This window comes from Equus quagga, chromosome 16 (assembly GCF_021613505.1).
Source record: "Equus quagga isolate Etosha38 chromosome 16, UCLA_HA_Equagga_1.0, whole genome shotgun sequence".
NCBI lineage: Eukaryota > Metazoa > Chordata > Mammalia > Perissodactyla > Equidae > Equus > Equus quagga.
Genome location: NC_060282.1, coordinates 20,162,499 through 20,394,767, shown reverse-complemented (window position 1 = coordinate 20,394,767; position 232,269 = coordinate 20,162,499). Strand labels below are relative to the sequence as shown.

The 232,269-nt window shown below is 38.2% G+C and overlaps 3 protein-coding genes across 4 annotated transcripts in view; 1 reads left to right on the top strand and 2 right to left on the bottom strand.

Annotated features, from left to right (window-relative positions):
• Positions 1–9,971: 9,971 nt before the first annotated feature.
• Positions 9,972–53,846, bottom strand: MRPL13 (mitochondrial ribosomal protein L13). The gene is made up of 7 exons (XM_046641614.1): positions 53,699–53,846; positions 49,847–49,970; positions 41,721–41,814; positions 36,917–36,977; positions 30,297–30,383; positions 23,874–23,995; positions 9,972–10,265 (listed from the first exon to the last, which is right to left on the bottom strand). The coding sequence occupies exons 1-7, from the start codon at positions 53,723–53,725 to the stop codon at positions 10,244–10,246; spliced, it is 537 nt and encodes a 178-aa protein (XP_046497570.1). The 5' UTR covers positions 53,726–53,846; the 3' UTR covers positions 9,972–10,243.
• A 219-nt stretch (positions 53,847–54,065) lies between these two features.
• MTBP (MDM2 binding protein) lies at positions 54,066–139,229 on the top strand. Of its 2 annotated transcripts, XM_046641539.1 has the most exons (22): positions 54,066–54,218; positions 55,035–55,115; positions 60,286–60,359; positions 60,456–60,607; positions 62,228–62,286; positions 63,851–63,995; positions 65,326–65,443; positions 68,610–68,744; positions 70,593–70,687; positions 71,530–71,602; positions 76,134–76,251; positions 92,686–92,859; positions 94,318–94,425; positions 101,354–101,515; positions 106,357–106,474; positions 118,285–118,440; positions 121,508–121,603; positions 129,072–129,338; positions 130,818–131,067; positions 131,658–131,771; positions 138,342–138,407; positions 138,963–139,229. In XM_046641539.1, the coding sequence occupies exons 1-22, from the start codon at positions 54,101–54,103 to the stop codon at positions 138,999–139,001; spliced, it is 2,718 nt and encodes a 905-aa protein (XP_046497495.1). In that variant the 5' UTR covers positions 54,066–54,100; the 3' UTR covers positions 139,002–139,229. The 2 variants fall into 2 exon arrangements, with proteins under 2 accessions (XP_046497495.1, XP_046497496.1); XM_046641540.1 differs by lacking the exons at positions 131,658–131,771; positions 138,342–138,407; positions 138,963–139,229 and having other exon boundaries at positions 130,858–131,040.
• A 12,033-nt stretch (positions 139,230–151,262) lies between these two features.
• SNTB1 (syntrophin beta 1) overlaps positions 151,263–232,269 on the bottom strand; it is a 227,123-nt gene continuing 146,116 nt past the window's right edge. The window contains exons 5-8 of the mRNA XM_046642204.1: positions 186,685–186,824; positions 163,310–163,506; positions 158,212–158,402; positions 151,263–154,514 (exon numbers count right to left, since the gene is read on the bottom strand). Of these exons, the coding sequence (XP_046498160.1) occupies positions 154,422–154,514; positions 158,212–158,402; positions 163,310–163,506; positions 186,685–186,824 (621 nt within the window). The 3' untranslated portion in view covers positions 151,263–154,421. The remainder of the gene's footprint in view (positions 154,515–158,211; positions 158,403–163,309; positions 163,507–186,684; positions 186,825–232,269) is intronic.

The window sequence follows — 232,269 nt, the reverse complement described above, 5'->3', positions numbered from 1 at the left end:
GGAAGATGGGCACGGATGTTAGCTCAGGGCCAGGCTTCCTCAGCAAAAAGAGGAGGATTGGCAGTTGTTAGCTCAGGGCTAATCTTCCTCAAAAAAAGAAAATAAATAAAAAAATTAAAGTGTTAATTTCTCTTATGTTAATTTTTAACATTTCTATGTTTGAAAAACTATTTTGCAACAAGTATGTGCTCTCAGAAGCTTAGTACTTTACAGGAAAATCACGAAAGACTTCATAGTAAAGTTCTATTTTACAAAATCATCTACAGTTATTACCTTTTTAATATATCATCATAATTAATAACATGGAATGAGTGAAGCAAAATGAGTCACTGATGTTTAGAAAGATGGTAGGCAATGATTATTTTAAAAGCAGAATAACAAGGGCGGTAGGCTAAATGCATTCCCAGGACTGGTGGAATGATTCGCCTGTTTTGGTAGCATTTTTAAATGCATAAATGTTAGTAATGATATTTTTCTTTGTATCTTTCTAAGTAATAAAAAACATAGTCTGGCATGAGTAATCATATTTTTCTGTTTGTATGTTTCTAGAATGTCTAATTGCACTTTATCATATTGATTAAAAAATATCCATGACCAATGTAGTGAAATTCAACTTTATTAATCTAACTTAAAAGAAGTTTCATAATGAAATCCAGAGAAGTAAAAATTCATTGTACTTGAATAAGGTAAATGAAATTCATTTTAGATCATTCACAAAGAATTTTTCATGGTAACAAAGCAAAACTCAGCGAGACAGAAAAGAGAAACATAATTACTGAAGACATTTACCTCCATTTTTCACTGTCCTGTCCCAAATTCATTGAATCTTGATAAAACTGTATTCCTGTTATGCCCTAACATCATACCGCAAAATCGTTAACCAGCTCAGCTTTCACTATGAGAAATCCTTATTGTTTGAATGTGTTATCGAATAGATGTATTGAAGAGAATTTGGTTATCAGAAAATTCATGTTTTCACTTTACCTGTTCTTTCTCAAGTATATGCTTATATTATGCCCGTGAACTGGCAAGTTTGGAGGCTGAAAGGATTGAACTTCACAAATAAGAGTTCTTTTTACAAACATTCCAGTTATCAGATTTGGACAACACAAGTAGAAGCCTTGTTAAACTCAATCTCCGTTGTCACTGGCTGCCTGCTCATGTTCTTGGAGTGTTGCCAACAGGTTCTATCTCTGATTCCATTCTCAAGGGTGAGCATGTTTTATCAAACCAGGAAAGAGCCACAACTCTAGCAACTGTGAGCAACAGAAAAGCTAGAAAAATGGATAGAATTCAAAAGCCGATTGTGCGGGCAGCAATGACAGCCTACCTACCTTCTACAGCTTTGGAGAAGTTTACTTTTCTTCCCTTGAACTATCTACCAGTCTGTATCTGGAGTGCTTTCTGAAGGAATTGGATCTATACCTGCCTGGCCAAATAGAGCTGTCAAGGATGGGGTGTGATCCAAGCGACTATTAACCCAGTAGCCTGTTTTCCCAGCATCTTGGCCATGTGGAAATAGGCTAACGGTTTCTGCTGTCATACTTGTAGACAGCTGAACAATGACATTTATGGTTACCAGGAAGATTGTGGCTTGGCCAACATTCTAAAACTTCACATTTACTCATTTTTTTATTTTTTTCTGCCGAGCAAAGCAGAAACTGACTGCAGCAAAATCAGGTGTGTTTAGAAGCAATTGCCTGCTTTGTTACTCATTAGGGACTTACATTAGCTTGGAGTAGATGTCCATGCATTCTTTCCTTAACTGATTAAAGTCTGGATTTCTCATCTCCCTAACTCTGGTATTACCAAAGAGACACTCCTGTCCAGTGCACAGATAATTTCGTATTGACTGCTGTGTTAGAGACTGGCTTGTTTCAGCCAAACTATATTCTCTTCTTGAGTGTAAATTAGATTCTCATTTTCAGACTTCCTCAGTATGGCTACATGTCGTGTTCTCAACCAATGAAATATGTATGTGACTTCTGAGTCAAGGGAGTTAAGAAGCATGCGTATTTTGTCTACCTGCTTCTTTCTCATTTGCTACCTGAACGCAGAAGACTCCAAGGTCTTACAGGAGGGACATGAGGTGGAAGGTGTTTGGGTACCAGAATGACTCTGTGGAAGGCCAGAGACTGATCACATTTACATTGTATTGTTATATGAATGAGAAATAAACTTTTATTGAGTAACAGCCCAGAAACGTGTGTGTGTATCATATTATTAGCATTACTGTACCAAATATTGCTGCCGTCACTCATGCAACAGACATTTATTATAGACTATGGCTCTACTATCTGCCAGGCACCTTTTTAGAGGTTTCCAAGAGCCAGACACTGTGCTACATGATGGGGATACACAAGAGAAGAGACACATTTTCTGCTCTCAAGAAGCTCAACTCATCAATGGAGAGATAAGCAATTATAACACAATAAGGGAATGGCTATAATGGACATATGTACAGGGAACAGAAATAGCAAGGGAGAAGAAATACTTAAGAATGTCTCGAAAGAACTGAGATGTATGAGACATGGTGGAAATAGGGAGCTAGAGGGTAACCGGAGAGAGTTATAACTGGAGCCGTTAGGGAATTACCAATGTTTAAGAGGGACTGGAATGTAAAGTGCAACATTAGGAGTGGATGGAGATGAGGGTGGAGAGGTGGGATTACAAAAATCTGAGAGTGTCTTACAGGCCTTGCTGAAGTGTGTGGAGTTTAGGCCGGGTGATGGAGAATTACCAAAGTGTTTTGGTTTGGGTGATATGAAGAGAACTCTATGTTAGAAGTATCTCCTAGCTTCAATGTGATGTTGTTCTAGAGCATATGTTAGCTTGCGTTCTTTTGGAAGTAGAACATGGAACAAGATTTTGGTGCATATATTTTGTTTGGGATGTGATTCAAAGAAACAGCAGTGAGAGAGCAGAGCAAATGAGACAGGGAACAAGGAAAAGTCAATATAAAGATGCATAATTAGGGTTGCTGCTGTAGGCAGTGGGGATTCACTTCCTCCTTGACCTCTGAGAATGCTTCTTAATTGTCCCCTAGAGGATGGGAAACTGAAACTTTTCTCCTCTGACTCCTGTCTCCCACTGGTTAAGCCTTGCCCTTCAGGGTGTTAACTTCTAACCTCCAGGGCTGTCTTTACATGAGAGTACTCTGAGACAGAGAGTAGAAGTTCCTTGAATATGAAATAGGACACTGCCAGCAGAGTTGAGTCTGAACTCTCAGAATGGTCCACTATAACTCTGGCTAAAGTCATAGGCGAGCAGAAGGGATCTGTAACAAGAAGGTGGAAATGTGAGTCCGAGAGACTAATTAGGAGACTTGGAATGCCCAAGTTATCATGAACATTTGACTTATGGGAATGTGTTTATGGAACAACAGCTGGATATCCCTGGTATGTTTTAGGCACTTGGAATTCATTAGCAAGCACGACACACAAAAATCTCTATCTCACTGAGTTTGTATTCTAGTGGGAATGACAAAATAAACAATAAACCTAAGTAAGTAAAAAAGATGGCACTTACAAAGATGTATTATGGGAAAATAAAGGTAAGAGGATTGGGAGAGCTGGGGGTAAGAAGGAGAGGGCTACCGTTTTAAATAAGGTGGTCAGGGTAGCCTTTAACAGTAATGACATTTGAGCAAAAACTGGAAGGAGCTGAGGGAGTAATTACTGCCCATGAGGCTATATCTGGATGCACAGACCCTGTAAAAGGAAGGCACTTGGGGTGTTCCAGGAAAGCAAGGAGCTAGCATGGCCAAGCAGAAGGCGAACTGTAGGAGATGAGCTTAGAGAGGTGACTGGGGGCCAGAAAATATATTAGCCTGTGGATCATTGTATAAATGTTGGCTTTTACTCAGATAAATGAAAAGTGCGGAGGTCATTTGAGACGTTCAAGAAAGCAATTTTGGTGGACTGGTGAGGGCAAAACTTGAGAGAATTGAAAAGAAAAAGGGAAGCTGAAAATGGAGATGGCAAATATATCCTACTCTTTGGGTGACTCTTGCTGAAAAGGGACCAAGAAATAGGGAGGTGGCTGATGAGAGAAATGGGGTGAAGAAAAAAAATTTTTCTTACTCCCTTAGGAGGTCTCCATAGGTTTGTTTTCTTTTCTTCTTTATTTCACCCTCTTGGGATGAGATGAGTGCCCAAAGGATTGGTTAAAGAATGAAAGTGGGTCCACCTGGAGTCATCCTTGAGTCCTCTCTTTCTTTCCCACTCTATCAATCTGTCAAAAATCCTACTGGCTCTACCTTAAAAACATAGAATACAATCTCTTCTCTCCATTGCATTTTGGGTAAAGTATATATAAAAAATATCCACTCCACCCTGCCCCTCCATCACCTCCATGGGAGCAGAATACCTCCCAAGCCCTTGACTTGACCTTACATTGGCCTACATGGGATGTTAGTGTGCATATCGCAGGCAGAGGTTTGCAATCTCCTTGCATAGTTAGGCTTGCTCTCTTGTGTTTCTGCCTTTCACCATGAGAACATACCTCAGGTAACCACTGGACAAGGACTGCCAGAGACGTGTGGAACAGACCTGGACCCATAACAAAACACACCTTTATCGTTCTCACCACTTCAGAAATTCCAAGGCTTATGGGAACTCTGAGGCAGAAATAGGGACAAAGGCCAAATATACATATATTTCTTCTTATAAATCACAATAGCACACCATGATAGCAGGCCACTTTTATTCACGTATGTATCTCAAGTACCTAGAATTGTTCCTGGAACATAAATATTGGTTGAATGACTGAATGAGAGATAGCAGCTGACCCCTAGTTAATATAGATTGGAGAGTTGGGTGATTAATCACTGCTTCCAAAGCTTAGACTTCTAGGTACAATTTTCTGAAGAATACACATATTCACATTTCTCCATAATTTACTGGCTCTGCATATACACGGTGCTGGTAACAGTGCATAAAAATAAAATAACTGGGCAATACTTTTCTATCGAGTTATAAAAATATTTTATTTGGACTTTTTGAATTTGCCAAAAAGTAAAAGACACATGCTTTATACTCAGAATTTCCTCTAAATATTAAAACAGTTCTTAGTTTTGTGATTGCTAAAGAAGATGCCAGATGGTATCATAATTTCAAAGTGTTGATTCTAAACAATTTAATGCAGGTTGACAAGTTGGAGCTCCATATCATCAACCTATAAAGCACAGGTGTCCACTAGAAAGGGAGCGGTCTTCTAGCTGCCGCTGTTTCCAAGGTTTTAATAGGTATTAACTTTGGAATTGAAAAGTAAGGGCAGTAAGAGCGAAGTTAAGCCTTGAAATAAAGATTTGTTTGAAATCAAAGAGGTTTTCGTGGACCAAGTGACACTGATGCAAATGTGTGTCTCCTTCAGAGGTCCTGTTTATGCCATCTTCATGTGGAAAATGTGTCCTCAACCTTCCTGGCAGCCAGCCTAATAAAAATTGGCCCTCAGGTGGAGTGACCGTCTGTTTTACGGGTAGCCAATCTCAGATTTACATTCTTCTAAGGCAAAGCCCCGAGCAGTAGTGATGCTGCAAAACTACTCAACTCTCTTATTTTAGATTTTTGGGCAGAGAGAGAGAAGTACCGTTTCTCTGCAAGAGCCTTATTTAAGTTGAAATGGAGCCTTAACGTCTGTTTTGGAAAGATCGTACCTTCTTAAATAGGGTCCTTTCCAATTCAAACTCAGCATTGTAGAGCTTGGCAGCAGCGTCCCTCCTGGGGCTTCTAGGCTTTGCAGCCTCAGGACTTGCTACCTGTTCCATGCAGGAATTTTCAGCCAGGAGAGACCCGGACATTTAGTGTTGTTCTTGGCTGAATGTGGAACTAACCCCCTTTTCCAGGAGAAGGTAGGAAAACAAGTTAGTCAACTGCAGCATAGAAACAAGATGGGGCACGGGCACAGTGACAGTGTCTAGATCTGGCTTGGAGGGAATTAGCAATAAAGGAGAGGAAGGAACTACAGTAAGAATCTGATAACTGCAACTTACATGCTTTTAAAAAAAAATTCCTTCATCCAGGTTAAACCTTAAAAGTAAAACAAAATTCTGCTCTTTAATCACTTGTAAAGATGGCAGTATTGATTCATTACCACACCCCTAGCCTCTGGGCCAACGTGTGACTCAGTTTGTCTAAACCAAGAGATATTATTTATCAATCTCACCAATCATAGTTCTTAGTATTCACTTTATAAATTTAGAGTAGGAATTAGGATAAGAAAGGAAAGGATGGCAGCCTGGGCAAAGAATCGTGGTAAAGACCTGCTTTAGAATTATCTTGGCCCGCCTGCTAGGTCCTGATTGAACGCTGGAGATAACCCATGCCTGGAGATGAGGACATGCTTGGCAACAGTATCACATTGACCACTCAGGAGGCCTCACAGCGAGGTGCTCCCTACTGCCACCTAGGCTTGATAAGGGGATGGCACCAGAATTTTTGGTACAATAAATCTCAGGTGGCCACTTCTACTGGGGTTGTGGGAGTGTGACCTCTTAGGACCCTGGAAGAAGAGTCAGCTGGCAGGAGGATGTGCTAAACCAGCAACTACAGTGAGTACAGCCGTCTGTCCTATAAAGTGGCAGATGCCTTCCAGCAATCCCCGGGGGATGGAATTTTGTACTCCGAAAGTAACGGGGCTTAGGAGAAAAATGGAGTTGGGGCAGAACACTCAAAACTTGCACAGTCTTGTAAGTGATACAAGAAAACTACCATAATTTTAAACATCCCAATAAAGACATTATAGTAAACATAGAATGTTATTTTGACAAGATATGAAGTTTGCTTGGTGGAGATGTTTATAGTGAAGGGTTGTGGTTTTGAACTCTGGAGAACAGGTGAAAGGATTATAGTTTTCGATAAAATGGGACACCAGAGGCAGATGGCCGCTTATTGTGCTGTTTGTGTTCCTCTGAACTGGCTTGAAACAGAAATCCCACTTTTCTTGTTTTGTTAATTGCCCCCTCTCATAAAGAGGCTGTTTGTAATGGCCCCAAATGAGATCAGACGACGCGAAGTGCTCTCATGCCTCATGAGGTTTGCAGTTAGCTTCAGGCCCACTGCAAATAAGCACTTTTCAGCCTTCAGTTCCCTAGAAAGCAGGTGATTATTGGGAAGTTAATATTAAGCTCTGTTTCTCTTGTTTTCAGCGTTGTCTCCTATGTTGACCAATGTGATTACTTTGGCCGACTGGCTATTGCAGTGTCACATTTTCTCTTGTTTCGAAACTTCGCAATACTGAAGGCTTTTCCTTTTTCCTACTTATAATCAGGACACTTACTCATGTTTTACTGAGAAAGTCCACAAAGTTGGAATACAGTAGGCAATGCATTGGGTAAAATGGGGTAAGAGAGAGAAGGTGTTTTGTATATTCTTCCATCGGTCATTATGCTCAGCTGGATGGTGTTTTTCACATTTACCTGGTGTTACCTGTTAAAAGATAAATTGAGGCATATTAAAAATTTTAAGAGTTTGAGCAAAAATCGATTCAAATTGGGCAGGATCCAATCTACCAGATAAAAAGGAGCTTCAAGGAGCTGTACGAAATGAAAGACTTATAGGCAGAAGGGAGCAGGAACAAGGAAGCTATGCTAGGTAAAACAAAGAAAGGCTAGTTATTGCAGTTACTTTCCTTTAGGGGAAAGCAGGTAATTTATTAGGTAGTTAGGTAATGTATCAGGCAGATTACCTAACTAGTGCTGATCTGGCGATTCCTATTTGACTGGTTGAAGATTCCATTTCTGGGAGAGTTGAAGCCACAGTTAAGTCTTGGTTTGGTGACATGGGACATACCCAATAGTGTAACACAGTCACCTGGTGAAAAATTGCATATGAACAAACAGGATTTTGGTTTTGGTGACTTGATTTATTATTTATCTGCACTAATGTGCACCTTACAGACACAGCAACAGAAGATATTTATTAATCTTTGTCTTCCCATACGATTATTGGAATGATTACAACTCTTTTTCTGTAAGAACTCTTATTTTTTTAAAGTTCTGCTACTTCTATTCATTTTACTTCAGTAGGAGCTGGGATTCTAGCAGTCCAGCTTGTCTTCCTCCTTCAGATTACTGAGTCCCATACAGAGAGCTGTGATTTTTATTTGGCTACTTGTGGTTGTGTTCTTTCAGGATATGGACGGGTCAGGCTGTTACACTCTCAAGCAACAGCAAATGGGTGGGCGGTGCTTCCGAAGGCTGCTTGGCTGGTGCAAAAGCCCCTCTGCTCTGGTTCTGTCTGAATGCAAAATAGAGTGAGCTCCCAGCTGTGAAGAGCACTTCAGTCCCCCAGAATAGCCCCACTGTAGGTCTACACAGCCCATTAAATCTGCAGGATCAGACTGCCCTTCTCCCACCAACTGGGCTCTCACACAGCGAGTCAGAGTGAGGCGGATGGTGATTGGTCTTAACAAATATTTAATATGATGATGACTGGGTTCAACATTCTCATAGAGCATGTTACTCTGATCTCACCTCTTCAAATCCCGCAGTTTTGTTGGTGAAAAGAGCTTTCTTCAATGAGCCTTTCATCAACAAACAAACGTTGGTTCTAGGTGCTTAGGGTACAGCAGACAAAAATTCCTCCCTCTTAAAGCTGCTGGCTCAGGAGCTCCGGGCTTATTTCATGTTGTCTCACACCTAAGATTTTCACATCACAAGTAAGGGGTGGAGCTTCTTTTTGGTCCACGAGTTGAAGATGTTACTGCCACTTCGTTGTGAATGGTAGCTGTTCATCTCTATCAGGTTATGAGCCAACTACCTGGACTCAGATCCTGATTTTACCACTCAGAAGTTCTGTGATCTTGGCCAACTTACTTATTGCTGCCTCAGTGTGCCCAGTTTTCTTTCTTCTTTTTTCACTGAGGAAGATTCACCCTGAGCTAACGTCTGTGCCAATCTTCCACTGTTTTTTATGTGAGTTGCTGCCATAGCATGGCCACTGATGAGTGCTGTAGGGCTGCACCCAGGATCTGAACCTGGGCTGCCGAAGCAGAGCGTGCTGAACTTAACCACTAGGCCATGGGGCTGGTCCCTCAGTGTGCCCATTTTTCAATGAGGAGGATAACATTATGTACATTTTAGGGTTTATGTATGAATTAAATGAATTAATTTATATAAAGCTGTTGTGTTTGGCACATTAGCAGGTGCTTCCTAGCAATGCTTTCTATTTAATGCTAGTTACTTTTTTCCCTTAAACACACTTACATCCTGGGTCACACATTGTTACATCAGCGCCTCTGACACCCAGGTACACTTATTTACAAGTCTCTCTCAGCTCCCTTCTAGCCTGCAATAGACTGTATGTTTTTTGGTGGGGTCTGTGTTGGGGGAAGACATGTGTGATTTGTTCCCCCGATGCCTGGCACTGTGCCTGGCAGAGAGCAGGCACTCAATACATGTTTGCTGAATGAATGGCAAAAGTGGTTGCAAACTCACTCCTAGGCTGGCTAGGGCAAGAAAAAAAAAACAAACTCCCATAAAAATGTCCAAATACAGTAGCTCAGTATCTTAATCTCTAGAGTAGAGATTTTGCTAGGGATATTATTCCAGCAGGCCAATCTAAGTGGCCAGCACAGAATTAATAGAAGCCAATAAGAGAGATATGGTGAGACAGAGTAGAGGTCTACAAACAGCATCACAGGCAGGGCAGTGAGATTGCTAAGGTAGTAGATAGGCATTATTTTGTTATTTTTGTGTCATGGAAACCAAAGAGGCTATATGGAAAAAGATGGCAGCAGTAGGTAAATACCTCACGCCAAACCTTACCCTACTGGGCTGGAGGGATGAACTCAGATGAATGGCAGGTTAGATAAAATAGACACTGAAAGGAAAAGTGAAGGTGGGGCTTGTTTTCCCAGGTGGCAAGAAGAGTGATCCAGAACTTGAGGAAATCTGCACGAACTGGCCCTTGTTGGCAACTCTCACTGCAATGCTACCTAGGGTTTGTTTTTTCATTAAATGCAAAATTGAATAGTTAACCAAGTCAGCAATTTTATTCTTATCATCATTTATAATACTCAAATCAGATTATACAATAAAATAATTCTATAAAATAATGTATTTTATTGCAATTTCCTATGGGAGGAATATCCTTTCCTGACCTTTCTCCACAAATGGTCAGCACTCATAACAACTTCCTGGTCAATATGTAACACTTGGTTCATTCTTCCCTGGAGGTTAGGAGAAATTCACCAGGAAAAAGTTTCAATCACCTCACTGTTATTTTCTGCAACTTTCATTCTTCTATAGCCGATAATCTTCAGGTCTGAAAGACAAAAATCAACATTTATTTCTTCATGAATCATTATTTCATTTTTTCCTGTCTGATGAAGGAAGATTATTTTTCCAATTTAATATGAAAGCAACTGTTTATTGAGAAATATCTACAAACACTATATCTAAAATTTTGGTTAAAACCACTAAAGCCAAATCATTACAAAGCAGAATGGCTCAGTGACAATTCCCAAGTTCTTTAGAGAGACTAAATATAGGCCATCTTGTACCTATGCGTGAATGTATTTAGTAACTTAAAAAATTTGAATCCAATTTCTATTTTAGAGCATTTTTTCCTAAAGTCCTTTTCAAAGAAAGGATTACTGTGATCTGTAAAATCGATGAGATGGATTTACCTAATAAAGGCAAATTTTGAATGAGTAATTTCTCTATTTTATCATATGCTAAATTTAATTTTCATTATGATACACATACAAAATAAATGTATAAACATCAGCTTGTTGATATTTTAATTATATACATATTACTGGTCTTTTCCTCATTTATATATTTATAGGATTAATCAGACCTGAAAGTTGCTTCCAGTAGTAAATTAAAACAAAGAACATTTTCAGGGAAATGTCAAATCATAACAAAGGAGAAAAAGAAGAATAGGAAATTACAAAATGCAAACAATTTTAAAGTGTCCTGTCATCTTCTACATGGTCTATTTGTAGGCGTGGAGCTCAAATGGAATTTTCAGAAGGAAGTTAGTAATAAGTAGCTAAATAGTTTTTTTTGAAATAGTTATAAAAATATTCAATAGTTTGAGTTCCTATAAAAAAAAAAACTCTGCCCTGAAACAATTCATCTAGTCCCCTTCTGCATTTACGTCTTGTTTTCTTAGACAAAATGCTCACAAGATATCAGACAGCCCAGCTATGAAGGCCAGCAGTCTAGCGGCTGAGTAAATGAGCTACAGTACAATTTAAAGTTGTTATTTAACTCTGAGGAACAGAGGTGCTCATCTGGGAAAACAGCCAAATATGCTTCACCATATCAGCCATCCTATAAAAACAAGAAGAGAAACTGCAGAATTTTGTCACTGTTTTCGAAATCTCTTTCCAAATGTAAAAACTGCATCCAAAGTCTGGGAGATGAAAGTTTGATGTGATAACTAAAAGCAGCTCCAAAGTGTATTCTTTTAATCTCTGGTATGTGAGAATACAACCAAAGCAGTTCCCTGGCAAGAGACACTAGTACGCTTTAAGAAACAATTTACTCTCCTGTCCAGCTGGTTCATATAATTCCAAAATGGTGGTGGCGATGCCACTGGAAAGAAATCTTCTAAGCCAAAGTCCTAACAAGAAATCTCGGCAAGTCCACTCAATAAATTAAATGTGCTTAGTCACCGTCCACTTGTTTCCACACCAAAGGTTACAAGGAGATGAGAAAAGCACCCTTTAATGGAATTTAGAAATAAAATTGGAAATATGTATGAAGCATGTAATCTGTCATGTAAGCAGAGGCCTGAAGGCCATGCAGGGCTAACAGAGCCCAAATTTGTTTGAAGACTTTTCGGAGGAGCTGAGGAGGATGGAGATGAGGGCTCAGTTAGGGCCGTAGCAGTGATGAGGGAGAAGAAGGGTCAGGTTCAGGATTTAGGAAGCAGAAAGGGAACATGTTTGGTGGGGAGAGGGGAGGAAGAGAGAAAGAGGGAAGGGCCAGGGAGATGACGGAGCAAGGAGCTACTGGAAAATGACAATCCAAGGACTTGAAGAACTCAGTGTAGGGCAGTGCTATTTAATTTTTCAGGATAGGGAATAGAGGCAGAAGAACAGATTCTGAAGGAAAGAATCTTGGTTTTGAATATGATAAAATCTGGACATGGCAGGCAGCTAGTAATTAGGATTTGGAGTTTAGGAGAAATGAGGCAAAGGTGGTCTCTAACATAGATTCTTTCTTTTCCATCCCATTTCCACATATCAAGTGGCCCTGCTTAAAAATCTTCAATAGCCCTCCACTGCTTTGTCAAAATTCAAACCCCTTGGAATTCAATATATAACCCTCCATAACATGGCCCCAGCTAACCTTTCTGAGTCATTCTTTCTACACCCTATCCCTCTACATTCTAGCCCCACCACACTACTTGCTATGGCCCAGATAAAAACTTGCACACCTCTGGACTTGGGGACCTGAGATTTTCTTTGCTTAGAATATCTCTGTTCTTTTCTCTGCCCAAGGGACTTGATTCATCCTTCCAAATTCACCTCAAAAATCACATCCCTGGGGAGCCCTCCACAACTCTTTCTTTCTAACGTAGACAGGGCTCCTTTCTCTGAGATTGCCAGGGAACTTCATGCATACTCCTATTACAGTGTTTCTGAAATTATGCTTGCCCTTACTTATGTAAATGGATTGTTACTTATGTAATAACATGTGCTGAGTGCCTATTAGATAGCACGAAGTATACTAACTACTTCACATGCATTATCTCATTTTATGCTTATTTGTAAGAAAGACACCCTATCAACTCCATTTTACAGTTGACAAAACTGAGGCTCAGAGGAGCTGAGTAACTTGTCTAAGGATACACAGCTAGGAAATTGATAGTAGGGATCTAGGGCGGACTTCTGACTGCAGTGCTTGCAAGCACCCTTTTACTCTACATGACTCCTATTAGGCTGTCAGTTCCTTTGAAGGCAGGGTCCCAATATAATTGATTTCATGCTTCCAGTAATTAGCACTGTGCCCAGCATGTAGTGGATGCTTGTAAGATATCTGTCATTAGAGTACAGTGACTGCCTTGAAAATGACACACTGTTTGCAAACTCATCCCTTCCTTTTGCTATTGACAAGTAATCAGGATCTTTTGCAGATGGTTAATTAGCTTCCAAAGGGAGAAAACAGTCCCCTGGCCAAGGGCCTAGATACTTTAGATGTTGGCATAGCTAGAAACATCAAATCATACTGGAGACAATTAACCATATTACAGGGCTTCGGAGATACCCTTAAGGGGAAAAGTAAGTTTTTTACACTAAATGTGGTGATATTTCTCTCTCCACATACAAACCAAAGCTGGCACACATACACACGTTTGTATTCTTACTTCCTTCTACTAAAAGAACGAAATCCAAGTTAACATAAGAAAGAGGAGGGGAGGACTATTTACCTGAGTGCTTCTCAAACTTCTGTGGGCATACAAATTACCTGGGCTCTTGGGAAAACACAGATTCTGATTCAGTTGGTCTGTGGAGGGGCTCATGATTCTGCATTTCTAACAAGCTCCTGTGTGAAGCAGTGCTGGTCTATGGACCACACGATGACTAGCAAGGGTTCACCTCAGACCTCAGACAGAGTGACTGAGAAGACAGGAGATGACTATTTGAAGATGTTGAAGAAGCCAGAGGCATCTTCAGTAAGAAATTTCTAAAACTACGCCGTGCCTAACAGAAGCTAACATACTTCCTCCTTAGCTAGAAATGATTCCATTTGATCTGCAATATCGTTCCTGGCTCTTTACCCACCAGAGGACTTTATTAACATGCAGTTTTATGCTTTTCTGATAGAATAATAACTAATTTTTAATTAAGATAATGTGTACTGGATACTGATATTCTTTTGGTATCTATTATCAAAGAAAGATTAAGTTGTAGTTCATGTAGCTTTAGCAAGTGAGTAAATGTCACTGTATTTAGGTTCTTTAAAAGTTGCTAATCCATATATGGCAACACTATATTAATCAGAATTGAATTGTCGGATTATGTTGCTTACATATCTATCCTATCCTATATTTAGATCTACCTAATCTCCTTACTAGATTAAAGAATTTTTAAAAGCAAGAAACCTGGCTTCTAGTATATTTTTTATACTACGGATGCTTAATGTTGTTTGAAACCTTAATGACTTTAATGAAACGGCTTAATCTTTTGTCAGAGGAATAATGGGTGAATTTATAGTCTATATTTGCCTTAGTTTTTCACTTTTCATTGCAAATAATAAATCATGAAGTTTTAAAATACAAGATAACATCATATAAAGTTAATATATTTCTAAATAATAACAGCATTCTAGAATAATCTCAGGAAACTTCTGAAGAGACATTTCAAATGCTGTTACAGAAAGCTAATGTCTATTTTTTTTTTCAATAAAGATTGGCCCTGAGCTAACATCTGTTGCTAATCTTCTTTTTTTTTCTTCTCCAAAGCCCCCCAGGACACAGCTGTACATCCTAGGTGTAGGTCCTTCTAGTTCTGCCATGTGGGATGCTGCCCCAGCATAGCTTGATGCGTGGTGTGTAGGTCTGTGCCCAGGATTCGAACCAGCAAACCCTGGGCTGCTGAAGAGGAGCATGTGAACTTACCCACTTGGCCACAGGGCTGGCCCTGAAAGCTAGTATCTATTAATTTTTGTGTTTTTTCCATAGAAATTTACTCTTTGACAGAAACAGAAATATAGTTATAGTTTAACAAAATTACCATGATCTTTTCTTTATATTTGTAACACAAAGTATCCAAAATTGGATATATCAGAGTTATACTAAACCACAGACTGTTAACAAAAATTTGTATTTTAGCTTTGGTTATTAAGCAAGCTTTAAATAAACAGCAAACACCAAAATATGAATTTATCACACTTCATCAATTAAAAGTCAATTCCTCCTTCAGTGGAATAAAATTTCATTCATCCATTCAACAACGATTATTGAGTGTCAGGTTCAACTGTGGGCACAGGGAACACAGCAGTGAGCAAGATAAAGTCCTGTCTTTAGAGAGTGCATTTTCTAATAGGGGGAGACCACACAGACACACATACATTTTGACCTCTGAAGTGGAAGCTAAAAGTTTTAAGCTTTCATATCTGTGCTCAGGGTATACTTGGGAGATTAATGAATCTTCGAAGAATGAACCAACAGAAGACTTTCTCTAATTCATTTTCTAAATTGTCCTAAACTTTCATACCCACTAATTTAGATATTTTATTTTTCCTTCTTCTCTCCAAAGACCCCCAGTACATAGTTGTATATTTTAGTTGTGAGTCCTTCTAGTTGTGGCATGTGGGACGCTGCCTCAGCATAGCTTGATGAGCGGTGCCATGTCCGCGCCCAGGATCCGAACCGGCAAAACCCTGGGCTGCCGAAGCGGAGAGCGCGAACTTAACCACTCAGACACGGGGCGGCCCCCTTTCATAGCTATTAAATGTTCTATAGCAGTAATTCATTTTGCACTTAATACTTGTCAACAGCAGAAAACTGCCTTTAAACAATATAACTTTAAAAAATAATATCACTTTTTTGAATTAGGAAACAGAACGTACAAAAAGGCCTATCTGAGCTATAGAATGTATTCTATGGTGCTTGTGATTGCTCAAAAACAGTTAAAATCACACCATATTTTACGTAATTCTCAATTTTCTATGGCAAATCCTTTATCATAGATGCCCCTATGCAAAATGCTGTCTGCCACACATTAAATGAAATAAGTACGTCTCAAAAATGCAGAGGCTCAAATCAGAACACAGAAATGATAGGGGCCAATAGCTTTACATTATCTTGAAAACAGGGACATTTCTATAAAAAAAATTTATCTTTTGACCTCAGGAAAAACCTTTTGGGAGATTTCAGTTTTTATTGTGAAACAGTTGGAAAAATCCATTTGGTCTATGAATAAAATGAAATATAAACCTATAAAACACATGGTTTATGTCACAGTTCAATTAGAGACACTTAATATTATTTGTCCCATTAATATAATTTATTTTCCAAGGGAAAAATGCTTCAAATGTCAGTTGTAAATCCATGAAATTGGGTATAACTTAAGTGCAATAAATCTCAAAAATATTTTATTCTCCCTTAGGTCTTATGTCTTTTTACTCCCAAATAATATTTCTCAGTATAATGCCTACTCCAACCAAACATTTAAAAGACAAGAATAAAATTTGGATGGTGGAGTAACCTTAAGAACAATAAATGGTCAGTTTGATTGAGTTTTAAGTCATTTCTATTATATGGGTGGAATTATTTAGAATAAACCATTCCAGGGAATCTGGTGACATCACATATTCCTAGAACTAAAGATGTTAGCTGTACAGGAATAGGGAGGCAGAGTAACAGTGCCTTTATACTCATTTCTCCAGGCACTGTACCGCCAGTTGGATCAGAAAAAGTTCACCAGTGCTTTTTTAAAAAACTAAACTCATAAGATTGTTACAAATTTTTAAAAATCAAATTATTAATTGTTTCTTCACTTAAAATGAACAGGAATGGGGCTGGCCCTGTGGCCAAGTGGTTAAGTTCATGTGCTCTGCTGCGGCAGCCCAGGGTTTCGTCACTTCGGATCCTGGGTGCGGACATGGCACCCCGCATCAAGCCACGCTGAGGCAGCATCCAACTAGAAGGACCCACAACTAAAAAATATACAACTATGTACCGGGGGGCTTTGGGGAGAAAAAGGAAAAAAAAAATGAACAGGAATATTTTGTTACATTCAATTATCACTTATAAGTCATAAATTCTATCAGCTAGGACTGAAAATGACTTGGTTTTTATTGTTTAAATAGAGATTGCTTTTTATTTTAATAACCAGTCCTAATCTGTTCATACCCAAAAGAATGGTTTAGAACAGTTTAGATGCCTAATTTGAGCAAAATTCAGCCCTGGAAATCCTGAGGTCTATGGTTTAAGCCAATGCTGAGCTGGTTGAAATGATGGGAAAGTTGGAAAGTAACCTTGCTCCCCAAGTCCAGTTAATAACTTCTGACTGTGAAGAGCAGCAAATTAAGTTAAATCTTGTAGGAAAATGCCACATGACTAGATGAGCAGAAAATTATGGAAAATCTTGAAGATGTCCAGATCCCAGCTCCTCATGGGTTTTGAAAAGGTAAAAATCCTTCTCTACTGTCTTTATTTAAGTCTCTGATCTGAAGCACATTTTATAAAGGCATCAGTAAAAAGTTTCTTCTGGGTATTAATTTAACTGTAGATTAAAATCTGTAGCTTTTTAGGATTAGTAGCTTTTGTATCAGAGGGCATGCACTGAACTTAAATCCTTGCTCTCTTCTAGAACTACAGACTGGACAGATGCTCAGCAAGTCCCTTTTCTAGTAGTAACGTTCCCAGCATCTGGAAGCCTGTTTTCTTTTTACAGAGCTGCATGGATTACCTATTAAACTCCCTAAACCTAATCCTACTTTCAGGAAAGACAATTCCAGGGCCAGTCCCGGTTGTCCTCACACCTCTTCCTCGCTTTCATCCTTGCCACCTCTCTCCTGCAGGCATACTCTGTAAAGAGGGTTAAATACCAGGAACATGAGTTTTCATTATCAACATCTGTTTTCAAGCATTTACTGATGGTGAAACTTTCCACACTTAGTTTCTCTACAAAGGTGAGGGTTTTTCTTAAAATAAAGCATTACATATTTAACGAGTGAGGAATAAAAAATACACTTCTTTTTTGGTTTTATTTCATCACTTTGTGGCTAACGTGAAGCAATTCAAGTAGGAAATTTCCACATACCTATTTTCCCTAAAGGTCTCCTACAGAATTTTGTAAAAACGAAAATAAAAAGTTTAAAATGATCCAAGGTTTATTTTTACTCTACAAATTAGAAAATTTCCATTACAGTGACAGCATTATAATTTCCATGATTATTGTGGTTTTGTAATGTGCTAGCAAAACTGCAATGACTACGGAAATAATTATTGATAATATTAAAACAGGATGACCATTTGAAAGCTACAATCTCAGGTAAGTGAATTGTGAAGAAAGCATGTTGTTTTTTCTTTGAGAAATGAATTCTAAGAGCATCCTCTACTATCACCACTTGCACATGGCAAACATGTATCTACTTTGACATGTATGGGCAATATGTTTCATATGAGAAAATTGCTTTTAGTTATAAAAGAAATTTACAGTTTTCTCATAAATATTAGTTTCTTTCCTCGTCTACCACTGTTTTTAAAATGAGTAAACAATGAGCATACGAAAATCTAAAGTATGCTGAAATTAGACCTGAGAGAATATAACTTTTGTAAGTGATTTAAAATAATTTAAATGAAATCACAACAATGGTAGCTTTTAATTAAGATTAAAACCATCTTGTCAAATCACTACTGGGTTCAAAGCTTAGTCTGACAATTGTTACTGTTGCTCAAAAGCTTTTTGTCTCTAATAGAAAAGCTAATAAACTCACATTTAACCAAAAGCTAATAATAGGTCCAATTACAATATGTACATTTTTATACTATAAAAATATTTTAAGTTTTATTGCTAGGGAAACAAAAACCAAAGCAAGCTATTTTTGTGTCTATTTATTTATGGTGCAATGCAGGTACATCTGTCTCAGTCAAGTCTCTGCAGATTCACCATCAGATCTCTTGAACAAATTCCAATTACTACATTCCAAAGGAAGATTATATTGCTGACTTAGCTATTTTGAGTGGAACAAAAGTATATTCTAAGCAGGTTCCTTCTCCAAAAGGAGAAAAAAAGTTTTTTCTCATGAAAGCAGATTACCAGTAATGAGAAATCCCATTTTAAATGGATTGCATTGCATGGTGTGACAAATATTTTAATTCTAATGCATATAATATTTAATACTAGAACTTTATTAAATGGCAAACAAAAGAAATGGCAGAGTCCATTAAAGTAGTCACTAGCCACATGAGACTACCGAAATTTAAAATCAAAATTACATAAAATTAAAAATTTGGTTCCTCAGTCACACTGGCCAAAGTGTAAGTATTCGAGAGCCACAGGTGGTCAGGAGCTACTATATTAGCACAGATATAGAGCTTTTTCATCATTTTGGAACGTTCTATTAGCCTTGAACTAAAAGATCATCGATTTCTTAGACAAGTTTTTGGTTAATCCAAAAATGCATATTTTTTCCTGATCACATGCATGCCATGGTAATAAGAAGTAATTGGACTTAATGTCAGTTCTAATCTGCAGAAGAATGAAATGTTGAATGATTAATGTTAAATGACTAGTATACGTATACCATGATATACCCTCAAAGGGTAATGCCTAAGTGTATACCCATATTATTATTTTGGGAACACAAGTTAACATATGTTGTGTGGCTACTTTTGAGAAAGATCAAAACTTTAATACAGCATAAAGAAGAGCCCGGTATTTAACGCATATTCTTGCCACAGGGAAATTTGGAAGGAAAAGTAAGAGCAGGAAAATCGATTCCCAGAGTAGTAACTCAAAAATGCATCAAGTAGCTCTAAGTTTCTTTAAAAGTCTCCTTAAAAATATTACAGAAAAGCCCTTTCTAATTCCATTAATATAATAAAGGCACTCTGTCACCTTCTAATTTGTTTTAAATGAACCAGGAATCACTTAGTAACATGAGCACTTTGATCAATACTCTTCGACTATAATAACACTAAATATAATCTGTTGTGAATGGTTATTATATTACTATACTACCTGGTTTTACTGATTTAGAACACACTTCAGAATATTCATGATATATAACTCCAAATGCATAATATATGTTTGGTCACATCTCTGATTAAAGAGCACTTTTGGTATTTCTAGTTAAAAAAAGTATCATAACCGTCTTGGTTACGAATATAAATTCATTTATGATGGTGTTTCTATAAGACAATCAGATATAACATACTTAGATTTATAGAACTTCATACAGTACGGTAATCTAACAAAACTGCAAAGACTACTTAAAATACTTTTTTAGGATATAACTTTCTAAAGCAGAACATTTGAGAACTAGATATGACTCAAGTACATTTACTTAAGATGCTACAAGAGGCACTCCAGCAGAGTCGTTAGGGCCACGATGCAGGAGCTAGTCACCTTAGGCCTGAATCCCTAATCCATCACTTACAATTGTCTGATCTTAGGCAACTTACTTTATCTTTCTATGCCTACATTTTATTATTTATAAAAAAATGGGGATAAAAATTGTACTAACTCATCAAAGCAAAGTATTCTGGAATATTGCACCTACTCAGAAAGGAGTGCAGTAAAATGGAAGCCTGCTAAATAAAAGGAGTGGGAGCACTTTTCACACTCATTCTCCTTAAAAAAAAACTTGTACTCACTTACTGGATTGCTGCCAGGATTAAATAGGTTAATACCATAGAAAGCACATAAGAAACCCTTTATTAGTGCTTGCTACTTTTTTTATTGCTAGTAATGTAGGGGGACAATAAACATGCATATAAATACATGAGATTACTCTGGATAGTGATAAATGCTGTGAAAAAACCGAAAAGGAGTTCCAGTTTTACCAGAATGGTGTAAATCCCTTATAACCCATCTCTCCCACTAATTATAACCATAAACTCTGAACTAAATTCAAAAGCCAAACCAAAACAAACAACTATCCAAGGGTTCTGAAAAGTAAAAACACAGATGGATTATGGAAGGGAATTAAAACTTGGAAAAGCAACCAGCATGGGGATGCGTTCTGCATTTTCTTTTTCCTCTTATGGCTTTGCCCTGAGGGTGGAAAATAACATATTACATATAAGGGAACAAAGATACCAGTGTCCACAGATTTCTCATCAGAAATGAAGGAGGCCAGAAGAAAGTAAACAACATCTTTAAAGAGGTGAAAGAAAAGCACTGGCAACCCAGAATTCTATATCCAGTGCAAATATCTTTTAGGAATGAAGGAAAAAATACAGTCATTTTCAGATGAAGGAAAACTAACAGAATTTGTCACCAGCAGAACTGTTGTCTATGCTATGTGCAAAGTCTATACTACGTGAATTCCTAGTAAAGATTAGATTCCAGGGTGGTAAATCTAAGCTAATAAATGGTTTCCATTAATTAGGGGTTAACTTCAATTTGTGGCAAATTCCACATCTCTTTTAAGGAACTTTTAAAAATGTTTACATCTTCCTAGAAAAACATTCTGTATTTATATGGGTTCAGATTTAACGAGAAGTTCTATGTAGTTTAAGTAGGAAAAAGCACGTTTGACGTGTCTTGAATAAATGACCATGTAAATCTCTACGAACAAGTTAAATTAAAATTACTTTACTTTTCCTAAAATTTAAAATTTATAAAGTACAGAAGCCTCATCTCTTAGATACCAAAGGGTAAAAATTGTAACTATCATGCATGTAAAACAAATTTTAAAACATTTTATTTTTACAAACTACTGATTTATCTAAATAAACCACTATATAATCTGGATAAAAAAATGAATTTAAATAAAAAGAATTTAAAATAGACTCTGGTTTTGACAAGAAGGCAAGCTATTAAACAGACATCTAAAAAGGAGCCAAAGAAAGGAGACAATCACCTCATGCTTTACTTAGTTGTTAGAATCAAATCAGGTCACATAATATATGGTTTCTGGTCTATGATTTATGTCACTGTCAAGCAATCAACACTGGAACACAAGGGAATGATGGAAATGCACTTCCTTATTTCAGAGGGAAATACTTATCATGAGAATGTGTCCTGGTAACTAGCTGATAAAAATACCAGATACAATAAAATCAATTTTTTAGTCTTTCACATATATTTTATTAATCAGTCATTTGCTATCAAGTGAAAAGCAGCCAGATAATTCAGATGATACACTGAACAGAAACAAAAATAATAAAATGTTTTTAAGGCTAGTCAATTTCATTGATTCTAACATCAAAAATTAGTATTAAATTGGAGCATTTTACTACCTTCACTTCGTATCTTCTAGAGATTCCTCCCTAACTTCATTTGTAAAAGTTGTTAAAAGGATATTTTATTTCTTTATTTGTTCATTCAATAAATATTTGCTGAGTGCCTACTTATACTTAATGAGCCAGGCACTGTGCTCAGTGCTAAACAAGATAATATACAGTTCCCTCAGGGAGTTTAGTTAATGGAAAGACATTAAACAGATAATCACACAAATATTTAATTACATTAGAATAAATACAGTAAATGAAAAGGAAAGTGTACACTGAGACCCTATAATGGAAGCCTAACCAGTTCAAGGAGTACAGGAAGGACTTCTAGAGGAAGTTACATTTAAATGTTTCATCATCTGTATATCCCAGGCATTTATCAAAAGGTGTAGCACATAGTATAAACTCAATAAAAGTTTGTGAAAGTGAATTAAATAATTGCTTTAATGGTAATTTCTCCAAAGTGTGCCTCAGTGCCTATTACAGTATTTTGCATAGTAGAGGTAGCTAATATGTATTTGTTGAATAAACAAATTAATGAAGTAGTTTGCTTCTGTGAAAAGAACTCAGCTTTGGAAGCAGACACAGTTAGGTTCAAATGCAGGCTGTACTACAAACCAGCTGACCCCTGGCGCACTCTTAAAGATAGGAATATTTACGTTATAGGCTCATGGAGAGATTTAGATACAATGCACGTAAACCACCTAAGCAGAGTGCAGGACAATTGGAAAGAGCTCACTAAATGATCACTAATAATATTATTTTGCTCATCATTTGTAGAATTAACAAAGGAGAACCTTGACACAAGTCAGCAAAGTCAAAAAGATTTAAACAGACTACCCTAAAGACTTTTCTTGTGTGGAAAGAGTTTGATGATACACATATACGCATGAGGAGAGAGTCAAGTATTAGATTCCTGCACATAAGCCAGACTTGGGCTTAGATTTTCATGAACCTATCTGGCCAGAGTCAATAAAGAGATAGGATTTTCAAAGTACAGAGGGTAATATCTACAGGAAGATTAGCTGTCTTGTGTAGATCAAGCAATGAGGATGTGTGGTTCCCTCTAGACTTACTGTGTAAATTCTGCATACACTTCTGAGGCTCTATCATGTGAAATACTGTTCTGTTCACTGGAGATGCAATGATGAGCAAGATGGAGCCCTTGCTTTTCAGGAGCTAAATGTGGAAGTGACAGAATTACACAGCAGGAACTATAGCAGAAGACGGTTGAGCACTTAGTCTGGTCTTGATATTTAGGCAAGACTTCTTAAAGGAGAAGATATCTCAACTAAAGTCTTAAGAATGAGTTACACCATATGATGAGGTGAACACATATTGTTTTATGAATAAGTAATAGCAGAAAAGGCAAGGAAGAGTTAAATTGCATAAAACGGGTACTGATCTTAAACAGCCTGCTATCACTACAACAGTGGAGTGGAGTGGGAAGAATTTACGCTGAAGAGATAGAGAGGAGCCAGGTCACGAAGCCTGGAAACAATTAGATGGGAGATAGTGCGTCAAATCTAAGCAGCCTTCCGGACTGCAGGTAGAGGAAACTGCATAGGGGAGAGCAAAAAGTGTTTTTTACTGTGTTTTTCTTTTTGGATCAAGATTATCTGTAAGTACCCAGAATTAATGACTTTTCATTAGATGATATTCTTTACTGTGTTTTAGGTAATAACAATTCATTTATCATTCCAAGAGACTACAGTCAATCCAAGTCACGTCATCCCAAACACAGTATCTGACAATTACAGGCACCCAGGAACACCCTTGCACTCACCCAGCACACTCTTAGGACTTCGAGACTTTGGGTTCTAACACCTACATCTAGAGTTTATTTGCAGGTAGAAGCTGCAAAGAGTATCAAAGGGAGTAAAGAAAAGTTCACTCTTCCTACCCTCAAGGATCTTGTCATTTGGTTAAGGAAACAGGAGATACTAAACTCAGCTTGAAAAACAAAAAACTAACTACAAAGACAGGAAAGAGAAAAGAAAGACTTACGGAGACCACACTCTTGGGAAAGCCTCTACTTCTTCTTGTGTGTACTCATCGAGACGTCTGGGTACTTTCCGAGGTTGAGGAAGCTCTTCCACTAAATTCTTAAGAATATCTTCTGGTATGTCCTACATTAATAAAAATTTAGGCTTAATTTTATTAAAACGTATTCCATAGTAATACTTAGTAATAAAAGATAACAAAGGAATATTTACAGGATTAGGAAAACAATATAATCTTTAAGTTAAAACTTTGTGAAAATCCCTGAAGAGTACATTAAATCAATGATATAAGTAATCTCATTATAATAATACACTCTATATTTTAATCTTGACAAACATATTTCTCATGATATATTAGACATCTTCAATTTTGACAACTATTGAGTCAGTAAGTTTTATCTATTTTTTCCACATACCGTTCAATTTATTGCCCTCCCTTCAATTATAAAGAAGGTACTGCCTTGGCTCATTCTCATAATTTTTCATCTGATGCGTGTACGTATGCACTGGGTCTATTACTTCCAGTGCCACAACCTTTCAACCCATACTCCATATTGTTGCCAGAAAAAACTCACGAAAATGAAAATCTGCTGGATCTTTGAGTCATTTAGCCAACATTTATTGAACTCCTTCTATGAAGCAGAAATTGTGCTAGGTGCTGAGTATATGTAAAAAAATAAAAATAAAAAGATCATAGCTTCTAAAGGCTTGCAATTTTTAAAACATTACTCCTGAAACCAGGTCCTCACTTCTAGCCCACCTCTCCAACTTCACTGCACTCGCACACCCATGGCTTCTGAGTTATCAGCCTCCTTGCCTTTCATACCTTGGTCTACACTCAAATCCTAGTGCCTTTATTAATGGTATTCCCTCTGCCCAGAACAGCTTTCCCCTGGTTATATATCCAAATGTTTAGAAAAATGAAAGAAAAAGTAAAATGCAAAAAAGTCTGAATTTGGGTAATGAAAAGCAAACTAAAGAGTAAAACATATATTTGAGAGATATTTTGAAAGGAGGAGGAACAGGAATTGAACTAAATAAAGGGCATGATAAAATGAAGAGTAAGAGTAACCAAAAGAATTAATATTTATATTGTGCTCATGATACAGAAACAAGGGAAAGGGAATTAACTGTATTGTGAGGATGACAACTTTAGAGACTCTACTGAACTAATGGTAAGATATCAATACAGAAGTGTCCTATGGGCATTTCTACAGGAACAGTAAATATATTTCCCTCTTTTCATTATAGTGTGTTCCCAGAAACTTAAAAAAAACCCCATTATTATTCAGTAAATTACAGTTCTCTACAGAGAGCATATTATAGTTGAGAATCAAATACCTGGGCAAGGACATGGCATGAAATAAACCATTGTTTTGACTAATCAATGTCTTAAGAATACAACAATTTATTCAAATTTATAAAATTTATAAATAAATACAATTTATTAAAATTTAAAATACAATTTTAAAGTAGCTTTAAAGAATTACAGAGCTCTAATGCGTTATGGTAGGCGTGTTCTAAAACCTATTATGGCAAAAATTTTTTTTTTCAGTTTTTTTTTTTATTGAGTTATTGATAGGTTACAATCTTGTGAAATTTCAATTGTACATTAATGTTTGTCAGTCATGTTGTAGGTGCACCACTTCACCCTTTGTGCCCACCCCCCACCCCACCTTTCCCCTGGTATCCACTAAACTGTTCTTGGTCCATAGTTTTAAATTCCTCATATGAGTGGAGTCATACACAGATTATCTTTCTCTCGCTGGCTTATTTCACTTAACATAATTCTCTGAAGGTCCATCCATGTTATTGCAAATGGAATGATTTTGTTCTGTTTTGCAGCTGAGTAGTATTCCATTGTATATATGTACCACATCTTCTTTATCCATTCGTCTGTTGATGGGCACTTAGGTTGCTTCCACGTCTTGGCTATTGTAAACAGTGCTGCAATAAACATTGGGGTGCACAGGACTTTGGGGATTGCTGACTTCAGGCTCTTTGGATAAATACCCAGTAGTGGGATGGCTGGATCGTATGGTAGTTCTATTTTTAGTTTTTTGAGGAATCTCCATACTGTTTTCCATAGTGGCTGCACCAGTTTGCATTCCCACCAGCAGTGTATGAGGGTTCCTTTTTCTCCGCAACCTCTCCGACATTTGTTGCTATTAGTTTTAGATATTTTTGTCATTCTAACGGGTGTAAGGTGATATCTTAGTGTAGTTTTGATTTGCATTTCCCTGATGATCAGCGATGACGAGCATCTTTTCATGTGCCTATTGGCCATCAGTATATCTTCTTTGGAGAAATGTCTGTTCATGTCTCCAGCCCATTTTTTGATTGGGTTGTTTGATGTTTTGTGATTGAGTTGTGAGAGTTCTTTATATATTAAGGATATTAAGCCTTTGTCAGATATATGACTTGCAAATATTTTTTCCCAGTTAGTGGATTGTTTTTTTGTTTCAATTATTATGGCAAAATTTTAATAAAATCTTTTAAAATTTAAGTTCACATTTTAAAATTATGGTTCGGAAAAGCTGAGTCACTATCAACACATACAAAACATAATCAATACTACTGACAATGTTTCTTGACTGAAAAGCATTTTAAAAATATTTAGTATCCCTTCCTCAGCATATTCAAGTCTGTACGTATAATTATGCAGAATCAGAACAAGCAGAGGATGCCTGGACATATGAAATATTAAGTGACTTATTTTTCACTTCCTGAAGGAGCCTACCTGCCAGTTTGATATTTATAAAAATTTATAAATATGTCACACTTCTTTGGGAAGCCATTAAAAAATCTCTACCTTATTTGCAAAGACAATTTCCAAAGTTGTCAAGTGCTCACTCAGCATAGAAGGTGTGGAGCATATGGGCTCTTAGTAAATGTTTGCTGAATTGATAGAATTTTGATGGAAATGAGCTTACCAAATTTCCCCAGTATTAGAAGAATTCACTGAAAGAATGAATAAAATCAATGCAAAATGAGGAATGAAAGTTGTTGATTAGGCATTACATATGGAACCAGGAAGGGGGGAGTGCAGCCTTTAATCTGCACGCAGAGAAGATAACCCAGAAACGCTGACTGAATGTGCTCATGGAGATTTAAGAGTCCCTTGCACAGAAGGGGTGGTTAAGCTGAGAGGGGAGCAGGAAAAAGAGTAAGAGGAGAAAAGAGAAACACAGAGGCGAGGTGATCATTTAGTTTATTACTACTTTTTTGTATTTTTTGAAGAAATTTCAAATCTACAGAAAAGTTGTGAAAATACAGCGAACACTCAGCTACCCTTCACCTAAATTCACCAATTGTTAAAATACGACACTTCCTTTCTTTTTATCTATCCACAAACACATGTACACAAACACTTTCATTTTGGCTGAACCATTGGAGAGTAATTTGCAAATATTTCACCCCTAAAAATTTCAGCAAATATCTCCTAAATATAAAGATTGTCTCCTATGTAACCTCATTACAAATTCATGTTCAGGAAAATTAACATTGATGAAATACTTTTTATCTAATATACAGTGTATATTCAAATTTCCAAAACTGGCCTAATAATAATCTTTTGTCTATGTTTTTTTTCCAATGCAAGATCCAGTCAAGGATGACAAACTGCATTTAGTTATTATATTGTTTTTATGTTGTTTAACATGCATAATGTTCTTAAGTCAAGTCTCCTTTAATCTGAAGAGCTCCCTTGCTCTTTCTGTCTTTCAGGAAATTAACATTTTTTAAGAGTCCAGGCCAGTTATGTTGCAGAATGTCCTTTTATTTGGATTTACAGTATTGTTTCCTCATGAGTAGATGCAGGTTAAATATTTTTGGCAGGACACTATATAGATTATGTTGGGTCTTCAGTGCTTCACTCATCTCAGGAGAGACACGATGTCAGTTTGTTCTATATTGATGACACATTTGATCTCTTGGTTATCGTTGGTGTCTACCAGATATCTTTAATATAAAAGTATCTTTTCCTTTACCTGACTATGGAATATGCTGATAATGGTCACTCTTCTAATTTAGTATTATTTCTATATTTTTTTCAATGACATTTTTCCCTAAAGAAGAGCTTTTCCTTTTCCAGAAAGAAGAAGGGAAATTATAACAAGTTAAAAATCATTTTTAGACTATCACCATGGGCTCAAAGATTTTTGTTTCCTATTCAATGTAATATATTATTAATAACATTCATTTTGTGGCTCACACAATCCCATATTTGGTCAGTGGGCACCAATTCCAGCTGCCTCATATGTTCTCTTGATATTTCTCCATTGGGTTTTGAGCACTGCCTTACCTTCTGTTACTTATTATTTTACTATTTGCATGTGTATACTCTGTAATAACTTTGCTCTTTCTCTGCTCCAGACTTAGAACCAACCATTTCTCCAAGGAGAACTAGGTTCTTTTTAACAGGGAACAGCATTTAGAAAACAAGATCTGGACGCTTATACTTACTTCTACTGGTGCTGTTATTTTATTTTTTAAATACGTAAAATCTTAATGTGAAAAAAGTTAAAGTAAAAAAATAAATAATCTAAAAGGTATTCTCCAAAAAATTGCATTCTCTTCCGTATTCCTTCCACCTCTTTATGCCCATGCTCCAGTAAGTAGCCAACTTCACTTTCTCATTTATTCTTCCTGTGTTTCTTTATGCAAAAAGCAGATATAGTACATATGTGTGTACAAACATACATATGAATATATGTATACAAAAGGTAGTATGCTATCTATATTCTTTTTCACCTTGCTTCTTTTCACTTCACAATATATCCTGGAAAGAATTACTTGTGAAGTCATAAAAATATTTGTCATTCTTTTTTTATAATTGCATACTACCAAACTGAATGGATATAACATAGTTTATCTGATTTCCTATAAATAAGCATTTATTTATGTTACTATTATAAATAATGTAGAAACAATAATCATGTGTATCTTCAGAGTAAACTGCTACAAACGAGATTGCTGGATCAAGCACAAATCTCCTTATGTATATCTTTTGTTAAATGTTACCTAATTCCCAGATTCCTTATGGGTTGCACCATTTTGTACTCCGACCAGCAATGTCTAAGTGCCTGTTTCCCAAAGGCTTTGACAGTAAAATGTGTTGTCAAGCTTTTGAATATAACAATCTATTTTTGGGGAATGGGCTCATTTTTTTTATAGTCTGAAATTATTAAAGGAATTTACTGTTCAACTGAACTACCATGAATACTTAAAACATCCACATTCAAACCTCACTATCTTATAACTAGGATAAACAATATCATTATTTTTCACGTCTTTTAGAAATTACGGTTTCTAAAAAAACAGTGAGTACAATCAGGAACAGGAATTTTAAAACTCTTGAGATTTCATGAAGGTCATTTATTCTTAGATGCTGTACTTCTGTACTTGTTAACTCAGAGGTAAAGTGAACAGTGGAAATTATTCTACTCATTCATGCAAACCAATGGTAATAAATTAACCATTTTGATAAAAGCATGAATAATTTACTCATGCACTGTTTAAGCTAACAATAGAGCACAGAAGTAGCTTGAATAGTTGGTATAATTTGATATTCTGGAATGAACTTCTACACTATTCCTCTGGTAGGAACTACAAGAACAATCATAACCATGGTAATGACAGCAACTAGCACTTAGTGTGCCAGACCCTGTCTAAGCACTCTACAAATGTTATCTCATTTACCTCTTACAACAATCTTTAAAGGAGGCACTATTATTGCACCCATTTCACAGATGAGAAATAGAGATACTAAGTTAACTAGCCACGGCCACGAAGTCAGTAAATGGTGGGCCATGGATTCTAATCCAAACAGTGTGATTCCAGAGCCTGCACTCAACTATTTTATTATAGAACCTCTAGTGTTGCAATATATTATACTAAAGAGAAAAGCAAGTACTTAAAACAGTGTAACAGTAATAAAAATGTTTATACTTTTTTCCAAGTACTTTTTAGCTAAATAATTTTAAGTAAGAACAAGCAATCTAAAATTCAATCATGGGAAATAATTAGCAACCAAACCTAAGTTAGTAATCCATGATTCATAGAAGTCTTGCTACTGGTCACATACAAAGTAAACTAAATTTATACTTTTGTATAGTTGATGAAATCATCAGTGAGTACCCTCGATTTAACAAAACCTCTGATCACAGTTCCTAGTTCAAAAAAAGCAGTTATTAAAATGAGAAAACAGAATTCATAGACTTTTAATTTTTAATCCAATGATGGCTCACTTTATGATTTGAAATAAGAGCAACTGCTATTAAGATGTGTTCACTATAAAATACAAAAAATATTTCAGAAGTTGACATGAAATTATTGAAAATAAGTCTATGGCAACTATTTTAAAAGGAGAGAAAGATTTTAATTGAAAATCTATGAAGAGCATCATGACCAATGACCGCTGACTTACCTCATCTGGGAAAAGATGCAACCTCTGCATCATAGTTCTTCTGTGAAGGTTTTTTGGCAGCATGCCATAAATAGCCAGTTTTACAATCTGAAAAACATATAAGTTAGATTCAATGAGAAAAATATGACTTGGGATGTAAAGAAGGCAAACATAATTAGAGATGGTGATGAAAACAAGGGGGCTAAAATTCAACATGGATATGAAAGGAAAGAAACAGACCTAAGTAGGTATGTGACAACAAGAGAAAAGGAACTTTCATTATTTTGTACATTACTATTTTCTTCAGGCTCTATTTGTTTAATTTATTTTTATTTAGAAAAAGGACAAAAGGAAGAAATTAAAAATAATCTATGTATGTACCAATTTTAGCTAGAATAGGAAGAAATTTTCTAAGCTTACACAAGAACTTACATAAGGGGCTCAAATAATCTCTCACATCCTGGGAGCTTAGAGCAGAATGTAGGAAGGCTTTCGTCCTGTTTCCTCCAGGTGGGAGAGCAGGAGGTTTGCAATTCATAAACTAAGCCTGACCATATAGTTATGAGACTGATTCCATAAGTCACAGAGCTATAACAATGGTAATGATTAACATTCACTGAAAACTTACAATGTGTACAGTGGTCAGTGCATCACACTGTTGTCTTGTTTACAATGCTGAGTCTCATTTCACAGAGGAGGAAACATTTAGTGAGGTTAAAGAACTCCCCCAGTTTCATGTATCTAATAAGCAGTGGTGCTGGAATTCAAACCAGGGAGTCTTACTCCCAGAAAAGACACATGGTACATGCAGTCACAGCTATAATGTGTTTTTCTTCATAACTTAATGAGAAGACAAAGTCCCTTCTCTCTACCATACTCATTCCCAGGATGGCAAACGAACCTTTCCATGATTTACTTTTCCCCTTTATCGTCATTGTTGATCTGAATGTGATTTTATGTATGTTTTGTCAAGAGAAGGCCACACAGTGTCACCCTGTGTTTCATAATCTCCTAGGAGCCTCCTGGTATATAGTGTATACAAATATAATGCAAGCTCTTCATAAAACTACTGATGGAGACATCTGGAATATGACATCGATATTTATCATCTGTACTCACATTTCAAGGATATAATATGACATGTTTTAAAGTTAAACCCACCAAAACAATGCATGTTAGAACACGGTTGCACTACAAGAGAATTTCCTATTCCTTTTATTTTCTCATCAAATCAGACTAAAAAACCTTACTATATACAAAAGCTAATGGCATCCCATATATATTTTCCATCCATTTTCTGGGTTAGTGCTTTTAATATCTGATGTTCTAGAGACTTTATTTAAATATAGATCTATGTTGTAAAATGAAAAGCAATTAAAAACTCAGTTCCTCAGTCACACAAGCCACATTTCAAGTGGTCAACTGCCACATGTGGCTAGTGGTTACCATATTTGACAGCACAGACATAGAACATTTTCATCATGGCAGACATTTTCATTTCTGACAGCACTGATATAGATATCAGTCTTTAAAATTTTTAACGTTTTAAAAGTCTTATGTAGAAACTGACAATGTTAAGACTACTCAGCATCTTTTCTGAATAAGCAAGTCATTATATCCTCTGAATATCATCCTAATAACAATTTTACTGTATTAGAAGGGCTGCATGGCATTTGGTTTTCATGTTCTTCAAAAATTTAGTTGCTGGGGGGCTGGCTCCGTGGCTGAGTGGTTAAGTTCGCATGCTCTGCTTTGGCGGCCCAGTGTTTCGCTGGTTCGAATCCTGGGCTCGGACATGGCACCACTTGTCAGGACATGCTGAGGTGGCGTCCCACATGCCACAACTAGAAGGACTCACCACTAAAAATACACAACTATGTTCCTGGGGGGCTTTGGGAGAAAAAGGAAAAATAAAATCTTAAAAAAAAAAATTTAGTTGCATTTACTTGAATTAAAAAAATTGGTATTTTAAAAATTTCCCTCTTAAAAAAGGCAAACATAATACAAAATTAGGGGAAGCTGGGAAACGTGGGGCTGGCCCCATGGCCGAGTGGTTAAGTTCGTGAGCTCCTCTTCACCAGCCCAGAGTTTCGCCGGTTCAGATCTTGGGCGCAGAGCTTGCACTACTCATCAGGCGATCCTGAGGTAGCATCCCACAAGCCACAACTAGAAGGACCTGCAACTAGAATATACAACTATGTACTGGGGGGCTTGGGGAGAAGAAGAAGAAAAAAAAAGATTGGTAACAGATATTAGCTCAGGTGCCAATCTTTAAAAAAAAAAATGTGACAAGGTTACAAGCTGAGGGGAGAGAAAAAGACAGACCTACAAACATATGTACCGCCCCCCAAAAAATGTGACCCAACATACACATGCAATCAAGTAATTCTAGCTGTAAAGACTTAAGTATAAATTCTAAGGATTCAGAAAGAGAAAGAGAGAACAAGTTTAGGTTTATAGACATTAAAGACCTTCTTCATATCATCTGTAACCCAGGGAACGTGCCATTTGTTTCACACAAAATAACTTTATTAACTATAGGAAGGGAGAGAAAACATAAGAAAGGAACCATGTTAGAAGAAAATATAAGAACACAGAAACTCTTAAAGAAACTAATATATATGGTAGAGGAATAAAGGATACAAGGAAAGGGCTGAATCAACATATTTGAGTTTAGAATTAATGATCTTCTATATAAACAGAAAATATTTTTAAATACATAACCTACTAATAACTATTTAAATGTATTAATTAATGTATTTTAAAATAATATTCCAAGACTATGCTAATAATCAGAAGGAAGCATTATGAAACAAATTCTCTTACAAGTCACATACATAAAGTACTGATTAGCAAATTATGTCTGCTGTCAGAAGACCTACTGTTACAGACAGTGTTTGAATTGGAAGTAAAATAACTGACCTCTTTCCCTTTTTTTTTTTTTTCCTTGAGGAAGACTGGCCCTGAGCTAACATCTGTGCCCATCTTCCTCTATTTTATTCATGGGACGCCTGCCACAGCATAGCTTGATAAACAGTGCTAGGTCTGTGCCCAGGATCCAAAAAAGTGAACCCTGGGTAGCTGAAGTGGCCCACGTGTACTTAACTGCTACACCACCAGGCCAGCCCCTGACCTCTTCCCTAGAAAGCCATTCTTTTTCAGAACACAAAATCGAAATTAAGAATAAAAAAATTAAGATTTTTTAATGAAGTAATAATTCAAATGGATTTAACTCTGAAATATTTTCCAAGCCTTCATCAAACATTTTGTAATGCATCTCAATCTTCATTCATAAAAAATAATTTGAAACAGTTTCTACAAATGTTACCCACTGCCAAATTCTTAACATCAAAAAGTTGGACTGTACTGCCTCCTAGTGTGTACAGTGAGCATACCTGAATAAAATAGACCGTAATTTTAAAAACATTTAAAAATACTTATAAAATATTAAAACTGTAATTTGTTGTTACAGTGACAGTGCATATTATCAACAGCTCTTCAAACTTTTTAATACCATTTTATACAATCCATATTAATAGTCAAAGTAGGATACTTTATTTGAACTGTAACAGTCTAAAATCACATGAGTTATGAAACAGAACGCTAAATATTTCTTAAGAAGCAATATCTGAGCATGTTTCTGCAAAATAGATATGAATGATAAAGCTTAAAAATAAACAGTAAAGCACGAAACTTCTAAATGTTATGTGAGGCTTTATTACAATGAAATATGCCCCTCCTCCCACCCCTTTACCAAGAAAATTTTAGCCAATACTACACCAAATGGTTGCATATTGACAATGCATATTTATTTTTATTCACCATTTTAGGAAAATAAAAAAGAATGTCTTCACAGTCTATCATTTTTCTCATTTATCAACACATTTAAGTAAAAAGCTAAAATAGTTCCTGATGGGGAAAACGCTATCTATCCTATGAGCTTAGTTCAAAGAGCTAAGGAAGGAAAAGTGTGAAATAGCAAAGGACACTTTGCTTTTATAATACTGAGGACTAATATTTGAATTAGAAACTTCTTCCAGTACATAACTCAAATGATAAAGTAATAAACATTTAGTGAAGTTAACAATATTGTTTTTGACAATCTTTCTGAGAGCATGGCACCAAGTGAAGGCCAGAAACATGAGAAAGAACTACAAGAAAAGTGAGTCCTAGGGCTGGCATTTGCCTGATGGCATCAGATTAGTGTAAGTTTTAAAGGATACAACTTTGGGATCAGGAAATAGGACCGAAGACTCCTTCATAAACCTAGATTTTTAACAGAAAGGCAACATCCAGGATGTAGAGTGGAGAAATAAAAAAATAAAAGTCTTTCCTGACAGGTAACTGCTAACTATGAGCCTGACCTCACATGGCAGTAAGGCCCCAAATCCAGAAGTCTAAAGTATAGCGTAGAGGTCTTAGTTTGATAAGCCTCATGCACCTGCTAGAAGCGAGGAGAATCTTTTGAAGAAATTCATTTTTAACATAGGTCTCAAAGAATTTCCAGAGACGAAGTTCCAAAGTACATGAGCTTACCACATACCCTGGGCAGAAACAATAAATTGCACTCACGAAGACCACAAATATTAGAGAAGTTCCTTGTAGTTCTATATTAAAACATAGTTTTAATTATGTTTAATATGCGTAAAGAATTATGACAGGGAACAGCAATATGACAAAGGAACAGAAAGACTATTAAAACTGATGAGCAAATTTCAAAAAGAAACAAAAAGTAAAACTGTAAGGAGAAAAATATAATAATTGAAATTAGAACTCAATAAAAGGGTCAATCAGATTAGACACAGGTAAAAAGATCGAGAACTAGATCACAGATGTAAAGAAATTATCGACAATGCAGCACAGAGACAGGGAAATATAAAATATGAAAGAGAGGTATGGAATCATGTACAATAAAATGAAACACTTTACTGTTAAGTATAATCAGATTTCCAAAGGGAAAGAACAGAGGATAAAGGGAGCCAATATTAGAAGACATAAGAGATGACAAATTTTCATGACTGAAGATAGCAATCCTCAACAAAACAAATAACAAGACTCAAAAAGAAACATATGAAGCCAAAGCCAAAGAAAAGATCTTAAAAGTATCCAGAAAGAAAAGACAGGATGTTTAAAGAAACAAATTGACATATGACCTATCAACAGCAATAATGGAAGGTAAAATGTGTTGGAATAATAGCTTCAAAAAGCCGATAGAAAAAAATGGTTATCCTAGAATTGCATATAGTATAAGCAAAACTCTTTCAAGAATGAAGGCAAACGGGCCGGCCCTGTGGCCGAGTGGTTAAATTCACACACTCCGCTTTGGTGGCCCAGGGTTTTGCCAATTCAGATCCCAGGCGCGGAGATGGCCCCACTCATCAGACCACGCTGAGGCAGCATCTTACAGAGCACAACCAAAAGGACCACAACTACAATATACAACTATGTCCTGGGGGGGCTCTGGGGAGAAGAAGAAGAAAAAAAGAAAGATTGGCAAAAGATGTTAGCTCAGGTGCCAATCTTTAAAAAAAAAAAAAGAATGAAGGCAAAAATAAAGACAGTTTCAGGGAAAAAAAGGAAGAGTTCACTATTAAAAGAATGTTACTATAGGAATGTCAACAAGAAGTACTTCAAGGAGAAGGAAAGTGATCCCAGAAGGAAGGCCGAGTTACAAGAAAGGATTGTAGGCAAAGAAAATCATAAAAAATCAGTAACTGTATAAAACAATAACAAGAATGTTGAATGGAAGGGTTTTAAAAAATCTTGAACAGAGAAACCATATGGACTGGGAGGGAGAGTGGGTGTTAAAAATCTTCTAAGAGTTTTGATTTGATTTAGAGGAAAGTAAAGACACTGATTATTCTCAGACTTCTGATAAACAAATTCAATCAATCCAAAAGAAGGCAAGAAAGAAGGGGAGAAAAAAGAAAAGAAAATCTACCTCAGTAACATTTAAACTATAAAATGATATATTAGGCAAACACTATCAAAAGAAGGTTGATATAGCTATAATGATATTAAAAAAATAGACCTCAAATTAAAAGGCATTATTGGAGATAAAGAGCATGAGTACATACTCTGATCAATTCTTTAGTAAGATTATCATCCCAAACTTAATTCATCTGACACTAAATCTTCAAAACATACAAAGCAACAACAGAAAGAACTACAAGGAAAAATTAATAATCCACAATTGAGATTTTAACGTAACTCTTCCAGGTAATCAATAAATCAAGTGGACAAAAAAAGTCAATAAGATTATAAGATTGGAACAACATACTTAGCATATTTGATATAATGGATATATAAAAATACATACATACACATATGCACACCTATATCCATTTCTCTTTCCAACACATTTTCAGCAAATACATCATAGTCTAGGTGATCATGCAGGTGTCAAGAAATTAAAAGGAAAGGCAACAAAATTTTTTGACTAAATGCAAAACATTCTAAATAATAATTAGAAAGTATATAGAATTGAATGATGATAATACTTATCAAAACCTGTGTGATAGTGTTAAAGTGAAGAGTTTATAGCCTTAAATGCTAGCTACATTAGAAGAGAAGATTGAAAAAACAGTGTCTGAACTAGTCTTCCCACAGATGATGATGAATAAAAAATACAACAGACTTACTACCACTGGATCCTTCTGGTGAAGCTGAGCAGCTGTTACCTGTTTAAATCCACCTGGGTAGCTGTTAACAGAAGCAAAGATATTAAACCTGGGAGTCAGCTATAGCACAGTACTCTTAAAACGAACATTCTTTTATAATACAAAAACTATTTTTATGAGGAAATTATACTTGTTTCTGGAAACTATGCCTTTCATTAGTGTCTTAAAAATTAAGTAGTAACCTATACTGTTGTAAACTATGCTAGTCTCTTAAGTGGTCAACTATCATTTCATAAAAAGGTACACATCTTGGAAAAGTTCTTGGCATAACTATATTTCTATCAGAATTTAAAGTTATTCATCATTCATTTGTTCATTTATTATAGGGTAGGTGATCACTATTTGAATTAAGAAAGAAAAAGAAATGAGCCAAAATGTTTCACATTCCCTGCCAAAAGACAAAGTGTCTGTATGAGCTGGGGGTCAGGTCCAGGAAAAGTACCGGGAGACCACTTGGTTCTGAAGTCGAGTTCATACTCTAAACAGGTCGTGATGCTGTTTCCTATTAACAGTTGGTAAAAGACCACTGAGAATGACATGTTGGTGCTAAGTAATGAAATATTTCAATTGTGTTCAGATCAAAATTCTATATAAAATGGACAAACTGGAGATTAAAAAAAAACCTGGGGATAGTACCAGAGGCAGCTTAGTAATTTGGACGCACCACATCCAGGTCTGGAATTTGGGTTTTGTGCGTGGCTATCAGTATAATATTAGGCAACTTATCTTAGCTCTTTATATACGAGTTTACTCATACAAGAAATATGATATCTGCCCATCTACCTCTCAAGATTTTTATGAGTCAAATGAGAAAATGTTTGTGAAAGTGCTTAAGAAATTTAAAACAAAAACAATATTTAGACGTAAGGTTTTAAACACACTGAATGGATAAATAAAGCCTAAATGATTTTCGAGGAAGACGAGAAGAAAATGCAGTCAGTAGACTCTGTAAGGAAAGTTTAAGATGACCTAAATGTGATTCCTTTCCTAAGTGTCTTTCAACAAGACTTGAAAACATTTTAAAGATGATTTAAAGAACCATATTTTAGGAATAAAAGTTAAGGAAACAAATTTAGAAGTTTGCTGAGAAAAATGGATAATTTTCAAAATGATATTCTTTTATTTATTTCACGGAATTTCGGCTTCAAAAAAAAAATACCTGTCTAGACTTCTATTCCTGTATCCTTTCGTTCTATGGAAAAAAAAATACTTTACCCCTTCTACACGAAAGATTACCTTTCTATTTTTAACACTGGGATGACAAGTTCTAAAGCATAAGACCATTCACACTGTATTTAGGAGTCTGCACTTTACCCTGAAGGATTTGGAGAACTACCGTAAATTCTGAGTAGAGGAATGACTTGAGTAACACCATACTCAGCTGATTTTTACTGGCAAAAAACTACATTTAACTACATTTCTTTGCCAGTATGGGGCAGCCTGAATGGAGTATAAGAAAATTTGTTTTAAATGTTAGCCAAGATTTTTTCAGTTCAAATTAATTTAGTAAACACTTACAGAATGCCTATAATGCTGGGGATATACAGATAAATAAAACAGGATCCTCTGCTCAAGAAAAATGATTAGTTGAATTCTATTGAGACATCTAATAGTAAGCTATATCTCTAACTCATGCCAATACATTTTAGATGACCAAAGAGTTAGATGTCAAAGTTCAAGGTGCACACATATCCATCTCACCCAACCTCTAACAGGGAATGTTTATGAAATATGTAGACAAGAAAGGATTTCCTGAGACTTGAAAACATAGGAGAAATTACAAAGGAAAAGAGATACTTAATCACATAAAAGTTAAATAACTGTACAGCAAAGGACATCAAAAATAAAATTTATAAAAAGTAAAAAATAGAGCAGTTGATTAATATTCTTAAAAGATAAAATGTTCAGAGAAAGTGATAAGAAAACCATGGAGACCTTCATATAATGTAAACAAATGTAAACAATTAAATGCCCATCAAAATAGCAGAGTGTTATCATTACTGAATTATGTTTAATGATAATACTGTGTCTGCACAATTTTATAATAACAGACATTTTTATGCACTGCTACTGAAACAGTAAACTGATGTTTGGAAAAACCTATCAAAAGACCTAAAAATGATCATCCCTTTGATCCTGAAAGTCATTACATTTCTAAAGTTTTATTTTAAATAATTGTATATTTTGAAAAAGCTTAACACATAAAGATGTTTATAAAAGCCAATGCTTTGTATAAAAGCCAGAATTTTAATTTCAAAAACTAGAGCAATGATTAAGTATGGTAAATCCTGTCCTGCACCACTACCTTGTGACTAAAAATAAAACATAAAATGGCTGAGAGTCTTAAATAAAACGAAAAAGAATGCAAATTTGTATATATATTATGATGTTGAGTCATAGGACGGAAGGTGAATTTTAGTTCCTTCTTTAAACTTTTCTATATTTTCTAAAATTAGCATGATTTAAAACTTTTACAACTAGAAAGTTAAATTTTAAATACATAATTGTAATAAAGTGTTATGAGCCTAATAAAAGTAGCATGTCCAAGGTGTAAGTGAAGAGTCAACAGAAACAGAGAAACAAAAAGCAATTAACCCTATGAGGGTGCAGGAAATAGGGAAGATATCCCAGAAGAGGTGACATCTGAGCCAGGTTTTAATAAACAAACAGGAGAGTTCTCAAAAACATTTCTGTCAATGAGAACAACACATGCAAATGCAAGAAGGTAAGAAATAGCAATGTGTTAACTAAAATGAAGGATTATGAAGCAGTAGTGGTAATGGGGTACCAATAATTTGCAAAGAAGTTTGGATTTCCCCCATAGGTGAGTGAGCTACTGAGGGGTACACTACCAGCTGGTGGGTACGTTGCACAAGCTGTTCACTACCGGCTGTGCTATTATTTTCCTCCACTTGCAGTAATACTAGAGATATTATTGCTATAGGAATTACCATAGCATTTTGTGTCAATACTTCCCTTTATGCTTTTATCACATTATGTTATCCTGACTTTTCATGTTTCTTTCCCAATTACCTCCACGTTTTACAGAACTCAGTTTATATGTAGAGATTTGCCAATAGTAGAAATTACAAAAGATGGATGTGAATTTACTCTGGTGAAGTCAAATAAGGATTTCATGAATGTGTTTAAGGGGAGGAATGGGCAAAGGCTGGCTGAAGGAAGCAAAAAAGTTATTCCAAGCACTTAAGACCTCCCTGGGCAAGAGATGAAAAGAAACAGATGGGAACATCAAAGTCTGCTTGTCTAAAATGAAGGTGCAATTGGAAATAAAACAATTTTGATCCAGAATGAAAGATCAATATTCTCACCACATCTTGCATGACAGTGTGGAAGGTATGCTTAATTAAATTTGTACCTGACCTGAAGATGAGGGGTTAACTAACGCATTATATGACACAATCAAGATCTCAAAAGATCTTAAAAGGCTGGAGATAAAACTTAACATGAGGTTAACTTAAAATATTGCAGTTGGATGAAAATGCAACTAAAACATACAGGAAGGAGACAGGGTTGAACAGCATATTGTTTGACAAAGACTTAGGAGTTTCAGCTGATAGTGAACTTAGTGTACCACATAGTGATATGGCCTTGAAGAAAAGTTCTGTTGCAATAGAAGCTGCATAACTAAAAGATGGAGGAAGACTCAGCTATACTGGGAAACCATCAGAACACAGTCAGATGACTGTGTTTAGTTAAAAAAGATACTGACAAGCAATGACTTTCTCTAGAGAAGAGTGACCAAGATACAATGGGCATATCTGAAGTGAAGCCACATAAAGAACTCTGAGGGCACTAGAGATGTTTGACCAAGGGAAAAGACAAATCAGGGGGCACTTGCTGATCACTGTCTCTACATTATCCGAAGGATGTCATGTGGAAGAGATATAATCATTTAACACTGTCCCAACAGGGAAAACTAAGACCAACATGACAGCTAGAGAAAAACATTATGACGCAACAGCATAAAGAACTTTCTAAAACTGAGATCATTTCAAAGGTGGTATGAACGTGCTGCACTGTGAGCTATGAGATTGCTATTTTCAGATATAGGCATAGAGGAATATTGTGGAAATTTTAGGTATTTTGCAAACATGGGATTTTGCTCACCACTTGTTAAACATCTCATGTACTTTCAGATGTTCAGGACGGTTCTGGATAGAGAGTAAGATGAGTTATACGAAGCAGAAAGAAAGAAGTGAGAAGATTGACTAAAAAATGAGAACAAGCTTGATCAGAGAGGTTATGTAAAGTTTCCAGGAAAAACAAATATTGTCAGTTAATAACTAGTATTTGGTATAGTTTTTTGGTTTTTTGATTGAGTAAAGTGTATACGTAACATGAGTAAAATTAGTATTTTCTTTGGGCTGTCCCAGTGGCGTAGTGGTTAATTTTGGTGTACTCTGCTTTGGTGGTCTGGGTTTGCAGCCCTGGTTCCTGGGTGCAGACCTATACCACTCATCAAGCCATGCTGTGGCAGTGACCCACATACAAAATAGAGGAAGATAGGCATAGATGTTAGCACAGGGCCACTCTTCCTTGAGTGAAAAAAGGAAGATTTGCAACAGTTGTTAGCTCAGGGCCAACCTTCCTCACTGGAAAAAAAAAAGGAAAGAAAGAACTATTTCCTTAAATGTCAAATTTTGAAAATACCTTTTTCTTTTAAATAAGATGAATAGTATTAAAGTATCAATAAATTAAAGTAATACATTTCAACTGCCTATCTTCCTTGACAATTCATTCTTACCCAGTATGTGAGGAATATACTTTTTGTTCCCATTTGTTTCCAGAAAATGCAATGTGCCTTGTGTTCATTATGACAACATGATCCCCACAGTCACCTAGATTTAAAAAGAAAAAAAAAAGAAAAAAGATTTCATATGAAAAATAATGACTTTAAGAAAAAGTGTCCTTGGTTACTTATAAAGCTTATCAAAGTCTAAACAACACATTAAAAAATATAAAGCAAGTCACACTGCAACATCAAAATCCTTGAACAGGTTTCTGTTACTCTTTTATATAACATCTAAGTATAGCAAGAGTTGGCTCGCCATTTGGAAAATCTCAACACTGACAGGTAAAAGAGAATTTAACAAAGATGCCAATAACAACAATACATCTTTAAAGGCAAACTACTGTTACTTCTATTATCTCTTCCCATTAATAATTACACTTCACTAAAAATGTTTATATTAAGTACCTTTAAATATCTAATACAAATTTTCTCATAAACAGAAGAGAAAATGAAAACAATATGCAATAGATATAAAAAAGTATGTTTTACCAATAGGCAAATTGAAAACAAATGTAAAACATCACGAATTATTATTCTTCTTCTCAAACTTAGAGAACAATGGAGTACTATGATCTTATGCTTAAGTACTAACCCAAGGTTTTTTCCAACCACATTTAACTAGTTAAGTTTAAACTGCCACTCTCAACTATGACTACACATATATAAAACAGGACAAATGACTTGAAAATCAAAATATGTGTACTGGACAAATTTTCCAGTGAACAGTACTCTTAAGTTTGGCTGTTCATCTAAACAAAATTAAAAAGTCAACGTGTAAGTTGTCACGAGTCACTATACATGACAAAATCAAATAATCAGATACATTTATTAAATGCTTACTGTACTAACAGGAAAAGTTCAAAAGACTGTAGAAGTTTATTTATTTGAGAAAAACCACCACTGAAAAAATAAGAAGTATAAGGCCAGTATATGAAAACTAGGATTACATTATAAGATTCTATGCAGAGCTTGGAACCTGAATGACAGAATTTTCAGAGAGAAGTTCATAGTCTCTCCAGGACAAGCAGAAAGGAAAGAGAATAAAGCAGGTGGGTTTTCTTCACTAGAGTGAAAGGAAATCCAGAGGTGTGAAGGAAAGACCTGAGGAGCTTGCTGTTAGTGGGGTGAAAAGGATAGTTTGACAATATTTGGCAAATTAAATGATTAAAGTTCCTAAAAGTGACAGAGGGTTGGATACTAAGGCAGCTGGGCAAATGAACCAGAAGAACAGGTAAAGAGGGTGAGAAGATATCTATACAGTCTCAAAGAATGCTTAAATGACTTAAGTTTTCATCCACACACTTACAGCTGAAGCAGCTAAGACCTCTTAAGACTAAGTGATTTGCCAAAGCTCACACACCAACTTATTTAACACCCTGTTCAGGCTCTTTCCATGACATCTATCTGGAGGAAAAATGGAATCTTTAATTTTCCACTGAAGCTGAATTTATATTTTAAATGTTATTTAAGCTTTAAATATGCAAAAAGTAGGTTGAGCCACTCAAAACACACTGTAGAGATCAAAAAGGATCTTTCAAGAGACATTAGAAAGGATAGCACAAATCAGGTGAAAATCATGTTCTTTCAGCTCTAAGGTATGCATGAACATCTAATCTGGGAAAAATTATTCCCCCTTAATAATTTATGTCAAATTTCTATTAAACACATTCTTAGAACCACTTCTCTACTAACTCTAAATAAAACAAAGCAGCAATTAAATATTTGTTTTAACTGCATTACATATTAAAACAAATGCCAATATTATTGTTAAAGGCCAAAATCCAGGATATAATGCAATCATTTCTGTCTAAATAGATACATTTCATTAAAAAATTTTAATTAGAAAGTTTTACATTTTATAAAATGCAGCAAAAGTACATAATTGGAGCTCTATTGTCTGATCAAGAGATACTGGAAGAGAAATTAATATCTTTAAAATTATAAAAAGTTAAAGTTCAGGGGCCAGCCCAGTGGCACAGCAGTTAAGTTCACATGTTCTGCTTCAGTGGCCCAGGGTTTGTCGGTTTGGATCCCAGGTGCGGACCTATGCATTGCTTGGCAAGCTATGCTGTCACAGGCATTCCACATATAAAGTAGAGGAAGATAGGCCTGGATGTTAGCTCAGGGCCAGTCTTCCTCAGCAAAAAGAGGAGGACTGGCGGCAGATGTTAGCTCAGGGCTAATCTTCCTCAAAAAAATGAAAATAAAAATAAAGTTCAGTAAGCAATTTTTGGAAATAAGAATTGTGTTTATTCACGAAAATTCCCACCTTAGATTTCTGAATTTATCTGACTCCTTTTTATAATATTAGGTGCTAAATCAAATGGCCAAATAAAATTCAAACTAATTCAATCAAAGTGGAAACTCAAAAGTGTTATGTCAGGGAATCTAAGTTCTCATCATGGGTTACACTATCAGGGCCACTTCTCAGTCCTGCGGCCTCAGTGTTCTGGTCCTTCTCTGCTCTGAGCCAGAACTAACTCACATTTTCCCTTGAAAATTGCCTGGGAGGAAGGCAAGTAACATTTATTCAACATCTTCCACATGCAAGGTACTAAGCTAGGCATTTCATATTTACTTTCTAACACTGAAAGCCTCATGGGCATCTTATTAAGTTGGCTTTATCTACCTCTTGCCTCTCACCTCTTTTATTTTTTAATGAGAAAACTGAATCACAAATTAAACAACTCAGCTAAGAGTATGTAACTAATCAGTAGGAAAGTTAAACTTCAAATCCAATTCTAATGACTTCAAAGACAAATCTTATCCCTTTCCCTACAACCAGGGCGGAAATAAGCGGTGGGTGGAATGTCATATGGAGACAATGATATCACTCACTAATCCATCGTGCACTCTTTTCTGCTAGGTTCTGTGGAAAACTCAGAAATCCTCCTCAAGATATTGTTCCTACATTAGAGTTATTTGCCACTTTTGTAATTCACCATGTACCAGCTCCTTAGGCAGGTGTTCAAGGACACTTACAGTATAGGCTCAGATTTTCTAGCCTTATTTACCGGTTCTTTCCCACACCGCTGTATGTACCAGGTAGGCCATACTACTTGCTATACTTGCTATTCCCTGAAGCATTATCCCATTATTCCTATTCCTCTCCTTCTCTCTCCCTCTCTCTCTCTCACACACACACACACACACACACACAGGCATGCCTACACACGTCCTCCAATCTTTTGTCTTTGTTCCTTCCACTAGAAATGCCCTCCTAATTTATCTCCACTTGTTAAATTTTATCCAAGTTTAACATAAATATCAAGTTCCAACATAAATATCAGTCCTTTTCCCATAGTCTTTCCTAATACCAACTTCCTTTAATTCTGTAAAGATGCCTGAATCTCTCTTATGATCTGATTTAACTCTCTCTGTCCTACCCTTTGCGTGATTTTATTCCCTCCAGCTAGATTATAAGCTACCTGTTGAAGGCTCTTAATTGTAGATCACTTATGTGAGAGAGGTACCAGTCATGATAAATGTTTAAAAAAAACCCTCGTGGTCACTTTGATGTAAATAGGGCTTGTTCTATCATTTCTGCCTCCCACTCAATTCCTTTCTTAGGTTTCACGGGAGAAGCTTCTAGAAATCAGACCATTCAAACTTGTCTGAGCTAGCCAGACCTCATGCAAGTGTAGATTCAGATGGAGATCTCTCTTAAGATTGGTAGGAGTCTTGGGTTCTTCCAAAAATCTGCTTTATATAAAATCTCCTATATATAAAATCTCCTTTTCCATTAATTAAATAATCCACTCATTACTTACCATGTACATACTAATGCCAGGTACTGTTCTTGATGCTGAGAATATAGCAATGAGTGAAACTAAACTCCCTGTTTGTAATGAATCTTACTTTCTAGTGGAGGCAACTAGACAATAAACAAATACAAAACTAACAATATGCAAGAAGCTGATAAGATAGGGGGATACAGAGTAATGGGGTGGAGGTATTATTAATTGGTACAGGTTTTTGTGTTAACTTTCATTTCTCTTGATAAATGTCCACGAGTGTAATCGATGTGCTGTATGGTAAGCTCATGTTTGGTTTTTATAAAACTGCCATACTCTTTTCCAGGCTGGCTATACTGTTTTACACTCACACCAGCAATGTATGAGTAACCCAGTTTTGCTGCATCCTTACCAGCGTTTGCTGTTGCCACTATTTTTTTTTTAAATACTTTGCTATGTATTTTTTTTTTAAAGATTTTATTTTTTTCCTTTTTCTCCCCAAAGCCCCCCAGTACATAGTTGTATATTCTTCGTTGTGGGTTCTTCTAGTTGTGGCATGTGGGACGCTGCCTCAGCATGGTTTGATGAGCAGTGCCATGTCCGCGCCCAGGATTCGAACCAATGAAACACTGGGCTGCCTGCAGCGGAGCACGCGAAGTTAACCACTCGGCCACGGGGCCAGCCCCTGTTGCCACTATTTTTTATTGTAGCTATTCAAATACATGTGTAATGATATTTCCTTGTGGTTTTAATCTGCATTTCCCTAATGGCTAATGATGGTGAACATTTTTTTATGTTCCATCTGGTCATGGATTTTGCCCATTTTCTAATTAGATCATTTATTTTTTTTACTGTTGAGTTTTCAGAGTTTTTATGAGACTGACACACTCCCAACTATGCCGAGAGGGTGGGTTGCTGAGTTTTGAGAGTTTTTAATATATTATAAATATTAGTCCTTTGTTGGCTACGTGGCTTGCAAATATTCTCTTCCAGTCTGTAGCTTGTATTTTTATCTCCTTCAGAGTCAAATTCCTCCTTATAAGCGCTTTGCTTTAGCTCAGTGGTTTTTAAACTGCATCTGATAGAATCTCAGGGACCTAAGAAGGTAACTCAAAGGGGCAAGGATCTAGGGTCTTCTCCCTCCTCCAACCAGCGCAGCACTGCTTTTATATATTGGGTCTCCATAGGAAATACGGTTTGAGAAATGTGTGAAAAACAGCTATTGCAACATAGTGATAAACAACAAAGTTTGGCTTTGGCCTTTATGTTTGTATCTAGCCTTGAAGGACAAATGTTCAAATGCCTACCTCAACATTATTTTTGGCATCCCTGAACTTGTACATAGCCAATATAAGGGATGATCATGTAGGTTACACAAAATCTACTGAGTGTAAAGATGCTGTAATAGGAAAGATGTCGTAAAGACGCTTTGATAGGAACAAGCCATGTTGTTTAAATTTATTGATAATATCTAAATATTCACTTCTAAAGAGGTAAATATTATACATATAATCTAGAGCAAAAATATCCTTCAGTGCTTTGTACAATGATATTCCAGGAATGAGGTGAAGAATAAATGTACAATTAAGATCACAAAATTAAAATGATGCAATTGTTAACATTTGAAATAGACTGACACTTAACTGAAGAGTAAAAAGAGAAAAACACGTTAGCTAGGTAGCTTTAAGAAGAGCATCCTAAACTTTTTTTTCTAAGAAGTCCTTAAAAGATTTAAATAAATAATACAAGGCAGAAGACTAGAGATTAGACATAATCTAATATGAACCTTTGAGATCTGTGTGCAACTTTTATTTTATTTCAGTCCATGTAGACCAGGAGCATTTTAAGAAAATTTAATAGTAACTTTAGATAATGCTAAAGAAAGGTTTCCCTCTGCTTCTTTTAAACACTCATATAGTCCTCCTCAACTAATTAATCTGTGCCCAGTGAAAAGAGTGGAGTCCTCATGAAGAATAAATCATAATCCAAAAATCACCATGTGCCCTTTCTTTTTATTTATCAGTGAAAAAGAAACATGTTCAAAAAGCTCCCAAGTCCCAAACTCAGGAGGGTAGGTCTAATTAGAAGGAGGAGGGGATACCAATGAAGTAGTTCAAATATCATGTATGTTACATATCTGAATAACGTATATGACATTTGAATTACTTTATAGGTCCACTGGATTTTGTGAAGTGTTGTGGGAAACCGACTTTCCATTTATAAGGCTATTTTTTACAGAAAATGTGGTCTAGGTAAAGATGGAAATGATGTGGAACTAGGAAAAGAATTCCCCGTTTCTTCTATAAAATTTGAGGGAAATGGAATTACAAGTAGTCACCTAACTTCTTCTTAAAGTATAGCACATACCAGTCCATTGAATGAAAGTTCTGCTTCCTTACAAGCAGTCATTACTGCAAAAGTATTCTGTAAGTACTGATGAATGAACATTCTGTTAGAACACCAGAGAGCTTTTGTGGCTGCCTGTCAGGTCATCCTTTTCTAGTAAGGAAGAAGAGCTTTTCTATGAAATTAGAAATTTGCTTTTTAAAGACCGAATTGCATTGGTTTCACTGTATTATAAAATATAACTTAAATCAGCAAAGCTTCATGTCCACAAGATGTCACTAGAACCAAAACTTAAACTGCAAGCAATTTTCAATTTACAAATATGTTGTGTTTTAAGTTTTTTCTAACACTTACTGGTTTAATTAGCATTTATTAAGTACGTATCATGTGCTCACAATCACTGTAAACATGTTTATTTCAAAACTGACATACAAGTTCCCAGAAAAATAACATTACAAATCATGGTCATACATCCAGGAATGGCTATAAAAGTTAACATTTAGGTGTGATAATGGCATTTTGGTTATATAGGCAAATATTCTTAGGAGACATATGCTGAAGTATTTAGTGGGAGATATATTTATTAAGATATATTTATTAAGTATTTAGTGGGAGATATTCATAATGATATCTGCAACTTATTTTCAAATGATTTGAGCAAAAAAATATATGGTAAAATGTTAACAACTGTGTAATCTAGGTAGGAGATATAAAGAAATTCACTGTACTATTCTTTGAGCTTTTCTAAAAATGTGAAAACTTTCATAACAAAAGTTAGAAAAAAGTAAAGGACAAACAACCTCGTGGAAAAATGGGCAAAAGACATGCCCAGACATTTCACAGAATAAGAAATTATAAAAGGCCAATAAAACAAATGAAAAGATACTTAGTTCCATTTGTAATCAGGAAAATGCAAACTAAAACCACAAAGAGAGAGCATTTTATATCTACCAGAGTAGGCAAAATTAAAAAGAATGAAAATAGCAATGTTACTAAAGATGAGGAATAATGAAAACTCTTACGTGCTGCTGGCAGGAGAGTACTTTCACATGAAGACTAACTAGCTTCCCAAGCACCTTTGAACCCAGTAATTCCTGTCCTATAGACAGACCTCGGAGACACTCTTCCAGATGCTCACCGGGAAAAAGGTACAAGAACATTGATAGCAATGTTGTTTGTAATGACAAAAAAATTGGAAACAATTCAAATGCTTAGTGTATGGGTATTCATTTCATTATCATCATTCTTGTGAATTTACTTTAAAATATTAGCTGTAGTAATATAGATAGATACATACAGCTCTATCTGTATATCTTTGTATATTTCATATTTAAAAATAAAAAGTTAAAACTGTGATCAACTGCAATAAATCCTGACAGGTCAAGCAAGATGAAGAGTAAGGACTGACACCTGGATCTTGCAGGGTGGACGCTGAAGCGCCTAGGTAAGTGACGTCAATCAAAACTACCTATAATAAGCAGAAGTATTTTAGCAAGAAAACAACTTTTTTGTTTCGTTTTGGAAAAGGATACCGAAAAGCAAATCTATTAATTCAAAACAGTGAAAAGTAAACTTTCCATGCCTAGCTAGCTCTATATATCTTTCTGAGGGAAAAGGTTTCTAGAAGAGAGGGCAAGCTTATTTGCTCATTTTCAAAAGTTCTCTATTCAAATGTACTTTGCCACATGAAGAGGCATGTATAAGAGTAAACATTTAATTTATAGTCCAAATCAGGATATTTCTGAGAGTGAAAGGAAGGGCCACTGATAATTTTGCTGGGGCAATGGCGTAAAATGGGGTTGTCACAGGCAAACTGGTCTGTATGGTTTCCTTATGAATAAGCCAAATTCACTTTAGCATCCTAGTAGGTTTTTAGCATGAATGGAATAAAGAATTCTCAGGAATAAAGAGGTCCTTAAAAACAGCAGAAACTTCTTCAAGATTCTATCCTAGCATGAAAACTGTGGTTACTAATAACAGGTCTAAAATGCTACTCACTCAGTTGATGGTACACAGGTTTATGCAATCCTTGAAGTTTAATTGATGCCATAGCAGCAAGTTTCCCAGGAGGCTGCATTTTCCCATCTAAGAGATACCAAACTCGAGCAAAAGTAGCCCATTGCTTGAAAAAAAAGAAGAGGAAATAAAGAAAATTCTAATTAAAATGAAAATATTTGAGTTTATTATTATATACCATCACATGCAGTCTACAGTTAATGTCAATAATCTTTGAAAAAAGATCCTACCACTAAATAATGTTTTTATTTCTATTTCTGAAAAAGGGGGATCTTTTCTCAGAATTCTGCAGATTAACACAGTAGTTTTTCCTGCCTGCTTTTCTCTTAACAATATGGATTATGTTTTATTAAAAACAGTCCAAAGACATATATCCCTTTATATTATGATTTATACTTTTCATATCACATAGAATAATATCTGGAGGGGTAATGAGAAGCTCTTATGAAAGCTGAAGTTGTTTATGAAGGTCTTCAAAAATATTTTGAGATTAGTAGAAACAGTACATTAAAAGATGAGTGGCCAATTAAGAACTAAAGACTATTCAGTAGTTTAATTCTAATGGAGAGTTAAATATAAGAGTGTAGCTGGAAGAGCATAAATGGATGATGTTGAAAAAGCTTAACATTTAAAAAACTGCCTTACACGGACATCTTTAGGCTGCCTCAGGCACAGGCCACCATCTTTGCAGTGCCCATCAGCGCCTTCACATTCTAAGAAAATTACAGCCCAGGAAGACCTCAACTAGATGCTTTCCCTTTGCATATACACAAGCAACGAAACAATGCTGGAAAAAAATACAACTAGGCTAGCTGGTTTTTAATTATCACAAACCTCAAATCAGCTTATAAAATTGCTTACCAATTCTGTTTTATTCCTGTTATTTTTCTAGTATCTACCTCGTTCCCCTTGCACACCTTTTGTCAGATTTACCCCTACTCAAACATTTTGATGCCACTGTAAACGGCATTGTATTTTTAATTTCCAATTGTTTGTTGCTACTGCATAGAAATACACTTCATTTTTGTATATTGGTCTTGTATCTTGCAACCTTGCTAAATTTATCAATTCTGGTAGCTCTTTGTAGATTCCCTCTGATTTTTTAGAGATGATCATGTCCTTTGTAAACAAAGACAGCTTCTAGCCCATATCCTTTCCCTACCACTCTCAGCTTATGAACTGGTAAAAAACTTCAAACTGTGGCAACTATACAGGACAACCTTGTTTCTTCAATGAACTGCAAGGAAAAAGATAGGAATAGGAATTGGAAGCTATTTATTGAGAGAGAATTATAAAACATAGCAACTTACTGCATTTTGGATCCTAATCCAAAGGAACAAACTGTAAAAATATTATGTATTTAGATAATATATATGAGAAAATTGGAAATTTGAACACATACTAGATACTTGATAATATTAAGGAATTGCAGTTAATTTTTCTTTCAGCTTTGATAAATGGTATTGAGATTTTTTTTTAAACTCCTTACCTTATGGAGATTCCTCAAAAAATTTTAAAAAAAACCATACGACCCAGCTATTCCACTATTGGGTATCTATCCAAAGAGCTTGAAGTCAGCAATTCCAAAAGTCCCATGCACCCCAATGTTCACTGCAGCATTATTTACAATAGCCAAGACGTGGAAGCAACCTAAGTGCCCATCAACAGATGATTGGATAAAGAAGATGTGATGTGTATATATATATACACATATGTGTGCGTATATATGTATACATATGTGTATATATATATATATATATACACACACACATACACACACACAATGGAATACTACTCAGCTGAAAAAAAGAACAAAATCGTCCCATTTGCAACAACATGGATGGACCTTGAGGGAATTATGTTAAGTGAAATAAGCCAGATAGAGGACAACCTCTCTATGACTTCACTCATATGAGGAATTTAAAAACGCAGACAAAGAGAACAGATTAGTGGCTACCAGGGGAAAGGTGGGGTGGGGGGTGGGCACAAAGGGTGAAGGGGTGCACCTACAACAAGACAGACAAACAATAATGTACACCTGAAATTTCACAAGATTGTAACCTATCATTAACTCAATAAAAATTAAAAAAGAAATCCTTACCTTGTAGAGAACATACTGAAATATTTACTGATGAAATATTAATGTGAGATTTTACCTCAAATTCATAAGGAAAGAAGAGAATGAGGGTACAGATGAAATGATAGTGGCTATGAGCTTTTTGAAACTGGGCAATATCTACTTTTATATGTGATTGAAATTCTCCATAATAAAGTTAAAGAAAAAAGAAACTCTTGACCTCACTTCCCTACCAGGTACTGCCTCATTTACTTTTTCTTCTTTGTAGCTAAACTCTTCCAAAGAGTTTGCTCCAATTTGAGTTTACTCAAACTTTTTACTCCAATTTGTCTCCCCTCATTCTCTCTTCAACCTACTCCAACCTGGCTTTTGCCTTCCCGCACCCAACATCATCACTCTACTGCCTGTCAAGGTTACCATGACCTTCATGTTACTAAATCCATTGGTCAATTTGAAGTCTTCGACACAGCTGATGGTTCCCCACTCCTGGGTATTCCTTCTTCACTTGATTTCCAGGACACCACCTTCTGTTGGTTTTTCCCCCACCTTTGCTGGTTCTCCCCTTATCTCTTGCCTCTGAAATGTTGTAATGTCCCAGAACTCAGGATTTGGTCCTATTCTCTTCTCTTTACTCATTTCCTCAAAGACTTCATCCAGACCCATAACTTCAAATGCCATTTGTATGTTTAAGATTTCCTAATTTACATCTTCAACCTGGACCTCTTTACTAAAACTCTACACTTGTATCCAACTGCCCACTGGGCATCTGCACTACAGTGTTTCTTAAACCATACGTAGCAAAAGACTAGTTTTTCTCCAATCAATTGCAGACCGATACTTTGATAGAAAAAAAAGTGGTTAAAAAAATTAAAATACTGCACAATATCAAATTGTTATAGAAGTTTTTAAATGGTTAACTTTACTTCCTTTATTTACCTCATCAGGGACAAGTACTAGTCCAAAGAAGGAATTACACCCAGAGCAGGACTGGGCTAAGCGGCATCTCAGACCAACACATCCAAAACTGAACTCTTGCTCTTTCACCAGAAACCTGCTTCAATCTCAGCCTTGCCTATCTCAGTTGATGGCACACGCTTCAAGTTGTGGAGACAAAAAACCTGGGAGTAATCCTTCTTTCTTCTTTTCCTGTCAGCCCACATTCAGTCTTTTAAGAAATCCTATTGGCTCCACCTTCAACAAACCTGACCACGTTCCAACACGACACTGTTACTAGCCTAGTTCGTGCCACCATCATCTCTAGCCTGGATTACTGCAATAACTTCCAAACGGATTCTTTGCCTCTATCTTCCACCGATCCCCATCTCTGAGCTAGTCTGTCCTCGATTCAGCAGCCAGAGTGCTCCTTTTAACATCTGAGTGAGATCATGTTGCTCCTTGGCTCAAAAACCTTCAGTAGGTCCTCAATTTACTCAGTAAAAATCAAATTCTTACAATGGTCTACAATGCCGTATGTGACTCATCTTATTACCTCTCTGACCTTCTCCCCTAACACTCCTTCCGGGAAAAAACAAAAAACAAAACACATGAAAAGGGCTGACTGAAAAGAGGAGAGGACGGGTACCAGCGAACGAGAGGAAGCGGTGGCCAGTATCACTATCCTCGTTTGTGCTTTCCCAAGGCACCTCCTGGCCCAGAGACTCGGCTCCTACCAACTCAGCTTCACTCAACCCGCCGGAGCCATTGAACTCCTTCTGTCAGTGTAATCATCCCATCAAGTCACAGGAGGCCAAGCTCACCTGGGGCGCCCTGGAGAAACTCGACATGTTTCCCCACTAGCGCGACAGTCTTTGGTCCAGGATCCCAGGCCAGTCCCGCAGCATCACTGGTCCGGTGGGAAACACATAAAGCCAAGCATGACAGTTCCTAGGCCAGCCGGCTGTTCGTCTCCTTCGCCGCTTTTCCTGGGTCCCCTCCAATCTTCCCACGGTAGCAGTTTCGTCATGAAAGGAGAGACTAATGCAGTTATTGAGAGAATCATTCCCGAAAATAACCCGCTTGCTGGGAAAGCTGCGGAGAACCAACCGAGAACCCACAATTTCCAGCCGACCCAAGTAAAAGGGAACCGGAAGTGCATAAGCAGCGCGCGGCTGTTTGGATGTGGAAGCCGAGACCTGAAACAGAGGCTCGGCTCCGGGGAGATGGATCGGTACCTGCTCCTTGTGATCTGGGGGGAAGGAAAACTCCCGTCGGTAGCGAGTGAGGAGGCGGAGCATGGGCCAGGGGCGTCTTCCATTGAGGGTACCGAGAAGCAGCCGGGTAAGCCCTGGGCTGAGAAAGCGCGGGAACAGCTTGCAGAGAGGGGAGGAAATTTGAGTTTGTGATCAAGTTCTGCTGGGCAGAGACCTACATCGAGTTATCCTAGGAAGCTGGACTGTATCTGGGATCGACTAATAAAGGCTGAAAAATATCATAATCTTCGTGGAAAAATAGAGATAAATTTGTGGATGTAAGATTCCAGCGCTCAGAAGTTCTTGGCAAAGTGAAAATTTAACTGAATAGATTCTCTGTGCCTTAATGGAATTTCTTCTCTTTGGAAATATATGCATTCAATGGGCATTTCTGCCTCCTGTGTTCCAAATGCAGATAATACAGAAAGGAGCACGATGGCAAAGGATATTACCCTCCTAGAGTTTACATCCTAATGGGAGGAGACATCCCCACATAAATTAAGTTAAAAAAAAAGTGATAAATTTAAAACAATTTTAACGGTTTGAGATTACATTGCTTTTTGGTGCTCCTTTCTGGTCTCTGTGTTACATTTTGTTTGTTTTGATAGAGCAGGCATTTTGAAGAGGAAGTGTGTGCTTGTGTATAGAGTATTGTGACAGGGTTTCCCTTCTCAGTTTGAAATTATTCTTTTGGGGGAAATTTGGATTTGTGTTAACTGACAGGCATGTGCAAACAGTGAGCTTTTCCTATTTCTCTGCTTGCTTTAAGATTTATTATTTCAAAACTTGAACAGAGCATAGTTCTTTTATGTACAACATATTCTTGAGAATCTCCTATGGTGAAATTGGAATTTCACTAGATTACGTAAGTCTTGAGGGCATTGAGTTAGTCTTTCTTTTTCAGACTTAACTGCAGCAAATGTTTATGACCTCCTGAAAAGAAGCATTAGTGCTTCCATTAATCCGGAAGATAGTACTTTCCCTGGTAAGTATATTATAAACCCCTCTTTTCTCTGGCACGCCATTTGTGTTGGAACTGAACTTAATTTGTTCACTTAGGAATACAAGAAATACTTGTTGACTGTGTGTAAGTCACTGGGCTAGGGAGGTAATTAAGGAAATACAAAACCGGAAAAGACACTGTCCCTCTCTTCCTGATGCTTGAATGTCATGAAATTATGAAAATTATTTTAGGTTCTCAGCTTGAGTTTTGTTCCTGTTATGAGATTTTCTTGCCCATCTTTAGCTCCATATAAAATAGGGTACTGTGGCATTATAAGAAGGATTTCTAATTTTGTGCTGAGTACAGATACATTATTAATGCTCTTACACCCGTTTCCTTACCATTTTTTTTCATCCTTACCTCTTACTGATTCTTTGAAAAGCACTTCATAATTGTTAAATACAGTGGTCTTCTCTCCATTCTTATCTTAACTTTTTCAAAGTATTTGACTTTTTTGACCACCCCTTCCTTTATAAAAATCTTTTTTCCTTGGGTCTCTATTGGCATATACAAATCCATTTACTTACTTCTTTGATAGTTATCTTCTCTTTTACTTCTTCTTGGCTTCTATCTGAGTGCCTTTCACAGGCGCAGAAAATGAAGATACCAAAACAGACCAAGGCCTCAAAGCTGAAGGTTTCTGCACATAGCAGGGAGAGTATGCTTGTTTTCCTAACTTTGTAGTTCTCATGACTGCACAGTCTCTTCCTTTCCCTTTTCTTTCATTAGAGAACCTCTTGTCTCTGGGGTTTCAACTATCACCTTTGGGAAGTGATTTCTAATATGTACATACTGCCCCATCCTGTTTGCCAAGTCCCAGTAGTACTCATTAATTTTTTAAGTTGGTGTAATTTAAGTCAGTACTACTATTACTGCAAGAAAGATTTTCCTTCATTTCTGCCTTAAATGTGTATGTAAAAAAGCTGTTGGCAGTATTCTAGAGGTTCTCATGATAACTTTCACTTTACATTTGGGTAGATAGAAGTTTCTTCTTTTTTTTTTTTTATTGAGAATCTCTCTCTCTCTCTCTGTATGTGTGTGTGTGTGTATATATATATATATATATACACATTTTTTTTCAGGAAAAGTTTCACCCTAAGCTGACGTCTATTGCCACTCTTCCTCCTTTTTCTTCCTTTTGTCCCACAAAAGCCGCAGTACATAGTTGTGTATAGTTGTAAATTTTTCTAGTTATGTGTGAGCTGCCACTACAACATGGCTACTGACAGACAAGTGGTGTGATTGCATGCTCAGGAACTGAACCCAGGCCACTGAAGTGGAGCATGCAGAACTTTAACCAGTAGGCCACCAGGGCTGGCTTGATAGAAGTTTATAGGCAGTCCTTGTTTGTATGGTAATGGGGGACCCTATAAATGTGCAAGCTGAAGCCATGCAAAGCCATCCTTAATATAACAATCAATGGGGAAAATTACAAATGTTCCATGAGATTTTTTTTGTCGAAACAGTAAAAATTCTTACTATTGGTTATAAATGTAGAGGAAATGAAAAACATAGAACTAATATTTATTTCATATGCTGTAGTTTAAAACTTTAGAAACGTTGAGAATTAGTGTTGCATTTTTTTATGAAAAGCTATCAAGTAGTTTGAACAGTGCTGGCTACCTTCTCATCACCATATAACTTATGATACAGAGTGAGCATCTTTTCTGTGTTTTGGTGAATTGTTATACTCCTAAGTTTGTATTAGCCTCCGATGTTTTATCCTTTCCAATTTTAATGTTGTGAAATGTCTCTGAGTTCCTTTAATGCAAAGGTTTTTGCCAGCATCATTTTCTCTGGGACGTCGTCATCCTTTTTGTCACACTGTTTTTGTTACAGCAGCTATTTCTAGAGTCCATTTGTAAGCTTGAGTATCACTTTCAGTGTTATTACTTATTGGTTTTTTTTGCTGTGCTGCGTCTTTTTCTTTTTTCTTTTGCCAATTCCTTCTTCCTATTATTCATTTTGGAATATCACATGGATTTATCACTAGGAGACAAGGAGGCAACAGGATTAAATCTTTTGCCGTCTATATGAACTGAATGACAGATGTGCAGTGACCACTCAGCAACAAACTTTGAAAATAGTAATGTGGTTGGTCATTGATCCTGATACACATCTTCTATTTATGTAGTGATTTGTGATCTGAGAAGCTAGCAGTGAAGTTTTACTTTATGTTCATTAATAAACCACAGTAACTGGGATTTGAACCCTGTTTGGGGGGAACTGGTATTATTTAAACCATGGTAATTGAAATCTGTGCAGATCGGAACCATGCAAAGAAAAAACTGTCTGTATTGAGTTTCCTACCATGCTGGGATTGTTGCTTTCAATAACATGGCAAGTCTGAGGAACTGGAAATGCAATGTGATTGTAAATGAGATAAGGCTGGAGAGGTGTAGGCATAGCTATGTAGAGGACTTTGTAAATCGTCAGAGTGTTTGGATTTTTTTCCTAATGGTAATTAGCAGCTATTGAAGGCTTTAGTGAAGGAAGAGGCATGATCAGGTCTGTGCTATGGAAGTATTCTGGCTATAGTATGGTAGACAGATTAGAGGAAAGTAAGGGGGCTGCTGCAGAAGACCAGCTAAGCAATGAGAGTGGCAGCCAGGCTGGAGGAAGGTGGATAGATCTGAAGGAAATTATGGAGGTAGAATCCATCTGACTTAGTGTTGGATTGGTATGATTTAGGAGAAGGGAAGAGTGAGGAAGGAATCAAGGATGATGTTAGATTTCTGGCTTGGGTAGTAGTATAGATGGTGGCATTTAGTGAGATAAGAGAATTAGATTTTGAGGGAATATGACATGTTCAATTTATAACTTGTTTAGTTGCCTGTAAGATGTCAAAGTGAAAATGTTTTGTAAAAGTTGGATATATGTGTCTGGAACTCAAAAGACAGGGTAAGGCTGGAGATAAATATTACAGAGTCATCAATATATAGACATCAGTTCAAGCCATGAGAGAGGATGGGATTGCTTGTGGATAGCAGAAAATCTCGAGCTGAATCCCAGTATGTATTTAAAGGAACTGAACCCCAGTTTTTAAAGGAACGACAAGGAGCAGCCTGAAAGATAGATTGCACAGAAGCCAAGTGTTTTAAGGAGAAAGTAGTCAACCGTGTCCTCTTTGATTCCTTTCTTACCCTTATGTTGAGAGGTCAGGTAACAACAGAACTAAAAAGACTCTGTTAGATTCAGTAACATGTTAGTTATGGGTGACTTTGGTGAGTGGAGTTATAGTGGCATATTGGAGACAAAAAACAGATTGAAATAGATTTGGAGGGAAGTACAAGAGGTGACGAAATGGAAACAGTCAAGTGTAGACAGCACTTTCAGAAAGTTTATCCTTGAAGAATAAAGAAAGAGATATAGTATCTGGAAAAGGGAGGTGAATTTAAAGGAGATCTTCTTTTATTTTTTTAATGACTTGAGAAATACTTGTGCAAATTTAAATGCCAATAGGAAGGAACTGACAGTGGAGGAGAGATTGAAGATGCAAGAAAGGTAGTATAATGAGTGGCCTGGGGTCCTGGCAGAAGTCTGAGGGATAACCTTGTTGGAAGGGCAGTGCCTCTTATGTGTTAACAGGAAGGAATGAGGAAAGACTTAATGGGAATGCAAGTACGTCATATGTTTGCTGACAGGAAGTTATGGAAGTTATTATCTAATAGTTTCTATTTTCTTAAGAAGTAGGAGATAAAGTCTTTTGCTGAGATTGTTGTCAGATAGTTGTAATAGGCTCTTAGCATCTTACCCAGGTTCCATGAGTTAAGCCTCAATTACCACATTTCTCCTTCCCCCTCCTTTGAACCCAGTTTCTAGCCATAGCTCTAGATTCTTCATGGTTCTTCTGACACACACCCTGGGGTGACCTTAATTTCATAGCCTCGTAGTATTACTATCTCCAAGAAGAGCATCTTCCTTAACTTTTGGTTATAGTTACTCTTTAACCCCTCTCTGTCTAGCCAGGTTGAACAAGACCTTCCTGATCTTTGAAGAGGGAGTCATTTTCCCAAAAATGACTTGCATGGTTTTGTGTGACTCAGTGGTAATTGAATGGGTGTATTTTTCAATATCTTTAACATAAGTTTTAGTGTTTGAAATAATGATTAAAATAGATTTTGAATTGTGACTAAAACAAAGTATTCATTGCAAGTGAATAATTTTGCTCTTTGGGCAGAGATTTTAAAAAGATCCATGTAATATATCTGTATCTATATAGATAGATAGATACAGGTGGGCCCCTACTTACACAGTGGGTTGACTTACGATGTGATTTTTTGGCCTAACAATGCTATCCCCTAACCACGATAGCATTCAGTAGAAACCTTACTTGGAATTTTGAATTGTGACCTTTTCCCCGGCGAAGGGCTAACTGTGTGCAGCAGATACTCTCTTGTGATGCTGAGCAGCAGCAGTGAGGCTTCCAGTCAGCCCTGCAATCAGGAGGGTAAACAACTGATATACTTACAGCCATTCTGTACCCACGCAACCATTCCATTTTTCACTTTCAGTACAGTATTCGATAAATTACATGAGATATTTGATGCTTTATTATAAAATAGCATTTGTGTTAGATGGTTTTCCCAACCATTTGCTAATAATATGAGTGTTCTGAGCACGTTTAAGGTAGGCTAGGCAAAGCTATGATGGTCAGTTGGTTAACTATATTAAATGCATTTTTTTTTTTTAAAGATTTTATTTTTTCCTTTTTCTCCCCAAAGCCACCCCGGTACATAGTTGTATATTCTTTGTTGTGGGTCCTTCTAGTTGTGGTATGTGGGACGCCGCCTCAGCGTGGTTTGATGAGCAGTGTCATGTCCGCGCCCAGGATTCGAACCAACGAAACACTGGGCCACCTGCAGCGGAGCGCACGAACTTAACCACTCGGCCACGGGGCCAGCTCCTATTAAATGCATTTTTAACTCACAATATTTTCATCTGATGATGGGTTTGTTGGGGCATATCCCTATAGTAAGTGAAGGAAAATCTGTGTAGGTGTATATGGAAGATACATATATATCTCTCTCTATATATATCACTTGGAGAACTATGTAATATATATCAAAATTATGTAATTGTCTATATATGCTATAACATTTGCTTATTTGTGGTATGCCTTTCTTCTAATAAGCATGATTTTGTTTTCAAGCTTGTTCGGTGGGCGGTATACCTGGTTCCAAGAAGTGGTTCTTTGCAGTGCAGGCAATATATGGATTTTATCAGGTAATGGAAGTAAAAAAAATAGTCATTGGTAAATGTCTTTGTTAATACAAAAAATTTCATGAACCCATTATTTAATGCAATCTTTTGATATGTTAGTTTTGTAGTTCTGACTGGGAAGAGATACATTTTGGTACGGAAAAAGATGAAATTGAAGATGTTCTTCAAACAAATATTGAAGAATGTTTGAGTGCTGTTGACTGTTTTGAGGAAGAAGATAGTAATAGCAGGGAATCATTATCCTTGGCTGAGTATGCTTATATGCTTTTTATGATATCTTTAAAATATGTAACATTAGATAGTATTTTAGCCATGAGTATGAAGATTCGATATTTTAGCAGCTATAGTAAGGGAATTTTAGTTAATTGAAATTTTCAAATCTTCATTTGGGAAGACATTAGGCAATTTGGGCCTTTTATTGAGTAAAATTCTTTAAAATGCAAAAATTTGTATCTGAAAATGTGTAGCCTCTTAAGCTTATGTAATTGCAAGAATCATAAAAAGTGATAATTAATATGTCGCTTTCTTAAAGATAAATTCTGCCTGATATTATACTTCAAGAGCTTGAATAGCAACTTTATTTAAGGTTGGTAACTGGCATTCAAACCAAATTATCATGTTCATTTTGCTATTTGAGGCTGAGATATATGATTTCTTCACTTTATATGCATCTTCAGCATTTCAGTTACCTTTAAAATCCATAAGGAATTTTTGAGGGTGATATAGATGATTGAGTTCACTTTTAGGTTTTTTGAATTGTGGTACAAAATATAAGTTGATCCAAGTGATAGAAGTGATGATAAATTTTTTCCATTCATGAAATATTCCGTCTCTGACTCATAATTAATACCCTTCACCTTAGTCTTCCATAATACTTCATTATAAAAAACCACTTTTATTGTAGTATTCACATATTATAATTCACATATTTCTATAAATTGCTGCAGACTTTAAAAATTTTGTATTTCTATTTTCAGATCCTGTTTGTTTGTACTGATTAGTGAAGGGAGACATTGTAGAACTGTGGGAAGGGCATTGAACCAGGGGTTAGTGAAGGTGGTCTCTGGTCGAATGCCTGGGCCAGTCCCTTGACTTCTCTGGTCCTTTGTTTTCTCATCTGGAAAGTGTTGAGATCCTTTCAGAGGATCTTTAAGGTACCTTTATCATTCCTTCTGTTTTCCCACCACTGTTAAAAGATGATGAGTGTAAAAGTAAATATTTCTAGTAAGTGATCTAATAATTGTTTCCACAAGAGGGAGCTTGAAAACTATACTTTACCATAAGATGCCTTGTCTTTTAGACAATGGTGGGTTTATAATAGGATGTAAGTACCTTTATGCTATATAATAAACTATTTTGAGAAAAAAATTTCATCTTAGGGATAAAATTAATAGGTTTTGAAGAATTGGAGGAGGGCATCATATTTTCCAGTCAGGGCTGTTATATGCCATTCAGAGAAAACCAATATCCTTCTTTATTAAACACTTCGCAACACCTTACTTTTAGGATTCAGAAAAATGTTTGTTCTATTAGTTATAATTTACATTTAATATACTAGATATAATTTAGGGAGTTTTTTTTCCTTTTTTTCTTATTTGTTTGTTTTTGGGTGTTGTTCAAAACTTGGACTCAGGTTTGAATCCTAGCTTCTACACCTCCTATTTATGTGACTTTAGGCAATTTATTTAAATTAAAGGTAACAGTAGTAGTATAGTAGTGCTTCATTGAATTGTCATGAGGATCAAATGAGATAGTGCCTCTAACATACTTAACAGTGTCTGGGACATGGATCCATTTAATTACTGTTACCTGTTATGATTGTATGTAATATGTATATGTGGTTTTTTTTCTAAGTTTCCCTTTTATTTTAGTCTATATGAAGAATCTGCGGAAAATTTGCATCAGTTATCAGACAAACTTCCTGCTCCTGGTAATAATTTATGACTGCTTTCAATAATTAGTATCTTGCTTTACACCTTCTATGAATGAGTAATAAGTTCAGTCTCTGTGCTAGTGTTCTCACTTCTAATTTTGAAATTCAAAATGAAAAATAATTTCTTAATTGAAGTTGAGACAAAACGTACTGCACTAATTTAATAAAGTACATTGCCAAGACATTATGGTTCTCTTAATTGTTTTCATTTAGTGAGACAAAGATTAGAACTTAGAAAATTAAGTACCTGTCTCTGTGTCCTTATTTAGTTATTACTGAAGAAGAATCTTCACACTGTATACCTTTATTTTATAGAGTATGTTCTATAGAACACTAGTCCCATGAATAACTCCTGGAAAAAGAAGTTCTTTAACCTGCATAATTTGGATAGCATTCTTTTATTGGTGTGAAGTCACTATACTCATTATCAAATAGAAAGTTGTGCGGTAAAAGAAGCACTTAGCAATCTTTTTACTGAACCCACTTTTTTTCCAATAGTGGAAAGCATATTTTATGAAATAGTGCGTTATACTGTTCTTAAAACTGTTTTTTGTCTTAAACTAATCTTTGTGTTACTCAAGCAGCTTGCATCAAAAGCTTGGTACAATTCGACATCCACAAATATTTTTGAAGAACTTTCTTTTCTGAATATTTTTAATATTGATGGTCATTTATTAAGCAGATGTTTATTGTGTTTAGTGTATGTCATGCATTGTAGTAGGAGCTGAGTATACAGTGATGAGTAAAACATATGTGGTTACCATAAAGGACTTCATACCTCACAGTTTAATCCTTATATTCAAGATCATATTTTGGTGTAAAAGGTCCCATGTGGAAAATAACTGAATACGTTGGTAAATAAACATCAATTTTTTAAATGAAATGTGTGAAATTTAAAATATGCATTGAAATACACAGTTGTTGTTTTGGCAAATTAGAGTACTTTCATTATCAAATTTTTATCTGGCTTCTGTTTTATTTTGATTTTTATGGTGCTTCAGTAAATTTATAATTTTATAAAATTAAAAAAGATTTAAAGTTTCATGAAGTTATCTTTCTTTCTCAGGAATCAATGATGTCAGTATAATTGAATTTTCTGAGTTTTATTGTCCTTTAAAAAGAGAAGTAATTTATTTAAATATTACAGTTTTATGCTAATTCACTCCCTTTTGTATAACAAAATTAAATATAGAAAAATGTAATGAAATTGCACAGGTTTTTTTTTTCCTCTGTTCAGTATAACAATAGCATTGATGATCTCAGGAGCAATGTGTATAATTAACCACTGGTGCATAATTGGCAAGTAATTATAATATAGTTCATTGTTTTCTGGCATATGCTAGCTATTTCAAGATAATATGGCTTTAAATCAAATGATGAACATTTAAAATTTTTAAACTTCTAATGATGTGTATTGTTTTGAAGAATTTCAGTAATTAAAGTTGAAATCCTCCTTGATCTTCTAAATAAACATAAAATTCAATTGTTCCAGGTACTATTTTGAGATAAGTCAGATCTAACATTTTTAAAAAATTACAAAAATTCCTTTTTCTCTTTCTAGGTAGAGCAATAATAGATATACTACTGTTGCCGTCTGACAAAGATCCTCCTAAATTAAAAGACTGTTTACCTACTGTAGGAGCATTAAAACATTTAAAGGAATGGTATTCAGCAAAAATTACTATAGCAGGAAATCGTTGTGAAATGTAAGTTTCTTTATTCATATTTGATTACTGTCTGTGTTGTCTGTTTTTACAACATGCTACCCTGCTTTTAATAGACTTAGCATTTGAATATGTTATTTAATGTGATAAGATAGTTTTATGTCATAATGTGATTGGAGATTTATCTATTGAGAAGAATCTAGATTTTTCTTATTTCATACCTTGTATTTCTGATATGTTTAAGATTTTAGTAGATATTATCAATGCTGTTTTATAACTCTTATTGAGCATTAATTCTCCAAACACACTGTGCTTTTAAACATGCTTGTCTTGTCCATTGAACACCATGAGTACCATGGATACATAGATAACACTGGATTTGTAATGTCATATTTGTTTTTTGTTTTATGTACCAATATAGAAATAAATATATACTGTTGTGTTTTATGACACTTTAATAAGGATCAATTTTCTATTATAGTTTGATCCTTAAATAAGTATTCAAATGGTATTTATTAACTTCATGAGTTTTTTCGCTTAACAAGTGTTTAGGGAGCACTAACAGCAATAGATGCTGGTAAGTTAAGAAAGTGAGATTTGAGCCAGCCCTGATAGCCTACTGGTTAAAGGTTGGAACGCCCCGCTTCAGCAGCCCAGGTTTGGTGCCCGGGTTCACTTCCCAGGCATGGAAGCACACCACTTGGCTGTTGGTAGCTGTGCTGTGGTGGCGGCACATAGAAGAACTAGAAGAACCTGCAACTAGAATATACAGCTGTGTACTGCGGCTTTGGGGAGGGATAAAAAGAAGGAAGATCGACAACAGATGTTAGCTCAGGGTGAATCTTTCCCAGCAAAAAAAAAAAAAAAAGACCATATCTATCTTGAAAAACCAAAAAAAAAGAAAGTGAGATTTGATCTTTTTTATTGAAATGAGGAAGAAACGGGAATGCCAAGTCATGATAGTCTGTGATAAGTACTATTATGGAATTCTATGCAAAAGTGTATGGGAACAATTTACGAGAGTTTTCCTTTTTAAGATAAGGAACTTGCATTGAGTCTGTGTGTGTGTGTGTGTGTATGTGTGTGTAACTGACACATTTAAGCCAATAAATAGTTAAGAGGAAAACCTATTTCTTCATCTGTAGTATTAAAAGCAATTACTCTTAATCCTTGGGAATGTTGGGATGAAATGAACGTGTGATAGCATCTCAGAGGCTGACTTAATGGGTGTTCTGTAATATTTTAAAAAGTAGATAAAAGCAGTGATATAAACTTTGCTTTTTTTCCTGTTTGTCTTGTAGTTAACTGTAATCATTAAATCTAAGTAAAATATAAAACCCTATATTTAGTTATCATAATCTTTTATTTATAGAAATTGTCAGAAAATTGCAGAATACCTTTCTGCTAATGTTGTATCTTTAGAAGATGTCAGAAACGCTATTGACTCAAAAGAATTATGGAGGGGAAAGATTCAGATATGGGAAAGAAAGGTAAGTGGATTTCTCAATTATCATAGCTTGCAAAGCAGGCCTTTCGACTTCATTTACAACACAGATAGTTTATCTTTTTATTTTTTTTATTAAGATTATGATAGTTAACAACCTTGTGAAATTACAGTTGTACATTATTATTAGTCATGTTGTAGGTACACCACTTCACCCTTAGTGCCCTCCCCCCACCCCCCTTTCCCCTGGTAACCACCAATCAGTTCTCATTTTCTATATGTTAATTACCACCTGTGAGTGGAGTCATACAGAGTTCGTCTTTTTCTGTCTGGCTTATTTCACTCAACAGAATACCCTCAAGGTCTATCCATGTTGTTGTGAATGGGACGACTTTGTCCTTTTTTATGGCTGAGTAGTATTCCATTGTATATACACACACACCATATCTTCTTTATCCAATCATCAGTTGCTGGGCACTTAGGTTGCTTCCATGTCTTGGCTATTGCAAATAATGCTGCAATGAACATTGGGGTGCATGGGACTTTTGGCATTGCTGATTTCAGGTTCTTAGGATAGATACCCAGTAGTGGGATGGCTGGGTCATAAGGTATTTCTATTTTTAACTTTTTGAGAAATCTCCATACTGTTTTCCATAGTGGCTGCACCAGTTTGCATTCCCACCAACAGTATATGAGGGTTCCTTTTTCTCCACAACCTCTCCAACATTTGTCACTCTTGGTTTTGGATATTTTTGCCATTCTAACAGGTGTAAGGTGATATCTTAGTGTAGTTTTGATTTGCATTTCCCTGATGATTAGTGATGATGAGCATCTTTTCATGTGTCTATTGGCCATCTGTATATCTTCTTTGGAGAAATGTCTGTTCATGTCCCCTGCCCATTTTTTGATTGGGTTGTTTGATTTTTTGTTGTTGAGCTGTGTGAGTTCTTTATATAGTATGGAGATTAACCCTTTGTCGGATAAATAACTTTTAAATATTTTTTCCCAATTAGTGGGCTGTTTTTCTGTTTCAATCCTGTTTTCCATTGCCTTGAAGAAGCTCTTTAGTCTGATGAAATCCCATTTGTTTATTCTTTCTATTGTTTCCCTCGTCTGAGGGGTTATGGTGTCCAAAAAGATTCTTTTGAAACTGATGTCAAAGAGTGTACTGCCTATATTCTCTTCTAGAAGACTTATTGTTTCAGGCCTAATCTTTAGGTCTTTGATCCATTTTGAGTTTATTTTAGTGAATGGTGAAAAAGAGTGGTCAATTTTCATTCTTTTACATGTGGATGTCCAGTTTTCCCAGCACCATTTGTTGAAGAGACTTTCTTTTCTCCATTGTATGCCCTCAGCTCCTTTGTCGAAGATTAGCTGTCCACAACACAGATAGTTTAAATGAATCTTAATGAAATGTACCTTCTAAAGGTGTTCTAGAATAGCACTATCTAAAGAGAACTTTCTGTGATAATGGAAATACTCTATCTCTATGTTAATGCAGTAGCCCACTAGCTTCATATTGCTGCTGAGCAGTTTATATGTGACAACTTCAATGCGAGAACTGAATTTTTAACTTTATTTTAATTAATTTAAATTTAAATAGTCACTGTGATTCTGTTTTGGACACTGCAGTTCTGGAATGTAATATTCTTTAAAAACATAGAATTTGACATTAGTTATGTTTGTGGTGTTTATCCAAGCTGCTTTGTTTTATTGCATGTGTAAGCTGCTTAGAATGTATTCTGTTACCTGTAATACCACCTAGGTGATCTCTGCCCTCTACTAACAAGTTCTTTGATTTTAAACAATTTTTTTTACCCTTACTAGACCCCAGATTTCTCAGCTACAAGATGAGAATACTAGCTTAGTTGGACCCTTCTAATTTTAAATTTCTATGGGGTTCCAGGTCTGTTTGGCATCTTTTACTATGAATGAATATGTTTGGTGGTTTTTATAAGTTGTGTCCATGTTGAAATAAGTCTTCCTAATATTTTATATCTTTGTGTCTTTACATATTTTTGTACATAGACAAAGCTAAGTTTCTTAATATTTGCTCAGGGTGACATGGGAGCATGAGTAGGCCTTTGAGTTCCTATAAATTTTTATTGCACTAATTACTGGATCTTTTTCCCCTTTTTTAAGTCACCCTTAATAGTGGTTTAATTAAACCTATAAGACGACAACAGTAATTCTTGTGGCTGGGTCCTTCTTGTTGGTTTGAATGCTGTCTTTCTTATCTTGGGAAGGTAAAGTCTGCAGGTAAACCCTTTCTATGAGTGATTTTAATGTACACAAACCATGTAGGCACCTGGAAGAGTGCAGGATACGATTAGCTGGGAGAATAGCTTTTGCATGTATTTTCTGAAACTGCATATTTACAGACAGACAAATAATGGCAGAGTTCTTTTCATATGATTCTTTTGTTCTTTTATGAATAGGAAATTAAATGTCCATATCTCCATAGGATGCATTTAAAATTTGAAATCACTTCTTTGGGGGGGAATAGCTCTTAGTCTAGAGGCATTGTAGTGATTAAGGACATAGATTCTAGAGTTCAACTGTCTGCCTTCAAATCCCAACTCTGTTTCTTGCTAGTTTTGTGTGACATGTTGGATGATTAGCCTCCTGTTGCCAAGTTGTCTTCATCTGTAAGACAGGGATAATAATAGTTCCCACCTCATAGATTCTTATGAGGATGAAATTTTTTAAAGCACAGAGTCACTTCTCAATAAGTGTTAGCTATCATTGTCGTTACCATTACAATTATTAGCACCCCTACTATTACTACTTCTGCAGGAATTGATCTTTTTCAGTAACTTATGTTGAAAGCAAACCGTGTGTGAAGCGCTGTCGTAAGGATCTAGTGGTGAATAAGACATACAGGTTCTGTTTTTGCAGAACTTTCAGACTGATAGGAAACCAGATAGAAGTATATGTAAAGGAGGTTGTTTGGTTCTGTGGTTGCATAGAATGTGCTTAATATACTTTTGTGAGCTGGTGAAGGGTCAAGGAGAGCTTTTCATGAAAAATCCATGTGTAAGTTGACATAAGAAGGATGTGTCCATGTATGGAAGAACCACTCTCTGAGCTGAAGAAACGAAAATAAATTTACATATGGTTTTCCTCTCAACTTTTACGTTGCGATAAGATGTGTTAATCTTTGTCACTTTATTCATGATGTCTGTAACTGCGTTCTCTTGGTTTCTTTTCAGTTTGGATGTGAAATTAGTTTTCCTGAGTTTTGTTTAAAGGGAGTCACACCTAAAAATTTTAGTACATCTAATTTAAATACTTGCTTTCTTGCCAAAAAGATGATATCATCAAAGGATAAGAATATTTTGCCAAAGGTAATCTATGTTTAATTTATTTTGCAACTATCCATTCATGCATTTTTTGTTCCTATAAGATATGTTTGAATTCTAAATTAACATTACTAACATATGTGCTTAAGCGTGCTCACTTGCGTAACTTTTATTATAATTATAATTAAGTGCTTAAATTATACTGTGGTAGCACCATTAAATGTTGGCAAAACGATCACTGTTTTAGAATTTTTAAAAAATGGAATGATCCTAACCTTAGATCAGCATAGGCCTGAAACTACCTTTTGTTTGGACTTGCCTGTGTGACCTTTCTAAGACTCAGTTTGGAGAGAGTTTGATACAGTGGAAAGAGAACAGGCTTTGATGTTAGGTCAGCCTGCATTTGAAAGCTGACTTTGTTACCAATGAGATAGCATAACTTTGTGTAGATGATTAACTTATTTGTGAAATGGAGGCAATAATAACAGACTTATCTTACAAAGTTATTATGAGGGTTAAATGAGGTAAGAGATTAGGATCCGACGTAGGCTATAGTACTTGACATGCTTCATTTACAGTTTAAGAAATCTTAGTTCTTGTCCCATATCTCCATAGTTTTCTTCTTAAAATGCAAGTAATTATAAAGTATAATAATTAAAAAGGGGTGATTGCTTTTTTTCCACAATGGAAAAATAACATAAGAAGAGGTATTTACATAGAAGAACTTTAAAAACTCACTTTTAAAGACCCAATTCAAGAATTATGCGAAACATAATGGTCATAAAGTTACAAGGATGTCAGATTGGTGGGTAATATTTTCTGATCAAAGGATAGTACAGAAAATGTCATATTTCTGATGTGAACACATTTCCCAATAGTTGTTCAGAATTGCTTACTTTAAGTAACTTACCGTGGCCATCTTTCACAGGAATATTAAGTTCATTTCTAAAGATTACAATCATAAGATTGATGACCTCAACTTCTCTTCTTTGGTAGCACACCATTCTTTTGGTAGTACACCATGAATAATGTATCTAATTTTTGCTGCTATTGAAGAGAATCTTAGGGTACAACCTCTTCAATAAATGCAAGTCTCTGTGTCTCTATATATACACACACATAATTACATACACATATACATACTATATAAACACACACTGACATACACATATCGTATATGGTGAAATTACTCAGCTTTCTGCAAGTTTAAAACTTTGCATAGTTTCCTCATGATGCATTCGCTTTCCTTTGCCCTTCTTATGAAGCACTCTAGTCCCAACTTGAAATACCTGCCCTTCACTACCTCACTCTCAGTTTAGTTTTAGGCTCTCCCCAAAGAAGTACTGCAATTTTGTTTCCCTAAGTTGGGCTTTCTTTGTTAATTAGCACTCTTGACTTCATTAGTTCTCTCTTTAATTTCTTCAATATTTCCTCCAAGGATTTTTCTTTTTTTTTAATCTCAGCGTACCACTCAACCTAAGTTCATCCTGGAGTGTCTTTTCTTTCTTTTTCAGTCTTGCAGACCCTCTTAATTCGGTTCTTCAATGTCCTAGCCTCTGGGGTCATCTGTCTGTCTTGCTGCAGATAAATAGGAAAAGTTGAGAACTCTTGTCTTCTGTTGCTTGCTTCCTTCTATACTCATTTTCTCCCTGGTGGCTCTTTCCGCTTACTAAGAAAGCTCCATGTCTGTCCTCTACTCTGACAGATAGAATTGAAACAGAGGAAATTCTTGTCTGCTATAGAACGTTAAATGTTTGCCTTGTATAATGTGTAAATACCTGCTTTTAAAGATCCAGTTTAAAGTTTTGAACCCTAGAAGTTTTGAACTAATTTGTTCACTTTCATTTTATTTATAGTATTTAAAGTATTACCTAATTTTAATTTCTTTTTTAGGTTTTCCATTATTATGGCCCTGCTTTAGAATTTGTGCAGATGATCAAATTATCAGATCTACCCTCCTGCTATATGACAGATATTGAATTTGAGTTGTATCCTTTCGTTTACATGTTCCTTTTAGATTACATTTTCTGTGTCAGGTAGAATATTTCCTGGTACTACTCCACATTTAGGTATTTGACTATGCTGTTTTTTAAAAAAAAAAAAATAATATTCTCTGTCCTTTTCATTGCCATTGTTTTAAGAGAAGTTCTACAATTTGCAAAAAAAAAACCTCTTTCAAGAAGTATTATATTTATGCTTCTAGAAGAAGCAGAAGACTTCTGATATTGCTACTCGTTGAATATGGAGGAGGGAGGGAGAAATGTTAGGAGTCTGTGGAGAACAGGTTACAGTATATAAACTGAGTAATTTATGTGCCTCTGAAATGTTCAGATGTTTCTCTTGTCCTCAGCAGGATGGATACATAAGTGCCAGGCCACTGTATCTTATTATATGTTTTAAGTAAATATGAATGCTATCACATATATCTGCAAATATTCAACATATTTTAAACTCTCTTTTAAGAAAATGTATCTAAGAATTTTTAGAAATACACCTAAGAACAGAACATTTTGTATATAAGGAAATAGTTGTTGGCTGGAAATGGAACACGAGCATAGTGTTGTTGAATTTTTGTTCAGAAGCTATGATTTTATAAATCTCTTGTTCTGATAGTTTATAATAATACTATTCACAGTAGCACTATTGTTGGTATATTTTCAGAATTAGGAAAATAATTATTCTTAAGGAAAGGAGTAATTGTGAATTCCTATGGTTAAAATTTTTCATAAATGGATTTAAGCACCTTGTGAATTGGAGAATCAAACTTATTTTAGGAAGTAGAATTGTTTCACACTTACCATTCTGTCCCTTCTTTAACTCCTTAATACAGAGCGTTGACGAAAAATAACACCAGACAGAATTCCATGTTGCTGTTCGAGCAGATTTCTTCTCTGTGTGTCAAGGTATAGATAGTATTTTTTTTAACTTAACATTAACATTTTTTTAACTTAGCATTAATGTTTTTTTAACTTAACATTTAAGGATGTGTGAAAAAAGGGAATGTCGTTTGTTAATCTGTTTTTGCATGATGATTCGGTTTCTTTAATATAATTTTGGCCCTAATTCATTTTAAGATACTTTGGACTTTTCATAATAACTCCAAAGTCCTCTGCAGACATGAAGTGATATTTTGTTTTTAGAAGAGATTTTCAAAAATAAGCTTCATGATTGGTAATTGCTTTAAAGTTTCAAAACTTTAGAACACAGTAGATTTTGTTAACCTACTCCTTCAACATGTGGTTTCAGTTCTGTGAGAAGATTTTTATATGCTTGCATTGTCTTTTTCATGGTAGGACAGGTGGGTGGAAGTGAGAAAAATCTCTAAAGCTTCACTGAATTATCATTTGTAAGTTTTCAGTTTTTCTTTCTTAATTCTGATGATGTTTACGAGAATTGTAGCTATTTCAGTAGTTACGTATATATATACACATACATACATGTATATAATGATGAGATAAAACTGGTATATTTAAAATAGTTTTTTAACTACAACATAGCAAATTTTAAGTGGAATCACCTATCCAAAGTCAAGTACAGTTTTAATAGGAAAAACTAAAAGTGTGCTTTTCTTTCTAGATATTTGTTCAACTGCTATGTTTCTATGAAAACAATTTTTAGTGTACAAGATATTCATTGGCAATATTTACATAACATTTTCTTAGTGTTTAACAACAAATACACTATTATCAAATAATCCTGCAGGGAGAAAAATGATTATTATAATTATAGTTTCCCCATGACACTATAATCATATCTTGGTTATTCTTCCCTTAGAAACTTAACAAAATAAGGGAAGTACCATTTTGGTGTTAAGATGCTTGGCTATATGGTAGCTTAAAATTTTGACTTTCAAACTTTTTCCCCCATGAAATTAATATTTTGAATATATAAAGAGTATGCTTATTTCTATATGTTAATTAAGAATACATAAGCAAAAAATAATAAATAGCCAAAGTGTTTATTTGATGAAATAGCCTTTGAAGGAATAGCCTGAAGTATATTAGCCTGTGTTTTTATCCTCTAAAGAATACGTAGTATGCTAAATTTTAAAATTTATCTTTTATTATCCAACATGTATCCTACTATGTGCCAGGCACTGTACTAGATAGTGGAGACCCAGTGATGAATTGTACAGATGAAGACTCCATCTTCCTGGAACTTACAGTTTGGTGTGAAAAGTAGAAAATAAATAGTAAGAACTATGAAGAAAATAAGCAGACTAAGATAGAGTAATAGGGTGGAGGACGTGCTTTAAACAGATTGATAAGATCATGCATCTCTACAGAAAGATGCACTTAGAAGTTCTGTGAGGTAGTATAATAATAATTTTTAAGAAGCAGTAACAATAAAAAGTAACTGTTCCAATTTTAACCCAAGTAGCTAAGCAGTTCTCTGTGTAACCCTATCTAGTCACCTAATCTTTTGGGAAATGAGAATATCCTTTGTCATTAATCATCTCACCTATATTATCAAATAAGGGAGGGAAGGGATATGTTAATGGTAGAAAGTCTCATGTCCAAGAGCATGTACTTCAGAGGACTTGAGTTTCAGCCCTAGCCCTGCTACTCGTGGCTTACAGCTTTTTAAATTGTAAACTGGAAATCATAATCCCTGTTTTACTTATTTCAAATTTCAATGAGTTGTAATGAAAATCAAATTGGAGTGTATTTTATAAACTGTAAAGTATGATATAAATGATGGTTTGATGGTTGCTAACTAATTTTTATGTCTTTGAAGTTTATGTGGCCCAAACGATAGACACATATGTGAAACATTTCCTAAAATTTATAAAGCTCTAGATATCCTCTAGATATTTTGAAGATATGATGAACATTTTAGGAATTGGTTTTATAGATCATGTTTCAAGTCAAAATCAGACATATACCTATAATTTGTTTAGCATAGATATAAAGTAATCCTTAATCCATCCATCTAGTTATTGAAGAAGGGCAACACTAATCCTTGAAGCAAGCTAAACTATTGATTTCTATTGATATCATGTTTTCAATTATTTTGTTTTAAATTTGTTGTATTGTCATTTTTATTGCTTCTTGGACAATGACTATAAAATACTAAAATATGCTTTATCAGTAAGGGACACACAAATGGAGCTATATATATGTTTCCACTTTAATGTGGCAAAAGGATAATTTTTGGAAACAGGCATTATATAATTTAGCTAATATGTCACTAAATGTGAAGCAGTTTATTTTTTTACATTGGATCATAATTAGTCTTTCACACTTAAAAAAATAGTTTTGAATTGCACGCTCATTTCTTGAAATAATTCTAGAGCTTTATAACTTGGTTTTCATTTATTTATTCAACAATTTGTCTTCGGTTTTTTTTTTTTTTTTTGGACTGCCTGCTGTGTGCCATGTGCTCATTTCAGGTACCGGAGAGAATAAAGTGGACAAGGCCCCTCCTTGAGATGCTTTCATAGTGCTGAAATTCTAGTGATTTATGTGATCCTGAAACTACTTCTGAGCTTAAAAAAAAGTTTGATTAGCTCCGGAATAAAAATAAAAGCCTTTTAGAGTAAAGCTTATTTTATTAGATTAGAAAAAGACAAGTTAGAATTGTTAGGGAATCATGATATCTATTAATCATATGGCCAGGAAATATTTTGTTTTTGAAGAGGAGAACTTGCAGGGCTAGAAATGTGATTGCCATAGTGCCTGCCTGTTCAGGGCGGGGCGGTTTGCCAACTGAAAAGATGGAGTCAAAGTTTTGAAACTCAGTTTTGAAATGTTATTTGGCTTTTAAATTCTGGAGATGGAATGTTAACCTAAAAGGATGGTCCTCAAATCTGTCAGTATGTCTAATGATTAGTGTATGAGTGAGAATGAGTTATCAAATCCAAGTTTGTTAGGAATGCAGTGTAAGCAATTGATGTATATTTATTTTGTAGGCGAATTATAGCTTTTGGGATTTAGAAATGTTTATTTTTGTACTTATAGCAAATGTTTAACCAAAAATAGGCTGTTTTGAAAATATGACCATTTCCTTGGCTGATGGGTCAGGAGACATTTATATCAGGCTGTAAGTTACGCATTGAACTGCGTTTGGCAGTTCTAAATTGTTAAGCTGTAACTATAACTGTAACAAGCATGTAATTGTTCAGCTATAACTGGGCCCTGATCTGGCATACTCATGTTATAACTTTGTCTACCATTTGGGCCAGATGGTTTTGTCATGCATTTTGGGCTATGAAGTCTTATTTATGCAAGAATGAAAAGCTAGGATTTAGTGTTTAGAAAATTAAACATGTATCTTTTATACTTAATGATTATTTACCATTGCTACATGTTTTTATTTTTAATGTCTAAAGCTTGACTATGTAAAATACATCTACCTTAAAATATAAAAGTTATGTCTATAATAATAAAGAAAAATAAGCCTATCTAATTTCACCTTCATTTTGCTCCTAATATACTTATTTTTATATCTGATATGAATGCATAAGTAAAAATAATAAATAGCAATTAAACTAGCACATTAAAGTATTAATTAACATACTAAGTTATATCTCTTAAATCACATATCTCTTGTAACCCATCCATCTACATAGGACAGTTAAAAGTGATTTTGCATTAGATTGAGATCTGTGGCAAATGCCCTGCCTAAATTTCCCCCTCATTTTTTTTTAAAAAGGTATTTATTGAGATGTGCTGATTGGTGTAGCTTAAACAACAACATTTCTGAAATAACAGGCAAATTACAGCTATTAGAGTTGCAGTTTCTTTTATTCAGTGCTTAATCAAACTGAGAATTTACCTAAATATATTATGGTGGTGTTTGGGGAACAAACATTTAATAAGCATCTGTATGCCCAGTCGTGGGAATACAAAGAAGAATAAGTTGAGTGTGTTCATAAATCAGTCAGAAGCTGCTGTATGCTTTCTTGTGTATAATTCATGGTTTCTCTGCATTTGATACTTATTAGCATTAAATCTGTGATTTCTAGGAACAAAATGTTTGAAATTGCCTTCAGATGTATTCTAATTTTGAAGCCAGAACAATAATCCACCCAGTCAAAAGGTTATAAAATTATGGCTAAATATGACAAAAATCTTTTGATGATAGAATTCCCGGCCTCTTATTAGGTTGCAGATATACAAAGAAATTATACCGACAACCTGAACTTGAAGCAGATATCGTGAATAACAAGGTTTTCAGAGATATATAACTCAGTGGAAAAGGGATGCCTGTAGTTTTGAATCCCTTTCTCTGTTTTTGTCTGTTTTTTGGTGCTTTTTTTTTTGTTAGCAGAGGTGGGCCTTTTTTTTTTTTTTTTTTTTTATAGTGGAGTTGTTGGGAGAGAGCATTACTAAATACATGTGATATACATGAAATGAGTGGAAAATTGCCAGATGACACTATTTAAGGATTAATCCCAGTGTGCAGTCACTAAAAATGTGTTGTTTTATCCAGGTTGGTGCTCTTTTTGTATTGCCATGTACCATTAGTAACATACTTATTCCACCTCCCAACCAACTCAGTTCAAGAAAATGGAAGGAATATATAGCTAAAAAGCCTAAGATGATCAGCGGTAAGTAGTAAATGTTTAAGTTGTTTTAATGGTGCGACGTAGATAATGTATTTATCAAATTTGAAATGGGGACAACATTTCTTTATGAGAAAATAATATTTATTATTACTTATTAAAAAGGACCCACATCATTTTAACATTTTTTTATCATCTCTAACAACCTACTATCACATAAAGTATATACAATCTTATTTATTCAAAAAGTATCAGTGACCTAAAGGCAGAACTTTTGGTTAATTAGATAGCTAATTATATTGAGCATGGGTTTCTTAGAGACATTTGAGGAATAAAATTTGTGAAAATAAAGTGGTTAATTTATTATATGGTACATTAAAAAAACAAACTTATGATTATAATTTTCTAAAGAAATTAATGGAACTTATTTAGCAGCTTCATTGTATGCTATGCAAGTGTTCTAAGTACTTTAGAAATACTGATTCATTTAATTTTTATGATAACCCTATAATCATATTTTTATACCCATTGAATAGATGAAGAAGTTGGGGCTTGCAGAATTTACGGTGCTATTAACTGGCAGAATCTTGGTTCAAATCCTGGCCCTGCCAGTTAATAGCTCTGTAACTTCCTAAGGTTGTGAACCCAGGTGCTGTGCTCTTACCCCCTGCAATGTATTGCCTCCCTTATAATCTGTTACATTCAGGATGTTGTTATAGAAATGAAATCCTAATTTCTGTTATAAAATCAGATTATTTAGATCCTGCCCCAGTGGCCTAGTGTTTAAGTTCAGTGTGCTGCTTGTTGGCAGCCCAGGTTCGGTCCCTGGGCATGGACCTATACCACTCATCTGTGGGTGGCCATTCTATGGTGGCAGCTCACATACAAAAAGAGGAAGATTGGCAACAGATGTTAGCTCTGGGCGAATCTTCCTCAGGGAAAAAAAAAAATCAGATTATTTAGATCCAAACTCTTGGGGCTGGCCTAGTGCCGCAGCAGTGAAGTTTGCACGTTCCGCTTCGGTGGCCTGGGGTTTGCCAGTTCAAATCCTGGGTGCGGACATACACACCGCTTGTCAAGCCATGCTGTGGCAGGCATCCCACATATAACATAAAAAAATAAATCCAAACTCATTTCATGAGGTAATTGTAGCTCAAAATGTTAAAATTACCTGCCCAAAGTTACATAGCCAAAGTGTGCTATTTCATACTTTTTTTTTTTTCAATTGGGCAATTATTTGTTTAATTATTTTTGAGCTTATAGTTAGGTTCTGTGACCTATGATATGATGGGACTAAGAATTGGATCTGAAACATATCTACCCGGATCGTTCTAGAAGAAATCTCTAGAAATACTCCAGAGCAGTAGAATTCTGAAGGAAACAATTTTAAAATTAGCAGTTTACACAGTACTATACAGGAAATAGATGAGAGACTGAAATCTATTTTAGCAAATGTTGAATTCAAAAAGCAGGTGATATGTCCGTGGAAATTTAAATCTAGCGTTTGAAATTTAGATCTGTTCTCTCTAGAGAGTGGTCAGGGCTGGAGGTTTAGATTTAGATTTTACCAGCTGTTTTGTTTATTTTGTAACAAACCACCCTAAAACTAAGTGGCTTTAAAGTGGCACTTTATTTGCTCATAGTTCTGCAATTTGAGCTGGGTTCAGCTGGGTGGTTCTCTGCCAGTCTCCCCTGTGGTCACTGATGTCGCTGCATTGAGCTGGTGGACTCTTGGGAGGTTGGGCTCTGCAGGGATGCAGGGACAGCTGTCTGTCTCTCTCCACTAGTCTCAGAGGCTTCTCCTTGCCACACGGTTTCTTTATATGATCTCTGTAGCAGGTCAGCTGGAATTTTTACACGGTGGCTCATGACTCCAAGACGTACAAAAGTTTAAGCTGCCAGGACCTTTTAAGGCTTAGTCTCAAAACTGGCCCAGTGTCACTTCTACTGTATTCTGTTGTTTAAAGCTACTCACAAGAATGACCCAAATTCAAGAGGGAGGTGACAATACAAGGATGTAAATACCGGAAAGCCACCGAAGTAAATACAGCCGTGGCTGTATACAGGTAATAGTTGAAGGTTTAGGAGTAGTTGGAGAAACCATGTAGACAGTATGACTAGAGAAGAGAGCTAAGGAGAAGGTCTTTAGAAATACCTGAATTTAAGATAAAAGTGGAGGAAAAGTCAGGAAATGAGATTTAATAAATGGTAAATGGTTGGAAGACCCTGGAGGGTTATAATCCTTAACATCAAAATCAGAATGAAAAGATAGAGAGTATTGGTGCAAGGTGTCAGAAATAAAGGGGAATCAAACTGGCTCCTTCCATTTGAGGAAGTAGATGCATGGTCCTTTTCTTTGTGAAATTTATAGTCAAGTGAGGAAGGCAATTTGAAAAATCATTATAAATCTAATCTGTTAAGCTGACAGTGTGAAGATGAAGTGGAGGATACTTCCAGAGTGTATGACCTAACAGCCTTAAGAGTCAGGAGGGCTTCCTGGAGGAAGAGACATTGTTAATATAGCTTATTGCACTGTACTGGTACATGAGGAAGCGCAACTTTAACCCTTTTCATCTCACAGGGGATAAGTGTCTACCTGGTGATTTTGGCAAATGCTAAAACAAAATCAGAAATAGATTTGCTGGGTGGCAATAGAGTCAGTTGCACTTATACTACATGAAATCATGGGATATTATTTATCCATTTCTCAACATGACCTATGTTTAAGACTTGTGAATATGAATTGAATATTAACATTTTCTAACTAAACCTGAGTATATTCTGGACAGCCCATTATTTATTTTTCCTCTTCTAACTTTTTCCAAAGTAATTTTTTGATTTAGAATTTACTCTTAACTTGGGTGGGTTTTTTTTTTTCGTGATTTTCATTGCAACTTTAAGAAAATACTTCACTGTGTGGCTTGATTAGATTTTTTTAAATTATCACCTCTTGAAATTTGAGGATTAATGTTGGTAACTTCTGAATAATAATAAGACACATATCACATGACAATCTTCGAAGCCAGATTGTTGATTACTGATTAGGCAGTATCATTAAGAGCTGATTAAACTGACACTTTACAGTATTTTTTTTTTTATCTTAGAAGTAGAAACAATCAAGTTGGACAGTTGATTATTAAGTTCTCTTCTACCCGTAACCCTTTCTGTAGTGGCAATTCTTTATTTGTCCTGTTGGCAGAACTTTTGTAAAAAAGAGTAGCCAAGTTTTAGTTAGTGTAAAAGTTTTTTTTTTTTTTTTTTTTAAAGATTGGCACCTTGGCTAACAACTGTTGCCAATCTTCTTTTTTTTTTTTTTTTTCTGCTTTATCTCCCCAAACCCCCCACCCTGTACCTAGTTGTATATCTTAGTTGCAGGTTCTTCTAGTTGTGGGATGTGGGACGCCACTTCAACGTGGCCTGACGAGCGGTGCCATGTCCGCGCCCAGGATCCGAACCCTGGGCCGCCGCAGCGGAGCGCGCAAACTTAACCACTCGGCCATGGAGCCGGCCCCAGTGTAAAAGTTTTAATAGCTCTTTTTTTTTTTCTGTGTGTGTGTGTGTGTGTGTGTGTGTGTGTGTGTGCGTGTGAGCAAGTAACCAGTTATTTAATAAGAAGTATTTCTAGAGAGACAAAAAAGAAAATAAGGTTAATGGTGGGAGCAAATCATAAACCACTTTCTGAGCCCAGGCAGCAGCCAGTCAAAAAGATTCTTAGCTGTCAGAGTCAAAGGATTTTTTGCAGTTTCAAGTGTCTCTGATGATGTCATCGGGTGTTTAGGTATCCTTCTGTGTGGCTTACACAGCAGCAGACGTGAGTCTCTCTTACATCTGTGTCTAGTCTTCCGGCTTCAGTTTGCAAGGCTTCAGGAAGAAGGCAGGTTCAGTTCTCAGTGATTCCAGGTAGGATTGCTGGAATCCCTGTAAACAAGGTACCAGACCAATATTTCCAAGTAGCTTTATTCCAGAAAGTCTTATTCCTCAAAAGCTGTCATCATATCTGAGCCTGTATGTTTTTCTCAAATATGACATTCCAGTCAAAGCCTCGGTAATATAACCAACGTTTCTAAATGTGTCAGTTCTGGAGTCTGGGAAGTCCAAGATCAGGATGCCAGAAGAGTCAGATGAGGGCTCCCTTGCGGGTTGCAGGCTTCTCCTTGTTTCCTCACATGGTGGAGGGGCTAATAGCTCTTACATAGGAAGACTTCATATCCCATTCATAACGCCACTACCACTCGCCTCTCTCGCTATGCCAGGTAAGATATCAACTATCAGATCAGCCTCCTAAATCAAAACTCTGTTCCCTATAACCGACTGAATCATGCCCAGCTGTTCTCTGCTGTTGCCCTGCGTGCCCCTGTCCTCCAAACTAACTTTGTACTGGTTCCTAACACTATTCCCTGATTTTATTCCGTTATGATCTTGTTAGTCAGTCAGTCAGTCATACTTTTCATTCATGTTTTTGAAGGTTGAGTAGCTACTGTGTAGTAGTGATGAGCAAGACAGACTTGGCTCCTCCTCTCCTGGAATTTATACCATAACATAGAAAATAGATATTGAGAAGTAACTCTAAGTCTTATTATGATATTCTATTCGGTAACAAGCAACTGAAAGCAATCCCCAAGAGATGTTATGTGAAAAAAGCAAGGTGTGCAAAGGTGATTATGCTACCATTTCTGGTAAAAACAACACCTCAGGGTGTGTGTAGGTAAGCATTTATACATATTTGTTTGTATATGCATTAAATATTCAGTTTTTCAACAGAGTTTTTGTTGGGCACCTACAATATACTAGGCACTGTTCTACATGCTGGACCAGCAGTAAACGGAACAAAGTCCTCCTTGGGGAACTTCCGTGACAGTGGAGCTAACAGGTTTGGTTCTCCTCCAGATAGCCATATAGCTGTGTCTCTCGATTTGAGGGGGAGCTTTTACTCCCAAGTCTTGTTCTCACTCAGGACCTAATTTGCCATCCCACCTAAATTGTGAATAGACACTTCTCATGACGTTATATCCATCTTCCCAGGTTTATTAGTACTTATCACTATCTAGTATCCATCTTCCCAGGTTTATTAGTACTTATCACTATCTAGTATACCAATGTATATCTGTTTCTCACTAGAAGTGAGAAGAGACAAGATGAAATTTTTTACTTTTATTCACTGGTTTATTCTCAATGCCTGAAACAGTGCCTGGCATCTAATAAGTACTCAAAAATATTTGTTAAATAACAAGTTCCAGATAGTAATAACTGCTCTCTGGGAAAGTGAAAAAAGACTGTCCATGCAGTTTGAACCAAAATTCATGCCCCAGTTTTTATCAGTTCCTTAGATTTAGAATATTATCCCTTGATGAAATAAAATACTACACGTGTTAGTTTGAACCATATGGTATTGCTGTATTTGTATATCAAAAATTGTTAAATATCGGCAATTTCATTTAGTTTGACCTAAAATAGAAGAACAATACCCCATTTGAAGTATGCTTAAATTAAGAGTAGCAAGAGAATGATTTTTAAAACTGACTTTCAGTGAAATACCCAGAAAGTATTTTGATACTGGGAAAAACACAAAAGAACTATATGAATGAATGCAATTAACTAAACTCTATTACATTTCTGAAGAAAGGCTTCTATATTTAAAACTTGTATTCGAAAGCCAGTTGTATAATGAAAAGTGCCTGCCTCACTATATGGTCACAGAGAAGTTTTATGAGATTATCAAAAAATTGGATGTTGATCATTGCCTAACCTTAAGTTACAAATGAAAAAGCTAAGGTACAGAGAAATCAAGGAACTTCTCTAATGATGTCACAGGGTTAAATCAGAATTTTTACTCAAGTCTGGATGCATCTGTCTACAGGCATCCATGATAATTTTACGATCCAGAGTTCTACTGTTGCCTCATTTTTTTTTTAATTGTAATTCTTTTGAAAGGAAAGATTTTAAAGGTACTCTTGGAAAAAAAAAAATCTGTCTTATTTTTTTGTTGCCAGATAATTCTTCTAATAATAGTATTTTTAAAAGGACTAGACTAATAAGGACTGATGAAATGTTTTGACTTGATGAAGCATGATCTGCCTTCTTCATACTCAAATCAGTTTAATAAAAGTGTTTTGAAATAGTGAGCTGGAACTAATAAGGTTAAAATGATGCAGCATAACTGATCTATAAATAATTTCCATCTTGAGAAAAGGTAAAGGACTCTGATAAAGATTTTGAAACAGATTTCAGTGGCAGAGACAAAGTATTCTTTCAGTCAGCAAATGTTTATTGTGTGCCTGCTGTGTTCAGGGCGTTATTTGGGGTGCTAGGAATTTGATGGTGAACACTCAACCACTTTTACTGTACTGACTTGTATTGAGCACATCTCTCAACATACTCGTTCTCTTCAAGCACGTGTGGAACATTCTTCACAATAGACCATGTTAGGCCATTCGGTGAGGCTCAATAAATTTAAAAGGATAGGAATAGTACACAGTATGTTCTCCAATTACAGTGGAATTCAATTAGAAATCAACAACAGAAAGAAATCCAAGAAGTACTTTAAATATAATTAAGTGTCAGACTTCTAAATAACCCATAGGTCGAAGAATAAATCAAAGGAGACATTGCAAAGTAGTTTTAACTGAATGAAACAAAAACAAAGCATCAAATTTATGGAAAGACCCTACAGCAGTACTAAGAAGATCTTAAATGTTTATCTTAGAATGGAAGAAAGATCTAAAATTGATAGTCTAAACATGAACCTCAAGAAGCTAGAAGAATAAATTCAAGTTGAGTAGAAGGAAGGAAATTAGACTAGAGATCAATGAATAAAATACTGAGGACTATATCTAACAAAAGAAGTGCAAAACATTACTGAGTGTCATTAAAGAAGATATAAGTAAATGGAGAGATACACCATGTTCATAGATTGGAAAACTCAGTATTATTAAGATGGCTTTTGGGGCTGGCCCAGTGGCACAGCTGTTAAGTTCACACATTCTGCTTCTTGGCAGCCGGGGATTCACCGATTCAGATCCCGGGCGTGGACATGGCACCACTTGGCAAAAGCCATGCTGTGGTAGGTGTCCCACATATAAAGCAGAGGAAGATGGGCACGGATTGTAGTTCAGGGCCAGTCTTCCTCAGCAAAAAGAGGAGGATTGGCAGCAGTTAGTTCAGGGCTAATCTTCCTCAAAAAAAAAAAAAAGATGGCTCTTCTCTCTAAATTGACCTATAGATTCAATCTGATCTCTAACAAAATTTCAGGAAGACTTTTCATAGAAATTGACAAGCTGATACTGAATTTATATGAAATTGCAAAGGACCCAGGACAGCCAAAACAATTTTTAAATGGAAGAACTTTTGAGAACTTACACTACCTGATTCACAACTTAACTATAAAACCACAGTAATTAAGAGCGTATGTTATAGGACTAAGAATACACATTTGTCAGTGAAACAGAATAGAGACAAAGATACCAATGGGAAGAGGATAGTCTCTTTAACACAGTTCTGGAAGAGTTTTATATCCGTATGTAAAAATTATGTTTTTTGAACTTTTAAAGATTTTATTTTTTTCTTTTTCTCCCCAAAGCTCTCCGGTACATAGTTGTATATTCTTCGTTGTGGGTCCTTTCAGTAGTGGCATGTGGGATGCCGCCTCAACGTGGCTCAATGAGCGGTGCCATGTCCTCACCCAGGATTTGAACTGACAAAACATTGGGCCGCCTGCAGTGGAGTGCGAGAACTTAACCACTCGGCTACGGGGCCGGCCCCTGTTTTTTAAACTTTTATATAAAAATTAACTCAAAATGGATCATATGCTTATATGTAAGCACTAAAACTACAAAAACTCTGTAAGAAAACATACACCAAAAGGACAATCTGAAAATTAAAAAAAAAAACAAATTCACTAAAATTAAAAATGTCCACTTTTTGAAAAACACTATAAGAAAAATTTTTTATAGGCTCCTGACTAAGAGAAAATAGTTCCAATCATATATCTGACAGATATACAAAAAATTCTTACAACCCAGCAATAAGGAGACAACTCAATAAGTGGGTAAGAGACTTGAATAGACATTTCACTCAAGATACATAAATAACTAATAAAACAGATGAAAGATGCTCAACAGCATTGGTCTTTTGGGAAAGGCAAATTAAAACCACAATGCAGTTCTGTAATACACTCACTAGAATGGCTGTTATTTAAAACAGTGACTATCAAATGCTGTTGAGGATGTGGAGAAACTGCAAATTTCGCACATTTTTTTCTTTATTTTTGAGGAAGATTAGCCCTGAGCTAACATCCGCCACCACTCCTCTTCTTTTTGCTGAGGAAGATTGACCCTGAGCTAACACCTGTGCCCATTTTCCTCTACTTTATATGTGGGACACCTGCTGCAGCATAGCTTGATAAGTGGTGCCAAGGTCTGTGCCCGGGATCTGAACCAGTGAACCCTGGGCTGCCAAAGTGGAGCGTGCGAACTTAACTGTTACGCCACTGGGCCAGCCCCGGATCTCACACATTGTTGATGGGCTGTGAAATGGGACAGATACAATGGAAAACAGTTTGTCAGTTCAACTTACACTTAACTTTACAACTCAGTATTTCCATTCCTACGTATTTATCCAGGAGAAATGAGAATGTATGTTCACACAAACTCTCGCAGACAACTGTTTATCAAAGCAGTATTCATAATAGCTGAGAATTGGAAACTATGTGAATATCCATCAACTGGTGAATAAACTGTTTGTCCATACACTGTAATACTCCTCCACAGTAAAAAGGCATGAAAATTTTGGGTGTATCTAAATATGCTAAGCTGATAAAGTCAGGCTTAAAAGACTATTTATTTACATGGTTTTATTGATACGAAATTTCTATAAAAGGCAAAAGGACCAGAAAGCAGATTAATGGTTGCCCGAGGCATGAGTAGGAGGGGAGATTGACTGCAAAGAGATAATGGAAATTTTCCAAAACTGGATTATAGTGATGGATGCACAATTGTATAGTTTCCTTAAAGTAATCAAACTTAGACTTTGATATATGTTGGTACACGTTACTGCACAAAATTGGGGTTCTCTTGCCAAATGCACATAAAAAACCAATTATTATGGCATCAGCTTTTGGGAAAAGATATGTAGCTTTATTTTTTGAGATTGGTCTGCAAGGAGACAGGGGGCATGTGCCGTCAGATCTGTCTCCCTGATTCAGGATTTGGGGCCCAATTTATGGGATGGAGGGTGGGTCGATCTGAAGTGTGGAGATAGATGACTGGAGGTAGGGAGAAGTGAGGTAATTGACGATCTGCACAAGCGTAGTCAAGCTTCAGGGCTCTTCATAGGACGCATGTTCACAAGAGGGCAGCGTTACCATGATCCGAGGGTAGAGTTTTGAGCTCCGTGATGTCCAAAAGGTCACTTATCAAGCATTTGTGCAGGCCCAGTTGATGGGTTGGAGGTCTCAACCAGCCTGAACTGGACGAGGGGTCTCAGTTCCTGAAAGACAACTCTTAATTACTCTATTGATAAAATAGGGTCAGTTGAACTGGTCCTGCAGGGCCTGCGGTTTCATACACATGTAGATAGTTACGTAAGTTATATCTCATTAAAACTTCTTTTGTAAGAATCAGCTGATGGCCCTTGGACCTAAATGCAGAATTTTGTTTCTCCCCCTAGTTCAGTGATTCTTCACACCAGCTCACATTAGAATCCCCTTGACAGTTAAAAAAAGGAAAGAAAGGAAGTCAGTCAAGCTGGGCCCGACCTGAGAACAATTAAATCCAAACCTGTGGGGAGGAAACTGGGGCATCAGTAGTTTGTAAAAGCACCAAGTGTTTCAAATGTGCATCCGGGAGAGACCCTCTGCCCTAGGTGTGCTCCCTTCACCCTGAGCTCGAGAGCCACTGGTACTGACCAGAGTCCTTCAGATGCTTTGAGGCAGAAGAAGGATTAAGAAGCACTATTTGAGGCCTTGAATTCCTTGGCTAGAAAACCAGGATGATAATACTTGCCTAGTGTATCTCAAAAACTTGTTTGAATCACAGTTGGTAATGAATGTAAACACTTTGTAAACACTGCAGTAGCTTTTTGTCATTCTGTCCCATCTTAAATACTTTGTATGTCTGTGGAACAATAAAGAGATCGTTGTTGTTCGTGATAAGGAGTAAGATCTTGAAATATCTTCTGAGTAGCTTCTCTAGTCATTGTAGCTTTCAAATTGTGTGTTTTACTTATGTTCTAACAAGGAAATGTGTACAGTTTATGATCCTAATATTATTTGTTTGACATAGTTATGGTGGAACTTATAAATCCTGCACTTTTGGAATCTTCACAGTAGAAGGCTTCATACACATGTTCAACTGTGTAGAGGTGTCATTTCTGAAACAATTTTAGATTCTTTCTAGAATTGAACCAGGGCATTTTCTGGTACAGTCTTAGTGGCAGCTGAGTTTTCCGCTAAATTGTTCAAAGCTTGTTCTGATGAATAAGATGGGGGATCAAGCTAGACAATACATTTTTTGGAAATGCTTTATGAATATAAAGCAATGAGATTGATTTTATTTTTCTTGTGATTCCCCAGCTGACCCTAAGGACCATTTCAAAATTTGAGTCTAGAATTGTTTGAACAGTGATTATCGTTGTTGGAAAATGTGTAGTCTTCTAAAAGGACTGCGTTGGAGACTGGATTCTATTTTGTTTTTAGCATTTTTAACATGATTATCAAAATAATTGGCTATATTATTTTGTCATTTCTTAAGGAATATATAGAGTGCTTGTCAATAAGTCAGAATATTCACTTACCTGGAATATCCTGTTCCCCTAATCATGCTGGGATATTTTTCATTGTATCATGTGGAATATTATTTCCCCTTTGCATTAACATGCTTTTGTTTTTGTATTGTTGAACTGTTTAAAAAAGGGGGTCATGGTTGTTACAGGGTTTTAAGAACCACTGAGAAGCTTATTGATATAAAATATGACTTGATTTTTACTGTACTAGAATTTTGTTTGCTAATGAAACTAATAATGATAAGTCTCTTCATTATCATTTATATGTTATTTGTAAAATTTGGTACAACTAAAGGGTGCTTGTAGTTTCTGCTTCTCCCATTTTACCTGTAGAGTAGATCCAAAATAGATGTTTGTTTCTGGTGGAGAGGGGGCATGTAAGCCAATCAATCTCTTATAAGTTGATAGTATAAAAATAACAGGTGAAAACAGAGAGAAATTTTCTGTTGTAATCATTTTCCCTTATTTCTTTAAGAACTATGAGAATTGAATAACTATGCTAATTGTAAATCTGTTATTCTCTGTGGTATTTATGTAAAAGTTATTTAATAAGTCTTCAATTAACACCTGCCACATCTGGAACAAGGTTTTTAAAGGACTGCATAGTCCTTATGGTTAGGGGAGTTCTTTAAAATGAATATTTTTCTTTAGAGGACAATAAGGTGGTTGTAATTCCAGGCCTTAGTGATTGAAGTGCTAATAATGGGGATGGCATTTAAAGTCAGTGTGGAGAGGACCTCATGGGTTGAGGACACACACAGAACTTGAATTGCCAAAGTGCTAAATTGGCCAATGAATTAAGGTCACTGTGACTCTTGGCCCACCTGAGTTTCAAATGCAACTGGTAACAACAAATGTTTTTCCTTTCTAATAACTTTTATTTAAATTCTTTTTGTTAAGACTAATATTTTTGAGCAGGATTAACGTCTCCATTGCAAACTAACAGCAAAAATTCTCTTTTGAACTTCATGGTTGTTTTGGGGAATAGGGTTAACTCACAGTATGTTCATATTGGGGAAGTAGACTGTTGTAATGAAATTACAGTAGGGTGTTTTCTTAGCATATATATATATACACACACACACCACATATATATATACCCAACATGTATACATCTATATTATGTACATATATATCACAAATGCTAAGAACTGTTTTTGTGAGCAGAACCTTACATTCCTAAGATAATTTTAAATTGTGGAAACTCAGCTTTATTGAGATATAATTTATATACCATACAATTCAGCCATTTAAAGTATAAAATTGTATGGTTTTTAGTCTATTTGCAGGATGGATTGTGCAGCCACCACCACAGTCAATTTTAGGACATTTTCATCTCCCCCAAAGCAACTCCATACCCATTAGCAGTAACTTCCCGTTCCCATCACCTGCTCCTCTCCCCCAGCCCTTAGGCAGCCCTTAATCTGTTTCTCTCTGTATAGATTTGCCTGTTCTGGACGTTTTATCCAAGTGTAATCATACAATATGAAGACTTTAATGACTGGCTTCTTTCACGTACAGCATACTGTTCTCAAGGCTCATCAGTGTTGTAGTGTGTACCAGTACTTCATCCCTTTTTATTGCTGAATAATATTCCGTCATTTGGATATACCACGTTTTATTTATTCTCACATCAGTTGATGGACGTTTGAGCTCTTGACACTTTTCAGCTATTATAAATAATGCTGCTATGAATATTTGTGTATATGTTTTTGTGTGAACATATGTTTAAGATTATTTTGGATATAAACCTAGGAGTGAAATTGCTGGGTCATGTGTTAACTATATGTTTAACTTTTTGAGGGATTACCAAACTATTTTCTAAAGTGGCTGTACCATTTATATTCCCACCAGCCATCTGTGAGAGTTCTGGTTTCTCTGTATCCTCATCAACACTTGTTATTGTCTGTATTTTTGATTATACCCATCCAAGGCATGTGAAGTACTATCTCTTTGTGTTCAATTACACAACCCTGTTAGCTAATGATATTGAGCATCTTCCCATGTGCTTATTGCCCATTCATATTTATCTTTGGAGGAATGTCTATCACCAGATCCTTTATCCAGTTATTAATTGAGTTGTCTTTTTATTGTGAGTTGTAGAAGTTATATATGTATATTATAGATACAAATCCCTTATAAGATAGATGATTTACAAAACTTTCCCCTATTCTATGAGTTGACTTTTTAAAAAAATTGGTAACATTTATTAAGCAATTAGAATACATCAGGTAATGATCTAAGTAATCACTCTCTGTGCAGTGTCTCACCTTTAATCCTCACAGCAGCCTTGTCATATGGATAATTTAAAAAAAAAAATAGTTAACTTTATTTTTTAAGTTTTAGGTACACAGCAAAATTGAGTGGAAAGTACAGAGTTTCCATATAGCCCATGTCCCCACACACCTATAACCTCCCCCATTATCAACGTCCCACACCAGAATGGTACATTTCTTACAGGTGATGAACCTGCATTGACATATCATTAGCACCCAAAGTCCCTAGGGGGTTGACTTTTCGTTATCTTGATGGTGTACTTTGAAGCACAAGTGTTCATAATTTTGATGAAATCCAATTTTCTATTTTTTTCTTTTGTTGATTGTGTTTTGGGTCTCATATTTAACAAACCATTGTCTAATCCAAGGTCATGAAGATTTATGCCTTTGTTTTCTTGTAAGAGTTTTAAAGTCTTAGCTCTTACATTTACATCTATGATCCATTTTGGATCAATTTTTGTATATACTGTGAGGTAGAGGGGTAAGGGGCCAACTTCATTCTTTTGCATATGGATATTCAGTTGTTCCAAGACCATTTGTTGAAAAGATTATTCTTTCTCCATCGAATCGTCTTGGCATTTTTGTTGGAAACCATTTGACTGTAAGTGTGAGAGTATATTTCTGGACTCTCAATTCTGTTTTTATTAATCTGTATGTCTGTCCTTATACTGATTGGTTACTGTAGCTTTGTGGTAAATTTTCAAACTGGGCAGTATGAATCCTCTTTCACTCCGTTGCCCTCACCACACCCTCACGTTCTTCTCATTTCCCTATCCTCCCAGATGATCATACAGCAATTTTAGATTAATATTCATTGTTTTAATTATTATGATTGTGTAATCACCACTCACAGGTGAGCCATGTAACATATCTTATTTTCCTTTCCTGTACAAAATTTTGTTTTACCTAGAGTTAATGATTCTTTTTTTTAATATTCAATCATAAAGCCTCCCCCCAGTTGTGAAACTCCTTTTGCTACATTCAAGCACAGTAAGTATTCTATCAATCATATATATGTAGGAAATCCCTTCCAGATCTTTAAGGTCTGTCTAATCCAGATTGGTTGGTTTTATTCTCTGATTTGTTCCATAGGTTTTGAGTCTGAGACTATCTTTTCATCTTTTGCTGTTTTTTATTGGTTCCTTGGATCCTTTAATCTTCCTGTTTCTTCATTTACTCCCCCATTTTGGTGGAGCACGTTGTCTAAAATCTTCCTGTGAAAGGGTGCGTAGGAGGAAAATTTTTGTGACTCTCTATACCTACCAATGTTTTTATTCTGTCCTCTCACTTTAATATAGCATTCCAGGTTGGGCAACATTTTTCTAGCAGAATTTTGAAGGCCTTGCTCCATGGTCTTTCAGCTTTCAGTGCTGTTTAAAATTCTAGTGCCATTCTCATTCTTGATTTTTATAAGAAACCCAGATTTTCCCTGGAATTTTGTGGAATCCACTTGTTGTTCCTAGTCTTCTGAATTTTCGTTATCATGCACCTTGGTGGGACTGTTTTTATTCTTGTATTGTATTCAGCATGCCTGGACGCTTGTCTCTTTTATTGAGGAAAATGTTCTTTTAATTATTTTCCTGGTAATTTCCTTCTTTCTACTTTTTTATGTTCTCTCCTTTGTTTCTTCTGTTTGGGTATTGTTCCTCTTGGTTTGTCTGTCTCTATCCCTCCCTTCCTCTTCTATTGTCCATTTCTTTGTCTTTTTATGCTACTTTCTGACAGATTCACTGAACTTTATCTTCTAACCTTTTAGTTGAAATATGTGTTTCTGCTTTATTAATTTTAATTTCCTTGAGTTGTTTCTCATTTAATGTTCTTTTCTTATAATTTCCTGTTCTTATTTAATGCATACAATATCTTCTCTTCTTGGAGGATTTTAGTGATCTGATTTGTTTCTGTGATTTCTTTTAACTGCATATTCTTTGTTTTTCTACAAGGCCCTTTTCTTGTTTGTTTATTTTGGCATCTAGCTTTCATATCAGAGCCTATCCTTGAGGTCCCCTAATGTTTGGCTGCCTGCTCACATTTAGGAGAGAGTACCAAATAGCTGATCGGAAAATTTGCGTGCATAGTGGAGCTTGTTGACTGTGATCTTCATTTTAAGGTGATCTCAATGGGACATTAGGTGACCCCAGTGTGAGATCTTTTAGTCTTACCTGCAGGAATGACCACATTTCCAAAAGAAGGCTAATTTCTGCTATCTGGCTTCCAAAATTCTGGAAGTTATGTAGGCGAAGAACGGTAAAGGGCCTCAATATGCAATATACAAGCATTCCTTTAACCCACTGATAACCAGCTCCAACCCTAAGCTCTGTCTTATATCTCCCAGGACAGAGACACCTTGTTTTGCTTTCTCCAGAGAATGAACTACTAGTCTTCTGGGCTGGGGAAAGGACAATCGTTTGTCTGAAGAGAATAAGGAGGGGTCAGGAAGCCACACTGCTTCTCAAACAGACTTCCAACCTGTTTTCCTATTTCACCTTCATTTTGCTTCCAATGCCTTCTGGGGCCACCATCCCAGTGTCTCTTGTTTGGGGTCGTAGTGTAAATTATATTTCTTCTAAGCTTTCTCTACTATTTTTCTCAGCTGCTTTAGCAGTTGAGAGACCAACGTCTGTTACCAATTGTTCATCTACTTTCCTGCTTTCAAAATTTAGTTGTGGTTGTCTCTTCTCTCAGATATTGGTCCTTGTGCATTTATGCTATTTTTAAAATCTCTTTATTCTCATTTTGTGGAATTTCAGGAGACAGTGAAAATAAATGCTTATGTCCAATTCACCATCTTCAACACAAAGGACTCTGCTTCTATTTTTAGTTTCAAAGGCTTCACAGTTTTTCTTCAGCCTTCACTATAACCCGCACTTCATTTGTTTTTGAAATATGCTAGAAGCGGTCTTAACTGACCTTCATGTAACTGGCATGCCAGATTAATGAATGCTCTCCATTTCCTCTGTAAAATACATATGGAGGCCCACTGCAAAAAGCTACTCTTAAGTAGATCTCTACGCTTCTGCTCCCAGCAGTTGAGTTGTGTGTGCTTGCTGGGGTCAGTTTATTCCACTTTAAAGAAATAGAAGCTGGAAATTGTAGTTGATACATTATGGGTGCGGTTATATAAGAAAGATATCCTGAAACTCCAGTGAGCAACATCAAAAGTTAATGAATGAATACACATAGTTTTAATTTAAAGGTAAAACTCAACATTAAAGTAAAATGTTTATGCTTTGTAAGTATCATTTTTGTTATGATTCTCTGCTTTAGCAGCTTTCTCAGTTAAATGAACAACTACTAGCCCCAAATGTATTGGGTAACAGCTTGTCTTAAAATAACATAGAAATGTCATTATATCCTATGCGTCAAATGTATGATTCTGCCATGTTGCATGCTGAATTTTCACCTACTTGAGATAATCGTTTTTGTTTAGTTCCAGATGTTGAAGTGAAAGGAGAGCATTCTAGCTATTATCTCTTGTTACAAGGTAATGGCAATAGAAAATGTAAAGCCACACTGATTCACTCAGCCAACCAGATCAATGGCTCATTTGCACTCAATTTAATTCATGGAAAGATGAAATCAAAAACAGAAGAAATCAAATTGAGTAAGTGTTAACTTTACGTAGAAGATATTTTTACGTTTATTTGTATATGTAGTTAACTTTCCAGTTTTTAATGAATTTATTTTCGCCAAACTCCATTCTACTTTCAGTAAATTTACCTTTTATTTTATGTGTTTTGGGTTTTGTTTGTGTTTTTTTCTGCATGCCCTGAGCTAACATCTATTGCAATCTTCCTCTTTTTTGCTGAGGAAGATTCGCCTTGAGCTAGCATCTGTTGCCAATCTTCCTCTTTTTCTATGTGAGCCGCTGCGACAGCATGGCCACTGACAGGAGTGGTGTAGGTCCACTCCCAGGAACCAATCCTGGGCTGCTAAAGTGGAGCATGCCAAACTTAACCACTAGGCCACTAGGGCTGGCCCTACATTTTATCTTAAACATAACATATTTAAACAATTTAGAGTGTAGAGAATGAATCCCTTTTGCATTATACCTAGTAAAATTTGGTAGGTCAGCCTTCAATTCCAAATAGGAATTTTTAGTATTTTCCAGTTTGAACATATATTATTTTTCTATAATTTATTTCTCACTTTCATTTACTTTCTCTCAAGAATCTTATTCTATTTTATTGCTTATCTTTTCTTTTATCTCCAAGCTCTGTGTTTTAGTTATTTATCATTGTGTGATAAGCCACTGCAAATTCAGCTTAAAAACGACTGACTGTTTATTATTATGTCTCATAGTCCTGTGGGTTGCCTGGGCTTAGCTGCATGTTTCTATTTTGAAGTCCCACATACAACTGCAGTCACACAGCTGGGGCTCCAGTCATTTGAAGACTTAACAGGACTTAATGTTTAGCAGATGGCCTCTTCACCCACATGTTTGGCTCCTGGGTTACGATAGCTGGAACAGATGAGAGCTGTCTTTCTCTTCAAGTGCCCTTTTTTCATGGCCAACTTGGGCTTCTTCACAACATCATAATCTCAGGGTAGTCTGATTTCTTATATGGTCACTAGCATCTCTTAGACCATTTGTTCTAAGAAGCCTCAAGGTTTTCTGTGACCTAGCCTAGAAGTCATTCATATCACTTTCACCGTACCTTATTGATTTCGTAGGGTCTGGGTTTATCATGTAAGGACTACATAACGGGTGAATAGCAGGAGGTGTGGTTCACTGGGAGGCCATCTTTAGAGACTAGCTACCGTACTCCATCTGTATCTTGTGTAGGAGTTTCAATCGCTCAGCCTGAGAAGAAAATGCGATGGAGGGAAGTCTACTCTGCTACCTAAATTCCTTCAATTTTAGAAGCAGGTCAATGTTTAAAATGCAAAATAATTTAGTATGGTTATTTTCTGCAGCTTAATTATTATTTATTTTGAAATATGGAAGATCAAGAAATGAATAATTGACTTTTAAAAAAATTATATAATAACATTTCCTAGGAACTGAATTTTAATTGTTGTCATAAAACATCTTTAATATTGACTTTTTTCTGTTTCTCAGACTTTCCTTTTGACTTCTTGCCACTTCCACATTTTTCTGGGGAGCAACTTATACAGAGAGAGAAACAGTTAGCTAATGTTCAAGCTTTGGCTTTGAAAGAATGTCTGAGTAAGTAACAATTTGTACATTTCATTCTACTGTAAGAATGTTGACTTGTTCAGACATAATGCATGGTTATTTTCACACTTTTTAAACATGTTGTCTTTTGGGTATGATACTCATTTGTAGAACTATTCTCGATAGAGGTGATAAAGAGTAAAAAAGGTCTGCAACTTTTTTTCCATCAGGGAGAATATTCTTATTTATTTGTGCATTGCTGTTGACCTTTTATAAAAATACTTCTCCAGGAAAATGTTGTATTTCATTGTTTTTAATTGTATGCTAGAAAAGATACCTAGGTTTTATTCTGGCTAATATTCTTTATAAAATTTCTCCTTACACATTTTTAGCTATAACAGGAGGATAGAAACTGCAAATAGAAGAAAGTGCAAGTCCAGAGAAATTAATATGTTAACTTGAGCATTGATTCTTAGGTTAAAACGTGACCATCAATAATAACTAAGTACATTTCACATACTGCATGAAGTTGGCATTAAGGATTTTTCCTTATTCTAGAAATGAACACTTTCTCAAGGATTATAATTTAGAATTTTTCCTCTTTTACTATATGTTAACTTGGTTATCAGTCTTAAAATATTTTTTATAAATAGCTATTCATTAGTACCTAATACAAACTTATTTTAAGCTAATTTGTATAGAATTTCTAAGAAATTGATTCAGATTGAGGTCTCATTAGTTGCATAGAGAAAAAAATATTAGAATTAAGTAGATACGTTATAAAATAAAAGCTATCATTCTTTAAAAAAATTTTAAAAATATCTTGAATTCAGTACCTGTTTTCTTCAATGGAAAATAATTTTAAAATACTAGGTTTCAATTATTCATGTAAGAAGTACCTACTTTTTCAGTTATGGAAAGGCAGAGTAATTGTGTTGTGTTGAACTCCTCCTACCATTGATTTTTTTTTTTCTTTTCTTTTTTGAGGAAGTTACCCCTGAGTTAACATCTGCTGCCAATCCTCCTCTTTTTGCTGAGGAAGACTGGCCCTGAGCTAACATCTGTGCCCATCTTCCTCTACTTTATATGTGGGATGCCTACCACAGCATGGCTTGACAAGCAGTGCATAGGTCTGCACCCAGGATCCAAACCAGTGAACCCTGGGCCGCCAAAGCGGAAAGTTCAAACTTAACTGCTGTGCCACTGGGCTGGGCCCATGATTTTTTTTTAACTAGGAAAATGATATTAGCTCAAGAAAAATATAATTAAAAAGGCAAATCATTTTCAACGAAAAACAGTACATGTTAACACCAAGAAAAATAAATACTGAAATACTAGTATTTTTGTAGGTGGAAAACCTGTGTTTCATACATCAATCAGCAGTATTATTCACTTCTTGACTTTGTTCTGTCCCTGCTAAACCCTTCTGCAGGCCCTGATTCTTTGCCATAAGCTTCCTGCAGCACTTTATAACTCAGTTCTTTCAACACCTCCCCTCTCTTTCATCTTCACCTCTTTCTTACCCTTCCGACCAGAAAAACTGTCAGAGTGGAAGAACAGGCAGCTCTCTGAAGCTGGTGCCTCTCTCCTTTGGGTGAAAAGAGTTGACCCCGGTAGGGCCATCCCTCCTGCTTGGTCAGGCAGGGAAATACTGACAGCTATAACTACCTTGCAGCTTATAGGTGTGACTGGAAGCTCTACTGGGGGAGGGGGAGATGGAAGTGCTAAATAAACGCTGAAAAGCAATAAGCACCAGCAGCTGAGCTGTAACACAGGCAGCAGCTGGAAGGATGCCACAGCACTGGGCAAACAGCAAGGGCAAGCAGCGGGCCGGAGGCTGAAGGAAGCCTTAGGACTAGTAGCTCTAGGTGTCTCCATGAAATGGCCAATTTGCAGTTTGAAGCATTAAATCTTGATTAAAATTAATGCTCCGGTTAATCCATTTATGCTGGAGATACTTGCTGAACCAGTCTCTTCTCTACCCGGAAAGTTAAATCTGGATTAAAAATTGGGGGATAAAGATGCATCTGTTCAGAATCCCTGTATCTCAAAAGACAGAGGAAAAGACAGCAAAATGAAGTTTCCAGTGTAAGAATGTGTCCAATTCAGTGATTTTTCAAAGAAGTGAAATATGAATATGAAAGTATTTAAATTGATTGTGGTTAATTTATACATGATGAAAATTAAATAATGTAATGGGAACAGCTTTCTTTGGGAAAAAATAAACAATTCAGTATCAATACAAGGATTACTATAATTGCTGAAAAACAAAAAGTTGTTCAAAAAATATTTTTTTCAAAATTACCAACAAGACATGGAGTAAACTTATTTTTATTTCACCACTATTTCTCTGACTAGTACTGAATAAGAGCAACTGGAAGAGTTTGCATGAGAATGTACTCACATTATTGAGGCACTTTGTTTTTAAAAATAACAAAAATCAAGTAAAATTTCTGCTAGGGTTTAATTTTTTTAAATAATTTATTTTCATTAATTTTATTTATTTTTTAAAATTATATCGAATACTATTGTATTAGAATGATGTTTAAATTTTATAATTTATATTTTATTTGATTTTTTTGGAATTTATAACTTTTTGTATTTGGAAATATTAAATATCTTGCTTCACTGATTTTTAAAGAAAACGTTTAAGAATGCTGAACAGGGGGCTGGCCTGGTGGTGCGGCAGTTAAGTTCACACGTTCCACTTTGGCGGCCCCGGGGTTCACCAGTTTGGATCCTGGGTGCGAACATGGCACTGCTTGGCAAGCCATGCTGTGGTAGGCATCCCACATATAAAGTAGAGGAAGATGGGCACGGATGTTAGCTCAGGGCCAGTCTTCCTCAGCAAAAAGAGGAGATTGGTAACAGATGTTAACTCAGGGCTAATCTTCCTCAAAAAAAAAAGAATGCTGAACAATTTTTAAGTAAAAGACTGTTCAGTTTAATGCAAAACAAACACCAAAACAGCAGTATTGTCATTTTGCTCCAGTATTCTGGTCCCTACTCTGAGTTCCCTCATCTTTTTTTAAATTTATAGAACCCAGTAGAAAACTGATTGATGCTCAATCTGCTGATACTTTTAGATACCCTACTCTATATTTTTCTTTAAGAAATCCTTAGTTATTACTAGGTTGTTTAGGAATAGTATTCTTTTGCTGATTCATTTTTAGACTTTAGTCCAATGTTTTTCTCTCAAATCTTTAGCTGCCACTTGTGTGCAGATTCATTTGTGTAGATTATTTTTCACCTAAGTGAATTATCTTGCTCATAACACTATTAAACTTCCTGTTTTCTCTATTTCTCAGTTATCAAGGTCAATAGGAACTCCTACCCTGCTCTCCAAATTGCCCAATGTTGTAATATAATTGACAGTTTTAATAAGCTTAGGTCAGGTTTATAATTTAAGTATATTTTTAATGTTAATAAAAATGTAGAGCTAATTTCTGAAGCACACTATTTATTGTGCATCTTTCAGATGAAAGCAAACCGTTGATAACTCTTCGTTTTAGAAATGCTCCCAGCAGACTGTACAGCTTCATTGCTTTTTATTTTCTCACCAAGATGTAGTCAAAGCAGCATATATTACAACTCTTACTTTACCATTACGAATGTTCTTGACTGCAAAAACCGTGTGTCACTTATCTTGGATCAGAACTGGAACGACCCTACCAATATCCACACTTGGGGGGTGGGATTTTCCAGAGGTGTGTATCATAAATCTGGTGTTCTACAGTATACCTCGAGACTGGCTACTTCCTTCTCAGCCTCCTCCCTTGTATTATTTATGTCCCAACCTCAGGTGGTGTCATATAAGGTGCTTTAATCCTCTGTGTCTGAGGGCACAGCACAGTGCTTTGCAGGCAGCACATACTCAATAAATGTCTGTTGAATTGAATTCTCTGAATTTAGAGTTTACTATTTTATTATGGAAGAAAATGTTATTGGTCAAGAAGTATTTTAAAAATGAAATATTTTTATTCAAGTAATACATGGGTATAATTTAAAAATCCAAATGGTACTAAAAAAGTTAAAATGGAGAACAGCAGTACCCTACTCTCTCCTCCCCATCTTTCAGTCTCTGTCCATAGGCAGCTATCCTCAGCTCTCCCAGCTGATTTTCCTGACATTTTCTCCAGTTTTCTAAATAATATGTGTACACTGCTATTTCTTGATTTACCAGTTTCAGACATTATCTTGACATCTAACTACAGAAGATAAAGACTTAGCTTACCTCGTCTTTACTTTCCCTTTCCACCCTTTAGAGGGAAGTCATGAATTTTGGTTATCAATGGTAGTTTTAACATTATTATAACTATGTAAATAAGTTTACTACTGAGTCATAAAGTATATGTTGACCAACTCTCCTTTCCTGTGTAAGCTTTGTTTGTCTTATGCTTGATAATCACCTATTTTAAGTTTGCCCACACTTCTTTACAGGCAAAATATTGTCATGATTTTCCAAAGGCTCCAACATTTCTGCCACACACCTATCGTTAAATTCATCGTGTGTTCAGACACAGCAGTTCCTTTTTATTTCTTTTAATTTTTTTCCAGTGGTTCATAGTTTGCTCTATAATGGACGAGTTGCTTATTAAGCCTGCTGACATCTTAGAAACTTTTCTTCCTCCTTCCCTTGCTTTAGAATCTCCTTTTCTGTAGACCCCTCAACCCCCTCTTTCTTGGATTACTCCCTTGTTTGGTTGGAGTGTATTTTTCAGTAGCTTCTTGAGTAAAAGTTCACGGGGCATAAATTTTTTGAGCTCTTGCATATCTGAAAATATCTTTTCTTGATTGATAATTCATACAGAACTCTAGGTTGAAAATCATTTACCCCCAGAATCTTGAAGACATTGTTTCATTGTCTTCTCTATTGCTCTACTCCTCTTGAGAAATCAAATACTATTCTTAGTCTTTGCAGTGATCTATTTTTGATTTATTTGTTTTTACTCTCTCTCTGGAAACTTTATCTCAAGAAGCTTTATCTCTGGAAGCTTTACTCTGAATCAGAGTGTGTGTATATCCCTCCCTTCCCCACCCCACAAAATTTCTTGATCTGTGTACTTGATGGGCCATTGCCATAGAAGATTCACATCCTTAAGTCTGAAAATTTTTCTTATCTCTAATAATTTCCTTTCTCCCATTTTCTCTTTTCTCTCTTTCTAGAGCTCTTATTATGTTATGGCTTTCATGGACAGAATGCCAATTTTCTTTCCTATTTCTATATTGTTATCTTTTTATTCCAGTTTCTGCAGGCTATCTTGCATTTTATTGTAAGCTCTCATATGGAATTTTAAGTTTGAGCTCTTGTGCTTAAAGTCTTTTCTTGTTCATTGATTATTCCTTTATCAAAGCATCCTGTACTTGTTGATGGGTATAGTATCTTCTCTTATTTCTTTGAGAATATTAATTATAGCAAGCTTTCCGTGCAGTGTTTTTGTTTCTGCTGAGCTCCTTTTTCTCTTTGTTTACTTTAGTCCCTCTTGTTCATCTTGAACTTCTTTAAAATTGAGCCCTAATAAATAGTACTCCTTTCGCCTCCCAGAGTTGGAACTAATTGAGAAATAAACCTAAGAAACACACAGATGGAGTTTAAATTACTATGTCCAGGAGAGTTTTCTGAAAATACACCCAGAATTGAATCTATCCCCTGAATGACTATCAGAGCCAGACAACTACAGATCAGCCCAGAGGGTAAAAGGGCCCTTTCCACATTACAGAGGGCATGCATCCTGAGGACGTGCTAACTCAGATGACAGTCAGAGAGAAAGGGTCTGATCAGAGCACGCCTAGCTTCTTCTGCAGATTGGCAGTGAGTAATGGGAGGGAGAGGGGAGCTGGAAGTGTTACTGAGTCACAGTCCTTAGGTGTATAAACGTAAGACCATGGAAACGCAGAGTCCCCTCTCTCCGCAACACCTTTCCTTAAATGTCTGGTCATTCTTTCTCCCTGTCCTGTTTTAAATTGGAGGTTTTATATGCCTCACTCTGATATAATATCTGGCAGTCTGCTCTGTAGAGTGATGGAGTGACAATTCAACATTTTGGCTGTGAGCTCCTACCCCTACCTCCACTTCAATATCAGTATTGTGCTCTTTTCTCTGGGGAGTTCAGTTTTTCAAAAGGAGAATCCTTGAATCTTTGCAGTCGGGCTTTTGTAGCTGCTAACTTTCTGGCTACAGGGCTGGGAGTCCAGCCTCTCAGTATGTAGATTCTTATTTAATCCCTTAGTTTTAGCCCCAGCATCAATACTACCTTTCACTGTACCTGAATCCATAGTCGGAGACTCCTCTTCAGTTTCTACCCAAAAAATGAGAGCAGAGTGTGTGAGAGCTGGAGGGAGGGTTGGGGCCCTTTAGTTCTCACTGCTCTCCCCCTAAACATCCACGCATCCCGTCCTGGTTTAGCCCAGGACGCCACCATTTGCCTAAACCTCACGGAGTGCCTCTGAGCGCCCATGTTGACCCTCTGTTCTGCCGGCTCAGTTACCACTCCGCCAGCATCTTCCAAAATTTGTTGAAAACTGTCATTATTTATTGTTTTTTCTTTTGTGGTTCTTTCCTATTCCCATGCTGTGATTCTAGTTTTGGGGAAGGAGAAGAAATAGGTGGAAGTGACCAAGCTACTATATTTAACTGAAAGTCTTAGAGGTTTGATTTTCACATAAACACCAACAGGAGGCCACTCTTCATGCTCTGCAATATATTTCAGAAAACTTTTGTAAACTTGCCTTTACCCTTTATCTCTTTTGGTGTTAACAAATGACTCTATTTCTGTTTATCTCATGTAACTGGAAATTCTACTATTACCTACAAATGGATTGAAAATGAAACCAGGCCTACACAGGCATGATGATTTAATGGAGAAGTTCACTTGTTTTACTTTTGAAAATATTTCCCATAAAAGAGTAGTAGATGTGCTCTAGAGAGGCTTTAAAATAGCAGTCACACGGTTAATCATACTAATTTGTTGTCTTACAGAAAGGAAAAAGTTGGCAACACAGCCCGAAGTAGTTTCTGTTGATGAACTCAAAAGTTTATTACTACTCACAAGGGAACGCTTTTTAGATCATTTTGATGCTATTACTCCTAAAACAGTTCTAATAAAGACAGACAACATTAAAACCTCGAATGTGTTAAATGGTAAGTTTTTTGTTAATTATTACTTATTTGTGTGTGTGTGGCATTTATGACAGTTCTTTATTATTAAAACCAATAGAATGTAGTGATCAAATCAAGTTGTATCTTATAAATTTAAATAGTGATATGTATATATTTGTTTATACAAGTGTGTATGTATATATGATGAGCTGTATTTTTCATCATTTAAACATTAAAAACTTTCTGATAGCTTCTTTCATTAAGCATGTTTGGTATAATTGTTTTTGAACAGAGGGAGAAGCATTTTAAGGTGATCCCTCTTAGCTGCTTTTATTAATCTGCTGGAATGGGTGCATTTCCATTAAGTTATGTTTTCATAAGGTGAGAAAAGTAGAACCTACACAATAAATTTAATATAGTTAAAACTACATCTAATGAGATGCTCCACATTTGCTGTTCATTATATAAGAACGGTCACCAAACTTCTCTGAAGAAGCAGGAAATCATTTCTATATTAACTTGCATTTCTTTCTGTTTTTGTGGTGAATTTGAATAGTGTGAAGCTTTTCAGGATCTAACGAGAAAGCATTTTATGATTGTCTGGCATTTTAAATGTACAGGATGATTTTTGTTTTTATTCTGTGAGAATAATTTTTATTCCATAGGTTAATAAGAAAGTGACCAATGAATGTTTGTTCAGTACCTTTTCTCTGTTTGACACCATGAAGGTACAAAAGAAGTAAAATTTTGGTCCTTGGCTTTCAGTAGGCTTGAAATCTATTTGGAAAGCAAAATACAAACACAGCATATCGTGCCATGTTCAAAAACCCAGGCTCTGGAGCTAGACTGCCAGGTTCAAATCTCAGTTTTGTCACTTGCTGGCTGAATGTCTTTGGGCAAGTTCCATGCATCTGCTTCCTCATGTTTAAAATGGGGATAATTTACCCACTTACTAGGGTTATTTTGAGGATTAAATGAGTTGATGCATGTAAAACACTTAGAACATAATAAATGCTAAAAGATTGTTAGCTGCCATTTGCATTATCATTATCATCATTGTTACATATTAGTACCAAAGTTAAATAGCAGTGCAGAATAATCTGAAAGATGTTGGAGAAAGTATAAGGTTACTTGTGCATGGAGGGTGTGTTCGATAAGTGAGAGAGCATAGCTTCTTGTTTACAGCATGGGCTCTAGAGCAAGACTAACAAGGGTGAATCCCAGCTCTGCAGCTTGCTTGCTGTGTGACCTTGGGCAAGTTTTCTAACCTCTCTGAGCCTCGGGTTTTTTCATCTTTAAATTAGGGATGGCATAGATTGTTATGAGGATTAAATGAGTTATTTGTAAATTGCTTAGAAAGTTGCCTGGTATGAAGTAAGTGCTATATATTTGTTGGTTAAATAAATAAATATGAATTTAAAGGAGAGGAATCTAATTAAGGTGGAATAATCACAGAATCCTTTCTTTAGGTGCCAAGGGGCTTGATGTAGGTTTTAAGAGATGTGTAGGGTCTAGGTCGAGAGGAGAAGATAGGATTCTCCAGGTAGAGCAAGCAGCATACCCAGAGTCAAGGAGGTGAAAAAGGGCAAACTGAGCTCCAGAGAGAGGTTGGCTGACTGGGAGGATTTGTGTAGGAGGTAACAACTGAAAGGTAGGAAGGGCTGAAATAATTGCAAGGGTTGTTATATAAGTTTATGGAAATGTATCCTACAGTTACCAGCACAAAGTCGAGTTCTAGGACATTGTTAACACACTTAACTACAGGAGTGCTCACCTTAAAATAAATCAGGTTATGTCGCTCCTTGGCTCAAACCTTTTTGATTGCTTCCCATTGTACATAGAATGCCTTGTCCTTAATATGGCTTGTAAAGACCCTAAATGATATCTGGTCTTGTGCTTATTCTGACATCCTCTAGTGTCACCTCGCTGTTCCCTTGTTACCTCAGAGTCTTTCCGTTCCTTGAACGTGTCACATTCCTTTCCACCTCAGGAACTTTACGCATGTAGTGTCCTCTTTCTGGAATACTTTTTTCCCACTCTTTACCTGGTTAACTGGTAGTCATTCTTCAGATCTTGATTTAAATAGCACTTTCTCGAAAAGGCTTTCTCAATCCTTCCTAAGTTTAAATTGATTCCTGTTATACTCGTTCCCTATAGTTTTTCTTCAAATTATTTCTCACAGTTTAAATTATGTACTATGTATGTAATTATCTGTTAACTATTTGTCTTCTATCTCAGCCATATGTTTTCTGAAGGTAAGGGGTATGCCTGTTTGCTGTATCTGGCACATAGGAGTAGGTCCCCTCAAAATAATTGTTAAAAGAAATGAAAGAAACCCTGAAGATTTGCAGAACCTGAACTGAAATCGACAGGTTGTACGTTTGAACATGACTCCTAAGAATGAAGTTGTGCTTTTTAACATCCTTTGTAGCTTTTGTTTGAGTAAATACATCTACAACTACATGCAAATTACATAGCAGAAGAAGCGGGAAGGTCAATCACGTTTCATATTCTGACCCATTATTTGCAACCATGCACATTAGGAGTTATTAACAATCATTAGAATTATTGATCTAGTTATTTTTTTATAAAACCTCTAGCATGTGTAACAGATGAATGTCAGTATGGAGAAAATGTCTTGATCTAATCATTTTATTTACTCTTTGCCACACAATTGCTAAAGACTTTCACAATGCCAAGTGTGATATCTGAATTCATAATACAATAACTGTCTCCTTTACCCGACCATGGGGCACATAAACACACTGCATGAAGGAGTTTTCTAGGTAATTCTGTAAGATCACAATTTTAGTATTTCAAACATTTTAATAAGAATCTTCTAGTGTGTGTTTATAATTCTTGCTTTATTAAACAGAATATACCAATTATAATATAACCTTTTCTTTGTGATTTATTCATATTTAGGTATGTGAGGCTATAATGACCTACATTCATTAATCACATATTGTCATCTGCAATATTTTCCTTTTGTTTGCCCTGATTTATGATTTTTTTGGGCAGTTTTGAGGCCCTGCTTCCCTGTTGTATTGCTTCCATTTCTTTGTTTCTCTTATAAAGTAAAATGCTTTCTTCTCTAAAAAAAGCAGTGTTCTTCATTTCTCAGAGGCCCTTTTTGTGCTTTTGGTTGTCAGCATGGCCCAGTGTCTTGACTGCCACATAAATAAAATATTGTGTTTATTTTACTGTAAGAATAATATTATAGGGCCTGCCCCGTGGCCGAGTGGTTAAGCGCACGTGCTCTGCTTTGGCGGCCCAGGGTTTCACGGGTTTGGATCCTAGGCGAGGACATGGCACCACTCATCAGGCCATGCTGAGGCAGCGTACCACATGCCACCACTAGAAGGACCCACAACTACAGTACACAACTATGTACTGGGGGCTTTGGGGAGAAGAAGGAAAAGTAAATAAATAAATAAATATATTAAAGAGAGACATGGTACATATGAATGTTTGTCCATCCATTCCTTAATGTTTAGCTGATGTCATTTATATTTATGCGAGTTTCATTGTCAAAGTTAATAATTACATTGTAATATTTAAGAACTATTCATGTTTACTTTTATTTAATGTGGCTTGTATTCTTTGGTGAACTTATGATGCAACTGTTCAGAACTGCTAATGAATTTTTTCTTTATACTTCTCGTGGAAAGCCATGTCAACATTAAAGAGCAGATTATTTCATTATAAAGCTCATTACATTTTGTCAGTGTTTCATCACTTTTATTAAGAAGTGGGGAGTGGTATATTTGGAAGACGTTTGGTGGGGGCAATCCAATGTTGGCATTAAAAATATTTTAAAATATTCAAGGCTAAATATTTTAATAAGTAAAGAGAAAATAACTTGCAGTTGACTTCTATTTTCATTTATGTTTAATTTTTCTTGTTGTTTAAAAATCCCTTTATTAAATCATCATCATTTTGTAAGACCCTAACATATAAATGGGTATTTTTGTCAGGGCTGATGGTTAGTCAAACAGTTAACTTTTAATAATTTTCATTCAGTTTATTCAACAGTGTGTAATAGTTCAAAACAATTTTAAAAACCAGATAGTTTTGGACTCCAGAAAAGTCGTACTGTTAGTAATTTTGCCTGTACTAAAACAGTTTGGATGTACTCATAATTTATAATGAGAATGGAAGCTATGCCTTCATGTTTTTGTTGAGAACCAGCGTTATCAACAATCTCAATGTTAGTTCGTTACAGCATGCTACCTAGAAAGATAGTTAAACCCTTACATATAAGATTTATTAGTAGCAAAATAACACTTAATGTTAGTCATTTACTTGAAGATGTATATGTTAAGGCATCTTACATTAATAGATAATGTAATTATTTCTAAAGTAACCTTTACCTGAGACCATCATAAGTTATTTATTGTATTATTATGCTTTTGAGAATGAGGCAATCTCTTTTAAAGACAGGAATTTTTCTGGATGTGGTGGTAATTCCTGTTTGTATTAGGAAAATCACATAGTATAGCCAATATATTCTCCACACAGTTGCCTCCTAACTTCACAAAAATAGCAGTTATGCTTTTATTCTGCATGAGTCCTCACAGTGCTAATTCATTTTCAAAATTCTAGCTCATAACTTTTATTATGAAGTGATAGTAAAATAAATAAAGGTTAACATGGATTTTTTTTCCTTTTCAAAAAACTTTTCTGTGACATTTTGCGCACTTAAGGCCATCAGAGATATTCTTAATAAATGCCTGAGGTAAGTTATTGTACATTTAATCCACCATGCCTTTATCTTTATACATACATGTGCACGTATGCACACACTACATGTGTGTATTTGTAATAGTGAAATTCAGTATGTTAATACTTTTTGATACTTACATGTGTTTCTTTCTCTTTAGACGTCAGTCCAGTAGAACCTATTTCTTCAAGTCTAGTGGAAACCAATCCTCTGGAATGGCCAGAAAGGCATGTTCTTCAAAATTTGGAAACTTTTGAAAAAGCTAAACAAAAAATGAGGTAATATTCAAATAGCTCAGTATTTTTAAATGAACTTTTTTTTCTTAATTCTTACATTGCGTTTATGAGATGTTAGTAGTTTATAGTTTTATGTAAAAGAAATGTATGCTGGCTGTAAGTAGACAGCTAGATAGAGCGTTATGAAGCAGCACGTTGAGGAAACGCTTTTCTTCCCCTTCTTCTTGTACTTTCCAGGTTCGCATAATTACAGTTAATATTTGAGTGGATGGCTTTGGAGACCATCTTCCATAGATATATGCAAGTATATGAATATCTAAGAAAAATTTATAAACCATACAGGAACACATAAAAATGAAGTAATAGTACTCTTCTCCTCCGAGCCACTTTAAACTGTTCCTGCTTTACATTCTTATATGTTTGGATAGTACCTATTAATTAACCTGAGGAGGCAGAGCTTTTTGTTTGTTTTGTTTTTGTTTTTTTGATTCAGTACGTAGTAAGCGCTCAGTCCATAATTGTTGAATGATGGAATGAAAGAAGAATTTAGCTCTCTCACATTGCCCTCCTCCCAAACATTGCAAATCATGTTTTTATTTTTAGCTCTTCTATTGATTACATTTATGACTTACTATAATATTTTGTTTATATAGCAGCAGATATTTATTGAGCACCAGCTATGTCTCAGGCTCTCCTCTTAAATCTTACCTTTTAAGGGGAGAGACAGTCAACAGAAAACAAGTAACCAGACAAGTAGCTATAATAAGTTACTCTATGTGTAAATGAATGAAACAAGCAACCGGACTGAGGGAGGATAATTTTATTTGTTGAGGGGGCAGAAGTGGTGGTAACTTAGATGAGGTAGATGGTCAGGGATGCTTTCTGAGGTTACATTTGAGCTGAGACCTAATGGACAAGTGAGTGAAGTACATTTAGTTACACAGGGCCTTATAGTTCATCATACAGATTTTGGATTTTATTGTTAGTGCATTGGTAAGCTTTTGAAGGATTATATGCAAAAGAGTGATGTGTGGCCGGCCCCGTGGCCGAGTGGTTAAGTTTGCGCACTCTACTTCAGCTGCCCAGGGTTTTGTCGGTTCGGATCCTGGGCATGGACATGGCATCACTCATCGGGCCATGCTGAGGCGGCGTGCCACGTGGCACAACTAGAAGGATCCACAACTAGAATACACAACTATGTACTGGGGGACTTTGGGGAGAAGAAGGAAAAATAATAAATTAAAAAAAAAGTGATGTGATCTGATTTTTCAAAGTTAGTTTTGCTCTTTTGTGACACACAGATTGCAAGAGGAAGATACTAGGAATAGAGTGATCAGTTAGGTACTCTTTTCTGTAGGCTACGTGAGGGAGAACTTTGATTTCAATGAGAGTAGTAGTAGAGAACAAATTTGGGGTATATTTTTGTGGTAAACTGGAAAAAACTCCCTGTGATGGTTTGGACGTGGAGGACAGGGAAAGAGGCATTCAAGATAATTTAGATTTCTGGCTTGAACAACAGGGTAAGTGGTATTCTCATTTATGGGATGGGGAAGTCTGGTAGGAAGTTGGGGTATGAATAGTTTTGGGGGGAAAATCAAGCGTTCTGCTTTAGGAATTTAAGTTTGATCTATGGATTATGCAAGTGGACATATCAAGTAGACTGGAGGAGAAATCTGAAAGTCAATTTGGAGTTATCATCAAAAGGGGTTTTTAAATACATACGAGTGTATGAGATCTCTTGGTTAGACCATGTAGAGAAAAGAAATGGCTTAAGACTACCCGCTGAGGATCTCTAACATTTATAGGTCAGGAGGAAGGAGATAATCAAGAAAGAAGGTTGAGAAAAGGACATGTTACCCACCAAAGAACTTCAGTTTCTTGCCCATCAATTTTATTGTATTTTTTTCTCCATTTTATTTATTTATTTTTTTAATTTTTGTTTTTATAGCAGTAAGATTGGATTATAACATTATGTAACTTTCAGACATACATCATAACATATTTCAAATTCTGTGTAGATTACATCATATTCACCACCCAAAGACTGATTATGATCCATCACCACATACATGTGCCTAATCATGTGCCTAGTCACCCCTTTTGCCCTCCTTCCTCCCGCTTCCCTTCTGGTAGCCATCAATCCAATCTCTGTTGCTATGTGTTTGTTTGTTGCTTTTATCTTTTACTTATGAATGAGATCATATGGTATTTGCCTTTCTCCCTCTGACTTATTTCACTTAGCATAATTCCCTCAAGGTCTCTCCATGTTATCACAAATGGCTGGATTTCCTCATTTCTTATGGCTGAGTAGTGTTCCATTGTGTATATATACCTCATCTTCTTTATATATTTGTCCCTTGATGGGCACCTAGGTTGCTTCCAAGTCTTAGCTATTGTGAATAATGCTGCGATGAACATAGGGGTGCATGTATCTTTGTGCATTTGTGTTTTCAAGTCCTTTGGATAAATACCCAGCAGTGGGGTAGCTGGATCATATGGTAGATCCAGTCTTAATTTTCTGAGGACACTTCATACTGCTTTCCATAGTGGCTGCACCAGTTTGCACTCTCACCAGCAGTGTATGAGAGTTCCCTTCTCCCCACATCCTCTCTAACGCTTGTGGTTTCCTGTCTTGTTAATTTATCGTCATTCTGACTGGAGTGAGGTGATATCTCATTGTAGTTTTGATTTGAATTTCCCTGATAGCTAATGATGTTGAACATGTTTTCATGTACTGTTGACCAGCCGTAGATCTTTGGAGAAATCTCTGTTCAGATCTTTTGCCCATTTTTTAACTGGGTTGTTGGTTTATTTGTTGTTGAGCTGTATGAGTTCTTTGTATATTTTGGATATTAACCCCTTATCTGATATATGGTTTGCAAATATCTTCTCCCAATTGTTAGGTTGTCTTTCCCTTGTGTTGATGGTTTCCTTTGCTGTGCAGAAGCTTTTTAGTTTGATGTAGTCCCATTTGTTTATTTTTTCTTTTGTTTCCCTTCCCCAGTCAGACATGGTACTTGAAAATATGCTGCTAAAAACCGATGTCAAAAAGCATGCTGCCTATGTTTTCTTCCAGAAGTTTCATGGTTTCAGGTCTTCCATTCAAGCCTTTAATCCGTTTTGAGTTGATTTTTGTGCATGGTATAAGATGATGGTCTGCTTTCATTCTTTTACATGTGGCTGTCCAGTTTTCCCAACACCATTTATTGAAGACTCACCTTTCTCCACTGTCTGCTCTTGACTTCCTTGTTGAAAATCAGCTGTCTATATATGTGTGAGTTTATTTCTGGGCTCTCGATTCTGTTCCATTGTTCTATTTGTCTATTTTTGTGCCAGTACCATGCTGTTTTGGTTACTATAGCTTTGTAGCATATTTTGAAATCAGGAAGTGTGATACCTCCAGCTTTGTTCTTTTTCCTCAGGATTCTTTTGGCTATTCAGGGTCTTTTGTTGTTAGATATAAATTTTAAGATTCTTTGTTTAATTTCTGTGAAAAATGTTGGAATTTTGATAGGGATTGCATTGAATCTATCGATTGCTTTAGGAAGTATGAACATTTTAACTATGTTAATTCTTCCAATCCAAGAGCACAGGATATCTTTCTGTTTCTTTGTGTCTTCTTCAATGTCTCTGAACAACGTTGTATAGTTTTCGGTTTACAGATCTTTCACCTGTTTGGTTAAGTTTATTCCTAGATATTTTATTCTTTTTGTTGCAATTGTAAATGTGATTGTATTTTTAATTTCTCTTTCTGCTACTTTGTTGCTAGTGTATAGAAATGCACCAATTTTTGCATATTGATTTTGTATCCTGTGACTTGACTGTATTCATTTATTATTTCTAAAATTTTTTTAGTGGATTCTTTAGGGTTTTCTGTATATAAAATCATGTTGTCTGCAAATAGTGACAGTTTCACTTCTTTTCCAATTTGACTCCCTTTTTTTTTCTTTTTCTTGCCTGATTGCTCTGGCTAGGACTTCCAATACTATGTTAAATAAGAGTAGTAAGAGTGGGCATCCTTGTCTGGTTCCTGTTGTTATAGGGATAGCTCTCAGTTTTTCTCCATTGAGAATGATATTTGTGGTGGCTTTGTCATATATGGCCTTTATTATGTTGAGGTATTTTCCTTCTATACCCATTCTATGTAGCGTTTTTATCATAAATGGATGCTGTGTCTTGTCAGATACTTTCTCGGCATCTCTGGAGATGATCATGAGATTTTTATTCCTCATTTTGTTAATAATGTGGTGTATCACATTGATCAATCTGTGGATATTGAACCATCCCTGCATCCCTGGAATAAAACCCACTTGATCATGATGTATAATCTTTTAAATATATTGTTGTATTCAATTTGCTAGTATTTTGTTGAGGATTTTTGCATCAATGTTTATCAGTGATATTGGCCTGTAATTTTCTTTTTTTGTGTTGTCCTCATCTGGTTTTGGTATCAGGATAATGTTGGCTTCGTAAAATGAGTTAGGAAGCCTCCCATCCTCTTAAATTTTTTGGAAGAGTTTGAGGATAGGTATTAAGTCTTCTTTGAATATTTGGTAGAATTCACCAGGGAAGCCATCTGGTCCTGGACTTTCATGTTTTAGGAGGTTTTTTATTACTGTTTCGATCTCCTTACTGGTGATTTGTCTATTCAGATTCTCTACTTCTTCTTGATCCAGTTTTGGAAGGTTGTATGATTCTAAGAATTTATCCATTTCTTCTAGATTATCCAATTTGTTGGCATATAGCTTTTCATAATATTCTCTTATTATCTTTTGTATTTCTGAGGTGTCTGTTGTAATTTCTCCTCTTTCATTTATGATTTTATTTGTTTGAGCCTTCTCTCTTTTGTTCTTGGTGAGTCTAGCTAAAGGTTTGTGAATTTTGTTTATCTTTTTGAAGAACCAGCTCTTGGTTTCATTAATTTTTTCTATTTTTTTTTTTAGTCTGTATTTCGTTTATTTCTGCTCTGATTTTTATTATTTCCTTCCTTCTGCTGCTTTGGGGCTGTGTTTGTTCTTCTTTTTCCAGTACCTTTAGGTGCACTGTTATATTGTTTATTTGGGATTTTTCTTGTTTGTTATGATAGGCCTCAATTGCTATAAACTTTCTTAGAACCACTTTTGCTGTATCCCATAGATTTTGGCACGTTGTATTTTCATTTTCATTTGTCTCTAGGTATTTTTTGATTTCTCCTTTGATTTCTTCATTGACCCAATCGTTGTTCAGTAGCATTTTGTTTAATTTCCACATTTTTGTGGTTTTTCTGATTTTCTTCCTGTAATTGATTTCTATTTTCATACCTTTATGGTCAGAAAAGATGCTTGGTATTATTTCGATCTTCTTAAATTTACTGGCAGTTGTTTTGTGGCCTAATATGTAATCAGTCCTGGAGGATGTTCCATATGCATTTGAAAAGAATGTGTATTCTGTGGTTTTTGGATGGAATGTTCTATATATGTCTACTAAGTCCATCTGGTCTAATGTGTTGTTTAAGGCCAGTGTTTCCGTATTGATCTTCTGTTTGGATGATCTATCCATTGGTGTAAGTGGAGTGTTGAAGTCCCCTAGTATTGTGTTACTGTCTATTTCTCCTTTTATATCTGTTAATAGTTGCTTTATATATTTAGGTCCTCCTATGTTGGGTGCATAGATATTTACAAGTGTTAATCCTCTTGTTGGATTGTTCCCTTTGTCGTTATGTGGTTCCCTTCTTTGTCTGTTGTTACAGTTTTTGTTTTAAAGTCTACTTTGTCTGATGTAAGTATTGCTACCCCTGCTTTCTTTTCTTTGCCTTTTGCGTGGAATATCTTTTTCCATCCTTTCACTTTCAGTTTGTCAGTGTCCTTAGTTCTGAAGAGTGCCTCTTGTATGCTGCATATATATGGGTCTTGTTCTTTTATCCAATTGGCCACCCTATGCCTTTTGATTAGAGCATTTAGTCCATTGACATTTAATGTAGCTATTGATAAAAATGTGTTTATTGCCATTTTGTTACTGTTTTTCTCTGGATGTTTTAGTACTTCTTCCCTGTTCCTTTCTTCTCTTGCTGTCTTCCCTTGTAGTTTGATGGCTTTCTTTAGTAAGATGCTTGATTTCTTTCCTCTGACTTATTTGTTTACTCATTATAGGTTTCTGGTTTGTGATTACCATGAGGTTTCTATATAATAGTCTACATGTATAGCAATCTGTATTGAGTTGATATTCTCTTTAGCTTGACCTCTTTCTAATAGCTCTACTCTTTTACTCCCCTCCTTCCACATTTTATGTTTTTGAAATCATATCTAATCTCTTGTTTTGTGTGTGTCTATCCATTATCCTGTTCTCATTGTAATAGGTAATTTTAGTACTTTTGTCTTTTGACCTATATATGATCTTCATAGGTGGTTGATCTGCTACGTTTACTGTATTTTTGCCTTTGTCAGTGATTTTATTGCCTGGTTTTTTGGGGGTTCTTTTTGGATAATTTTCTTATCCCTATTTGTGGTCTTCTCTTTCCCACTTAAATAAGTCCCTTCAGCATTTCTTGTAGAACTGATTTCTTGTGATAAACTCCTTTATTTTATTTTATTTTATTTTTCTTCTCTGGGAAACTCTTTATCTCTCCTTTCATTCTGAATAATAACTTTGCTGGATAGCATATTCTTGGATGTAGGTTTTCTCTTTTCAGTACTTGAAACATTTCATGCCACCCTCTTCTAGCCTGTAGGGTTTCAGCTGAGAAGTCCACCGATAGCCTCGTGGGCTTACCTTTGCATGTCACTTATTTCCTTTCTCTTGCCACTTTTAGGATTCTCTATCTTTAATTTTGGACATTTTAATTGCAGTGTGTCTTGGTATGGGCCTTTTTGGGTTCATCTTGTTTAGTGCTCTCTGTGCGTCCTGTATGTTGATGTCTGTTTCCTTCCTTAGGTTAGGAAAATTTTCAGCTATTATTTCTTCAAATAGATTCTCTGCCCCTTTGTCTTTCTCTTCTCTTTCTGGAACACCTATAATACAAATGCTAGTCTCCTTGATATTGTCTCAGAGTTCCCTTAGACTGTTCTCATTCTGTCTACTTCTTTTTTCTTTTATCTGTTCAGCTTGGGTGATTTCCTCTAGTCTTTCTTGTAGCTCACTGATCTGTTCTTCTGTCTTGTCTACTCTGCTATTGAGTCCCTCTAGTGAATTTTTCATTTCCAATATTGTATTCTTCATTTCTGATTCGTTCTTTTTTATATTTTCCAATTCTTTGTTGACATCCTCACTGTGTTCATCTAGTCTTCTCCCAATATCAGTGAGCATCCTTAAGAGGTTTTGTTTGAACTCTTTGTCAGGTAGGTTGCTTATTTCTGTTTCATTTAGTTCTCTTTCTGTGGTTTTGTCCTGTTCCCTTACTTGGAATGTATTCCTTTGTCTCCTCATTATGCCTTGTCCTCTGTGCTTAGATCTATGTATTAGGTGAGTCAGCTATGTCTCCTGATCTTTGAGAAGTGACCTTATGTAAGAGATGCCTTTTGAGGCTCAGCAGTGTGCTTCCCTCATCACCAGTCCAAATGATCCAGGAGTGACCCCTTTTGTGGGCTACTTGTGTCCTTCTACTGTGGCACAGTTGCTCTTCCTGCAGGTATCCAGGGAGTCTAGTCTTTTCCTTACTGGCTGGCTGTTTGTAAATTGGGTCTGGGGAGCCCCAGCACTATTGGCTACAAGGTCTGATAGCACACTTCTGTTTCAGTTTTCCTGTTAATTGAGTATGTAGCCAGTGTAGCTGGTTGCTAGGCTCAGGGGCTTATAGTTGCTGTAGGCCTCAGGCCTGCAAGGCTGTTGTCAGCTCTCTTAGGATTGCTGCTGAGTGACGCTGGCTCTAGGCACCGGAGCACCTAATTGTTTCAAGCTTTAGAAGGTGTAGTCAGTCCTCTTTGTGGGTGATTGTGAAGTACAGGTCTTCTGCCACTGATAAGCCCCACCCCCCCACAGGTCCACACACACTCTCAACACAGCCCTGGTCCATGCACACTTCCTGATCGCCTGGAATGTACGCAGTTGCCCCACTGCAGAGGACCCCCACCTCTCCACCAATGTGCCCCACAGTTCACCTGGTCCTCACACAGGACCTGCTCCACAGAGCTGGACACACTCGCCTGCCTGTTGAGGATCAAGGCACCCAGTCTATGCAGGCTAACAAGTAGCCTGATTTCCCATCAATTTTAGACGATACCTTTAACTTCCTGTTGTGAAAGATGAGGAAATTAACACCCCTATTTCCCTTTACTTTTTGTCCCTCTACCTCTGAACCTTATGTTATTTGCACTAGACAATTATTTTTCTTCTTGAAGTCATTTTTCTTGCACCTGTCTTGACTTCCTACTCTAATTTGGACTGACCCTTTCTACCTGCACAACTGTTATCCTGGTATTTCTTTTGATCACATTTCTTGCTTGGGTCTGTATTTTCTTGGATCTTAATCTTAATAAGAAGCCTGTTGCCACATCTATTTTTGTTCCTTAATATATATTTTATTCTGTCTCTGGAACTTTTAGAACTTTCTGTTTTCCTTGATGTTCTGAAATTACATGAGGTCATCATGGTATGAGATGTTTTGGTCTCAAGACTTATCTTTTTTTCGGCTCTGGGAAATATTCTATTGTTTCTCAACAATATTCTTCCTTCCAGTTTCTTTTTTTCTTTCTTCTCTCTGAAATATCTGTTTTAACTAATGTTAAACATCCTGGATTGATTTTTCATTCAAATTTTATTTTTCTCTCAATAATCCATCTTTTCATCTTTTCTGTTCTGGGATATTTCCTTGACATTTGCTCTCATTTTTTCTGTTTAATTTTTTGGTAGTCATATTTTAAATTACTAATAATTCTTTTTCTGTTGTCTACCCTATTATTTCAAAGCAACCTGTTCTTCTTATGTCAATAAGAATTGAGACGATACGATAAGGGTGTTAAATGGAATTTTCTTTTAACTGTTTTTGTCTGTTCTTTGAGTGATCTCATTATCTTTTGAGTCTGTTTTATTTGTTCCTCTGATGTTTTTCTCGTATGTGTAGTTTTTCTCCAGCATCCAGTGGCCCTTGATTGTTCATAGCTAAGAGTTTAGTACTAGGCTTCTTTATACAGGTAGTCAGAATGTTTTCTCTCTATATGTGTAGTCCTGTTCCCACCTGCTCTCGCCCGAATTAATGTTGGGAGCGGGGAGATACAGGTAGAGCCTGCCTGACTGGCTGCACTTTAGGGCATCTGGGGGTATCAGAAGGCAGGCAGCCTTCACCCAACACTGAAATAAGGAGGCTTTCTTCTGGGGGCATCACCACTGACACTGAGACAGGCACATAGTTTTGGGTCTTCAGAGAGCAGATTCTGTTTTTAACCTGGAGATAAAAGCCCAAGGGTTAGTGGGGTGTGGGAGGGTGGTGCTTGAACAGCTGTTCTGGTAGTGTTCTTAATTCTGATTTCTGCCCATTGCCACTCTCCAGACTCTGTGTAGAGTCTCCCTGGGGCTTTTTAGGGTGCGAAGAAGATGGATTCTATCTCCTTTGTAGGTTTCTCCCTAGTTCTCATTGAGGCACTTGCGTTAGCTTATCCCTTTTTGAAATTCATTGAATTCTTTGATCCACCATTTTCCTTCTTCCTTTTCTCAAACCTGTTATGAATTTAGTGTCCAGGGCTTCAACGCTGTGATTTCAGTTTGAGTAGGACGGTTAATATGTGTCTTTAATTCGCCGTCTGGAACAAGAAGCTTGTTTGTCATTTACGTCTAGATCAAATAGCGCCTTTCCCTTCAGCCTTGTGTAAATGCTGCAGCTCAATTTGACCTTCCTTCTTTAAACACCCAAGGACCATGTTATTACTTCTTTCCTGAAACTTATTTTATTATACCTTTTCTACCTCATTCTAAGTTGATATATTTATCTCCTTTTACTCTTCTCAACTGCTTTCTCTTACTTCAAGTTACACATATACACCAAATTATGAGCAGTGATTACGAGTCTATAAATTATCATCAGTGAACTGTTTTCAGTGCCTCACATTGATATTTACAGAGTAAATGCTCAATAAATACTTGTGGACACTTTAAGATATAGGGAGATACTATCAAATTGTTGGTTGCGGACAAAAGTTATGTTGCATATTTTCAGAAATTGTTTTGTGTTAAAACAGATTTCACTGGAGAATAAAAGACTGTTGCGTACTGAAATTCAGGAGTCATAGAATTTGGTTTGAGAGAAACCCAGTCACTCGTTGTGTGACTTTGTTGCCTCATCTTTAAGATGGGGATAACAATCCCAGTTCTACTTCAAAGTTGTGAAAATTTAATGAGATAATCCATGAGAAAACACTCTGTAAGACTGAAAACACTGAAAAAAATAAAGTGGTGTTATTTTAGTTTTTGACCTAAGACATATCTTGGTAGCGTAATTTATCACTAGCTGGGCTTTTAAGTTGCTTTGATATCCTGTGTCCAGGGTTCTGTAAAGATGCAAATGATACATTTCCCCATTGCATCCAGCCTGTAAAATGACTGAGTAATATTAAGAAAGCTTTGTGAGTCACCATTAGAGAACAGCTGTATAGAAATTAAATTAAACTCATCGTGTAGTTCCTGCCATCCTGAAGTATAAAGTTCAAAGAAAATATTTGAGTATTTTCTTGTTTGCCTTTTTTTATTAGATTTATAACTTCAACTTAAAAATAAAGGGAACAGGAAGGGGAAAGGGGCACTGTCAGTATGTTATTGATCCTTAATGTATAGAAATAAAATAAGTCTAAAACCATAATGTCAACATTTTAATCGTAATTTTCAGTAAAACTGCCTGATTTGAGTAGTAAAATAATCAGGAAATAGTTGAATTAATATAAAGTCAGGGATTTAATTTTCTATGCAGCTATTGAAAGATTTCATTTATACTTGGATGAAAGAGCAATGGCATGATCCGTGACTCAGTGCTCAGTGAAAGCTTTAGCATTCTCTGAAACTCTTTTCCTTTTTCTAGTTTTTAAAACTTTTGGCGAGCTTTTTGGGTTTATAGAATGATATAGAGTAGAAATAGTATCTAATTCAGAGTCAGGCTAGTTATGACTCTGTCGTTTTAAACAGCATGTCGCCCTGGGTCTGTATTGCAAACTATTGTGTGTTAGTATCTCTATCTGAAAAATAGGAATAATGATTGTTTTTTAGGCTTGGTATGCCAATTTTCACTTTACAAAGTACTTACTTTCATATGTTAATGTCATTTTGAGATAAGACCTATTCTGTCCTTTTCAAGGAAATTTGTAAGGATTAAGAATATATTGTATATAAGGTAGTTTGAAAAGTATAAAGTCCTGCATATATTTCAGGTATAATAATGATTCAGTGCTTATTCATAATGTCATAAGCATGCCTAGAAGAGACTTGGGGGGTATTTCTGATTACTGTCTCATTTCATGGTTGTGCTTCAAGTAATCTTTCAAGTTCATAGAAAATTGGAACGTTCAATCTCTGCCCTCAAAATTTACAGTATTGTGGGGTTTCAGAACATACCAGAGAGTTTAGATTTAAATTTTATAGAATTGGTAACTTCACATTACTAAATAATCATGCCATCATTTATAAAGAATGTAATTGGTTTATTTTAGTTAAGTAGCACCGTTGTTCACTTTAGTTAAGTAGCACGTTGTGATAACTGCGAGTTTCACTGTGACTTACAGATTTTTAAAAATATGCTTTTATACTAAATGATTGGCAAAGATTTTACTTTATTTTCTGTCCTAAATGTGTATTTCAATTTTTTGTGTGTATTTTTCTGGTTTCTGCTCATATCAGCTTTTCCAGTATGCTAAATTCGAATCCACTTTTAATAAATCTACATAACATTATTTTCCCAGAACTGGTTCATTACCTCATTCGTCTGAACAGTTGCTGGGCCACAAAGAGGGTCCACGGGATTCGATCACATTGTTGGATGCTAAAGAATTGCTGAAATTCTTTACCTCAGATGGATTACCAATTGGAGATCTTCAGCCTTTACAGATTCAAAAGGGGTATGTTATATCCACTTATAATTTCCAATTAATTTTTTTAAAAATCATTTTTTTGTTTGTTTTTGGTTTTCTTTTTTTTTTGAGGAAGATTAGCCCTGAGCTAACATCTGCCGCCAATCTCCCTCATTTTTTTTGCTGAGGAAGACTGGCCCTGAGCTAACATCTGTGCCCATCTTCCTCCAGTCTATATACTTGGGACACCTACCGTAGCATGGCTTGACAAGCAGTACCATGTCCACACCTGGGATCCAAACCAGCAAACCCTGGGGCTCCGAAGCGGAATGTGCAAATTTAACCACTGCACCACTGGGCCGGCCCCTAGAAATTATGTTTAAAACACATTGCATCTCGTTTTCCCAGTTAATTGGTGCTCTATGCCACTTAGGCAAAATTCACAACTTTAATCCCAATGTTTATCAGTTGGCGTTAGTCCTTGCATTTTACCTTGCCAAATGTCCTACTGTTTTGTGGTAGTGAATCTAAGGAAAACAGGAATAATAAAAGCAGCCTTAGCATATTCCCTAGAGAAGTCCATAGCTTCTACCTTGTATACAAAGGTCAAGACTTTTTAAGAAAAAATTGTAATCTGACTTGCAAACTTTTTTTTTAAATACTGTTTTCTGTGTTACTCTCCAGTTTTGTTTTTGTCACTACTTGTCGTGACATTGTCAGTCATGCCTAGTAGTAGCAAAAAGCTCAGCCTTTCACCTGCAGAGAATGGGAAAGTGAAATCAAAGTGCTTTTGAAACTGTGACATTACCAAATGCGAACTCCATGTCTACACAAGTAATTTGCAACTAATTTGACTTGCAAGACAACTTCCATTGAGTTAACTAGTTAATCAATACTGGGTGTTGCTGAAGTTGACTGACTGACAGGTAAAATTGTAGCATCAAATACTTGTGAGATTTGAATAATAACCCACTACCCCAATCTTTTTCATTGTTAATCTATTCTTTTGAAAACCTTCCAGAGGACATTAAAAACTGTAGATCATTTGGATCACTTTTACAGAGCTTGTTTTGGCAAATATTGATTTTAAAGGTCAATTTTGGAAAGGATTTACTTGAGGGTAGTTAAATCTCCAAAATTATGATAGAGCATTTTGCCTTCATGTTCAAGTTCCCTAGAGAGAGAGATAGGGAGCACCTTTGAAAACTTGAGGATCTTAATAACTCTGGGTCTTAATGACTTAATGATCTTAATGACATTAAAAACTGTAATTTGGGGATAATTTTCCTTTTCTCTTAGCTTTGGGAGATTGATACCCTTTTTTGTGGGGATCAAGAAAGTGAAGAAAGTGGAGACGTATGTGCACATTTTCATCTGTTTAGTTTTGGATTATTATCCTTCCCAGCATGAACTGTCAGAGTCAGATGAATTTGCCGAAACTGAATTATGTAGGTTTTACTCCATTTGACCAGAACATCTTTCTAGATGCAGTGTTGTAGGGGAGACAGATTTAATTCTTTCTGTATTTTATAGATGTTATATTTGGGAAAGTTTGATATAATTCCTTGAAGTTAGTAAAGAACTGCATCGTTATCAAATATATCTTCTATTAACATTAAAGTTAAAGGATGAACTTTCATGGCAATGAATCAAGAACCTGTGGACTCTTATTAAATATCTACCTATGCAAGGGGCCATCTGAAAGGCTAAATTAAAGTAAACACAGCGCAGGGGTGACACTTATGTATCTACCAAAGAAATATGAAACATTGACAAAACACATATTTATTAAAATGTTTCTTTTAGAAAGAACAATGTGTATGTAAATTAAACAAAAATAGATAAGGTTGCTGAGAGGGATTGAAATAAGAAATGGAAGACAAGATGGTAAAGGAAAGAAATGAAGTGCTACGTGCCTGAAGAGTTCTATATTACAAAATTACACACTTTAATAGTCAGTCATCACTATACTGGGGTCATTGCAATTTATTAGTGTTACTTTTTGTGGAACACTTTAAGTGGATGCATTAGAATATAAATTCTGTTTTCTAGGACTCACTATTTAGCATATCTTATATTTTAATGTCATAATTTCAAATGCTGATCATAGTACCCTAGATAATTTCAGTGGCAAATTTCATTACTAATGCCATAGGGGAAAAATGTGATAGGAAATTTATTCTTGGTACTCTACTATCTGCTTGCCTTTCTCTGTATGTTTTCCAAGTCTTCTGAATTCAAGCCTCTGGTATTTCATTCTGCCTGTTAACTATGAGAGACTACTGTTGCGTAATGCTCCCTGTCCCATCTGACCTATTCTGAGCTTCAGGAACATGATCCAGTACATTAGGACAGAGCCTCCAGACTCAGGCAGAGGAGGATGCCTATTAAAATAACCAGGAGAGCTTAATCTAATGGCTGTGACCTTCTTCTTCCTGAAATTTCGCCATAGCCTTGCAGGTCTGGGTGTGGAAGGAGCTGAACAGGAATATTTTATGTAAGCTCACTGTATGATTAGTTCTGACATACCTGCTGCTTGAAAACCTCCCTCAGGAGAACCGAAGTCTGCAGTCAGTCTCTAGACCCTCTAATATTCAAAAGGTTGCTGACTCTAACATCAGTGTCAAGGTGACTACATTCCTGGGTAAAGAAAGATCTGGGCCCCCATGTGTTATAGTAGGGAGTAAATACGTCTCTCATTACCAAAGATTTGAGTTGACTTGAATTATTCCCCCACAAAAAAGAATTTAACTAAGTGCATAAACATTAGTTCACTAAAGCAAGAAAAGAAAAATCCTTCAAGAATAATGCTGCTTCTTGAATTTCCATTACAAATAATATTCTGTTCTTGATTTATCCATTCCTAGAATAGTTTTGTGAAATAAGTAGCATCATAACTTCAGAAACTTGAGGCACAGGAAACGTAAGTGATGAAACCCACAGGCCTGACCCTGCTTGATTTCTTCCTTACACTTTCTGGTGTAACTCAATTTTTATCCCATTAGGATTCAGTTATCAAGGAGGAAGTCAGGTTTCTTTCTTTAGACACTTTCTTGAACTTTCTCTTTGTCACTAAATAAACTTTAAATACAAAGGAAAACCTTTTTCTTTTCAGGGAAAAGACTTTTGTTCTAACACCAGAACTCAGTCCTCGGAAACTTCGGGTGTTACCTTTTGAAAAAGCCTCAGTATGTCATTATCATGGAATTGAGTAAGTTTTCTGTTTACACTATATTCTTCTGCATGTTGTTGACATAGCTTATCTTATGTAAATGTGAAGAGTGACTATATAATAAAATGATGTAAATTGAGATCCTGAGCCAAAGAGAAAGTTTGTCAAAAAACCCTCAAAAAACAAAGCAGCATATAAACAAACAATTTATGTTCTATTGGGACAAAAAAGTTTTTTGATGATTAATCAGTTTTACAGCATTTAAACCTCCTATTATTAATTACTAGATATTTTAATCAAAATTATTTTGGTCCCTACGTTATATGTATTTATACTACTGGTCACATTAATATTCCCTGGTCACTAATTACATTGTAATTGCTCAGAAACTATTTGATGAAATGTGTTCCTATTTGTAACATATTAATTATGTGTACATTTTTACAGAATTTTAATTGACTGGTTTAAATAAAATTTCAAAGAATTCTCTTGCTTAAAGGTATCAGCAGGTTCTAAGGTCACATGCACGTCTACCATTTTTAGGAACACAAGAAATGAAATGCTATGGATGATATACTTTACAGTACATTTTTAGGACATCCATGATTCCTTTGGGAAAACGTTTCCCGTTCTTAAAGCAAAACATTATTTTATATTGATTTTCCGTAAATCAAAAGGGGAAAGTACTTGATTTTCCTTAATCTTTAAGGAATAACTTTATCAGTGAAGAACAGACACATTCTACTTTGATTGGCTTGTAAACTGAATCTTTATTGTACACATACTTTAAAAATACTTTACTGACAGTTTTTCACTCAGGCTAAAGATACAAAAGACTGTGAGACAACTCTTTCTGCCCTTAAGGAGCATGCGTATACAGTCAGTCCTCCATATCCACAGGTTCCACATCCGTGGATTCAACCAACTGTGGATGGACAGGCCTGTGGTGGTTGTGTCTGTACTGCATATGTACAGACTTTTTTTTCTTGCCATTATTCCCTAAACAATACAATGTAATAATTATTTACATTGTACTAGGTATTGTGAGTAATCCAGAGAGGATTTAACCTTTAGGGGAGGATGTATGCAGGTTATATGCAAATACTATGCTATTCATATAAGGGACTTGAGCATCCCCCGGTTTTAGTATCTGCAGGGGTCCTGGGACCAATCCCCTACGAATACCACCAAGGTTCAACTTTACTGTAATAGAGGAGAAAGAAAGAAACACCTGATTTTAGCAGAGAATAAATAGTGTTGGAATGCAGATAATGCTGCTCAGTGAAAGGAGCAAATAAACTCTAGGAACAATTTGAGAGAATTTCAAGGAGGACATCTGAACTAAGTCTGAAAGAATGAATAGGAGTTTCCTTGGCGAAAAAGGGAATATCTGGAGGAGGAACGAGGTACAGAGGTACAGATTCTAAGAACGGGAAATAGCATTTTTGCTTTTGAATAAGACCAAATCATGAAGTCGTGAAGATCATTGTTGACATGGCAGGGAGATTGATCTTTATTTTTGAGGCAGTAAAATCTTTTATTCTTTAAGCGTGAAATTATATGCTTGGCTTTGCACCATTCAAAACATCTCATTGTCTTTTGATAAATTGAGTGGAAATGTTTCAAGGAAGAGATGTTGAAGGACTGAAATATTTTGAATATGGTGAAAATAGGAAGGAGAATACAAACTTAACAGCTATCTAAAGAGCTTGAGAAACCAATTAGATGTTGGGGATGAGAAAGAGGAGATAAGAATTTCTTTAGCTTAGGCACATTGGGTGGCTGGTAGTACACTTGAGAAAATACGGAAGGACACCCAACAAGTCGTTGTAGGAATGCTTAGGTTCCTTGCTATGTTTAAATAAAATTTATTTCATTTAAAGAATATTTATGTAAAGTTTGACACTAGAGGTAAAATATTCAGTTATTTTATTTTCAAGCATCAAAATTAAACTCCATTAAAGTCAGGTGCAAGAAAATCACTTTTCTTTTAAACCATTGTTCTGTATGTTCTAGCCAATGAATTAAAATAAGGAATACTAAAGAGTGTGAAAGAACTATATGTATTGAAAATGAAACCAAAGAAATTTTCGTTTGTTTGTTTTGCAGAAAAGAGACCTGAAAGACTATTAGAAGTAGTAGGAGAATTTGTAAAGTGGTCAGTGATAAAATATCTACAAAAAGCATAGTTTTCCTCTAAACCAGCCATTTCCAATTTTAAACACAATGAGAGACTAGCATTCAAACTAGCAAATAAAACCATAAATATTAGAAATAATCTTAGCAAGAAATATAGAATGGAAAAACTTGCAATTGTTGATAACATCTGATTAATTTAGCTTAATGAAAAAATGAGTGATGTACAGTGAGAGTTATTATGCAGGGGTATTTTTCACAGTGTTATTTAAAATAAAAAACAGGGAAATAATGTCAACTTTAGGGTCTTGGTTAAATAAATTATAGTACATCCATAAAATAAAATTCTGTGCTGCTACCAGAATGGCTAAAATTAAAGACTAATAAATATTAGCAAGTATATGGAACAGTCAGAACTCTTGTGCCTTGCTAGTGGGAGTATAAAATCATATATCTACTTCAGAAAAAGATCTAGCAGGTTCTTATAAAACTAAACATACTCAGACCCTACGGCTCAGCAATTCCAGTACTAGGTATTGGCCAAGGAGAAATGAAAACCTAATCACAAAAAGACTTGTAGGAGAACGCACAGAGCAGTTTTATTCATAAACAGCCCCAAACTGGAGACAACCTAGGTGTGTACATCACTAGGAGAACGATGAATAAGCTGGTCTATGTATACAAAGCAACACTACTCAGCGATAACAAGGAACAACACACTGATAGAACAATTTCTGTCTGAGTGGGGAAGAAACATTTGAAATAAGAATTTGCGGACTTTAAAATGAGCAGATAGGAACGACAGCATCCAATAAGGAGTCAATTCTGAAAAAAGTCCTGTATGAAATGGTAATTTAAATCTAAGTGGTTCAGAAAAGAATTTTAAATTATTTTGTTAACAACAGGCAACTCAGAGATAACTACTGAATCATAAAAAGATAAATGCCACTTGTTCAAGCTTTTCATTTCTGATATTTGAGGAAAGAATTCCTTTTGAGAGGATTGTTGTGTTGCCTTTACCATCAAAAAGTTAGATATGTTTCCCAAATAGCTTTGAATTTAGCTAAACCTTTTATTTAAACTATTCGTATTTTTAGCTATATATCCTTTTGTGCAATGATCACAAATTTTATTTTTCATTTGTACTAAATTTGCCTTAATCAAATTTAAATGGGAGCTTTTTTTTCTAGTATATAAAAATTTGATTAATGGGATGTATTTTTCTGTTTTCTCCCCTCTTTTTGATTTTATTAAAGAGCTAGGGGCTGGCCCGGTGGCACAGTGGTTAAGTACGCATGTTCTGCTTCTCGGTGGCCCGGGGTTCGCCGGTTCAGATCCCGAGTGCAGACGTGGCACTGCTTGGCATGCCATGCTGTAGTAGGCATCACACGTATCAAGTTGAGGAGGATGGGCATGGATGTTCGCTCAGGGCCAGTCTTCCTCAGCAAAAAGAGGAGGACTGGCAGTAGTTAGCTCAGAGTTAATCTTCCTCAAAAAAAAAAAAAAAAAAAAACAAAAACACCCCTAGAAATTCAACATTACAGAAAAGGTTATAATAAAAACCAACAATTCGTTTTCTTACTATTTCCTCCCTCCAATTGTGGTTTTTAGAAAAAAGTGTTTTATTTGTGTGATTTTAATTTCTCTAGTGGTCACCCCTCTTGTTCTAAAGGATATCCTTCTATTAATATATATTGATAAATCTATATAAAATATTATTGAATCTCCTCTATGCAATATGAGAACTTGGTTCCCCTTCTTCACTCTTTGAGTTTCCTACTGTTTATTTGCATGTTTTCAAATCATATATCTACCTTCTATTTCTTATTCCACCAGCTATAAAGCAATATCTCCCTCATTTTGTTTGATAAGAGTTTTAGGGCCCTCCTCATCAGTTAGTAGAATAATGGCATTTTAAGGTATTTTGCATATAACTTAAATCTGAAAAGTGAAACCAGTAGACAGTATTTATATTATTATGATCAACGATAGTGTATTCTACTGAGAAAATGTACTAATATTAACATTTTCTTTGCTACATGGCCAAAATATTGACCCCATGAAACATGTGTTTTTCTCCTCGTCAGCCCTGCAAACTCATTGAAGCACTGATTTGAATGAAATAAGCTATAACTCCTTTTAACTCATGACTGAAGTATCTATCATAGAACCATATTTTTTATTATTTTTCCCAAAATGATGTTGTTTTGGTCATTCTGAGTCTCATTTCCATACTTTTTTGTTCTGTTGCTTTCAGTTTACTTTAGACCAATTTTAGTGTTACATATAAATTTATAGAATTTGTAAAGGATATGTTCTTCATGATCATTTATCAAAACATTAAATTGAGTTATTTGAGCACTATTTCTTGCTGGGCCTAAATCTACACAGAACTTAATTTATTGTTTTATACCCATACGCTGTTACGAGATTCTGATTCATTATAAAGAAATAGTTCTCTTCTCCTGTACTACCTACCTACCCCCGTAAACAGGTAAACAGATGTGGCGGTGACTCAGTTTTCTTTGCTATGAATTTATGCTCGTTAACCTGGGGGCATTGAGACTGAGCTAAGGAAGTTGTAGGAGGTGCGCACGGTGAACCCAGAAGCATGCTTTTTTCAAGAAGATTTGGATGCATAGTGTGGGCGCCTCTTTATGTTAAACATAGATTGTGGAGTAGAAACAAAATTCAAGTGAAGTTTTAAGGTAAATATGAAACTGCAAGGAGAGTTCCCTCTTCCTGTGTTGCTGGAAGCCTTTAGAATCCATGAGCAATTCCTCTACTCTGCCATAAGGAATATTTGGAAAAAATAGATAAACTACTCAAGTGCAAATCAATGTTTCTTAAGGCAAAGTGAAATATATTTCACCAGGTTGGTTGTTTTTTCACTTATCTATCATATCCTGGAGTATAAGATACCATTGATCGCAAGATGCACTGTTTCTTTAACAACAAATTGAATTCTGCTGTCAAACTGTGCAAATTGGTCAGTCACACCAGCCTCTTATTACTTTGAGATTTCTTTCATCTATTCCAAGAGATTTGGCAGTTTCTCCTGCCTTCATTGGCGTTACTTGGTGTGTGATAGGCAATATCTTGCCTATTTTGTATTTACAAAACAGAAATAGCTTCATCTTCTTATAGATATTTCTTTTCTTTGGATGCATAAAGCATTTGATTATCGTTTTGCAGGAAAATATGGCCCTGTAGTCGTTCATCCAACAATGAATATTGACTTCACTAACGTCAAATGTACACCCTGCTGCTCTGTTTCTGTTCCTTTATTTGTAAAGTAACTTCTGGTTTCAATTCCAAATCATAGTATAATCATTTTGAAGACATTTTAAATGGCAGTTAAAGCCAACATGCACAGTGCACATAATTCAGTTGAAGGGATGACATTATGAACAGCTGTGATCAGGAGGTGCTAAAACTAGAAGGAAAAAATCTGCATCTTAGAATCAGAATCTTAGAGTAGAAAAAAATCTTCATTTGGAGTCAAAATATACATCTTTTCTCTCAAAAATTTCCTGTAGGCTAATCAGGCATTACATTGCATCTTGCCTAGGACCTTTCTTAACATTCATAGTTCTGAATTTTATTCTAGGTTCTATCAGTTGCCCGGGGTAGAAATAGGACTCATCAGTAATCCTTAAAATTGCCGCTAATTTTTAATGAAATGTACTTTATTAAACAACAGACTCGGGAAAGAATATTAGACAGAGAATTGAGAGACGTAGGTTCGAGTCTCTCTTCTGCCACCAGTTAGCATTCTGATTTTGGAACTCAGTTTTCTCCCCTGTTAAATTAAACTGTTAGGTTAGATCAGAGATCTTTTCAGTCCTAGCTATGCTTTAGCATTGCATAGACAGCTTTCAAAAAAATGTCTGGACTGAGTACCACCCCACACCAATTAAATCAGAAACTCTGGGCATGTAGACCAGGTGTAGTGTTTCATAAAATCTCTTCAGATAATTCTAATGTTCAGGCATGGCTTGATCCCTGAGTAAGATGATGCTCACACCTTACGTAAGAGATAGTATCTAAACTGGTTAAAGTCAAGCTCTGAAGTCACCAGTCTGGATCTAAATCCTTGCTATGCTACGTATTATCAGCATACTATAACATTCACTGTGGTAGAAAATAAACCTACTGATGATGATGATGGTGATGATGATGAGGATCATGATGATATTTTACTTGCATGTTGCAGGCGCTGGTTCTAAGTGGTTATACGTACCCGTTCAAGAAATCCTCACAGTAGCTCTTTGACACAACTGCTATAAATCTCATTTTGCAGATGAAGCAACAGAAGCTTAGATAAAGTTAAGTTATTGGGACAAGTTCACACAGCTGATCAGTGGTGGAGCAGATTTAAATCCCAGGAGTCTGGCTCCCTGGTCTGTACTGTTAGAAATCAAATGTGTACGTGTCACCCGGGAAGGAGGAAGCTCTTAAAACCTCCGTAGGCAATCAGACGTTAGAGTAATGATACGGCCCCTGGGAGTTGAACTAACAGCTTATGGACCCAAAGGTCTGATTTTAGGGAGCCTCTTAGAATTTTACAAGTGAAGAGGACAGATAACAGAGAAGGGGTTTAATTTTTATAGTCCTGCCATCATGTATGTGAAACCATTTGTGTTTCCTTGATGCAGCTGTAGAAGGGGAGAAAGTGAAGTTTTTTAAGGTCACACATCTCATAGGTAGTTTTCCTGATATGCTCATTTGTTGTGCTTAACAACATGGGGTTTCCTTAAGTCCAGAAACATTCACTGAGTTAACATCTCATTGACTCCTCAAATCAGATTTACCTAGAAACAGATGCACAGAGCCAGCCGAAGTGTTTGAAGGAAAGCCTGTCAATCAGTCAATAAGATGGGAAGTGAGTTTCAAAGAGAAAATTCAAAATGTTCTGAGCTGTGTTTGGTGAGCCAGTTTAGGACAGCCTTATGCCCTTTTAATCTTTGTGTTGAAAATAAACTTGCCCTTTCTAACAGAAATCAGCATTTCATGTTGTTAGATATCAACCATGCCGAGGAGTCAGAGGTTGGTAGAGATTTAAAAAGTATTAAAACAGCAACTATATTATTTTGAAAATAAGGCAGAGGATTAACTTAATCTGTTGCCCAGAAACAGTCAAAGAGGAATCAGATTGTACTTTGAATTTTTTAATCTTTGGCCATGTCATCCAGCAAGCTAGAAAAAACTGAACTTGTGAGGGATGTCAGTCATTCACTCAACCTTCCAACAATTATTAGGAAGTTAAGTAAGAACTTTTTAAGTAAATGTTTTGCTCTTTCCTAATTGGCAGGGGAAAGCCCATTGCTGTTGTGGAGGCTTTGATTTTAATGATCTTTCTCTTGTTTAGATATTGCTTGGATGACCGAAAAGCCTTAGAAAGAGATGGGGGATTTTCTGAACTGCAGTCTCGTCTTATTCGTTATGAAACGCAAACTACCTGCACCAGGGAGAGTGTTCCAGTACCTACTGTGCTGAGCCCCCTCCCCTCGCCTGCGGTTTTGTCAGAGCCTGGAAGCGTCCCTGATGGAGAAACTCTACAAAGTGAACTCCGGACCGAAGCATCCCGGTTGAAAAGGAGATCAAAAGATCTGAATTGCCTTTATCCCAAAAAAAGGTGACATATGAGGCGCATAAACATAGTATCTTGACAAAAAGTGCTTTAGTCCCTAGGGTAATTTTTTTTCATATTAGTCTTTCATGTTTTTAAGTTACTTTCTGCACAGATTTTAGATTAATTCCTTCATACCAGGATTTTGTTTTTATTGTGAACGTTTGATTATGCTTTTAAGTTGTAAAAAGAAATGATTTAGAAAAAACACCCTGTTTCTTGCTTCATATGCTAATATACAGTCCATTAGCACAATGGTTTGTAAATTTTTAAGCCATGGAACACTGGAGATCTTACCCAGTGGATGAAGCAGGTGAGCTGTTGCAGGCGTTTGGGACGGCAGTTCTGTTGGCTCTTCCTTCCCTCCTCTCACTGCTTTCTACCTGCCTTGGCCCCTTAAACGAGGGGTTCTGCAAGGCACCATTTTGAAACCACTCGTTTCATATAAAATACAGTTTTAAAGCCTACATAATAATAGGCTATATGAAACTTTTCTGGATTCCTTTTTTTTTTACTAGCTAAATAAAATGCCCAAATACTTAAATAGAAATTAGAACTTTATGAAATAAACACTCTAATTTCTATTAAATTTATGTATTTTTAGAGCCTTCGTCAAATTTAGGTCTTTGGCGTCTAAAGCAAGCCTTAAATTCTTATGGGATTTAAACCTTTCAAAAAGTATGAAATATGTTAAAGTGAAACTTTCAGATCTTTTTCTAAATAATTAAAAATATTAGAATACTATGTCCCTGATATGGAATGGCCAAATTATTTTCATGAGGACTTTACAAATTCATGATACTTTTTGCACCTGATAAAGCTAAAAAGAAAATCCGTTAACATTCAGGATACTGTATTTTGTAACATTATTTCTTATTTCTGACTTGAGACTGATAAAAAGATATGTGTTCCAGAAAAGAAAGTGCACTGTGGCTTGTGGGCTAGCAGAATAGAAGGATATCAGCCCCTATCTTGTAAAAGGAAATGTAAACATTTTAGAAAGATTGAAACAGGAGCCAACTTTATAGTTTTATTGGTATTTAACACTGTTACTTAGTTTGCACAGGCAGGTGCTTAGGTAGGGTAAGTACAGTTTTCTTCATCAAAATTGTCTTGAGTGTAAGTATTTAACAGATGAATATTGACTCTATAAAGAACACCGCCTGGCGTGCCAGAGCTGACTTACGTGAGACATGGTGAATTGAGGGGGCGGGCAACAGTAACACTGCTCGTTGCTTTGCCGATGAGCTGAAATTCTGGATTGTTGCTCATTGCCTTCTGTGTTTAAGTCACTCATTTGAAGAATTCAGAGAGCGACTGCATAATACGGTGTCGTTTGCTTATTTAAGGCAGTAGTAGCAAGACATTTTGGTTGCTTTTCTTGGGTTTATATATCAATGGATAGAGTTGTAACATTTAGGACAGAAAATGGGCCTCACTGTTGATTCACTTACTCTCTGTTTCGGATATTTTTCCCCACAATAGACTTGTGAAATCTGAAAGTTCAGATTCTCTTCTTTCTCAGACGAGTGGCATTTCTAATCATCACCATCGTGCAGTGACATCCAGAAAGCCGCGGGCAGAGAGATCAATATCTATGACTTGTCCATCTGTTCCAGTTCTTGGCAGTGAAACTCCAAAAATCACCACAAAGGCCGGTTCAGGTCAAAAAAAGGTGCATGAATCAAAAACATTAAGACAAACGAAGGAATCAAGATCACAGAAACATACACGGGTAAAGATTTATTTCCTCTCTCTCTTAGTTCTACATGGGAAGAAATTCCTTTATTTGATTTATTATAAAATGTATGTCTAAAAATTTAATAAATGAAATGAAGTGGTATCTATAATTTACTTTAAAATAACCCAGTACCAGAAGGATAATAGGAAAGCAGGCAGAGGTATAAATGAACCAAAATTAGCCACAAATTGATCCTCGTTGAAGCTGGTTGATAGATATATCAAGATAGGGATTTGTTATAAAATTTCTCTCTAATTTTCGTTGTTTGAAATTTTCCATAACAAAATGAAATATGTATATATCCCTGCTGTGTGTAACTTGTACATTCAGATTTCAATGCAGAACTCATGATTTGAATTCCTCTTAAGATACTCCAGTCATTTCTTGCTAACAGATACTATCCTGTGACACATGTGACCCTGTAAGTGTTACAGATCTCTTCTCAATTGTTTTGTCTTAATGAGCTTATCTGTCTTTAACGTTGCTACATGATTGTGTAATTCACAAAATTGAACTCTAAAGCTGCAATAATATGTTTGTACCTTTTCCAAAAAATATTAGTCATATGTTATGTTCTATTCAAGATATTGAAAGAAGTAGTTACTGAAACCCTGAAGAAGCACAGTATTACTGAGGCTCATGAATGTTTCACCGCCTGCAGCCAGCGTCTCTTTGACATCTCCAAGTTCTATCTAAAGGTACAGTGTCTTCTCTACAAATGGCAAAAGTGAGGTCATGTGCTAATGCTCCTGTTTGACACAAAATAATGTTTAGTGAGTATTCTTATACTGATAGCTTAGAACTTGTTGCCAGATTTTTTTTTTAAATAGAGACAAATTGAAGCTAAAATGTTTTATATTTTATTCATTTGATTTTAGTCCTCATATATAGAAAACTATATTTTTACTGGTATCTTCAGTATGTCTCTAACAGGTCTTTGACTTAAGTTGATAATAAACTTCAAAACATGTTTAATTAGTAATTTTAGTATAGAGTGAAAAGGATGCTGGACTGCCTATCAAAACACTCAGTTTCTGATTTTGGATCCATTATCAGCTAGTTGTAAAACATTGGACAGAGCAGCCTATCATGTGACAGTTTTCTAAAACTTAGATGATGTTAGATTATCTCCAGCCGTAAGAGTTTCTGACTTGAATCACAATTATATGTGGGTTTCTGGTTAAAATTAGAGAATGACCACATGCATTCAGTTCCCCTCCTTCTAAAATCTCTCAAGAAAGACAGTATTAACGTACAAAAACCAAGAAAAGAGGAAAGAAAAATAATGTAGAAATGTACATTGATGAACAAGAAAAAGCACATGGAAGTTACAACCTAAATGCCTGCCTAGTGGAATACCAGTGAGAAGCAAACCAATTAAACTCTCTGAGGTGCTCAGGATTGGGAGACACCAGCTGTCATGGAAAGCAGGGGCAAGGTGCCAGGTGGAAAATAAAGACCTACACAGTGAACTGGGGAACCCTCAACTTGCTCTGCATGTCTCTCCTTCTCCCACAATGTTAACTACAAGTATATCACACATAATTCTTTCCTCCCACCTCTCTGACAGTGCAGGAAATAGTCTCTGGAGAAAAAAGAATTGGAAGCCACAGTGAAAAGGCCGACTGGCCCCCTTATCACCCTACCTTGTAATGCCACCAGTGAACAGCCTGTGCACAGACAGAGCTTCCACTAAGATTTTTAGTATCCGATTTTTAAATGTGACTGGACAGCCAAGGATTAGCAGACTTTTGAGAAAAGCTTGTAACACAAGAGACACCAAAACATAAGGGAATGAAGGAACTCTGAAGGAGTAGAAGCCTGAAGAAAACTTATAAAAACTAGAATTCTTTCAAGGTAATTGCATGCTTAAAACTAGGACAGAACGCTGTTTCCAAAAAATGTGTAGAACATGAAAGCTCCTTGAAATTAGAAATATGATAAAAGTCAATCAAAAATTAAATGCATGATAAGAATATGGGAGGATTAATCCAGAAGATCCAATATGCTGAAAGTAGGAGTTTCAAAAATGGAGACTAGAGGAGAGAAAATTGTCAGAAACGTTAACAGAAAATTTTCGAGAACTGATGGACACAAGCCTTCTGCTGGAAGGACACACAGCTTGTCCCGCCTGCTGAATGGACAGTTCTGTAGCAAGCCACGTCACTGTGGAATTTCACACCGCCTGGGATAGAGAGAATGTTTCCTAAAAGCTTCCCAGGAGAGAAAGTAGTTTACGTATAAAGAATCAAGAATCAGAGTGGCAGTGGACTTCTCCAGTGTACGCTAGAAGACAGCAGAAAAGTATCTTCAGCTTCTGAGGGAAAGGGATTTACCTAGTGCTTTATACCCAGGCTAGAATTCAATCAGGTGTGAGGATTCCATCAAGATCCTTTCAGGCATGGAAGGGCTAAAGAAATTTGTCATTCATGTACCCTTTTGAAGAATTTGCAAGAAGATGAAGTTCAGCAGGACAAGGGACGAAATCAAGAAATAAAACAAAAGCGAACCTAGACTGGGGAAGACAGGTCCTAACAGGACCAGGCCTGGGGAGCAATTGGACCAAACTGGAGCAGGCAGTGGGAGAAGGATCTCCAGGTTAAATACAATTTTAAAAAAACCCACAGGGGCCAGCCCGGTGGCGCAGTGGTTAAGTTCGCACGTTCTGCTTCTGCAGCCCAGGCTTCGCTGGTTTGGATCCTAGTGTGGAGCTGCGCACTGCTTGTCACATTGTTGCAGGCGTCCCACATGGAAAGTAGAGGAAGATGGGCAGGAATGTTAGCTCAGGGCCAGTCTTCCTCAGCAAAAAGAGGAGGATTGGTGGCAGATGTTAGCTCAGGGCTAATCTTCCTCAAAAAAACAAAAAACAGGAGTGTGTATGTGCGGGCGAGAAGATGGCGGCGGCGGCGGCGGGGGAAGCAGCGTGAGGAGTCGGACGAGCGCCGAGGCTCATTGAAACGGGCCGCCATGGCCCTCCGCAGCCCGCAGTATGTATGGCAGAGAAAACTGAAAAGGAGGTAATGACATGAGTCAGCAGAAAGTATATTTTTGGAGATTTTAGCCCTGACGAATTCAATCAGTTCTTTGTGGCCCCTCGCTGTTCAGTTGAGCTTCCTCCATACAATGGGACAGTGCTGTGTGGCGTACAGGCTGCAGATGACCTGCCTGATGGACAAGAATATCAGAGAATTGAGTTTGGTGTGAATGAAGTAATTGAATCCAATGGCGCTTTGCCGAGAATGCCCAACTACAGTATTTCGAGCACATTGAATCCTCAGGCCCCCGAATTTATTCTTAGTTGCACAGCTTCCACCAAGACCCCTGACGACTGGGATAAAGAAGTGAACTACAGCTCCACTGACTGCCCGGACCCAGGCTCTGCCCTTGCTCTGGATGGCAGCTCTAACCTGGAGGTGGAAGTGTTGGAAAATGATAGCGTCTCCAGTGGTCTTGGACAAAGGGAGTGTAAAAAGAAGAAGAAACGTCCACCTGGGTATTACAGTTACTTGAAAGATGGCGGTGAGGGCAGCGTTTCCGCAGAAGCCCTGGTCAACGGCCATGCCAATCCAGCAGTCCCGAACAACTTAGGCACAGAGGAAGCAGAGTCGATGGGCGATGTGCCCCGGTTGGGGACGCCCAGGACTTGTAGCAGCCCTCAGGACTCCACGGACTTTGTCAGTGACACTGTGCCTGGTGGTTCTTTCCCTGGAGCCCTCGACAACGATGCCCGGACTGCAGGGCAGCCTGAGGGCTGCCCCGGGGCTGACTTGGAACAGTCCTGCCTCCCTGCAGAGGCTGGCAGGGACAGCCTGTTGAGGACAGCTGTGGCTCAGCCTTACATTGGGACTGATACTACTGAAAATCTTGGAGTTGCTAATGGACAAATACTTGAATCCTTGGGTGAGGGCACAGCTGCCAATGGGGTGGAGTTGCACGCTGTGGAAAGCCCGGACTCGGACCCTGCTAAAGCCGAGGGTGCTTCCCCTCCTGGTGACGCCCTGGCCTCGGCCATGGGCGCCGCTCCCTCCAGTCAGCCTGCTAAGTCATGGGCCAGTCTTTTTCATGATTCTAAGCCCTCTTCCTCCTTGCCTGTGGCTTCTGTGGAAAATAAGTATTCCCCTCCTGCCACGTCTCCCCTGGTCTCTGAAAAGCAGGCCGAAGTCAAGGAAGGGCTTGTTCCAGTTTCAGAGGATCCTGTAGCCATAAAGATTGCAGAGTTACTGGAGAATGTAACCCTAATACATAAACCAGTGTCATTGCAACCCCGTGGGCTGATCAATAAAGGAAACTGGTGCTACATTAACGCTACGCTGCAGGCCCTGGTAGCCTGCCCTCCGATGTGCCACCTGATGAAGTTCATTCCTCTGTACTCAAAAGTGCAGAGGCCTTGTACGTCGACACCCATGATAGACAGCTTTGTCCGGCTAATGAATGAGTTTACTAATATGCCAGTACCTCTAAAACCCAGACAAGCTCTTGGGGATAAAATTGTGAGAGATATCCGCCCTGGAGCTGCCTTTGAACCCATGCATATTTATAGACTCCTGACTGTCATCAAGTCGAGCTTGTCTGAAAAGGGCCGACAGGAAGATGCTAAGGAGTACTTAGGCTTCATTCTGAACGGACTTCACGAGGAGATGTTGAACCTAAAGAAACTTCTTTCACCGAGTAATGAAAAACTTACTATTTCCAATGGACCCAAAAGCCACTCAGTGAACGAAGATGAGCAGGAAGAACCCAATGAAGGAAGTGAGGACGAGTGGGAATAAGTGGGCCCCAGAAATAAGACTTCAGTCACTCGCCAGGCCGATTTTGTTCAGACCCCAATCACCAGCATTTTTGGTGGACACATCAGGTCTGTGGTTTACCAGCAAAGTTCAAAAGAATCTGCCACTTTGCAGCCATTTTTCACGTTGCAGTTGGATATCCAGTCTGACAAGATACGGACAGTCCAGGATGCATTGGAAAGCTTGGTGGCGAGAGAATCAGTCCAAGGTTATACCACAAAAACCAAGCAAGAGGTCGAGATCAGTCGGAGAGTGACTCCGGAAAAGCTCCCTCCTGTTCTCGTGCTCCACCTGAAGCGCTTTGTTCACGAGAAGACTGGTGGCTGTCAGAAGCTTGTCAAAAACATCGAATACCCTGTGGACTTGGAAATCAGTAAAAAGCTGCTTTCTCCAGGAGTTAAAAATAAGAATTTGAAATGCCACAGAACCTACAGGCTGTTTGCGGTGGTCTACCACCACGGCAGCAGCGCGACTGGCGGCCACTACACCACAGACGTCTTCCAGATCGGCCTGAATGGCTGGCTGCGCATCGACGACCAGATGGTCAAAGTGGTTAACCAGTACCAGGTGGTGAAGCCCACTGCTGACCGCACAGCCTGCCTCCTGTACTACCACCGCGTGGACCTGCTGTGACCGCCTGTGTGCTCTGTGTGCCCAACGCCTGCTTCTAGAACACCGACTCTCACTGACTTCCTCCCTCTCTTTAGTGGCTCTTTAGAGAGAAACTTTCTCCCTTTTGCAAAAATGGGCTAGAATGGAAAGGAGACGCCTGGGGGCTTGTGCGCAACATAGTTTGTGTTGACATCTAACTTCCAAATCAAAATCACTCGGTCGAAACAGACTGTCGGTTGATTTGAGGAAATACACAAAAACCCATATTTCTGAAATAATGCTGATTCCTAAGTAAGAGGGGGAAATTTGCATTTGATTCCCAGTCTAATTGGTTAGTAGAATAAATCCTGCACCAGCAACGACACTTGTAAATTTGTGAAAATGAATTTTATCTTTCCTTAAAAAATAAATTTTTTAATCCATCACACTTTCCTTCCCCACCCTTTAGTTTTTGATAAACAGTAAAAATGAGCCAGTTATCAGAGAGGAAATAGTTCTTACTTCAAAAGAAAAATAAACACAAAAAATAAGTTGCTGGTTCCTAACAGGAAAAATACATTTTAATAATTGTGCGATGATAAATTGCTTACGTGCACATTACAGATCAAATATTTGGAGTTAAGATGTTAGTCACATAGATGGGTGATTGTAACTTTATTGCCGTTAAAAGATTTCAAATTGCTTTCATGCTTCTGTGTGTGAACACATAATGACAAATGGGCAAAATAATGAAGGTTGGTCTCTCCTTGAGTCTCTGTGTAATTCCGCTGTCTGCTCTTCTCTAGCGCTGCGTCTCTAATTGTACACAGTTTAGTGACATCTAGGAGTATAAAGTTGTCGCCCATCAATAAAAATCACAAAGTTGGTAAAAAAAAAAAAAACCTGAAGTGAGAGATTATCCAGTATGTCTGAGTCTTTGAAAAAACTTTGTTGTGCATTTAATCAATCTTTTACAGCATTTGTGGGGTAGGGGGGACCCAGAATTATATACGTGGAAAACTAAGCAAACTTAAGATAAACCAAACATTAGATGAAAGAGAAATCATAGCTATAAAACCTTAGCTCAGGATTGAGCTCTATTTACCTAGATATGATAATACAAACAGTGACTCTTTACTAATCAAAAACTGGAGTGCAACTGTTGTTGAGAGAAGGAAAAGGAGGTGGAAGGATTCAGAGACCTGAATCCACAACGGTTATAACTGATAACACGAGTCAGTCTCAAATTGTCAAATCACAAAGTAACAGTATAAGCATATTATCTAGAAACATGAAGATATAAATAAGAGAAACAGCTAAAAGCATTGAAAGTGGCTGCCTCAATGGAGCGTAATGTGGAGGTGCAGCAAAGGACTGCTTTTTAAAAATAAATACATTTAGATTATTATTTTTTTTTTTGCTTTGTAGTCTAATTCGATATATTCATTAATTTTTCAAAAGTCAGAAATTTCTGTTTCCTTTCCTGTGTCATTTTCTCTTTGTGGTGGAGTGAAATAGCCAAAAAGAAGAGAGGGGGGAAAAAAGATAGTTTATCTGAAAAATAAATGCAGACTGTACATTCATTTCGTGAGTCATGAAGCATGAGTAGAGACTCATAGGCAAGGATGGGCTTAGATTTGTCACTGCTCTTAGGAACATGAGATTAGTGTGACATGGATTTATGGATATTCGTATGAATTTTGGTTAGAGTATTTTGATATTTCAGGATGGGGCTAAATTATAATCTGTTACTTTGGGTTTTTGTGGTATTTCCCAAATCACATTGATACTTTTTATAGAATGATCTCAGATAATCTCAAGTTTGTTTAATAATGACTCGTTCTCTGTAATTTCATGCACAGATTTTGAAATGCTGTATTTTCTGTTTAGGATCTTAAAACTTCAAGGGGTCTATTTGAAGAAATGAAGAAAACAGCAAACAATAATGTTGTACAGGTAGATAAGTTATTCCCAAGAAACTACATTCCATTACATTGCTATTCTATTTCAGGGTAGGTAAGATGCTGTTATATATGTAGTAGGAACACTCTTTAAAATACTTCGTATTAGACTTATGCAAGCAGAGTATTTAGTGGTGTTTAATAGTTTGCTCTGTTAACAAGAGTTTCTAAAATTATTTTAAGAAAGAAAAATTAAAATAACCCAAAGAGCTAGAAAAATTAGTCCATTTTGATCAGTGGTTTTCAAAGTTTGTTTAAATTTTTTGTAGCGAGCCGTTGAATACATTTTCAAATAAAGGTGAGAAAGTAGAAAACAATCTTCTTTTTGTGCAGTGAGAATAATTATTGTACTCTGCAGTGAAAGTCCAGCAAAACAGGCTCTTCAGTTAAAAAATAAAATGCCTTTTTTAAGGTAAAATGTGTTTTAAGATTTTGACATGTATTTTTTATTTTAAATTTTCTACCACACTCTGTTGAAGTTTTAACAGTATTTTTTATCACTTGTGTTTTCAATAGAAATGTACCATAATCATATTTTTTCTCCCCTTAGGTAATTGAATGGGAATTAGAAAAGACAAGCAAGAAATAACACAGAATGATTCTCTTTGGACAATTATGAATTGGGCGGAGCTTTTAATCACTACTTCCTTAATTATAAAAAAGTATCAATTTTAATCAAAGAATAGATATTATGTCTCTAAAGAATTTCATATATATCCTATATTTATATACGTAGTTTTGAGGATTCTCAGTTATTGTATTTTTAATTGTATACTTATTTTATTATTTCATTATATTTTAATTTTTAAAGTTAATATTTTTATATATGTGTTTAAAATTTTACTCTTGATTATTTAATTATTCCAATAAATAGAAAATACATTTCTTTACTTCATGGTAAATCTCTTTATTTTTACTGAGTCCTGAGTAAGACATTGCCAATACTTTTCTCATGTGTTCCAACAGCATAATTCATTGGACAGCTCCTGACTTAGAAAATATTGGCAAAAACAATTCACACAGGTAGCCATCTTCCCTTACCGCTGCCCTAGATCCACCACTGTTGGAGCTATTAATGTTTATTTGGGATCAAAAATGAAGAAAGGGCAGAATTGTGAGAATAAAGCATAGTGAAGATAACATAAGTACAGACTCCCAGAAAAAAATATCTTTTCCCATGGTAGAAAATTTGGAAAATTCAAGAAAAGTGAAAAAAATTCCAACATTGCCACCACTATTAATATTTTTAAAATATATATGTAATTAGTTTTCAAGTATTTTCAAAATTGAGGTCATATGTGTATATATGTGTGTTTATACGTGTATTAATTTATAGCCTGCTTTTCATTTAACAATGTGTCATGAATTTTATATCATATATCATTACTTATAACTGTGTAATACAAATGAATCACAATTTGTTTAACAATCCCCATTGTTAGAAATATAGGTTCAGTTTTTTCCCTATTATAAAAAAAACTTTAATGAATCTTCCTAGTACATCAATGATTATTTCCTTAGTATAACTTTTTAGGAGTGAAATTTGTGGGTCTTAATCTTTTTGGTGGTATTTCCAAATTGCCTTTCTGAGATATCAGTTTACACGCCCCCCCCCCCCCCGCCCCCAGCAGAGTCTCTGTTTCCTTTTCTAGTAACTGAAAATAATAAGGGTGAACATTTTTTTTAATATGTTGTCTACTCTTTGTCCATTTTTATTTTGGATAGTTTTACTTTTTCCTACTGGTTTGTAAGGGTTCTTATATATTAAGGATATTAGCCCTTTGTTATTTTGTTTATGGTGTGTTCTGAAATTTTTAGTTTTTTTTTTTTTGAGGAAGATTAGCCCTGAGCTAACATCTGCTGCCAATCCTCCTCTTTTTGCTGAGGAAGACTGGCCCTGAGCGCATAACCATGCCCATCTTCCTCTACTTTATATGTGGGACACCCACCACAGCATGGCTTGACAAGCAGTGCATCTGGGATCCGAACCGGTGAACCCCAGGCAGCCAAAGCGGAACATGGGAACTTAACCGCTGTACCACCAGGCCGGCCCCTGAAATTTTTAGTTTTTATACAGTCAAATATAGCATCTTTTTCTTTTTTTGTAAGGAAGATTGGCCCTGTGCTAACATCTGTTGCCAATCTTCCTCTTTTTGCTTGAGGAAGATTGTCTGCTAAGCTAACATCTGTGCCGATCTTCCTCTATTTTATGTGGGTTGCTACCACTGCGTGCCTTGAGTAGTGCTGGGTCCACACCCAGGATCTGAACCTGCAAACCCCAGGCCACCAAAGCGGAGGGTGTGAACTTAACCACTGCACCACTGGGCTGGCCCCTAGCATCTTTTTCTTTATTATTTCTTCCATTTAAAGAAATTTGCATAATGCATATGCTTGTTTTGCCTATCCAATAAAAGGCTTTCTATACCTTAAAGTCAAAGCTAATGTTTTCAGAAAGTGTTTTTAGGGTTTCATGAGCCGTTGATTTGAAATGGCCCCTTTTTGCCTGAATTTTTCACTATCCGAAGATATTTGGAGGGAGCCAATATTTAAACAAACAGTCAGCAAACATTGTCTTCTAAAATGCTAGACTAACAGGCTATTTTTAGTGTACAGTCATTCAGTCAGACTAATAAGCATTTGTAAGGCGGGTGGGACTAGTTGGTTTTAAAGGACAAAGGGTTAAATCAGACGATTTGAAAACATGTACCTGGGAACGGAGTAGTAGTCATTGGAAAGAAAAACTCAAAGGCTCCATTTCCTCTTCTAAAAGTGGAGAAAGTAGTGCTGACATCACAGGGTTCATGTTAAGGATGATAATAATAGCTAACATTTGTTGAATGCTAACTACGAGCCAGGCATTACACTAAGCATTTATGAGTTTGCTGTCTCCTAACAACTATCTGAGGTAGAGATTTCCCATTTTACAGATAAGAACTTGAAGCCCAGCAGGATTAAGTGTTGTGTTAGATCTGGGGTCACTTAGCTCAGAAGTTACAGAGCCAGAATGGGAATTTGTATTTGCTGAACCACACGGCCTGTCTAATCGTAGAAGCTCAGCAAGTGTTGGCTTATTCATCTCTTTTGTTTTTATTCCTTTCTTCCAAGACCCCAGTTTTCTACTATACTTAATAATATTATACATTAAAATGAGTTTGAAGATAACTTGTAAACCTGATACCATTTATAATATTTCTTTAAGTGGATGTGTTCAGAGTTTCAAGGAGATGGATAAAATTTGTAATGCTGTTTGAAATGTAGCATACATAAATTATATGTCAATTAACCTGACCAAAAGTGAAAGCAAGAGCATAAACAAAAAATGTGAATGGATCACTGATCAAAAGGACATAAAATAACCAAATAATTTTGAAAAAAATGAACAAAGTTGGAGGACATTACTTTATTTCAGGATTTACCAAAAAAGGTATAGTAATCAAGACAATTTGATATTGGAATAAGTATATAGATCAATGGAAGAGAATAAAAGCTCAGAGTTATACCCACACACTAAACATTCCATTGAGCAAAGAAAGGTCTTTTCAAGAAATGGAGCTTGAGCAAGTGGGTATCCATCCATACGGAAAAATAAATGAACCTCAACCATGACCTCACACCATGTGCAAATATTAACTTGATATGAATCATAATCCTAGATTTAAAATAAAACTTCTAGAAGAAAACATAGAAAAATCTTCATCATCCTTGGAATAAAACAGCGATTTCTTAGGACCCGAAAGCATAAACCATAAATTTAAAAAATAATAAATTGTACTTCAAAATTAAAACGTACTGCTTTTGGAAAGACAAATTAAGAAAATGTAAGCCTTAAGTTGGGAAAAATTATTTGCAGTACATGTATCTGACAAAAGACTTTTATTTAGAAAATATAAAGAACTCTTACAGCTTAATAATAAGGCATAACCCAGATTTTTCTTAATAGGCAAAGGATTTGAAAAAACATTTCACAAAAGAAGACATAGGAATGGCAATAAACACATGCAAAGATGCTCAGCATTATCAGTCATCAAGGGAATGCAAATTAAAACTATAATGAGATGCCACTAAACACCCACTAGAATGGATAAAATTTTCAAACTGACAATGCCATGTCTTGATAACTATTTGGAGCATTTGGAAATCTCCTGCATTGCTGGTGGGAATGGAAGATGCTGTAATCACTTTGGAAGACATTTGACTATTTCTTATAAAATTAAGTTTATACTTAACTATATGACTCAGCCCTTCCACTATTTACTCAAGATAAATTAAAACATGTCTATCTAAAGAGTTGAACCTAAATCCTCATACCAGCTTAATTCTCCATAGCACCACACTAGAAACAACCCAATGTCCATCAGCAAGTGAATGGATAAACAAATTATAAAATATCCGTATGGTGGAATAATACTCATCAAGATAAAGGAACAGATTAAAATATGCAGCAACATGGATGACCCTCAAAACATTATGCCAGAAATATGAAAAGCTAGAAAAGGCAAATACAGAGTCACAGAAAGCAAAAAATGGTTTCCTGGGGCTAGATGTTGGAGTGACTGGGAAGTGGCACAGGAAATTTTTATGGTGATATAAATGTTCCATATCCTGGTGATGTGGTTACACTGGATATACATTTATCAAAACTCATCAAACTGTATACTTAAAACTATTGCATGCTGTATAACATGGACACTAGAGCCTTCTCTGAGACATTTGGCTCAAGAAAATCACTCTGCCTTGATTTCCTTTTTAAATTTTATTGTCCTATCAAAGTCCCTTTGTTCATATGCCCAGATAATTAGGAGAGAAACCCCAGATCCAATCTACTTGATTGATTATTTTTTTTTTTTGGAGGGAGATTAGTGCTGAGCTAACATCTGCTGCCAATCCTCCTCTTCTTCCTGAGGAAGAGTGGCCCTGAGCTAACATCATGCCCATCTTCCTCTACTTTATACGTGGGACGCCTGCCACAGCATGGCTTGCCAAGCAGTGCCATGTCCACACCCAGGATACAAACTGGCGAACTCCAGGCCGCCAAAGTTGATCATGCCCACTTAACCGCTGTGCCACCGGGCCGGCCCCATGATTAAATTTTTGTATTCTCTGTTGTATTAGGTTGAACCATATGAAGCTACCAATAGCCAACCATTTTCACCCTCAAGTCAATTTCAAAGAAACTTACTTAAAGTTTTCACGTTGTTGTGGACTCTTCATCCCTATTCCCAGCCACTTTCATCACCAAGTTTGGCTTCCAGGAGTGTGGCGCATTTACTGCAGCTTTGCTTGCCACGTGAGGCTAGTGAGCCTTAGGAGTGTGAGTGGGTGTCGGGGGTGAGGTGGAGCTGTGTGGAGAGAGGCAAGGGAGCCCAGATATTTACTTGCCAAGGAAACACAGAAACTCCAATTCATTTGTGTTTTGGAGGTTTTGTTTTGTTGTAATTACATCCCCAAAGTGGACCAATAATCATGGCTTGGAAAGCTTTTTCAGTCAATTTGATTGATCAAAGAAATTGCTTCCTAAATTTTTAGATGCCTTACTGGGATTCCAAAGCTCGTCTCCACATTGTCTACAGCAGAGCCTGCACTCCGTCAGGGTGAGAGGTTTTGGCTGGAGCCTTCCTCAGAAGGGCTGCCTGAGAAGGGAAGTTGCGAGCTTTCCCTATCCCTCCACGCCTTCCATTTGCAGATTGTACTTTCACTTGACCTCCTCGCTGTGCTCAGACTTCACGCCTTTTGTGAACTATCCATAAAAAGTGTATCAAAGTAAAAAGTGGTTACAGATATTTCAAATAAATCTGAAAGCATGGGGCCAGCCGAGTGGCATAGTGGTTAAGTTCATGTGCTCCGCTTCGGCAGCCCAGGGTTTTGAACCCCGGGTGTGGACCTACACACTGATCATCAAGCCATGCTGTGGTGGTGTCCCACATGCAAAATAGAGGAAGACTAGCACAGATTTTAGCTCAGTGACATCAGGCAATCTCCCTCAAGCAAAAAGGAGGAAGATTGGCAACATGTTAGCTCAAGGCCAATCTTCCTCACCAAAAAAATAAATAAATAAAAATCTGAAAGCAGGCACAAAGGAGAGACCTAAAGGGCCCAAAAATTTGAGGTCAGTTTTTGACCCTGTGAGGGCATTGAGCAAGCAACTTCTGGCAAATACCTCTTGGTATAAGATAAAACTTATGAAAGAAGAGGCAGGCTGGGTTGAAGTACAGCTGCACAGACTTTGGGGCTATTCCAGGAGAACCCAGCTGACCAGTTGCTCTGCCTTTCTGTAGGGTAAGCACGAGAGGGACCTTGAAAGGTATGTGAGAGGGAGAATACATCTGAGCTTAGACGTTGGCTATTCTGGGGAGTTATTTACCAGTGCCGGGAATAATTCTGAAAGCTCCCACTCTTTCGAATGAGGCCTTCTTTCTTGGGAAAGAGTGAGCCACAAGGCCCATAAGCTCAGCTGTGTTACGTCATGATGGTACATTTTGCAAGATTGTTGCCTGCGTAACCTGGAAAGGAGAAGTTGTATCTAATGAGCTGATGAATCTAGTTAAGGTTATTGCCAAGCAGAAAGGTAAAAGTGTCAGGGGGCCACTTATTTGTTTATGTAGCTAAATATGATAAGGTACAAGAAAAGATAGATGAACGAAAGAAGGAATTGTTCAGTTTTCTAGCAGCATTTAGCGGAGATACTGAGATCTTAGGACATTCTGGATCAGAAAATAAAATGGTTTCCCACTTCCAGTCTCTCCAATCAGAAGATTCTCAAAAGTAAGAAATAGCCTCAGGAAAAAGATTAAACCAAAGGTATGGCTATATCATCCCTTATTCAGACCTTAGCCATATTTAAAGTTAATGGTTTAAAAGTAGACCCACTCAGCTAGACAAAGGGCTTTTAAGAATCTTAAGGGTGTTGTCCCACAGCACTCTGACACCCAAAGTAGAGAGAGACCTGTCCTGAAAAGAACTGTGGGTGTGGCTTTCACCTAATGGACTGGACTATAACTTGATACACAGAAAGCCCAGAAAGTATATTTTCAATTAAGATGTAATTCACATACCATAAAATTCACACTTTAAAGTGTGTAATTCAGTGGGTTTTAGTATATCCACAAAGTTGTGCAATCATCATCACTGTCCACTTCCAGAACATTTTTAACACCCCAAACAGAAACCCCCAATCCACATCTCCTCTTCTCCCTTCCCTCAGCCCCTGGCAACCACTAAGCTACTTTCTATCTCTATGGATTTGCCTATTCTGGACATTTCATATAAATGGACTCATACAATATATGGCCTTTTGTGTTTGGCTTCTTTTACTTAGCCTGAGGTTTTCAAGATTCATCCATGTTGTAGCATGTATCGGTATTTCATTCCTTTTTATAGCTGGATGTATGAATCTGCCTCATTTTGTTTATCCCTTCATCAGTTGATGGACATTTGGGCTGCTTCCACTTTTTGGCTCTTATGAATAATGCTGCTCTGGACATTGTGTACAAGTTTTCACATGGATGTATGTTTTCGGTTACCTTGGGTATATGCCTAGGAGTGCAATTCCTAGACTATATGGTAATTCCATGTTTAACTTTTTGAGAAAATCATAGACTGTTTTCCAAAGCAACTGCATCATTTGACATTCTACCAGCAATGTGTTAGGGTTCCAATTTCTCAACATTCTTGCCAACACTTGGTATTATTTATCTTTTTGACAAATGATATGAAGTGTGAAGTGGTATCTTATTGTGGTTTTGATTTGCTTTTCCCTGATAACTAATGATGTTGAGCATCTTTTCACGTACTTATTGGCCATTACATATCTTCTTTGGAGAAGTGTCCACTCAAATCCTTTGACGCTTTAAAAATTTTATTTGTCTTTTTATTGTTGAGTTGTAAGAGTTCTTTATATCTTCTGGATTCTAGTCCCTTATCTGATATGTGATTTGCAAATGTTTTCTCCAAATTGTGTGAGTTGTCTTTTCATTTTGTAGTTTTATGTCTTACATTTAGGTCCATGATCCATTTTGAGTTAATTTTTTTATATGGGGTGAAGAAGAGATCCATCTTCACTCTTTTGCATATAGGTATCCAATTGCCCCAGCCCTCTTTGTTGAAAAGACTATTCTTTCTCCATTGAATTTTCTTGGCAACACTAAGTCCATAAAATTTTAAGGAATTTGTGTCAAAATGAAGAGCCCTCTGAGCCACCAAATTGCAATAGGCAGGAGGCAAGAGGAGACTATTCAGTTGCAAACATGGACTATTTCTTATGGAAAAGAAAGACTTTATAGGAAGTCAGAGCCAAGAGCCCGCAGAGCAGATCCAAGCATAATGGAGGAGGGTACCACTACAAGGTAGCAGAAATGAACCCTGATTCATAGTCCCTGCCCCAGAAAGGGAGAGCTGGTGACACGGGCCCAACTGGATTTCAGAATTACTGCGGACTAATGACTCATCCTTTAATGAAAGGAAGTATCTGTTGCAGTTATCTTGTCCCTGCCTCACCATTGTATGTTGGATCTATAGATGGCGGTTAAGTTGATTTTTTAGGTCACATAGTCTAGATTTTAAAATGTCACACCCTAAGTGTCTCAACCATATCTGAATCAGATGAAGATCACGAAATACTGGACTTTAGCCCATATTGGGAAGAAATGAGCACATTCTGCATGTAGAAGGAGTGAAAATTATTGTGGCCGGATAGTGGCATGTAGTAGGTTAAATATGGCCTACAAGGTTTGAGCTCTTCCTGTGAAGAGATAGAGTCTATTTCCTTAGTGCTTGCATCTGGACTGGCAATGTGGCTGCTTTGACCAGTAGAATATGGTATAAATGACATGGTGTGAGTTAGAGCCTAGGCCTCAAGGACCTTGCAGCTTCTGGTTTGCTCTTGTAGCACTGTGCCCTGAATGGAAGAGAGCCACATAAGGGAACTGGGCTAGCCTACCAGACGACGAGAGGCCATAAGGAAGGGAACTGAGGTGCCCCGTCTAACGCCAGCTGCAAGGCAGTGAGTGAGGCATCTTGGCCTTTCCGGTCCAACAGAAAGCTCCAGCTAAACACAGCCACATGAATGAGCCCCGGTAAAACCAGCAAGGAACTGCCCAGCCAACCCACAGAACAGTGAGAAATAGCACATGGCTTGTTCTAAGCCACTAGGTTGTGAGGTGGTTTGTTTTGCATAAACATTAAGTTCCATTCACATCAAAGAATTCATTGAGAGGGCAAGAGCAAGAAGGAAAGTTGCAAAAAACTTCATTTATTAACGCCTCAGTTTGAAGGCCCTACTTGAAGAAAAACAGAAATAGCTTCCTTTTGGACTGGCTTTGCCTCTCTCGTGAGACCCAGAAAACTTGCAAAGGAAGCAGTTGCTTCACCCCTTGTGCAGGTGAGAATTACGAAGCAGAGAAACTGCAATTAGTGAGGCGTTAGTGAGGGTCTTTCCTGGACATTGCCTTTGAGCTCTTGGGAGGAAGTAGGCCTTATTCATCCAAAGAATTACAGTTGAAAGTTACTGAAAATATAACCGGCTTTGTTTCTTGAGAAGAACACTTGAGAAGAACAGAGTTTTCTATCAACATTCCCAGACCCTGGTCCAAGCCAAGGCAGAATCGCAGCCCTCCGGCCCAGCGCGAGAGCCAGACGGGCTCCTCCTCTGAGACTGGAGTAGAGGCCGTGTCCATGGAGTGCCTTTTCCTCAGTGGGTGGGCTGATTGTGTATCAGTTCGCACTCCTGTCTCTTGTTCCCATTGGGCATTCTTATTTTTCTCCATCCTCCACCTCTGTCCTCCTCGTCTTGCTGTGACACTGTCTGAGCAGTGTTCTCAGTATCAAGTCTTATACTCTTCCAAGAAAAGGCTTTATGTCCAAGGAAAAAGATGAATAGAGGATAAAAGGCCAAGATAGAGGTCCCTACTGCTTTTCTGTTATCATACAAATGTGATTCCATCCCTCCTTGGACATGGCTTAGCCATGTTAATGAGGTATTGGATTTGCTTCCCTTAGTGAAATCAAATTTAGTGTAATTCAGAAGACCACGGGCAACATGACAATTAGTTTCTGGTCATATATTCAAATGGTTCTATTTTTCAAGATTTTATGAACAGGTTAAAAATATTATTTGCCATTATCAGGACATTATTTACCCATAAAAAGAAAATCTTTTTAAGAGGGAATTTTAAAATGCACATTTAAGAAATTCAGGTAATACAGAGGTGTATTAATATCAGGGTCATACCCATGGTCCCTGGTCCCATTTCCCAGCAGTAACTGACAGTAAGAAGCCTTTTTTTTTAACGTATCTTTTTAAACATTTTTATAAAGTGCAAGCATATTACCCATGTCCACTGCTTCTCAACTGAGCAAACCCAACACCATTTTTATACGAAGAATTTTTAATGTCTCCTTTGCTGTCATGAGGTGAAATTAATAAATAATGGTCTTAGGCCAAGTTCTCTAGAAAACGAAACGTGAGGTAAGGATCGGGTGCTTATGCTTTATTTGGAAGATCCACTTCCAGGGCACTGAGAGTGAAGAAAAAAAGGGGGGAAAGTCAGGGAAGGCAGCAGAGCTAGACCAGGTGAGCTGACTGCACTGGCCACTGCTTCCTGAGGCGGAGACAGCCAGTCACCCAGTGTCTTCTCAGTGTCATCCCAGTGTCATCCCAGTGTGTCTTCTCAGTCACACGGGATGTCTCAGGATATGTGGTGTACGGAGAAACCAACCACGTCTCAGAGAAGTACTCAGGAAGGAGGAAGAAGAGGATTAGTTATCTGCTTGGCTCCTTCCTATTATTATCTCGTTTTCGGCCCCACAAGGATTTAAATCCCCCACAGTTCTGGGTTGCTCGGGTCATTACCTTTAGCAGCAGCTCAGGACACCAGTTCTTATGCCCTACAGGATAGCTTTTCATCCAAGTCTGGAATTGATAACAGAACCAAAAATTCAGGTATGCATCTCCTTAGCCTGCCTGGCAGCAGCCAAGAGGAGAGGTGCGGGGAGGCAGCATTTCCAGGCAAGCAATTAGTTGGCTTTAAGTGGCAGCAAAAGGTCAAGCAGAGCCGGCTGTGGTGCCTAAGGTTGTGTAAGCGCTCAGAGTCTAGAGACCAGATGATGGCACTGAGGGAAGCTGAGCAGATCCACAGGATGAGCCCAGTACATTAATATAACCTACATGCCCTCAGGACTTTTAACTGATATCCCCTAACTGTAAGATAAAGAAGTAATGATAATAAAATAGTATGCATTTCAATATGGAGATGCTGGGGTACAACACACTAAAAGACAAAAGAAGTAGTCAAATATTTGACTTTGACCTCTATTCAGCATGAATGAGGCACATATAAAAGTAGTCAGGTGTTTTCTGTTGGTGACTCAAGTACCATATACACACTTGCTACCAGTGACTTGTTTTTATAAAATATGTTATAAAATGCCCTGAGCAAAACAAAAACACAGTCTTTCTTCCATATACATGGTAGTCACCTAGAAAATTGAGAATACATTGAATCGGTCAAAAAAATATTTACATATGTAAAATATAGCCAGGGTCTAGGCTCAAGATAATTACAAACCTTTTTCACCTACATCAATAACTCAGAGGACACAAAAATTGTGTGGGCAATGGTTCCATTGGATGTGGGGACTGTCATCACATTGCAGGAAGTCTACCAACTCTGGCTCTTGTGCAGTAAATACCGATAGCGCCCCTCCCCCCATCATCGTGACAAGCATACAACACTAGCACAGATTGCCAAAATGCCCTGCCAGTGCCACTCTTCTTGAGAACCACTTTTTAAAAAACAAATGGAATACATATATGTATCAATATCTATATCTGCATCTTGCATAACTTGCATTTAGAAATTTTGTCCATATTAGCACTTATAAATGGACATTCTTTGTAACAGTTTTAGAATATTCTAATACATCAGTGTGCCGGGATTCATTTAGCTTTTGATGGTCACATTGATATTTTCAGCTTCTTGTTACAAACAATACTGCAAAGGTGATCCTTACACACCAGTCTTTGTGCACTTGCACAATTATATCTCTAGGATACAATTCTAGGATACAATTGACCTATGAGTCAAAAGGTACATGCATTTTTAAATGTTTTTTTATTTTTTATTTTTATCTATCTATCTATCTATTTTGCTGAGGAAGACTCACCTTGAGCTGACATCTGTGCCAATCTTCCTCTGTTTTATACATGGGTCACTGCCACAGCATGGCTTGCCAAGCGGTGCTATGTCTGCACCCGGGATCAGAACCAGTGAACCCCGGGCTGCTGAAGCAGAATGTGTGCACTTAACCACTGTGCCACCAGGCCGGCCCCCGATGTACATTCATTTTATATGAATATACTATGTTGCTATATTACTAGCAAATCATATACCTAAGATATTAAAGTAGTATTGCTAAAATTATAAATAAACTTTGGGCATAATGTGCTTGCTGACCTCTAAAGCCTTTTCCAAACTGAGATTCTACAGTTCTAAATGTAATCTCAATACTACTAAATTTTCAAGTAGTAAGAAAGACTTCTCAACCCTGGCCTGTTACATTTTTTACACGCAATTTAAAGAGAAACCAGGTTCTAGTACTACAGAGAATTAGAGTATTCGAAGCTTGGGGTGCAAGTCTAATCCCATGAAAACTTGGTTAAAAATGAGATCCCTAAGCCCCAGGTGAAGACCCATCCTGAAACTATACACAAAAAAAATGCAAAAAAGAAAATTGCTAGTGGCATCCCCTTTACCCATTAGCACCTTCCGAGGCCAATCTTGGAGGGAGAGAATAGCAGGATGTGTCTGCACACTCCCATAGCCCTCTGCAGCTATCATGAAACCACCAACCAGTCCACCTTATTTGGAGGTGAATATTTATTTAATTCATATATAAATTTTACATGATATCCATGGTGCTATAAACATAGGCACATTTTTTTTTAACTCAAGGTACATTCAAAAATTACTCTCTCACCCCAGCCTGCTCCAAGCCCTTCAAGATAGACTATATCTAATATTTGTAAAACAACGGCCCAAAAGGCCATGATCATTAATTTTAGGAGAATCCTTCTGACTGTTAAGACCATTCCTTCTGACTTCAACCAAGCAGGGTCAACAAGCTTTTGGACAAAGGAGCATATGTTTTTTAGCATTTTAATTCCATCAATTGATAGAATTAATTAAATGCCTCTGCCTTGGCATTTTTTAATAGGTTTATGGTTTTGTTTCTCCTACTTAGTTCAGGTCAGAAAAAACTTGATATCTATATTCCTATTGGCTTTCTTCAAATCCCTATGGGATGGTTTAAAGATAGGTCACCACACCAAAGGGTTCAGCTAACCACATCTACTAACAAATGGGCAGCTTCCCACTAAGTACAAATTAAAACATTATTCATTTGTATTGGTTTGCCCCTAAAGGCACAAACATTGTGAATTTAATAATTCATCCATTCAAATAAGAAGTCAATCGAACACAGAGTGAATTAGACCAAAACAAATTCCCTAAAATGACTGAGTTGATTCATTGGCTGTACCCAGGCATGATCCAGACATATGAGTTTTGTCATTCACAACATTCATAACACACATCAAGACAAGAGTAAAATCTACAGTGTAAAGTCATTGTAACTTGTTGAATTCACAATGAGGAAAAATGAGTATTTGAAATTGATTCATCATAGCCACTCTGATACGATGCACTTTAACTTGGAGGCAAAAAAAAGATTCATATACACGATTCTCTTAGTAAAATTTTCTATTTCTTGCTAATAACACCTTTTAATTCAGAAAATGCATTAATTTTATTCAAATACATTTTTTTCTAAAATATAAATATTTAAATTAAAATTTTATAAATGCAGAGAATGTAGTTTCTGTTGACTCCCCACCCAGATATTAATCAGTCCAAAACTTAAGTGATGAAGAAATAATATTTGTAATTACGATCATTTTAGTTTGTCTATAAATATATATGATCTTTGCAACTTAATTATGAGTAATTAACTCATACTTCATGTAGTACTGAGCACCTTAGATTACATATTGTTGAATTAAACTATTGGCATTAATACATGTATTTTAATATGTTATTTACAATACACAAGTATAATTCTCTTGTATAACAACATTCCAGTGATTTTTGAAAATATATAATGAAAGAGTGCAGTATAATTTACAAATGCATCAAAGCTTTCCTCCAATATTCAGGCTGGGACTCACTCTTGAGCATTTTAAAACAGGAAACAAAACAAAACAAGAAGCCAATATCCTAAAGCTGTGCTTTCCACTGTGTTTAGTCTTGTTTTGTTTTAAAACACTAGCTTCCCAAGATGCTCCAGTAGAAAGGAGTTCTGGAGGTAAGCACAAGGAATGACACAGGGGACCCCCCCAGAAGAACCACAATGTGCATTAAAGCGAGGAGACCTGTAATCATGAAATCTGTTGAACATTTCTTAACTCAGTATTTCACAAACATTTTTGATTACCAAACCTCTTATTTTCCCCACCACAAAACACCTCTCAGTCAATGGCCTTTGGAACTAGCATTCCCTGATACCTATTATGGGGCAACACTGATCTAAAATAAAACTCTGCAACTCAATAAACGCATACGTCTCAGTGAGCAAAATCACATTCCTTTAAAACAGTTTCACCTTTTAAAGCTGTTTGCATAGGTATTTGCTAAAATATGATTCTGAACAAACACACAAATCTAACCCAGAACGTTTGTCTATGTAAACTACAGGGGAAAGAAAGATTACAAATGCTTACAGAAATTCTAGAACTAATTTTCAAGGTTTGAGGAAAGTGATTCCAAAATAATAGGTGTATTTTTAGTGAATTCATTTTGAAAGACAAAAACAAAAGCAGTAAATCAGTAATACGCTATATGGTGTCTGAAAATATTCTTGTAGAAAAATATCAGGTCATTATATCATTTCCTTGGAATTCCGAAGGAGCATTGGATGCTATCAATACATCTGATTATAATGCTGGGTGTATGCATAAACCCCAGCATCGTTCAGAATTATATGAAGCTGCTCTATTACTGGTTCGAAAATGCATGCATACAAGCACAGGCAGAAATAAGAGTCAATAAATTGCTCAGCACTTCCACTGAAAACCACAAAACAGGGATAATTATTTAACCCCACACGAGTTGTTATATCTATATATATAGCAAATGACAATCTTTTAAAAAATATCCATAATTTGCTTCCTATAAATAAAGCTATCAGTCTTGGTTCTAAGATAGCAGACCTTGGTGTGAATGCAGCCCCAGAATTAATCATCTTCCACGCACAGCACTCTTGAGCAAAGCTTTGCAATTTAAGCAGTCTACTTCGGCTCAGATTCCACCAGCTTACAGCTCAGATCAGTATCTGATGCTTTATTTAATTCTCGCCCAGCATAGGCTAATGAGAACACTTCAGAATCTTCCTACATCGCTGAAAGATAATTCATTAAGAAAAGGTAAAGCTGCTTCATACTTAAATAAAAGGTGGGTTTCCATTTGAAGTACTTTCCTTTCCTTACCAGCTAAAGTCAACTCAATTAGAAGTAGGAAATAAGTCACAATAAAACAAAGGATCATTGTTCCTGGGGGGGAAAGAGGGGAAAACGCCCATTTCTCATCTCTTCATCCCTTGCTTACCTGGGTGAACCAGTTGCCTAGAACCTGGTATGATTAAGATCTGCACACGCTGTTCTAATTTCATGTCCTTGATTGTCATTATTTAAAAGTTATGCTGTGTATTTCCAATTTCCCTCACTTCTTTACCCTTTGACTGTTCTAAAAAGACAGTTTTATTCCGATGTTCCTTGCGGTGTTTTCTCAGGGTACCCCCTTGTAATTGATGAAATTGACAGAGCAGTCTGGGATAGTTACACGGGACCCTTGGGTTGTAAAAGCTGACTGTGGCATGCTATAGCTGGTGCACTGATGTCTCATGTTACCCTTTCTGGTGGCACCGCAGCCTTCCTTTTCTCAAAGGCAAGTCGCCCCTCTGTTCAGGCCACCAAGCCCAGTCTTGTAATCTTAGCTGACAGGAAGGAATGAATGATGAAAACAATTGGCTTGGGGCAGGAATGAAGGTCCAGTTGCTGAAATTGAAAAAGAAGAGAGCATGAGAGATTTTTAAATTAATGCTTGATACAGAATAGCGATTTACACATCAAACGGATCTGTGTACTTCCTGCTTTTAAGTGTTAACTGGAGCAATTATGTTTTTAAATCCTTGCCCCCCCCCCACCCCACGAGATAAAAAAATCTCTTTGAACTTACTCCTTACATCTCATATATCTCTTTTCTGAAATAGCTTCTGTGAAATTTATATATACCAATAGCATAAATATTGAGGTTGCCTTTCTTGACTGTCTAAACCATTTACTTTTGGTATCACAATAGTGATATTATTTATGTTGGGTTAGGGACAGTGTGAAGCAGTACAGAATTTCACATCTGATGACCAGGTTTGAGTCCTGGTTCTAACAGGTTTATAGATGTGTAATCTTGGACAAGTTACTTAAAATTCTTTTCAGTCTTACCTAACTCACGGGGTAATTAGAGTATTAAATGAGATACTGTTTGTGAAAATTCCTTATAAATTCTAAAACGCAGAACCTGTGCTGCTAAGCAGCTGTGTCCTCACTGTCCTACTCTGGACTGTAGTGAGCACGTACATCACGTGTCTGTTAAGGCCCCTCCTCAGGTCTTCTCCTTGTTGTGTTCCTACAGAGCCAACACGTGGTCAGAGCATAAGAGTCAGGCTGAGTTTTTATCCCCTGACCTAATTCAGGAGAACTGAGGGAGTTGTTCTCAATCTCATCTGCTGTCCCCAGTTCTGCTCTGATGATGCCACCGTTGAGGAGTAACAACCTGAACGCATAATAATAGTATCTAGCGAAGTTAAGATTTTATGTGTCATGCACCAGGCCCTGTGCTAAATATTTTCCACACACTATCTTATTTCATTCTCACAAAATCCTTATGCGATAGCTATTGTTATTATCTCTATGTTTTATACGGGGAAGTAAGATGTGGAGAAGTTATAAAGCTTTCTGAGATCATCGATCTTACAGTAAAGATAAAGTGTGGACTCAAATGCATGTCTAATGCCAGAGTCAAGGCTTAACCACAATATTTTGTTTCATTAGCACAGAATGCAACTTTTGAGAGTCACCTAAGGATTACCTACTTTGGTCCCTGTATTTTATGGATGAGAGAGACTCAGATCCAAAGAAATAAAAGGACTTGCCCAAGACAATTGGTGCGGTAGTTAAAAGACTCAGAAAGAGAACTTGGGTCTCTTGACCTTCAATTTAATCCATTTCCTACAACTCACCTCTGCTCCCCTCCCCCACACCGGAAAGGCCTGGAACCCGCCTCTTGGGGTTGCTTAACTACATCCTGGAGGAGCTGGATCTGAACTTAGCTTATCAGCCTAATGTACTGGCAGCAAGAAGTCAGTTCTTCCTGGATCTTTCAAGTCAGGTCATAACTACAGGCAGAAAGCCTGAAGTTTAAAAGTAAGTGATTTTCCTCATGGGCAAAAATAGCCTTAAATTTTTCAGTCAAGGATAAAACAGGAGACTGCTCCTTGTCCTTTCCCACTTTGCTAGGGTGTAGTCACCTTCAGGAAAAAGTACATGGCTGGGTGATTGATAGAGCAGCCACTGAACTACAAATATTCTCAGTAAAATGGATTTTCAAATCACTTATTTCCAAACTGGGGCTTCAGGCTAAACTTGCTGATTGAAACACACAAATCATCAACAACAACAACAATAACAACAACAACATCCCATAAAATTCTGCAGATCCATTTCTTTTTTGAGGAAGATTAGCCCTGAGCTAACTGCTGCCAATCCTCCTCTTTTTGCTGAGGAAGACTGGCCCTGAGCTAACATCCATGCCCATCTTCCTCTACTTTCTATGTGGGATGCCTATCACAGCATGGCATGCCAAGTGGTGCCATGTCCATACCCGGGATCCGAACTGGTGAACCCCAGGCTGCTGAAGCAGAACATGCGCACTTAACCGCTGCACCACCCGGTTGGCCCCTGCAGATCCATTTTAAAGGTTAGAAAAACGACTAGCTGGAAATTGTTTTCAGGAAGTGAGTTCAGATCAACTGTCAGCCACAGGACATGGATGTCGCCATGTCATCAGTCAACTCCTACTAGGTAACTTGAGTGGTTTTCAGAGCACTGTCAATATAATCCCACAGGAGAAATGACTGAAATAACTGTGGAGAGATGGGGGTGGGGGGAGCAGGGATTGTGGAAGGCCTGTAGTGGAATTAAAATTACTGGATTTTTAAAACTGAGATCTATCTCTGCATTTTACATATTCCCCATCCCTGTTATCAAGGGGAAGTCAATAAATATTTGCTGATTAACCGGGTGACTAGGGAGGACCTAAGTTATTACAAAATCAAGGTCCTCTTGAACGTCTACATTCTTCAGGTTGAATGAGATGCTATGTTTTCCTGAGAAATGCCCAGAACTATGCTTGTTAGAAGGTGGAAAAACATGCTGACAAATAGAAATGGCAAGCAATAGGATATATTGGAGTATATGAGGAAGCCATTTGGTATAAACCTAATTCGGCCTGACTTTGTTTTTTCCAAAAGGGCCTGACTGTGGCCATTGAGCATGCATTGTATATCTGCTTAGACATTTTGAGATAAAGGTGCAACTTCCCTCCGCCTCCCAACATTGGCATCTCCTTAAGGATTAAGCATCTTTCCTTAGGCTGGGAACTGATTGCAGCGCTCATCTGTGACCACCCAGCTCGAGGCAACAGACCTGCCACCCTGCTGTGTTCATGAGACAGCAGACCTATCTGCTGTTTCCATCAATTGCTGTGCCGACAGAGCAGCCTCGTGACTATTGTAAAAGGGACATTTCAATCATATGTGAAACATCCTCTTTGAGGGTATATAACCACCCTGTATACCCCCACTTCTTTGGAGTGCTCTGTTCTTTTGTGGAAAGACTCTCCCGGGTTATAATCCTCACATTTTAGCTCAGAAAAAACTCGCCCAAATTTTCATTTATAGATTGGTTATGGATTATCTTCATTGACAACGCGATTCTTACCCTTCTGTAGAACCGAAGTAATGCACTTTTTCATTACAGAAGGCAGTAAGGATCACAGGAAATCATGAATTTAAACACATGGGCTATTTGCATTGACAGAAGATGTTACCTTAAGTGACAAATTTGCTAATTTTGTTTGACGTTAGCCTAAAGCTGCTGGGCCTTTCTCTGGCCTTCTCTCCACTTGGGCAGAGCTGACCAGGTTCTCTTTGTTTCCCCTGCTGTCCTTTCTACTCTGCCATCATCCGGCACCTCCCCTCTTCCTGCTGCCTATGTGCTCTGCTCCTGAGACCTCCCAGGTGGCCTGGAGGGAGAGTTTTACACCCCTGCCTCCCTGACACCTAGCACAACGCCAAGGTTGGATTAGATGCTTGACACTTTTAAAAAAATGAATGGTACATTGTGAAGCCAGTGGGACCCTATTTAAGAAGAATTTAATGCTGGCTTTGTAAAGAAGTATTTCCTTTGACTCAAATATTTATGTGAGACTCCAGTAGAAAATGAGACCAAAGTAAAGAACGGTGAAAGAATTGGATCTTCTCACTGTTTTTTAAGAATCAAATAAGATATGAACCTGCAAATACGTTAACAGGCAAATGCTAAATAAATATAAGGCAGCGTTATGTTTGCAAGCCATACAGGTGTGTCGCATAAGGTAATATATGAGATTACACCATCTGAAGAAAAGCGCACTTACGAACTCTCCATCTTTGCCTCCAAAATCCAAATACAGCATCCTGATTCCATCATCTGAAGACATTTTCAGCTTTTCATAAGGAGACTGTATGATTGTCTTGGGAAAGGCACCCTCCTGTGGCTCAGTGGTAAGAGAAAATCCATTCTCATAATGTATGGTCAAACGGCACTCCTGGTTTTTGTAGGTGCAAGCTGAAAGAGACAGACAGACAGACAGACAGACAGGATGAACAACAGAAGTCAATCCATTGTCCCAGGCACTTAACTTTCAAGTCTCCCCAGTCCCAGAAGCCAGGCACAAATCACCTTCTAAAGTGGAAAATTAGTAATTGTTTATGAAAATATTGTCCATTGATTTTGATACTGTAATTTAACTTGCCCCATGAAACTAAGGGGAATAAATGGAAAGAAGTTCCTTTTGCTGGGATTTACTGAATTTTATCTGTGCTCTAGCCCTCATCTGACCATCTGACAACACATTATGTAGTTAGGGTACTTGTCTTCCAATGGCCTTGTGCCACTAAGCTTGGAAAAAAACTGACATTTGATTTAGAGTAAGCTACCTCTGGATCATCATCACACACACACACACACACACACACACACACACACAATCAAGGCCATGTCTACCGCTTGGTAACATTACCAACGTTAACAAATATAACACACCTAAGAAGTCAGGAGGAAGTAGCTCAAAAATTATCTAATTTTTAATTTTAAAAAAGTCCAACAAAGCTCATTTTATAAATAGAAAGGTGTGCTTTTTAAATTTCCCTGATGATCTGATAATCTTGTGTCCTGGAAAGGCTGCTGTTGCAGAGCGACATCAGATGTGGCCCCTCCCATGAAGAATGCTGCTTCCTCCCTCTGCCTAGTGTGGCATCTAGGAATCTCCAGTGGTGTCCCCATGGTGCCCTCTGATCCAAAGGTACAAATGAAAACCTCTTGATCAGGTCAGGGGCCAGCTTTTATCTACGGTTCCCAGTGCATTTAGGAAAAGAGACCAGAGCTTTAAGCTTATGAGCTGGACAGGGGACTGCTGCCAGAATCCAAGTTCCCATTTAGGAAGACTTGTGAACGTTTAAAACCCTGGATCAAAAAGTTCTGAAAAAGGTTATTCCGTATCAGATTGGATTTTTTGCCTCACAAAACAGCACGTTTAACAGACTCTGGCAAGTAAATTGCCTCAGGCCTTCATATGCATCTGAAAACTCTTTAGGGAAACCAGGCCATTTTCTTTGCTGGGGACAGGTTCTGAGGAGAAGAGTAAGGGCACTATTGATTACTCTGTACCATCCTTAGCTCAGCTCAGCTCTATAAACCAAACTTAATTTCACCTTTCCACAAACTTCTGAAGCACGATCATAGCTTAATATTATAGGAGAAAAAAGCAAAGCTCAAAGAGATGCACATGTCACAACCCAGGTGGTTTAGATTTCAAAATTCACGTTCTTTCTACCATGTGCTATGTATCTTTCTCATACTCTGGTACTAAGGATATGGAGGGACGGAGGGAGGGACCTTGGCAAGAGTCTCTCAGAGTCAAACAGTGGGGTGGGGGAGGCCTTTAGAGTTGGGGGAAGAAACAGGGGTCTCTATCTGCTCATAGAATGAGGTTGCTTTTAATTGAAGCTCTGGTTAAAACATACACCCCTTCCTTGAGTCTTTCTGGGCAGAGCCCTTTGGTAAATCTTCAGTTCTCCTCTTAGAAGGGCCCTAGACTTCTACCCTTCCAGTCCAAGGATGACCAAGGACAGTGGCATAGACGCAGTTATGGCTTCCCATCTTAAATCCTTGTTTTTGACACACTTCACCTCTACTGCAGAATAGGTGGGCGAATGGGCTCTAAACATTTTTTTTCCTTCCTCCATATTTGAATTTTAAAGCTATGCCATCAGATATTGTGAATTAACCGATCGCAATTACTTTTAATTCTAGTTGACCTCAAATGGTATTCGTGGCCTTTAATATAATGGAATCGGTTATCTGAAGATGTTCTCAGTCTACACAGGATAAACCGAACACATTATCAAGTTAATTGAAGCTCTGATTAAAACATAAGCCCTTTCCCCAACTCTCTGGAGGCATCTTTTAATTTGTAACTGAGTTGCACCTTTGGTCATCTCCATAATTTCTTTTCTCCCACCACCCATCTAGCTTAGTTCACACAATTCTTTGTTACTCTCCTGTGGCTGGACTATCCAGAGCTTCATTATTTTCCTGTTGAAGTAGAATTCAGTTTATTGAGAGAGAAAGATTTTACAAAATTTGTGGAATGTAAACTAAACCAAATCCCTTTGGCCATCTCCATTCTATCCTAGAACACTATTGAATTTGCTGTAAAGAGTCTGATCTTCTCTGATATTACACATATAACTTCATTAAATTTAGGTTTTTGGGTGGCTTAGGCCTTTTCTAACTCAGGCTCGAAACTCCAGTTCTTGTTGCCGTACAGAATAGGCATCAAAAATAAAAGCTTCAGTGATACTCCAAAAAGGTTTTCAACAATGATGGAAAATACCTGGGGGCACTGATTAATTTCAGGATAATTTTAAAAAGACATTGGTAATCTTGGAGATGCTGCAGCAGAAATGCTACAAAACATCTAGTCTTTCATATTTGCCTGAGTAGGGGGAATGCGGAGAAACCCTCACTACACATTGATGTCTGTCCCATCTTTTAGAATATTCCTGGCGGCCTGAGGAAGTTGCAGCCCAGTGTAGTACTGCTTGCAGAGTGGTCCATGGACCAGCAGCATCAGCACCACCTGGTATCTTACTAGGTACAAATTCCCAGCCCCCTCTCCCAGAACTGCTAATCAGTATCTCTGAAGGTGGGGTCAGCAATCTGAGGCTTTTCGGAGTAAAACTAAAAAACAATAGCATTATAGACACGGTTAACTATATATTGTGCTGGCTGATGAAAACCACTGGAATCCACCTTAGCAAACGTAAAAGATTTTACAGCATGTAGTCTGTTAATTAATGTAGCTTAGATTCATATAACTTTTCCAGTCTCTTATTTTGCCTTTGCCCAATTAAAAAATTAAATTCTCTATATCTCTATATTTACATATGTATGTATTTATATCTATCACCTGTCTATCCTCTATCTGTCTATTTGTATGATTTGGAGAGTGGCATGAGAATTACTTATCACAGCAACCTGGACAGAATTGTTATTTTTTGACCACTGGTTTAACAGTGAGAAGTTCCGTCTCTGAAGACACTATAGTGAATAAAGAATGCACTTTAGAGGTAAGTTCAGCTCTGTCCTTTATTTGTCGTGTGATCTCAGGCAGGTTACTGAACCTTTCTTAGGAATTTGCTTCGTGATTTTTAAAATCAGGTTGACAAGGGAATGGTGAGGATTAGATGAGAGGAGGCAATGTATTGTGACCCAGGACACACACACACACATTTGAATCAGAAGTTCTACAAAATAATATTTACACTGATATTTCTATTCCAATTAATTTCATTTTTAAAATGTTGCTCTTGCCTCTATTAATTTATTTCAGGACCCTGTAGGGGAGGAAGACATTTCTTCTACCTGCTCTGGGTTCTTCTGGCCAGAGAACAAATTAAATTCACATGAGACAGAATAACAGGAGAAAATTAAACAAAGCTTTATAACATGTATACATGGGAGAGGCTCAGGCAACCTGAGCAACTCGCCAAAATGGCCGAAGTCACCACCTTAAATATCATCTTCAGCTAAAGACAAAGGAGGATGTTGGGGGTGGGTGGAGACAGTTACAGGAGGTCACCAGACAAGTGCAGTAAACAAGAGTAAGGTTATTATGCAGATTTAAGTCCTCGCCTTCTGCATTGATAAGAGTTTCTAGAGATAAGGTCATCCCCCCTTCCTGGTACAGACAGGGAGACACCTTTACAGATGGAGATTTCCTTTACAATGTAAATGTCTCTTAATAAAGGGTAAGTAAACTCTGCTTTACAGAGTTTCTTTCCTGTCTGCAGTTTTTAAAACTAACAAGCCCAAAATAATCCTCATGCCAAAGAGACATATCTTGGGGTGGCCAATTCCAGTCCCCTAAAACCCAAAAAGAATTGTTTTCGCAGTATGAAAAACACTAAGAGACATTATATACAATGCCTGGCACTTCGCAAGTACTCAACAAGCAGTACAGGATGGAAGGGTTCTTCCTTCTACACACATATCCCATTTCTACCATTGACTAGTCCGCTCTCAGAGCGCTACATGAATGTGGATCACACTCTCTGTGCACTCCTTCCATCCTGCCACTGCCACTCCCTTCATACCAGGGACAGGGGTCCCTGCTTACTCTTCCCAAGGCTTTTCCTCTAGATGCCTTTGTTCCTGCTCTTTTTCACAGCCTGGTTCTCCTGTTTTCTGATCAACTCTGTGAGCTATCTAATCCATTTCCAATAATTTTATTCTGTGATAAATTTCTATTGTTTCCAACAAGAACTCTACTAGTTGGTGCCTCAAAGTTCACTCCTCTAGGAAGCCACCCATGGGTTATTGGTAGGAAAATGACATCTGAGTATCCAAGTTACCAACTTTTCTTGACTCAAGATGGGATAAGGCTTTTCACAATCAAAACCTTGGGTTCCATTTTAGTAAAAAGTGCTCTAATTTAGAGGAATTTAAATTTACCCCTGGAATTTTTTTTTTTTTAAAGAGCTTATTTAACACAGTGTTTAGTACATAGCTAGCACTCTTTTTTTTTTTTTTTTAAAGATTGGCACCTGAGCTAACAACTGTTGCCAATCTTTTTTGTTTTCTTTCTGCTTTATCTCCCCAAATCCCCCTAGGTACATAGTTGTATATCTTAGTTGCAGGTCCTTCTAGTTGTGGCATGTGGGACGCCACCTCAACGTGGCCTGACGAGCAGTGCCATGTCTGCGCCCAGGATCCGAACCAGCGAAACCCTTGGCCACCGCAGCGGAGTGCACGAACCTAACCACTTGGCCATGGGGCTGGCCCCGTACCCCTGGAATTTTAAGTGCCCCACAAGGACAGTAATGGAAAAGACTTTGAGGCCAGGGTGGAGTTGAGGGTGCTTTCCTCCTGTAAGAGTGTGACATCGGTGGCTCATGGCCAGCAGTGCTCACCTGTGGTGATTTCAGAAATGAGTTCAGCTGAGTTGTGGCAACCCTGTACTATGCTCCGTGTCCAACGGGAGAGGTCTCTGCTGATCTCGGCCCTGAAGAGATGTGTTTCAATCCCCTGCCTGGTACCAGTTCGAGTTGCAAAGGACAGATCCACACCAGCCTGGGGCGATCCTTTCCCTGGACCAGAATGGACCAGCCTATTGAGAGAGAGAGAGGAAAAGAAAGAGACAGAGAGAGAGAGAGAGAAAGAGAGGTATCAATCATCAAAATGGAAACTACTTCATTCACCTGACACGTCACTTGGTTAAAGGCTCCAAATTGGTGATTTGCTCTCATTTTTCTAATCGGGAACCAAAGGATCCACGATGCCCTGATGTTCACCATGGTTTTCTGCCATCTCCTCACCCAGTTCCTCTCTGATGGTAGAATGAGATTAAGACACTGCCCAAGAACTGAGCATCTGGTTGAATATGCAGGGGAGTTGAGTAATATGACTTTAACTATAGTTAGACAAATTCAGCTACACTCATTCAGCCAAAAAGAAAGAGAATGAAGTAAACAAAGGAGAGATCATTTTAAATAGTGTGGGAAAAGTCCCCCAACATTCCATTTGTGGCCATATATATGTCCCAGTGTGAACATGAGCTGGGAAAGGGAATCAATCATTTCCTGGGTTAGATGTAGTTCCCCTGTGTTTGTTGTAGTTTGGAGCATCTGGCTGCATGGAATGTGCTTCTGGGTTTGCATTTTTCATGCATTCAGCCTCCAAAGGCAAGCAAACAACCATGGGATGCAACTGAAGAAGAGCAATCTGTATGACTGTGTTAAAGCTTGAGAAGGAACTCGGGATGCTGGACTTCTTGACAAATGGAAGAGAACTGCACTTTATGGGAGATTTAAGGGATTTTCAAGAGTTATTTTACCACACAGGATTTTCACACTGACTTTAGGACTGACGCTCAGCATAAAATGTGACTCTCATAGTAAATATTTTCTGGAAGACCAGACTTAAACTAGGAGGCATCAAAGTCTCGGAGTGCTACTTACTGAGTAGGCTCCCACTTCTCACTTGCTCCTTTATACACTGGGATCTCTCCTGCTCTCTCCTACTCCTCAGTATCTCAATCTCCTTTTGGGAGAGACCACAACATCAATAATTCGCAGGGTAGCATGAATATAATTTAGTAAATGTTACTTCTCTCCAGGGTCTTTGCATTTTCAGCCTTATCTTTTAACACAGACAGAAACTCTACCATGTGCTACAGAAATTCCAGGTGTCTATTTACTTGGTGGATGGGAGAGTTATTTTCTTAGGCAAAGCGCTTATTAGCTCTAGATTAAAAGCCGTATAAAGGAAATCCAAAAGCTTCTTTTCTCTTGTAAGCTTAAATATTATAGAACAAAATGATCAGTGCCATAAAACATATTGTAGCCTGTTGAATTTCTAGCAACAAGCTTGTTGTATAACTCTGAGGAGCTTTTTTTTTTACTGACAAAGTTGGAGTTAGTGGTTTGCAATGCCCAGTTGGAGAAAAAGGTTCAATGAAAAACCTTTTGGTTGTAAAATTCTTTGAAGATAGACAAGTTCCCAGGAAATAACAAATGTTGGCAAGAATGTGGAGAAAAGGGAACCCTTGTGCACTGCTGGTGGGAATGTAAATTGGCACAGCCATTATGGAAAACAGCATGGAGGTTCCTCAAAAAATTAAAATTAGAACTATCATATGATCCAGCAATCCCACTTCTGGGAATACATCCAAAGGAAGCAAAATCAGTATCTCCAAGAGATATCTGCATTCCCATCTTCATTGCAGCATCATTCACAAGAGCTAAGATATGGAAAACACCTAAGTATCTGTTGATGGATAAATGGATAAAGACCATGTGATATATATACACAATGGGATATTATTCAGCCTTTAAAATTAAGGAAATCCTGCCATTTGTGAGAACTTGGATGAACCTGGGGGGCACTATGCTAACTGAAATAAACCAGACAGAGAAAGACAAGTGCTGTATGGTATCATTTGTATGCGGAATCTAAAAGAAAAGTTGAACTCATAGAAACAGAGTAGAAGGATGGTAATCAGGGTATGGGGGGTGGGCAAAGTGGGGAGACATTGGTCAAAGGGCACAAACTTTTAGTTATAAGATGAATAAGTTCTGAGGATCTAACACAGAGCATGGTGATGGCAGTTAACAACACTGTTGTGTATACTTGAAATTTGCTAACAGAGTAGATCTTAAGTGTTCTCACCAAAAAAAACCAAAAAGGTAACCATGTGAAGTGAGAAATGTGTTAATTAACTTGATTGTGGTAAGCATTTCACATGTATATCAAATCATCATGTTGTATGCTTTAAATATATATAATGTTATTTGGCAATTATGCCTCAAGAAAAGAAATAATAAAACGTAGAGAAGGTCCATGAATCTCATTGAGAGGAGACTCTAGGACAGTGTGAAGGGAAGAGTCGGTTGACATGGGCGCCCACAGGCAGGGCTGTAACACCTAGAGACGAGTCCCATTCGACAGGAGGACATTTTGTAATGAGATGCGAACAAGAGTGACTGAGAAGCTGCTGGAGGTTTCAAAATCTACATGACGGTAAACAAAACAGAAAGTATTTCTCAAAAGCCCAACATAGGTTTTAAAGGGTTTTAAGCTCAGGTAAAAATTCATCAAGAAAAGGTCTGTGTAAATAGCATGAATTTATATGGTGTTTTCTTAAGTGCTCAGAAGTGTTTTTAATTCTCAAAGTTTACCTTTTAGTTGCTTTAAGGAATATAACTTAGTGGTTAAGTTCGCTTGCTCCACTTCTGGAGCCTGGGGTTTAGGGGTTCAGATCCTGGGTGTGGACGTACACACCACTCATCAAGCCTTACTGTGGCAGCATCCCACATACAAAATAGAGGAAGACTGGCACAGATGTTAGCTCAGCAACACTCTTCCTCAAGTAAAAAAAAACGAGGAAGATCGGTAATGGATGTTAGCTCAGGGCCAATCTTCCTCACACACACACAAAATATACACATAGAAATATATAGATATATATCTAGCTCTTTCTTTTTAAAATCTTAAAGTCTCTATCAGTTTGGCACTTCTGGCAGGCTGCATGGTAAACTGAAATGAGATACAGTTTTGGGAGGCATAAAAACCTTCATTAGATCCCCATTCTGCCATCTGTTGAATGTTCTAAAAATTACTACCTCATAAGGTAGCATTGTGAAGATCAAATGAAATAACCTATGTGCTGTATGTAGCACAGAACCTAGCATATTGATTATATTCAATAAGTATTGTTTCCATCCCTTGCCCCTACTCTCAGTTTTCTTATTTTAAAAATATAATTCCTGCCTCACATGATTAGGATTAAATATAATAAAATGCATAAAGCACTTAATCCAGTATTCAGTGCCTCATAGTAAGCATTCAATAAAAATTAGCTCCCTGATGCCTTCTCTGGCCTAATGTGTTCTCACTTTCTATCCCCTAAATTTCCATCCAGGGGATATCAACCCTGTCACAATTCAGGGCCAGTGTAAATGTAGCACAGAGGCACAACTGAAATGAGAAAAAGATATACCACTCTCACGGAAAATGTTTTTCTGTGAATTTCCTATCAATATTTGTTTTTCTCCAGAGAGACTATAAAATTGAAGCCGATAATAACTAGAAAACGCAGTTCATTAGAAAATTCACATTTGGTAGAACTGGGTTTGAGGAATGAAATTACCAACAGAATATAACACGGTAAGAGAAAGCCCTGTATCTAGCTGACCAACATCACGCACCGGAAGTCCCTGACGGGGAAACTCAGTGTGTCATAGGAAGTAATGATGCAAAAAGAACCTTTGTAGGGAGGACTACTCATATTCTTTGTTATTTGTCTCATCACCAAATTCTCATTGATTGAAAAGAAAAGGGAAGAGGAAAAATTGACTTTTCAACTAAACAAGTGTGAATTATCTAATATTTATATTAAAAAACAAGTTGATTTGCCATCTGACAAATAGCAGGCATGCTGAATTATGTGCTTTTTTGAATACACCAGGATTGGTTAATGAAACATACAGAACTGTATGAAAACTCTGAGATAAAGCAAATTGTCTTTTCTGTTACCATGTGTGCATACTAGTAACAAAAGGATACTTTTTTCCAGGTTAAAATCAAGTGAACTTTATCAGATATTCACATGATGCATACGAGTACACATCCGCAGACCTTGAAAATTATTTTATAAATACCTATGTAGGTATGGGGAAATGAATATATATCTTTTGAAAATTTCTAGATATGCAATTCAACTATGCAAAAGAAAAGCTTGGAGACGTATCCATTAAAATGCCAAGCAACTTTACGGGTGATTTCACTTCTTCTTATGTTTTTTTAAATTCTTAAAATTTTCTGTAAGCAACATATACGACACAGTTTAAAGATTAGCTTTAAAAGGCTATGAGGTGAAATGAACCCAAATCTTTCACTTTAATTTTTAGAGTCAGGATTCCCATTGCACTGAAAAATACATGCATTCTGACTTAGTGTGGTATACAGGGATTGTTCGTTGTTTGTTTCACGTTAGTGGCATTTCAGTGTTGGAAGACTAGGTGAGTTCATCTATGTCCTCTTGCATTTGTTTGTGTCTGGGTTATTCTAAATTGTCCATGTCTAGCTCCCAAGACCTAGCACCTGCAGGCTGTGCCTATGGAATAGCCTTTCTCAGAATGAAGTTAACTGATCCACATGGGATGAAACCTACACCTGTGGCCTCATTAATCCCTTACATGAACAAACTGGCCTCCAGCAAATGAGGCAGGAGAGATGCTGAGACCTGCCGGTTGAAACTACAGGATCCTTTTGGATTCAGGGGAGTTCTCAGGGGACTTAGAGGGGCTTTCTGCCCTGTCCGAGTCTCTTCTCCCCTCCTTCCACCTAACTACCAAAAATCACTCACTAAGTCATTTATTCATTCAATCAATCAATAAAGATTTTGCCATTCACCAACTCATACATCCCATGATATTCATGGAGGACTGTTATGGACTGAGTTGTGTCCTCCTAAAATTTGCACGTTGAAGTCCTAACCCCCAATGTGACTGTACTTGGAAATAGGGCTTATAAGGAGGTGAGAAAGATTAAGCGAGATAATAAGGGTTGGGCCTTAACCAATAATTGGTGTCCTTATAAGATAAAGAAAAGATTTCAGAGATCTCTCTCCCTCCATGCACACAGAGAAAAGGCCATGTGAGGACAGAGCAAGAAGGCAGCTGTCTGTAAGCCAGGAAGAAAATCCTTATCAGAAACCAACTCTCACAGCACCCGATCTTGAACTTTTAGCCTCCAGAACTGTGAGAAGATTAATCTCTGTTGTTTAAGTCACCCAGCCTGTGGTTTTTGTTGTGGCAGCCCTAGGAGACTAATAAAAGTACCTACTCTGTGCAGACTCAAGACTAGGAATAGTGTGAGCAGAACAGACATGGCCCAAGCCTTAGGAGATATAGCTCAAGAGAAGAAATACTCTCTTCCCTCCTAATTCCCACAGCCTCTTAACTCCAGATTCAGCTCCAGTTCTTCAGAGACTTATTCCCAGAATACAGAAGAGAGTCAGAACCAGCCTCTGGTAGATGACAAGCGGAGGATATGAGCCAGGGGTGGGTGGATGGGTGGAGAATCATTCCTCCTCATTGGGGGGACCCAATTAGTAAGAAGATCTTCCTCTAGAGGGCGTCTGAACCTCCAGGAAAAGCAGGTCTGTCACAAGAATGGAGAGCAGTGGATTCTGGTACAAGAACAAAGAAGGACCTCACATTTATCAACATATTTGTTGCTTCATTCCTATTAAGATGTTGAAAATAATAAAGTTCCTTTGTTTTTTATGTCACCCCCAACTAACTGCTTTCGATTGTCAATAGCAATAAGCTGGAGATGATACATAGACATGTGGACATCACCACTATGCCAACTCGAGGAGACCAGAGATTTGGTTGTTCTATAAATTATGACATTGCAAAGATGAGACAAGGCCACTGGACAAGATAAGAGCAAGATCCTTTCTCTTACCTCTTTTTGTTATGTGAGCTGCCACGGTGATAGGCGTGGAACTACTAGGAAAAGATAGAGAAAAACAGTGGAATGGTTACATTCATAAATGCTCTGTGAAATTTTTCTCTTGAGATGAATTTGTATTGGCACATTTCTGACTCCAAGCCAATAAAATAATTTTGGATATTATATTGTCCAATAGTTTGCTCACTGAGCATCTCCACTCAGAGGGCTCACAGGCCCCCTAGCCTCAGCATAAGCTAAAGCAGAAGGTCCTTAAGATCTTAAGAATCCCAAACCTGGGTTCTCAGCTAAGTAACACCAGGATCCACAAGGGTCATGTCCACTGCAAAGAACAGGAAGTTTGCACTGAGAGTCAAAACACTATTCAAAAGAAATAGTCATTTAAATGTGGGATTGAGGGTCCAAATGAGGAAAGGTTTCCTAACAATGCCAGAGACAACATGAGTTGCTATCTTTAGATGTCTGTGGTGCAAGAAGATAAGGAAGACGTAGCTTTGCATCTTCAGGCTAACAGTGATATTGATGGATGGCTGAGAGAAAATATAACTTGCAGGTTCTTGCTTTGTTGCTTTATGAAAAGAATGGTTTTGCGATTTGAGCCTGAGGAAGGTGCAGTGGAAGCCCAGAAGGGAGTGGCCTTTGGAAGTGGGCACCCTGCTGCTTCAAATGAACTCAGGTCCTTGCCGGGAAGATTACATACAAAGGTCCTGGAAAGACTTAAACACTACGAAAGTGAAATGCTGAGGGAATCTTTGGGAAATCAGGGAGAACAAGCAGGATGTTGAAAGACTGGAAAAGTGGAAATTATATCCTGATTTTCAAAATATGGAATAAAGTAGATTCTGTGAACCTGTTTCCAGGCAAGATTCTAGAATGGATTTTTCAAGTACTCATTTTTTTTCTTTGGAAAAAAGGAAACAGTAGTTCATGAGGGTCTATGTGGCTTTCTTACATCCAACTGTTTCAGTCAGAAACAAGATTGCAGGGCCAGCCCCATGGCTGAGTGGTTAAGTTCACACGCTCCACTTCAGCAGCCCAGGGTTTTCACCTGTTTGGATCCTGAGCGTGGACATGGCACCGCTCATCAAGCCATGCTGAGGTGGTGTCCTGCATGCCACAACTAGAAGGACCCACAACTAAAATATACAGCTATGTACTTGGGGGCTTTGGGGAGAAAGGAAAAAAATAGATTGGCAACAGATGTTAGTTCAGGTGCCAAGCTTAAAAAAAAAAGAAACAAGATTGCTAGAAAAGTAATAGATAAAGTGAATATTCAGAAAGAGCATATTGACCAAGTTTCCTTCAATATTCATTTGGACTTAAAAGGAATAAGTATTGGGGACAAAGCTTATCAGTCAGATGAGTGTTTTGCTAAGTGACCATGGCCATGATGGGTCAATTTAAGCAGGGATGAAGGCAGAGCTATGGCCTCAGGCCTGTCCTGTGAAACATTTTTATCAATGACTTATGTGAAGTTGCAAAGAACATGGACGTCAAATCAGTGGATGGTCCAAAACTGGGAAGAAGAAGAAACACAGAATCAGGATGTAAGATTATTAAGCACTGCAGTTAGGGCCGCAAACTAGCAACAACAACAAACCAGAATGGGGGAGACAGGGTATAGAAGCATCACTGGAAATTTAATTGATGGGTGACCCAAGCCAGAGCTACCAACAGCATGAACGTGAACTTAAACTGCATTAATGGAATGAAAGCAAGTCATGGTCCTGTGTTCCCCTGCACTGATCAGATCACACCTGAAATACAGCATTCAGTCCCAGGCATGAAGCTTTAAGAGAGGACTTCTTAATCTTTTCATGCCATGAATCCCTTCGGCAGTCTAATGAAGCCTCCGGACCCTTACTCTGAATAATGTGTGTAAATTCACAAAGTAAATAAATTACAAAGGAAAGCAGTGATAGTGAAATACAGTTCCATATAAATTTGATGTTAGAAGACAATAAACAAAACAGCAAAGCACCTAAAACTATTTCATGAAGAGTACGTTTGGGGATACTTTGTCTGGAAAAGAGAAGACTTTGTGTGAAGAATGGGAAGGAGGAAGGAGGAAAGCATAAATGCCTGCAATATCTGTGGAAGTGTTCAAGCATAGACTGGCCAGTGACTTTCCAGAGATGGCAGGGAGAGTTCTCCCCTTGAGAGTCTATGGTTTGATCAAAGCCATCCCTGCACCTTGGCTTATCCAGGGAGAACCATACTTGGAGCAGATTATTTGCTTCTTGGGATCCAAGGTGAGGTAGGAGCCCTTCCAGCAAAGCTGAGACCGCCTAAGCTGGCAGCCAGCAGGTGTTCTTGGGAGCCCACTCTGTAAGTTTTGTAGCTCATGTGTCAAAGTTGACAGCTCCTGGGCAAGAAGATGTTGGGGGAAACAAACTTGCCATTGACCACGTTGTGATCTCTGGGAGCTTGAGACCAAGATCTCCTTGAGGTAGGCAGCCCTTCTCTGGACTCACACACATCATCACTTTATCCCACTGTTTTAAGATTACCACCTCATCTGACCTTTATGTCCTTCAGGGGAGGAGTCTTGTCCCATGTCTCATTGATTCCATGGTGTCTAGCACTCTCCCTGACATGTGACAGGTGTTTGATATATGTTGGCTGAATAAGTACACGAATGCAAGTTTTGCAAACCATTCTTAAAATGTGAGTTCAATTTTGCAAAGGAAAGTACACACACACACACACACACACACACACACACACACACACATAATTTACATTTTCTGAAATGCTTTGAAATTTGGGGCCAGCGAAAAGGCCTCCAAATGGGCTTCTCATTTACACACATTTGGGAACACATTACCGTAGTCAGATTCTGGACACTAAGTTCCAAGTAAATGTCAGTTGGACATTAAGATTTTAAAAGTCATCATTTGGAGATTTGAAAAGGTAGGGCTAAGCATAGAATATGTCTGCCTGAGATTTTCCCATTCTGCCAGGAACAGCTTTTTACATTCTGCTGAAGATTCTTCCCAAAGATCTTTCCTGACCTGCAGTCTTGGAGGGGGGCGGGGGGACTCTGAAATAGCTATTATTTATCTTTCAATTATTTTACATTTTTAAGCTATTTGTGTACCCTTAAAAATATGACCATCTGTCTCTTCTCTGTGGCAGGGACTAAACTATAGCAATCAAGAAAATGCTGTCTCCCAAGAGAAGACAAGTTTCTTAACCAGCCAGAAAAATATACCGGCACCCTGGGACAGGCTTCCAAGCTGCAATTCACAGCCAATTTCTAAGGTTTATCTGAAACTGTTTGAGAAGCCCAAGGACATGCTTTGTTCCCTGGGTTACAAAATTCAGATACACATTCCCATGGTTGGAAGCAAGGCCACAAACCCCAGCAAGATTTTACATTTCCTATCAGCCTGGGGTGTGATGAAGTGAAGAAATGAATAGAACCATATAATATTAGACAGTGGGGCAAGAGAGGGAAGCCATAGATAGGAGGGGATGGAGCAGAGAGCCAGACACCCCAACTTGGCTACTTGTCAACTGTGTGACCTTGGCAAGTTTTTTAAACTCTCCGTGTCTCAGATTGCTCAAATGCAAACTGGAAATAACAATATGCCTACCTCACGGTGTTGTTGTGAGGATGAAATGAGTTATATGAATACTGCATGAAACAGCGCCAAGCACAGAATATATAATAATAGCTATTATTGTCATTAGTTTGATCAGGGTAGGACTTTTTATTTGATTATTCCCTGCTGTACGCCTAGCACCTAGAACAATTCCAGGCATATAGCAGGCACTCAGTAAATGCTTGTTAAATGAATGACTAAATGAATAGCTATACTAGAAGGAGGACTGTTTTCCAGGAAGTTTGTGATTCATGACTGCTATAAGGTGCTATGATTTCTCTTCCACCCTCAGTCCCTCAACCACACAAAACAGTAGCTAACACGAAATTCAAAGAACTTAGGTTTACATCCACTAAATGCTAATTTCCAGATTAATTCAGCCCTGAAAAATAGTGATCTTGAAGGGTAACTGGGGTGAGAGGTTCTATGAAATTAGCCTAACATCCATTTCCTGTTTCTTCTTTCAAATCCATCTTTAGCAACTAGTGTTTTTAGTAGTGACTTGGTTGGTTTAGAGAGTCAGAGCTACCTTTTTTGTCTTAGAGTAGAAGGTTACCATTTTATCAAAAAAGTGAAAGTCATCAAGATTTCACATTATGGATCCAGTGTACATTTAAGGAATTGTATATAAATGGGTCCCTAACCCAGATAAAAAGAAAGGATGAAATGTGTTAAAATTACTTCAAATGCCCAAAGTGGTGGATTCCATGAGGCTCAGTGTAACGGTGTGATAAGCCCAATTTCAGGTCAAATTCTTTGTCCAAGACTTGGGGGAATTGGCAATAGAAATACTCATTCCTGCAGGAGGCCAGGCCAAATGTTTCTCTACCCATAACTGAGGTGCTAGGCTGAGTATTGTTCCTAGATCCTCAGATATGCCCCTTTGCTTGATTGGTTAGGAGAAAAACAAAAACAAAAAACCTGTCTCACAAGGGATGCTTATACACTAATTTAATTCTGGATAGATGTTAGAAAATGTTATATAAAATGTTCCATACAAAAACATTATATTAATGTCCTTAATTAAAACAAAAACAGTTGCAGCACACAGATTCAGCCAAATTAGTAAAATTACACATTAGGTGACTGGGTTGCTAAGAAATATTACATCCTTATTTTACTTAATTGCTGTAATTAGCATCTCCCAGCATATGCCACAATGCAAGCCACAAAAAAGAAGGAAAAAGCAACTGGTCAGATCTCTTAAATGGTTCTGGTGCTCTTGAATACTACCATCCATTGGCCACCCCTAATGAAGACCAGTCAACACACTCCGATAGGAGGGGCTGCCCAGGAACCAGCATGCTCTCTCTCAGCCAAGAAAGCTGAACAATTGCCTCATTTCTATCTTCTAAACTTCTTTTCATCTGGATATGGTGGTGAAAGAGTTAGGCAAGGTCCCACCTCTTGGAAAGCTGATATTATTGAGGGATACTGACTATACGCAAAGAACAATTTAATATAAGAGAATGAGCAGCAAAACAGATAGGAGCCAATTCTTGACAATTCTGTGGTATTATCTGGGTGGATTTCCAGAGACTAGCGATTGTCCTGCATACCTTCTCCATGCCCTCATGACCTTTCACAGCAGCCGGCAGCAGTAATATGGAGGGAAGAAAGTAGATGCCTACTATGTGAAAGGTTACACTGATACACTATCTAATTTAGTCTCCACAAAGACTCTTTGAAAGTGGTGTTACGAGCTCCACTTTACAAACAAGGAATTCATGGTGCTGTGTGGTAAAGTAGCTGCCCGGGATCACACAGTGAGCATCCAGAATTTGAATCCAGGTCCACATGGATACAGAGTCTATACTCTTTCCATCCTACCAGGAGAAGGGGCAAACTCCAGCTCATCAACTACAGGTAGGAAGGAAATTAAAGTGAGACAGTATAATGAATGATTCAGGTCACCCATGGGTGTGACTCATCTGTGCACTTTCCTTCTTCAGAGATGAAAAAGACTTACAACCTACATCCGTAGTCTCACATCATGATAGCTCCATGTATGGGGAAATTTTTCCTGTTGAATTAACTGTTTTTTTCTTGTTTAGCAATCTTAGAACTCTAATTTTTATTTTATGGTTTTTTTTGAGGAAGATTAGCCCTGAGTTAACTGCTGCCAATACTCATCTTTTTGCTGAGGAAGACTGGCCCTGAGCTAACATCCATGCCCATCTTCCACTACTTTATATGTGGGACGCCTACCACAGCATGGCTTGCCAAGTGGTACCATGTCCGCACCCGGGATCTGGACCAGTGCGCCCTGGGTCGCCGGAGCGGAATGTGCGCACTTAACCACTGCGCCACTGGGCCAGCCCCAGAACTCTAGTTTTTAAATATATTCTTTGAGTTTTCTGCTTGTCTCTTACATATTCCCTCATCCCATCTATGTTTTAATTAGTTCAATGTGTATCACAACATGTATAAAATATGTATTATAAAAACTTCTCCATGTAAGGTATTGACAATTAAAATTAGTCAAGAACTTCTCCATGTACCGTAATGACAATTAAAATTACTCCTATTTTCCTGGGGAAATGAAACCATGAGTCAATAACCTGAACAATTAGCTCTGATAACCCTTGGCTTTTATCTCTCACATTGTGCACTTTTTCCCCCTACCATTAGCCCCTAGTACTGTGTTGGCCCCTAACAGAAGCCTATTAAAAGTTTCTTAAATTAAACTGAACACTCCTCCCCTAAGGAGGAAGCCATCAGTAGGCCACCTACCTGAAGGGTTGTTACACGTAGCATTCAGAACCAGCTTCGTGGTGTGAGTTGAGGGGTTCCAGTCTCCCCATTTCCATCTCACGTTTCCCTCTCCCCACAAACCAACCAACAACTCTTCATTAGCACACTCCTTATATCACAATGACTTTGATTTAAGACTCTACGAGTCCCTGATAAATGCAGTATTACAGGTAGGATCAAATATGTCCAATAACTTATCAGTTATTCATACATTAATTTCAATTATTTTCTCCAACCTTAACAATTGCCAACATTTATCAACTACTTACCGTGTCTCGGTCATAGGCTAAACATTCACACATACTGTTGCAATTGGTCCTATCAACACTGTATGAAGCAGAAGATATAATTGGTCCCTTCATAGAGGTGAGGAGACCTGGATTCAGAGAGATTGATATTTTGCCCAAGATCATATTGCAAGTAGAGGTCTCAGGATTTAAATTCTAGTTTGTGTGATTCTAAAGTCCATGGATTTCCTTACTCTGCTAATCTCCCACCCACCAATTCGAAGGAGTTCCCAGATTGATAAGAGGGAGGGTAGAGGCAGGCCACTAGTGTGAGCGCTACGTATATGGGAACAAAAGAGATGGAGGAGTGTGTAGGCAAACCCCTCACTTTTCAGTTTGACAGCGTGTAGATCCTTGGGTGTGTAGATCCTTTTACGCTACCCTAGGGAACGCCCTTGGAAGATGCCCACATTCCCTAAGAGTGAGGAGGCCTCCCAGGCTCAGTGTGAAAACCACAGGCTGATTGTAATGTAATGTTTGACACATGCAATTGGCCAAACTTTCCCCGTGGAAAGCATTCCTAAAATTCCTGAGGCTGGCCTGAGGCAGCCACTACTTTTAACACTTAGAAACAGGTTAGTCCTTTAAGCACCAAAGTTGACCCAACATGTTTAGTGGAAACATTCAGTATCTTTGCCTCCCAAGTGGTATCAAAGGAGAGAAGTGCACGTTCGTCAGTTCCTCTTTTTCAGCTACTCCTAACCCTTCTCAGGCCCACAGGTCAGAGAACTGGGCTCAGAGCGGTGTCACTCTTTTTACAAGCTCTGTGCTTCCGAACTTTCGCCAACCACTGGGGCTGGGTGTGCAGAATTTCTGGGTTAAACCTCCTCTAGAATTCCAGAAATATCGCGACCTTAATCTTGGCTCTCTGTAGGCCTATCTCATTTGCCAATTATGACGACACTGACAAAAAACCAACACACTTACTCCATATGGGCAAGAGTACCTTTTTTCTTTTTTAATGTTCAGCCACATCAAATAAGCTTCGGCTAAGCAAAAAATGTTTTCCCAAGGACTCATAAAAAGCTGAGGAATGAGAATAGCTGAAGTTACAACATGTTTGCAAACTTCCTGAGTGCACTACTATAAATTGCACCATCGACGCACAGAGGCACCGTCGAAGTTCGTCAGTGGGAGAGGTGACTGCTCATAAACTTCTCTGCATGGCAGTTGACACCAAGAACATGTTGTGAGCATTTCTGGTGCCACTGCTATGAAACACAATCATATTTACAACTTCCAGAAAAATATAAATTAGATGTGCCTGGGCCTAAAAAAAAAAACCTAAATAAATAAACAAATCAACTATGAAGTCTCTGAGGGAGCAACTTGATTTTAGAAGAACCCAGTTTCCTACTGGCTATGGTCTCAGCCAGTTCTTCTTGTGCAAGGGAAAAAAAAGACTGTGTGACATTCTGAACAATGCTTCCCAGCACTGGTAAGGCGAAAGGAAGGAGACTGACAACTGCCCAGTCCTGCTATGTGACATTATGCTAAATAACGCTGTATTTATATCATTGCTATGGATTCAATGTTGCCCCGCTTCCACTCGGTCAATTCCTATGTGGAAATCCTAACCCACAATTTGACTATATTTAGAGACAGGGCCAATAAGAAAGTCATTAAGGTTAAATGAGGTCATGAGGGTGTGACCCTGCTCTGATGGGATTAGTCTCCATAAAAAGAGACATGGAGCTCTCCTTCTCACTCTCTCCTTGCATGCGCACAAAGAAGGCATGTGAGCACAAAGCAAGATGGTGGCCACCTACATACTAAGAAGAGAGCCCTTACCAGAAACTGGCCATGCTGGCACCCTGGTCTTGGACTTCCAGCCTCCAGAACTGTGAGAGAATAATTCTCTATTGATTAAGCCACCTAGTTTACGGTATTTTGCTACGGCAGCCCAAGCTGCCAAATATTGTCCTCATATTTGAATTTTCATGATCTGTCGGTAGTAGATGGTATGATCCTAGTTTTAAGATGAGGAAACTGAAGATCAGACAGAAGTGATCTGTTCAAAGTCATACAGCCTGTAAACTGGGGCTTGACTGGGCAAACTGGAGTGTGAACCCCAGTCTGTGAAATCCAACACTGTGATCTTTCCTCTCCACCGCTAAATAAAGTTCTATTTTTTTTAAGGAGATGCTTTTTGAGACTTTCTGTCTGCTTATTTTTCTATTTTTCTTTTTTACTAACAAGTTGGATTTTAAAAGATTTCTTAGAAGGTGCTATGACGATGATCTATGGAGTTTGGTTGGTCACAGTTCCAGTGTGAGAGAGTTGTTTTAAAAATATGGCCAATGCAGTTACAAATCCAAAAATAAAGAAAGGGTTAACAACTAAGAGGAATAATAACTAAATGTATTTAGCACTTACCATGCGTCCAGCACTATCCTATGCACTGTACATTGTCTAATGTAATCCTTATGACAACCCTCTCTGGGAGGTACAGGTATTATCCATTGTTACAGATGAGAGACATGAAGCAAAAAGAGATTACAAAGTTTGCCTAAGATTCCAAAGCTGGTGAGTAGCTGGGATTTGGAGCCATGTTATAAGTTTCCAGAACCTGTGCACTGGAGCATCCATGCTATGGAACACTATGCAGTCATTAAAATGACTTCACATTGACATGACACATGAAGTGAAGAAGCAAGGTAGCCATACAGCACATTTTAGGAGCCGTTGATGACTCCGTGAGCATCTGGATCCAGGACAGCCTTTGAACTAATTCATTGGTGGTCACCACAGCTTGAGGCAAAAGTGTTCTGTAGAACCACAGAGAAGAAAGAACCAAGTCCTTGCTGTGGAGTTTCTCTCCTATCACGAACCATGGGAGTGTGGGAGGCAGCAGACGATAGTCTTCCAAACCGGTGGTTCTCGAACTGTAGCCTGCATCAGAAAACCCTGGAGAGCTTGTTCACTCATAGAAGGGCTGGCCCCACCTCCAGAGCTCCTGATTCAATTGGCCTGGAGGGGGGCAGAGAATTTGCATGTCTAACAAGTTCCCAGGTGGTGCTCATGCTGCTGGTCTGGGGACCCCACTTTCAGAACCGCTGGTCTAAGCTGTGGGGCAAAACTCTTAAGTCTCTGATAGCAGCCACAGCTCTGTCCTCACTCTGCTGTGTGATCTGGGTGGCCACTTATTGCATGATTAAGTCTTCAGAAGAGCCAAGGAAAGATTTTTGTGATACACTGGGCAAATTCAGAGAGCCACTAAAACTCAAGGGAATAAGAACATACCCAGGGAGGCTGCAGAGAACAGTGGGTAAGAAGGTGGACGCAGAATCAGAATCTCAGGTCTCTCTCTTACTAGCTGTCTGACTGTGGATAAGTTACTTAACCTCTTAGTTCCTCAGTTTACTTATCTGTGACATAGGAATAAAACCTAAACTTCACAGGGTTGTGAGGGTTGGATGTGGTAACCCTGAGGACTACATTTGCCTGATGCTTGTTAAAAACAAATACTCCTGATTCCCAACCCTGGCCTACTGAGCCAGAATCTCCAGAACAGAGTTCTCAGGGCCAGAATCTTTAATAAGTGACCAGGTGATCCTTAAATTGGGCAGGTTGTGCAAACTTGGGTAGAATTCATGTAAAACACTTGGCCTTGATCTATGCTCCCTCCACAAAGGTCAGCCACTGCTTTATTACCACCTGGGTCTCTTTGCAAATAGCACTACTATGGCCTTCTTGATAATCTCACCCAGGATGATTACTTAGTAGACACTTTGTAATAAAATTTTAGAAGACATGGCTGTATATCCATACATAAAAATTAAGCTGTAAATTTAAGATCTGTGTGCACTATTGTTTATAAATTATACCTCATATATTATATTGTTTATAAATTATAAAAGGTTTAAAAAAGAAATTTAAAAAAGATATGACCGCTTTTCTTTAGAAAAATGCACTCAAAGACAAATAATACTACAAGACAGGCTATGGGCCCAAATGCTCATGTACAAAGGACACAGTGCCACAAGCAACTGTATAGAACATGTGAGAAGTAAAGGAAAGAGTTACTCAAACTTAAATAGGTGGCTAGGGAAGCAGCCAACGGAAGTAGTGGGCTAACCTCTATAATGGAAGGATCCAGAGTCTTCCTTTGATTTCTACCACTTCTGGTAGAAACAGCCTCAGCCCAGCCTCCCCCTTCAGAGAGCTGGCTTGACCCGCGAGGATAGAATTACTTCAGTCTTCAGCTGGGAAGAAGTGCCTTCACAGCAACTCATTCACAAGCCCAGCCTGCAGCCACAGAGGGCTACATCTCCCCAGCATCATCACACAGAGAAGGGAGGGGTCATTTTTTGTTGTTGTTTGTTTGCATCCCAAAAGTCTTTTTCTAGGCACATCCACAGAGTCACAGAGTCATGGAGAGAAGCTGACCATGACCACTGCATGCAAACCACACTGGCTGATGCATAAGCCAAAGGGTCAGTTACAAGTCGACTTCACCAAAGTATGGCTCCCCCTGGGCTTTGGACACTCGGGCATCCCACCAAGCGCGTTTAGCAGATGAGCCCTCTGAAAGAGGGAGGTAGAGCGATCAGCCTGGGGTTAAGCACCGTCTCAGTGGGAGAAAATCCAGGATGGAGACTCCAGCTCTTACATTTCCAGTCTGCTGCTCCGGAGCAGGTGGCAAGTTACCTACTAGCTCAAGGGCATGAAGTGAGAACAAGAAGCCAGTGGCATCTTAACATCTCAGACATACTCTGCCTCACAGGCTGCTGGCTGGAGATAAGGGTCATGATTATGGGCCTAATTTTATTCTTGCTCACAGAACTAACATACACATACAATAACACATTTTTATTTTGCAGTTCAGTGGTCAGGCTGGGTCGTTTGGGAAAGGGGCAGTGATTTGGGAGGTCAATTATCACCGCTGCATCTCCTTTATGTTTAGATTGTAGACACTGATTTTTCCACGCTCTATCTTCTGTTCTAAAAGAGCACAGTTTGCAGTGAAGCGGTTTCCATTTTCTATGTCCATATCAGATGCAGGCTTATGGTTTTAGGTTATTCGTGAGCTTTGCTCACAATCCAGACCTGGCATCCCTGGGGCTTGTGAGCCTGTAACAGATGCTTTCGGTGCCCCCCCCAAACCTATTCAGATGCCATTTCCTGAGTCTGCGCACTCATGCCCCTTACTGGGGACTTTGCTTTTTAAGGGTTCACATCCATGGCTTTCTCTGGTGAATGCCCTGAGCTGGTGGTGCCCTGCTTATGCCGACAGCCTGAAGGGCCTGCAGGATGACACCTGGCCAGGCAGTGTGAGCTTTTTTTTTATTGTTTATTGCAGTAACATTGGATTACAACGTTATATAGCTTTCAGATGTACATCATAATATATTTCAAATTCTGTGTAGATTACATCATGTTCATCACCCAAAAACTAATTATAGTCCATCACAACACATGTGAGCCTAATTTCCCATTTTGCCCTCCCCCCCATCCCCTATGGTACCCACAAACCCAATCTCTATGGCTATGTTTTTCTCTTCTACTTATGAGTGAGATCATATAGTATTTGACTTTCTCCCTCTGACTTATTTCACTTAGCATAATACTCTCAAGGTCCATCCATGTTATCCCAAATGGCCAGATTTCATCATTTCTTATGGCTGAGTCATATTCCTTTGTGTATATATACCACGTCTTCTTTACCCATTTTTTCCTAATGGGCACCTAGGTTGCTTCCAAGTCTTGGCTATTGTGAATGATGCTGCAATGAACATAGGGGTGCATGTATCTTTGTGCATTTGTATTTTCAAGTTCTTTGGATAAATACCCAGCAGTGGGATAGCTGGATCATATGGTAGATCTAGGCTTAATTTTCTGAGGATACTCCATACTGCTTTCCATAGTGGCTGCACCAGTTTGCACTCCCACCAGCAGTGTGTGAGGGTTCCCTTCTCTCCACATCCTCTCCAACACTTGCTGTTTCCTGTCTTGTTAATTATAGCCATTCTGATGGGAGTGAGGTGGCATCTCATTATATTTTTGATTTGAATTTCCCTGATAGCTAATGATGTTGAGCATCATTTCATATGCCTGTTGGCCATCCGTATATCTTCTTTGGAGAAATCTCTGTTCAGATATTTTGCCCATTTTTTAATTGGGTTGTTGAGGTGTATGAATTCTTTGTATATTTTGGATATTAACCCCTTATCCAATACATGGTTTGCAAATATATTCTCCCAATTGTTACGTTGTCTTTTCATTTTGTTGATGGTTTCCTTGCTGCGCAGAAGCTTTTTAGTTTGATGTAGTCCTATTTGTTCAGGTTTTCTTTTGTTTCCCTTGCCAGGTCAGACTTGGTACTTCAAAATATGCTGCTAAGACCAATGTCAAAGAACGTATTGCCTATGTTTTGTTCTAGAAGTTTCATGGTTTCGGGTCTTACATTCAAGTCTTTAATCCATTTTGAGTTGATTTTTGTGCATGGTGTAAGATAATGGTCTACTTTCATTCTTTTACCTGTGGCTGTCCAGTTTTCCCAACACCATTTATTAAAGAGACTCTCCTTTCTCCATTGTATGCTCTTGGCTCCCTTGTCGAATATCAGCTGTCCATAAATGTGTGGATTTATTTCTTGGCTCTCGATTCTGTTCCATTGATCTGTGTGTCTGTTTTTGTGCCAGTACCATGCTGTTTTGATTACTATAGCTTTGTAGTATATTTTGAAATCAGGGAGTGTGATACCTCCAGCTTTGTTCTTTTTTCTCAGGGAATCCTTTGGCTATTCGGGGTCTTTTCTTGTTCCATATAAATTTTAGGATTCTTTGTTCTATTTCTGTGAAAAATGTTGTTGGAACTTTGATAGGGATTGCATTGAATCTGTAAATTGCTTTAGGAAGTATGGACATTTTAACTAGGTTAATTATTCCCATCCAAGAGCATGGAATATCTTTCCATTTCTTTGTGTCTTCCTCAATTTCTTTCAACAGTGTTTTATAGTTTTTGGTGTACAGATCTTTCACCTCTTTGGTTAAGTTTATTCCTAGGTATTTTATTCTTTTTGTTGCAATTGTAAATGTGATTGTATTCTTAATTTCTCTTTCTGCTACTTCATTGTTAGTGTATAGAAATGCAACTTATTTTTGCATGTTGATTTTGTATCCTGTGACTTAACTGTATTCATTTATTATTTCTAAAAGTTTTTTAGTGGATTCTTTAGGGTTTTCTAGATATAAAATCATGTCATCTGCAAAGAGTGACAGTTTCACTTCTTCTTTTCCAATTTGGATCCCTTTTATTTTTTTTTCTTGCCTGATTGCTCTGGCTAGGACTTCCAATACTATGTTAAATAAGAGTGGTGAAAGTGGGCATCCTTGTCTGGTCCCTGTTGTTAGAGGGATAGCTTTCAGTTTTTCTCTGTTGAGAATGATATTTGCTGTATTCTGTGGTTTTGGGATGAAATGTTCTGTATATATCTACTAGGTCCATCTGGTCAAATATGTCATTTAAGGCCAGTGTTTCCTTATTGATCTTCTGTTTGGATGATCTATCCATCGGTGTAAGTGGAGTGTTAAAGCCCCCTACTATTATTGTGTTACTGTCTATTTCTCCTTTTATGTCTGTTAATAATTGCTTTATATATTTAGATTCTCCTATATTGGGTGCATAGATACTTACAAGTGTTTTATCTTCTTGCTGAATTGTTCTCCTTGTCATTATGTAGTGCCCTTGTCTCTTCTTACAGTTTTTGTTTTAAAGTCTATTTTGTCTGATGTAAGTATTGCTATCCTTGCTCTCTTTTCTTTGCCATTTTCATGGAATATCTCTTTCCATCCTTTCACTTTCAGTTTGTGAGTGTCTTTAAGTCTGAAATGTGTCTCTTGGATGCAACAGATATATGGGCCTTGTTTTTTTATCCAATTGGCCACCCTATGCCTTTTGATTAGAGCATTTAGTCCATTGACATTTAATGTAGCTATTGATAAAAATGTATTTATTGCCGTTTTGTTACTGTTTTTCTCTGGGTGTTTTAGTAGTTCTTCCCTGCTGCTCCTGAAGGGGGCTTTTTTTCTCTCCAGAAGGAATTTCTGCCTCTTCTGCCTTAGTCAGGACTGTCCATTGCTGTGGGGGTTCTTTTTATCTAGTTTTCAGTTTTCTATCCAGGGTAATTTTTCCAAAAATAGTTGTAACCTGGTTGTGTTTGTGGGAGGAGATGAGTTCAGAGTCTGCCTACGCCACCGTCTTAACGAGATCTCCCCAGCATGAGCTTTTGGGGGACTGCTGTGGGAGTGTGCAAATCCAGTCACTTGCCCAAATCGGGACAAAGTCTAAGGTAGTCATTTATGCTCTAGGGCGGTGCTGTCCAATAGAACTTTCTCTGAGGATGCAAGTGTTCTAGATCTGTGCGGTCCAAAATGGTAGCCACTGGCTACAACTGCTGAGTACCTGAAATGTGGCTAGTGCAAGTGAGGAAATGAATTTTTAAAATCCTGAATGAATGAATGCACATACGCATGCATGAAAAAGCAGGCTCCATGAGTCAGAATGCTCAGAAACTGTGAGGGGAAAGCACTGTTCTAGGGTTTTATTTTTACGTTGCCTGAGAGTTACCTAGAAACTCTACCTTATTTAAACTTTTGTTCCTGGAAATCATTCCAAGAGGCATAAGTCCAATTTCTCTTCTTAGTAACTGAAATGTGATGTGGTCTAATCTTTCTTTGGTTTCAGTTGTAGGAATGTCTCAGAATCTGAACATCAGTGCCCATGGATGAGGACTCTGCAGGAAGTGATGGAGATGGGGCTGAATTTGAATGGATCCAAAGGCATAGCCTGAATCTTCAGAGGAACATTTTAGGATGTTTGGGTTCTGATTATTGAAGTTTTATTGTAAACATCAATAGTACTTTAATAGCTATCCTGCCAAAGGTTTGAGACATAGAGACTCCAAATTAAATTTTAGTTTATTTATTTTTTAAAGTAACCTAGGCCTGGTTTCTAGCCTCTTAAGCCTGAAGGCTTCTTCTATTCACTTCAGGGGCCAATAATTGCCATCTTCAGGTCACCATTGCTGTTCTCCATAATCCACCAAAGTGGAGGAGGGATTTTTTTTTTTGAGGAAGATTAGCCCTGAGCTAACATCTGCCACCAATCCTCCTCTTTTTTTGCTGAGGAAGATTGGCCCCAAAGCTAACATCTGTGCCCATCTTCCTTTACTTTGTATGCGGGATGCCTGCCACAGCATGGCTTAATAAGCGGTGTGTATATCTGCACCCAGGATACAAACTGGCAAACCCTGGCCACTGAAGCAGAGAGTGTGAACTTAACCACTGTGCCACCCGGCCGGCCTTGCTAAGTGGAGGAGGGATTTTAGTGAGTTTCCATTCTACTCACTGTTACCATTTTAATTTTGTATTGCCTCTTGCACTGCTACTAGGTCTTATTCTCTCTCTTTTTTTTTGGTGAGGAAGATTGGCCCTGAGCTAACATCTGTTGCCACTCTTCCTCTTTTTGCTTGAGGAAGATTTTTGCTGAGCTAAGATCTGTACCAATCTTCCTGGATTTTGAACGTAGAATGCTGCCACAGCATGGCTTAATGAGTGGTGTTTAGGTCTGTGCCCAGGATTCAAACCGGCAAACCCTGGGCCACTGAAGTGGGGTGTGCAAACTTAACCACTATGCTACCGGGTGGCCCCTAGGTCTCATTCTTTTCCCTACACCTGAGCCTTGACTATAAGCTGGTTGGCACCTCAGTCCCTCCAGAATGGAGAACCCATCTTGTTTCTGTCTATCTTTTACTCAGAACAGAAGCCCCAGACCTCGGTCCACTATGCTCTGTCTGTTGAACCAAACTCCTTCCAGAGTTTGTCCCACATTGTTCACTAACTCATTCAACGGACCTTTAAGGACCCAGTATTGCCAGGCACTATGCCAGGGAGGCCACAAATATGACACTAGCATGCCTAGCTTCTGGGTAAAGAAACAGAGACACAGAAATAATGAAAACTGTGCCCACTATCATAAAGCACACACAGAAAGAGCTGGCAACAGAAGCCAGGTCTGGGAGTTGTCAGCTCCTTGAAGGCAAATTTCAGGTTTGATTCCCTTTTGTGCTCAGGATACAGCTTTACAAAGAAGGGGGTAAGCATATGACACAGTAAGATAATATTTCACATGAACAATAAAGGTGCACCAAAGGTCCTAAGAAACAGACAGACCCTGGTAGCCCCACGTCCACAGGAAGCATCACACAACCGAGGAAGACCTGGTTATGGGGTCTTTTGTGCTGAGCGAGCTTTAAAAAGCACAGTGGGACATTCCCACATGACATTCTTTGTGCCACCAAGTGAAGACCCTTGCTTGAGGATTCTACCTGAACTTCAAGATTGTAAACACATGTGTATAGTTCATCTCAAAGGAAGGGGATGGAGACCGGGGAAGAAGACCAGGCTGGGACTGTCTCATGGATGTCACTTTCCTTCATGAGAAATAAGCAGTTTATTCTTTGTCTCTGTGTTGCCCCATGTTTGGCCATAAATGATAATTAATCTCTCTGGCTAAAAATGTGTGGCTATACTCTTGAGGAGCTCTCAACCACTATTCTAACAGAAAGTAGTAACAGAATGTGTTAAAATAATTGTAATTGATTACAACAATTTCAAACTGCAAACACATCCTACCCAAATACAAGGCCGTGGCTACCTGGTGGCAAGAAGTGGGTAGGAGTGAACTGGGCTGAACCAGGCTTCCTTCCTCCGCGGCATGCTGTCATAGATTAAAAGGTCCTTCTCAGTCAGGACAACCAGAGCTGGCTTCCACTGTTTCTCGCTCTCCCCGGGCACCTGAAACAGAAAGCAGAGGACTGTCAAACAACAGCCTGAGAAGACCGTGACTGGAAAGGAGAAGCTGCTTCCCCTGCAATCGGCAGACCCAACAACAGGAGGGTCTCTTGGTTCAGGTTGCAAAGTCAAAATGGAAACAAACCAATCATAGTCACATGATTCCTGATCCTTGAAAATACGTTTTCTCAAGGGCTCTGGTACGTACAGTGAGCATAGCCAAGAAGCAGCCCAGCTGCCAAACATCTGTCACTGTTTCTCATCTGCCAGTCAGCACTGAGATCTTTATTTCATAGTGGGATGCAGATGCTTGGGGGAATAAGCACTCCCGGCTGGTTCCCTCGTGGAGCGTCTTTGTTTCTATTATGAAATGGTAAGGTTTTAAAGCTTTTGAATAAATACCCAAAGGCTCTGAGAACGTATTATGGAGGCAAATGTCTGTCTGGACAGATACGAGACACATCACAGCCTCTTCCGCCAGTCTTTCTCTCTTCGATTATTTCTGTGATTCAGGTACCATCCTGGAATTCTCTTGTTTTATTGAATGTCTAGTTCCAACATTCATGGCAGATAATTCTTTAACTCAAGGGCTGAGATGACCTGGCAGGGATACAAGAGGATTTAAACATGAGTTGGATGATTGGACCAGATGACCTTTAAGGTCTGTTCCAATCCTGAGCATCTATGTAGCTCAGATCTTATCTCATGAGCTACCCCCCTCTACCCAGGACTGATCCTCCCAAATGCTCTAAATGGTCTTCCATCTATGAAGATGCCCTCTTTCCAATCCAGACTCTGGGCCCTAGGATGAGTCTTTATGCTCAGTTTGGAGCATAAAACTCAATGCTCTAGCCTTGTTCTTCAAAGCACGGATCGTGTTCCAGTAGCGTCACACTACCTGGGAGCTTGCTAGAGATGCAAAGTCTCAGGACCATCCTGGACCTATTGAATCAGAATCTGCATTTTAACGAGATCTTCAGGTGATACATATGCTCATTAAAGATTAAGAAGCACTGTTCTAGACGAAGTTAAGATTGCCTTTGACATTGGTAATTAATTCAATGAAGATTCAACCCTCTCATAATGAGCGACTCTCCAAAATCTATTCAGAATTAAAGTAAACTAGACAGTAGCTAAATAAACGATACAGCTAATTTCTTTTCTTTCTATTCTTATCATTACCTTTTCTGAAGTGCCACAGTGAAATCTGCATTGAAGTTAGAAGCAAGTATGTGTGGCTTTAGGAATAAGTGATCAGAGTAGAGAAGATGTACAGGATGGTATAAGGGTGGTGTTTTGTAGGTTACATAGTTTTAGAGACTGCCTGAGTCGGAGTCTCTCCTCCATTATTTATTGCCTGTGTGAATTTGGGCAACTTATTCTCTGTGCTTCCACGTCCTCCCTGATAAGGACAACATCGTATCCAACAGTGGTTAAGAGTGCTGACTCTGGAGACAGAATGCCTGAGCTCAATCCCAGTTCCACAATTTACTAGCTGTGGGATCCTGGGCAAGTCAGCTAACCTCTTTATATCCCAGTTTTTGTATCTGTAAAATAGGGAAATAACAATACCTATATCAGATAATTTTTGTAAAGATTAATTGAGTTAAAATGCTCAGCATGGGGCACCATAAGCATCATTTAGAGCTTGTTAAGTAGCACATACCTCATAATGCTACAGTGGAGATTAAACGGGACAGGGCATATAACATGCTTAACATGGTACCCGGCAGATGGTAAGGCCCTCAGTGAAACTTAAGGTGGGAAAATTGTGGCAGACTCACCAATTTTTAAACTTGTCAAAAAAGGTATTCTTTGGAAATGGCAACAATACGACTAGGGGATGATTTTCCCTGGGAAAAATTATAATGCAAGCCAAGAATATATTTGATGCTGACAATTTCAATACATTCTCCTTCCATCCTCTCCAAAGTTTTAACAGGAAGAATTCATTGTATAATGATCAGCTCTATTTTTTAACACCCCACTTCCAATGATTCCAAATAAAAACTCCCTTTCTAGAAGGAAGAAATTCCCTGTGAAGCCATTTATACTAGAATGTGAATGACTGCCTGCAAATGACTGCATATTTCTTCCTCTATGCATTTTATGTACATAAAAAAATCTAGCTTTAGCCTATCACTTTTTCCAATAGAACAAGAGTATCTTCAAGAGATCAAAATGGATTGTTAGAGAAGGCAATGTACCAGACCCTAGAAGGTGAATAAGCTATGGTCTCAAGGCATAAAGTGTTGGGGGGGGGGGGGCTTGGAATAAATTGTTTTCGGTCTGTACATTAAACCTAGTAAATTACTTTTCCAGCTCATTAACTAGGCCTGGAGAAGCTACAAAATGATCCTCCCAAAGTGCCTATCTTACTTACCTAGTCGGATCTGCTCCATTAACTTTGACTGGAACCAGTCATTTAAATGTGAACACAACTAAGCATCATTCTTCAAAAACAATATTAAGTGTGCAAAAGAAACCTCAACAGTAAATACCAACAGTAAAATGAAAACTTTTCTCTGGTGGAATCATACTCCACCCCCGACATGTCAAGTGGTACAGATAGGTATGAAGAATTCCAAAGCCCCGACACATTTTGTGGTTTATTAAAGACCCCTGTGTGGATATGCTAACTCTGCTGTGAGAATACTCAGAGTGGGCACTTCCACCATTCCTGTGTGCAGAGCTTGCTTTTAACACTATATGAATGCTTGAAGGTAGAAGTCTGCTTAGGAGGACAACCAACTTTCCAAGGAGAAAAATTTCATGTTGAAAAACAGTGTTTTTTTTTTTTTCCTGACTAAGATTTGCCCTTAGTTAGCATCCATTGCCAATCTTCCTCTTTTTGTATGTGAGCCGCCACCAGAGCATGGCCACTGACAGACGAGTGGTGTAGGTCTGCACTCAGGAACTGAACCCAGGCTGCCGAAGTGGAGCACACCGAACTTAACCACTAGGCCACCAGGGCTGGCGCAAGAGCAGATTTTTCAAACCATACTTTGTGTTCTGTAGCTTCACGTCACAAAGGCTTTCAAGAACACCTTTCTTCAGGCTCACGTACTGGTGCTGCTGTTCGAGTGACAACTTCCATTACAAATCCAAATCTCCCAGCCCCCAAAGATTCTCCAATGTTAATGCAACAGCTCTGAGGTCGTATCCACATTTTATTAGAACGTGACGCCTGAAACAGATGACTCAGGATTCGGTCTCAATCCCAGCTTCCCGCCACGGGGCACTGGAGCAGGCAGTTTCTCAAGAACTGATCCTGTTTCTAATGAAGAAGGCGAAGGGAGGAAAACGGGAAAACAGACCTTCAATTCTAAAATTATTCTAAAGCACAACTGTGGCGAGCTGAAGCCTGTCCCCATAGTCGCTTCCGCAGAGCATGAGAGAAAAGGCTTACAAAATGGCAAGAAGAATTTCAGAGAGAGTGGAAAGAAGTCACTGGTAACAATTGAGGGAGGTAGCTATAAATGTATGAAATCAATACGCTGTACACTTTCAACTTATGCAGCGCCATACGTGAATTATATCTCAATTTAGAAAAAAGGATTGAGGTAAATGGAGTCATTGAATCCTTGATTTGAGACAGGTTTTGTAAGTCATATAGTTTCGTGGCTTTCAGACTTTTAAAATTCATAGGACCCTCTGATCAGATTAAATCACAAGTCATAGCACACAATGTAAAACAATTGAAAGAGGGTTTGCATGAGGTTACAGGCTGGTTGGGATCCCAGACTTTCTGTCTTTTCCTACCACCACCCACACCTGAGTGGGGTTCCTAGAAACCATTGCATTACAGTTTGAAAACTGCTGACCTCAGTGCCTCTAAGAGACCCAGAATCTGCAGATTCCTTTCAAAGAGACAGTTTTACCAAAACTTTTCAGTGCCTTTTTTTAAAAGTATTTTCCAAAGAAGATAATGATACTGTTGCCTCTTAGGCAGAGTTGCAAGGATTAAAGGAATTAATACACATGAGAGTTTAGGAATGTGTCTTGCATACGGGAAGCAAGCAAACCTTAAAAATACTAGCTATTCTTACTACTGTATTAAGGTAAGAGTAAGTGAATATCAAATTAAAGATCTGAGTGAACTTGGGCATGAATCACATGCCTTTATGGGTCTAATGTCCTCATCTGTCAAAGGATGGGGTGAAACTAAATTATTGCTAACAGCCTTTCCAACTTCAAAATCGGATCATCTTTTCATTTTAAAACTCACTGCTACTAGGCTGGAGCTGCTTCAGTGACTAGGACTCTTGCTTTAAATCTCCCTGTTTGTTCAGTGGACTCTGTTCACAGAGCATAAAACAACCTGTGGGTCTCTTTTTCTCCCCTCATGCCAACTCACTCTTCGCAACATACTTATTTTTCTCCTTGTACTTGAGCACAAAAGCCAGCCCTGGTGGTCTAGTGGTTAAGATTTGGGGCTCCTCACCAACTCGCCTGGGTTTGTTTCTCTCTCAGGGAGCGACACCATCCATCTGTCAGTTGTCATACTGTGTGGTGGCTGCGTGTTGCTGCAAGCTATGCCACTGGTATGTCAAATACCAGCAGGGTCACCCATGGTGGACAGGTTTCAGTGGAGCTTCCAAACCAAGACAGACCAGGAAGAAGGACCTGGCCACCCACTTCTGAAAAAATTGACCATGAAAATCCTATGAATAGCAGTGGGACATGGTCTGACATCCTGCCAGAAGGGGAGAGCTTGGCGCAAAAAGACCTAGGCAGGGTTCCACTCTGCTGTCCACAGGGCTGCTAGGCATCAGAATTGACTAGACGGCACTGATAGAAAAAAACCTGAGCAGAGGGCAGCTGGAAGAGCTCATAGTCTTCAGAGCCAAACAGCAATGTCTTCAAAATCTGGCTGCTTCTTCAAAATCTTGCCACTTGAGGGATGTGAACAGATTACTTAACTGCTACTAGCACTTGTTCACTGATGTGTGACATGCTGATAATGGCCTCCTATGCATATTTTATGAGAATTAAATGAGAGACTGTATAAAAAGCACTTCCCATATGGCAGATGCTGGAAATGTTAAACTACCCCCATCCCCCGCCTCAAGTACACTCTGCCAGCTATGCAGCTGAAGAAGAAAGGTCTAGATGTAAGGGGAGCGACTGAGTGCAGAGGGAAAAGTTCCCAAGGATGAAGGTCAATCACAACTTTTGTTTTGGAGATTGTGGTTATCTCAATAACTTTTTAATTTAAGTCTTTTCACTTCAGGTTGCTAGGTATTTAGAAAAAAGAACGAGATACCAGGGTAATACTAATTGGCAGTTATCAAATTCCACATGCTTTACAAACATATAATTAATCCCTCCACCAGCTCTCGGAGAGGCAGATAAAGATCACCCCCACTTTACTGAGAGAAGAAGAAGCAGGAGTTTAAATGAGGTCACAGGGAACACCAGGATGTGCTAAGCGAGTCCCGCTCAACCCGCAACTCTCTTCTAGCTGGCCCCGAAACACTCAAGAGGCAGCGATGGGGAGCCAGACAGGACATCTACACCTGGATGCAAAGGAGAATAGAAAGAAAGAGAAGGCCAAGGAGAGAGGGAAAGAAGGCTGGAAAAAGCAGGTGCAGAACAGGGCTGCGTGGGAGCCTCAGCTCCACAGGACTAATTTCTCTCCTCTCACACAATTCCCACATTGTTTGGCATCTGGATCACAGGTTGAATTGAAGAGTGGCGTAAAGGGGGGAGCAGATTGAGTGATCCATGCTGTTGGATGGATGTCAAGAGGATGTAAAACGTTCGAGAAAGAGTGAAAAACATGGAATGAAAAATACGGTCTGACTGTGGGACACTTCAAGAGGGTACCATTTTTAGATGCCGACTCTCCCAATAACCAGCAGCAGCAGTCCCCACTTTCAAGGCCACTCCCTCCTACCAAATTCTGAACCTGGCTCTTGACCTCTGTAAGCCATATGTAATAAAGCCCCAGTTCCGGGTTTATAATGGGAACGCTCATCAGAGTCAGCACACGAGTTAGGAGGGTGAGACTTTGGGGCTTGGGTTGTAGATAAAGCCCCTCAGGTGTCGGCAGGACCAGGGTCCCAGTAAAGGCTCTAGGGGAGCATCCTTCCTTGCCTCTTCCTAGCTTCTGGTAGCTACCAGCCTTCCTTGGTTCCACGGCTTGAACCTGTATCACTCCAGTCTCTGCTTCAGTTGTCACACGGACTTCTTTCTGTGTGTCTTCATACGGCCTTGTAAGCGCACCCGTCATTGGATTTAAAGCCCCTTCTATTCTAATATGAACTCAACTAATTACATCTGCCAAAACCCTATTGCCAAATCAGGTCACATTCTGAGGTCCCAAATTTTGAATTTTGGGGGATAGGATGGAGACAAGAAATTAATTGTAAGAAAATGGCCAGAAACCACTACATTTTCAGTCCATTTTCCAGTTTTCTTTTTTCCTTTTGAACCCTTGCAGACATGGAGGAGATTTTTTGAAAGATATCTTATTTACTGAGTATGCAGAAGGCCAAGTGCTAATATACTCTAACAGAGGCCTTTGATGGCTCTATTAAAAGTAAGTCCTTGGTCCCTGAATTGCATAATGAAGCCAACCTCAGGGCCGATCACGCATACCCAAGGAGATAAGTGTACAGCCAGGGTTTTAAATCTCTCCTCATATGGCCTCGTGGAAAGAGGAGGCAGAAGGCACGTGAAGGCCTAGCCCACGTTGCCGCACGGAGCATTTTGACCTCATGAAACTGGCCTTTCGATTGTTTTGCCTCATTTGCTTACTGCTAATGAGACAGTTCTTCAAAATGACGACATTCTAACACACATTCCAGGGAGTGATTCCAAGGTCTCTTCTTGCTTTAAAAAGATTCTTGGGTTCTGCTTGGATCACTCCGCATCTCTGTTTTGCTGTGAGTTCAGGCTAAACATAATCAAGTTGGACTAAGAAATTGGAAGAACCAGATCCATCCACCTGAGCCTGTGCCTTGTTAAGTTTGGAATGGTTTTCCACTTTATGTCCTTCTCTGCCTTTTGAAAAGCAGAATGACAGCCTTGTTGGAGCCCCCTCTATGCCCTACGACAGGAGGGAGCAGGGCCATCCCACCCTCCTTTCTGCCCTTTTGCCCACCTCAATCTAGTTAACTCCCTCTCCAAGGAAAGAGATGCTATTACTCGACTTGTTGAGACCTAGGAACTGTCACTGGGCATCTTTTAGTAGCAGGCATTGTATCCCTACCCAGTCACTCCGAATTCCTACACCTACATGGTGAGAGCACACGTTAGACTGATCCCAGGTTAGACTGGCCATTTTGGTCCACATCATGGGCTCGTTTCCATACCCAAGCATCCTAGCTTCAAGAGTGGCCACAGGAGGCGAGATGCACCACTTCGGCCATGTTCTATATAATTCGACATTTATCAGAGTTTGGCATGAGGGTTTATTGGGCACTTGCTCAGCTATTAATAAACGTGCCTTTTTTCTTGTTTCCCATTAGTATATCATTCCCTCTAGCTCTCTGTTGGGGACCCCAGAAAGGAGAAGGGGTGAGTAGTAACATTACCCAAATGCTACCATGAACCCCCCACCACTCAGCATTCTGGGACAAATCCTGGCCATGAACTTAGACCTCAAACTGGATTCTGCTGTGTGTCCCCCTTGCCATGCCCACTTTGAATAATTCTGCCTTCTTTCTTCTCTGCCTACACTAGTTTTTACTACTGGACAACTTAGTCTCTCCTTCCTTCCAGAGAAGCCCTGGCTCCATGACCATTAACTGTTTTGACCTCCCTCACCCAACTTTCAGGATCTACACCTGCCCACGCTATCGGTCCCTTATCATTAGTGAGCCTCGACTCCTACAAGGCTCTTTCACCAACCATTCTGTTTAGAGTCAAAAGATTTATTTGTCGCCTCCCTTGGTGCCTTGGCTCAACTAGGAACATCCTGGGTTTCCCCCCAGGACATGGCCACTTCCTTTGGACCACTTCAAAACACCAGCTGTTTGAAATGGAGACCTGCTGTTTGTATGCAAATGAATTCTTAGCGGGCTTCACAGAGAGTGTTTATTCTTTTAAACCTGTAAACATTCCCTTTCATCTTGTTTACTTGTTTGCTCAGCTCAACCTTCTCAGAGAAAAATCCAAAGGAAAATTTCAACTCCATGCCTTGCCTAAATTATACGATATCAGAATTGAGTAAGGTCAGGATTGTTTGGGATTTACTATATGTTTGGATCTCTTAAAAATAGTAGTAGGTTAGAAGGGGCAGTTGGGAGAGAAGAGTTTAGAAAGAACATGATATATTAGATTCTGAGTCACTTAAATCTGATAGCTTAAAAATATACGTGACAGAAAAGAATTTGCTTTATCAAGGGAGGATAAGGCTGGGGGCGTAAACCTGTAATGAGAGCCTTCCCTGGGATAATTGTTAGGGGTTATATTGTATCTCTTCCTCCCCCAAATTCATATGTGGAAGTCTCAACTCCTAGTACCTCAGAATGTTGTGACCATATTGGAATTATGGTCATTGCAGATGTAATTAGTTAAGATGAGGCCATACTGGAATACGGCGGACTCGAATCCAATATGACAGGTATGCTCATAAAGGGGGAAAGTTGGACACAGACATACGCACAAGGAGAAGGCCATGTGCACATGAAGGCAGAGATCGGGGCAATGCATCTACAAGTCATGGAACACCTAAGATTGTCAGCAAGCCGCCAGAAGCTAGGAGAGAAGCTTGGAGCAGATTCTCCCTCACAGCCTTCAGAAGGCACCAACCATGCCAATGCCCGAACCTTGGGCTTCTGGCCTCCAGAACTGTGAGGCAATACATTTCTATTGTTTAAGGGAAAGGCTGAAGGGGAGACAGCTGGGAACTCAGCTGCAATGTCTCCCGCCAGCTCAAGTGCATGGGCCCAGCTCTGTGCAACTGTGCAGCAGGCTATGTCTTCCCTGTGGTCCTTCCTTTTTGCCCCTTTTTCCCACCACCTAGCCTATGGAGTTTCACTCAGGCCAGACATCTGTTTAGTCCAGATTTTAGTTCAAATTCCCCCTCCGAATAACCAAAGCTCTTTATTCCCCAAGTCTCACATCTGATTAAAGTAATTCAAGACTAAGGTGTAAATGACTCATAACCCTTAACGAGTTGCTCCGCTAATTAAGGGATATTTCTATCTATAACGAAGAGCTGGGACAAAATTAGTCACTTATGTTTACTCTTCATTGCACAGTTGAAGGGTGAGTAAATGAAACACAGCTTGTTCTCTAAAGGAGGTGAAGCATTCCATTATACTATAAATTTAATTTGCATGTTTTTATTTTAGCAAACCCTGTTCTTTGCTGGTGGTGTTCATCCCAGTAAATATGTTTGCAAATTCTAAGATAGTGAAATCCAGCTTAACGTGCTGTGCAGTTTTAAATCAATCACATATCAAATGCTTAGCAATGTATAGCAAATGAATACAGGAGATTATGAAATAGCATTTGGATTTTTGTAACTACCAAACTTTTCTAGATATTTGAAACAATAAGAAGTTGGACCCTCCAGCTTGTGGCTTAGAAAACACTGGATACAAAACACATGCTTTCAGCAACTTTATAATTGCTATACTAACCACAGAATCTTCTTGACAAGGAGTCACAAATTCAGAGATTACAGAAGACCAGATATAAGAAAAAACAACCCACATTCCATGAATTGGGTAGCTTCTTTTAAGGACTAGTCTGCCATTACCAGGAAGGATTGTGGGCACAGCATTGCCAAATCTTCCAACGAAAATGCACCCGCAAGTAAGACATGGCCCACAGACTGCCAGTTTGCAATTAAATAGTAAGCATTTACCTGTTGAGAAATACACAACACACATAAACACAATCACTGCAAACGCATTCACAGATCTAACATACAGGGTTTCAACGTGTCCCTCACGTTCCTCAAAACTGTGCTGAAATGCAAGTGTGACCTGAATTAACTGAAGGCTGAGGTATGACAGTGGGTATTAGCTATTTAGGGACAGGCTATAAGCAGCCTCCAGCCTCAAAACTCGTGTGTGTGTGTATATGTGTGTGTATACGTGTGTGTTTCACTCGCAGTGGCCTAGCTGGTGGCTCTCCTAAAGGAACCCCACTTTTGTCTCTATGTGAAAAGTGGATACCAAAAATGTGGACTTCTAGTGCAGGTGATACAAGTAAAGGGACGGAGAAAGATGTTAGTTAGTGATCTTTCTTGGAAAACTGAAGTTTATTGGAGAAAATTTTTATACAGTGGCTTCAAGATTTAGAGACTTTCAAAGCGCTTGAAGCATACTCTCACAAATGACAAAGGTCTCCATACTGATCCTCTGCCCCTAACATGCTACCCATTCTTACCCCCTTAATTATTCCTTCTAACTTTTCAAAAATAAGCCTCTGGAAATTCTCATCTTGTGTGGGATGCTTGTCCTTCATGTACTCGCAATTCCATATTTTATCTAGGAATGCATGGTACCTACATAATACCTGGGATGTAGGGGGTGTTCAATAGATTCTGGCTGAAATGTGAACAAATGTAGTCATACGTAGGTGTTGTCGGCCCCCAGTAAGCACGGTGAACTGCATCTAACCAACGCTGTTTAAAGAGCTCAGAGGCCTGCGATCTACATCCTCTCCCATGGACATTCTTCACCCACTCATGGCTCCCATTCCCCGTTCCCTTCACTAGGTGTGAGCTGTCCATTCTCAGCTTCTAGAAATGGATGAAAGGCTGCTTCTAATCTGTGACACTCACAGATAATTAAATTAGACTCCTCTCAGTCTGGTGGGGAAAGCTATTTTATACTTTCATTAACTCCAAAGGGCCATTTCAATTACAGTCCCTGTTTGGTAAACAAGTTATCTCTGACTTACAGCCTTCACTTCTCTAACATCCAGCAAACATGCCCTTTAAAGGGATGGTCATAGGCAGCAGAAATTCTAATTTTGTAAAAAAGTTATCTTTTGAAAGGCAGTTGACATTATCACTAAATCCGAAGGGAGCAAGTTCTTAAAAAATAAAAAAGTCTCTGCATCAGTATCCTCTGTTTTGTTTTCACGGGGTATGTCTGTGGGTTTCCTTGTCGATTTCCTCATTTTCTTCATCCTTCAAAGGAGAAAGTCAACTGTTCTTTGAAGGAAGAGATTTTGAAAATACAGGGAGTGTTGGCCTCAATACATCAGCATTTTCTAGAGTCATGTCCTGGTCTAACAGCTATTCAATAATGTCAGACACCATAACACTATTTACTATATGAAAGAAATATCAACATATTTGCTTTCACTTGGAGTTATAAAAGTTTTATAACTAAACAAAAGCAAAAAAGAATTCATTTTAGAGATATCTCAGAATTTGTGCATCCAAGGACCAAATTCCAAAGTCTACTTATCCTACTTTTGTTTACATGCCTTCATACAACCTACCCCAACTGGGAAGATTCTTTTTTTTTTTCTTTTTCCTCTGACCTCCTGGTAGCAAGGAGGCAATCTAGTATTAAGAACATAAATCTTGCTGTCGGACTGTTCTAGTCTGCAGGTCAGCTCAGCTACTTACAGTGTGATCTTGAACGAACTACTTATCTTCTCCACACTTTGGTTTCCTCATCTGTAAAATGGATAATAAAAGTCCCTCTCCCATATAACTATTAGCAGGATGGAATTGGATACTGTGTACAAATGGCTTATAGCACAGTGCGTGGCAAAGGGTAAGTTTCAAAAATCAGTATTTCTCCATATTTGGTCTGCAGATCACCTGCTTCAGAATCAGCTGGGCAGCTAGTTGCGAATTCAGATGTCTACCCCCTCTAGGATCCAATTATTCAAAAGTGCTGGGGATGGCACCAGGAATCTGCACTTATAGCGAGGGCCCTGGGTAAGTCTTGTGCGTGCTGTTGTTTGAGAATATCTGCAGTAAGTGTCAATTACCATCACCATGATTAGAATCCACACAGCACTCCTTTCCACCAGCCATCTCCACAGACCGGTCCCCTCGGATTCTCTGCCTCAGGATCACTGGGGTACTCATGAAAAATACAGATTCCTGAAGCCCAAATCCACTGAATCCTGATATCTAGGATTGAGACTACACATTTCTACTTTGGCAACTTCTTCCAGAGACTCTGACGCACAGCCTGCTTTGGGATTCCCCAGCCCACATGACTCATTCTGACACTGGATCATAGCCCTTGATTTTTTAACCCTTTAGTCAGTGTCGATGTCTTTAGTCAGACACTATGATAAATGTTTGTTGAAATGAACTGACCTCAATAAAGGTGTGTCTGCCCAAGTAAACCTCTAAGCTCTGAAAGGTTCTGCTGAGGGATTTCCTCCTCCTCATCTCTTCCTGATGTTAGATCCCCGAACATTTGATTCCTGAACAGTAGTTTTTCCAAATTCTAGTCATTGATGTACCATTTTCATGATTTTTCTTGTATCCAGTTGTACTATTATAGGAATGACGGCCAACCCAATATCTATTCTCTCCTTCTTTTTACTGAAAGAGCTCCAAAATTATTAGGAGTGACAACATGCCCAGTTAAAAAATTCTACTTCTTGGGGCCGGCTCTATGGCCTAGTGGTATGTTCCATATGCTCTGCTTCAGCAGCCCAGGTTGAGTTTCCAGGTGTGGACCTACAGTACTTGTTGGTGGCCATGCTGTGGCAGCAACCCACATACAAAATAGAGGAAGACTGGCACAGATGTTAGCTCAGGGCCAATCTTCCTCAAGCAAAAAATAAATAAATAAATTCTATTTTCTAGATCCAACTTACCTTTCATTGCACCCTGCTCCAACAATTCCAACACAGATGGTCTTCTGCTTCCACACCATTAAGCTCCTTTAAATACCCAAGTTCATATGCACTTAGTTGGGTCATATGTACAGGCACCTCCTACACTGAAAAGAGGTCTCGTTCACGTCTGCTGGGCTCTATGTGGTCATTAAACAAGAAATAATAAAAAGGTTCTTTCTAAATAGAAAAGTGTGAAAATATAGGGTGACCTGTGTTTTTCCTCCTTTCTTTAACCTTATGTTTTCTCCCTCAGATTTGCCTTATGCAATGAACAATATATTTGTGGCCAACATGCTCCTTTCTGGAGTAAAAGAATCACAAGGAAACTTCCAAGGGCATTTGAACATTCCATGAATGCTCAGTGGAATTAAACGAGACATAGGAAGACATTGTTTCAAATGTAGTACATGTCTGAATAGAAATCTTTCTGAATATGGACATTTCTTGGATGATCTTGGACCTACGAGGGCTTTTAATAACAGGTTTCATATAAAATTACCCTCATACTAGGTAAATATGAGATCTAGAATGTCAGATTTATAAAACCGATAGTATAGTACACTATTAAGAATGTAAAAAGAACACTGCTTTCGGAAAAAAAAATTCTGTGATTTTTTTCTGTTCTGCTTTCAGAACTCATTCATTTATTCAATAAATATTTATTTAGTACAAATTGTGTTCCAGGCCATATGCTCACTGCCACTTAATGGTGGTAGAAGGCAGACAAGTCAGGAAAGAGAGAGAAAATAAGCATCAAATATAAAAAAGTAAACTTGGTAAGTTGTATAAAGGGACACAATAGGTTAATATGGTTTAAATATGCTACAAAATACAATAAAAATTGTCATTTAGGAATAGTTCAATTGCTGCCCAATGACAGTTCAATGTTCTAACTCTGTGGAGGATTTTTGTGTGTGTGGAGAATTTTCTAAATCTAAATTTTGGCTTCTACAGTATTAATTTTCCCATTAGTGTCGCTTGCAAAAGTACTAAGCATTTCCTTAATGTTTCGAAAATAGTGACAAAAATTTGTCAAAGGACTATGTTTACTTTGATTTGCTAATCTACAGTCTTCGGGAATATTTATTCAGAGAGTCTGGAGTCTACAGAATATTTAAAAACTTGGAGTGTACAAAATAATATGTTAATTATCTTAATGGATGAATGGTCATCCGTTCAGTCATTCAATCGCATAGGAAATTCTTACCAAACTCCTACCACAGGCCAAGAATTGTGTCAGGCTTCAGGGACTAAAAAATGAGCAAGATTTTACCTTATATCTGAGGGGTTAATAATCTCAACAACATAAGCAGTAGAAGACAGCAAGTGCTAGGACAGGGACTGTCCGTGAGTTCCAAAGAGGAAGACCTTGATAACTTCTTGGTAAAGAGAAGAGATCTCATTTGTCCTTGAGTGACAACTGGGACTCTCCCAGTCACAGAAGAGGAGGACAATACAAGTAAAGCAGCAGCACAGGGCAAAGCTTGAGAAGAAAAATAATTCATCCAGGAAATGGCCATCAGTTCTGTGGGACCCGTATACTGGTTGAAGAAGGAAAAGACAGCAAGAGAAATAAACAGGATACATAGCAGCCATCTCGGGAACATTCTTTAATCACCACACTGAGGTACATGGAAACACTAAAGGGTTTTTTAAGAAAAGTGACTTATCTTCCTGAAACCTACATACTACCTTGATCCAGGCTCTCTCTCCCTTTACGCCAGGCAGTCGTACTGTAGGTTGGTCCTCAGAAGAGTTCTGATGAGAATTGTCCCCTCTATGCCCAGAGCACAAAGATGAGACCAACAGCTAGACACAAGAACATATGTATCCCCTTCAACCCTGCACAGCAGAACTGTGGCTCATTAGAACTGTTTTTGCATCTTTATTATCTCAGATACTTTAAACTCTGTTGCCTTGTTGTACTGCACATGTGTCTGGGAACCACCCTAAATTTTTTCATAACAAGGCCGTGAATTCATGCATATTACAGAGCTGGATCCCATGACATCATCTGAGCCCTTGATTTTTCTGGCCATTTGGGATGAGTGAAGAAGAAAACTGGCAGAGGAAAGGTGGAGAAGGCATCAGGCTGTCCACATAACTGCCTTTGATACTGGAAGAGACCCTGGCCATGTGGCAAGAATCAGATCCACAAGGCATTCACTTCTTTCTCCTCCCATCTCTCACACCCCACTCTCTCTCTGCTTTACCTTTCTCAATTTGCAACTAGAATCTCTTACCACCTCTTTACAAGGCAGGGCTCATGGTGCTGTTAGCCACCCCATCAGCCACTCGCTTCCTTTTCAAGTCACGCTTCCCATGCTTAACCACTGTTTCCCACTGAGGCAACACCTTGGACTTATGTGCACATTTTGAACTTGCAGCTCATTCCCTTTTGCTTTTCGTGGCATCATAAATAAAGATTATTTTCATAGACTGACCCTACCACTCACCCTCAAAACAAACTCTCATGCCCAATCAACGTCATTCCTACTGGAATGAGCTGCACATGTTTATTTAACTACTCCCTTTTAGTTCCACTTCATTCTATGTAACATCCAAATTTTAAAGAAAGAGCATTTCAGTATCGCAATATAGAGAGCTTTCTTCTTTTTAAGAACTTATCTTGGGTTTTAATTTAAACACATGGTAAACCATCTCCAGAGCAGTATCTGAATATGTATTTATGCAACTGAGTCTATGGTTTCTTATAACTTCTGTGTATTTACGTTGCTGCAATAATAATACCCACATTTTTTGAGTATTTACCAAGTGCAGGCATTACTTTATATTCATTACCTTATCTAATCTTTAAAACAATCTTATGAGGTATGTGATTATTATCTTCATCGTCCAGTTAAGCAAGCTATTGCTCAGAGATCTTAAGCCTCACGCCCAGTTTATAAAGCTACACGCTCTTGTTTATTACACCACTATCCTTGATTGCTTATTACTGATGGATACACAAAGTGGGCTGGATCCCCAACACCTAACACAGCGCCTCACATACAGTAGATGCTCAAGACATGTTTGGTGTATGAAAGACCAAGTATTAATATACTGTAACAGGAAAATCTCTCCCTGGGAAGAGGACCACAGTTACAGAATGGTCTCCCTCTGTGTTTTCTCTCCATCAGAAGCAGAGGACCAGAATGCTCATATTTCTGTTGGATAATTGGACAAGGCCAAACCATTAGAATCAGGGCTGGCTTCCTAGGCAAGCAGCCCATGCTCAGAAGGGCCTCACACTTCATTTAATACTTTCCATGGCTGTCTTGGAATTCTGAACAATTTTTGAACTAGGGGTCCCACGTTTTTATTTTGTATTAGGTCCCACAAATTACATGGCCAGTCCTGGCCAGAATGTAAGCTCCATGAAGACAGGCACTATCTATTTTGTTCACTGCTCATCCTCAGCACCTAGGGCAGTGGTGCAGAGCTGGTGCTTTGGGTGTGTTTGTGTATACGTGTGTGTGTGTGTGATTGGATGAAAGACAAGACTGAAGTAGAAACCAACGAGTTATTCAAGAGACTCCAAATTCTTGGTGGGATTATCAAATTGGATTGAAGGCTGGAGAGTCTAGTGTGCTCAGGACACCAGACAGGAGCCCGTGGCTATTATCAAGACCACTAGACAGCAAGGAATTGGTCCCCAAAGGGAGTGACCTAAGTTGTAGATACCTGCTGACTTTGCAGACAAGATTAGGATTCTAGCTAGTGGTTGAAACTGCCATCACCACTATGTGCACATGTGTGCTCACACTGCTTATTTATCCCAGCGTGAGTGTCCTCACCAGACAGTGACCCACTCATTTGTCTGTTCGCCCTCTGTTCCATTTCTTGCCCATCTCCAGTGTGATGGGTAGTTTTATGTGTCAACACAGCTAGGCTATGGTGCCCATTTACTCAATTAAACACTAATCAAGGTGTTGCTGTGAAAGCCTCTGTACATGTTGTTAACATCTATAATGAGTTGACTATATTATATTCCACTGTGCTCTGAGTCACCCTTGATGATCAGTGCATCTCACCCCATGCTCTTTCTTCCCCTCCATCTGGACCTGCACTTACTCCCCCACACACCCAAAGCCACAAAGTGTACCCTGAGGGCTTCAGCTGTGCCCTGCTTCCCTTTCTGGGAAACCCCATACTTCACCCACCTGGAGCAGGCCCCAGTCCACAGGCGTTCCCTATGACGTTAAAAAAAAAAGATTATCCCTGATAATCTGGGTGGGCCTCATCTGATCAGTTGAAAGGGCTTATCAGCAAAACTGAGGTTTCCCTGAGGAAAAAGAAATTCACTAGTGGAATGCAGCTTCAGCTCCTGCCTAAGTTTCCAGCCTGTCTTTCTCGATGGTTTACCCTGAGGATTTCAGATTTGCTAGCCCCCACAATCACATAAGCCACTTCCTTGAACTAAATCTCTCTCTCTCTGGTTTCAGGAATATAGGTAAACTCCTGTTCTCCTTGACGCTCCATCCAAAGTCATCTGGAAAGCAGTATCTACCTTGAACATAACACAAATCCATTTACTACACATCACTAAGGGTCCAATCAAGAAAACAGAGCCTTCCCTGGGGTTCAGAGAGGAATGAATATATGGAGCTAGTTACAAAGCCTTGGGAACAGCTGAAAAGCCAAAGTGGGAATGAGGACTCAACCCTGAGGGTAGCAATGGCTTCAAGCTCTTCCCACTGAACAGCTGAAAGGGCCAAGGGAGGAGGTGATGTTAGCACAGCTCAGCAGTGGGGCCACCTAACAGGAACCAGAACAGTGGTGGGAGCCACAAGTGGGAGCTTGGCGAACAGAAGAAGGGACTGTGAAGTAGGAGCTGGAACCAGATGAGGCACATCCACTCCAGGAGATGGTCCTTCCAAGCAGAAACGGGGAAGAAATACCTTGGTCTTTCCCTGTTCCTGTCCTCCAATCTCCTACCAGCGCCCCCTCCTGGCCTAATTTAAGTAGATAACTGTATCTTCACAGGATAGCTGAGAATCAAATGAGGTAACACGTGAAAAGTGAGAAGCATAGTAAAAGCATTAGATGCAGTACTAATAAGAATACGTGTTGTAAAGTGTACACTGTATTAGTAATTTTTCCTGGAATCCCTACTCTCTTTGCTCGCCTTCCAGAGCTCATCAAATACGAAATGACACCCACTGTCATATCAGCACATCCTTAACCATGTCGGATCCTTGCTACCCCTGTGTTAATGAGAAGTTTCAGCCTAACACAGTGACACGACCTTTGATTCTCTGGAATGGGTCGTCCGTGAAGCATTATACTCCCCCCATAAAAGCATCTGCAGAAGTGAGTAATACACAAAGCATCCACCAGAACCAGTTTGAAACTCAGCACCATGGATTCTCAGACACTTCTCTCCTGGGTTTCCCCTGGTCCTTGGACCATCAGTAAGTTCTGCAAATGAGCCATTCCAAACCTGTCAAGAATGTACTTTTTGTTTTTCCATCTTTTGCTCCCAAAAACTTACTTCTTCCTACAGCATCTTTTTATGTGCTTTTCATTTACCAAACTCTGTTTGATTCAGTCCACTTCATCTCTGCCACTTGACCCTGAGAGAATTGGTGACCTTTTTCATTATAGTTACTTTTTTCCCTCTGTCCATCTTAAGACCTGAGGATCAAAGGCGTACATGCTATTCTAGATAGATTTGCCAGAGCTGCATAACAACTCCAGGACCTCCTCACTCTCTGCCAGGAAGGAATGTCTAAGAATAACTCTGGCCTTATCCCATAGCGTGGGGAGTATAAGGTTTTGGATAGAAAACACATTAACCATGACAACGTGATGAGTTGTACTGCAGCTGGTATCAACAGCTGACTTGTTTTATGAGTCTGTAAATGCATTTATTCAGGCCTCTTCTTTTGCCTCATATGAACCTCGCCTCCAACAAATTTGGAGGTCCTTCCCAGCCTCATCCCCTGAGTGTCCTACAAAGTCCTCTTGGCACCCTTTTCTCTCCCACCCCCATAAGAACTCAGTTCTTCTTCTGTCTGTCCTCATTTGGGCCAAGGGCTGTGACTTAGGTTAAAGGAAGTGATTTCCTTAATACGCAAGCATCTTGATCACAGTGGCTGCAAAGGTCCGGCCTCATTAAATTACATTTTAAAAGAGATCATTCAGTTGTTGAAGATGATGATGATTATGAAACAAGTAAAAAAAAACCATAGACCACTTAGGTTTAATTTTACTACTTTCTCATAAAGAGAATAGTAGGAGGCAGTCTCTTCCTACTGCTTCTCTTATGATAGTCACTAATTATCTACAGTTGACCCCATTCACAAGAAAACCTAAGTTATCTATGAACACAGATTTTTTTAAAAATGTGAAATAAAGAGGCTGAAAGCTTTGCAGGAAAGCTACTCAGACAAAAAATATAAGTTAACAGGCCTATGTCAAACTAAGAAGCTGAGTAATTTTTAAAAAATCCATTCACACCATTAGAACTGGCCATCCCAACTAAATCAGGTAGTATGTCTTCATTCATGTGACAAGTATGTTTTGGGCACATGCTACGTGGCAAGCACTCTGCTAGGAGCTGGGCATGTCGCAGAACCAGACAGCATTCCGCAGAAGGAACTTATAGGCTGGAAGAGGGGACAGATGTTATATAAATCATCAAACAAACAATAAATATACAATTATAAACTGTGGTAACTGCTGCCGCTCATCTTAAGGTTTTTATATGAGACTTGGGATCTTCTGAGTCAAGCCCACCTCCTCCTACTCTGGAGGCTTTGCTATTCTTAATTCTGAAATTCCCTTCGCATTAAATGCTATTCAAAGCAAGTGTTAACATGGTCAGTGAATTTGATGCACACACCTGGAATAACAGGTGCATGGATGTTGCTGGTTTTCTGTAAATATTTCTGCAAACAGCAGATTTCTTTGCAGAGGATCCTTCACCCACACCCTGTTCCCATGGCTTTTTTTGGGCAAATGTTTATACAGCTGTTAAAAAAAAAAGGTGGGGGAGGAAAAACAACATTTGGGACTCAAAAAAAAAAAAAAAAAAACACCCCAAACAGATACTCCTCTCTTGCTTTGATTTTCCATCTTCCCAGACTTTTAAAAAATCTACTCCAGAGAGTTTTGATTCACAGGGTGGACAAATAAGAGAAATGTGAGGTCAGTAAAGTTTAATTGTGGAGCCGGGGTGATATTCAAAATATTTAACAATCAGCACAGCCACCCGCTGAAGCGGGAGGCATCAGGAAGCAAGCCCTTGATCTTAAGCAGTGTGCCCCAGCTGAAGAGCAGGCCTGGGAGCTAGCCTCACCCTCTCACACCACATTTCTTTTAACTTCCATTATGTTCCAGCACCCTTAGGTCTCATGGCTGACTCCATTATTTCAAGGTCTTCCATCTAATCAAATATTTATTGAGCACATCCTGTGTCACTGAACCCCAGGAAGTGGAAAGTGAAGAAGGTACAAGTAGTCCTTGTTGTCATGGAGCTTAGAGTTTACAGTGGTAACAGACAAAAAAACAAGGAAATACACAAATGATTACACATTGTGATAATAAAGGTGCTGAGGTAAGGGAGCGGGGAGGAGGAATGACCTACTTTAAATAAACTCATTCTTATAAGGCTTATTAGGGCTTAAAGGGTTAGTCTTGTAAGAGGTATTTGCCTCCTAAGAAGGGACAAACCATTAAGCCAAAGAAATGAATTGTTAATGATGAGATTTCAGCCATAAAATGGCACAATAAGAAAATTATTTGGGGAGATGGCACATTGGACAGAGGTTTTTCCTAATCTCATAAATCACCTCATCTAGGAAGCCATCTGGGGAGGCTATTTTTAAAGCTGGCCCAGATTCACAAACACAAAAAAGTCCTTGTTTGGAAGAGGGCAAATACAGAACTCTTCAAGGGGTTCCTTCTTAAGACAGGATCAGGCAGGGAGTGAGGAAGGACATTCACTGTTTATTTTCCCCAATTCTGTATTATTTGAGTTTTTAATGAGGCTTTACTACTTCTGTCCCTTACGAAGTGTGTGTGGGGGTTTCTCTACTAAAAAGCTCGTGTCTTAATGTATACATCTCAAATGATTTCGATACTTCTGAATTATTGCAAACTTTGAATTTGAGGCTTGTGGTAATTTGTTACAACAGCTATAAGAAAGTAGTACAACATCTGGGGTGGGGCATTAATCTGATTCCCACAGGTCCTGTGATGGATTTTTATAGGCCTGTGTGATTTTCACACACCTGTTTCACAGCCAGGGTTCTTGCTCAATTGACATTTCTACAGACTGGCAGTTTTCGGGAGTACCAGTGAAAAAATGAGTATCCTTCTCAACAGAACCACAAAGAAGGATCCTAATTAATGAGTTTGCCAACTGATCATCACTTTGACTGGTAAGCTCTTAATGAGGACATAAGTTATCAGCTAAGAATACAAGGCAAGAGTTTGGGGGCACCACCATCAGAAGAGGCAGCACCTGCTAATTTGCTGATCTCTGCAGTCTGGAAATGGTCCACTTTTGCTGAGCCATGCAGGCAACAGCAGGACACAGCCCCCTGTTAGGGAGGAATGCGTGCTCCTGGCCCATCCTGCAGCCCCAAAGGCTTAAAAGCTGCAGAAGCCTAAAGTCCTGAAAAGGTTGTGGTTCTACTTATTTACATATAATTCAAACTAAAAGCAAGACTTAACCATGAAACAGGTCTATCTGTTGTACAGAAGGTAGAGAGTTTCCTGGTAGATTTTCCAGCAGCAAAATTCCTCACGAATTCTTCAGAGCTAAACCTTTGTCTTCTTTGGAGGGGTGCTACTTTGCTGGTGCTTATAACTGTCCACCGGGTAAACCATGTACTCACCTGTCCGAAGCCATCCAGCTTTCACTGCATACCTTTCTACTCCTATCAGCCTCTCCTCCTGGGTAGTACCCAGCTAGGTACAGTGGATACAGCAGGGTAGGCAAACAAGGCCCACCCCCAGGAGCTGAGCATCCAGTGAGCGAGATGAGTATAAAAAACAGTAAGCAAATAAATAATTCAAACTGTGACAGGTACTGTATTAGTTTCCTATGTCTGCTGTAACAAATTACCACAAACTTGGTGGCTTCAAACAACAGAAGCTCATTCTCCTACGCTTCTGGAGGTTGGAAGTCTGAAACTAGTGACCGGAGGCTGAAGTGAAGGCATCCACAGATCCCCGCTCACTCCACAGGCTCTAGAGGAGAATCATTTTAACTTTGACTTTCTAGCATCTAGAGCTGCATTCTTTGCATTCCTTGGCTCAGGGGCGCCTCCATCCATCTTCTTTCTCAGACTGTTTCCCTCTGCTTCCACTGCGTGGTTTTTTCTCTTCTTTGTGAAGCTTCCCTCTGCCTCCCTCTTAAAAAGATACTTGTGATTACAGGTAGGGCTGACCTGGCTAATCCAGAATCACCTCATCATCACGTGATCCTTAACTTAATCATAAAGTCAAAGACCCTTTTTCCATATAAGATAACATTCACAGGTTCCCGGGCTTAGGACCTGGATATCTTTGGAGGCCACTATTGAGGCTGTCACAGGGTCTCTGTAGATAACAAACAAGGTGGGAAGAAAGGATGCTGCCTCTAAAGAAGGTGGCCAGGGAAGGTGACTGCCAGGAGGGAACTTTAAGTCAAGACTTAAAGAAGGAGAACAAGCCTTGGTCCTTGACTCTTCATCAATGCCCATTCTGAAATATAAATGCACGTTAAAAATTAACCAAATTCTATGTAAATAATTTGTAATAATAGTGAGCTGTATAATTGCGTGATTTCTGTCTCATTGGAATCTAGCTGTTATCTCTTGAAATAGTAAGGTGGACAAAATGACACTATGTACACATGCAGATTTTTTTGTATGTTTCTAAAGCTAATTGCTGGTTGATGCTTTTGCTAAAAACTCTGATTTTATACTTATTTATGCCTCATTTCAAAATAGGTTTGAAAAATTAAATACTGTTTTGACAATGATAAAAGCCTAGAGAAGAATATAGGTCATTGGTCAATTCACTAAACATTCAGACCGGCCATTCAACTGTCAGGAAAACCTACTTCTATTCATTTGTTGCCAATTGTTGGATATTAGCCAGTTGAAGCCTGAAATCTATAATCTGAAGAAGAGTTAAGGGTTTGTGGTTATTTTGCAAATGTCAAAGATGTGTTTTACTTGTAAAGAACAGAAGATTGGTGAAAACTGTTGTTGTTTATAATAGATCCTTCTCTTTAAATAATAAATGCTTTTTGTCTTAGCAAAAGTAATAGCTATTGAAAAAGATCTCTGCGGTGCTGCTAATGTTCTCTTCCTTGATCTGGATGCAAGTTACATGGGCATCTCAGTTTATTAAAATTCATCAAGCTGTGCTAACAACATATGCACATTTATGCATGTATTATACTGATTAAAGTTAAAAAAGAGCAATTTACTTATTGCCAGAAAAATCAGAAAATGCAGCAAACCAACAAGAAGTACATAAAAAGCACCATTAAGTATCTCCTTAAAATTTTAGCTGGAATGTTTCAATTCACCTATTATTTATCCATCTGTTTATCTGTCTGGATGCCGTAGATTACAGATGGCCACAATTCCATCAGGAGGTGGAGTGTGTTTCCCTTTTCTAGTCTGGCCCTATGACTAGTTTTGACTAATAGGATAAAGCAGGAGTGATACTGTGTAGCTTCTGAGATTGGGTTTTAAGAGGTCTGCAACTTTTACTTGTTTATGCCTGGAACACTTGGAATCCCGGAGGTCTGAGATCCAGCCACCAGGCTTTGAGAAGTCCAAGCCATACAGAGAAGAGAAGACACAGAGAACCAAGGTGTTCCAGTCGACAATACGAGCTGAGCTCCCAGCTGACAACGAGTACAAATCACCAGCCATAAGTGTGTGCCATCTTGGATGGGGCAGCTCACTTAGGCCTCCTGATGACTGCAGCCCCAGCTGACAGCACACAGAGCAGAAGTACTTCCCAGCTAAATCCAGCCAACCCACAGATTCAAGAGAGATAATAAAATGGTTGTTTTTAACCCACTACCCCTGTCACTGACTAGTTATCCCAAGGAACCCAAGGATGGGTTTGGATGTTTTAACTGTTTTTCCAAATTGTTCTTTTTCCAAATTGTTAAGGAGATGCAATCACTAACCTCCCTGAACCAGACCAACCCTTACCACGAGAGCTAAGCCTAGGACCTTTGCCTCATTTTTAATGCTAAAACCTCTCCAGGAGGAGCTTAGGCCTTATTACCATAACCTGCAGTGTAGTGGAAGCGTGTTTCCAACTGAGCCTGTGCAAGCGAATACTCACCTCTCCCTTTTGAATATTCATTCCCCATGGGAAATAAAAATTCCCTGCTTCCCTTTGTTTGGAGATGCCACAACTCTGGAAATGATTCCTCATGGTCTCCTATTTGCCACACATATACTTTACTTTGGGGACAACTACTTCTGGTGGAGAGTCTGATTTAATTCGCCAGGAGGGAACGCACTTTGGTTTCAGTAACATCCCAATTAAAAAAAGATTAAACTGAGCAATAGATAGCTGAAATTCTCTGCTTGTCTGTTATTCTATTAATTTGGCACCTAGCTTACCTATAAACTGTCTTGCTCAGTATGGTGTAGTGTCTCCACAGCCAGACCACATGGTCTTATAGTTCAGTTTTAGCCCGGCCATGAGATGAGGGATAATGGCTTGGTCATCAGGAAGGGGGATGGGTCAATGCTGCATGATTGTGGAGTGAAGGAGGTAGACATACAAGCCAAGAGCAGGACCATCCTGGGAAATCTGACTGGAGAGAGGATAGGATGAGAGCTCAACACAGCCATGCCCAGTCTGGCCCAGCCTGAGAAAAGGGGATTCGTTAGACTGAAGCTGGAAGGAAAAGCAAACAGTTCAGACAGAGGTCAGAACATGCCACGACTTCCCCACACTCAAGTGGTAGAAGAGCTGGGTGCTCCAGAGACCCAGACAAAGGGGGCAGGCATGGCAGCCAGGTTGACTCCTCACGGGGTTAGACCAAGAGGTATCTCATAGTACTGCTGGGAATACAGATGTGTCAGGCACCAGGCATGCTGGGGAGATCCCAAATCTCAGCAAAGAATGGGGCTAGCTCCTGTTGTCATCATTAGACTGGTCTCAATTGGGGAGGGGGTGGCCAGGCTTGGGGGTGGGGCTCATTACATGCCCGAGGATGGTGAATTTAGATGTTAGAATTTAGAGTTCACTGGTCTCGTGAGGATGGAAACATCTGATATTCTGAGACAGCTTACTTGCATGAGACAATTTGAAATTACCTTAAACTGTAACCAAAAATACCTCATAGACATCCTTGCCTCAAACTGAGCCTGACCCCATCTCTAATGCCAGCGAGAGCCTCACCATATCCTTCGTGCTAAAAAACCGAGACCCTTGATTTTAAAGCCCTTTACAAAACAAAAAATACAGAGTAATGTGTGTCTCGGACAACTAGGTGCACTTCCTGTATCTCACTCCATCCATGACTCATACGGTGAGCTCTGCCTGGGAATGCAGTGGGAGGTCAGGACCATCAGCTCTGCACGTAACTAGTTAAGAAATCACAGTGTTTTTATGTTTTGAAGCTGCCACGTCAAAACAGCCTCCTCAAAACGAACTGCTTTGGTCGCATGTTAATGAAACTGGGAGGCCCTGCTTGATCATCCTGATCCGTCTACAAGATGCGCCTGCCAGCCTACACGTGTTTTCCACTTGGTTCAATCATCCCCGGCTTGGCATTACAAGCCCTCAGACAGTCACAAACATATGGCTGTCTAGAGTAATAAAGGTGACAGCCAGATAAGGCTCCCCGGAGTCTGGAGACTGCTTTCTTTCCGCCGGGTCTTAAAGCAGGAGGCAAAAGAGACTTCATTGAATTCCACTTAGCGTGCTTTCACCAAAAGTATTAAAGCAGGTTTTGTGTTTATTTGTTGGTTTTGTTTATTGTATGAAGTTTTCTAAAGCAGAGGCTTTTGTTCTTTTTAATCTGCAACTCAGAGTAATGAAGACATTTTAAGTGACAATCCAGTTCACCCAATGCATGTATGTGTGTCAAAAGGAAATGGTTTCACAAAATGTTATTTTTACTGTGTGTGATGGTAAATTTCGTGTGTCAATCTGGCTAGGCTATGGGGTGCAACTGTTTGATCAAAAACAGTCTAGGTGTTGCCATGAAAGTATTTTTTAGATGCGATTGACATTTAAATTGGTGGTCTAGTGGTTAAGATTTGGTGCTCTCACTGCCAAGGTCTGGGTTCGTTTCCACATCAGGGAATCACACCACCGCCTGCAGTTGTCACACTGCGGCAGCTGGTGTTGCTGTGATGCTGAAAGCTATGCCACCAGTATTTCAAACACCAGCGGCATCACACATGGCGGACAAGTTTCAGCGGAGCTTCCAGACCAGACAGACTGGGAAGAAGGACCTGGCCACCCACTTCTGAAAAAATTGGCCATGAAAACCCTGTGAACAGCAGGGAGCATAGCCTGCTATAGTGCCAGGTGGATGGTGAAAGGATGACGCAAAAAGACCGGGCAGGGTTCCCCTCTGCTGTCCACGGGGTCATAGGAATCAGAATTGACTGGACAGCACGAACAACAACACCATACTTAAATAGTAGACTTTGAGTAAAGCAGATTCCCCTCCATAAGGTGGGCTGGCTTCATCCTATCACTTAAAGGCCTTAAGAGAAAAGACTGAGGTCCCCCAAAGTGGAAGGAATTCTGTCTCCAGCTTGCCTTTGGACTCAAGACTGAAACCTCAACTATTGCCAGGATTTCCAGCCTGACAGCTGCCCCGCAGATTTTGGACTTATCAACCCCCACAGTCATGTGAGACAATTCCTTAAAATAAAATCAATCAATCTCCCTCTTTCTCTCCCTCTCTATCCTACTGGTTCTGTTTCTCTGGAGAACCCTAACTAATACACTATGTAAAACACATACTGATATTTTCTCTTTCTCTCTAATTAATTAAAAGAAAAATGTTGTTTGCAGCCCACTCTAATAAGTTATGACTTGTTAGAAAGAGTTTTATTTATTTATTTATTTTTAAAGTTACAGACTTTTTTTCTTTTTAAAGATTGGCACCTGAGCTACCATCTGTTACCAATCTTCTTTTCTTCTTCTTCTTCTCCCCAAAGTTCCCCAATATATAGTTGTATATTCCAGTTGTGAGTGCCTCTGGTTGCGCTATGTGGGACGCTGCCCCAGTGTGGCCTGATGAGCAGTGCCATGTCTGCGCCAAAGATCCGAACCAGTGAGACCCAGGGCCGCCAAAGCAGATTGTGGGATCTTAACTACTTGGCCATGGGCCGGCCTCTAAAAACAGTTTTATTATCATATGATTTACATACCATAACGTTCTCCCATTTAAAGTGTACAATTCGATGATTCTTATTATGTTTGGAGAGTTGTGTGGCTAGCACCATAATCTAATTTTAGAATGTTTTCAGCATCCTTAAAAGAAGCAAGGGACCCTTTAGCAGTCATTCTCCAGTTACCACTTGTTTTTGGAAAAGCACTGTTATAAAGCAGTGTTTCTCAAAGTGCAATTTGGAACTAGCATCATCAGCATCGTCACTGAATTTGTTGAAAATGGAAATTCTTGGCCCCCAACCCAGACCTACTGAATCAGAAACTCTTGGGGTGGGGCCCAACCATCTGCGTTTTAGCAGACCTTCCAGGTGATGCCTGTAAAAGTTTGAGAACCATTGTCCTTTAGGATATGACGTGAAGGCAGGTGGGCTCTGTGCCCACGTGCTCCAGTTTTCTTTGTGCTCTCAGGATGAGAAGGGGCATCTGCTGAATCCAATGTTGCTCAGAGGTCCTGCAGGATTCAAGTTTCATTCAGAAATCAGCTCAAAATGTTCAGACCTAAAATTCACTTCAGTGATCAACTCACTAATCACTTGGGGGAACAGAATTTCTAACAGAATTCAAAAGTGGTTGATTAAGGGTCCCTTTTCCTCAGTGGTGGATTTTGACCATGGATGATGAAGAAGAGGCTGCTGCAGCCCTCCTCAGTGGAGACTAAGAGAGTTGTCAGGCTAGGGCTCTGAGTGAAAGGAATCCTGCTCCCATGGAGGTCCCATGTCTAAGTGTCCTCGAGTGGCAGATTGCTTTGGTTCACACATTCTGACAACAAAAAGGAAAAATGACTTCGTATGGGCCCAAATAAAGATAAGCGTGGAGGATGAGGATGCAAAGGTCTTATGGAACCCTAACACCAGGAGGGCAGTCGAGAACCAGAAAGCCATCAGAAGCGGAAGCAGCTAGTATATTCCTCTTCCAGTAACACATCTGCTTCTCCATCTGCGCATTCACCCATCTTTGCATATGGGTGTCCTCTGCTTTCTCATGGCTCACATGGAGCTCTTAGTACCTGAGTCTCTGTCAACTGTCAGTCAGGCTTCCACAGTTCAGTGGCGCACTCTCACAGTCTCCCCCAAAATCAATTCTTCTTTTCCCATGCATTCCTATCATAGGCCACTGATTAGCCCAACGATGCGGAGCCTATGACTTTTGTGTCTTATATTCATACAACCAACTATTCCAATAGAAGAATTGGATCTAAAGACTGAACTATAGTAACCATTTCTGGGTAAGGAAGATAGAAATCAGGATTCAAAGCCAGGCAATTGTCTCCAGTAAGACGTGTTTCTTTATTCGAGCCATTGCTGTTCCAGAGACTGTGAAGACATATAGTATGTACAGCATAAATTGCTATTGAAGGAATGAAGTGTTTGCAATTTCGCAAGGAGTGGCATCTTGAATCCCAAGGTCCACAGTGCATTTTAGTTTTCACTCTCCCATTAGCAAGTGTGTGATCTGGGATTGGTACAGAATATTCCTTCACGTGTGAGGAGTGTAGAGTGGGCGATGTATAAAATTCCTTCACCTCTATGTTCATTTGATTCATCGATGCTGACTCAGCAGTTGCCTTTCTCTGGCGCTTGGAGGAGCCACAAGAGATGGCCTGAGTCCTCTGCGGTGGACAGACACACAGGACCTCTATCCTGCTTTCAGGAGTCAGTATGTTCCTCCCACTCTTCACAACTTGCCCTGGAGCGAGTTTTCACTTACTCCCTCCCACAAAGACTGCCAAACTCCCAAGAAATAGCTACAAGGCTAACAGATGGGAATGTGTGGTTTCCAGTCACCCTCCCATGTCGGATTGTGCTTCTTCAGAAATTGCACTTTCAGATAAAAGTAATGTTCATTCACAAGACAATCCATGACACATAACCATGACTAGTGCCTGCTGAGTAGCCATGCTAAGTTATGTGTTCAACTCTTTTTCCAGCTAGTGCTTGTTAGTGATCCCTGCTTAGTAGGTGCCCAGTGCATGTTTGTTGTTGACACTGATGAAGATGCACAGTGTTTCAGAAAGGAGAGTTATAAAAAGGAACTTCTGGCAAAGATTATCTCACATTTGTTAAAACAAAGTCCAGATGAGGCAAAACCCGTACAACACTAGTGTGAGGCTGCACTGCAATTCCTGTGAGCTGTGTGTGGAATTACGCTTTAGGGGACTGAGTTTAATCCTTGGTTTAGGGTTTCCGCCTAATGGACTCTTTAAGCGAACTGGGAAAAGGCGCCCTCTTCTGGGAAGATGCAGCGCTGCAGGCACACCATCTAGCTACTGACTGCCTTTGTGCCGAAGAAAAAGGGACCCCTTCGTCTCATGGGGTCAGGCCTCTGTCACAGCCCAAAGCACACAGGTTGGCAAGTAGAATGTCAGTCGGATTTTGCCCCTACTAGTCCTGACCGCTGGGCACCTTTGTGGAGTGCACCAACTGAACAACCTTACAGAATAGCTCTTAGCGAATACCATCCACGGTGTAAACACAGATCAGACCAAGATCCGCCGTGCTTTATATAAGTGTCCTAAAGCAACAGCTATTACCCTAAAAGTGTATACCGAGACATACAGATATATCAGCCCAAATCATTACACTGCTTTTTGATTTTTCTTACTTGCTTTTTAGTTAAAGACAGGAAGACCAGATTTGGGTTTTCCATAAGAAGTCTGTGAATAAGCAGGTCTTTTCACTACATCTGGTAACCAGAAGTGGATGAAACTTCCACCTGCAGGTACAATTGAAGGTCACTGGCCACTCTGGTAAAATTTTCAATAAGTTGTCTTTAAAAGAAAATTGAACAAATTGGGCATTGTCTGTGTCTCACAAAACCAGGTGGTGGCAAGAATTCCACATGACAATGTACAGGAAAGTGCTTTTAAATTCGGAGGACGTACATAAGTGTCAGTCACTTTAATCTGCAAATTAGCCAGTGTCAAGCTTAACAAGAAACCATGATAGCATCTCTGTTTAAGTTAGGTAAAATATAAGAATAATATCTATCCTTACTATTATATAACATTGTAAGACAGTACTATCAATCCAGCAAAAGAAATAAAATAGGGGCACAAAAAATTGGAAGACAGAGGTCAAATTATACTATTTGGGGGTTGAGATGATTATAAACCTGGAAAACCCAAGAGAGGCAACTGGCAAACTGTTATAAACAATGGAAGAATTCAACAAGTTGACTAGGCACAAAATTAATATATATAGAAATATAGCCTTCATATACGCAGTCAGTAAAAGTTAAAACTGAAAAGATCCTATGTATGATAGCTAAAAGTAAATTGAAAAAAAAAGTACAAATTCACATAAAAAAAATTTAATGGAGGGATACAAAAAGAATGTAAATATCCAGTTCTTGGGAGGGAATATTCATCACTATAAAGATGTCATTCCTCCCTAAGTTAATCTATAAGTCTAAAGTGATCTCAATGAACCCACCGTTTAACTTTTAATTCTGGCAATGGAAGACTAGCTATCTTGAAAATGCTGTGCTACAAACACCTAAAAATGCTGGACAGAATCTAACACACATGCTTTTAAATGAATCCCTGGAAGTCTCAGTCCAGGAAAAAAGGAGGGAACTCATGTGAAGCAGTGAGTTGAAGGAATGGTCACTGGTCTCCGTAACCAAAACCAGACTTTGAGCATCACATGGGAATAGCTGGGTGCTGTGCAACTCCAAGGGGCCACGCCCGCAAGGTGGGAAGCTGGACTTGACGTCCATGCATAAATCTGAACCCTTGAAGGGCTTCAGACTTAATGAAAGAGTAGATAGAAAACATTTTCTTGACAACACCTTGTGATCGGGACAGGAAAAAGGGTCTCCTCTGATAGCTTCTATCTTCAGGCTTATGCCCCGCGAGGGTCTGGCAATAGCATTTATACTGCCTACGTGATCCAGGAAACCTCAAGTTGGGTCATTATCATAAATGTTGGCCTGAGCCATTGAAACTCTGGCAGCACCCAGCAGATCCTTCAGGATAAAGCTGCTTTGTAGGGACACACCTTTGACCCAGGCACACAGTATTCCCACAATTAAACACCCAGTGGAGATGAGGTCACAGTCCGAAACTTCAAAACACATGTGATAAAAATGTACCATGAGAACAAATTAACAGACACATCGTATAGGGTTATTAGAACACTAAGAACTTATATTATGGGCTGAGTTGTGTCTCCCTTCACCCCCAAATCTATATGTTGAAGTCCTAACCCCCAGTATCTAAGAATGTGACTATATTTGGAGACAAGGTCTTTAAAGTCAAATGAGGTCACAAGGGTGGGTTTTTATCCAATATGACTGTTATTCTTATAAGAACAGGAGAGTAGGAGACAGACAGAAACAGAGGGAAGAACATGGGGAGACATCGGGAGAAGACAGCCGTCCACAAGCCAGGCAGAGAGGCCGCGGAAGAATCTGACACTACCAGCACCTTGAACGTGAACTTCCAGCCTCCACAACTGTGAGAAAATAAATTTCTGTTCTCTAAGCCACTGAGTCTGTGGAACTTTGTTATGGTACCCCTAAACCAATACGACTGGCTATAATACAATAAAAGGACAGACACTGTAACAGAAGTCTGTTTAAAATACCAGAAACCATAAACACAGAATAGGACACTGAAAAATAGAAAAGGACTTTTGGTAAAAAAAAAAAAAATACTGGAGAAGTACTTTGTGAAGAAGGAAACAGTTCTGAAGGGAGGAGTGGGATATAGAAAGCAATGGTGAACAAAGACATCAGTTCACTCGTGCAAATCTAAGCAAGTATCTATTGTTGGATAAAAAGCTGACTAATTTTGAGAGTGTAAAATGAGACGGTAAATAAGACATTGAACAAAATAACATGCAAGAGAGCAAGTCTATAGGATAATGTGCATGTGATAATATGTCTTCATTTAGGAAGCTAAAGCTTCCTATTTGGGGGAGATGGGTTAGAAATATTAATTTTGTTGTCATAAATATATATTAAAAATTAGTGGTTAACTACTAAAAGAACAGAAAAGACTATATAATTTCCAAAATAAGTATAAAGGAAAATTTTTAAAAAGAAAAGAACACAATAAAAATAATAAATCCAGGGGCTGGCCCAGTGGTGCAGTGGTTAAGTTCACGCGCACTGCTCCGGCGGCCCAGAGTTCACAGGTTCGGATCCCGGGTGCGGATCTAGCACTGCTCATCGAGCCACACTGTGGCAGCATCTCACACAAAATAGAGGAAGATTGGCAACGATGTTAGCTCAGAGCCAATCTTCCTCACAAAAAATAAATAAATAATAAATCCAGTAGCAGGCAAGGAAGAAAAAATAAAAAAGAAACAGAGAAAGCAAAGATCCTAACATAGGAGAGATCTGTGTAGAATTACCTGCTTCCCTCTCATGTAGCTCATGTTTCGTGTTCCTGACACTGAGGGAAATCGTGGGGCAGGTCACACGTACAGCTCCACAATGGAGCATTTCTCTCACGAGTGACCTATGTGGGTGATCAAATGGTCTACCTACCAGTAATAGACTTGCCTCCAGGCATCAGAGGCTGGAGCAGGACACCTTATGCCATCAGAAGAGACTGCTGTTAAGGTGAAAAGTTTCAACCCAAGCTGCCTCCCATTATCACGGGAACATCTCTGGGAGAACCACCAGCGCTGCAGAGCCGCCCTTGCAAAACCCCTAATCCCATTCAAAAGCGAATGGAAGATAGTTTTTACAATGAGCACATATCAATTTTAAAAAAGAAAAATAATTTTTTAAAAATCACCAAAACGAGTAAAAAACAAACCATGCCAATCCTCTCTTTTATTCTTCCTCCTTTTCTGCTTGATAGGAAGAGAGATGTGTCCCACTTTATCTGATATTACACATCTATGCATACATATTCCAGCAACCCTGGGCCATTGTTCTGCCTGATGTTTAGGAAATACTTGAAAAATTCGCCCGATACGGTCTGGAATCATAACACAGACCTGCTGCCCCATGTGAAAATGTGCAATCCCTAAGGGTCCCAGAGGTCAGACTTACTAGATTGATATTTTCCACACAAATCTTTCCTTTTTGGATCCTCCATGAGGCTGGCCAATGTTCTGAGCCCACTGAATCTCAGACGTATCTAGTTAATCACAGGAAGACTGACAGAGTAATTTCATCTAATAGGATTGTGTTTTGCTTTGCACGTTTTCTCGGTTGATCATTATTTGATTTTGAAACTTCTCACTTTGTTGTTTCCTTCATTAATCAGCTTATAAACTACATAAGGACAGGGACTATGTTCTACATTTGTAGCCCACTAATGCCCTTGAGCAGGGCTGACCCTACAGCAGGCAATTAACCTAAATTTGCTGAGTTTTCTTGATGATGCTAAACAGAGCACTTATGAAATTAATGCTGGTTGTTATTAGTCTTCTCCATCACTAAGCTTGGAATTAATTAGACCTTTGTTCGTGGTCACTTTTAGCCACCTGTTGGCCAGGTATCAAAGAGTGGGGAAAAGACAGAGGCAGCAAAATCAAAAGTTATCAAATAGCGATCAGAAGCTGTAGAGGAAAAAAAAGGCCAAGTAAGTAACTGGAACTATTATTTAAAATTATTTTTGAATATTTGCAGAGTTGTTTTCTTTCTTATGCTCCCTGTGACAGTCTAAAGAAACGTAAATCAGAGAAAGAATAATTACCCCTGGGGCCAGCCCGGTGGCACAGTGGTTAAGTTCGCATCTTCCGATTCTCTACATTTTTACCCAGCACCATCCTCTTTCCAGGCAATTCTGATGGCATTCCATATAACACTCTTGAGAAAACACTACACTACCGCTGCTTGCTCACCGGCTGTTCCATCAGTGATGGTGAACGAACGAATATAATGTTTATTGACATTTATACAAAATAAGTACATGACATTCTTCGTGTCTGTCTTGACAAGGGTAAAGGTGGAAAAAGACCATGGTGACATTGATTTAGGAACCACTCTGTTAAACAAACGCAAATGGGTTTCTTCATGTCATGACTTCTCAGAATCTTTAATATAGTATTTTTTTCAAAGTCATTTGATCATGGATTCCATTCCTTCTTCTTTTTCTCTTATATAACCCCATTTAAACTGTAGTGACAGAGTTTGGAAAGCAGTGTCTCGGAAAATAAATTAATAACCATCACTTACATTTGTATAGGGCTCTCCAGTTTACAAAGGGCTTTCACATGCATTATTATTACCATTTCCAGGGGTAGGTGCAGGAGCTCAGAGAGACTATCAGTGTTTGCCCCAGAAGAAAGAGCTCTCACGTAAGAGCAGAGTAAAGATGAGAACTGGGTCTTTTGGGCTCGGTGTCCACTGTTTATCCATGGTATCACAGCACATAGTCTTCTTGCCCATACAACCTTAGTGCTTAGGGGAAGCAATGCAATAGAGTGCAAAGCCATGTATCCTGTCTTTGCCTCAGTTTCCCCATCTGTAAAATGAGGCAGATGGAACAAATTTAACAGAAGCACCTCATCCAGAGTCAAATAACTATCTTTAGTCGCATGACTGAGTTTACAACCAATTTTCTGAACTCCTTAAGGAGTTCAACCAGTCTGCCTTGATCTAGGAGCCAGGAACAGTGCTAGGCACTCCAAGTGCAATAAATAATTAGGCAAATTCCTTCTCCGGCAAATTACATCTCCCAGAATGGGCTGGTAGAAATTTTGCACGCAACAGCCTTTCGAAAAATTGCTTCCAAGCCCAGATCAGCATACCCTTCTGTACCCTGGCTCTGGCCTCTGCCATCTCCTGAAAAAAACAAACCAAAAAACCCCAGACAACACAGCACTGCTTTGAAATGTCACCAATGTCCTTGTGGTCAGTGCCACACGGCCATGCCTGAAGGTCTTAAATCTACTGTTACTCAACAGCAGGGCTGGAAGTCGGCTTCCCTTTGGCAATAAAAGCTATTACCTGACTCTTTAAATATTTCAACTTGCCTCCTTATTTCACAGTTCATAAAGCACCTCTCTGATGTGGCGGGATTTTTTTTTTATTTAAGAGGAGCTATAAGACAGCATGGTCTTTCCACCTCTTGATTGCTTATTACTTCCCGCAAGCTACGAAATGGTAATTCTGAGACACAGCTTTTCTAATTGCTCATGTCTGTTAAGATGCCAAAGAACTGGGCATCTTGCTGCCCTCCTCCCAACTCCACCTCATCGTGTGTCTGGCATTAGCACTGTGAGAGCCCGGGTAAATATGTACACCGTGCAACTCACTAGCTGCACATTAGTATCAGAGCCAAGAATCAACGTGATGGATCCAACAATATGTTGGAGCTTGGGTCAGGGCCTCAGCTGAGGACCCGTCAAATGCAGAGGTCAGCAGCTTGGCGTCAGCTCTACAGCACACACTGAGCACATCGTGCTCCAAGTAGCCACTGGGGAAGACGACAAATATGGGGCCTCATTAAAAATGAAGGGGAGGAAACATCCCTTTGCAGGACCCACGGGGCTGCATGGTTATCGATTTGCCTTTCTGCTCACATGAAGAATTTATTGGGCTTATCACCAAAATAAGAGAAAACTGAACATTGAAGCGGCATTATCATATTTCCAGGAATCAAATACCACACATCTGGGATCCAAAGGAGCCGCCCCAAGGCCAAGACTGAAAGTTTGAAAGCATGTCTCTTTAAACCCAAATGTTATTTTTATCATCCAAATAACTAAGCTGATTTAAATCTAATGCAGATAAAATGATTACAGCCTATGTTTCTCCTTATTTCCTTCCTTCCTTCTCTCCTTTTGGTTTTCTTCCTTTCTTCCCACCAATTTCCTCCTTAGCTGGATGTAGTAAGAAATACTCTTTAAAAATTGACTGTTCTTCCCAGAGGGGGGCCTCTCAAATCATCCCCTGGAATGCATCATTTGGCACACAACTACCGCTCACACACCGCCTATCACCTTTTCTTGAAGGACAACAAACCCTAGGAGGAGTGGAAAAATTATATTAGGAAAGAAAGGCTTCCTCAGATCTCAGGTCTGCTGTGTTTCAAAGTAATTATTTAATAGGACATTTGAGGTAGGACTGTCATGCTATTACCGACAGTGTCCCATTTCTTTAAAGGTGGAACAATGAGGTAGAGACTACCAGCAGTTGGTGACTTTACAGATGATTACCTGACCCAACACTGGTGTTTAAAATTAGCTTGATTTTTGTAGGCCTGGTTTGAAAAAGAAAAAAAAAAACTCTATGTTTAAAATTACAGAGCATGCAGTGCTCACATTTTCATAAAACCACTTAAAAATGAAAGGTCAAACTAATCACTCCAACACTAGAATCAGCTTTCTTGTCAGCACAATTCAAAGAGTAGCTTTTATTCTCAATGATCACACCTTTTTTGGCAGAATCCCAATAAGCACTTTGCACCATGACAACCATGAGGCATGCACAACATGGCGGACAGTGCTTGCGTTCTTTCTGAAAGGGAATGTGACTCCTGCAGAGCTGGGGGCCCACCCGTCTAAACTGGGCACAGAGCCTTGGGCACAGGCAGGTACACACTCATCCAAAGGACAGACTCCACTTTGCTCTGGTCATTGAATGGCACAGAATCAGTTCTCAGGAGTGTTAGAGGAAATGAATACGAAAGCACGCTATAAAGCACTAAGTCAATATTTAATTGTTGTTATGCTCTGAATATTTGCATTCCCCGAAAATTCATAGTTGAAAACCTAACACCCAAGGTGATGGTAGTAGGAGGTGGGGCCTTTGGGAGGTGATTAGGTCCTGAGGACAGAACCTACCTGAATGGCATTAGTGCTCTTATAAAAGAGATCACACAGGGATCCCTCGCCCCTTCCACCATGTTAGGACACAAGGAGAAGGCTGCAATCCAGAAGAAAGCCCACACCTGACCATGCCAGCACCCTGATCTTGGACTTCCAGCCTCTAGAACCGTGAAAAATACATCTGTTGTTTATAAGCTACCCAATCAATGGCATTTTGTTATAGCAGCCCAAATAGATCAAGACAATTGTTTATTATAACTTGTGTAGTTCCTAGAATTGGGGCACCAAGGAAGAAGAGTTTTGTGGGAGAGACACTGGAATGTTCACTTCTAAATCTATTTTGGTACAATATGTAAAGTCCTGGACGATATTTCATAAAAAGCAATATTTTATGGTTCTCTGACTTTTTAAAAGAAAGATAGTTCTGAGCTTACAGATTTCTATGTACTAGGTGAAGATGGCATTAATATGTAAGATTCACTAGAACTGCTAGCAAAGGAGAACAGAGCACCTGGCCCAGCGGTGGGCACTCAAAAAATGCTGTTGAAATATTGTCCTTAAGAATTTACAGCACTCAACTTCCTCACGCATTTCGGATGTGGCGCCCCTGGTGGTCAGCCCTGGTTGGTACAACAGCATGCCCAACCACATTCCCTGGCCAAAACTCACCTCCAGGTCCTAGCTCTGTGAGGAGGCTGGAGCGTTTGTCTAAAGGGGTGGAGGGTGCTGAGGTGAGCCAAGCAGGATGAGAATGAAAACTAGAGAGAGAGAGAACACATTTGGACCAAGGGGGATGCCCACGTGACTCTAAAGTGGATTTTCACCCATTGCTAGAAAATTGTCTTTGAAGGCAATTCCAAAGAAGAATTCTAAAAATGCAATATAGTAGTATATGAGTGAAGACACAACTGCCTGAGGGTATTGCTAAGAAAGGCAGTACCACCTGAATATGTATATTCAGTGCTCCAGTCACCCAAGATTAATGGCTACGCTTAAACGAGGCCATGCATTTTTCACCTTTAACTCTTTACACGTGTTATTCCTGCTACCTGGAAGTCTTTCTCTACCTGATCTTTAAGATTCAGCTTCGTACCTTTCTTACCCTCCTAGGTCAAGTTAGCTGATTCCTTCCTATGAGCCCCCAAGAGATTTAATACAGAAATTATTGTATGCATGGTTCTGTATTTGAAATTTTTAGTTTTCATGTCTGTCTTTCCCAGTTGTTAGTGAGTTCCTTGAGAATATCTTTGTATCTCCAACCCACTGCCTCACCCATTATAAACAATTATCTAAATCAATTCCCTTAGTCCTGGACATTCACACTATTCATTCCCTTCATAGCACTATCACTATCTGAATTGTTTGTTTTCTTATGTATTACCCATCTCCTCTGCTGAAATGTAAGCTCCAATGTAGCAAGGAACTTGTCTGCCTTGTTCAGCATTATAGTTCCAGTTCTTAAACTGGCATATTGTACGTATCAATAGGTATTTATTGAGTGAATGACTTATAGGTGCTGAATAACATTTATCAAATGGATGAGCAAATAACTAATCATAAATTTGTTTTTAAAAATCACTTGATTATTTATAGTCAAACAGATGTTCAACCCCTAAAAGATGATGGAGAAATAAAAATCAGATTCATGTGATCGTTCTATTCTGGACTTAAGGCTGTTGGATTCTGGATCAAATTGCCTTTCAACCCAGTTATTATTCAAGCTAAAGCCTTAAAGATTGAAATGGAGGAAAAACAATGTGGCCAAGAGTCAAATGGTAGAAAACCAAGTGCCAAGAGAAGTTGGCTCCTACAGTTCTAATGTCCACTTTCTCAGAATAATCTACAGGTGCAGGGTGAAGCTACTTTTTTTTTTTTTTCGGTGAGGAAGATTAGCCCTGAGCTAACATCTGTTGCCATTCCTCTTTTTGCTTGAGGAAGATTGTCCCTGAGCTAACATCTGTGGCAATCTTCCTCTACTTTGTATGTGGAATGCCACCACAGCACGGCTTGACGAGTGGTGTCTAGGTCCATGCCCAGGATCCAAAGCTGTGGACTCAGGGCTGCCAAAGCAGAGTGTGCAAACTTAACCACTATGCCACCGGGCCGGCCCCAGGGTGAAGCTTCCAGAAACCTGAATGACTAGCAATAATTTTTAAGGTCCTTGTTTGCTCCAAGGAAGTTTAAGTACAAAATGGAGAAAACAACAAAATACAAATTGATGGACTAGTTTCTACAAAAGTCATCAAGAACCCTAAACTTCCTATAAATACGTGTTCCTTCAACTTCTGATCTCTTCCAATGAAAAGAAAAACAAGAATATGAGTACATTATTTTATACCTTTGCTTGAAATTAATCTTAATCCCTGTAGTTAAAATTGCTTTAATCAAGTTTATGTAAACTTTAGAAAGGTGTTTTATAATTTATAGTTGATTAAATATGGAAGCACTTCTACAAGCTTGATAATAGAGTCTTAGTTAAAATTGTACCCGTGAATATGAACTTCACATTCTGTTTACAGAGAAAGTGAAACTGATTTACATAACAGCTTTTCCAGCCATCACATAATATACTCCTTTATTTAAGGACTTTCTCTGTGAAATTAAGCAATGGGCCAAATATGACCCATTCAAATCTTTCTGATTTTTGAAGACCAGCTCAAGTCTGATTTTTCCCCTTTCGTCTTTCCCTGGAAATCCCAATTCACACTGTTCTTTCTCCCTCCCTAATCTGGCAGCACTATTGTTGGGTATACATTTTGATTCAGTTTTTACTCTACCCCATACAGTATATCTTTGACCTTCATGGATCTATTGTTGTTGTTACTGTGTGTGACCCTGAATGCCAATGACTTGTAGTCATTTGTAATTTTGCTAAGGGGCAGTTGTGTGTGTGGGCTGACACAGTCCCAGAGGAAGCTAGCTGGCTCCCTCCACAGACACGTCAGCCTGCCTCTGCTGTTCAACTCTCGCTTGAAGCCATTACAGACACACACACCACACATGCACACTCCACTCAGTTTCTTCTTGGAAAATGACCTCAAAAGCCAAATGACAGTATTGATGACCGAAGCTCTATGAGAGTGATAGTTCTTTCCCAGAAAATAAAAGTTAGGGATAAATTAAAGAATAGAATATTGATTTGGTAGCTCTGAGCCACACAGTATGTCAATATTTTGGTGAAAGGACCAGTGCAAATCCTTTTTACTCCATTTATTAGAAGAAAATATATACATATATTTTAGTAGCATTCACAAATTTGAGGATTTCAAAAGATCTCTACACAAATTCCACTTCAAAAATATTCCTTAGATGGGATTGATACTTTTCCAATTAGATGTGCAAGCTAGAGAGCTGATTGTTTTCATATGCTGTATTAATTTATTAGATGCTATGTGCCAGGCATTAGACATAAAATTTTTCTTTTAAACCATACAAATTCTCTTTTGAGGTAGGTGTTAACATCTCTTTTTTTTACAGACAGAAAAACTGAGACTAAAAGACTTTAAAAAACTTGCCTATGGTCACCCAACCAGTAACAAACTGGAGATTAAAACCCAGGGAGGCCAAAGTCGACTCCTTGTTCTAGATTCTTCTGTAACGCAACCCCCACCACCCGTCCCTGCCTCCTACATAATTCATTCAGTTGGTTCGTATTGGATTTATTTGACTCCACCCTTATTTCTAGGTTTCCCAAATTCTTCTTAGCGAAAATGTTTCATGCTTGAATTCAACAGCTAAGATATATGCAATTAAATTGTGCAGTGTGTTCACGCACACACATACACACACACACGGGATATTTTTGTGTTTGAGTGTTAACACTATTGATTTCAGGTTTTCTTAATTCCGCTGAAGTTTTTGTGAAACACAGACACGCCCACACGCTCCATCTTCAGTGATCCCCCAACATTTTTTTCCAATGCCTCTGACAAGAATCCAATTGGGTTGATTTGCATTTCTCCCTCTTTCACACAAGTTAGTGGAGGTGCTAATGAGCAGAAAGCAGCCCTGCAGGTTGACAGCTAACTAGGGAAAAGGAGGTGTAGTAGAGTCTAGGAAACCAGCAACTGAGAAGAATCAGACAGATTGGAGGTCACACGAGATTTAGTCCATCTGTATGCAGAGCAGAGAACCACAGAACAAAGAGTGAGGAATGGGGAGGTGGGGATGCAGGAGAGGGAGGTGGAGAGGTAGATGAACTCTACAGCCACGTGTTTCGTGAGCCACAATAAAGTTGTTTGATAAGCAAGTGCAATAATAAGCATCGCTAATGCTATTTTAGAAGTCTTTCAGGACAGGAGGAAGTGGTGATTCTACTTAGGGCAAGAGAGGCCTTGGCCAACGGGTCACTGTGGCCAGAAGCTAGCTCTCATCTCATCTACTTCCTCCTCCTGATGCTTCCCAAAGTTCCACTCTTTCATTCTCTTTCTCATTTTCCCAGAGATCTCTTCCACTCTTTGACTCTTCCTGTCTAGAAGGTACTCCCAATCTCTATCCCAACCTCGGATCTCACCCAAGTTCCGGACCAGGAGTTCCCCACTCTCCCCAGTTGCAAAACAGCAGTGAAAGGATCCTATATTAGTATAATTCTGAATTGTTCCTACAATGTTTTACATGGATGCTGAGGTTCATCAGGGAGAGTGAATTATGCCCTGGACTGAAAGTCAGGGAGATGTGAATTTTAGTCTCACACCTAAGGCAAACCAGCCGCATGATTATCGTCAAGTAACATAAAACCGCTCATTCATACTCTATTATTTATTCTGCCCCTCCTATCTCTAAAGCTATGTAAGAACCAATGTTTTTAGAGCCCATGGAAAAACTAAGGCTTGTATCTGAGTGGTGATACTTACTGGGGGCAACTGGGCATCCAGCAACCCGAGTCTAGAGTCCTCACTTCTAATCTAGTGCTCTTTTCATTAAGAAGAATGATAAATTCAGAGAAAATAAAGACCAGCTGCTTGAAGACCATCACACCTGCATCTCACTCAAAATCAAGAAGCTTGACATTTTCAAGTAAGGAAATCCCTAAGTTATACTGAGTTTATGGTCTGAGAGTTCTCCTGTGCAAGGATGATGGTTTAGAACACAGAAAAGAGGGTCAGGTTCCTGCGTTACCCCTTTCCTCCCCCAACGAAGCCATTTTGAACATATAATGTTAGAATGTACTTTATTCCCAGAGTAGATATGTTACAGTGTCTACTGGCAACAGGGAATGGGTGTTCCAGCTAGTACCCCTGGTTCACTGACTCATTCATTTGACAAACAGAGATTGACCACCCATTACTTCGCAGACACTGTCTGCGCTAGAGTAACAGACCTAAATAGAAATCACCTCTTTCCTCTATGAGGTTACAACCTGTGGGGCAAAAACAGATCAAGGAATATTTTAGGGCCTCTCCCTGAATCATTATGAAAGGGAATTGAGTGGGGGCAACTCTGAGAGTCCTGCTTGACCTCTAAGGCCCCATAAAGACCCTCACTTTCATCTTGACACAGGCCATATGGCAATATGGATGTTATTAAATCAGATTCTAGAACTCTAGATACATCTCTATTTCCACCCCTAATTCTAAATAAAATCAATATAAAGAACTTCAAACTTACTCACTTTGATTCAACTTAGAAAACTTGAAAATACCAATGTGAAGGAGGTTCCGGATGGAAAATGAAGTGTGTTAATTTGCATCGCATTTGGAATATTGCAGCATAGTCTTATTAGAAATAATAAAAAGCCCAAGCCAAAAATCTAAGGATGCAAAGAGACTCTGAAAATGACATTTGGGAATTTCAAAGTATTAAAAAATAATTATTCCATGGTGTGAGGGAGGAAGGAGTGAGTAAATGCCAGGGTGAGTTACTGGAATTTGAATAGAGTTGTAAATAAAAGTAAACCTCTAGGTGGTGGCTAGAACCTTCTGCATTTCACAGAACTGGCTACTCTCTTCTCTCTCTGCCACTTAAAGGTCCTGTGGACATCTGCTGGATTCTTTTCTCCCATGTGAACACACCAGTGGTTATGGCAGATATTGTTGGTCCTCTGCCAAAATTCCCTTTACTAGGTTGGAGTGCCCACTCAACCCTCACTTGATGTGAATAATGACTGCTCGCGGTTTAACCCTTCTCCTTCTCTAGAGAATTGCCCTTGGCTGACAGGAGTGGCCTCTCTATACCTCTAAAGTAGCCCACAGCCAGCGGCTGACTTCTATGAAGGTAGAAAATCCCAACTCCCTCAGGTTAAGGTTGGAGAGCTCTGTGCAGCCACTCGTGCTCCAGAACTCCCTGTGGGATTATGCTGAGACTAGATTTTAGCTGATACCACATCTTCGCTTAGCTTCCTCCCCTGCCTATGCAGCTTCACTCACTTGCTTACAGGTTTCTCCCAAGAGTTCTCACTCAGTAAATCACTCCCCAAGAATCTCCATCTCAGACGCAGCATCTAAAGAACTCTAACTAAGACGCTGATCATGTGCTGCCTTGACATCTTTGAGCCACACGGGCTCCTGCTCTCATCTGATATGCCCACCACCCAGTGGGAAAGGTTTCCCACTCAGCTAGTTCCCTGTACTCCACCTAGTCCTCAACCTAAGAGTCTTACTTCCCTGACAGCCTGCAAAATTATTCCAACAAGCCAATCACATCCTCTCATGGGAACCAGGAAGCACCTCACCCTCTTGTTACTACAAAACTTGCCTCCCACAGCCCCTCCTGTTTCACTGTGCTCCCTAGTGCAACCCTTAGGTGGTCCTGCATGGTGTGTGGTGTCCTTCCCAGGTGCTGAATATACATGACTAATGAACTGCTGCCAATCTCATCAGTCCAATGTTGGGTGTCACGGGTTCAGCAACCCCGTATATTTAGGGTAGGGATCCCTCCCCCACCAATGGAGTGAATAGGTAGTGATCAGAATAATCAAATAATGGAAATCAATAGGCAAATCATTTTTTCTTTACTAAGGCAAGAGAGTTTTCTGGAAGAGACCTATTTCATAAAGGAGGGAGATCTGTAATAAGAAGATAAAACAAAGTTTAGCAGAGTCTGCTAGCCATACAACCAGGCACAGGGAGCTTTCTATCTCAAGTCCTATGGTTCTCTCCAAAGAGATCGGATCAGGTGCATATGAATTTATGGGAATCAGGCTATAAGAACAAAATGTACCTGCCACCATCTCTCTGACTGGGGCAGCTCCGACGGCTCCACCTTGGTGAAAATGATTCACATTCCTAAACTGCACAGTGAAATCAGGCAGAAAAGTGGGCATATTTTTGCATTTTCATTCTGGCTGCCTCTGCCACACACACACTCACCCATGCGAGCTTTAGATCTCTGATGTTTATTTGAGAGAATAGAAGATGAGGTCAATCTGAATTACCTTCACACTGGCACATTTACTCTAAACATTTGTAGTAAAAGACCAAAAGCAAGAGAATCAAGCTGTTGCCAGGTTCTCCTCAGTCCTGCTGCATCTCGAAGGTGACTCACTTAGGAACTTGATGACTGCCTTTTAAAGCAACACAACAGGCCTATTAGCACTTAATTGCATTAACAGTCTGTGTTTCCTAGCATAACAAACAGTCTTGATTCAGGGATGATGCAAGTCAGGGGTAGCCTGGACAGTAGCTCTATTTCCATTTATCAGATGGGAGTTCCCTCAGGTCAGAGACTATTTTCTCCTTGGAAGAAGTGGTGGGAAATTCCTACTTAGGTGATTTTTAGGCAGATGGCAGAGCTGATATATTTAGAGGCTCCAGAAATATCACCCCACTAATTACACTGTCAAGATCTTGATTACCAGCAGCCTGTTTTACTCAGGCCAGGGCTATTTTACATTTACATTTGAGATTCTTCTCATATGGCTGGGCAAAGTAGCTAGAGGATAAAATTACTGTGTTGGTTACATTCACCTGGAATTTGTGGAAATAAAAACATTGCTATTGTTCGAACTGAAAATTAATGATGGTCTAGTGAATCATGTGAGAATATAAGAAAAAGATATGTTGATAGATAAATGGTGATGGAGAGAGACAGAGAGATAGAGACAAAGAGATAGATAAGAAACAGACAGAGATAGATCGAGACAGACACAGAAACAGAGATAGATGAGAGAAACAGAGAGACACAGAGACAGATAGAGACAGAGAGACAGATGGAGACAGAGAGACACAGAGAGAGACAGACAAGCAGATAGAGAGAGACAGACAGAGAGGGACAGACAGAGAGCGAGCTAGACAGAGAGCGAGCCAGATAGAGAGTGAGCCAGATGGGGACAGAGATAGACAGGGACAGGGACAGACAGACAGAGAGACAGATAGAGACAGACAGACAGAGACAAATAGACAGAGACAGACACAGTCAGAGAGATAGAGACAGCTGGATGGATGAGTAGCTGGAGAGATAGCTATATGGATGAATAGCTGGAGAGATACCTAGAGAGATACTAGACAGAAAGATGGATAAGGACGAATACATAAAGATGTATAAGGGTGGATAGACAGAGATGGATAAGGATGGATAGATAGAGATGGATAAGGATGGATAGA

Coding starts and splice junctions, on each gene's coding strand:
- MRPL13 (XM_046641614.1), bottom strand. CDS start 53,725: ATGTCGAGTTTCTCCAGGGCGCCCCAG. Junction 41,815..49,846: donor ACCTGTGTACCATCAACTGA/GTGAGTAGCATT, acceptor TTTTAAATCTAG/GTGACTGTGGGGATCATGTT. Junction 10,266..23,873: donor TTCCCAAGAGTGTGGTCTCC/GTAAGTCTTTCT, acceptor TTTGTCTTTCAG/ACCTGAAGATTATCGGCTAT.
- MTBP (XM_046641539.1), top strand. CDS start 54,101: ATGGATCGGTACCTGCTCCTTGTGATCTGGGGGGAAGGAAAACTCCCG. Junction 60,360..60,455: donor CAATATATGGATTTTATCAG/GTAATGGAAGTA, acceptor TTGATATGTTAG/TTTTGTAGTTCTGACTGGGA. Junction 70,688..71,529: donor ACAGATATTGAATTTGAGTT/GTATCCTTTCGT, acceptor TCCTTAATACAG/AGCGTTGACGAAAAATAACA.